This window comes from Rhinolophus sinicus, chromosome 16 (genome assembly GCF_057876585.1).
Source record: "Rhinolophus sinicus isolate RSI-liver-muscle chromosome 16, RSI-T2T, whole genome shotgun sequence".
Lineage (NCBI taxonomy): Eukaryota > Metazoa > Chordata > Mammalia > Chiroptera > Rhinolophidae > Rhinolophus > Rhinolophus sinicus.
Genome location: NC_142516.1, coordinates 87,387,900 through 87,676,257, shown reverse-complemented (window position 1 = coordinate 87,676,257; position 288,358 = coordinate 87,387,900). Strand labels below are relative to the sequence as shown.

Below are 288,358 nucleotides of genomic sequence, written 5' to 3'. Positions count from 1 at the left end.
GCCGCTCCTGTGAGTCTGGAAGTCACCACCATGTGTCCTGGTCATTTGAATACACATCTTTTCTGTCCACCAGGCCCAGGTGCTTAGGGAGCCAGGGCCTGCCCCATGGTCTCTGCACCCTCCCTGCCCAGTTCTTCGCTGGGCTCTGAGCTGAGGTGCCTTGAAATAACCGCTGACTGAATGGCTGATTGAACTTGCACTGTTGATGTGCTGGCAGGAAGAAAATTCACAGAGGTGATCTGATGAGACTTGCCAATGGCTCCCACATTCTGAGCCCTCACTGCCTACAGACCATACGACCACCTTGGGCATTAGAATAGCATTTTAGAGCAGGCAGGAACAGTAAGGATCCTCTGACTCTACGAGAAGTTTCCTAAAATTAGAAGACCCCGGATGAGTCCTCAATGAGCTTTCCATCCACTGGGAAAAAACTGTGTCTAGATGTGGATTTCCCCTGATGCTAATGAAAAGAAACTAGTGAAACTTGCGGTTAGGTCCCTCAGTTGCCCAGGTCCCTTCTAAGCCCCGGTACTTAATTTTGGGTTCAGGAGAGCTCATAAAAATGTGGACCGTTTGGCCCACACAAATGGGATCTGCTTCCAGACTATGGCGTCTCTTGGACCTGCCCCTGGAGAGGCACAGTTCACAGCATCGCTCTCCAGAGCTGCAGGGAAGGGCTGGACCGCACAGGCTGAGTCATTTGGAGTCTTCCTGAGGACTGGCACTGTGGTGACAGGGCCAGGAGTGCAGTTTCCAGGCTCTCGGCCTCACGTGGAAAGGTGCTGGCTCGGGTAGTAAATGGTCATCAACTGTGATTGGATGGCCATCAGCTGTGGCTAGTTGGCCGTCAGCTGTAACCAGTGAGCCATTGGCCACTAATATAACTGCTGTGGCTACGCTAGCAGCAAATGGGGGGCTAGCAAGAAGATGGTGGCTGGCGAGTGTGGAGTGTGGTGGAGTGTGGATTGTGGATTCTGTGGCTCCTGCTTTTGTGTCTCCAACCCAGCTACCAGCAAGACTATAGCGGTATGACTCCCCTACCTATGGCTCCGTGGGTGTTCCTTTTTGGCCTCACCATGTCCTGTGTTCTTATGTGGGGAGCGGGACCAGAGACCCCACTTGACACCCACATGAGTCCCTGCATGACAGGCACCTTCCTCAGTGCATAACATAGTTGGTCCTTCTGGTCCCTTAGCTCCTCTCTCACAGCTAAACCAAGGGGTTACTTTAGGAGGAAACCAAGGGGTTGTTTTAGGTCAGCACTCAACCTCTATGACATCTGCCTCAAAAAGGTAGGAAGGCACCCGGAGGCTGCCTCTAGTTGCAGAGCCACACACAACTGGTTTTTATTGTGTTGTGTACTTTTCAGAGTTCGTTTTTGTTCTCTGTGCCATCTGGTCCTTCCACACGTCCTCAGAGGTAGAGGTGGGGAGTCACACATATGGGCGGGTGAGATCCCAGGACAGCCAGTGTCAGAGCAGAGGCAGGACCTGCGTCTCCTAATTAGCCTACACTTTGTCTCCTTCATGGGTGTCAGAAAGGAAAAGCGTCTTAAACCGTGTGTGGAGAAGAGGGACTTATTTTTCCCAGAAAGTGTTCCATCATAGTCAGCATGGGAGCTGGTCTTCCAGGGTTGGAGCTGTGACAAGATAGGAGGAGGTCAAAACAGGAAACAATGTGTGCTGTGTGCATGTGTGTGTATGGTGTGTGTGGTATAGTTTCTGTGTGTGTGAGCATGTGATGGTGTGTATGTTTGTGTGGTATGTATGGTGTGGTATGTATGTATGTGTATCTCGGTGTGTGTGGTGTGTGTATGTCTGGTATGTATGTGTGTGTGGTGTGTATGTCTGTGTGTTTGTGTGGTGTGTATGGTGTAGTATGTGTATGTTTGGTGTGGCATGTATATGTGTGTGTGTCTGTGTGTGTGTGTATAGTATGGTATGGTGTGTGTGTGGGGCGGTTTGGTGTGTTTGTGTGTAGGTGTTGGTAGTATGTGTGCCCTAGGAAGATGCGTGGAGGTGGAAAGCTTAGAGACCAGCTCACATGCATCCACAGATGAAAACCAGTGCAGGGAAAGCACAGGCCTTAGGGGTGACCTTACCGGTGACGGTGACTTGACTTATGGACACATTTGGTGGATTATCCTGAATTTGGGATTGAAGAGGCAGCTGGAGCTTGGCAGTTTCAGTACTTAACACCGTTGTAAGACTTTGCTTCCTTACTTAGTATAACTTCTCCAAAGAACTGAAAACACTTGCCCAGGACACACCTAATTTTCCATTTGCATGAGAAACAGAGGAGCAGGAAGTGTCCTTCCAGGGCCTCGGCCTCAGGCATTAGACGTTCCCTGTATTTTTGTAGTGAATTCGAAACCCTTTGGAAATATTTTCTGGTGAATCTTCACAGTCTGTCTGTGAAACACGTAGCGTCTGTGAGAGTTCACACGGGGCCAGTGAAAGCAACACTGGTGACCGGGAGGCGTGAGCGGGGACCAGGGCTCATAGGTCTTGGCAACTTCCTTCCCGTGGTCAATTTACCATTTGGCTGTCATTCCACAGTCACCTGTAGCACCTATTTCTTCAACTTGCTTCTAGTTAATCAACTGGTGTTTACAAGATAGGGAAATCCCGAAAGATCTGTTGTGAATCAATCATGTCAGTGCTTTTGATGTGAGCGAGACTCAGAGTCCCAGGTGAGTTTTCTGACGACAGTGTCTCGTGTGCAGCCATCAGCTTGACCCATTCTTTAACTGCAGTTGTCTGCTTTAACACGTTTTCATAAATATACACTCAGCTCTGAATCCCAACTCGACAATGCTCGGCATTAGGAGCTGGGGCTCAGCCCAGCCAGTGTCTCGCATTTGAGATGTAGGGGGCAAGGGGACACTGTGGTCCCAGGAAGGTGGCTTGAGGCCATTTTTCGGCCCAAGTGAAGCTGGGGGTGGGACTGAAAGCCTGGAGCCACAGAAGGTGAGCATGGAGACAGCGGTTGAATCCTGTGGATTAGTGAGATGAAAGGGGAGAAAGATGAGAGGTAGGGGATTAGCAGAAAAGAAGCGTCAGCTCCATAAGAGAAGCCTGGCTTTTGTGGAATGTGCTCCATGTAAAAAATAACTGCATTTTGATGTCTCTTCCAGGCTTTTCATGGTGAGACAGCTGCAGAGGGAGAGAAAAATGCAGGGCCCACAACAGGATCAGCGGGAGAGCCTGGGGTGAGCTGTGCCCTGTCTTTTGCATCCTTTGCATTGATCGGCAACATGAATGCCTGGCCTGTCACCAACTGGGTCCTACCTTCTTGTTGCCCGTTGTGGGAAGTATTACTGTTTATGGAGGAATTGTGACACACATACTTAAACAAACAAACAAACAAATAAACTTAGGTTGGAAGATCTTGCTTCATTTTTAAACATGTAATTAGTCTGTGTAGTTGTGCCTCTTCATATTCAAATAGGCTGAGTGAACAGGCATATGCATGCACACACAAGCACACATACTCACACACGTGTGCACATGTGCACACACATACACATGCACACACACACGTACACACATGTGCACACACACACATTCCACAGATGATTTAGAAAACATGGACTTCAGCCTTGGCCCTGGTGCTGGCAAAGTACTTAATATGAGGTAATGCAGGTTTACAAACAAAAGGGCTATCACTTAGAGGCCTGCACACTTATTGTCCACCAAGTAGCTCATCCTAGGAGCTTCTGCTCATGTTTATGTGATTTCTACTTTGTAGAGACTTGCTTTTGCTATTGGGACAGGTGAAAGCACCAACTACACAATTCTGTTAAAATAGTAACTTTGTGTGAGGAGAGAAGCACTTTAATATGTATCAGTTACTCCTAATGCCTATTTTGATGGCTTTTTATTTATGGAATATTAGCGTATTTTTATCTGTAAGTCCTCTCAGTTGTTTTTGGTCAGAAACTTAGAAAAAAAATGAATGACAGGCACAGTCATGGACAGCCAAGTCTAAATTAAATACTCTCTGCTTGATTTTGCCATCTTATTTTTTAAAAAGTGAAATTAACATTTAATATCTTGCAAGGTCTGAGCCAGAAATAATTCTATAATCCTGAAGGATCACTCCTATTTAAGCCTTCAAACGGCTCTTTAAATACATGTGCCTTTGTCTAGCCTTCTGCTTTCTTTCATGTTTCCCTACGCATTTGACTTGGAGTCTATTTCATGTACATCCCTTTCCTTCCAAATTCTCCTTAAGGCTAATCTTTTTTGGGAAGTCATTTTAGGGCTGATGGTCAAACAATAGTCATATTTTTATCCTGGGCACTCAGGCTCTGTCTTTCTCCTTTTACTCTGAACAAGGGGCACTGCATGAAAGTGGGTGTGCCTTTTACCCAAAATGTAAGCTACAGTTTTTCAAAACACCATAGGAAAACCATCCACACAATGTGGACAGGAGAGCTATGGACGAGAAGAAACCGTTTGCATGCTTCTCTCATTGGTATGATAGCTGTCAGTAGAAGTAGCTGCTGGGTCCGCCCCCTTCCATTGATGTCCAGCAGGGAGATTGGAGTTTCAATGCACATTATATAATGAGACCCTCTTAAGGTGCTCTGAGCTTAAATCTCATGGAAACCGTTTCTCTGCGATCCCTTCTCTAGTTCTTGTTTCTAAGGGGTTAATTAGATTCATTTATGACTTTGCATGCTGTTACAGCTCTGGTCATGGTTACATCGAGGGTTGAGCTCCAGTTGGAACTGTAGTACAACTGTCCCAGGTGCCCAGAGCCCACTTGGACTTACCTGGGCCCCACTACAGGGTCCACTGGGCTGGGCATTGTCCAGTCTGCTTTTCCCCATGGCTCCCACCCCCTTCTTGTCCCTGAGTGGAGTTTGTGTGTGTTCATTTAACAAATCTACTACCTGGAACACAGAAGATAACAGGTCCTGGTCTCAGGGCTTTTATAGTCGGTGAGTAAGTCAGTCACAGAGGGAGGCCATTGATCACAAGCAGCAGGGCGGGAAGTGATCTGAGGAGAGTGAGGACTCGGGGTGAAGGAGAGGGCTGATCCCTGGGAGGAAGTCCCCAGGGGACAAGGAGCCCCTGTGGCCTGAGCAGACAAGGATGGCAGGCGGGTAAGAGGCCCTGGTTCTCATAGCTCTAGAAGATGTCTTACAAGTTGTACTTGACTAGTGTTGATTTGTCTTTAGGGCACTATTTTAAGAACTATGTAATATTGTAAACATTTAAGTGTTTATGATTTTTTTTGCCAATTTTTTCAAACAGTACATCAACTTTGGCTTGTTATTTCTAATACCTGGTAGCCGAATTCATTTTATGATGTGGTTTTTTTTTTGTCTCTCTCTAGGTCATTTTTTACATTTCTCATTTTTACCTGTCAGTAGGTTGGTCATTACAGTGAGTTAGTCTGTTCCTAAACTTCCTTTCATTATGTTTTTATTCTAAATTGTTTAATTACACTTAGTTCTTTTTTTATTAAAGTTTATGGGGGTGATAATTATTAGTAAATTACATAGATTTCAGGTGTACGATTCTGTATTACATCATCTATACAACACATTGTGTGTTCACCACCCAGAGTCAGTTCTCCTTCCATCACCATATATTTGATCTCCTTTACCCTCATCTACCAAACCCCTCCTCCCTTACCCTCTGGTAACCACTAAACTACTGTCTGTGTCTATGAGTTTTTGTTTCTCATTGGTTTGTCTTGTTCTTTTGTTGTTTTCAGTTTTCTATACCACATATCTGAAATTACACGGTTCTCGACTTTTTCTGTCTGACATATTTTGCTTAGCATAATTATCTCAAGATTCATCCATGTCATCGCAAATGGTACTGTATCATCTTTTCTTATGGCAGAATAGTATTCCATTGTGTATATATACCACAACTTTTTTATCCATGCACCTATCAAAGGACACTTTGGTTGTTTCCATGTTTTGGCCACCGTAAATAAAGCTGCAATGTACATTGGAGCACATATATCTTTATGTATATATGTTTTCAGATTTTTTGGGTAGATACCCAGGAGGATTGCTGGGTCATATGGTAATTCTATTCGTAATTTTTTGAGGAAGCTCCACACTGCCTTCCATAGCGACTGCACCAATCTGCATTCCCACCAACAGTGTCTGAGGGTTCCTTTTTCTCCACAGCCTCTCCAACACTTGTTACTTATTGGTCTTGTTGATGACAGCCATTCTCACTGGGGTGAGGTGATATCTCATTGTGGTTTTTATTTGCATTTCTCTGATGATTAGTGATGTTGAGCATTTTTTTTTTAATGTCTATTGGCCATTTGTATGTCCTCTTTGGAGAAATGTCTCTTCAGGTCGTCTGCCCATTTTTCAACTGTGTTGTTTGTTTTTTGTTGTTGAGTTGTATGAGTTCCTTATATATTTTGCATATTAGCCTCTTATCGGAGGAATTGTTTGCAAAAATCTTCTCCCATTCAATTGGTTGCCTCTTTATTTTGTCAATGGTTTCTTTTGCTGTGCAGAAGCTTTTTAGTTTGATATAGTCCCATTCATGTATTTTAACTTTTACTTCCCTTGCCTTTGGAGTCAAATTCATAAAATGCTCTTTGAACACAAGGTCCGTAAGTCTGGTACCTGTGTTTTCTTCTATGCAGTTTATTGCTTCAGGTCTTATGTTTAGGTCTCTGATCCATTTTGAGTTAATTTGGTACATGGCCACAGATAGTAGTCTAGTTTCTTTCTTTTGCACATGGCTATCCAGTTCTCCCAGCACCGTTTATTGAAGAGGCTGTCTTTTCTCCATTGTACGTTTTTTGCTTCTTTGTCAAAGATTACCTGTCCATATTTATGTGAGTTTATTTCTGAGTTCTCAAATGTTGAGGTGTGATACCTCCAGCATTGTTCTTTTTTCTCAGGATTGCTTTGGCTTTTCAGGGTCTTTTGTGGTTCCATACAAATCTGATGATTTTTTGTACTATTTCTTTAAAAAATGCCATTGGGATTTTGATGAGGATTGCATTACATCTGTATGTTGCTTTGGGTAATATGGGCATCTTAACTATGTTGATTTTTCCAATCCATGAGCATGGAATGTCTTGCTACTTCTTTGTGTCTTCTTCAATTTCTTTTAAAAATGTCTTGTAGTTTTCAGTATATAGATCTTTCACATCCTTGGTTAAGTTTATTCCTAGGTATTTTATTCTTTTTGTTGCAATTGCAAAAGAAATTGATTTTTCTTTATTTCTTTTTCTGAGAATTTATTGTTAGTATATAGGAATGCAATGGACTTTTGTACGTTGATTTTGTAGCCGGCAACTTTACCATATTCGTTGATTGTTTCTAATAGCTTTTTGGTGGAGTCTTTAGGGATTTCTATATATAGCATCACGCCATCTACAAAAAGTGACAATTTAACATCTTCATTCCTAATTTGGATGCCTTTTCTTTCTTTCTCTTGCCTGATTGCTCTGGTTAGGACCTCCAATACTGTGTTGAACAGCAGAGGTGACAGGCGACAGCCCTGTCGTGTTCCTGAACATAGAGCAAAGGGCTTCAATTTTTCACTGTTAATTATGATATTAGCTGAGGGTTTGTCATATATAGCCTTTATTATGTTAAGGTATTTTCTTTCTCTTCCTATTTTATTAAGTGTTTTAACCATAACTGGATGTTATATCTTGTCAAATGCTTTTTCTGCATCAATTGCTATAGTCATATGATTTCTATACTTTATTTTGTTTATGTGATGTATCACATTGATGGATTTGCATATGTTGAACCATCCTTTTGCCCCTGGGATGAACACCACTTGGTCGTGATGAATAATCTTTTTAATGCATTGTTGTATTCAATTTGCTAGAATTTTGTTTAGGATTTTTGCATCTGTATTCATCAGAGATTTTGGTCTGTAGTTTTCTTTTTTTGTGTTATCCTTACCAGGTTTTGGTATCAGGGTAATGTTGGCCTCATAAAATGAGTCAAGGAGTATTGCCTCTTTCTCAGTTTTTTGGAAGAGTTTGAGTAGTACAGGTATTCGGTCCTCTTTGAAGGTTTGGTAGAATTCACTAGTGAAGCCATCTGGTCCCAGACTTTTACTTTTGGGAAGGTTTTGGATGACTGATTCAATTTCGTTACTGGTGATCGGTCTGTTTAGATTTTCCAGTTCTTTGTGATTCAGCCTAGGAAGGCTATATGTTTCTAAGAACCTGTCCATTTCTTCTAGGTTATTGAATTTGGTGGCATATAGTCCCTCATAGTATTCTTGGATGATCCTTTGTATTTCTGTGGTGTCCGTGATAACTTCCCCTCTTTCATTTCTGATTTTATTTATTAGTGTCTTCTCTCTTTTTATCTTAGTGAGTCTAGCCAAGACTTTGTCCATTTTATTAATTTTTTCAAAGAACCAGCTCTTTGTCACATTAATTTTTTCTATTGTCTTTTAGTTCTCTATTTAATTTAGTTCTGCTCTGATATTTATTATTTCTTTTCTTCTGCTGACTTTGGGTTTATTTGTTCTTCTTATTCTAGTTCTTTAATGTGTAATGTGAAGTTATTTATCTGGGATTTTTTTGTTTCTTGTGATAGGCCTGTAATGATATAAATTTCCCTCTTATAACTGCTTTCACTGCATCCCAAAAATTTTGGTAGGATGTATTTTCATTCTCATTTGTTTCTATGTATCTTTTGATCACTACTCTTATTTCTTCTTTGACCCAGTTGTTCTTCAAAAGTATGTTGTTTAATCTCCACTTATTTGTGGTTTTTCCTGCTTTCTTTTTGTAATTGAAACCCAATTTCAAAGCCTTATGATCAGAGAATATGCCTGGATGATTTCTATGTTCTTAAATTTGCTGAGGCTGATTTTATGTCCCAATATATGGTCTATCCTTGAGAATGTTCCCTGTACACTAGAAAAAAATGTATAATCTGATGTTCTAGGATGAAGTGCTCTATAAATGTCAGTTATATCCATTTCATCTAATGTATCATTAAGGGCTGCTATTTATTTATTTTCTCTTTGGATGATCTATCCATAGCTCTCAATGATGTATTTAGGTCCCTTAGTATAATTGTGTTTTGGTCAATTTCTCCCTTTAGTTCTGTTAGTAGTTGCTTGGTATATTTCGGTGCTCCCTTAATGGGGGCATAGCTATTGATGACGGTTATGTCTTCTTGTTGTGTAGTCCCCTTTACCATTATGAAATGTCCATCTTTGTCTCTTCTTACCTTTTTCATCCTGAAGTCTGTTTCATCTGATATCAGTATGGCTACACCTGATTTTCTCTGGATACCACTTGCTTGGAGTGCCAATTTCTACCCTTTCACTTTGAGTCTATGTTTGTCCTTGTAGCTGAGATGTGTCTCTTGGAGGCAGCATATGGTTGGGTTTAGTTTTTTTTTATCCAATCTCCTACACTCTGCCTTTTTATTGATGAGTTCAGTCCTTTAAATTTAGGGTGCTTATTGATTTGTGAGGATTTCTTATCATCCTATCTTTGGTTTTCTGGTAAGACCTGTGTCTCCATTGTTTCTTTGCCTTTTTGTTGTTGTCTATTATTTCTGTGTCATGGTATTCTATGATTTTTCCCTCTGTTTCTTCTTTTATTATGTTATATATTTCAGTTCTGGATTTTTTTTTGAGCGGTTACCCTTAAGTTTATGTAAAAGAAAATTTGATATTTAGAGTATTCCATTCTCTTCAGCATGCTTACTTTCTCCATTCCTTTATGCCAGTTCAGACCTTTACTCTCCCCCCTTTTATGTTTTTGTTGTCTCAAATTATCCCTATTGATGCTGGTCGAATAGCCTCCTTCGATATTTCTTGTAGTGCAGGTCATGTGTTAGAACATTCCCTCAGCTTCTGTATGTCTGGAAAGGTCTTTATTCCTCCTTCATGTCTAAAGGATATCTTTGCTGGATATATTATCCTTGGCTCATAATTTCTCTCTTTCACAAATTTGAATATTTGATTCTTCTCCCTCCTGGCTTGTAGAATTTCTGGTGAATAATCTGTTGATAATCTAATGGGCTTTCCTTTGTAGGTCATCATCTTCTTTTCCCTGGCTGCCTTGAGGATTCTTTCTTTGTCGTTATTTTTTGACAGCTTCAATACAATGTGCCTTGGAGAAGGCTGGCTGGCGTTGAGGTAATTAGGTGTTCTATTTGCTTCTTGGATTTGAGGAATCAGTTCTTTCCACAAGTTTGGGAAGTTCTTGTCAACTATTTGTTTGAATATACTATCTGTTCCCTTCTCCCTTTTTTCTCCTTCTTATATGCCCATTATTCTTATATTGCTCTTTCTGATGGAGTCAGAAAATTGTTGTAGAGTTCTGTCATTTCTTTTCACTCTCAAGTCTCTCTCTTCTTCCATCTGTATCTTTTCCAGATTTCTATTTGAAGTCACTGATTCTTTCCTCCATCTGGTCAACTTCATTAAGCTGGCTATTTCATTCTTCATTTCTTTTATTGAGTTCTTAATCTCCAGAAATTCTATTTCCCCCCCCCCCCCAAATTCTGTCTCTTAGGTAAAATGTTCATTTCGTTCTTTGATTGTGTTTCTGAGTTCATTAAACGGCCTGTCTGTGTTTTCTTGCATCTCATTGAGTTTTTTCAGATCTACAATCTTGAATTTTCTGTCATTTTAATCACATATTTCCATGTTTCACGTTCATTTTCTGGAGACTTTTCATTTTCTTTCTGAGCTGCCTTGTTACCTTGGTTATTCATTGCAATTAGTTATTTATTATTTCTCTTCCTAAGCATCTACAGGAGCAGGTTCTACAACAGGTTGGTTGGAAGAGGTCTTTCCTTAGCTTTCCAGTAGGTGTTGGTAGAATGCTTTATTTTCCTTCCAACTACAGTCTTTAATTCTCTCTCATGCTGTCGTGTTATATTTTCTCTGCACTGTTCTGACTTCTCACATAATGGGAGCATTCTCTGGAAGGTGGGCTTCTCCTCTGTGAGCAGGTCGCCTGGGTCTCAGGGCACCACCTCCTTTGGGGGATGTGGAAAGCTCTGAAGTTGCGAAGCTCTTTCTGAACCAGATTCAGGGCCTGTGTGTTTCAATGGCTCTGTTTACTCCTGCAGGGATCTGCCCAGGTAGGTGGGGACAGAGGTAGGGTGGATTGTTAGAGGTGGCTCTGAGCAATGGCGGCGACCACCAGCACAGCATCCCAGGGCTCCCTCCTCTCCACTGGAAGTAGTCAGGCTGTGAGTCCGTGGCTGCTGGCTGCAGTTCTCAGAACTGCAACTATTCTGTTCTTTTGATCTGACCCTGCTACCGTTCTGCTTCTAGCACTGGCAGTTGGGGGCAGGGCAAGCTCTGAGAGGGTGGGAAGGGGTCGCTAGGCTCCGAGCCTAAGCCTTCTGTCTTCTGCTTGGCAGCGAGGGCTTAAACCACCATTTTCAGCCTTCTTCCCTGAGTCTTTGCTCCAAGGTCTCTGTGCTGAACATTGGGTTCAGCCGTGTTATATGCTGATCCCTCAGTCGGGACTGTTGGCCATAAGTGGGTGTTAGTCCGAATTCTTTCCTCTCCCACAGCTGCAGTAGCTCCGGAATGCAGGGAGCTCGGAGCTCTGAGCTAGGTCTGTTTCCTGTGACCACGCGGCCACCGTCTCCACACTTCCTGCTTCCCTCCTTCCCTGCTCGCCCAATTGGCCCATGTTCAGATGATTTCACTTGCTGGTCACTTAGTCTTGCTTATCTGCTGTGCAGGGAGTCCTTTGTGGAATGATAGTTCAGTATGTTGTAAATTCCCGGGGAGATTTCAAGAGGCTCACCTCATGCCGCCATTTCTATGATGTCCTTAATTACACTTAATTCTTGAGAAACTTCCATTGTATTATATAGTTTGAATGAATATAAATTCCAAATAAATATACACTTGAAGCTTGAACAACATGGGGCTTAGAGGTATCACTTTGAATCCCCCAAACACTTGGGTCGTCCCTTGATTTCCACAGGGGATTGGTTCCAGGAACCCCACTCCAGGATACTCAAAAGTCCTCAGACACTCAAGTCCCCACCTAGCGCAGCATGAATCTGTCCGTATGGCCAGCCCTTCGGGTCCATGGATTCCCAGCCCCGTTGGTTGAATGACTGGGTGTGACATCTAGGAACGTGCAGGACCAACTATATATTTATTGAAAAAACCCGCTTGTAAACGGAGTCATGTTGTTTGAGGGTAGACTGTGTTCACATCTCCTTCTGCCCTCATTGACCTCATGGTCTTTTCCTTGTCAAATGTGACTCAGGCCTAGTCTGTATTTGGGAATACACAAATTCAATAAAATATTTGTCCTATAAATATAGAGACCCTAAATAATTGAACTTTGTAGTCTCTTGTTTCTTTTTTACTTTGATAAATTTAGTCTATTACACTATTTCTCTAATACTCTGGTGTGGGGAGGTGACACTAACTTTGTATTCAAAGACACATAGGCTTCCTCATGGCTTTGGCGTAAACTTCTGTTTCTACTGACTGACTTTTAAGGCTGATAATGACAGCCCTCAACTTTTTTGTATATCTGATTTTCGAAAACTCCAAAGTTACCTTCTTAAAGTTTACTAGCTTATTCCCTATGTCTTGATCTTTCTTTGTTTCTCTGTCTCTTCCCCATCTACCCCTGCCCCCCATTAGCTCTAAGATGTTTTCCATCTCTTGAACTATTTAGGTCAAGTGGCTTCTAAATGAGACCCACTCAGGTTCTTTGATAGCTGTGTAAGATAATATTGTGTAAGTGATGGCTGTGTAAGTATTGTTAAGTATTGTTATTTACGGGGCGGGGGTGGCTATACTGTATAGCAACCCCTGCCCTGTAAATAACAATACTCAATAAAGCCAGCTTTATTGTTCTCGCCTGGTAAGCACTTCCAAGATGATTCCCAGAACTTCAGTGTGTAGTGAATCATGGTGTGGTAGCTGGAAAACTGCCGATATGAACAGACCCATGCAGTGTTCCTGGACACGAGCCCCATGTGCACACCTGATCTATGGAGCAGCCAACGAAATGTTACAGAAAAGAGTTGTTTTTTATTGCTCACACGGCTGCTGAAGGGCTAGAGACCAGCTCTAGGACAAAAGGCTGGAATAAAAATATTATTATAGCTCAGCTGAGTTAGGGAGTGTGAGGGCCAGGTCTTGAAGGAACTTCACCAGGAGAAGGCTCAATCTAGGCAGAGGGATCAAGATGGGCCTTGTTGATTCAAAAGGCTGAACACATCGTACAATTTTTTTCTTGTTGCTTTAGCACTGCATAGAAACTGGAGGAAATTTATTATTCCCCACAACAATTTTGGGGTGTAATTTTGTAAAAAAGACCTCATGCTTTGGTTTCTAATGAGACCCGTGGCCTTAAGAAACTGAAGAGATTTTGCGGTTTGGTTTTATTTTCATAGAAAGACCAAAAAAACCACTGGAACACAAATTGATTCTGTGTTTTAACTTTGCTGTAGAGCTTCTGGCAACCACAAAACTCTCAAGCTTTCAAACTTGCATTCACTGAAACGTGCGAGGGTTTCTACAAATTCAGTGGAGTCCCCGCTTGTGCTCGACCTTCAGATGGTGTCCCGTTTGCCGACTCTGGGCCACATGCCTGTTCAGTCATGAGACTTGCAAGTATTAAGACTCGCTTATAATTCTGTTTCTTGAAAGTTTTCCAGAGACATCATCTTTAAGTATCTCCTCTTTAATTTTGCATCATACTTTTATTGAGTTTATATTTTGGGCTAGGCATCCCTTGTAAATGGATTAGCCAACTGGAATGGATTCTTCACCCAAAACGACTTTACCGTCTGATGAAATCGGTATTTTCTTGGGAAACAAACAGATGTTTTTCTTGTTACCTCCTCCAGCTTTATTTCTGCAGTTTCAACCAACATTCGGACATGAGATTTTCTGAGGGTTTTTAACAGGCTTTAGTTACCATTTGCCCGCAAGGCTTCTTGTTCCCCCATATAATTATCCTACTTGTTGGAACCAGGATGTTCTGAAACATTACAGGGGATGTTTCTCCAACAGGCCAAGTGGAAGTGGGATAGAACAGTGACCTAAAATAAAATGGGCGGGTTAAATTCTAAGCCTAGAATTTATGGATTTGGGAATTGGGAAGTGGTATTGTAAGGGATATCTAAGGAGTGGTTTGGCAGTCTGGACCTTTCCTCCCCAGGCATGTTTAGAACTTGGCGTCTGTTGATTCTCCAAGGATTTGAAGCTGCCTTTTGCTCCCATTTCACCATGGGTGGTGCACTTAGCCTTTCGTGCTCCGACTCCTAAAAGTGGGGGTAATATTAGCAGCTAGCTCACACACAGGGTGAATATGAGAATTACAGGAAATTAAATTGCACTCACAGATCTTCTCAGGACTTGTCACAGTACCTGCAAGTGAGTGTGCTGAATTAATGTTGCTGTTAGAATTAATGCTGGTAATGACTTTCCATGCAGCCTGGGCTGATGTACACTGCAGAGTCTTTATTTGCCACATTTCAGTAACTGTTGAGCAGCTTGGTGAACCTCAGTTATTGCTTGCTCAGTGCAGCTAGTCACAGGTCCAGGAATGTGCTGTTTCTAACAAGTGCGGCTGGTGGCCTTGGGCAGGTTTATCTGTAAAGGGTAGAGACAAAGTCAGAGAAGGTGGTTGTGATACCATGCTGAGCTACAGTGTTATGTGAGATGCATTGTTGAAACAGACTTATGAAAGAGACCTCGGGTGTCCTGGGAACTGTGGAAGAGGCTGGTGATTTCACCAGGTGATCAGATATGGAGGGGCCTATTTAATAAAAAACAATCTTTAAAGTATAAGTAGTAATACCTTGAAGTAAGTGACTGATTCCTTTTCAGTTGGTTTCTTCCAAGGACACAGCACCCAGATTTATTTTCAGCCAACAGTTGTGTTTTCCTGGGGTTCTGGCTCTGGTACTTTCCAATTGTCTGAGCTGAGATGGGTTACTTGCCCTCTCTGAGCTGTTTGTGCAGAGTGCACTCCCGGAAATGCAAAGATACTGCATGTAAAGAATTTTGTTCACTGTGACACGCATGGATGAAGACATGATATCATCATCGTCTTTCCTGAAGCTCAAGTTTGAGACCTGTTTCTTGGGCTACTGGGGGCTGTTTGCACAGTGGTGGGCTCTATTATTTTCATATCTGAGTCTGGCAGCGCCTGGTGCTTCTGGTACCGGGTCTTCTGTCTGTGTGGGAAGCTCACGGCAGCTGACCCCATAGCTGCCATACTAGACCTCACCCTCTACCAATTGCTTTGAAAATGTGGAGCACAAGTGGTGACAAGTTGTGGCCAGGTCAGCACAAAACCACCAGGGCTCCTGGAGACATAGCCTGTGGGGTCCACCCTGGACAGTGAAGGACCCGCTTCATCTTAGCAGCTGAGAGTGGACCCAGTACAGGTGGGTCGCCCCTGCGTGTCCTGGGGGCGAATGGGCCTCTACCTGCACTTGTAGTGTGGCGTTAACCCACCTCACTGGGTCATAGCATTGGAGTAGAACTTGTCCTACTAGGTCACAACCTCTGCTGGAACTGGCTGCCATTCCTTGCTTGTCACTATGTGGAAAATTCCAAAATGGTCTTTGAGGATTATGGCTGGTCACTCAGGCATCTGCTCAGGGTTGGAATGACCTCGGAGAGGGGTTGTTCTGACCGCACACCACTAGGACACATATGTCCGTCAAGGGCTGCACAGTATGTGTGGGCTCACCCAGTAGCCCCAGGTTAGAATTGTCACAGGGATTTTCTGAGTGCTGCAGAGATGGCAATGGGGGACGTCCCCTTCCATCTCTGTACTTACTGATGTAGGACTTATAGGCGCACTGAGTTTTTTATATATTTACTCATTTCTGGCTAAGTTCTAGCCAAGCACAGGAGGCAGAGAGCACTGTCCCTGATTAACTGCGGCTGGTCCGGTGGCTCTAGCGTGGGGCCCCCTCCTGTGTACTGAGTATATTTAAGCTCCTCTGATGACTCTGGGCAGCTGGGTTTGGAACGTTCTGACCTACAGGACTTTATATTGGAGCCTCCCAGGTGAACTCTGCATTCCTGAGTCCCCAGACTGTGCGAGCCATGACCAGGGCCTTCAGAGGACCCACAGGCCTGCAGCATCTTCCAGCAGCATTCTCCAGGAGTCTGCCCAGCATGAAGCAAACACTGAGCTTCAGGACGTTTTCATGTTTCACAAATACCATTTCGTGGGTGTTGACAGGAGAAAACCATCCTGGCTGCCTGTACCTGATTCCTGCACCCCTTCTGCCCCAACGCCCTGCCTGTTGGTCCTAACAGTAAATCGCCCTAACGGTACTGGTGGGTGCTGGGTGGGGATCGCCTCCCAGAGCTCCCCAGCCGATGGAAGACAGCGGGAGGGAAGACTTCAGTGCACTGTTGTTTCCTTCTTTAAAGTTCACTCTGCATCTTAAATGACCTAAGCACACAGTGGACACCTGTGTAAGAGCAGGCACTAAAGAACATGCCAACCCTGCCTAACCCATCCCATGGAGACCAGAGAAAATGGGTGGAGGCCAAGGGCCACCCACTGGCTAGACCCTGCACCCTCCCCTTGCTGGTGAGCACACGGTCGACGGTGACTTCTATCACAAGGACAGTGACTACTAACCTGACAATAAAAGACTCAGCCGAGCAAAATGATGCTACTGAGCAAAGAGGAATCCTGACCCTGCTGAACTGGTGTGCACCCCTCTGCTGCGTGACACTTCTGACAGGACGGCAGCTGTGTGGGCTGCAGGCAGTGGGCATCATGGGCATTCCTCTCACTCAGAGAAACAGGATCACATGAGAGCTATGGAGTCGGAGATGGAGGGCAGGCCTGGCCTTCAGGGGACAGGGGAGTCAGCGGATGGAGGGCAGGCCCGGCCTTCAGGGGACAGGGGAGTCAGCGGATGGAGGGCAGGCCTGGCCTTCAGGTGACAGGGGAGTCAGCGGATGGAGGGCAGGCCCGGCTTTCGGGGCACAGGGGAGTCAGCGGATGGAGGGCAGGCCCAGCCTTCAGGGCACAGGGGAGTCAGCAGATGGAGGGCAGGCCCGGCCTTCGGGGGACAGGGGAGTCAGCGGATGGAGGGCAGGCCCGGCCTTCGGGGGACAGGGGAGTCAGCGGATGGAGGGCAGGCCCGGCCTTCAGGGCACAGGGGAGTCAGCGGGTAGAGGGCAGGCCCGGCTTTTGGGGGACAGGGGAGTCAGCGGATGGAGGGCAGGCCCGGTCTTCAGGGGACAGGGGAGTCAGCGGATGGAGGGCAGGCCTGGCCTTCAGGTGACAGGGGAGTCAGCGGATGGAGGGCAGGCCCAGCCTTCAGGGGACAGGGGAGTCAGCGGATGGAGGGCAGGCCTGGCCTTCAGGTGACAGGGGAGTCAGCAGATGGAGGGCAGGCCCGGCCTGTGGAGGACAGGTGATGAATGGAATTGGCTGAAAAGGCAAGCCCTTTGAAATGATGTATTATTAGAAAACCACATCTCCCTGACCACATGGTATGCTTTCTTAGGAAGACTAGAAGTTTTTAGTTTGTTTTGTTTCAACAGATTTTTTAAAAAGTACGTTAAGTTAAAAAGGTCAACTCCAGGCAGAAATAGTAACTTTTAATTCCTCTAATTTATTCAGCTAATGGATGACTGTGAAAATAACGTCCCTCTTCCAAAATGGATGTTGGAAACACGCAGTTGTTTCATGAATGTCTCTTCGTAGTGCCTTCGCTGTTTTCTGATGTCCTGCTGTCTTCCCGGGAAGCCCATGTCCCCCTGCAGCCCAGATTGCTGGCTTCAAACTGTGACTTTCTCCACGTGACTGTGTCCAGTGTGTCCTTCAGGGACACTTTCTCCTGGTCCCTCCAGACAGAATTGGCTTCTCGAGTATCAGTTGCAACCTCGGCACACTTTCTAAACCTCTGTCATAAGAGAATGCACGTGGCTGGTGATTCACTCTGTGAAGGGTTCCCTGCTTGCCTGTGGGGCAATGGGGGAGTAGGTGCTGCCTGTGTGTCTGCCTCGTGGGCCCAGTGAGATCCCAGGCATAGGGACGCCTACTGATAGAGGATGCACGAACCATGTGGGACAGCAGCACCTTGCTTGTTATCCACGTGGACACAGGCATGTTGGGGGTTCTGAATTGTAAAAGGAAGGGGACAACTGGAAGGTGTTCCTGAAACGACTGCCGCCTTAAGGGGACATGGCATTTACAGTCACAGGGCACCAAATGGATAGCACGTGCCCACAAACGTTCATCGGACACCAAACTTAAGGTTGTGTTGTAGGCATGAGTGACTATTTGTGGATGGGAAGACCAAGACCCAAAGGCAGACATGACTTACCAGGTGCCGCCGCAGCCCTGGGACATTGGTAGCCGGGACCTCCGTCCCCATGCCCATAGTGGGGTTTCTGTGACAGCGCACAGACCTCAAAGGCCAGAGTGCCCTTGGGACACAGCCTGGACTTCTCTATTTCTGGGTTAACGTCTTAAAGACAGTCATGCTCGGGACGTGCCTGCGAATGAGCCAGGCTGTGGCGGTCCTGTGGGTGGAGCGCGTGGTGCCAGAAGGCCTGGCCATGTCCTCTCCCACCTCACCCATGTGCCGAGCGGAAGGAGAGGCTCCCGAGGCTCTTGGCGCCAGCAAAGCAAAGAGGGCGTCTGTGAAGAGCCTCCATCCGTCACTGTCAACTGCAGAATTCACATTGATTTTGCCATTTCTAACATAAACTATGACTATTGCTGTGGTCTGAGGGTTTGCAACAAGCAATAAAGCACACGTAGATGCTCCATTTACTTACAGCTTATGCATGTCAGCACCTAACAATAAAAAGGAGGAGGAAAATAAACTGATGATGATTAATATCAATAATGATTGGCTTTGCTTATTTTCTAAAGTAGTAACTTGATCCTCTCTGTTTAAAACAGGCAGAGAAATGATACAAAGAAGCAGGTAGGCAGCTCAGCTTCTGTTCTTACTCATTCCTTCTCCATTATTGGGGACAATTCGACTTTCTGTGCAGTTAAACGTGCAAACATTAATTTTCATTCAGCAATAAAAATGTAATTTTTTGGATGTGCTGGTAAAGATAAACGTGTCTAATTTAAGGATGATTGTTCATATAAACTGCCACACTGTCATGCAGTGGCTGGCACAGTGCCCTTTGCCCAGCGCCTAGAGGCACACACTGGAAAGCCAGCTCTTTCTCGGATATAAGAAAGCATGGCTAAAGTCACCAATTTTGCTTTTCTGTTGAGCAAATCAAGAACGGTGACACATGGAGCCTGGCAGGAACTGTGGGCTTTGGTAGGGACAAGGAGACCTTGCTGTCAGTTGGCATGCTGAGAGGACCGGCGTCAGCAACTGTCCTCCCAGAGACCTCGGCACAGTGTACCCTCTGCCCACACTGCTGGCAGGGAACCATGTCCCAGGTCCCCTACACTGGAATGCCTTGGGCTGCTGAGCTGCACTTTGCAATTTGTCCCAGAGCCTGCCTATAAAAGCAGGTCCTGATATGGTCAGTGATGTCATGTCACAGTGTCCAAATGCAGCCTTGAACTGCAAGTTTGGGTGGTGACAGAGTCAGCAGTCAAGGGACAAAAAAGTACAGGAGTGTTTCAAGATGGCATTTGCTCAGGAGGGATGTCACCGCATGGCTTAGGACAGGGCTTGATGTCTGAGCCTTTGTGTGACAGTGAACTCTCCTTCCAGCGGGCAGCTTGCTCATGTAAGAGTGCCTGGGCATGTCCTGTTGTTGTGAGGGGTGGTGGACGGTGAATTGTGTGATGGATGCTTGAACTGTGAGCTGGTGACAATGGTGACAATGAAAACCAAGCTATCTGGACACACAGGACTGGGTCCTTAGCAGTCTGCTCTACCAGGCCGGGAGTGCTTCCTCCACTCTTCTTTCTTATTAGTGGCTCGTTAAGACTGCTAAATAAAAACAGACTACTGAAAAATCACGTGTTCATTTAAAGATGCCAGTTGTGCTGTAAAACAGATGCTGGGACTGCCACCTGGTTATGCAAATACGTTGTGTTAGGACACAGCCATGCTTACCTGTGTACCATGCTTACCTGTGAACCTGCAGAGATGCTTTGGCTCGCGAAGCCTAAACTGTTTACTACCTAGCTCTGTTCTAGAAAAGCTTGTATCCTCTGCTCTAGGCTAGCCCTGTCCTATAGGAATGTAACGTGAGCCACATCTGCAATCTCAAATTGCCACATTACAAAAGTAAATATAAATCTATTTTATTCAATATAACACATCCAAATACTGTCATTTCAATAACTAATCAATATATAATTAATGAGATGCCTGCACTCTTTCTTACTTGGACACTTGGAAGCCCAGGTCTCATTGCTCTTGCAGCTTGTCCCCATCTGCATGAGCCATGTGCCAAGGGCTTGGTGCCCACTGGCTGGGCAGCACGGATCTAGAGCATGGTACCAGCACCTTCTCTTTCTCTTACTCCCTAGAGGAAGATTTGGTTGTTTGATGCCTTACCGGCTTCGTTACCCTTCTTAATTCTGGGAAGAAAGGACCTCTTTGGAGTGAACTAGACAATTCGAGTTTTTTCAGCTCCGAATGGGGAAATAAAGGGGTCCCAAGGGCAGAGTGACTGAAGGGCCTTCCTGTTCTTGACACTGTGAGATTTTCAGGGAAGGCCCTGGGACTAGCAAAGGTAGTGCCCTTTACTGGATCTTCTGACTAAAAGGCCAGCTCACTTCTTTCTGATTAGTCCCTATTATCAGGTTCTAGAAGGTCTGCTTTTTTTTTCTGTGGTAGCACAGGTGCTGTGGGCAAGAGCTCAGCTGAAGCTTCAACATTCATTGAGAACCCCAGCTGAGTCTTCCACCTCTGCTGGAGTTTTTGATGTTCCCTCAATGGACAACTGCGTTTGGTCAGACCCATAGCTCCTCTTTCTGAGTTTGCACCTATTTCACTATCATTGCACTCTGGAGAGTTCGCTAGGTGCGGTGATGAAATGGGCTAAAGTGGGTTCAGGGGACTCTGGAGGTGGAGTGGGTGAGGAGAGGGGATAAAGCAGGAGAACACATGCACAGCTCTGAGCCGTGGCCACTGGGAGACCTTAGCTGATCTTTTCGGTGGGGCAGGTGGATGAGACATCTCACTGAATTAGAGCAGAGAACCCGGGCTCAACACGTGGTGATGTGTTCATTAATTTCTGAGTCTTAGTTCCTTCAGATGTAAAATTGGAATACGTGTGTATTTTCTACTTACCTTACAAGATTGTTATGAAAACCCACAAAAGGAACATGATGACACAATGTAAGCTAGAAGCCTCATGAAATAGGCATCATTGCAACTTTCAAAAATGAATATGCACCCAGTGACTGGAAGGTTGATGGGCTTTTGTTTTCTGTGCACATTTGGGTCCATAAAATGTATCCCCGAAAGGTGACCCAAGTGTCATGACAGTGGGTAACTTTCCCAGTACGTCATGATCTATACAGAGAAAAAGGTGTAAGAGGAAATAATGAATTTTATTAAAGAAAGGTCAAGGAGGCATAACTTAACAAAATGACTTTATTTTTAATTTCTTTAACTCCAAGCCACTTGGTCTGTTTCAGGAAAACAGGCTTCAGCATTTCAAAATGAAGGGTTCATAGAAAGTGCATGATGCTGCTGGTCCTGGATCACTGCTGCCTGGGCTCGTGTGAAAAATCTGCGTGTTTTGTCACAAAGACTGCAGATTTTCTATAACCCTTAGCTTTGGAAGGCTCAGGTAGTCTATTCAGTGTGAAGTCTGATTAACTACTGAACAAAGAAGAAAAGAAAATTTGGAAGTGAATGCTTTGGAAAGCATAGAAAAATACCTATTTTCTTGCCAGAGTTTTATCTGAAGTGGAAAAACACAGAGTTTAGAATGTCTATTTGTGAAGCAGGAAGATTTTAGCTCTGGCATCTTCTATTTAACAGGAGTTTCTGATTTTTAAATGTTTGTTCTGTTGGGTCTTAGAGGTCTCCTGGTGCTGGAAGGATCTTAACAATAAAAATATTGTAATGGGTCCTGTTATTTAGTTGTGAAATAGCAGAGGTTGTCCATAGCATTCATCTAGAAATATTTGTTTAAATAGATCATAGGGAGATGACTTGATGATTCATTTTAAGCCTGGAAGTTGTGAACACAGACAACTGCTTCCCTGAGGAAGGTTGGGGGAACGGCCACCGGGGAGGCCTGAGACAGCTGTGTTCTGGGTGGGAGGGAATGTGGGGACGGGTTTGCATGGAGGAGGGCTGTGAACTGGACGGTGCTCTACAACGCAGACGAAAGTGTCAATTCCATGTATGGGTGCGGCTTTTCTCCTTTACTTCCTTTTTGTCCTTCTCTCCACTCTTCCTCTCCCTCCTGTCTTCAGGCTGTTTCAGATGTACCGACCCAGATCCCTCAGAATATTCTCCTTGTGAGGGTCCATTTTTATCCACTAAGAGTGACTCTTGGAGTTGGAGGCATAATTCATCCTCAGAGACAGTTTGATTTTTTACTCTTTGCAAGTCACTTCCCTGAATACTCACCTTTTAGTGCCTATTTCCCTAGTCCCAGTTCTCACGCACACTTAAACTTTATAATATTTAAGTTTTCAGGACCAGTTTCCTTTGTGCTTTGGAGATGCTCGTACTTTCCTATCTTTTATTTTCACGGCAGAAGGTAGGTTGCATGATAGAAAGAACATAGAAATTCTATGTTAATTATTAGCTATGCAATTTTGAAAATTTTACCTACCTCAATCTTGTTCTGAGATAGAATTGACATATAAGATTGTATTAGTTTAAGGTGTGCAGCATAATGATTTGATATATGTACATACTGTGAAATGATCACCACAATTGGTCTACTTAACAGCCATCACCTCACCGAGGTGATTTTGTTTTTTCTTGTGATAGGTGAACTTCAGTTTCACCATTTGCAAAATGTGAAGAATCACATTCACTGCATGGGGATTTGAGAAACAAAGTGATTGAAAGGTAGTTGGATACCTTTAAAAGTGATGCGTAGCTGACTTGTGAGCATTTGACACATTTATTTAAACAATGGGTTGGATTGCCAGGTCACACTTTGTTGTCCTTAGATCAGGTCTTTTCTGCTTAAGGAAGGCCACTTTGTGGTGTTTAATGAACAGGGAACCAAGCTCTCTGTTAACCCTGCTTTGTTTTTCTCTCTATTCTTGTGTTACCATCATGTGGGTAAGTGGGTAGATGGTTCTTTCAGCCTTAGTCTTTTTCTGGAACAAGACAAATAAATCATCAATTATTTTAAATATAAGTCCTGACTCTCCAACACAAAATGCTAAGAAGTGGCAGACAGTACCATCCTGGCTTTAACAAACTATAAAAATAGATGAAATCTCTAAGAAAAGGGACCCTCTCGCTGACTGTCCATCCTAGTTTCTGAATGGCCTGTTCGCGAGCAGTGTGCATGGTGTTAGGTGACACACCGTATCTCGTGAGCTTTCCAGCTGGAATAAGTGCAGACTGCCATTGCAATTATCATCCTCACCAACTGATCTGAGGCACGTGGCTGAGGGACTAGTTTTTGTGCTCGTCTGTGTTGACGGGTTGTGGCAGGGAGGGACTTGATGTGGAGGGTCAGGGATAAAAAATTCTCTGGTTTAGCTTTTAATAGAACTGAAATTGCTTACTTAATTATCTTATTTGCTGATGTAAGAATGACCACAGAGGCAAAAGGATGCAACCCCAAAATGCTCACTTGGAAAATATCCTTGGAGACCACCTTTAGCCCCATGCAACCTCCACTGAGCATCTTAGACTTTGGGGTAGAAAGGAAATCCATACATTTAAGTATATGTGGGAAGCAATCTGACCATTAAAGTAATCAGAAAATAAGTAGTGGAGAAAGCCTTTGTGAATTTTACAAACATTTGTTCAAACTCCTGTCATGTGGAAAGCACTGTGCTAAGTGCTAAAGATAAAGAGAGAAACAGGCAGGAAAGCTGTGCAGACACGTGGGGACACACACAGTTACACTAATGTGACAAAGAATCCAAGAGAGAAAAACTGCAGGTGTCATAGAGATACAAAGGAGAGACTGTGCAGGGAGGGTTGAAGCTGGGCCTGTTCCCCTGTTAGTCACCCTTGGAGACTGAGGCTGTGGCCCTCGTGAGATGATGCACATGGCGGTCTTCGACAGTAATCCCTTGTTTCACATCGGAGCTTGTACAGTGGAAAGATGCACCTGAGAAAGGTGTGCGTGGGGCCTCATGCTGCTGCACACCTGGTTGGACACAGCAGGGTGGGAATAACATGTGTGGGGCATGCAAGGCCCATTGTCCAAACATCTGTGTCTAGTTACAAAACAGTTAGTGAGTTTGTCTGTCTACCAGCATGGGTCTCAGACTCAGGATACAGGCATGAGCAAGACAATGCCCCTGCCCTTAAGATAACCTTCACTTTCTACGGGGAGGGGTCGCGCAATGCACCCCCACACAAGTTAATCATGCAGGCTGCTTTTAAGAGCTAAGAACTGTGGACCACACAGGAGAGGGCCATGAGCGAGAGAGTAGCTCAGCAGGAGGGGCCGGCGGTTGCTCCCGTCAGAGTCAAAGAAGGCTCATGAGGAAGAACTAAAAGATGAGCACAAAGCAGCATGTGCAAAGGCCCTGAGACGGGAGGGGCCTAAAGGCCCTGAATAACAGAAAGGACACAGTGTTTGCTGGAGCTGAGGGATCCAGGTGGGGGACCGGGAGCAGTGGGGCCCCTGTTGGAGGTGGCGGCCAGGGGAGAGGTGGGGACCAGTAACCAATACACACAGCAATTACAGAGAAATTCCCAGTGGAAGCATGTCTCATACCAAGTAACACGATAATCATCATTACAAAGACAAAAAACTCTCCTCACAGAAGGTGGGAAAGCATCAGACATAACTTCTGAGTTTGGTAACCATCAGAGAGCCTTTCTAAATGGGTGGCTTGGATGGCCGTCCCCGACTGTCCTCCTCTACATCAGAAGATGCCATTAGAGGGGAACCCCGTGACAGCAGTAAACACGGACAGCCTTCAGGTCTAGTGTCAGCACCTCCCAGTCCTCAGGACTCAGCACAGGACCATAACCCTGGGACTGTAACAAGTGTGCGGCCAGATGTTTAAAGCTGAATTCTGTGGTTTTAGCACAGTCGTAAGTGGTACTTTATAGATTCCTTTTATAGTTACCATTTAAAAGAGGAGAAAACAGAGTCCTCCAGAGGTGAAAAGGGCATCGGGCAGATGAGCAGATGTCCCACGAATCTTTCTGGAATGTCCTTGCTGGACAGCATTTTCTAAGACAGCAAGACTCTGAAAGATGAGATAGTTATTGGTGCACTGAACTGGGCCCATAAGAAGTGGTCCACTGACATTCACTTGTCTGTTTGTCCATACCCTAAGTCCCTCCCCACTACACCAAACACCAGCACACAGTGTGTCCTCTGCACAGGGGCCTCCACCATTGCAGCGTCTGCATTGCTTGCTATTCCTGGAAACGCTCGCCCAGAGAAATAACCTTACTGTTCATTACAGTGACTTCCAGAAAGATACATCACCTCTTCAATAGAGCATCGACTGACAGTTTAACCCAAATGCAAACCTTTGTCTTGCTGCTTCCATCAGTCTTAAACCTGCATCATGAGGCTTATCCACTCGTATTCAAGCCACTGTATTGAAAGAGCCACCTTAAACCAGACTCCCAAATGCCAAATCCCCCCTTGTTCTTCTTCTGAGATGCCACCAAAGCCCTCGTGGGGTGTCCTCCCCAAGAATGGGGAGTGACAGACGAGGCTTTCTCCTGCCAATAGGTTGTGTTGGTGGTATTTGGAGATGGACAAACTTTGAGAAAGAAGGGATTTACCAAGACAAATGAGATTAAGCCTAGGAACTTCCATCCTCATGCTTGAGACAGAATAAAATATAACAAAATTAAGAGAATTAAAAGACAAGCCACAGACTGGGAGAAAATATTTACAACCTTCATATCTGCTAAAGGAGAGGTATCCAAAATATGCAAAGAATTCTTCAAACTCAACAATAAGAAAACAAACAACCCAATTAACAGAAAGCGAAATAGATCTGAACAGACACCTCACCAAATAAGATACACAAATAACAAGTGAGTATATTAAAAGATGCTCCACATCCTGTCACTGGGGAAATGCAAATTAAAACAACAATAAGATACCACTACACCCCTATTAGAACAGCCCAAATCCTAAATACTGACAACATGAAATGCTGAGGAGAACAAGGAGCAACGGGAACTCTCACTCACTGCTGGTGGGAACACAGATGATGCTCACTTAGGAAGACAGTTTGCAGTTTCTTACAAAACTAAACGTACTCTTAACATACAATCCAGTATTCATGTTCCTTGGTATTTACCCAATGGAGTTGAAAACTTATGTCCTCACAAAAAAACCTAAACAATGTTTATAACAGTTTTCTTCCTAATTGCCCAAAATTGGAAGCTACCAAGATGTCGTTCAGTAGTTAAGTGAATAAACAAACTGGTACATGCAGATAACAGAATATTATTCAGTGATAACATGAGCTGAACAAGGAAACTTAAATGCAAGATATTAATAATAGGGCAACATGGTGGGGCAGGGAGGGGTGATGAGGTACATGAGGACTTTTGTGCTTTCTGGTCAATTTTTCTGTAAAACTGAAACTGCTTGAAAAGGTAAACTTTATCAATTAAAAATAACGAAACAAAATTCTAGACAATTATTATGAGATATGTCATTGGGTAGAGGTAGGCACAAGGTACAACAAATAACATCGAAACAACCTCCTCACCGAGACCTGGATGAGTGGAGGAGAGAGACAAGGGCAGGAAAGTCCCTACAACTGGATTTTAAACATCCTCTCCCCTGATCTACTTCGCTTTCTCCACTACATTAAGAATCACAGGAACATCTTTTCTCAACACTATATGGGAATGCATGAGCTGATAATTATATAAAATATTTGACATTTTGGGTTGCCTCCAAAAATCTGTGGTCTGTTTGAAAGAATCAAAGGGATAAACATTTCTCTTTCTTTCACAAATGCGGATATTTCAGTCTGAGCTCTTGCAGAAAAAGTAGAAAGAGTTCAAAAAGAGAACAACAAAGGTCTAGAATACGTTTCATTTATATGGTGAAGAGATTCTGAGCTAAATAACAGCATGGCTTTCCAAAATGCATGAAGACCCTTTTTATTAGTGTAGCATGTTAGAGTATTTTGGAAGCAGAATTTTCTATGAATAGGTAAAAGACACATAGAAAGAGTGCTCTGAGACTCGCTTGCTGACAGCATAATAATAGCTGTGCCTCTGGCATCATGGATCAGCTGGCCTGCAGCACAAGTTACTTCAAAGTTGCTTTGTATTCAGAGAAATTTACTGTAATTCCTCACAGAAAAGGGACCTTTGAAAATTACATTGAACATATTGTATCCCTATAATCCTTCATGTTTTTTGCCTTTCTATAATTTGTGCTGAAGTCATTATCCAGTAAAAGCAAATTTTAAAATAGAAGATCAACGTTTATTCGAGCTATGAAAAAGACAGTTTAGATCAGCCCCCACTTTGGCTCGAGGCAGTCTCTCTCTCTCTCTCTCTCTCTCTCTCCCTCCCTCCCTCCCTCCCTCCCTCCCTCCCTCCCTCCCTCCCTCCCTCCCTCTCTCCATCTGTCTCGCTGTCTCTTTTCCTGTGTATGTGTGTGCCTTCTTTCTACCACCTCCTTTCCCTCTCTCCCACTTTTACTCATCATTTGCTTCTTCCCCGCAGGACCCCTCCTTCTTCAGATTACTTTAACTCACGGGAACAATGTCATTATTGTCTTCAGTTCTAGTGTCAGTGCAGGGCTTTGCATTTGCACAATGAAAGGTGGCTCGTGGTTGTCAAACCTTGTGAGGTGGAGCCCCGGAGACCTCACAGGTACCCACAGCCTGGGGCTCCCCAAGGGGAACAGGGTCTGGGCCTCCCCTGAGCCCAGGGCAGCTCTAGCTGGATGTCTCTGCAGCTGGGGCTTCTCTGATTTGATTTGGAGATAGGGCTCCTGAATCAAAGAAAACAAATCAGAGGGCGAAACCATGATCTTGGTTGAACTGACAGACAGATGTCAGGTCATGGATAGATATATCCTTTGCTACTCTCTTCCTCCCCAACTGCTGTTGTCCTCAGAGGCCAGATAGATTTGGGTGCCATTTGGATAAATTTCCTGCTCCCCCAAACACTCACTGTGTGCATAGGAACTCTGGAGCCAAACACCTCCGATAGCACCAATCTCTCGCTGTGCAAGACCAGGAACTGAACAGATAGATATTTGTTAATATACCAAGCAATACTCCTTGTTGTCTGCAGTCACTTACCCTTAGACAGCCATGCACACTCTTGTGTGACGATGACAACTTCTTGTTGTCACAGTGATCTGAACTGAGAAAAGGTGTGGAACAAAACGGACTTTCTGTTCTTCCTCATGTGTCATAATTATTTTACGGCCCTGGAGCAAGCATGCGTGTGTGTGTCCTTAGATTCCAATTTAAAGCATTGGAAGAGAAATATTACGCAAATTTAAAGGTCTAGAACAGGGGTGTCCAAACTGCTGCCCGCGGGCCAACTGTGGCCCGCAATCCATTTTTAATTGGCCCGCAGCAAATTCCAAAAATATATTTAGTTTACTTAAATAAACCAGGTGAGGCAATAAGTACTTCACCTCGAGTGAGTGGCCGGCTGTTTGTGTATTTTACCGCACATGGCCCTTGGTAAAAAACGTTGAAAAAAGATTGGACACCCCCGGTCTAGAATGTATTGTGTCTGTATATTTCAGATTTGGCAGATAAGAAGGCTGATCAGTTTCCCATAGAAATTCCCTCAAATTTAAGTTGTTTTGAAAGGTCAGCATGAAGTTGAGTGGATGTAGAGAGATATAGGATGTGGTGCTTGACTATGGGAGAGTTAAGTCAGAATTCTGACCCCTTCTGGGCAGTGACCTGTAGGGAAGTGTCAGTCTCTCTACACCTCAGTTTCCTTCTCTATAAAATGGGGGTAAAACAGCCTGACCCTTTGGGATGCTGTGAGGAGAAGTGAGATAGTGAGCGTGGAAATGATTGTCTAAGTGCTCTATGGAGGGAACCACTGTCATCACTATATATTCCGTGGTGTCTAGTGTAGTAACAAGGACCTGGGAAGTGCTCAAAATGTTTGTTGAATAAATAGTTGTTTTTCTTGTTTTTTTGTTTGTTTGTTGTTTTGCATGTAACAGGAACAAAAATAGCAACAAAAGCATGTGATGAGATTCCCTTGAATCCTCATTCTGTGCCCCAGGGTGTCCGTGGTGGGGGCGCAGGTGTCTCAGGGCTCCTCCCGACTGTTGCCCCGCAGTGGGACAGGGCAGGAGCACTGTGCACTGGGGCCTGTTTGATGAGCCTACACTTCAGGTCTACTCTTTAACAAAAGGAACTAAGAGAGGCAGCACGACAATTCTTGTTTAGTGCTGCCACATGTTTACAAAGTAAGCCGTTTGGCTCGAGGGGTAAATAGAACCACAGAGTGTGTCCTCTTGAAGTTTATCATTGGACAGTCACCCCTGGGCAAAGGCGAGCATGTGGCCTGATGACCTGTGTACAGAGCACCCTGCACTTGCAGGAAGGAGCCTCAGCTTTGGGCTTCTGACCTTGTGACATCAGGTTAAGTGCCCAAAATATCAAAGGCTGAGTCTTCATTCTGAATCCTGCTGGAATCCTTCTTTTCTGGTCTTTACTGACTCTGGCGGCTTCTCCAGTGGCTGTGGGAGGTTTCCTGGTTCAAACAAAGTGAAGTGAGGTCACCAGAAGGACTGATGTTCTCAACCAGCTGGCACTTTCCCGGGCAAATAATCAGAAGGGCCTGGAGAATACAGGGTAATGAGCCCCATGGAGGGCCTGCCATTTTGGAAAAGCGAGCCTCAGAAGTTTTACAGAAAAGCTTGACCATACTTTCATTCACAGGAGACTTCTTCAAATATTGGCAAGGATGTCAGAATGAACTGACTTGTAAAGATAATTTTCTGTCATTGTGGGCTTCACAGCTGAACTGCATTGCTATCAGAGCCTCAGCAAAGGAACACGTGAAAATCGGCTCCACACAGGGGCCTCCAGAGGAAGCACGGACTTCAGCCTCACTCGTCATCTTTTTGATGTGTCTTTGTTAGACTCCGTGTAGTCTTGAATTGGATGCCAGTGAAGTCAAGATGATCATTTACAAAAGAACCCTCTAAACCTTGCTTGCTGGTGAAAGTACTTTAGAAGATTAACAATTTTCTTCAGTTTTTCTTCCCGATGTAAAATAAGCCCCCTAATTTTCCTCCTGTGACCCATTTTCCATAGCCTGTGTCTGAGGGGAATGAAGAAATAAAAGGACCCAGCTTTTCCTCTGCCCTCCCGGGCTCCGCCCACCCCATTCCCTCTCAAAACATTTCAATAGAGGGAAGGACCTGTTACTTATGGGCATCTGAGAATATTGTAGAAAACTCCGGTCCCACAGGACACTTAGAGAGAAGTTGTAGAACTAGGACATCAGGATTTTAAGTCTGATCTGCCATTAAGTAGCTATGCAACTTTTGGTTGAAAACAGAAAAGGAACTTGACTGTATTGACAAATGACTTTGTGTCAGGCACTTTCCCTGTATTTTCTTATTTAACCCTCCTAAGATACTCATGAAGAGCATAGTTTCATACTAGTTTTGCAGATCAAGAAGCTATTCAGATTGAGTACTATGTGAGTTATTCAAAGGTAACAAGAGGAGTATATAAAGAAAAAGAAAACTAGGAAATTCATTTAGATTTCAAGATGAAAATGGTAGCCATCTTACTTTAGGAAACTCCTTCTCTCACCCCTCAGGTAGGGTCAGGGGCCACTTCCCTCCAGGGGGCGCTGTGGTGTCACAGGAAATCTAGGTTCCCATCTGGAAAAATGGCTTGGGATCTGGACACCACAGGAACTTTCTTGCCTAATTGTGTCCCCAGGGGACACTGGACAGTGTCTAGTGTTAAAAAAACAAAAAACAAAAGACAACAGGCCTAAACAGAATCACTTATGCCAGGCCCACATAACCAAATCAGGACTTAATTTACAGTGTCAGCTCTCCCAGAAATGAAATCTTAAACCTGTCAATCAGATCAGCACTTGTTAGGTCATCTACCAGGGGAACCCCTGAAGAAAAGTGAACTAGCTGAACCAATCCACTTTTTGCAACTCTAACTTCCTTCTTTCTGCTCCCTTCTGCCTATAAATGTCTTTCCTCGTACTCAGCTCCTTGGAGCTCCTTTCTCTCAGCAAGATTGGGTGCTGCCCGATTCATGAGTCATTGGATAAAGCTAAGAAGGTCTTTAAAATTTATTCAGTTGAATTTGTTTTGTAACAATGTAGACATTCTTGGCTGTCACAAGTTGGGTGACTTCAATGTCATTTGGGGGGTAGAGACCAGGCATGCTGGTAAACATATTACAATGCACAGGCCAGTGGTCTAAAGTGACCATGGTGCCAAGGCTGAGAAACCCTGTTTAGTTAACTGGGCTTAATTTATGGAATTCAGTTGGTGGAAGATTCAAGGAATCTGAAGAAGTGAGGCTTTTCCTGGTTGTTTGGGTCTTTTCCACACTGTGAAGAGATGCTCTTCACCTGCCTTCTTCTCAATGCTTCTCACGGGACTGTGTATAGCAGGATGTGGGCTGGGCTGGATGGAGAGCTTGGAGGCCAGCTGGCTTTGGTGCAGGAAACTACTTAGTCAGTGCAAGGCCGCTGACATGAAAGCCTGGGAAGAATGGTGAGACGATGGGTTTGGAACATCAGATTCCAGTGGGCCACCCACCATTTTGGAAGACCCAGCCCCGAGGTCTTGGGGTCAGAAGCTACATTCATTCAATTTCTTGTTTTCCTTGTATGCAGAACCACCCACCAGCTCAAGGAATGTTTCCACAGAATGAATGAGCTCGTCACCACCTAAGGTTTTAGCATTTTCTGTTCATTGTACCTGGGACATTTTTTTCCCCAAGAGTTCACATTATTTATTTCCTTCACAACATACTCGTTTCTGCTTAACAGTTAAGAAAACCTGGCTGATCTTAAAATAGTCTTTACCCCTTCACACTTTTTATTCCTTCAAGTTGCATTATTTATATATTCACAGCTCTCTCTGAGACTTGAAATTGTTATTTACTGTTTTATGTGTCTGACTCTCTCATTAGCATTTAAATTTCATGAGAACAAAGATGTTGCTTGTCTTGGTCACTGCTTGATTCTGTACTACAGAACCTTTATCAGTGTTCCATCTTTTTTTTCCAATGAAAGGATGAAAGTGTGTGTGTGTGTGTGTGTGTGTGTGTGTGTGTGTGTGTCTGAGCACATGCCTGTGAGACCCCTGAGTTGAACAATTCAAGGGCACAGATCTCGATATGGTGAGCAAAATCTTAGAAGTTCATTTGTCACCTGGATTCATGAACTTGTAGGGTTTACCCATAGAAGGATCACAGGTTCTCAATGACAGTTCCTCTCAGGGTTGAGCATGATGGCGAAGTCAGGAAGGCGACACAGAGCAAGGCCCCTCGGAGCCTCGACCGGGCCGTCCTTGCTTGATCAGCTGCGAGCAGTGCACTAGGCAGCATCATTTATTTGGAGTTTAACAAAAAATCTACTCAAACCATCTGTTTCAGGAACAATAAACAGAAAATATAAATTTAAAAATAAGTAGGAAAGACATAGTGATAGCTATGTTATGCTCAAAGTATCTCAGTTATTCCTAATTGATCAAAATACCCGATGTTTACAGCAAACCAGAGAGTGACTCAGAATGAAATAAAATCAGTGAAATGCCAGAAGTTTTTACATCCAAAACAGAGACATGGCCCATATGTTCAGAAATACTTTTGTCCTTAGTAAATGTTTATGAAAAAAAAAAAAAAAAAAAAAAAAGGATAGGCAGTTCCTCAAAAATAATCTGATTTGATTCAGATAACAGAAGCATTTCTCCATTAAGATCACTTTCCCTTTTATTTGCTAATTGCTCTGCCATTTTGTTTGAGAAACCACTTAGATACCAGAGGCAAATAGTTGCATTCATGGCATATTTACTTTAATGCAAAATTTAAAAAAGTTGAAAGATTTTTGGAAAGTTTTCCATTGTATTATCTGTATGTCATTTGGTAAATAAATATGGTAAATGTTAAGTAATGCCATTGTCTCATGAACATATGTTCAAACAGGCCGCAATGAAGAGCGCACACAGTCACTGACACTTGGCCTCAGAGTGGAGAGGTGGCAAGGGCGGTGAGGAGACAAACTATGGAGCGCAAACCCATTCAAAGAAAGCGCCTTGGGCCAAATCTCCACAGACACTTATTGCCCACACAGTGTTGGCTAGTGCAGTGGTTCGAATGTGAAAATATGTCAACATTTGGACCTTGGGAAGTGTCACAAGACAACCTGAAATTCCAGCTTCTCATGAAAGATGGGAGGGAGGCTTTGGGGGCTACCCAGCATTTCTGTGTGGCTGGAATAATGAATCAGGAAGAAAAGAACATATTCTACTTCTCTGTCTCTCCCTGTCCTTTTTTCCTTTTCCCTTCCTTCCTTCTATCCCTACTCCCGACACTGTGAAACTATTGCATTGGTGTTTTTATTTAACCCCAATAGATGCTCTTCAGAGGGCTTGGGACAGACACATCAGGGTTCCATTATGAGTGGCCAGCTTCTCACCGTGTGGGAAGATGGAAATTTAATTTATTTTATATGCTCCGTGCCTGATGTGTCTAAGGCCTGATGTGTCTAAGGCGTACGGGGTTCCCCGGGGCCTTAAGGTGAATGCATGAAATGACAACAATTAAATGAGATCCAACTGAAAAAGTAGAAACTGAAAGAATACAAACCAGTGCTTGGGGAGGAGCCCACCCTCGCTTGCCCTTGGGACTAATGGCTGGGACCCAGGTGCCAGCGTCACCGCCCAGAGAGAGAGGCTGCTGGGGTACAGGTGTCACCCAGGCGAGTTGCCTCACAGGCTTTATGCCAACTCTGACCCTATGTAGGTGAAGGCATAGTGTTAAGGTCACGGTGTGGCAGACTGGACCTAGAACTCAGACTCCTCAGTTGTGAGCACTGTGGATGCCAGCGGTTAAGGTTCAGACCCTGCGTGGCCAGCAACTGACATGACTCTGGGCACGGCTGGAACATCGCCAAGCTTCCGCCCCCACCGTGGTGAAGATGGGGATGGTGGTCCTTGCTCCATAGGCTGGTTATCAGAGTGGATTCTTAGCCTGAGGATGTGCCCAGGGGGTTAGCTCTTTTAACACCTCTGACATCAAGTTGGCAGGAAGGACATGAGGTGGTGATCACAACATCTGAAGGACACAGCCCATCCTTCCTAGGTGCCTGTCCCTAGCTCACATGTGTGTGTGTGTGTGTGTGTGGGGGGGGGGGTTCTCCTTAACAGGCCACGTACAGGGCCTTGTACCTTTGGGTCCTCAGCCTCCTGCAAAGTTCTCAGGACTATGTGACTTGATTTCAGATGAATCTTGACTGTTCAGCACTGTGGGGGCATCTGCAGGAGACCAGCAGGTCACTGTGATATGTGAACAGTTGGTAAAAAGGCAGATGAGACCTGTGTCTGCAGCATGACAGCCTGTTCTCGCTCAGGCTCAGCTGAGTGCTCATCCCACATCAGTGCACTGCCATTTCAGCCCTTGTTCAAAGGGCCACAGAAGACTGCAGTGGCTGGCATGCTTTTTGAGGGCCATCACACCTTTGTGGTGCTCCATGACTGCTGCTAACTGGCTAAGGGGACTTGGACAATCATTTCACAGTGTAAGCCTCACTTGCGTCTTCAGCAAATTTGGGGAAATTAGGACAGGATGCATGTGACATCCAGCCTGCAGAGCACAGCACCAACAGCTCTACAAAGCTTTGGGCCACTCTGTGTTGCTCTTAACTCATGAGGGTGGGCCAGAGGAGGGCGGGTGAAGGATCAGGAAAGTCTTTCCTGTCGTCAGTCCATGGGAAGATAGGAGCCTACTCCCAGGGTCTGAGCCGGGTCTGTGTGACAAAGCTGGTTGACCCTGCGACAACCCCTGCCCCAACCCCATCCCCAGTTCTGTCCCTGACTCTGGTTTTCTCAGCGTGACCTAATGATTTTGTGTGTCAAGGACTGAGGATTATCAGCAACTTTTTGGTTTCCTTTTGATCACATTCTGCATAGGCGGCGGGTGGTGGCACTGGGAGCAGATGGGGAGAGACAGGGAGATAGTGGCCTGCATGCGGTCATTGGTGTGACCCTCTGTGCCTGACACGCAGTGGTCACTGGATGACTGTGAACATGGGTGACTGCCCTGATTTTAGCAGAACTGATATGGAGCCTGCTGGGAAACCTGGGTATGTTAGTGACAAGATACCTACTAAGGTTTTAGGTGACTTGCCCCAATGTCCAGTCCAGGGCCGACTGCAGCCCTGTGTGGGCCCTTTCCAGCTTCTCTGAGGCTGCTCCCTACACAGGCAGGCAAAATTGGCCACATAGCTTCACCTGCACCCCATGGGCATTTACCTCCCAACACTCTCCCGAAGGTGGTTTGTTACTCCTTTACGCCTCATTGCTGGAAGGTACTGGAGTGCTGTTTACCCACACCCTGGCCGGTCACACACAGGCTCCTGAGGCCACACACTGCCCCACAGCAGGCCCACCATAGGCCAGCACCACTGTTAGAACACAAGGAATCACTGAATAAGTGAATATTCTCTTACTACCCATGCCCTGGCCTTTTGCTTCTGTACCACCCACTCAACATTTCATTGAATTGTCTGTATTTTACTAAAATAGCGCCTTCTGTTTCGGCTGTGTCATCCCATTCATTATAAGCGGGTTTCACGGTTGGTACTCTGTTTTACTGGTCAACATTTGATTTACTACTTCCTATCTGTGTCTGTAGTGGTAATAACTGGCATTTGTTGATAGAAGCCTCTTCCAGGCACAGGCTTGCATGTGAGCCTCACGCTGTGCTTGAGGCAGGCAGGATAAGCATTTGAGGTATTTTACACATGTGAAAACTGAGGCTCACAGAAGTTAAGAGAGGATTTGAATTCAAGCCTGTGTTTGTTTGGGTGGAAAAAAAATAGAATTGTTCTAAGACAGTTTTTGGAATTGTATCCAGTGCTTATTCAGAAGGTTCTGGCTGGCTGGAACGGGTACCCCACTGAGTGGCTTGGTGGGGTAGTTATTAGGTTGGTGCAAAAGTAATCGCGGTTTTTGCAATTATTTTTAAGCTTATAAACCATAATTTTGCATCAACTTAATATAACACATTCAGTCCAGGGAACTGGGCTAGGAGTTTCCATCCCACAGACCCCCTGGGGCCATCACATTCTCCTGGTGGGTAATTTGTTAGAACTGTTGTTAACCCTTTAATAGACAGAGTTTCTGTCTCCAATGTCCAGGCCTCCTTTCATCTCCCCTTACCTTCCTCATCTATTACAAATGTCTCCAGAAGAGCTTATGGTGGATGGCAGCAGTGATTTTAATGGCTAATTGAAAAATCACGGGCTTTTAAAGCTCAGAAAGGCTTTCAGAAAGATTGATGATGGCCCATGGGCCCGGAGCTTGCCTGCCTTCTGCAGCTCTCCCCTCCTCCCCCGACCCCACCCCATGTCCTTGCCTGTGGGTTCAGTAATTGTCCCTTCTTTCCAGTTGTAAACTTTGGAGATAATAAAGCCTGGAATATTTTGAGCTTGCTTTTTTTTTCAAGGTGGAACTGTGACTGTAATTTATTCCACATCATGCATGGGAAATATACCTTCTTTCCCTAAGGGGTAAAGAGAGCCCTTTAAACAATGAAGTGTCATGGTGTGTACATGATGGTGATGTCATCAACACCCGATAAATACAATAAGATTTTACATTTGATGCAGTGCTTCTGCTCCCCCAAATCATTGAGCCATAGCACAAGTTGGTGCTTCTGAAATAAAGCCAATTTGAATGTGGCTGAAAATCAATTAAGGAGTGGGAAAGTGGAGCTTCCTTCCTAATTGTCACACTGTTATGGAGAGCACCCCAGGGTGTCCTCAATTTCCATAGTGTCCTGGGAAGTAGTTCTGAGACTTGGAATTCCAACCAGCAGTAAAATTCCCCCAATCATCAGAATACCCGACATGTTTATCAATTTCTAATTTTGCTAAAGAAAAAGAACATTAGAAATATAATAAACAAGCCCAAACCAAAATCAGACCAACAAAATCCTACCTATAATCACTGCATCTTTCATAAAAGCAATAAAATTTCAACATCAAATATTTTAAAAGATTAGGGCCTTAATCTGTTAATAAACGAGTCTTTCAAATGGATTGCATTTGCATTATGAAAAACTCACCCAATTTTTCTTATGTTATCATACAAAACTTATTTTTCAAACTACTGACAAAGGAGGGACCAAAATATTTCATAGATTAAATATGTCTAGGTAAATGTAGGAAAAAAATGTCTACCAAAATTATAATATTGCTCTGTCTGGCAAGTGGAGCCAAAGGGATGATTTTTAATTTTTCTGCTTATGTGTGTATTCTAAAAGTTGTAAAAGGTATTTAATATTATTAATAGTAACAGAGTAACTTGCACTATATTAGGTCTTCAACCCAGAGGGGCGGCTATAATGGGATATTATTGCAAATGTCAGACTCACACCTCTAGTGTTTCATCCCTTAGTGGTAGGCAAGGTGGGTGGTCCCCTGCCATGTGGTCACTCCAGTGTCACATCTTTGTTTCTGTTTGTGCCTCTCCTGCTGCCACCACCACTGCTGCAGCCCCACTCTGTCCCTGGCTTCTGCTTCCTGAGGATTTCTTCTTGGCCTCTCAAGGTCCTGCTGCCTCACACTTTTGTCCATGAGGCTTTGCAACCTCCGCATCCTCTGCTGGGAGGCATGCCTCCTTCCATTCCAGCTCTAGTTTAACTTCCTGGAAAAGGAACGTTGGCTGGGCCTGCTGTGTATCGTGCCCATGTGTATATAGAGTTCGTTCAGGACCCCATGGAGACTGATTCCAGCCTGTTCATTGGCTGCTGTTGGGACTGATGCCTGGCTGTGGGCCAGCTAGCCATGTCTTGGGGCATGTGTCCTGTAGCAGGCACCTCACATGATTATGGACTTTATTGCTCTTAGATACCTGTAGTAAGTAACAATGTTGAACTTACCTGAGCCCTGTGCCCTGGGGAATACAGCCCTGGTTATGAAATCCCCTACCCTTTGGTGTTCCCGACAATGACTACCTACGAAAGACAACCCTGCTATCTCATAGTCTCAGATAGGACCCAGCTCCACCCTTCCTCTGTGAGTCCCATAACACTCGCCACGACTCTCTGATTTAGTCGCCTTCATAAGCCCCCTAAGTTTCTCATTAATGGATGTCCTTCCTACTACCATAGCCTGGATAAAATCACCACTTAATTCTTTGGTGCATCTCGTCTTTCACATAAGAATAATTTTTTCCATTTCTATTCCTGAGTAAACTAAAACTTGCTCCAAACCACAAGACAAAAATGGCTGGTGTTTGGTTCCAGGAGTAGCTGTGGAACCAAAAGCCGTGTCCACTTACTCGAGACCCTTGTCATTATGTCTGCCCTGGCAGGATGACTGAAGGCTTTTCCAAGGAATGGCTGTGAGGAGAGCAGTCCACATGTCCCAGCGATAGGGGTCCTCATGCTTCATAAACTCCAGAGGACCTTCTTTCCTCCATGTCTCTGAGTCTCCAGATTTTCAGAGAAAGCACTTGGGGATTGCCCAAAAGCATTGGGGTCATACACCATTCCTAGAATGAGTTCTGGAGTCCTGGCAAGAAGCTGGAAGTATTCGGATATGAAATGGGGAGCAGGCTTATTGTGAAAGTTACCAGTGATGGGTTGTGTGTCTGACACCATCTACGGAACTTGCCACAGTGATGCCTGAATGTGCTGGTCCCCATGACTGGGACCCAATGGAAGAAGCATTTGCATTTTTTGCTGGCTCCTTATGCTGGCTCTGGATTTTATGTACAGGCTACTAGTCTAGGAGACAATGTCCTGGAACTTGTGTGCACTGGATAGAAGAGATAGTGCAGCCCACCTCCACATGTGTCCCTGACAGGCGGTGCAGGCTCCGGCTGCTCTGTGAGCTCATGGGCTGGGACAACAGTGAATGCTCTGGCCTTTCTCCGCTTCAGCTGCCAAGTCAGAGGAGGTGCCTCTATATGGCACAAAGTCTTGCCCCCCAAATGTATTTTGTGATTCCTGAGTAGAATTTATTATATACATACAGTGTATATGATAAAAGTCTCCAAATTTGTTTCCTTTAATGACTTTTCCCTTTATTTTCAATATCAAAGTACCCCAGTGTCTATAAAGAACCAATAAGGAACTTTATGAATTAAGTTTTGCTGATGTCAACTTCCTTCCTGGAGGACGACTAGCCATTACTTCAGGAGAAGGTGGGGTGAATACCCATGCTGCCCCTGGCATCTTTGGCAGCTTCAGCCTGTCCAGCTTTTGTCACAGGGGACAGATGACACAGAGTGAGGGCAAGGAGCTGGCTCTGCATCACAGAACCCAGGTGTCAGACTGCACTTTATTCCTGTTTTTTTTTTTTTTTTTACTACATACACACACCTCAGAATAGATAATTCTAGAACGTACTAATTTTCTGTTTTTGAAGTGTTTGAAGTTATTTCCATTTTATGGCCAGCAATCTTCTTGTTTTTATAACATGACACTGTGGTTTAATGTGAAAGTATAATGCATTATTTGTCTTGTTCTTTTGTTGTTTTTGGTTTATATTAGATGATGTAATACAGAATTGTACACCTGAAATCTATGTAATTTTACTAACAATTGTCACCCCAATAAATTTAATAAAATAAAATTAAAAAAAAAAAAGAAAGTATAATGCATTATTTCAAGTCCACTTGAACCATACACACAAGCAGAGCATCAATGTTCCCAGAGTGCAAAATTAACAAGATTAATGCCTGCTGTTGCTTTTCCAAGGCTGCAGTCAGAATCTTAAGCGCTAGCTCCATTTATAATCTGCATTTAGAAGAAATAAAAATAATAAGCCACATCCTTTATTTCAAACATCCTGAGACTTTTTAAAAAAATGTAGTTACCCCAACAAATTCCTATTAAATAAGAAAATGGTGAGCGATGGAGTTTAAATTGTTAAATGATATGGTGGCAAAGAAAGCCAAATAGACACCTGCCAACCCTGCTGTTCTTTTCTTATAAAATCAGGGCCTCTGGAACTTCACTGCCTGGCACCCAATCCCTGTCCTGACACTTGTAAAATGTATGATTATGTTAGGTTATCTGTCTTAGTGTGTTTGGGCTCCTGTAACAGGATACCATAGACTGGGTAACTTATAAACAAAAGACATTCATTTCTCACAGGTCTGGAGGCTAGACATCTAAGATCAAGGTGCCAACAGATCCTGGATCTGGTGAGACCTCTTCCTGGTTCATAGACTGCCATCTTTTATGTCCTCGCATGGCAGAAGGGCAGAGGAGGGCTCTCCCGGTCTATGTCATAAGGCCACTACTCCCAGCAGAATGGCTCCACCCTCATGACCTTTTCACGTCCATAAAACCCTGCCTCCTAATAAATACATTACGTTGGGGGTTAGGTTACAGTATATGAAGTTTAGGGGGACATTCAGTGTATAGCACTAAGCAACCTGAATTCTGAGTTCCTTTGCTTTGAAATGGGGATGCCTACCATATAGACTTCTTGGGGGCGTGGGGTGGAGGGAGCGAGATTCTTTTTTTTTTGGGGGGGGAGCGAGATTCTAATGAGAAAATGTAGTGCCCTTGTCTAGAACAGCTTTGAACTTACTAAGGTTTGTGGTTCATGTTGTACCAATCAGTGTTTCTGCTCTTCCTGACCACAGGTACACTCAGGGTTTCCGCCTTGTTTTCCTGTGGTGAGCGCAGAGGACCCAGGCTTTCCACACTGGCCATTCTGCCCCGTCGCCTCCCCGCACTGTCCAGAACGTGGACCACGAGCACGGTTGCCCTCCCTGCACTCACCTGGCCGGCTGCATCGTACCCGCAGCATGTCCTGGCCTGCATTTATTTCTGAGTTTGGTGCTGGACGACCAGGGCCCTGTGGTGAGTGTATGAGGAAGCATTCTCTCTCAGTGGTGGCATCACTTTACTACGTAGGAAAACGCTGGACGATTTAAAGCAAAATTCGACTTGCTGGTGGCATCATCGTTCGTGTCCTGATTTCCGGAGTTGTGGGGAGGTCCTTCAGGCCCTAGTTGGCATCCCTGGGCGGGCTGAGGGCAGCAAGGCTTCACAGAACACTCCACAAATAAGTGCAGGGAGACGAACGCTGCCGTGTTCTGGAGTCAGCGAGCCAACATCTGGGCCAGCGTGGAAACAGCCAAGTGTGAAGGCAGTGAGCTGTTCTCTGAGAGGGTCAACAAGAGACTCAAATTAATCCCAAAGTCAGAACGCTGCTTCCGGTCGGGGAGGACACCCAGGAAGCCATGAGCGGCTGAGAGCAGACGCAATAGAGCACCAGGGAGAGGTGCATGTGCACCTGGATCAGAGCCTCGTGCATCGCCTCTGCGGTTTAACCCTGTGCTGCCTGGACTCAGAGGGATGCTGTGGCTCTATTTCTGAGGCACTTCCGGAGACCTTGTTATGGACAGGACATGAGCCTTGCTCCGCAGAAGAGGCCAAGTGGGACATTCTGTGCACAACCTGAGCTCCTCCTGGTGTGTGGGCCACCTCCTAGAGCCTGGGCTGCTTCCGTATCTGATTCAGCTGGGAAACTCACAGGCCGCAGATAGACCTTCGTCATTTGGTGGGGGTACCTAAGGGCTCTAAGCCCACCTACGTATTAGTTTACATTCCATATTTTCACACAGGAGTTGCACTTTGTTACTTTTTTCAATTAAACATGAAATGCACAGTGTGAAAAGCTCATCACAATGACCCGTAAGTTGAACCTTCGTATAGCTGGCAGAGCCACCTTTCTGCAGGTAAGTAAGATCCCTGCATTTTACATTGGGGATCTGTAGAGCCAGAGAGATCAAATGACTTCAGTTCCAAGCAACACCTTCCACGGTTACGAGAAGCTTGACCTCAAGCCATTTGCCTTTGAAGTAATGGGATATGCTTACTCATCCATATGCATGACATCAGTCTATCAGAGTGGACATAAAAATGTGGATTCTGTTTCATCCTGCACATGCACGCGCACGCACACACACACACACACACACACACACACACAAAGAGCTGCTGTATGAGTTTTCATGTTCTATGAAGTAGCTACCTCTGTGTTACTTTACCCCTCTGGAGGGTCAAGGTGGCTTTGTCACCACCATAAACTTGGTGCTAGTAGTTGGGCATACATGAAACAGTTTCCAGAACTAATTTGTGGTATTTGAAGTATTGCTGGAGTGCTTGTTCTTTGGACATTAATTCTGGCGATTCTGCTGCTGTCCTGTGACCAAGGTGTCTCTGAACAAGGACATGTTCTAGCTTTAAAAATCTCAAAATCTCATCTGTTGACCTCTCTTGATAGATGTCCTATCAGGATGTGTGTGGTCACTGTGAAATTTTATCTGATTGTCAGGCACACTAAAGATTTCCTTTTATATATATATTTTTTTCTTTTTTTTAATCAAGGTGTTTGCAGTCAAGCCAGATCTTCCAGAATGGCCTTGAAATTCAGGGTATCTCTGTCATGCACTTGACAATTGATGTGAGCCATCTTGACATTTTTGAGCTTGAAAATTTCCCAGAAGGAGAGCAAAAGAGAAAGTTTTATAGCTACAGCGACCTTGAAGTAAAAAAAGTCACTTCACTCTCCTGCTCTAGATCTTACCATGTGCCGGTTTGAAACTCAAGAAAGAAAAGGCAGTGAAGCTGTGAAACTTGAATCCATCCTTGCCAGTCTCACCGGGCAGCTGTCACTTAGCAATGAGATGTGTTCTGTGCCTGTGGTAATTCACTAGACAACTGGGTGAGTGGTTAGCAAGGGTCTCAGGGGTTATAATATTTTCTTTTTAATTTTAAAAAAGTTTTTTGGTGGACTTTAAGCATAAACATGAGCCCAGAGCAACGTGTCATAAGATGTAAGCATAAGGGAAGAAAACATGCCTGGGGACCTCAGGCTGCCAAGTGAGGCACCAAGGGGGATGGAGAAGGTGGGAGGTTTAGGAAAATGTGGAACAGCTTGGAGCTGAGGTAGACAGTGTTTGTATGGGGCTTTAGGGGAACAAAAACATGAAAAAAAAGGGCTACATGAGACAGACAATATAATTATAGTATGAGTGGCCCAAGCAGCCTCTCACTTATCCACCAAATCAGCACATCGCACCAGGGTCCACACCTAGCATGTGTGTCCTCCCTGATTCTTCTCTGTTTCAGGCTGTTTCCTCATTTTCAGGCAGTTCTCCAGCCCCCAGACATCGGTGTGTACGGTGAAGGGGGAGCTGGCATGCTGAATCTGAGGAATCCAAGTAAAAATGAAAAACTTCCAAGAAGGAAGTGGTAACCTGACATGGTTTGAAAAACAGAGAAAATACCAATGGATAAAATACTTAAAAAAAAAATAAAAACAAAACAAAAACCCTTTCATTTATTTATTCAGTAAATACGTAATGACCACCTGGTCATCTCAGGGAAGGTGTTGGTGCTGAGGGTGCAGTCAGGAATAAAACGGGCACTGTGCCCTTTCAGACTCGTGCCTCAGCGGGAAGACAGAGAGATGAAATAGCCCCAAACATGCAACTGTGACGCATGGTTAAGAATTAGCTTTCTGTTCTTAGATTTCACAGTGAAAAGTGTTTCAACGTACAAGCACAAGTTTGTCATTTGCCTCTTTTTGATTAATTTATTCACTAATAAATATTGCGGGCTGCCATGTGCGGCACCATTCTGAGCTCCTGGCTGCTGCGGAGGAAAAGCCACGTTCCTGATCTCATCACTTAAAAACTAATTTGGAGATACAGATAATGACACTGGCAAGTACTTTAATACGTTCTTCTCAGTACCTCCAGTAATTAGGTAGGTGTCATGGTCCCTGTTTAGTGGATGTTCAAGCCGAGGTCAGGAAGCATAATGTGCCCAAGATCACAGTGTTACAAAATGAAAAGTCAGACTTTGAATCCAGCATGGTTCCAAAGATGGTTCTTTCCACAACACTGTGACCGATGAAGCAATCTAATGTGTAAGAATACACAATTTAATAAAAAGTAACCATTGGGCAGCTTTCATAGTGCTTCTGTCTTGAGAATGGGGTCTGGTTTGATGCTCCTGCTGAAGAGGGAGGGACCTCCTCACAGAGCCATACAAGACCGTCCTGGTGTCCCCTTGGCTCTCTGACTGACAGTCTTTCTTTGCGCTTAATACGATGGCTTGCCTTTTGTTCAGAATGTGGACAGCCCTGATAGTCCCTCCAGGCAGCAAGTCCTATCCTAGAAGCGTATTGTTTATGCTTATTGGCAGAATTAATATCGAGGAATGCAGTTTTCTTTCAGCCTTCTAAATTAACGCAGTAGTGATTCAGGTAAGAGGTGGGCTCAGGGGTGGACATGGACCCGGCAGAAGCTAGATCAGCTGGACACATAAACAGCCCAGGCAGAGATGGGGACAGGGTCGGGAACACAGAAAGCCACCACCTTGACATGATAATGCTGTGTGCCTTAAGCTTTTAAAATAGCTTTTACAGATAATATGTACTTTTGTCATCTCTGCAGTAATACTCTGAAGCACGTGAGGATAATCGCTATTCTCATTTTAAGTAGGAAGAAACTAGAACAGAAGACTAGGAACAGAGAGGATGGGTGACTTTCACAAGAATTACAGATCAGGTGCTTGTCAGAGCCCAAGGTTGTCATCACTGCTATTGTCTTTAATTTTACTTTTTGAAAGGAATTTCCCCCCTCAATATAACAGCAATATATACTCATGGCTGACAATTTTGAAAATGCCCAAAGCATCAAGAAATAAAATCAACATGTAATTCCATTACTCGGAAGTAGATAACATTTTGGTATAAATTCTTCCAGCCTTTTTTCCTGTATGTACACACATTCATTTTCCAAATTAGGACTCAATTTAATAAGCTAAATTTTTCATTTAAACTGTGAATTTCTTACAGGTTCAAATGTTTTTTGTAATATCATTTGTAATATCTATGTATTATTGTTGATGGAGGTCAAACTTGATGTAAATAATCCCTTATGTTGGCAGTTCAGTTGTTTTCATGAGCATAGTTTATACATGTGTATTTTCATCAGAAGTTGACTTGGGAGAAAAGAGAACTGTTATCTTTCTAAAAATACTAAATTCTCCTTCCAAAAGTATCAGACATAGTTTTAATGAATTCTTTGATTGGGGCATAATTTATGTATTGTGACATGCACATGTTGTAAGTGTGCAGTTTGATGTTTGACAAATGCATTTATCCCCAACAAGTCACAGATGACTCTCACTGTCACAGAAGGTTGTCACAGGCCTTTTCTGAGTCCATCCTCAATTTCTCCAGCTGAAGCTGCTGACCTGGCCTCTGTGAACATAGATCAGTATTGCCTATTCTAGAGTTTCTTATAAATTGAACTATGCACTTTTGGCATCTCGTTTTTTTCGTTTGTTTGTTTGTTTGTTTTTCTCTAAACATCATGTTTTTGATTCATCCTGTGGTTGGAGGTACCAGTTGATTCTTCTTTTATTGCTGAGTGGGAATCTTTTATATGTACATACCATGATTTGTTTGTCCATTCTCCTGTTGATGGACATTTCAGTTAGTTGTTTCCAACTTTGGGTCATAATAAATTAAGATTTTATAAACATCCTTATACAGGGATTTTGTTTGTTTGCTTGTGTATGCTTCGCTTTATTTTTTTTTTTAACATGTGTTTTAATGGGTAAATACCTAGCAGTAGAGAAGTTGGGTCCTAACATAGCTGCGTGTTTAACTTTATAGGAAACTCCCAGTTTTCCAATTATTGTACCAACAATGTGTGAAAATCCTAAGGTCCAATTCATGAAAACATTGGTTGTCAGTTTTTATAACTTTAGCCATTCGAAGGGATCTGTATGGGCATTTCTGTATGTCCTTTTTAGAACAATGTCTCTTCATGTCCTCTGCCCATTTTTTAGTTGGGTTGTTTGTTTCTTTGGAGTTGAGTTGAGTGAGTTTTTTTATAAATTCATGATATTAACCCCTTATCAGATATATCATTGGCAAATATCTTTTCCCATTCAGTAGGATCCCTTTTTGTTTTATTGATGGTTTCCTTTGCTGTGAAAAAACTTTTTAGTTTGATGTAATACCACATGTTTATTTTTTTCTCTTACTTCCCTTGTGCGAGGGGATATATCAGTAAAAATCTTACTCCAGGTAATGTCTGTGAAGTTTCTTCCTATATTTTCTAATAGGAATTTTATGGTTTCAGATCATACATTTAAGTCTTTAAGCCATTATTAATTTATTTTTGTATATGGTATAAGGAGGTGGTCCAGTTTCATTTTTTTGCATGTGTCTGTCCAGGTTTCCCAGCACCATTTATTGAATAGACTGTCTTTACCCCACTGTACATTCTTGCTTCCATTGTCATAGATTAAATGGCCATATAGGCATGGATTTATTTCTGGACTCTCTATTCTGTTCCATTGATCTATGTGTCTGTTTTTATGCCAGTACCATGCTGTTTTGATTACTGTAGCCTTGTAATATAATTTGATGTCAGGTATTGTTATACCTCCCACTTTGTTCTTATTTCTCAAGATTGCTGCGGCTATCCGGGGTCTTTTATGGTCCCATATAAATTTTAGGATTATATGTTCTATTTCTGTGAGAAACGTCATTGGTAGTTTGATAGGAATTGCGTTGAATATATATATATATATATATTGCCTTAGGCAGTATGGACATTTTAACTATATTAATTCTTCCTATCCATGAATATGGTATGTGTTTCCATCTATTTGTATCTTCTTTCATTTCTTTCTTCAGTGTCTTATAATTTTCTGAGTACAGATATTTTACTTCTTTGGTTAAATTTATTCTCAGGTATTTTATAGTCTTGAAGCAATTGTAAATGGGATTGTTTTTTAATTTCTCCTTCTAATGTTTTATTATTGGTATATACAAATGCAACTGATTTCTGAATATTAATTTTGCATCCTGCTACTTTACTAAATTCAACTATCAGCTGTAATAGTTTCTTGGTGGAGTCTTTAGGGTTCTCTATATATAGTATCATGTCATCTGCATATAATGACAATTTTACTTCCTCCTACCGATTTGGATGCCTTTTATTTCTTTTTCATGTTTGATTGCTGTGGCTAGAACTTCCAGCACTATGTTGAACAGAAGTGGAGTAAGTGGGCAACCTTGCCTTGTTCCTGATCTTAAGGGGAATGTTTTAGCTTTTCCCCATTGAGTATGATGTTAGCTGTGGGTTTATCATATATGGCCTTTATTATGTTGAGATATGATCCCTCTAATCCCACTTTCTTAAGGGTTTTTATCATAAATGGATGCTGGATTTTGTCAAATGCTTTTTCTGCCTCTATTGATATGATCCTGTGATTTTTATTTTTCATTTTGTTAATGTGGTGTATCACATTATTGATTTGCAGATGTTGAACCACCCTTGCATACCAGGGATGAATTCCACTTGATCATGGTGTATGATCTTTTTGATGTATTGCTGAATTCTGTTCGCTAATATTTTGTTGAGGATTTTTGCATCTATGTTCATTAGAGATATTGGCCTGCAGTTTTCTTTTTTTGTGGTGTCTTTGTCTGATTTTGGGATCAGGGTGATAGTGGCTTCGTTAAAAGTGTTTGGGAGCTTTACCTCCTTCTGGATTTTTTGGAAGAGCTTGAGGAGAATAGGTGATAATTCTTTTTTGAACGTTTTGTAAAATTCACCTATAAAGCCATCTGGTCCAGGGCTTTTGTTTGTTGGGAGATTGTTGATTACTGATTCAATTTCCCTGGTGGTAATCAGTCTATTCAGGTTTTCTGTTTCTTCTTGAGTTAGCCTTGGAAAGTTGTATGCCTCTAGAATATTGTCCATTTCTTTCATATTGTCAAATTCGTTGGCATATAGTTGCTCATAGTAATTTCTTAAAATTTTTTGTATTTCTGCGGCGTCTGTTGTCACTTCTCCTCTTTCATTTCTGATTTTTTTAGTTTGGGTCCTCTCTCTCTCTCTCTTTTTTTTTTTTAATTTTATTTTATTAAATTTATTGGGGTGACAATTGTTAGTAAAATTACACAGATTTCAGGTGTACAATTCTGTATTACATCATCTATAAATCCCATTGTGTGTTCATCACCCAGAGTCAGTTCTCCTTCCATCACCATATATTCGATCCCCCTTACCCTCATCTCCCACCCCCCACCCCCTTACCCTCTGGCAACCACCAAACCATTGTCTGTGTCTATGAGTCTGGCTAAAGGTTTGTCGATTTTGTTTATCTTCTCTAAGAACCAACTCTTGGATTCATTGATCTTTTGTATTGTTTTTCTGGTTTCTATTTCATTTATTTCTGCTCTGATCTTTATTATCTCCTTCCTTGTACTCCCTTTGGGCTTATTTTGCTGTTCTTTTCCCAGATCCCTTAAGTGTGAAGATAAACTGTTGATTAGTGAATTTTCTTGTTTCTTTAGGTAGGCCTGCAATGCTATGAATTTCCCTCTTAGGACTGCTTTCGCGGCGTCCCATAGATTTTGGGTCATCGTGTTTTCATTTTCGTTTGTCTCAAGATATCTTTTGATTTCTTTCTTGATCTCCTGTTTGACCCATTCATTATTTAGTAACATGTTATTCAGCCTCCATGAATTGGTGTGTCTTCCAGTATTTTTCCTGTAGTTGATTTCTAATTTCATAGCACTGTGGTCAGAGAAGACAATTGGTATGATTTCAATTTTCTTAAATTTATCAAGACTTGTTTTGTGGCTTAACATATGGTCTATCTTGGAAAATGTTCCATGTGCGCTTGAGAAGAATGTGTATTCTGCAGCTTTGGGGTGAAGTGCTCTGAAAATATCGATTAAATCCAAGTGGTCCAATGTGTCATTTAAAGCTGTTGTTTCCATATTGATTTTCTGTCTGGAAGACCTGTCCCTTGTTGTCAGAGGTGTGTTGAAGTCCCCTACTATGATAGTGTTACTGTTGATCTCTGTCTTTATGTCAGTCAATATCTGTTGTATATATTTAGGTGCTCCTATGTTGGGTGCATAGATGTTACTAAGGTTATGTCCTCTTGTTGGATCGATCCCTTTATTATTATATAGTGCCCATCTTTGTCTTTTAATATGTTCTTCATTTTAAAGTCTATTTTGTCAGATATAAGTATTGCAACTCCAGCTTTTTTCTCATTTTCATTTGCATGTAATATCTTACTCCTACCCTTCACTTTCAGCCCATGTGTGTCTTTTGATCTGAGTTGAGTCTCTTGTATGCAGCATATACAAGGGTCTTGCTTTCTTATCCACTCAGCCTCCCTATGTCTTTTGATTGGAGCATTTAATCCATTTACATTTAAAGTGATTATTGATAGGTACATAGTTATTGCCATATTTAAAATTGTAGTTAGACTGTTTTCATCTTTCTTCTATTTACAGAAGTCCTTTAGTATTTCTTGCAATGCTGGCTTGGTGGTAATCACTTCCTTTAGCTTATTCTTTTCTGGGAAGCTCTTTATCTCTCCATCAACTTTAAATGATAGCCTTGCTGGATAAAGCAATCTAGGTTGCAGGCCTTTGTTTTCCATCACTTTGAGTATCTCCTGCCACTCCCTTCTGGCCTTCAATGTTTCTGCAGAAAAGTCATATGATAGTCTTATGGGAGTTCTCTTGTATGTAACCCTCTGTCTTTCTCTTGCTGCTTTTAGGATTCTCTCTTTGTCTTTAACCTTTGCCATTTTAACTATGATGTGTCTTAGTGTGGACCTGTTTGGGTTTATCCTGGTTGGAACTCTCTGCACTTCCGGGACTTGTATGTTGGTTTCCTTCATCAGGTTAGGGAAGTTTTCGGACATTATTACTTCAAATATGTTCTCAATCCCTTGCTCCCTCTCTTCACCTTCTGGTATTCCTATGATGCGCATGTTGTTGTGCTTGATGTTATCCCATAGGTCTCTTAAACCATCTTCATTGTTTTTTATTCTTTTTTCTTTCTGTTGTTCTGTTTGGGTGATCTCTGCTAACTTGTCTTCTAAGTCGCTGATTCGATCCTCTGCTTCATGTAACCTGCTGTTAATTCCTTCAAGTGAGTTCTTTATTTCAGTAATTATGTTCTTTATTTCTAACTGGTTGTTCATTATGATTTCTCTATCCTTCTTTATGTCGTCTCTAAGCTCCTTAAACATTCTTATCATCAGTGTTCTGAACTCTGTCTCTGATAGGTTGGTTACCTCTGTTTCATTTGGTTCCATTTCTGGAGGTTTCTCCTGTTCTTTTATTTGGGACATGTTTCTTTGTTTCCCCATTCTGGCTGACTCTCTGTGTTTGCTTCGATGGTTTAGCTAGATCCCCTAGAGTTCTTAGTTCTTGCAGGGTTATCATATGTAGTATGTGTCCTTTATATTTGACTTGCACTACTTCGTTCTTCTCCTCTGCGTGTGCTCCAAAGGTGATTCTTGTGTTGTGTATATTGTCCTGTTAAAGAAGATCTTTAATTGCTTTTGGCTTCTGAGTAGGTGGGGTTAACTCCTAGGCTGACTAGTTGTGAGACGTGGCTCTACCCACCGCAGGGTGTTCTGCTGCGTGAGGGTTGACGACTTAAATGTGGTTTGGCCTCTATGGGCTCTTGTGCCTGTAGAGAATTCCCTCTAGGTGTGTCACTTGTACGTCAATTCTGGTAGTACTCTTGGTTGGTCTGGATTTGGCCTCTGGGTATGTTGAATCTTGTGCCTCTTAAGCTGGGCCCTGGTAGGGCAATTTCAGAACAAAGCAAATCACCAAGCACAAAAACAACAATAACAACAACAAAGAAAAAAATCAAATACATTCACATGTAAAAACAACCGACAACCCACTCTCATCACAGGCAAAGATATCAAACATATAAAGACAAAACAAAACAAACAAACAAACAAAAGCAGCGCCAGTCTTGGCTTAAGCCCACCAAGTAATCTCCAGGTTGTCCTCTGCTGTACCAAACAGTCCTCTGTGTATTGTGCAGGCAGAGCCGGTGCCCAAAGTGACGTTGGGACTAAAGATTTAGATGAGTGGGGCTGAGGGGTCTGGATGGTAGTTTCTACTAAGTCAGTGCAGTTTCTGCCCTTGCCTGCACATATGCGCACTGAGAGTAGCACCACCAGCCCTGTGTCCAATTCTCCTGAGTCTTAGGGCACTTCTTCCGTGCGTGAGTGCGTGTGTGTGTGGGGGGGCAGGCGGGAGATTTCTGAGCTGCTGAACGCCCAGAGCTGTGTCTGCCGCCTACTGCTGATCCCTGGGAGTGTCTCCGCAGTTGTAATTGCCCTGCCCTAGGCAGGCCAGAAAGGGTGGAGGCTGGGGATGGAGGGGTCTTCTCTCTCCCAGCCCAGCCGTGTCACACTCTTCCCACAGGCCAGAAAAGGTGGTGGCTGGGGGTGGAGGAGTCTCTTCTCTCCTAGCCCAGCAAAAACCACACTCTTCCCAGCTTCTTCCCTGGGTCAGAGCTGCACGCCGGTCTTCCCAGAGCCTGAACACTAAGGCTCCTCTGTAATCTGACACTGCTCCTCAGTTCAGGGGCCAGTTTAAGTCTCTGGAAGGGCGGGGGTAGAATTGGAAGAGAAGGGGGGTGAGGGGCCCAGGTATGGAGTTTGTGTCCTTTGTCTGACCTAGGGCCCAGCTGGAGGTCTCAGCTGAGATTATTGCCTCAAATGCTGGATATGCTGCCCCCTCGGCAGGAGAGATCAGCTGTGAGATGCAGGGAAATATCCCATCTCCTGGCTTTTGTGTTCTCTGTTCCATCCTGGGATCCCCTGCATCTCTGCAGCTGCAGATGCTGGCGGCATTTCCACAGCCGCAGATGTGGGCCACGTCTCCACAGCCCAAGGTGCGGGCCGTGTCCCCACAGCCGCAGATGCGGGCTGCGTCTCTACTCCGCCTCCTTCCCTCTTTCCCTGCTTGCCCAATTTGCCCACCTTCAAGTAATCCTCATATGAGTCTCTTAGCTGTTCTGTGTGATGACCAGAGAGTCCTTTGATCTAGCCCATTTTTAATTGGGGGTATTTGTCTTTTAAATGAGTTGTCATAGTTCTTTTATGCATTTTAGATAAAAGTCCTTTGTTCTTTTTATTTGTTTTTTATTTATTTTTATCCCCCTATGCCTGTATCCTGCTTAGTTTTTTGCTTACTGATGTTTTTGAAGCAGATGAAGTCTGTTTTTGTCCTTAATGGTTAATGCTTTTTGTATTATAAGAGCGCATTGCCAACTAATAGTTGAAAATTCCTTTTTAAGAATATTTTTATTAATATATAATTGACATATATTAGTTTTAGGTGTACAACATCGTGATTCGATATTTGTATAGCGAAATGATCACAATAAATTTAACATTCATCACCACACATTGGAGGTGTGATAAAAAAGATGGTGCATTTTTAAATAAAAAAACATATTACGGTAAAAGATACATTGCTGTTCATCCCCCTCAAAATACTCCCCCTCGCTTTGAACACACTTATCCCATCATTCTTGCCACTTTCTGAAGCAGTTCTGGAAGTCCTCTTTCATGAGTGTCTTTAGTTGTGCTGTCATGGCTACCTCGATGGGTGTCCTGAATCGATTCAAAATGTTTAGCTTTCATGGTCATTTTGACTTAGGGAAAAGTAAGGAGTCACATGGTGCCAGATCTGGTGAATAGGGTAGATGAGGACACACTGTAATGTTTTTATTTGACAGAGATGCCGTACCTGAAGTGATGTGTGACATGGAGCGTTGTCATGATGGAGAATGACTTACCGCACACTTTAAAACATACCTCTCAACTGTAGCTCACACCCAATTGACTGCACTGAACAACTTGAAACTTGTCACAAACTATAACTAAGGTTCGACGTGCCACTTCCCGTATTGAAGATCCCTGCCTTTCCATTGGATGGCACTCGGCAGCAGCATTCACCATGTTTTGATCACAATGGAAAGTCTCCATGTCACACATCACTTCTGGTACAGCAATTTCTGACAATTAAAAACATTATGACGTGTCCTCAGTCACCTTAATCACCATGCAACTTCTGGCTCTTCCCCAAAGTCAAAATGACCATGAAAGATAAACGTTTTGAATCAATTCAGGACATCAAGGCAGCCATGAGAGCACAACTAAAGACACTCATGAAAGAGGATTTCCAGAACTGCTTCAGAAAGTGGCAAGAATGATGGGATAAGTGTGTTCAATGCGAGAGGGAGTATTTTGAGGGGTAATAATGGCAATGTGTCTTTTACTGTAATATATATATTTTTCTATTTAAACGTTCACCTTATTGTTTGATCAAAACTCATAATTACAATTTTCTTTCCTTGTGATGAGAACTTTGAAAAGCTACTCTCAGCAACTTTCAAATATGTGACACAGTATTATTAACTGTAGTCACCATGCTGTATATCACATACCCAAGACATACTTTATAACTGGAAGTTTGTGTCTTTTGATCCCCTTCATGCATTTTGTCCACTCCTACCCTTACCTCTGGCAACCACCAACCTGTTCTCTATATCTATGAGTTCAGTGAGATCATACAGTATATGTCTTTCTCTGTCTGACTTATTTCACTTAGCCTAATGCTCCCATGGTCCATCTGTGTTGTCACAAATGGTGAGATTTCACTCTTTTTATGGCTAAATTACATATATAAATTATATATATATAGATATGTCTATATATATCTCACATCTTCTTTATGTAGTCATTCATCGGTGGACACTTAGGTTGCTTCCATATCTAACTATTGCATATAATGCTGCAATGAACATGGGGTACATGTATTTTTTGAATTAGTGTTTTCATTTCCTTTGGATAAATACCCAGAAGTGGAATTACTGAGTCATATGGTAGTTCTATTTTTTAATTTTTGAGGAACAGCCATACTGTTTTTCATACTGGCTGCACCAATTCACAATAGCACCAAAAGTGCACGAGGGTTCCCTTTTCTCTGCACCCTCGCCAACACTTGTCATATCTTGTCTTTCCTTTTTTAATTGTTTGTACTTGGCTTCTCTTGTTTTATTTATTTATTTATTTATTTATTTATTTATTTATTTATTTATTTATTTGTTTTTATTTACTTACTTATTTATTTACTTATTTATTTAAAATTTATTGGGATGACAATGGTCAACAAAACTACATAGATTTCAAGTGTACAATTCTGTAATACATCATCTATATATTGCATTATGTGCTCACCATGCAGAGTCAGTTCTCCTTCCATCACCATATATTCGACTCTCTTTACCCTCATCCACCACCCCCTCTCCCCTTACCCTTGGGTAACCACTAAACTGTTGTCTGTGTCTATGAGTTTTTGTTTGTTTCTTTGTTTGTCTTGGTCCTTTGTTCCCTTCACTTTCATATCTCACATATGAGTGAAATCATATGGTTCTCAACTTCTTCTGTCTGACTTATTTTACTTAGCATAATAATCTCAAGATCCATCTATGTTGTCGCAAATGGCAGTATTTCATCTTTTCTTACGGAAGATTAGTATTCCATTCTGATTATATATATCACATCTTCTTGTCTTTTTGATGATGGCCTTTCTGACAGGTGTGAGGTGATATCTCATTGTGGTTTTAATTTGTGTTTCCCTGATGATTAGTGATGTTGAGCACCTTTTCATGTGCCTATTGGCCATGTGTACATCTTTGGAAAAATGTCTATTTAGTTCCATTACCCATTTTTCTAAATTAAAGTTTATTGGGTGACAATTATTAGTAAAGTTACATAGATTTCAGGTGTACAACTCTGTATTACATCATCTATAAATCCAATTGTGTGTTCACCACCCAGAATCAGTTCTCCTGCCATCACCATATATTTGATCCCCCTTACCCTCATCTCCCACCACCCCGTCTTACTCTCTGGTAACCACTCAACTATTGTCTGTGTCTATGAGTTTTTGTTTCTCATTTGTTTGTCTTGTTCTTTTGTTGTTTTTGGTTTATATACCACACATCAGTGAAATTATATGGTTCTCTGCTTTTTCTGTCTGACTTATTTCGCTTAGCATTATATTCTCAAGATCCATCCATGTTGTCACAAATGGTCCTATTTCATCTTTTCTTACCGCCGAATAGTATTCCATTGTGTATATATACCACAACTTCTTTATCCATTCATCTATCGAAGGACATTTTGGTTGTTTCCATGTCTTGGCCACCATAAATAAAACTGCAATGAACATTGGAGCACACGTGTCTTTATGGATAAATGTTTTCAGATTTTTTGGGTAGATACCCAGGAGAGGGATTGCTGAGTCAAATGGTAATTCTATTTTTAATTTTTTGAGGAACCTCCACACTGCCTTCCATAGCACCATTGCCCATTTTTTTAATCAATTTTTTGTTGTTGTTGTTTTTTGCTGTTGAGTCATATGAGGTCTGGCAATTAAGTTCGCAAACTCATCCTAGAAAAGGTGCTACATAGCTCATTGCCGAATATCACTCTGGTCACCTTCGAAGGACTCCCCTTGGGAAGCTATGCACTGATGCCAGTGCCTAGTCCACCCTTCAAAGCAATTTTGGAACTCTTTTTCTGGAATGGCCATCAGAGTTGTCATCATATTACCCTTGATATCCTGAGTGTCATCAAAATGCCTTCCTTTCAAGATTTCCTTTATCTTCAGTTAAAGAAAGAAGTCATTGGAGGCCAGATCAGGTGAGTAGGGAGGGTGTTCCAATGCAGTTATTTGTTTACTGGCTAAAAACTCCCTCACAGACAGTGCTGTGTGAGCTGGTGCATGGCTGTGATGCAAGAGCCATGAATTGTTGGCGAAAAGTTCAGGTCATCTAACTTTTACACACAGCCTCTTCAGCACTTCCAAATAGTAAACTTGGTTAACTCTTTGTCTAGTTGGTACAAATTCATAATGAATAATCCCTCTGATATCAAAAAAGGTTAGCAAAATTGGTGCAGCAAGTTTGCGAACTTAATTGTCAGACCTCATAAGGGTTCTTTGTATATTTTGGATATTAACCCCTTATCAGGTATATGATTTCCTAATATTTTCTCCCATTCAATAGATTGTCTTTTCATTTTGTTGATGGTTTCTTTTGCTGTGCAGGAGTTTTTTAGTTTGATGTAGTCCCACTTATTATTTTTGCTTTTGTTGTCTTTGCTTTTGGTGTGAAATCTAAAAATTTGTCACCAAGACTGATGTCAAGTTTACCTCTTATGTTTTCTTCTAGGTTTCAGGTCTTATGTTAAATATTGAATCCATTTTGAGTTAAGTTTTGTGGTTTCAGGTCTTATGTCAAGTATTGAATCCATTTTGAGTTAAATTTTAAGTGTGGTGTAAGAGACTGGTCCAAGTTTATGTTTTCTTCTATAAGTTTTGCAGCTGTAGCATCGACATTTAAGTACGTGGTCCATATTAACTTACTTCTTGTGTAAAATGTGAAGCATGGCCAGTGCTTCATCTTTTTCACATAGATACTCAGTTGTTCTAGCACCAATTGTTGGAATGACTTTTCTTTCTCCATCGAATTACTTCAGCATGTTTGTTGAAAATTAATTTACTGAGTGTGAGTCTATTTCAGGCCTCTCTGTCCTTTTCCAGAAATGTATTTGTTGATCCTTATCTCAATTCCGTATTGACTGGTTACTGTTGCTTTATAACAAGACTTGAAGTCAGAGAATGTATTTCTTTGAACTTGTGTTTTTTTTCCCCCAAATATGTTCTGGTTATTCTAATTTTCCTTTTTTTGGCATATCATATAAATTTTTACAAAGAACTTGTCAATTTCTGTAAAAGAGAAAGTAAAAGCTTGCTCGAATTTTGATGGAGAGTGTATCAAATCTGTAGGTGAATTTGAGAATTGTCATGTTAGCAATACTGAGAGGGTCTTCCAATTCCAAAACAGGTATAGCTCTCCATGTTTTTAAATCATTTGTTGCTAGCATGTAGAAATACCATTGATAGTTTTTGTATTTACCTTGTATGCTGCAACTTTATACTTACTCATTCTGGGAATACTTTTTTTTTTTTTTTTTTAAATAGACTTTTAAGGACTTTCTACATAGAGACTCACATTGCCTGTGAATAAAGACAGCTTTATTATTGTTATCCAGTCTTCATTTATTTTATTTCTTTTTTGCTTCATGCACTGAGATCTCCAGGACAATAATGAATAGAAGAGATGGGGCATTCTTGTCTCACTCCCAGCCCTACAGGAACAGAGTTCTGTGTTTTATTGTTAAGTATGATGTTAGTTGCTGTTTTACATAGATGCCCTTTTTGAGATTGAGGGAAATTCGTTCTATTCCTAGGTTACGGAAAGTTGTTATTAAGTCATGAATGGGTGTTGAATTTTGCCAAATGCTTTTTCTGCATGTATTTTGACAATTTTACAGCTTTTCTTTTATAGCCTGATATACCAATACTATCTTCTTAGCCTAAATTCACTTGATATATTGATATCATCATAATATACTATCATTTTAATATATTTCTTGGTTTAACTTAATTTGCTAATATTTTTGAGTCTATGTTCACTAAGTATAATGGTGTCTTTTGGGAGGAGAGGTAATCTTTTATTTGATTTTGGTATTAGAATAATGTCAGCTTCATAAGACAAGTCAAGAAGTGCTCCCTCCTTCCCAATTTTCTGAGTTTGTGCGACATTGGCTGATTTACTCTTTCACTGTTGGTGGATTTCATCAGTGAAGCTACTGGAGTCTTTATTTTGACTCTTTTTTGAAGAATGTTTTTGCTAAACATTTTTTGACCATTTTTTCTTTAATTGTTTTCCTATACCACCTCCCACTTCTCTTTTTCAGAGAACCCAATGGCACATGTGTTAATTAGGTCATTAGTGTCATTGTCCAGGACTGACGGAACAAAGAAGGGGGCTGTAGGTATCTGTCAGGGGCTCAGTGAGACTGTTCTGGGGATGGACAGAACACTGCAATCAACTTTTGCAGCTATTTCAAAGATGTGTTTCTGGGCCATCCAGACAAGGATCAAAGGATAAAAACGGGCACGTCCAAACGTGCTTCCCATGCTCTGCACCCGTGCTGTCCAGTCTCCCTGTAGGCCTCCCTTGGCAGAGCCTAGCTTGACGGAGCTGTAGTGGGCAAATAGGAAGCAGGCCTTGGAGAAGCTTAGCTCCGGCATCCAGACGGGCGTTTTGAGGCAGAGAGACAGCTGCTGAATAATGGGCATAATCGTCTTCCAATGCCGTCTCTATGGAGCAGCCATGGCAATCTTGGAAATCTATGATGTTTGCCATTGCACGTTGATAAAATGCAAGTCTTAGGTGGCCTGTTGGCACTCGAGGATCTGCCCCTGGTCACCTTCATAGTCTCACATCTGTTCCTTCTTTCCTTCCTTCATTGCATACCAGTGTTTTCTGCCCTGAAACCTGCACATGGGCTCTTCCGGGAGGTTCGGTTCTGTTCTTTACCTGCTAACTCATACTCAGCCTTCATTTTCTAATCAAATGAACTTCTTCACAGAGGTCTTTCTCATGCTCCTTGTGGACTGGGAGCCTGTCTTACAATCCACACAACTTGGCCTTCTGAGCACGTGACCAGGTGTAGTCTCACATTTCTGCACATTGTTCTCCATTTGGGTACCTTGCTGGACTTTCAGCCCATGCTGCTCTGTCCACCATTGGAAGCTGAGTGTCCAGCAGCGCTGACAGCAGTCGGTGTCAAATCATTGGTTCACGAGGGAGTTATTATCTTGGTTACTATTTATCCCCGTAAGATGTGCTTTAAAACATTCTAGTGTGAGTAGGAAGGATTAAACGAATGAGTGACTGGACAAGAGGCAGGAACAGCCCCTACATTTTGCTCAGGTCTGCCCTGCAGCTCCTTCCTTGCAAAAGTCCGCAGCCTCTCTGGTGACATCTGTGAAGCAAGCGTCTTCTAGTTTCTGGGAGAAACAGCTGCCACTTTGGTCGTTTGTTGGCATCTCCATCTGACCTGGTGACCCTCACAGCAGGTCATTTAGATGGATCAGCACACTGGCTTCTTTTCAGGAACCCACAGAAGACTTGGAATGGAGATAGTCCAGAAATGCACACTTGTCCACATTTCCCAGTCTCTGGAAATGTCTATTTTCAAGCAGCATCAGCTTGTTTTCACTCAGGAAAATTTCTACCTCGTTATTAGAGAGTTGGATGTATTCAGGTTCCCATCTCCTCACTGAGATGTCTTGAGGGAAAGGTACGGTTGTTTTCAATGTAGTACAAAATTTGAGACAGGAAATGTGCCTCTGATGTATAGACTCTGAACAAAATTTCCTTATCAGTTCGATTCAAATTTCACTTCTCAGAAAAAGGATTTTTAAGGATAGGTTAATGAAATTTGTCAGGCAAGTCCAAAGTAGACTTAATTTAAGCAAACACAAAGTGTTTCGTAACTGTTTTCTAAGCTTTATGATTAACTCCATGGTTCAGCAAAGTTGCTAACGGCTCCACTGCGAGCGACACATGTGCTGAGGCGGGGAGCCCCCGAGACCAGTGACACCAGTAAGCTGCTGTCGCCTCTGCAGAGAAAACATAGGTTCACACAGCTGAAGTCAGGGCTTCCATGGTGAGGGGACCCGGAAGAGGGGGTGCAGGCCTGGCTGTCATGAAGCCGAAGCTGGTGGTGACCGTCTGGTCTTTGCCCTCGGAGGGTCAGGGAGACTCTCCTTCGGGCAAACAGCAGGCCCGGTGCTGACCTGCTCCTTCTTTTTCTCTCCAATAGGAAAAGGAGAATGTTCAGTCGAAGGGCATGTGAGCTGTGTTGTCCAAGTGGCGTGACTGCCAGGGTGGTGGTGTTTCTCTCCCTTCCTCCCCAAACCCAGAGGTGAGGCCTGAATTTCCTTAATTTTCAGCTCTTTAGATGAAAGCTTGGCTCACTGTTTCCATGACAATACCCAGTTGGAGACTAAGTAGGTCAAATCTTACCTATCAGGCCCATTTCCTATGAACAGGTTTTTCCTGTCACTTCCTCGGAATAAAATTTGGATCCACAAAACAGGTGAGTTCTCTGGGACTCTGGTTTGTGGAGGGGTAGAGGTTGGGACAGGTGGGAGGGTGGGAGGTGGAGCAGGCCTTTGAGACGACTTGTGGTGGAGCTGAGTAAGAGGGCTGCATGAGTGGTGGGAGTGGAGTTTGGAAGCACAGAATACCTGCTCCTTAATTTTTCAGTGTGGTTCTGTTCACAGGATATTACATTATTATTCTTTTAATGGACGTTAACATTTCTTACATAACACTGTCCCCAACTGAAACCCATTCACTTAGTTCTATGAAGGACGTGTTAGTTTAGCTCAAGTTTCAAGATCCTGGAAGTAAATCCACCAGCCAGTGCTCATAGCCTTGTGGAGGGGGCTGTGTGGAGGCCGCCCTCTCTTGCTCCTTCTCCGACTGTCCACCACGTTTTCTGTATCGCGCATGTGCTGCTCCTGATATCACCTGAACAAACTTGACAGGACCTTCGCAGCACTTGTATTTTTCCAAAGGAAAACTGAAGATGGATTTACTGTGGTCAGTTTCCCAAGTGCCCTTGAACAGCACGTCCACAGTCCATTCACTCCCTCAACAGCTCTTCCCAGGCCTGAGCAGGGCTGCAGGAGACCTGGGGGAGTAAGAGGCTGAGCCTGCCACCCCCAACACACACTCAGACACACACACACACACACACACACTGACACAGACACACATGCTCCACAGACACACACAGTCACGCTCCACAGATACACATCCACACAGACACACACACACAAACACTCACAGACACACATAGACAAACACTCAGGACCAGCAGCAGGGCCCAGACAGCGCATCCTGCAGTGCTGCCACGGTGGATACTTGTGGAGCTGAGACTGGGTGGAAGGTCATGGAGCTCAGTGGAGGGAGGGTGGCAAGAGGGCTGTTGGGAGTGGCCTTCTGCCTCCCGTGCTGTCTTTGCACCATCTGTATCCTCCCTCTGGTGGATCCATCTTTCTCAGGAGCAGGCACTGTAGGTGTGTGTGGGTAGGTGGGGCGGGGCGCTTCCTTTGCTCCATGTTTCACAGTTGCCCTAGGACCCCCGCCGTCAGGCACTTTGACATGTTACTGAGGCACAAAGAGGAGAGTGGCTCCAGCAGTTCCCTGAGCCCCACTGCCTGGAGGCCCACGCCATTGGGGTGTTATGTTCTCTGCTTCCGGAGCTGAGTGCCCTGAGAGGGGAGCATGTGCAGAGAAAACACAGCTTTGGGCTGGAGTGCTTTCCTGTGTTACCCTCAGCATGCCCCACCCCCACCCTGGTGCTAGGCCAGGTCACCCAGTTCACAGAGGGGGTGCAGCACACAGTGTAGCAGTCATTGGACATCCCCTTTCCCCCAAGCAGCCCCTGTGCTGTCTGAGACCATGGCTGTCCTTGGTCCCCGTGCTTGGACCCTCCCTGGAGCGCGGGAGGCCTGTCTCAGCCTAGACACCATGACAGCATGAAGACCCTCACCGTTCAGGGGGCTCCTGCCGCTTGCTGCAGCCCGGATCACCACCTGCGCCCTCTGGCTCCTGCTGTGAGCAGGTCCGTGGGTCCCAAGGCCTGAGCGCTCGGCCGCACTGTGCCTTTCACAGTTATGCACTCATTGAATTGCTGTTTAAAATACACATGCATTTTCCTGTTGTTTCCAGTTTCAAAAAATGCTTTCTAATATGATCCAAGTGCCTGGGTGCTCCCACTGGGGCCGCAGGTGAGCAGCGGGGAGGCTGGGACAGCTCTCAGCCACTTCCCTGTGCTGCTGAACCTTCCTGTTGTCACTTCCACATCGAAGACTCACTGTGGGCTCAAGTCCACACTGGACAGGAACCTCCCCCAGTGATGTCTGCATTGGCTTCTCTCTGGAACCCCTGCTCCTGGGCAATACCCGGGACACGGCAGTGGTGGCGGTGATGGTGGCGTCCCATGGTATAAGGAGCAGGCAGGCGGAGCCGCGTCTCGAGGGCCATGTGTGCCTGCAGCTAAGGCTCACAGCAGCACTGTTGTTAGGTCTGCTCAGGATGCACCGCTCAGGCACAGTGCCAGCTGCCTGCTTTAGGGCGTACGCTGGTGGGTGGGGGCACATGAAGAGGAAGCACCGCGCTGGTGGTGCCCGAGCGGCCCTGGACACGAGAGCAGATGTTGGGGCTCAGATGCTGTTTCTTCTGCTTCACTGTGCAATGGAGGTCGCCACCATCATGGGGCTGTGTGTGCTTTTACATGCCTGGCGTCCCCTGCCCCTGGCCATCCTGGCTGTCGGTGTCCCCAAAGCCTGGGGCACTGAGCGCGACTCATCCGTGCAGCGCCTTGTCTCCTACCCTTTGTTCTGATGGGGCCTTCCAGCTGCTGTGAGTGACACCAGGAGCTAACAGAGTTGAAGCAAATAGCACAAACTCTGCCAGTGATCTAATTCTAGCCTCAACCACCAACAACTGTTTAGAGAAAAGACGGATGAGCTCAGAATGGTCCCGGTCACTGTCCGGCAGTGGGCGTCTGATGCAGCAGAGCCATCTCCCCAGGGCTCTCCTCTCTGTGAGGCTCTCACACTTCCCAGGCCTTTCCCACGTGACTGTGGGACATGCACCCACCTACCTGGGGGCATGGATACTGGGACCCACTGCAAACCATTCAATGACTGGTTTCCCCCAAGTGTTCAGACCTGCTGTCCTTCATCTCCTCTCCTGCTTTTTCTTTTGAATTCCCAGCTGTCACCCTTTCTGGGGGCTCTTGGTTCCACCCTCCCCATGCCTCTTCCCAGAGTTCCACTCTCTCAAGGGGCAACCCTGCCAACCCCTGACCCGCCAGCCCCTGCCATGCCATCCCCTCACCCACCTCTGCAGGGCAGTGTTAGGCAACCTGCTGGCCATACACTCGCTGCCGCAGGACGTGTAGGCGGCTAGTCCTGTCAATAGGACGGATTTCAGGTTTTGTGTTCAGATGATCCGTCTAAAGTAGACTGTAAGTATCTCACTTCTAGTCATCTTGCTTCCTTCTTGAAGCAGGAAATATAATATTGACTATTAGTGGGTGGCAGTTTCACTACGTCAATAAGGCATTACTTCAGTAGTTAAATGGTGACATAATGAGTTGCATCCAGCATGTGCCGGGCTATCATATTCCACTGTGTCATTTGAAAACAGCATTTCTCTACTGTAAAAATTACAAGACATTAGAAAGCAGCAGTAGTCCTTCAGGTATCACGGCTCTCTGTGCATCACATCAGTATGGGGTAAAGTGCTCTCATTTTGGTTAGGGTACCTTAGCTGTAATGAACCCACTGGGACTGTTAGGGTGTGCCTGGCCTCTTGCGTTTAACCTACAGAGATGACCTCTGGGGACACTTCACCCCGTTCACATTGCAAGCTGCCAGCCACAGTGGACTCAGTGCTGTGAGCAAGTTCAGAATCACCACTATCATGTCATCTTAGGCTTGGAAACGGACTGTGTGGCCAAGGCCTGCCCCTGGGCGAGCAGGGACATTGCTGTTGTAGGGCCCACAACGGAGCATCACCCAGCAAGGTGCTCGTGCCCCAGGAGGGGAGGTGTTGCCCACGGACCACATGTGGTTCTGAGCACAGAATGTGCTGGTCCAAGCCGAGATGTGGAGCAGCGTGTGAGATGCACACCACATTTCAAAGAGAAGGTGTGGATGGAAGAGTGCAATTCTTGACTCTCATCAAGAATGTTTAAAATTGCTTCCACCTTTGGCTATATTAGGTGACATAAAGTACATTGCTAGACTTACTATCATCCACTTCTTTGTACTTTTTAAATGTGGCTACCAGAAAATTTGAAATTACACATGTGGCTTGTGTTTGTGTCTCACATTAGATTTCTAAGGCACAGTCCTGACGTGGAATCTAAGTAGTGGCCCTGAGTTGCACCCAGAGGCTCATTTTGTGCGGGAGGCAGAGGCAACTGGGAGAGAACTGGGCTGGGAACCAGGGCATCTCCGTGGAACCGAGCCTTCCCTCTGCACAGCCTGTCAAACGAGAGACTTAGTCTAGCGCTGGTTTCTATGTGTTGTCCAGCCCTATAGGAGTAGTTGTGACATGGTGCCTTGGCTTATTCCCAAGCACCTCCACCTTGGGGACCAAACTCTGCACCAGGGAACGGAAGCCTTCATTCTGGTTCTTTAGGCAAATCAGGCAAGTCGCTGGGGCGCAGATGTGTGCACCTTGTTATTCTTGGAGGGTACAGGGACATGTGCTGTGAGGGCCACTGTGTGAATTGGGGATCAAAGGGGACATAGCTTTTATCAGAACATCATGAGCAGAGTCTGGCAAATAGTTCACCCGTTTGAGGGGAACTTGCAGTTTGAGTGGAAAAATCCAATGGGTGCATCTGCTGTGCAGAGCTAAGGGGAGTTCTGTGGGGTCTTCTAGAGTCAAAACACCTCTCCCAAGACGCCTCCCCATTCTACACTCAAGTCTTATGTCTGGTTTTTGTCTGGTTGAACAAAAGTGGGGCCCCATAACCGTGAGTAAGAGGTTGTAAATCCCGCGTGGGTAAGCTCTGTGCATCCCTTAGGAAGGGAGCAGTGATGGCGACATTGCTCAGCTAGGCTGCTAGCATGGGAATGAGAAAGACACTGTTACTTCCTAGGCAGTGACAGCCACCCTGTTTGACCTCCAACTGGGCCTGTTCTTAGTGGCACAGCCTGATAGGATGTTGGCCGTATAAGAAAAGTAGACTAGAAAAACAAAAAGGAGAAGAAGGCACCGGGAACTGACGGGAGACAAACTTTTTAAAATATGATCAGGGAGGAAATATCAAGCGAATGGTTGAGTCATTGACAATGGAATGCATGAGCTGCTAATTGAAAGCTGCGACAGAGGAACAGGCGATACCAATACGATTTACTTGACCAAATTACTGTTATTACTGAGGAACAACGACGAAGAGTTACCCAACGTGCACACATTTAATTTTGGTGATTATTATTTACGCATGATTTATTACCCTCAGTGCAAAGCACAGCTGGAGGGATCACAGGGATGAGTCATGATTTCCTGAGGCCAAATTTTTGTTTTGCCAAAATGATGGTTTTATCGAATCCCGGGATGACAGTCTGCTCCTGATATGTCGCTAGAGCCAAACGCATTGGAGGAAATGCAGGGGTACTGAATTATAACTTTGTTTCTAATGAGCGGTTCAACCTTCCCTTTGTTCTTAAACAAGAAACTCTAACCAGAGATCTTGAAAAGGATACAAGTCTAAGACTTTCTTTAAGACAGTGGTTATGGACTACAAAGAGGACACAGTAACTCCATGTTACATTCAAATCACTTGAAATGATATAATTATAGCATTTCTATCATCCCTAGGCAGGCTGCTTTTCTAGGCCCACGGAGAAATGCACATAGCACATTCTCAAGCCTGCACAAAAGAATTTGTGTAATTGTTATATTCAGGGGGCAGTGGAGCAGAGAGGGTCACATCCTTGTCCCTGTGTGTAATTCTGTAACAGGCAACCCCAGTCCCCTTGCGGGAGACTCCCCCTGCCTGTTTTGGGTGGAGCTGGGCAGCAGTAGGCGACATACATGGAAACATATGTATTTAAATAAAATCCTCTTTTATGCAAAACTTTCAAAAAGGGCAAGCCTAGCATATATCAGATAATAAGTCAAAGCACCAGTAATTAGCAATAAACATGGATGGTCTGGTTGACACAAATTAAAAGTAGTAACTAGCCTCCCAAAAGGTCATGATCTCCAATCTCCTAGATTTCCACGTGTGCTTTGGCACCCGGAAGGGACACCCAACACTGGCTGGAGACACCTTTGCACACCTGTCTGCTGGACAGTCCACTCCATCTGGCATTCGGATTTTTTTTAAAACTTTTATTTATTTTAAGTGTGTTTTTCCAGGACCCATCAGCTCCAAGCCAAGTAGTTGTTTCAATCTAGTTGTGGAGGGTGCAGCTTACAGTGGCCCATGTGGGGATGGAACTGGCAACCTTGTTGTTAAGAGCCCCGCGCTCTAATCAACTGAGCTAACCGGCCGTGCCCTGACATTTGGATTTTAAATAGAAAGCCCCAACTCACAAGCACAGGGGACCAGAGGAACATTTGTAGGCTGTTCTTTCGCTATGAATGAAATGAGAAGACATCCTAGATGTGACGCAGAGACAATTTACATTATGGTCTTGAAAGAATTTTGAGGTCTCAGGATGAGTGCAATTTAAAAATTTGCAGAAAACTCTTGTTACCCCCATTCTACTGACCCCAAATCTCCAGGAACCTGACCTTTTTTTGTTCCTTGCTAATATAATTGCTGTTTATAGTGATATCTTTGAAATGCTACAAGATTCCAAAATGCTTTCTGAATACCCAAAGATACATTCAGAATGCATTCAGGAAAGTTTTACTATTAAGTATTTAAAATTACATTCTAGGTATTTGGACAGGCAAGGGATGGCATTAACTCTGTCAGTCAAAATTCAATGACTACAAACATGGTGGGAGAGTTTGTTCTCTGTAACAAAGACCCCCCTCCCATGTGTACACACTGTTCCATAAAGACAAGCACAAACATCCAATAGAGCAATATGGCATAGGCCAGAACTCTGTGTTGCCCTTGCTTCCTTTCTCTCCATCCTGACCCTAACAGACCGATTTTCTCTGTTCATTTTGGGATGGATGTTATTCAACAAAATCTTATATGGACACAGAAGACCTAATTAACACAAATTGTGTGTGTGTGTGTGTGTGTGTATATATATATATATATATATATATGGCATATGCAATATATATAAAATTGTATGTCTTATAGTTTATATATATGATACGTAAAATGTGAGAAATGGCATTGTTATCATTAAAAAGTAGGAATTCCATGTCTTGACATTTTCAGCCCCAGCACCTCCAAAGGCTCTTGCTGAGCATGTGTGTAAGGGACATGAACTGTGTATTACAGCTTATGATTCTTGAATGGAGAATGGCTTTTAGCTTATGAGTTTCTTTCAAGTAAATATGATTTTTCTTTGCTAAGAAAATTAAGTCTCGAAAATAAAGGGCTCTAAAGTGTGTTATAATTTTTAGATCTAAACTTTGAGTCTAAATTTTAAAATTTTAAGTTTATGTTTGACAGAGTATAAACATATAGACAGAAAATGGAGGGAAAAGAGAGGGGATACTGGTAGGGGGGTACTGGTTCTGGTAAGGGGGGTACTGGTTCTGGGGACTCTACCTTCAATTAGCACAGAGCACTCGACAAATATTGTTAATGGTCATATCCCATGGCCTCCCCCCCCCCCCCCCCCCAGCACTTGATAGTTCAAAGGACTTCAGGACAATGTGGGAGGAAGAAGAGGCTGCGAGGAGATGCAGTGCAGGCTCCCAACATGTCCGGGAGTACATGTTACTTGTACATTGCCGATTCTGTGGCAATGTCTTCCTGTCACTCATGCTGTAGGACTGGGTAAAGTACCCGGTGTGGCTACCATGAGACACACTGACCAGAGACGTCCATGCGCCCTTCCTCTCTCTGATCCTCTGTGTCCCTGTTGTCTGTGTAGAACGCTTCAACAACAACCACGTGGCAGCTTTGAGAAGCCCACCCCTGCTCCACACAGAAACACCCGTTCGCATTCCAGGTGCTTTAGGAGACACTGACTAGTCCAAATTCAGCTCACACACAGTCCCGTGTTGTCACAGGTGGGGTCTTCCCAGCCCTCCCTCCGTCCTCACCCCAGTGTCCTCAGTTAGCTCATGACCTTGCATTTTTGTATGCATTCATGTGTCCTTCTCTGTTCAAGAGGCTTTTTTGATGCTGATGGTGTTTCTAACAAATTATTTTGGTCTTCACGTCAGTCATTACACTGAAGACAGCGATTTGCACACGGTCGGCACTTAGTAGTTTCACTGCTTTTAAGTAATTGGAAATATTTGTAAGCCTCATTGCCAAGTTGTTTTATGAATTCCAGAATGAGAATAATGATTCCTGATGCTTTTCTATATCTCAGATCGCTCCTTAAACATTGACAGTCCCCACTATCCCCACCTAGGGCTTGTTGTAGTCTCATTCCATCTGCTGCGGGGTGCGGATGTGTGCTTCCACTTTAGACCTCCATCTGTTTTCTAGTGAGCCCCTATTCTGAGCCTTTGGCATCCCCTGTGTCCAGCTCTCCACCAGGCACCTCCACATGCGTTCCCCAGAGGCCATGTGTCCTCCACGGCTTAGAGACACATCCCGAACCCCAGATCTTCCTAAAGATGTTACCAAATACCCAAATAACTGCAGTTATTTTTCATTCTTTCTCTGTTTCTCCATCCCAAGAATTGTGGCTGTTATCTCTTAAATACCTCTTGAATCTATCCTTTCTTCTCTAGTCTCTATTATTCTGAATGCAGAATGAGTTACCAGCTTTCCATGGAAGACTCCTTAAAGTGCTGAAGATGAAGTCCATATTTCTCAGGCAGACATCCAGGACCCTTCATCACCGGTTCCCATCACTGCACTTATACACGCCCTTGTGTTCGGCTACTTTCATTCTTCTCTCTTTGAGCACAGCTTGCTCTTTTGTCTTCCTGTCTCTCACCTTGTAGAACATCCTTTCCACTTAAGTCCAATTGGCACAACTCTGCTCATACAAGATCCAGCTCAAGTAGTTCTGGGTGTGCGTATGTGTGTGAGCATGTGCATGTACATGTATGCACACATGTATGCATGTGCATGCATGTGAGTGTGCACACACATGTGCATGTGAGTGTGCCTCTGCATGTATGTGCACTGTGTATACATGTGCATGCATGTGAGTATGAGTACATGTGTGTGTGTGCTTGAGTAGTGCAGGAGAAAGGCATGGAGGAAAGACATCCCCCTGTTCACCTGTCGCCTGTGGAGGATGTCCTTCTCTGCTCTGGGGGCAGTTGGCTCTCCCTGCCATGGGGAGAGTGCTTCATGTGGACGTGAATGCGCGGTGAGTACGCGCCCAGCCTTGGACATCACATGTCTGATGCATTTGGACCTGCCTGTTTCTGTAATGAAAAAAACATGTTTCTTCTCAGGGATAATAACTTTTGACTTCCTGGACAGCTCTTTTGTTTTGTTTACTTTATCCTAAAGTATTCCATCCTTTAAAAATATTTCTCTCTTTTTATCTGTTTTATGGTATTAAATATACATCAGTGTGTTTATATTTAAAGATGGGAAATGTCAAAAACATTTTTATAGGATCTCTCTTTTAATCTTTGTTTAAAGGGCCAGGGATGTGTGGAAGGGCTTCTAGATTATGTTTAATTTTGTCCCTTTCTGAATAGGTTGATGAAGGAGCCCAAGCCTCTTGTGTTGGACAGATGTTCGGCGATCTGGTCATACTGTTTTGTAGTAGATGTAAATACAGCATCAGAATTCCTGGGCGGAGTTTTGGGTTGACATTTAAATTTTTAAATAGCATTCAACTTGAATGCTATGAAAGTTGGATGATGCTGTGTTCTGACACACGTTTTGTCTTTTGGCTTTGGCTATTGGAATGCAAGTTGCAACACTGCATTGCCGGACCCAGAATAACCAAGACTGAGTCAGAGGCACGGAGGGTGCACCCCAGAGCTGCTGAAGGTGCTTGATGAGTTAAATCCCCCCTTCCTGTGCCAAGTGGTGAAAATACTTCTATGTGTCCTGCGATTTGGTGACATGGATGAGAAATGCTCTTTGCTGTTGGGAACTTCAGACTGCTGCTGACACAAGCAATGACCACATGAAAAGTTTTTCAGTTGTTGACAGTATAAACAGACAAATACGGGAGAAATAGAAATTTTACCCTTAAAAGAGTTGAGAGTATATATATTTTTTTCATTTGGAGGTAATGAATCAAGCATGTCAGGGGGTTCAGTTTGTACAGAACTTATACCTTATAGTTATTTGTGTGTGTGTGTGTCGGAGGGGGAAGCGTTTATGGCAATTATTCTATGTCTTCATTCTATAGTTTTACTCTCTCACAAAAGCTTATTTAAAAAGGTAAAACCCTGTGATACTATATATCCCATGAATGCCAAAGTGACTGAGATGAAGTGATAGGATTTGTGATGTGTTAGGTTGGTACATATTGAGAGTCATTTAATCAACTAGGATACACAGATATGCCTACTAGACAGTCAAGTTAATATCAGCAAAAAAGCTAATTATCTGCTGTTAAAGTTACCTCATGCCTGTTGTAGGTGATGGATTTGTATATTTCTAAAAGGCTGAAAAAAATAAAAATAAAAATCATCACAGGTTACTTGGCTGTCATGCTGTCTGTTCCCTGGAGGGTAGAGGACATTTCTTCTATAAATATATTTCTTTTTAATTTTTCAATTACAGTTGACATTAAATATTATTCTATATTAGTTTCAGCTGTACAGCATAGTGGTTAGGCATTTATATAATTTAAGAAGTGATCTCCCCCAATTAGTCTAGTACCCACCTGGCACCATACATAGTTATTACCATATTATTGACTATATTACCTATTGTGTACTTTACATCCCCATGACTATTTTGTGACTACCAATTTGTACTTACTAATCCCTTCAACTTTTTTACCCAACCCCCAACCTCCCTCCTATCTAGCAACCATCAGTTTGTTCTCTACATCTATGAATCTATTTCTGTTTTCTTTGTTCTATTTTTGTTTTATTCTGTTCTCTAAATTCCACATATAAGTGGATCACATGGTATATGTCTTTCTCTGTCTGACTTATTTCACTCAGCATAGTACCCTCTAGACCTACCCATGTTGTCACAAATGGTAAGAGCCGTTCTTTTTTATGGCTGAGTTGTATTCCATTTATACATGTACCACCTTTTCTTAATCCAATTGTCTATTAATGGGCTCTTAGGCTGCTTCCATGTCTTGGCCATTGTGAATAGCCCTGCAGTAAACTTAGGGGTACATATATCTTTTCAAGTTAGCGTTTTGGATTTCTTCGGATCAATACCCAGAAGTGGAATTGCTGGGTCATAGGTAGCTTTATTTTTAATTTCAAGTTTTCTTCTGTATTTCTGCCCAATTTCCTTGCACACTGTCAGAGCCATAATGCAGACAATAATGTTATTTGGATGGACACATTTGAATTCATTTTCTTAGTTGTATCATTTTCTCCTGTTCAGGTAAAATCCTCCAAGTGTTGTCATGATGCTCAAGGACAGCTGTCCAGCGTCATGTTCCCCCCTTCAAACCAATTTCTCTGTAATGCTTTCCAGTGAAGTTTCTCTTACCTGTGGTGTTTACTATGCTGAAGACAATGGAGAAAGGGCCCCTGTGACTACCATCCATGTATGCCTACTTTTGTATTTGTATTTCTCATCTCTAAATTTGGTTTGTCTTCAAAATTGAGATTGCAGTAGCTCTGACATGCTTGAACCAGAGCAAAGACATTGCTCATGCCTGGTAATTAATTAATTGTCCCCGAAGGCCAGTTGCACTTAATGGGCTATGCTGTCCTGTCCATCTCTGTAAACTAGTTCCAAAGCAAATTAGGAATCAGAGCTAAGGCCAGAAATAGATGGAATTACTCGCGCACTCATTATTTCAGCCCTGTACCCTCCTGCTCACCCTCAGCACCTTCTGTCCCTCTGCCATGATTGCTGCTGAGGCGCTGGGCAAGTGAGGAGGGAGGAGGCCATCTAGACCTCACTTCCTGTGTGTGCTCTTTGCAACGCCTATGGCTATGACATTGTGGGTATTACTGATGTGCTAAGTGAGACAGTGCCTGCTTCAATTCTTCCCTAACCCCAGGCAGGTCATACTGACTGGATGTTCCAAATCTCACCTACCTACACTCCAGTTGATTAGGATATTTTTTCAGCCTGCTGAATCCTACAAAAATTCACACTATTCGGTAAGATCACCCAATTCTTTTGAGTATGCACTAATTAGTAAACTGAAAAGAATATTCCTTAGGATTCAAAACAAATACCTTTATACCAGCCAGATATCTGAAATGACACATTCTCTTAAAATGTCAAAGATTGTGGGATGTTTTAAAACTAGTATAAAAAGGTCTACCTTTTAAGTCCATGGCTTGCAGTGTTGCGTAACCTCACAAATGTGAAAATGCACAACATTGGACCATCAAAGCCAGTGCCACCCATTTGTCCTGACAGAGTAGGCGGCCAGCACACAAGTCCACTTCTCTCTGATGCCTATATTGAGTGATGGATATCTCACTAGAACCATAGCAGAGTAGCCACCACTCAGCCAGAGGCAAGAGCTTAGTATATGAAGAATCAGATTGGGCAAACCCTAACTCCAAAACAGCCATTCAAATGCCAACAAATGCTGACAACTGAGACTCAGGCTTGTGAGGGAGAATTTAGCACCAAGGGACATAAGAGTCCTTTAATGCTGGAGGTGTATTTGCTGTTTATGATCCAGAGAACTCACTTGTTTCTTTACAAGGTGGTACTGCTCATCTGCATCAAAGGATGACTCGTTGAAAACAAAAACAAGACGGTTTGAATTGCAAGCGACCCTTCCTACCACATACTTTACTGAGGTATGTAGATTAATTTTGTTTGCTTTGACTAGGGACTGTCACACCCCTCTGTCTAATTCCTTTTTCATTCTTTCAACCTAGTATTCACATCTCTAGGACAATCTGAACATGATACAGATGACTTAACTCTTGGCATTGGGCTATAATTCTAATTACTATGCACACACACATGCCTACCTCTTTTTCTTTCTTACTCTATAATTCTCTCGCACACAAATCATGCATATGTCAAAAAGATTGGAAGGAAATTGGCCAAAATAATTAAGAATAGTATGTTGCATTATAGTAATTTTTATTTTTTGTGTTTTCCTTTTTTTTAAAAAAGAAAATCTGTAATAAACATATGAGCTGTGATCAAAAGAGACAGTGAATGTTTAAATTCACAAAAATTTACAAAAATTATTACAGTAAAAGACACATTGCCATTATCCCTCTCAAAGTACTCTCCCTCACTTCGAACACACTTATCCCATCGTTCTTGCCGCTTTCTGAAGCAGTTCTGGAAGTCCTCTTTCATGAGTGTCTTTACTTCATCCTCCATCATGATAGCACTCCATGTCACACATTGCTTTCTGTCAAATAAAAACATTACAGTGTGTCCTCATCTACCTTAGTCACCAGATCTGGCACTGTGCTACTTCCAGCTCTTCCCCCAAATCAAAATGACCATGAAAGATAAACATTTTTGAATTGATTCAGGACATCAAGGCAGCCACAATAGCACAACTAAAGATACTCCTGAAAGAGAACTTTCAGAACTGCTTCAGAAAGTGGCAAGAACGGTGGGATAAGTGTGTTCGAAGTGAAAGGGAGTATTTTGAGGGAGATTAATGGCAATGTGTCTTTTACTGTAATATTTTTTAATTTAAACATTCACCGTATTTTTTGATCATGCCTCATAAATCAATTTATTATCAGAAAGCATTTTTGAAATGGTTCTGGGGAAGCAGAAATCCATAAATTGTAAGACTATATATATAAAGTAAAAAAGGCAAGATTTAAAGAAATATTATGTAAAAAAGATATCTGAATGATCAATAAGCACACAATATTGTGCTCGGTATCACAACATCAGGAAAATGCAAATTAAATCACAATGAGATACCACTTCCCACACAAGAAGTGGTCAAAATGAAAAGATCGAAGTTGACAAAAATATGAATCAACCAGAACTTGACACATTGCTTGTGGGACTGTGAAATGGTACAAGCTGTTTGGAAAATATCTATCTATCTATCATCTATCCATCTATCTACCTATATATCATCTATTTACGTCTATCTATCTACTACCATCAATCTATATCTATCTATTATCTGTCTATCTATCTACACATATCGATCTATCTTATCTATCATCTCTCTAGCTAGCTAATCTGTCTACTTACCAATCTACTTATCATCACTCTACATCTATCTGTCTACCTAGGTATCTATTATTTATCTATCTACTTATCTATAATAATGTACTCTATTTATCTATATTTATGTATGTACACCAGTTCTGACAAATAAGAATTAATGAGCAAGCATGGACTTAGAGAGATTTTTCCTACTGCTGACCTGTACTGCATAATACCACATGGCAAGCGTTTGGTAGGAGGCAGACCTCAGTATAATCACGCTCTGGCTACTTATTAGCTGTTTCCCTCAGTAAGTTACATGAACTTGCTCAATCATGGTGTTCTCACTCGTAAGTGGTGGTGTTAGTGCTCCCCTGCCAGGGCTGTCATAAGGAAGCAAGAATGTGCATGTCGGAACAGTGCTGGCTGCCACTGAGGTGGGGAAGAGCCACACCATACTTGTACTTCCTCTGCCGGGATATTCTGATCCTCCCTCTTTCTTAATTTCCTAGTGATTTTTTACTCATTAAATTGTGACTCAAATGTCCTTCCTTCTACTCTGCCTTCTGCCTGTTCCCAGGTTGAGTCAAGCTCAGTTTTCTCTTGCACACAAGTCTTGCACACTTTTCAGAACACAGATCACACCGTGTCATGATTGTCTGTTTTACCCACATTCCCATCAGGTGTGAGCTTCTGCACTTCAAGGATTGTGACATCTCTGCCCCAGGGCCTTGCTCATTTTTGTAGAAGTGCAACCCATATTCGTAAAATTGAGTTAGATTCAGAGCTCTTACACGTGCTTCCTTGTATCAGCTGAGCCACTTGTGGCTCTCTGAGGTTGTCTTATGTTACCTAAGCTGTTTAATAGTCTAAGTTTTAGTCCTTCAGCAATTACAATCTATCCCACATATGGGAATAAGGGCCCTGATTAACAGATGCCATTGTCGCCTCCAAGCATTTCTGTTGTGATAAAATGTTATATGATAGTACATTAATCAATCATACTACAATTTTTTTCCTCAGTGAGAAATATACAAATTCATAATATATATTGTAAGAATTCAGGTAACTTCTGATACTTTCAATATTTATATTTGTAAAACTCTAAGTTATTATAAGAGGTAATATTTCCTTCAAGAGTTATTTTAAAAGGTGAGTTCAATATTGACAGCACTATACTCAATAGGGCAGAATCCCAAACCTGTGAGAGAAATTTTTCCACAGAGTTGAATCAGTTAGGGATTTTCGTTAGTTCTCAATTGGCTAGATAATTGTCATAAGCACACTACTGCTTCCTGATAATGGTGTTTGTCCTCTTGATTCTTTCTTATGGCCATGAAGTCTCAGAGAGTCCCTACAAAACCATTTCCTTGTGTTCCATTGTTTCCTATGCAGCACCTGGGTACTGCTGCCTGTGCTGAGCATGTGTCTCACAAGAGGGAGAAAAGCCCCTGCCTTTCATCAGAGGGTGCAGGTGGGGGTAGGTGGATGTCCCCGTGTGACATCCCGTTTCATTGTGTCATCGCCATGGTCCATCATGGGTGGATAGGAGGTTTACTGTGTCTTCCTTTAAGGAATTGAGAGTACAAGTTGTATACAACACTATGCTTTCTAATATTCTTCAAAAAAAGGGGAGAAAGACACTGGCTTACATATTGTGGATGAAGAAACTAAGACAGTGAAAGAAGGAACTAGTGGATACCAAATTCTGAGCATCATACAGAATTTGTGGAAAATGGGGCAATCCACCATATTGTCCAAAACACTGTGAAGTCGCATTAAAATTTTAGAAACCTATATTTTTAAGTAAACTTCATAAGCACCTTACTTGAAATGTTTATCATGAAAGTAAATATATGAATTTAAAAATGTCTATTACTAATCTGCATGGACAAGTCTATTGTATCTCTCTAGAGCCATACCCAGAGCAGACTGGGGATGATGTAACTGACACGAAACTCTTCACTAATGTGTTGGAAACCCCTAGGTCCCTCCATAGTTTAATCAAGACCTATTTCAAAGATGGCCTCATAGAATTCTGACCCTCAGCCTTTTCTTTGCTGAAGCAGAACTTCGCTCCCTCTGGGGATGGCATCAACGAAGTCATGTGGCGCCACCATCCCTGCACTGCTTTGGAAAGTCCTTACCCACGAGCATCAGATGATCAGCGTTTTCTTGTTTTATTGCTCACTGCTCAGACTGGGTTATGTGAAGACTGGCGTGTCAGGTCCCTGGGAAAGGGGAGCTGAGAGGCTTTGTAAACAGTGACTATGACGTTGTAATGTGAGAATTTAACAGAAGAGGATGAAAAGTTAGCTGTGACTTAGTAGACACAGTGGGCCCAGGAGATAGCCAGAGCTTGTGTCGGAGGTCCTGACATGAGGACGTCCTCTTTTCAGGTGCTTGCTCCAGGTCATCCCTTGGTTTCCAGAAGAGAAGAGATATTATCGCTCTGAACAGATGGAAAGCACACGACTACAATTAGAGAAGGGTGATTGCTTTTAATAAAAGGGTACATCAAGGTAATGTAGCTTTTAATATGAGGTTTACATTTCCTGATTCATTTCATTAGCCCCCCCACTGATTCAAACTTACCACAAAGGCACACTGTCCAAAGCAAGGAAGCCACTTCTCCACAGTAGGAGGCATGGTGTTCGCCATCCAGCCTGGGGATTATGTGTTATCTGCCTCAGTTACTGCCGCCATTCCAGCTAGAGGCCAAGAGGGTTTTTACTCTTCGTTTGGAATGGGGACAGGGCTTTGTCCCCCTGCTATGAGGCAGCTACCTTCCAGTTTAGGGCACCTACCCAGTGCGCTTTACCTTACACATAACAGCTGGTCTGAAGCACTCCCCCTTTGGTGGGCATCTTATGGTGTTGTGTAGTTCAGGATGCTGGAGGATGATTCAAGAGGTGGTGGCAACTCCCCTCCCCCTCAACAAGTCCTCATTAATCACTTCTAGAGTATTGGTAGGGCAGCCCCACAAGGCAGTTACACATCTGGACACTTGCGTTTTAGGGGACATTGTGCTCTTTTGTTTTCTCTGAGGGAACGAGGGAGGAGCAGTACTTGTGACAGTGAGGCTGGGCTGGTGGTGGCAGTGCCATGACCATAACATCAGGAATCTGCAGGCGGTGTGCAGCTACAGGGCCTCTGTGTGAAATGCTTTGCAAAGCACAGAAGTCTGCTCTGCTCATGTCACCTTCCCCTGTCCGTCACCTCATTTTCTGTCTCAGCAACATTCCTGTTAACCAAACAGCTACAGAAGACTCTAGAAGACTCCAGAAGATCTGGGAGAAGAGAAAACAAGAAGATTGAGTCTGACTTCTTTCCACGTTAACTAGTTGTCATGCTGAACACTTTGGAACAGCGTGAAAGGATGGGCTCTGGGACAGGCTGACTGCTCTGTGGGAGGAATGGCATGGACCCTGCTGTTCATAAGCCTGAGTGGCTGGGGAAGGAAGTTCAACACTGAAGGAACTCTGAGATGTCTGTTCCCCAAGGTGGAATAATCTCGAGTGCTCCAATCAGACAGGTTTTCTGGAAGAAAAGGGCTTCAGAGGGGGTGGCTTAACACTTGGAGGTTTGGGTCAGGCTTACGCCAAAGCTGAACCCAGGTGAACAGATCCCAAAAGTTCTGGCCAAATGGACATTTCCAGAACAGATGGATCAGTAAAGGGCAAATGAGTTGAATTTTCTGGAGGGAGCAGAGGACACAAAGACCAAGGCCCAGGACCCAAAAGGTGATGACAGTCCAGGTGCAGATCAATGGTGTAAGGGAAGCCAAATCTGACGTGCCGAGGCCGAGGGCTGTCAAATGACTGGAAGCCACTTGATTTGATAGTGGATTTGAAATGGTGCAGCTTTTAAATAAAAGAACACGTCATCCTCCAAAGTCACTTACTTTTCCTTTTGGGAGCACATTCAGAGTTTGATGAAACACTGTGGCAGCCGCTCTAGTGTTGGCCAAGGTGTGATTAAATGGCTTCTTCAGGTGGGTTTTGTCTCTATGAGCATCCAACTCATCTTAGCTGAGTTTCATGAATGCTCACTGTGCTGGGGTCTCCTCCTCTCACTCTCAGCAGAGCCCACTCTGCCTGTTCTGGTCACAGAGTGACTCCCATCCATCAGGGGACGGTGGCTGTCTGCTTTAAGGGACCCTGACAATAGAGTTTGGAACTAGAGCAGCTCAGCATTTGGTATCTGTGGTTCAGGGACTTTTTGGCAGATGTTTTGGGATCTTTCCACCTGGGTTCACACTCTAAAGCCTTTCCTTGAACACAGCTGTAAAATTCCACCTTCAGTTTTGCTGCCAGCTCAGAGACACTCAGCGTTTCCATTAGAAGTGGCCAGGTGAGTGCGTTTCAGCTACAAGCGCTCCATTTCCTCTGTCCTCAGCTCCTGCTGGAGTCAGAGTTCATGGAGTCTCACCTGTGGGCCACTGTGAGTTGCCATATCTGAGCAGGTGGGGTGGGTCTCTCTCAGAACTGGAGTGGCTTGATGCCCTATGGCTGAAACAATTCACATATAATAATTTAAAATTCCTGCTTGGTGTGAGGCCTCGTATAGAATGCAAAGACATTCAAACATGGCACTGCCCTACATTGCTGATGACCCTTGTGGAAGGCACTCCACTTACACTGAGAAAGATGACCATCTCGAGTGGTTATACTGAATGCCAAGTGAAGGGGAGCCACAGAAAGCTTCCTTGTTTTGTTGGAGGGGACGGTCGCGGTGGCTGGGATGTTTACAGAAAGAGGGAGGACGTGTAAAATGGGTAGCACAGTGATGTCTGAACAAATGGGGAGGGAGCGGAAGACAGTGCCCTCAGGGTCGGGCAGGAGCATTGTTGGAGATGGGGTCAGAAGCCCCTGTGGCTCAGTCTCTCCCCTAAGACATGAAGGCAAGTAGGAAGGGAGTGGCTCTCAGAGCCCTGGGACTCCACAGCACCTTCAGAATGGGGGGGGCGGGGGCTACACAGGGGCGCAGTCTCAGGTCCAGCATTGGTCCTTGGGGCCATTCAGCCGAGAGAGCCCCTGAAAGTCCTCCAGCAGGTGAGGGACTGGAACACAGTGTCACACAGGACAGCTTGGAGTCAGGATGCCAGGTGGGTTCTGCTCAGAGACCTATTAGAAGGCCCGGGGGCCATAACTCCAGTACCAGCCACAGGGTTACAGCCTGACTGGTCTCCACAGACCTGTTTCCTTCACCCCTCCTCACAGATATTTGGGATTTTTTTGTTTGCTTGTTTGTTTTTTGGTCTGGGCTGAGCCCCTTCCCCAGGGGCTGCCCAGCAGGACCCCCAGGAGCTAAATGTACTCTCTCCAGGACTGGCATCCAGGGGAAGCCAGCACACCCTGGAAGGTAGAGATTCTGGGGATTAAAAAACAATTTTCCTTTTGAATCCACTATAGATAAGAAAATAAAATGGGATTTTAAAAATTCTACGAAGGTGAATAATGTGATAGAAATTTGACTACTAGCTTTAATTATGAAATGAAAGTCAGGCTTACTAATTATAAACTAGTCCATCCTTCACTGAATGTGAAGCAGTTTATTTTCTTATATGTATTTTTTTGCAAATTGATCAGATTTATTGTCATGTGCACTCATTTTTTAATTTTCATTTTTAAATGAAACATTATTTAGCTTTGCTTGAATTGTATTTATTTTTATAATTACCCTCCATTTATGGGAGCTGATCCTGTTTTCCGTTTTTCATAATGGTAGGAAATTGCCTTTTGAAGTACATTGAATTACTCGTAAACTAAACATTAGTCGAGTTAGGGAAAATTATTGAATACTAGAGCCTGGCAAGTAGCATATGGGTGTGCCAAAATTGTGACATGCTTAAATGACTGGTTTATGAAATATTGCTCACGAAGAACTAGCAGATGCTCTTCTCACTGTCTGCTATGGAAGATGGTGAAACTGACTGGGTCCTGTCCTTCCACCAGTAAGACTAGGTACGTATACTGAAAACGCAAGAAACCAGTAGTAAGGATCTGCTGACTCTCCTTGCTTTTATGGGTCTCACCACTCGTACCTGCTGTAAGCAACAAGGGGAGAGGGATGACATCTCATTGACGTTGATGTCTGTGGTCTATAGCACAAAGCCTGCACATACTGAGCACTTAGTGTGCTTTTGCTAAATGAATGAACCAGCAGCTTTGCATTGCATTGAGAATATCTCTAGAAGGATTAAATTTTTGTTTGCTTATTCTAGATATATTGGGACATAATTACATAGATGTGGCCAAGGTATCTAACTCTTCAGATATTTCAAAAGACTGAGACAACCTCTGCGCATTCAGCAAGGGTGGGCTTTGAATTCCCAGCTTCTAACATGCTGGAGTGTGTGTGAGGAACTGTGAATAAGGGCAAATTGAGCTATTGGCCAGTTCTTACATATCTAACATTTTCTTTCTTCTTGCAGAAGAAAAAGATTCTTGGAAAAGAGACATAGCTGGTTCTTAGTTACTACTGGAAAAATATCACACCAAGCCCTGGCCGAGAGCCACTATTTCCAGTGGAAATACTGACTTGTAGCACCAAGGCCTATTGTAAAATCTAGTGAAATGTGCATGAAAACCTTGTATCTGGTTTGAGATTTATCTCTGGTACCAAGTCCGTCTGTCTGTGTGTTTTACTCTGGATGGCTGTTCATCCAGGGGTGAGGGGCTACCTTGAAGGGAAAAGGATTTATTGGAAGCAAAGTTACAGAATGAAATTTTCTTTTGTTATCGCAATGGCTTATTTAAAAATCTTGCCTGAGCAAAGGATAAGGTAAGTTTGAACTTTATTGTAATGACTTTCAGGCAGTCGCTTTTTGGACGACATTGCCTTGCCTTTCTCACAATGAGATTCATTAAATTAGGCTTTGGTATAATACAAGTGACATATGGAGGATGCTCTAAGAAGCAACTTTGCAGAACCTATGTATTTGCTATTGTGATACTGTTAAGGACATGGTTTACTATTTCTCTGTGTTGCTTTGTGAAGCCCACAGTTAAAGTGAATGCTGGGAGAAACTTTATTCTCTTTGAGGAATCGGTTTGGTTTTTCTCTCCTGAAAAATTGCTTGGCGATTATGTTCTCTGTGTTCACTCACAGCTCCACTGCTATCAATATAGGGGCTGAAGGCTGTGTCAGGCAGGAGATCCTGCTCGCTGTGCCATTTGTTGTGCGGAGAGCCCTGCGGGGTCTGGTCCCACTCCCCATACAAGAACGCAGGATATGGTGAGGCCAAAAAGGAACACCCACGGAGCCATAGGTAGGGGAGTCATACCACTACGGTCTCACTGGAGGCTGGGTTCACTGGACGTGTGACCTGCTGTCCGTTTTCTCTGCAACCGACCGACGACTCTCCTCCGCTCTCCTCAGCTCTCCTCAGCTCTCCTTCGTAGCCGCAGCAGTTATATTAGTGGCCAATGGCTCAATGGCCACAGCTGACGGCCAATCAGCCACAGCTGACGGCCATCTACTACCTGAGCCAGCACCCCTCCACGTGAGGCCGAGAGCCTGTAAACTACTTTCTGGGGCTCTGTCCCCACACTCCACCCCTTGCCAACCCAGCCGCCGTCTTCTTGCTAGCCCCCATTCTTCTCTCTCCTTCTGCTAGTGTAGCCACAGCAGTTATATTAGTGGCCAATGGCTCACTGGTTACAGCTGACCGCCAACTAACCACAGCTGATGGCCATCCCATCACAGTTGCATAGAAGCAATTTCCTTTTCCTCTGGTACTGACACTATCCTGAGTTCTCCTGGTCCTGATTTCTTATTTTAATTGCTAGTATTTCTAGTTAGCTGCTACATATCTTTTGTGGGATGAAGAGAGACATCTGCTGTGCTTGAGTGTGGCACTCAATTCAAGAACATTTTTTTATTCTGGTAATGAACGTTGGAATCAGTTATGAAATGGATGTATTTCCCTGATTTAAATAATGGCATAGTATGCGTATTAATGACTGACTTGGTTGTGAGGCTGATAAGAGTCTGGAATACCCAGTCTAAATGTCAAGAAAACTGCTGTGAAGTACCTACCTGCCTCATCTAGAAAGCAAGCTTGGTGTGGGAGATGGTTCTAGCATTGGGTGGAAAGGTAGAGTTAGGAAATACTTTGGGACTTAGCATGCAAGCAAACATTTCCAGTGTCTGGGCTGAACAGGCACTTCCGGCCCGTTGTTCACGAGCAGGCATTTCTGGCCCCTGGAGCTGAGCAGGCACTTCCGGTGGTCGGAATACTACCTGCAGGCTGGAGCAGCTTCCAGCAGGAAGGCCAGGTGTGTGTGGTGGCGCTGATGTTCCTGCTGCCTTTGTTGGAAGCCGAAAGGCTCCAGGCCTTGTGGCTGTGACTGCTCTGCGGTGATCCTGCAGGAAGGCCAAAGCCCAGTAGAGCTCCTACAGCCCTAGCGAGGTGGAGGGGATGTAACAATGGCGCCACTGGTCCCTCCGGCTGGAGAGTTCCCGAGCTCCCTGTCTTCCCAGTTTCTCTATTCAGTCTCTGTGAGGACAGAGCCCCAGAAAGCAGTTTCCAGGCTCTCGGCCTCACATAGAAAGGTGCTGGCTCAGGTAGTAAATGGCCATCAACTGTGATTGCATGGCCATCAGCTGTGGCTAGTTGGCCGTCAGCTGTAACCATTGGCCACTAATATAACTGCTGTGGCTATGCTAGCAGAAAAAAATGGGGGCTAGCAAGAAGATGGTGGCTGGGCTAGCAAGAGCGCATTGCAGAGAGGCAGATGCCGCCAGAGAGAATATAGTGATATGACTCCCCTACTTATGGCTCTGTGGGTGTTCCTTTTTGGCCTCACCATATCCTGCGTTCTTATGAGGAGAGCGGGAGCAGAGACCCCGCCAGACGCCCCGCACGACAAATGGCATAGTCGGCAGGATATGGTGCCGGCCAAGGCTCTCCGAAAGGCAGTAGAGCAGTTTGTGTGTATGAACACTCAGTCTCAGGAAGACCAGGAGGAGCAACTGCCGGAGAGCTGGACCCCCGTGGAGGGGTGGGAGGACATGGACGGTTCTCCCACCAGCACAGGAAAAGCCATGCAGCTGCTGGAGAAATGGAGCCCTGTGGAGAGGTGGAAAGATGTAGATGGTTCCCCAACCAGCATAGGCTGGAGAAAGCAAAGGTCGTTGTGGCCCTGTGGGCCGGGAAGTTCCTACTCAGGAAGCCCGGATGCGGGACTTGTCCCAGGAGGAAACACTTGCTGAGTCCTCCATGGGAGATGTGGGTGAGGTCAAAGTCATCCCTCACCCCCAGGACAGCCCTGGCGAATGACTATGGACTATGGGGAATTGCCTTCCATTCCTAATTTAATGGACAGCTTGACTGTTTGTTTGGGAACATACCACCATGTAGTGGAACTGGGGGATATTTGCTTTTGTGTCTTGACTGGCCGCCATTGAGAATATGTAAGCACCTTGACTGTGAGTCACTGTTGTTCCAGCAGGGTACCTTGAGAGGCCCAGAGAGAGTGGCGGTGCCCTGAGAGCCCTGGCTGAGTCCAGGAAGTCTGGCTGAGCCCTGAGATGCCCTGGTTGTGCCCAGGAAGTCGGGCTGTTCCCAGAGAGAGTGGCAGTGCCCTGAGAAACCCTGGCTGTGTCCGGGGAAACTAGTGGTACCCTAAGAGGTCCAGGAAGTCTGGCCGTGCCCAGAAGTACTGGTGGTGCCCTGAGAAACCCTGGCTGTGCCCAGAGAGCCTAGCTGTGTCCAGGATATTGCATTCACCTCCAGGCTCCTCACACATGGCCCCTCGTGGAAGACGCTTGTTGCGTAGATTGTGAGGTGAGAGCCTGTAGGGGTGGAGTGTGGGGACAGAGCCAGGAGTGCTGTTTCCAGGCTCTCAGCGTCACATAGACAGGTGCTGGCTCAGGTAGTAAATGGCCATCAACTGTGATTGTATGGCCGTCAGCTATGGCTAGTTGGCCATCAGCTGTAACCAGTGAGCCATTGGCCACTAATATAACTGCTGTGGCTACGCTGGCAGAAAATGGGGGCTAGCAAGAAGATGGTGGCTGAGCGAGCAGGAGCGGATTGCAGAGAGGCGGATGCTGCCAGAGAGAATATAGTGGTATGACTCCCCTACTTATGACTCCGTGGGTGTTCCTTTTTGGCCTCACCATGTCCTGCGTTCTTATGAGGAGAGCGGGAGCAGAGACCCCGCCAGACGCCCCGCACGACAGTCTTTCGTTTTTTGTTGTCAGAGCAGTTCATCCAGGGCTTGGTAGTCTCGGCAGGAGAACTCGCTACCCGCATACGTGTGTATTTGAGCTTGCTCGCCGGAGGGGACGAGGTCAGGGTTCTCCTATGCTGCCACCATCTTGACCTCCAATACCAAGTTATTCCATTTTTAATTATTTGAGGAACCTCCACACTGTTTTCCAGAGGGGCTGCACTATTTTAATTCCCACCAGCAGTGGACAAGGATTCAAAATTCTCTACATCCTTGCCAATACTTGTTATTTCCCAGTTTTTAAATAATAGCAATCTTAATGGATATGAAGTTGTATCCCATTGAAGTTTTGATTTGTCTTTTCTTAATGTCTAGTGATGCTGAGCATGTTTTCATTTGCTTTTGGCCATTTGTATATCTTTGGGGAAATGTCTACTCACATTCTTTATCCATTTTTGTATTGGTTTGTTTGGGTTTTTTGTTGCTGAGTTGTATGAGTTCTTCATATATTCTGGATATTAATCCCTTATCAGATATATGATTTGCAATTATCAATTATTTTCTCCCTTTCTTAGGTTGTCTTTTCATTTTTTTGAGAGTGTTTTTGGTGCATAAAAGTTTTTAGTTTTAATGAAATATAAATTATCTATTTTGTGCTTTGGTGTCATATTCAAGAAATCATTGAGAAATTCCATGTTATTAAACTTTTTTCCCCTATGTTTTATTCTGGGAGTTTTATAATTTTGGTTTTTACATTTAAGTCTTTGAGATTCATTTTGAGTGAATTTTTGTATATGGTATAAGGTAACAACTTAAAAAGATGTTCTCTGATATTTTGCCTCATGGAGAGCCACTCTGTGAGGTAGTGCTCAGTCCTTCTGGATATTTTTTACAGCTGAAAACAAGGGAGAACAGGAAGGTGAGTGGCTTGCCAAAATTTAAGCAAGAGTGGCTAGAGAAATTAGAATCCAGACCTTAGAATTCCATGTCACAATTTTCTCTTTTTGGGGTGTGGGCTAGTCTAGGGTTCCAAGATATAAGCATATTTTCAAGAATAGTAAATTGCTCTATGAATAACTGTGTCAGCACTTTGCATTAGGCATACTAAATAACTCTCTTCAGATTATGTTAGATCTGCTAATTCACATGCATTAGCTCAATTTTTCTATAATATTGTGCTTACTTCGCATGGTGATGTTCATGATGACTTTTATGCAAGTATCTTCCCCCTTCAACAAGTTGTTAAAAGCAGTTCACCAGAACAGACTTTCTATTCATCTTATAATTGAAAGCTGCTTAAATCTGTCTGCTTGATAGCTCAAGGATATTTCAAGGCACGTCAAACTCAGTGTTTCAAAATAAAACCCCAAGCTCATCTCCCAGGCTCAGTCCTCTCCCTTTAATAAATGGGAGCCCTCATGTGCAAGACACTGTCCTCTGGTCAATGAGGATATCACCTTCCACCCAGCCCCACAACTAGCATGCTGAGGGTCATCTCCAACACCTCCCTCTCCCTCATATCATCACCAATGCTCTTCATTTTTCTACTAAATATTTTTATATCTTCCCAGTTCTTTTCATTTCTACCCCTAACACAAAACCGCTCTGGTCTAAACTGCCATGGTCTCTCACCTGGACCAGGAAAATTGTCTCATAGCCTGCCAATAAAAAGTACTGATTGTATAGTGCAGTTAGATGAGTTTTGACAAATGTAACCACCCATGTAATCACCATGACAATGAAGGCATAGAACTTCTCCTTCATTCCGTACATCTTCCTAGTTCCCTTCTGCTGTTGTATCTCACAAAATTACTGACCTGCTTTATGTAACTGTACATTAGTTTGGCTTTTTAAGAATTCAATATAAATAAAATTATACAGACATACTTCCTGTTTCTGGCTTTTTGTGCTCAGCATCATGTTTTCTTGACATTCATCCATTTTGTGGTGTGTATCAGTAGTTCATTTCTTTATACTGCTGAGTAGTATTCCATTGCATGAATATAGTATAATTTGTAAAGCATATTCATTCACCTGTTTCAGATGTGTGGGTAGTTTCTAGTTGAGAGCTAGTGTGAATAAAGCTGCTAAGAACATTTGTGTAAAAGTCTTTGTGTGGGGAAATTATTTACTTTGCATGGGAAAATACTTAGGAGTTGGATTAATTGATTTTAAAAGAAATTGAAAAACTGTTTCCCAAAGTTGCTGTACCATTTACATTCCCACCAACAATGTACAGTATTTTGAGTCGATCTGTGTCCTCACCAATACTCAGTATTATTAATATTTATTTTTATTTTTTTATTTTTATTTTTATTTTTTTATTAAATTTATTGAGGTGACAATTGTTAGTAAAATTACATAGATTTCAGGTGTACAATTCTGTATTACATCATCTATAAATCCCATTGTGTGTTCATCACCCAGAGTCAGTTCTCCTTCCATCACCATATATTTGATCCCCCTTACCCTCATCTCCTGTGGTATATATACACAATGAAATACTATTCGGCGGTAAGAAAAGATGATATAGGAACATTTGTGACAACATGGATGGATCTTGAGAGTGTAATGCTGAGCGAAATAAGTCAGACAGAAAAAGCAGAGAACCATGTGATTTCACTGATATGTGGTATATAAACCAAAAGCAACAAAAGAACAAGACAAACAAATGAGTATTATTAATATTTTTAAAGTTTGGCTATTCTAGTGGATATATAGTGCTCTCTCATGGTTTAGTTTGCATATTCCTCACGATTAATGAAGTTGAACACTTTTTCATGAGCTTTTGGGCATTTGTACATTTATCATGAGTATCTTTTAGACTGCCCATTTTTAAAATTGGGTTATTTGTTTTCTTATTAAATTTTTCTGGAAATAAGTCCTTTGTCAGATACTTAAATTGCAAATATTCTCTCTGGCTTGTCTATTCATTTTCTTGATGGTGTCTTTTATAGAAAAAAATGTTTAATTTTGAACTTTGATGAATTTTTCTTATATAGTCAACTGCTTCTTTATCATATCAAACTAAACTTTGCCGATCCCAAGTTTGTAAAGATTTTTTTTTTTTGCTGTTTTTTTTCCTAAAGATTTTTAGCTTTTGGGTTTAGTTCTATGGTTTATTTTGAGGTGTGTGTGTGTGTGTGTGTGTGTGTGTGTGTGTGTGTGTGTAATATAACGTAAGAAATTAGGTGCTTTTTTCTTTCTTTCTTTTCTTTTTTTTTTTTTGTTGCCATACAACTATCTATTTGTTCCAGCATCATTTGTGGAAAAGATTATTAGTTGTTCATTGAATTTCATTGACATCTTTATCAAAAATCAAATGTCCATATATATGTGTGGGTATTTTCTTGACTCTCTATCATGCTCATTGATGAATGTGTCTGTCCTTACCAGTGTCACTCTGTTTTGGTTATTATTGGTTATTATTGCTTTGTTATAAATCCTTATGTACGTATATAATTCCTCCAAATTTGTTTTCTTTTACACAGTTTTTTTTTTTTTTTTTTTTTTGGTTCTTTTTGGTTGTTTGCATTTTGAAGATCCTGCTAGGATCCTGTTTGGGATGACATTGATTATCTGGATCAATTGGGGTGAATGGACATCTCGACAATACTGACTTCTAAACCTTGAGCATAGTATATCTCTCCATTTATTTAGGTCTTTAATCTCTCTCAGAATTTTTGTTGCTGTTTTCAGTGTCTTTTTTATATTTACTAAGTATATCTTAAATACATAATGGTTTTGAACATTATTTTGTTGCTAGGATGTAGAAATATAATGGACTTCAAAATATTGACTTTAATCTTGCATCCTTGCTAAATGTACTTATTTCAAATAATTTTTAGTAGTCTCCTTAGGATTTTTCTCCATCTCTAACCATGTCATCTGCAAATAACAAAGGCTTTACTTCTTCCTTTGAGATCTGAATTCCTTTTATTTCTCTTTCCTGTCCTGCTGGCTAGAACCTCCAGTACGAGAGTAGAGGTGTTGAGAGTGGAAATTCTTGTGTGTTCCTGATCTTAGGAGGAAGGTATTCAATCTTTCATCGCAAAGTATGATGCGAGCTATAGCTTTCTCATAGATGCCATTTTTGAGTTGAGGAAGTTTTTGCCGTTTTTACTTTTCTGAGAGGTTTTTTTTTTTAAAAAATCATAAATGGGGTTAGATTTTGTTAAATGCCTTTTCTGCTCCAATTGTGATGCTAATACGGTTTTTCTTTGAATATGATGAGGTAAGTTGATGAACTTTGTAGATAATTTCTTTGAACATAGGATTCTGAGGAAAATAGCTTGACTACAGTTGTTCTAAATGAAAAATAATTTCTCCAACTTAAGCTTTATAAAAAAATTATTAGTATGTTGTCATTTCAGTGTTCCAGAGCCTTGAAACTGGCTAGGTGTGCATGCCAGCTCTAGCAGGTACTAGCTATATGACCATGAGCAAATCATTTAATTATTCTGAGCCTCTATTACATATGTATCTCGTATGATTTTTGTGAGACTTAAATGGGATAGTGCTTGTAACATGGGAACATTTACTGAGCGCTGACTGTGTTCTAGACACTGCTTTAAGCATTGCTTATAGATTATTTTTTCAATATGTACTGACCTGCAATAGTATAGGTGCTATTTGCATTTTCACCGATGAGGAACAAAGGCACATACATTCTGTAACTTGCCGAGTGTCCACAGCTGGCGAGGGATAGAAGAGGGAATGTACCCCACAAACTGGCTCCAGTGTCCGTTGTCATACCAAATACGATGGTTTCTCTGGGCCACACTACATACTACGTATTGCATTGTCTGCTACTTGTAAGTAATGTTAGCTATGGCTGCTGCTTTGCTGTCATCCACAAAGTAGATAATTTGATATTTTATACCACTTCATTATGGCATAATGAGCCTGGAGTATGGGGAAATATTTTTGCCAAAATTTTGCGTCAGGTTCTGAAAAGACCAGAACAATATTCTTTAAAATATCTTTTTTTTTAATTGAAGTTTATTGGGGTGACAATTGTTAGTAAAGTTACGTAGATTTCAGGTGTACAATTCTGTATTACATCATCTATAAATCCCATTGTGTGTTCACCACCCAGAGTCAGTTCTCCTTCCATCACCATATATTTGATCCCCTTTACCCTCACCTACCACCCCCCAGCCCCTTTACCCTCTGGTAACCACTAAACTATTGTCTTTGGAGAGAGCTAGGCTACAAAAACAGGTACATAATTAGTCCTATTTGTGAAGCTTGATTAAGTTAGGAATTTGTGAGGTAGTTTTGAAATAACTACATTCATTCAGTTGTCTACAAAGTCTGCAGACTTCCTCTGTGCTCACAAATTTCTGTGTTTAAAATATATTTTTGATTTTTGTAATAATCTACTTAAAATATATATTCATACTTAGAGAACTAATGATCGTTTTTAATTATTAGCATTAAGAGAGATGGTCTCTGAAGCGAGTTTTAAGGATGTTTCATTGCTTAATCAAAGAAACATCCAACTAACCCGAAACCGTTTTCACTACTTATTTCATATTACGTGATGTAATGTTGCATACTCTGACTTCTTCCTGACAGTCACAGGTCTTCCCAACTGTGCATGCAAAAGATGAAGTGTTCCTAGATATTTGAACTGTTAAGCCCTCTTGGGAAATAATTTTAAACCAATTTCTCATTTTATCAGAGTTTTACAGTCAGCAGAGCACACAGGCACAATGTTCTTTTGTGGACAATTCTATATTTCCATCTGTCTTTGTGTTTCTTTCAACTTCTGTTCATTTTCTACCTTTCTTCGAAAGTTATTATTAAAGTGTGTGTGCGCGGGCAATGGACAAATGCTACTTTGTTTCAAAGTTTTTCTGCTGCTAAATTTTTGCTATTTCATCATCCAGTTGATCTGAATTATCTACTGCTAAATTAAGTTTCTCTCAAGGGACTTATCTTTAAGATAGTATTTCTTTCAACTAATCTTTGTATCTCTTTTAGGTTCCTTTTTTTAAAGGAAACTGTTTTCCAGGCCAAAGGGTTTGGTATAGAGTGATTTTAATTTTTCTCTAATATAAGGATCATTTTGGCACAGATAAACAAAGATGAAAAAGAACCAGCTAATGGAATTCCAGCCATTAATTAATTCACATTTGAAAACCAAGTTTTCAGAATTCCTTCTTCTGTGTTAAATGACAACAGACCCACCTGTACCTTTACAGAAAGGCGAGGGTAAAGCCTGGCGGTGTAAAATGAGCCCTGTGTTGAGTCCATTCTCACTCCCCTCTGTCACCAACTAGTTGCGGAACGTGTTCAAAGCTCTGAACCTTTCCGAGCCTCAGTTTCTTAGTCTATTAATATATGATGTTTGACCACAATGTCCTGTAGATGTCTTGGAGACAGTGAATGCTAGCTCACCAGAATATTAAATCTAGGTCGCTGAAAAGACACTAGGTTTATTGTTTAGAAAAATGTTTGCTCTGATATGCCGAAACAGTGTGAGTGAATAAGGGCATGGTTTCAACCTCTAATAATGATTTTTATTGTTATAGGATATTTAAGTTGAACATTAATTTAATAGAGTATTTAACAGTATGCAGTGTTTTTAAAAAATCTCTAGGCTTTTTCTTTTAAATTTTATTTTATTAAATTTATTGGGGTGACAATTGTTAGTAAAATTACATAGATGGATCTTGAGAGAGTAATGCTGAGCGAAACAACTCTAGGCTTTTTCTAAAGCAATTTCAAACTTTTGTTTTTCCATCTCCTTTTTTTTTTCCATTTCAGGTGTACAAAGGAACCTAATAGTTAGACATTTACACCTCTTCACAAAGTGATAACCTCCTCCCCCACGCTACTACCCCTCTGCCATCTTTTATAACTTACAATACCATTGACTATCCTCCTTATGCTATACTTTACTTCCCGTGACTCTCTCTCTCTCTCTCTCTCTCTCTCTCTCTCTCTCTCTCTCTATATATATATATATATATATATATATATATATATATATATATATATATATATGTATGTATGTTTAATCATAGTTGACATACAATATTATTCTACTTTAGCTTCAGGTGTACAGCGCAGTGGTCAGGCATCTACAGTCTATGAAGTGATCCCCCTGATAAGTCCAGTGCCCATCTGGCACCTTACATGATCTTTACAACATTGTTGATTATATTCCTCATACTGTATTTCACATCCCCATGACTGTATTGTATCTACTAATTTGCTCTTTCTAATCCCTTTACTTTCTCCCCATCCCCTCCCCCTTACCATCTAGCAAACAACACGTTTTTTTTTTCTATATCTCTGAGTCTATTTCTGTTTTGTTTGCTCATTTATTATGTTCTCTAGATTCTACATATAAGTGAGATCATACAGTATTAGTCTTTCTCAGTCTGACTTATTTCACTTAGCATAATATTCTCAAGGTCCACCCATGTTGTTGCAAATGGTAAGATTTCATTCTTTTTATAGCTGAGTAATACTCCATTGTATAAATGTCAAACTCTTTTTTTTTTTTTAGTAATTAAGAATGTCCAGTAGAAATAGAAATTTATGGGTAATATTTATGTGAGGAGAGTAGATTAGAAACCTACTCAATTTTCTTATTAAAATATATTTTAAATACACACGTTTATTGAGCAGGAAAAGACAAAATTCAGTGGTATGTGTTGTTGATCTTTCATTGTTATATGAATTAGGAGTGCCGTTATAGTGGATAGACGCTAGAAAAATGATGACTGGGTGAATATATATATATATATATATATATATATATATATATATATATATATATATATAGTCCTGTGAAGGTTATGTGGTTGTGTTAAAGAAGTTTTCCTAATTCATAACACTTTTGTAATTTGAGTAATGACAACTCATAGGGCACACCTTGTATTGGACAGGTAAGGAAAAGTCAATAGACCTAAAAACACCAGTGCCCATCTTCCTTGGGGATTTCAAGGAGGAAGAGAAAATGGACAACTGCTGAGATGACAATTACAGCAGAAGTGGGAGAGCCAGCTGAGCCTAATGTGACCTGGATGAGGGTCGCAGCCAGCTGGTGGCTGTTGTGTGCCTTCAGGGCACGTAGAGGACTTGAAATTGAAGCTGAGGTGCTTGGATAGTCGTCAGCCTTAGGAAAAGAAAATGACAGGAAGACATGGTTGCTTTATGAAACCAACATTTAAAATTTCATAGTAATGATGTGAGGTCATCAGTAGTTATCAAAACGATGATCTACAGATGTATTTCCTAATTGCCCATATATTTAGAGTGTAGAATATTGTTGGGTGTTTAAATGACTCGAACCTCTGACTTAGCTCTGCCATGGAATGACGCTGGGTTTGAACCCTCATGTAGCTGGTGCACATAGGTACACCAGCAAGCTAGGCATCCTCACATGGGGGTGTTGATGGGATCCCTGCTGAGATTGCAGCTGGGGTACACAGCAGCTGGTGCCCAAAATCCCCTTCAGATGTGACCGGACTGGAGGCAAGTCATTCGGCAGAAATGTGACCATTTTTGATGAGCTAAGATGCTAAGCCTGTACTTGAGGAGAACTGTTTTATAATTTATGAGTAGTGTTCCTACTTCTGCAATGCTTCTCCCCTCGCCCCATTTTTTTGATTCATTTACAATTTAGGTCTCTGTCCACAACACAAGGTCATATTCCTGATGATTTCTCTCGTCCTGTCTCTTATCTGCTCATGTCACTTTATCTGCTGTGTTTCCAAATCAGAAAATGACCACGATCCCTAGTCTTGCTTGGCAGTCTTCACATTTAGATTTACCAGTGCTGGTGGAGGTGTTTATGATACCTCAGTGTCTGGAACAATCGAACTTCAGTTTGTATTTGCCTTGTCTGACTTCCTTCGCACCCCGTAGTTTTCATTCATTCTTTAGTGATTTATTCAGCACTCATCCTGGCAGCTATTTCCATGTTTTTGTAGTGCCTGTGCTTACCTCTTTTACTGCATCTGTCATACTATATGTTTCCCATACATATATGGGAAGGCAAAATAGTGCTGGGGTCCCACTATACCTGGTCTCTTACAGCTTCATGGAACATACTAGGTACTCCATAAAACCTTTCTTCCCCTAAATTCACTAATAATGGTAAATCTGTTTTAAACTTAAGTTCTCGTGATATTATTTAATTTTTTTTAGTATAAAAATGTTAAATCACAGAGAAAAGTGTAGTAAATAAAACTATACTTCAGTAAATAGCGCTAAATAGTAATCAAACATAGGGTCTCTTCCACCAAGCTTTGTTAAGTCTAGTGTTTTACTACCTTCCTTATAGATTTTTTACTATATCTTATAATTCCTGCAATTTTATTTAAAGGAAACATTATAGGTGTAGTTGAAGGCCCTGTATTCTCCTTCCCAATCCTATTTCTCTTCCTTGCTCCCCAAAGCATCTGAGTACATTTAGTATTCACATGTAGGTTTTTAGGGTTTTATTCTCTGTGAGTATATTTTTAAACAATACCCACTATTGTTTTGCATATTTGTAGATGTATAAAAATGGCGTGATATTCTCTGTATACTTTTGCAACTTTTGTATACTTTTGATTTCCTCAATCTATAGTATGATTTTGAAATAGTCCATGTTGATGGATTCATTTTAATTGCAGAATAACATTTCATTGAGTGAACAAATCCACAATGGATTAATCAATGCCTGTGGTGATGGGCATTTAGATAGGCTTCAATATGTTTGCTGTTGCAAACAGTGTGGCAATTAACATTCTCGTGCATGCCCCCATTTCATGTATGTCAGTGCAATTGCACGTGCACCTTCAATCCTGTTATTGCAAAAGTACTGTTCGAAAAAATCAAATCTGACACTTTTTGTCTTTTAAATGTCAAGTGAAGTCCATTTTTATTTACTGTAATTCCTCATATCTCGGGGGTGCCAAAAAATGTATACAAGTGGACACTTTGGTCAATATTGCTCAAGTAGTAGTTCGCTGTAATCAGAAGTGTCTGGATGCTGATGGTATCCACCTCTTATAATTGCAGAACTCAAACGTGATGTGTATTCATCTTTTGTTATTGGTATATATTGCGTATCACAATTTTAATACAGTTTTCCTTTCTTAAAATGTGTTTGCATTTTTCTGGCACCGTCTGTATATGGTTTCATCTCTGCTATCTAATCCTGGTTTTTTTCTATGCTTCCCCTCCACTCTTTTCCTGCTTGTGGCATTTTATCATTACCCTTACCTTCTCTCTATTAGTTGGAAGTTTTATATACATTATATTTCTATTCTTAAAATGTTAACATCTGTGCTTGAAATTCATCTAAAGTTAGTCAATCGCTGTATCATTTTAGGAAGACACTAAACAATCAAGGATCCTATAACACAAAAACTCTGGTGAGCCATATCTATCTTTCAGATTTTTTCCCCCTAGTATTTTAGTTCTCACTTAAAAAAAATCTATACCAAATAATGATAAATGAGATTCAACCATAAACTTGGTAAACTCATCATTTCTTTTTGTATATCAGTCTTTTTTTTTTTTTTGGTTTTTGTATATTCTTAAGTAGGTCTGTTAGTAGTGAAATGGTTTGGGTTTTGTTTATCTAAAATTGTCTTAGTCCTTATTCTCAAATAATTGCTTAGCTGGAAACAGAATCCTAGGTTATAGTTATTTCTCTCAGCACTTAAAAGACATCTTTCTGTCTTTTACTTCTGCTGTTGTAATGTTGGCTGTCAGCAAAATTGCCATTTCTTTGTAGATAGTCTGTTTTCTCTTTGATTACTTTTACAATGGTTTACATGTGCATTATAATGTGTCTAGTGTGAATTTATTTATCATGCTTTGATTCTTTCATGATTCCTTAAACTGAGAATTTATGATATTCTTTAGTTCTGGAAACATTTATCCATGTTCTCTTGGAATATTTTTTCTTTGCAATTCTCTTTTTCATCTCTACTTTGAGATATCTTCTGAGAAAACTGGACTTTGTAGACTCAGACTCACTTTATGTTTCTCTCATGTTGTTTTTAGTAAATATTAACATGCAAAATATAAAATATTTTTATATGAAGAATAGATGCAATACACATCCATGTACCTGCCACCTAGCTTAAGATATAAAGATGACTATTGTCTTTGAAAGTCCTCTTGAGCCTCTTATTAATCCTTCACCAAGCCAGGTAACTATTATCCTACAAAGTGTATATAGCATCCTCATACTTTTCTTGATAGTATTACCACAAATATTAATATCTTTAAACAAAGTATTACTTAATTTTTCTAGCTTTTGAACTTTATATACGTGGAATCATACCCTAGATATTCGGTGACTTGATTTTTATGCTCAACGTTAAGTGTAATCCATAATTTTAATTATGTAGCTGTAAGTTCTTTTGTGTTTTCTATTTCTGGCACTGTATTCTGTTCACTGATATACTTGTCTATTCTTTCATCAATATCACACTGTCTTTATTACTGTTGCTTTATAGTTAGTCTTGAAGTTGTATAGAGTCAGTCCTCCAACTTTGTTGTTCTTCAATAATGTGTTAGCTGTTCTGGGTCTTTTGCCTCCATATGAACTTTAGAATCAGTTTGTCAATATCCACAAAATAACTCACTGGGATTTTGATTGAGATTGCATTAAATCTATAGATCAAATTGGGAAGAACTGACATCTTGACAATATTGTCTTATTTATGAGCATGGAATATCTAGCACTCCTTTTATTTAGTTCCTTATTTTCAAAATTTCATTCATCAGAGTTTTATAGTTTTCCTCATTTAGATCTTGTACATATTTTGTTAGATATACCTGAGTATTTCATTTTTGGGGTGCTAATGTAACTGGTATTGTGTTTTTAATTTCAAATTCCACTTGTTCATTGCTGACATATGGAAAGTGATAGACTTTTGTATATGAACATTGTATCCTGTAACCTTGCTATAATTGCTATTAGTTCCAGGAGATTTTTTTTTTTCTTTTTTTTCTTCTTATTATTTTCTTGATTCTCTCAGGTATTCTACATAGATGATTACGTCATCTGAAAACAAAGACAGTTTTATTTTTTCCTTCCAATCTGTATAGCATTTATTCCCTTTTTGTTGTCTTATTGCATTAGTTAGAACTTCTGATAAGAAGTGGTGAGAGGGGCCATCCTTGCCTTGTATCTGATCTTGTGAGGTTAGCTGTGGGGTTTTTGTAGATAATCTTTACCACACTGTGGAAGTTAACCCCTGTTTCTAGTTTTGTAAGAGTTTTTCTCATGAGTGGGTATTGGATTTTGTCAAATGCTCTGTCTTGCATCTATTGATATGATCATGTGATTTTCCTTTTTTTAGCCTGTGGCTATGATGGATTATATTAATTGATTTTCAAATGTTGAACCAGCCTTGCTACCTGGGACAAATCCCACGTAGTCATAGTACATACTTCTTTTTATACATTGTTGGATTCAACTTGCTAATATTTTTGTTGAGGATTTTCACGTCTTTGTTCATGAGATATATTGGTTTGTAGTTTACTCTTCTTGTAATACCTTTGTCTGATTTTGATATTAGGATAATGCTGGCTTCATAGAATGATTTAGGAAGTATTCCTTCTGCTTATAGTCTTTGAAAGCTAGTGTAGAGAATTGGTATAATTTCTTCCTTAACTGTTGGAGAGAATTCACTAATGAGCCCATCCTTCCTGTTTTAGAAGGTTATTAATTACTGATTCAATTTCTTTAGTAGATACAAGCTTATTCAGCTTATATACTTCTTCCTGCGTGAGTTTTTTCAAATTGTGACTTTCAAGGAATTGGTCTATTTCATCTGCGTTATCAAATTTGTGGGCATAGAGTTGTTCATGATATTTCTGTATTATGCTTTTAATGTCCATAGGCTCTGTAGTGATGTCTTCTCTTTGATTTCTGACATTAGTAGTTTGTATCTACTCTCTTTTTTTTCTTGTTTGCTTGGGTAGAGTCTTGTTGATTTTTTTGTTGTTTTCTTCAAAGAACAGCTTTTGGTTTCATCGACTTTTTTCTATTGGTTTCCTTTTGTGTTTTCTGAATGGTAATCTTTTGTAGACAAATTTTAGTCTGCCTTTCTATTGCTATAGAGCATAAAGAAATGGAGCTTGAGAGTTTGCCAGCAGACAATTTAGCTTTTAAATAGAAGCTGAGGCCCTGAGAGTGCTGTGGCCCATGAGTCTGCTCATAGTGTGGAGAAGGGAAGCTCTATGCTGTTTCCATATGGACAATATGAAAACAAGTTATGTGGCATAATCAACTGCCCAACAGGGGTAGGCAACAAACAACGTACCTTATGGGTTAAAGTAGCAAACATTTATGACTCGCGTTTGGGTCACTTAGACTTGGGGGCCTAGGTTGCACCCCAGACTCTACCTGTCAGTTCAGAATAGCTCTGCCTATGTCTCACCTGAGCACCCAGGCTGTGGAGCTCCTCCTGATGGATCTCAGGCATACAGTGAGGGGTAACAGCAAGAGATGTATTCTGAAGGCTTTGGCTTGGAGCTCACACATGACTATTCCATTCCATTTCTACTGTCCAAAGAAGGCCACATTGCCATGCTCGTAGTGGGATGGGGGTACGAGAAAATAGTACAGTCTGCCACATATTGCTCTCGGAAGTGAACATTAACTCATTAACTATTCAGTGTTTGACTAGATTGTGGGTGTCTTGAAGGAAAGAGTCACAGTGTTACTCTGCACGTGATGGGCATGCAATGGATCTAGGGCATTTCATGTGATCTCCTCAGTTGAAATCAGAATCACAGCTAACTTGTCAGCCATGGCAAAATGCCTAGCAGGTCACTTGGTCTGCCTGCAGATGGGATAAGATGTTGAAGAGACAGTCCCTGGCCCCAAGGTGCTTGCTCATGCTCTGGTGAGGGAGAAAAATGCTAAGGGCGGTAATTAGGTCAGGACCGAGGTCTCTACCCCTCACTGCTTGATGTTTTGGAAATAGACTGTTACCAATAGTGGCTCTAAAGGCCTGTGGTAAGATGAGCAACCATAGGCACATTGTAATTGCTAAAGGCCAATGTGCTCACTGTGGGTGTCTTTATGATATGACTCCTAAGAGAGCTTAGGGGACACCTGCATTGTCGAAAACAGAGATTCTTCCTGGAGCTTCTTTCAGCACTCTGGTTTCTGGGGAACATTCTCCTTATACACGTACCTCTGAAATGAGAGGTGCTAGGAATTCACATCCTGGTCTTCCAGTTCATGAGTAGATGACAGCTCCACAGGCAACAGACAATGGAATCCAGAAGACCTGAACTTGAGCTATGTTCAGGAGAATTGTCCCTATGGCCTTGCCTCCAATCCGGGGACAGGGAGGACGGGCTGCTTTAGGGGTGGGGGGTGCTGTGAAGTGTATAAATATATTGACTAGTGTTGACTATTTGCCAAACACTCTGTCAGTGCCTCTGCATTTTCATAGTGTTGTACAAACATCAAATTCTTTACCCCTACAAATGACCCATAGGATACGTATTACTCTTCCCTTGTGAGAGATTTAGAGAGGATAAATGTCTTAGAAAGTTTGCCTCTGGAGGTTGGGCTCCTAACCATCACTTTTTCGTCCTTTTATTTAGTGTTTCTTAATTTTGGAGTGGTCCTAGACCTGTTTGAGAATCTGACATAAGCTTAAGACTCCCTCTTCTGAATAATGTGCAAACACAGATGCACAATTTGCAGAAAATGTCAAGGCATTCACTGATCTTCTAAAAACCATCCATTCATGGAAGATATGTTAGAGATCCCTGGTAAAAATCACACAGGCTGACCTAGATAGAGAAAAACTGTGTTCTGAGTAAGAGCTGAAGGATGGAATTTACTTAAAAACCAACCATAGCTTTATGGAAGAAAAGGTGAGGTCCCATGAGAGCAAGGTGGCCTCATTCTTTATAACCAAATGTATTAACAATGTAAATCACATCACTCACTCATGTACACATGTGCATGCATACATACATGCTTGCATTGCGTACGCTCCTGAGCCCACATTTTATGGACTGGCTGATTTTTAGAGTGAGTTTAGAGAGGGTTCTCACTCACCTTTGGATATAGAGACACTCAGGCACAAATGATCTCATTTTATTGGCGATGACAGACCACATGGCAAGGGTGGTAGACATAGGAGGAGGATATCCTGCTTGAGAAGATGGCAGGTCTTCCCCAATTGAAGCTGAGTGAGATCCATTCAGAAAATCTCCTCACAAGGCATATTGGCCAAATTTAAATTGGTCAGAGTCCCAGAAAGATTAATTAACCACAGGAACTGTGTCTTGGTTGAGGGAAGCAGAGCCCTTATTAATCTACTAATGGGGCATTTTCCTCAGTGAACAATGGGAGCTTGGACAGGCTCAGGGAAAAACAAAAGGACATTTTTCATTAAAATGTCATATGATCTTCTTTCCTAATATCTGTAATACTCCAGAAATTGTACCATCATCTTGAAGAGAACCAGCTTCAAGCTTTATGTGTCATTTATGAACAATGAATATTGTTTGACTTCAGTCTTGACAAGCTCGCTATGCAAAATCCATCTTGTTTTCTCTCTTTGGGTCATGTTTCATGTGGTTACCTGTCATAATTTGTATGGCAGTGACCACATTACTCTGATAGTGATGGACCACACTCCCACCAGGTAAAAGTTCAGTAGATGAGTGAGACAAATCAGCATTTTTGGGGGACTCCCCAGGTATTCTGGAAACAGACTTTTGATATTTGTGTCTTTAGTTGTCTGTGTCAAAGAAGGGGACTAAGCACTGTGACAGAGGTGAGCCAGGAGAAAGGGCAGTGCTATCCCATCGCACTCAGGCATGAGGTGGAGGAAGCAGTCAGTGGGTGGCTCATTTGTTCAGCCAGCTTGTACTCACAGTCCCCCTGTTACATGTCAGCCACCGTGCTGGGTCCCAGGGACAAAGCACTGAGATAAGACAGGGAGCTCTCTATCCTTCCTGGACTCACATTAAACACACCAAGGTGCTTTACCTAGGTGGGCTGGTGGGAACAAAAGGGTGGAAAGTTAAGGAATTAATTATGTCACAGTGAGGGGAGAATTTTAATTCTGCATTTGTGACTGAAAAATTATTTGTGCAGTGGCTTCATTTCTGAGTTCTCTGCTGGGTGAGGGCATTTATTTTTCTGGGCCCCATGTCTCTCTGTGCCTGTGAATGAATCAATGTTGCTGCTCACAAATTGCGAGTGGACTTCCTGGCGCTCCCACCCCACGTCTTCCTTGCCCCGAGTGTGGCTGACCCAGGAAGTTCTCTGCCTGCTGCTTCCCCTGAAGACCCAAGGCCAGAACCAGTGGAAACAGCAGAAAGAAGCCACGTGACGTGTGACACAGCCAAACTTCCCCAAAGCCTCTTTAGCCTCTTCTGTCCCTTGGGCAGCTGCCTCTGGCTCCTGAACCTTCCTCGTTTCTGCCACAGGGTCTGCCTTCTGCTCCTCACTCCTCAGCCCTGCTCTGCTCTCACTACCTTTGCTTCCTGGCTGTCCACCCCATACACGGGCAGACCACAAGGTTCCCCAAAGCCTGGAACTGTCTCAAGGGCAGGGTGCACGATGGGCCTTCGGCCGAGATGCTTTCTCTGGTGCAGACACTATTTCCTGGGAGGCACTGGGAAATGTGGCGCCATTTTACACAAACTCCCTTCCAGCCTGCTGCTCCACCACCCCAGGTATTTACAAGGTTCCAAGGTGAAGTCGGGAGCTGAGGTACTCACCTGCCAGGCTTGGTCCCTTCCAGAGGCAGCCACACTGGTTTCCAGAGCATCTATTTTAGTGTGGGGTAGTGCTCTTCTCTAACTCTGACTTGTTTGTAAAATATGCCTCACATATTTTTCAAGGTCCCACACATACGCCCACTCAGCTACCCACCCACCCACAGGGGCTTGCCTTACACACACACACACACACACACACACACACACACCCCGCATACAAACCCGACTGCCCTGCCAGGAACCCAAGGAAGCAGTTCTTTGCACCCATCTGGGCCTAACCTGCCTACACTGTTTGCCTAAAATACTTGTGAGTATATATACAGCATGATGCAAAACTAAGTTTTGAAGCAAGTGTGGGGGCTCCAGGGCACTTCGCCATTTCCTCTTGTCCCTAAAGCTGTTAAACCAAATTAAAGGGCTGGAAGAACAAGAGGCCAGCTGTGCTTCAGCTGCAGCCTTACTTGTGACAAAGTGAAACGTGGGCACCAATAGATGGCTTGCTGTGTAGTCAAAAATAGGCTGATGATTGGTTGGCGTGCTCCAGGGGGAGGAGAGGGCAGGCCCTCTTATGCTGACCCCGCCCAGGTGGACCGGTGTGTCTGTCAGAGCAGATTCCAGGGGCCGGGTCCTTGCATTCTATTACATTGGGACAAGCTTGAATTCTTCTAAGTCTTTCTTAAAATTGTCAGGCTTTTTTGTCTCTGTTTTGGTTTGTTTTTAAAATTTCCCCACAGTTTCCTGTTGTGCTGTCTCGTTGGCTGAGTTCAACTTTTCTGTTGGCTGTAATTACTGTGAGGCTTTTGACAAAAGTTGAAATACCTAAGTTGACATTAAAGGTGCATTACACTTGAATAAACCAGGAGACAGAATATCGCGCACTGTTTCGGAGTTGCCCCTGTGTTTTGTCTAGATTAACAAATTTAGACGGCTTTTGGTTTTTGCAGCATTAATAATGGCCAGGGCAATCTCTGGAACTTGTAAACACTGCTCGTGTATATTTGCTAAAGTGTGAGGTTGAATAAACATTACCTGATGGTTTGTGAAGCATTGGCCAGCAGGGAACCAAACTGTGCTTTGAAATGCGACTTTTCTCACTTGGAAGTTGGGGAGAGAGAGCAGGGGCAGGAGACTAAGAAGTGGCTACTTTAATCCTTGACTCTTTGGCAATCCACAGGTGACCATACACAGTTAACACAACCTCATGGTGCCTCAGTTTCTCTAAAACTACCACAGTCAGGTAGACCATTGACATTTCACACTCACTTATCCAGTTTGGAAGATGGTTGGAAGAAGGGCCAACCATGTGTTTCTCTCTGTAGCCAAGTGACATGAATGTCGGAGTTTTGACCTAGAAGGATCCACAGGCACCTAGTTCAGCATCATTTCCCAAATGGGGCATCTTGGGCCCAGAGAGCTGTGTGTGGTTGGGTAGGTTCTCTGCAGGACACGGGCAGAGGTGTGCTTTCTCAAGGCCTCTGCCACCTGTGCCTGTTGACTTTACTATCACGACCCTCTTTTGCCTGTTGGAAGCATGGACCATTTTCTTGGCAGGTAAAGACTGGCCTGGACATGGCACAGGGTCAGTGAAATGTTTGCCCATGAAGATACACGAAAATTTCAAGTCTAGATGGTGACTTAAAATTTAAACTTACGTAGAAACAAATGTTTAAATCATACAACTTAGTTTTTTTCTTAGAATCTTCTTCTTTCCACACGCCCTACAGTGTTGTTAATGCTTTATTCAGCAGACCGAGAGGCTGTCCCACTGCTGAGGTGGGAGATCACAACTGCAGTGGCAGTACCTGCTCGCCACGTGGCAGGATTTCACGGGACATGGTTTACTGTATGTGTCTCATTTAGTCCTCATGGCTCTTCTGTGAGGTAAGTATTATTATTGCTACTGTCTCACATGTAAGGAAACTAAGTTTTGAAGGGGTCACATAACTAGTGGTGTAACCAGAATTTTAACTTTGACCTGGAGATTCTGACAGCCCACGTCACTTGCCCTTGTCTCAGATTCAGTCACTAGATGCCATCATGCAAGTGTTCAGATCACCCAATACTAAAGGTGTTCTGTTCTGAAATAGGTGATTAACTGAAATTGTCCTCTTACTTCTTCTCTGCTGTGTGAGATCCATGCAGGGAGGACTACGGGAGGCTTCTGGGGGACTCTGCTTCCTAACGTGGTGCTCCGTGTCACTCAGCCAATGGACGGGCACAGAGATGGGTGCTTGGCCTGAATGGAATGCTGCTGCAGAAGTGGCCTGGTCTGTTCCAGTTGCAACTCCTGGGCTAAAACAAAAGTTGTGATGAAATGGTTCACTGGTCATATGATCATTTAAGTAATGACCAATATCCAGGCTTGTTTCTTAGCATAATTCTAACTTTCAGTTCTCTAAGTATGGACAGGTTTTTCATGACACAACTCAGATGTCCCTTCTCCCAAGAAGCTTAGCCCGTTCTCTCTCGGTGGGAAATTATGCCTGTGCGGCCCTGCACGGCGGCCTCGGGCTGTGACCCTCATAGCCCTTGCTGTGTCTTGCTTGCATCATAGCCGCTGCCTGGTGATGACTTGATCAAAAGGAACGCAGATTTCACAGCCAGGCCATCTGGCCTCGAGGGGTTAACCTACCACATGGAACCACCTTCCTGTATTACTTCCTTTCCACAGATAAGGGAAGTAAAACATTCCTCTGAGAGTTGGTCTGAAGAGTAGGTGTAAAGTTGTTAGGTAGCAGTGTGACATGTGACAGAGGAGACATTCCAGTCATTGCTGGGTGTACTGAAACATATTCAGTAAATAGATCACAGGCGTGTGCTTCCTCAGAACAGAGGCCATTTATCTCACACTGTGTGACCCTCACACACGTTTTAGACACTTGACAACTGTTCCTAAAATGAAAAATACTAACATACATATATGTGTGTATAAATTTATGTTACTATATTAATAATATACTAGCACTGGAACCAAAGACATATATGTGTGTATATGTTAGACACATTGCTCTGTGGGATTCAGATTTCACCTGCTCTTTCTACCGTCCTCTAATCCCTGACCAGTTAATTATTTGAGGACTAATATTACCATGGTTTCATGATTTTGTTGATGGCAAGGTGGGGTAAAATCTTTACGTAAACTAAGAGCAAGAGCCAGGGCCCCTAATTTGGGGTCCAGCTCATCCCCGTGGCCCCTGGCGCTGCAGGTTGAATGCAAGCGTGTCACTAGTCACAGCAATGCCCCTCGACACAGCTTATTATTACTTACCCTCCAGCTCCTTATTTGTTCCTGTGTCACAGAGTCTGCCTGTCAAAGAAGGCTCAGAACCTGATCTCCCTGGCTGGCTGCGAGCACAAGGAACAATCCTCATTTGTTCACTGAGAAACAAGGCAGGTGACTGACCCGACTGGGGTCCCTGGGGAGTATAAACGCTGTGAGCGGTGGGGTGTTGGGGGCCAAAGGCCCCAACCAGGAAATGTCTCACACCTTCCCACTTCAGAGCACTTTGGCAGGCACCTAATTTTTCTGTCGTGCCTTTTGTTCTGGTGAGGTTTTATTTGTAGGGAAGATTATATGGACAGCACGAGCACCAAGCGTTTATTTAGAGGGCAATAACACCAGCTGCCATTTCTGTGTCAGCAAGATTGGCTCTCTAGGCCCTTCCCCTTCCGAATCTGACAAGGCAGAAGAAGATAACAGCCTACCGGGACTCCATGCACTGTTGAGGCGTCACTCCTAAATCTCAGGAATGTGGCCCAGCTCCTGTCTCTGCTGCTTGCCTTTGTTTTCTCATGGGCAGGATCCTGGGGCGGGGGGATGGGCGGGTGGGGGTAAGGATCTCACTGGGGGATCTCTTAGCATCCCTCCCTTCCGCCCTCAGAGCCCTGCTGTTTTAATTCTCATGCTGGTGCCCAGCACTTAAAGCACATGGAAAGTAAAGCTTTTAGACTGAAGTTGAAAGAAAACACCAGAAATGGCATTTGGAAGCAATGAAATACCGCTCTTGACAGATAAGAAGGGCAGCGCAGTGGTGTTGGCCGTAGATTTCACAAGCACAGTTCAGGGTTGCATGGGCCATTAGAAGCAAAACAGAAACCATAATTGCCTTTAATCTCTGTTCATCCTGCAAATCTGATTCAAAGGGAGATCTTGAGAGGGACGATCAAGGGAAAAATAGGCACGCATCTTTGGACAGTGCCAGATTTGACCTTCCATCTTTGAAGACTTGTTAAGAATAGAGATGGACCGGGGTGTGAGCTCTCCTTGGAGTGCCAGTGCTGGGTGACAGGGCTGCACAAGGCTTCACATCATTGCATGTGGTCAGTCACACCTGCGTCCACAGTTCCCTTCTGTGTGAAATCCTTCTGCTGGGTTTCTGGCTCAGACGCTGAGCAGGATGGTCATGACTACATGTGTGCTTTCACTTAACTTCATAAAAACCAGCCAGCTCTGCTTCAATTTCAGAGAAATGACTTGTATGCCTAAGGAGTTACAGGCTGGGAGTGGGAGCCCAGTTTAATCTGGTTGTAGTTGGCCCCAGGCAAAGTACCCCCGTAATTGATGGTTCTCTTCCTCAGTTTCCCCAGGAAGAAAGATGTTACCAATTTTCAGTTGCCTTACTCACATTAATCATATTTTTAAAATGTGACACAACTTTATGCAATGGGCCAGATTTTTAATGAAACAGATTTATTATTTTTTAGATAATAAAAAGCAATAGTTAGCAATTGACACTAGTCTGCATAGACTGGGATGTAAAGTATTCATACTGTGACCTACCCAGATTTCATGATCCCATGTAAGAATATTGTGGAACATGTACGACAACTGGGCTTTCCTTTAATATAACATATGCCTTGCACTGGGTCTGATATATTGTAATCTGCACTGGTGCCATATTAGGTAAACATTTTGCAATAGACTGACCATAATGCATCCAAGCCTATTTCTCTCCACGTGAACAGAAAGTTAGATTGAGATTATTGTAGGGCTGGGGTGAGCAAGACACTCCAGGAACTCGCCCCCTGGGCATATCCCCCTCCTCTGCCTCCTCTGCCCTACATTCTTTTCTAGATGAAGCTTTTCTTCTCCTGGTGACATTTCTTTTAAGCACAGCCCCACTTTTAAGCTGTTGATTCCTTCTGGTCATTACAACCAGATTCCTTTTCTCCCAGTAGGTTTAAATTAAGTGATGGGTTTTTTCCCCCCCAATTAAAAAAAACAACAAAACAGATTGGGGTTGAATGTTGGTTTCAAAGGAAGTGAGAAGTTCTAATGAAAGGGGTTTCGCGGAGTCTTTCTGTCCTGGAAATCAGACGTCGTGAACAGAGAGGAGGAATGCTGTTCTCTAACTGTTTCTGATCCACTTGGTGTCAGAGGGAAAATCGTTTTCTGATCCTTTGTCTTGAGATTCGTTGGGCACGGGCACTCACATTCAGTTTGAGGCTTTGGTTACTGTCCTTCCCATTCTGGTGGAGGAGCACTGGGCAGTGTCACTCTCCAATGCCTCGCTGACCTGCAGCCCTGAAACCTTTGCATCTCAACCTCTGTAATGGGTAGGACATTACTCCACTTTGATCAGTTAAACTTTAAAGGGTGGTTTCTTCAGAAGATGTTGAAAGCTGCTTTGAGTTGAGTGATCTCATAACAAATACTAAGCTTCTATTTCTCATCAAATTTCCTCTTTGAGAAGCAAATGTAGGTGTTCATAATGTTCTTTTATTCAGATTGTCACACCAAACCAGAAAATCACCCCATTAGAAAAACAGAGCCCATCGGAATTACCATTCTCTTTATAAAGTTAAAAACTGTGCTCAGACTGTTGCTCCATGAGAAACTACGATTCTTTTTGTGATAGACTGAGACCTAAACTGTCACACTATTTCTTTAGGAACACAGGGCAGAAAGGGACTGGAAACTCCGTAAGACTCATTGAGAGTAGCTGGATGCTGTCATGGGATTTCTCAGATGGGGAAGGACCTAGTTTTTACTTGGTTAGTTTCAGAAAAATAATGAAAATATTTTCAAAATATGCTGTGATGAAGAACAAAAGCTTAGCTTTGTTATAATACAAATAATTATTTAACTTAAATAAATATGAGTTTAGAGAGAGCTGATGTAAGATAAAATAAACAATAAGAAAACACAGGCAAACACTTATCTGATCTCTATGGGAAAAGACTTTCTAAAATAGTAAGAAATAGAGGAATCATAAAAGATTAGAGTTGCTTGCACAAGACTTTAAAAGTCTTTATACATCTTTAAAATATCTATTAGATTTTTAAAAAATAATTAAAATATCTATTGATATGGGGCGGCCGGTTAGCTCAGTTGGTTAGAGCACTGTGCTCTTAACAACAAGGTTGCCGGTTGGATCCCCACATGGGCCACTGTGAGCTGCGCCCTCCACAACTAGATTGAAACAACTATTTGACTTGGAGCTGATGGGTCCTGGGAAAACACACATAAGATAAATAAAAGTTTAAAAAAGTAAAATAAAATATCTATTGGTAAAATTTAAAAAAATAGAAAAAGGAAAAGTACTTGCAATAACCCTAATGAAGAATGATTACTCTTCTTAATATATAAAGAACTCATGCAAAACAATAATTGGAGTGTATAGTCGGTAAGATTATACAAATAAAAAAAGGAAATGAAAATGTCAGATAAACAATAAATAGCATCCAACCACGTTAGTGATCAAAAAAGCAAAAATTTACAAAGCAATTCCCCTGATTAGTCTAGTACCCACGTGGCACTATGCTGTACACCTGAAATTAGTATGAAATATTATTGACTGTCAACTCTAATTGAAAAAATAATGAAGTAAAAAAATAAAAGGGGGATAATAAGAGTACCTATCCCCCAGGGTGGCTGTGAGGGTTAAAACAAAAAGCGCAAACATTTTAAAAGGAATTTCTGTATAGCTCTGATAGAATTGTAAACTGATGGTCTGTTGGAAAGACAGTTTAGCACTATGCAGTAGAAACTTTACAAGCAGTTTTATTTTATTCCATTGTGATGCTTTCATGCTAGCAGTAAATTAGAGAAAAATCATCATGTAAATTATTGTGGGTTTTAAGATATATAACTATATACTCATAAAATAATATTCATTGACACTTTAAAGAATAAAGAAAAATGCTTACGTTAATTATAAAAAGGAAGAATACACAATTATACATTCAGTGTGCTCAAATTATAAAATTCTGTTCACATTAAAAATGCATAAAAGTACACCAAAATATAAAGGGAATTATTTCTGGGTTTTATGCTTTATACTTTTCTATATTTCCACTATTGTAAAGTATTTTAAATACTGTTTCTAGGAGCCAATCAATGACCCTAAGCTACTTTTACATGTACGTGCAAACTTTTATAGCTGAGTCTCAATTGTCCTATTTTCACCATGAAGATTATTAGTGTGTATGTGTATAAAATCACTCTATGTGTTATTAGTATTTATAGTCTGTATAGTATGTAATGATATGTATACTATAACATATAAACTTGTTAATATAGTAATATATTTATATATTAATACTCATTAATTTGCATATTGTATTAATAATATATTAATATGCGGATTTTATGTTATATATCAGATATAACATAAACATATCTAGCTATGTATACATTTTAGCTTATGTAAAATAACTGACTTCTGCCTTGCAAGATGGACCAATTACAGTTGAACTTAGAATTCTGAGTTATCTGAATGCATTCCACACTCTCTGCCCTTTACAGTAACAGGCACAAGTAGTTTTCTTAAACTAAGGTCAAGTTCAAGGGTTTCTGAAGTCTCTGAGGGCTCTTGTATGTAAGGCAGCACGACCACAGCAAATCTCCAGTGCAGTAGGTCCTTTGGACAGTGCCTTGGCATCCTTCCTAATAGAGTGTGACTTTTACAAGGTGTTAGAGTTACCGTGTAAATGAACATTGTCACTCATAACTTCAGTGTTCAGATTAACTAAATATGTTGCCTTAAAAAAAAAAAAAAAAGATTTCAGTTGATCTCTAAGAAAGGACAAACACATAGGAGAATCAAAGGGCTCTTTAAGATTTGTAAACCTAATATCAAAGAATTTAGAATTCTATCCCAGCCTTACAGGTGTCCCTTGCTTTGATCATTAATTAAAATGTGACTTCTATTCTCAGTGTCACTGTTGGAGGACTTGACAAAACAAAGTACGTCAGGTACCTGACAATTTCTTATAATGCCCTGAAAGACAGGTGTTCATTCCTGCAAAACCTTTGAAGCTAAAAATAAAATAAAACAAAATTTAAATTAAAGGATATTCCCAAGCACGTAGTAATCATCTTAAGACATGCTCTTCAGGGTCTTTTTCCTCCAAGATGATGGTGGTGCTGATCGGGGGATGGTTGGTGGTAAAGGCGGGTGAAGCCCGGCTGGAAAGGAATGCAGAAAATGGGTAAAGTAAACCCTTGGAAGTCATTTGAGATCAGTCGTCAGAGAATGTGTCTCAACGGTGTCATTATCAGATTAATATTTGAGTTCCAATCTAAGCTGGAATTATTTGAATAACAAAAATCAAAAGAAAAGTTTTCACAAACAGTTTTGCCTTGGAGCAAAAGAGACGTATTAGGGATAGGATTTTTGTGATTCTTTACCACACCTCTCAAATTCCTGTGAGTTTGGGTGCTCCATAAAGAATCACGGGCATCCTTACCTCCACGGCCCTGGTTTCTTTTATCCTGAGTCAAAACTGGAGAAAAACAAAATTCTTCTAATTTCATATGAGTTTCAGGTGAACTGCAAACTTCCTGGCAAAATAACCTGCAGAGTATTTCTAATCATTGTAAAGACATGATTTATTTGGTAGGTCTCTCTAAATTGAAAATGGGAAGAGATGCCTCCTCGGGCATAAAAGCCAACTTTTGTTTAACTGATTGCTTCTTTTTATCTCCTCATCAGCTTCTACTGGAGCCAGGGTGCTTGACTGTGCATTGGTTAATAAAATGGTTCTGAACTTCTGAGTCGCTTCCAAAGGAGAACCGTTAGCATCAGTCAGCAGGTGAACGCTTCCAGGGAAATGCAGACTGGACAGCTGTACACTGAGGGTGGGAAGAGAAGGTGGACTGTGGGATTCACTATGCTACGAAATGCTGAGCAGAACATAGTGGTGCCAGTGCTGGGGGAGGGGGAGGAGTTAAGAGAATTTCCAAAGAGGGGGTTTCCAGGATCCTTGAAGAAGGAAGGTGTCGTGCGGGACGGCCTGCGGGGTCTCTGCTCCCGCTCCCCACATAACGCAGGATATGGTGAGGCCAAAAAGGAACACCCACGGAGCCATAGGTAGGGGAGTCATACCACTTTATTCTCTCTGGCGGCACTATACTCTCACTGGAGGCTGGATACACACTGTCCGCAAACCGCCATCCACACTTGCCAGCCCAGCCGCCATCTTCTTGCTAGCCCCATCCTTCTTCTCTCCTTCTCTCCTCCTCGTAGCCACAGCAGTTATATTGTGGCCAATGGCTCACTGGTTACAGCTGACGGCCAACTAGCCACAGCTGATGGCCATGCAATCACAGTTGGCCATTTACTACCTGAGCCAACACCTTTCTATGTGAGGCCGAGAGCCTGGAAACTGCTTTTTGGGACTCTGCCCCCACACTCCACCCCTACAGGCTCTCGCCTCACAATCTACGCGACAAGCGTCTTCCGTGAGGGGACCTGTGCGAGGAGCCTGGGGGTGAATGCAATATCCTGGACACAGCCAGGCTCTCTGGGCACAGCCAGGGTTTCTCAGGGCACCACCAGTGCTTCTGGGCACGGCCAGACTTCCTGGACTTCTTAGGGTACCACCTGTCTTCCCGGACACAGCCAGGGTTTCTCAGGGCACCACCAGTACTCCTGGGCACTGCCAGACTTCCTGGACTTCTTAGGGTACCACCTGTCTTCCCGGACACAGCCAGGGTTTCTCAGGGCACCACCAGTACTCCTGGGCACAGCCAGACTTCCTGGACTTCTTAGGGTACCACCTGTCTTCCCGGACACAGCCAGGGTTTCTCAGGGCACCACCAGTACTCCTGGGCACAGCCAGACTTCCTGGACTTCTTAGGGTACCACCTGTCTTCCCGGACACAGCCAGGGTTTCTCAGGGCACCACCAGTACTCCTGGGCACAGCCAGACTTCCTGGACTTCTTAGGGTACCACCTGTCTTCCCGGACACAGCCAGGGTTTCTCAGGGCACCACCAGTACTCCTGGGCACAGCCAGACTTCCTGGACTTCTTAGGGTACCACTAGTTTCCCCGGGCACAGCTAGGATTTCTCAGGGCACTCCACTTTCTCTGGGAACAGCCCGACTTCCTGGGCACAGCCAGGGTACCTTCAGGGCTCAGCCAGACTTCCTGGACTCAGCCAGGGCTCTCAGGGCACTGCCACTCTCTCTGGGAACAGCCCGACTTCCTGGGCACAGCCAGGGTACCTTCAGGGCTCAGCCAAACTTCCTGGACTCAGCCAGGGCTCTACTCTCTCTGGGAACAGCCCGACCTCCTGGGCACAGCCAGGGTATCTTCAGGGCTCAGCCAGACTTCCTGGACTCAGCCAGGGCTCTCAGGGCACTGCCACTCTCTCTGTGCCTCTCAGGGTACCCTGCTGGAACAACAGCGACTCACAATCAAGGTGCTTACATATTCTCAATGGCGGCCAGTCAAGAGACAAAAGCAAATATCCCCCAGTTCCACTAACAACAGTTCCCAAACAAACAGTCAAGCGGTCCATTAAATTAGGGATGGAAGGCAATTCCCCATAGTCCATAGTCATTCACCAGGGCTGTCCTGGGAGTGAGGGACGACCGTGACCTCACCCTCATCTCCCGTGGAGGACTCAGCAAGCGTTACCTCCTGGGACTATAAGTCTTGCATCCGGGCTGCCTGAGCAGGAACTTCCCCGGCCCACAGGGCTGCAACGACCTTCGCTTTCTCCGGCCTGTGCTGGTTGGGGAACCGTCCACATCTTTCCACCTCTCCACGGGGCTCCATCTCTGCAGCAGCTGCATGGCTTTTCCTGTGCTGGTGGGAGAACCGTCCACGTCCTCCCACCCCTCCACGGGGGTCCAGCTCTCCAGCAGCTGCTCCTCCTGGTCTTCCTCAGACTGAGTGTTCATACACACAAACTGCTCCACCGTCCTTTGGAGAGCTTTGGCCGGCACCATACCCTGCTCGCTGCGCCATTTGTCGTGCGGGACGGCCTGCGGGGTCTCTGCTCCCGCTCCCCACATAACGCAGGATATGGTGAGGCCAAAAAGGAACACCCACGGAGCCATAGGTAGGGGAGTCATACCACTTTATTCTCTCTGGCGGCACTATACTCTCACTGGAGGCTGGATACACACTGTCCGCAAACCGCCATCCACACTTGCCAGCCCAGCCGCCATCTTCTTGCTAGCCCCCATTTCTTTCTCTCTCCTCCTCTCTGCTAGCACAGCCACAGCAGTTATATTAGTGGCCAATGGCTCACTGGTTACAGCTGACGGCCAACTAGCCACAGCTGATGGCCATGCAATCACAGTTGGCCATTTACTACCTGAGCCAACACCTTTCTATGTGAGGCCGAGAGCCTGGAAACTGCTTTTTGGGGCTCTGCCCCCACAGAAGGGTTCACTGGAGGGGAGGCTGGGAACATTGTAGGTCCAGGAGGCTGTCTGGGGTGAGGGGTGCTATTACCAAAGGAAACAATGAGGACCAGCTGTGTGGCAAAGAAGCGTGTAGTGTCCCCAGGGGCCTGGAGACAGCTGGAAGACTGAGGCAGAGAGGAACGGGCTTAACTGAGGGGAGCTAGCGTGGTATTAATATGGTCGGTAGTTGTGGTGAGAAAAATATTTTGGTCACAGCATAGGTCACGCAGTGACAGAACTGTGAAAAGCAGGATGGCAGAGACAGGACACGGGGTTTGTTCGGACCTCAGCTCGGCCACTAAAATCACATTGTAATGAATATAGACAGGGGGAGTTGTTCCCTGTAGGTGTATGAAATATTCTCATTTCATGAAAAAAATTACAGGTAACCCCGTATAACACGGTTGTTAGGTTCCTAAAAAATTATGTGTTATGCGAATCCGTGTTATACGAAACAAGGCACTAGTACAAAAAGGGGGTTAGCTTCCAAAAATTAAAATAAATACTATTACATTTTTATAATTAAAAGAAATATCTTTATTAAAGCAATTTTCACCAGAAGTATAACATATTAATATGTATTAATTAATGTTTTCTTCGTTATCACTACTAAGCACTATTAACTGAGGGCATTTTCTTTTTGACAAGATATCTTCATCCTTTGAACTTAATACTCCCGATGAAATGGATTTCAAATTCTAATAAATTTTAAAATTTTGCAGTCAAATCTGATACGACATCCATGCTCAAATGAAAAATTTCAAATGAGATGTCTTTTGCTCTTAAAAGCTCTTATTACCCTCCATGTTGTTCGGGGATTTCTCTAATTCTTACCCCGTGTTAGAGTGAAACTGTGTTATTGAAGTGCCGTGTTACACGAGGGGTTCCTATGATGTGTTTGTAAAGAAAAGAGACACTGTCAGGGAAAGAGTGCTGACAAGGAACTTCACAATATGCAGACAGGATTTTCCCATTTTAATTTTTTAAAAAAACCTGCCTCAGAGAAGAAGATAATAACCAGGCCAAGCAAGGGGTGCAGCCCAGTGCCCATGGGCACTTTGCTTTCTGAGCATTGAATTTCTGTCACCAGCTCTTGCCTTACTTTGGTTTACAGAATTGACTCTTTCGAATCAGTTATTTTACAGTTAAAGTGATTAAATTTATGTGGAGATCTTTCTAGAAGTTTTATCTCCCCAACTCTCTCCTCCCACTGTTTCCTTCAGTGCCTTGGCTGCATTTGAGGAACTGGGTTTGAGAGAAGCTCTGGGACACACATGATGCATCTCAGGTCCCCGGACCCTCTCACCCATCCGTGCTGCCACCTTGCCACCTTTGTGACCTCCAGAACCCACAGTCTTAGACCCATGGAGCTTCAGATGGAATGTTTCCGTCTGGCAGCCATTGGTCTCATCTGCATTATCCTATCTAATGTCCAGGTGTGTGGCCAAGACATTCTGGGGCTGGGGGCTGGAGAGGAAAGGTGTGCAGGTGCTCACCTAACCCGCTTGCGCAGGTTTCCAGTGAGTTTTCCCATCTTCCTGTTTTCTGGAAGATACCGAGTACGCTTGATCAGGAAGCCAGCACTGACTTGTTCACAGGAACACAGATGCCTCAGTGAGCTTTGGTTGGCAATCAGGCTTTGGCCTTGCCCACGGTCACAGCTCCGTCCTTTGTCAGAGATCAAGTACCATTCACTGTGCGCGCCTGTTTTTCTTTTGTAAGAGAAGCAGCCAACTGAATAACAATATTGATTATGTGGTGATAATAATATTTCATGATATTATTTACTGAGTGTTCTCTATGTATTAGGCACTATTCTGTAAATTGTGTATTATTTGCCTCACTTAAGTCTCCTAGCAATCCTATGAAATAGGTATATTATGCTCATTGATTACTAAGAGAATTAAGCTTCAAAATTTGCTTAAGTCCACACAACTAGAATGTGACAGGCATGAGATCACATTTCTTTGTCTTCAACCCAGTTTATGGTGAGGGGCGCACAATTTATGAAACATATTGCCTTGCTGTTTCAATATTGTTTTTTGCCCTCACCCCCACACCCTCCCAGCCCCCACTTTTTTTATTTTTTAAGCCATTGTTTCTCAGTATAGTTGTAGGCCGCAGCTCCCTGGCCCATGCTGATTTTATGAGCCTTGTGCTCCCCTCAGCTGAGGCAGTCGGTCACCAGTTGTTGGTCAGCCGCTCACAGCAGCTCACAGCAGCTCTCGTCGGCTGTTGGCTGCTCACGATGGTTGCCGGCCACTCACACCGGCTGCCTATCAGCGTGGCCACTGCCCGCTCATGGTAGCACACATCAGCACACAGCAGCCCATGGCAGCATACAGCAGTTCACACCGACCTCTGGCTGCTCACGGCAGCCCAGCTCCAGGGAGAGCCATTGTTCACAGTCTTAGCTGTAGAGGGCGCACCTCATGTGGGAATCGAGCTTAGGAGCCCAGTGTTCCAACCACCTGAGCCACCGGGCCACCCCTCTTTCAATATTTTTAAGAGGCACAAGCTATTGAAGCATATTAAACCTTCAGTAGTATTTTTTTGAGTGAATAAATGAAGTTTCAGTGCCATAATTTTAGACCAAAGACTGGCCTTGGCCATACTATCTTGGGCTGGGAAGTTCTTTAGAATTGTGTGTGAAACTCTCCACCTGGGGATGAGATCCATGGAAATGAAGCAGCGAGGATGTGTGAGCCATTCACTTTCTTTCTTCAGCATATTTTGACTTTTTATGCTAACTATTGAGTTGATTTTACTAAGCAGATGCCATTTTGAGCACCAGTGTCCTGGGGTGACAAAGATGTTACTGTTGAGACTGGATAGCTGGTCAGACTGCCAAGAAGAAATTTTTTGGATTCACTTGCTCTCATTCCCATCCCTGCTATACTTCAAATGTGATCACCAAAACTCTACCAAAGGGAAGTTCAGTGTGGCCCATGAAGTAATGTTGGAAAGTGGTTGGAAAATGATCACTGACAAAACATGGGATCTGAGTCCACTTATGGGTCCAATTAAAATCTAAGGGCATGGCTTAGGATTCTAGCTTCTGGCAACAAAGCTGTGTCTCCGGAGGAATTTAGAACTACGGTGTCCTGGTGGAGGGTCGTGACCTGTGAGCTCTGACTGCACAAGGTCAGCCTTCCTGTTGTGCAAGTGAGGAAGCAGGTCCTACGGAGGTGCTGGACCCCGTTCCTGTGGTGGCCAGGGCACTTCCAGTGCACTGGTATTTTCTCTTTTTTCCTCTTCCCTTTTCTCTACTTTCTTGTTTTGTTTGTTTCAGAAAAGGCAAGTTAGCCTGCTGGGGAGCTTTCTCCCAGCTGACTTTCCTCCCGGGTGACCCCAAGCAGCCCAAGACCCCCAGAATCAGGATGCATTGCTGCTCTCAGAACACAGAATTTGGTGTTTTTATGGGCTAGAGAGGTGGCAGTGATAGCACATAATGAATTTTCAGATGTCTGAATGGGCTTTTTGCTCCCCATTGGCAAGACCTAGCCCGGCAGTAGTGAAGGTACACAGAGGGTTTCCCATTATGGCTGCCAGAGCTTCCAGTGCATACAGGAAAGTACTAGAGCTTGCAGTTTTGTCACTGTTTTCTCCAGGTAGTAGAACATTTCTACATGTAGCACAAACTGCCGGACTGCTTGGCTTCCCTGTGGAGGTGCCACAATATGCATTTAGTAAGTCGAGACTGGGTGGGGTTTCTGAGGAGGGAAAGCATGCACACTATCCGGGCTGAACTCAGGTTGCCCTTAATTTGCTGATTTACAGGGTGATTAAATGCAACAAAAAGGGTGGATAGAAAACATTGCAACTAGCTAGGGAAAATGGTCTTCATTCGTTCCAGAATATTTCTGATTTTTATTGTCATTAACATCTAAACATTTCCATATAGATCATATGTTTTAACAAACAGCTTAAATACATTTTTTAAAAACTCTCACTTGTAAGTATTGACTAAGTAAATTTTACTCATTGTGGTAATGGTGAGAGAGCAACCTGGTTATGATCAAGTTGTCAGCATTTCATTCAAAAACACAAGTGGAGTGGAGTGGAGCCTTTCCCTTCCTTGCTCAGTCTCTCTCCTGATTGGCTTGTTCTTGCTCTAGAGGAAGAAATCTAAGACATATGGCTGCTTTCAGATTTTGAAAGGCCATATTCTGCATAGATTATTTTTCATCTTTACATCCAGAATTTTTTAATAGTTTGTATTAGTTGGAATGCCTGTGTAGTGATCATCAGATCACAGTCCTCAAATCTATTTCAGTCTAGGAATAAAAACGTCCAATAATACACTTAGTTTTTGAAGGCCTCCTAAAATAAAATTATGTGTTTTTAAAAAGTTTGGATTTGGTTTAAAAAAACACACACCAAGCAGCTCTCAAGTGTGATCATCAGAAATGTACCACCCCCAAACCACTGTCTGGTAGAGCCCTCTGGAGTCATGGTTGACTTGTTTTGGAGAGGTGGTCTTAAAGAAAAGAAGAATGTAGGGATACAGTGAGTTTGGTCTTTGAGTAATCTATTTTTTTTTTAATTGTAGGAATTTTGTTTAAAAATAAAAGAATTTTTTTAAAGGACATGACATAGCTCCTTCCTTGATCATCTGTCTCCATGTCATGTTATAAACATGTGCCATCACTCACTCATGTATTCAGTAAACAGTGGTGAGATGCTACATGGATCGGCCGCGGTGCTCTGCTTGAGGAGGGAGACATGGCAGGACGTGTTCCCGCTCGGAGTGAAAGCCAGAGAGGGAAGTGGGCTCTGTTCCTCGGTCAGCCCCTGAGCACAGTCAAGCCAGGAGGCTCAGCAGGGAGGCCATCCTTACACCAGGTGCAGGTGTGCCAGGCGGCAGGCGGGGTGGGGATGTGGCCCTACAGGATGCTTGTAGGGAACCTGCCCTTCTGTGGAGTCAGAGGACAGTTTGCTAAGGAGAGTCATCACAGCTGGTTTCTGAAGTGAGGTAAGGCAGGGGAGAGGGTGTCCGGGGCAGAGGGAGCACTATGACAACACCGTTAGGCCAGGTGACTGGGGTTAAGCCAGGACACAGGAGAAGCCCCATGTGCCCGGTGAGGCAAGAGGCCCAGAGGAACTTGTGATACTGGGCCCATGGACAGGCCTCCAGAGGCACTGAGGGCATGTAGTCTGCAAGTCTGCTTCAGCATCAGCTGTGACAGCAGCCGTGTCACCTCAGCAAGCAGACCAGGGCTCACGTCTCCATCTACACACAATACCTCCTGGGACTTGGCACCTTGTTCAAAGCTTTTTCTGAGCTTCACAACCATGCGCCCAGATCAGGTCGGCACTGAAGAAACACCAGCCTCCAACTGCTGGCGTGGAGTCCCCATGCTGTCACACTTTTCCAGCTGGTATGAATTTCAGTCATATTTTGGCCCATCTATGGTTCTTTTAGCAAACCAGGAGTTTGAAGATTGCTGAAGCTTTTATAGACAGGGTTGGAGAGAGTCCAGAAAAGATGCACATCTCATTTCAGGAGGTGGAAAGGCGGTAAACAAAAGTGGACATAAGTGTGGAAGTGTGAGTTTGTGAGAAACTGAAAGCTGCGAGAAGGGGGGTCGTTTCGGAAGTCTTTCCCGCAGTTGAGCAACAGCTCACATCAGAGCTGAGTTTAGTAATTATTTACATTGGACCAGTTGTTTGAAATGAAGGCTTCGGTTCATTTATGGAGGAGATAACAATTTTGGGAAGAATTGGAGTTAAGGCGTTAAATTTGAGTTTGTGAGTTAAGGCATTTCAGATGAAAACAGCACACCCAGATCTCAACATCATCTGCAGATAGTGTCTTATTTTACTCCCCTACCATCCCCACAGAGGAAATAAATAGAGCACGTTCTCTGGATCTTGGGGTTACATGCTAGGCATAATTAATATGTCTGCTGGATTTCCTGTGTGGGTGGCACTGTATAACAGTCCAGGAAAAATGTTTCTTTCAACACTGAGCATCATCAGTCATTCAGTTCAACTCCTTTGCACGTCATCAGCCTTTGGTTCACAGGCTTGTTTTTTTCAGTTTTAGTAGAACTGTTTTAGCATATTTGGGATGACATCATCCACAGGTGTCTTTATTAATTTTTCTAATCTGCAGTTACTAGTGAGACTTGCAATGTATAAATGTTTGTGACATGTAATGCTCTGTCCTCCACTAGGAGTCTACGAAGTAGATACTGATGCTCACTTTCACCTGTAAAGTTTGTGCTTTCATTTGAGTTTTCTTTGATTCAAACCAGAGTACCCTTACACCTCAGTTGGGATTTGATGGTATTTTCATTTTATTTACCTTTCTTTCTTTTATTTGGCTGACTAGAAGTCATTGATTCTCTGAATGTCTGGGCTATGGTGTAATATGCTTGTCACGAACTGCTAAAAGTGTGATGACGAACCTTGAAATAGGGCAAAGATGCTGTTTACCTGGACAGCTGAAATAAGTGACCTGGAAATAAGTAGAAAGAGTGTGCACTTAGGACAAGACCTACTTGACTGCAAATCCTGACCGTACCATTTATTGTCTGTTTGTCCTTAAGTGAGTCCTTAAACTGTTCTAAGTCTCAGTTTATTCAATGATAAGATGGATGTAATACCTGCCGTAAAGGTTGCTGTGAGGACTGGTGTAATATATATAATGGCTTCCCTGATCAGTGGTGTTACTGTTCCCTAATAGTAATGGCAAACTACACCAGGCATGCCCACATCACAGCTTCATCATCAGAGCTGTCACCTTCAGAAGAGGGTTAATATAATAAGCATGGTGGTAGAGTATTGCCGTGAATCCCAGAGACTGAACTTCAAGTTAAACAAAATCTGGAGTTGGAGAGCTACTGAAATAAATGCAAGATCTGGGATCAAAAGATGAAACTTTTGGGAGGATACATTTCAGCTGGATTCATGGAGAGTTCTTCTAATGAATAGATACCTTCTAGAATGAACTGAGCTGCCTCCTGAGGTACTCTGCTCCTGGTCTGAATGTGTCCAAGAAGAAGGCAGATGGGCATTGTTCAGTGCTGATGCCAAGGAGTTTTCCTTTGGGTGGGAATAGGACAGATATTCTTAAAATGGTTTATCTGACTCTAGATCCTATGCTTCTGTGGAGGGGATTGACATGTGGTGGTGTGGCATGGGAGGGTGGGAAGAACTTTGAGTCCAATGTCAGAAAGACTTTCTCATAAGGACATTTTTTCTCTTCCCAAACACTCAGTTCTGGTGAATACAGAAGAAAGAGTGTAGTAGCTGAGGTTTACTTAATTACTTTGCCATTTAGATTCACACATTCTGTAGAAATTATAAGGTCCAAAAAAGTTACCAAATCCAGCCTTTCATCCAATTCTAGAACTCCTAAAACCATTGTTAAAGGTGGTCACTGAGGTCATTTGATCCCTTCCAGGGGCAGGAAACTCACCTGTTACTTAACAAGCCTAGCCATAACGTCAGTATATAATTCTTAACTTTTTGCAAATTCAGTATATTTGGTGAAAATACATGAACTGTCTTATTCCTGAGGGATAAATCAGGTTCTGGACCTAGGATCCATATGGGACTTTGACAAACTCACCAACTTCGTGACCTCTTGGGAGACAGTTGGCTGGTCGTCCCCGAGGGAGACTCAGCAACAGGCCATGTCCCCACATTCATGACTTTTAGGTATCCATGCCATATTGTTATCTCCTTTTGAGTATTTTGTAAAGTACAGTTTGTACAGTGGTATTCTACACAAGAACTCCTTTTGTACACAGAGGGCTTTTTTTCCCAACATATATGAAGAATTTTAAGTGTAACTGCGCTAAATGTAATCTTGTTTGTTTTGGATCCATTATACTATTTATTTGAGCTCTGATTCTGTTACCTAGCCCAGAGTTTGATAAACTACAACCTGTGGACTAAACCTTAGCAGCTGCCTCTTTTCGTAAATGATTTTTTTTTTTTGGAACAGAGCCACACACACTCTGATGGCTGCTTTTGCTCCATAATGGCAGAATTGAGTGCTCAGGACAGAGACTGTGGGCTGAAAATCCTAAAATGTTTACTGTGTGGTTTCTTACAGAACAAGTTTGCTAGTTACTGACTTAGCTTATTAGCTCTTTTTCCCAGCTGTGTATGATCTCAAAATCAGAAGAGTACTTCTAGGCTTCTGACTACGTTGTTTATAAAAATATTGAGTGTAACAGAGCCAGGCAGTACCAACATAAGATTTCTTAATCAAAGCATTATAGATGTAACCATCACTGTGCTTTCATTGTGGCAGAGACTGCAAGCACTACTCACTTTTATTCATGTTATCCATGCTTTCCTTGACTTCTTCTGCCTCCTGGCAGGCCTCATTTCCCAGCCTCCTTTTCAGCTAGATGTAGCCCTGAGACCAGGTTCTGGCCCAGGGAATGAGAATGGCAGTGATGGGGCCACTTCCAGGCATGATGCACAAACTCCCTTATGTTCAACCCTCTCTACCTCTTCTCATCCACTGACTTTGTGGAGAAGACTCTGGAGACCTCGTGGAAGCACAGCTGCATAGTGGGTGGAGCCTTGAGCATTGATCCCTCCTGTGAGGGAGAACTAGACCTGCACTCTATCTAGCCACTGAAAGTTGAAGGCTGTTTGCTTGAGGACGTAGATTCCTCTGACTAATGTCATAATCAACCCAGTTTTTATTGCTCTTGTGTACAGAATATGATACGAAACTTGCCAGATGTCTTTTTCAAAGTTAGATGAGTATGTTCACAATATTCCCTTAATCTAAGTTGAACATTCACAAATGTAAATACCATTTATAATAACTTTCCCTTAGTCAACTATTATAGCCTCCTAGTTAACCATTGTTTTTCTAACTTTTCACCAGTTAAATGTTAACTCCTCTATTCCTTAACTTTTTTCAATAATCAAGAGGATTGATAACATACTTATCATTCCCTTATTTTAAAATTTGAACATCTATGAGTTTTCTGAAATCTTTCTGCTGTCCATTTGTGATTGTCATCTGCCTCTTATTTCAATTATGTCTCTTGAATCTTTTGGGAAATGTCTGGAGAGTTGACTAAACCTGTTAAGTGGCCCCTTACTCTGCACATGTTCTTAACCTCTGTCTCTCGTCATGGTTTTAAATCCAGCAGACCTAGTTTAACCCATGAACACCAATAATCTCATGTAACCCAAAGCATGTATTATTCATCTTGGGCCTTCTTATATTTCTGTTTATGACTTCAGTAGAGAGAAATGGAAATTTCTCTATCCCTTCCTGTCTGTCTTCCTTCTGACTTTCAATAATTTTTATTATATGAAATCACAAAATTCTGATTGGTGAACGAACAGATAAACATTATTTTGTTAATGATTTTTACCATTTTTTTTTTACCATTCCAGGGAAGTTATAGAAAAAAAAAAAAAAGAAGAAGAAAAGAAAAGAAAAACAAGCCTCTATAAACATATAAAATTACTTTGGGATTATTTCTCAAAAGTTGTTGAAAGCTTTCCTATAGTTGGATTTACTAAGCAACAGGGTATGAATTCAAACATAGGCAGGAACAATACTTCCCTGATTAAACACAAATGCTTTGAGATGTTACATGGTCCTCACCAGCACTTCCGCAAAGGTTGGCCGAGGAGCCTGCTGAGATGCAGCAGCTTTAGTCCACTCTGTGACTGAACATTGTCATGAGGAGGCTCCTGTGTGCCAGAACACTCTGTTCAAAGGGAAGACCTTGAAATTTCTCCCGTTGGCTGCAGGCACGTAAAAGACTGGGTGAGATGCCAGCTTTGATCTTCCAAAGTGTGGAGCTCATGGAAAAATTACCTTACGTTGAGTTCACATGTTTTACCAGATTGAAGTATCTGACACACAGCATGCTGAGGGAAGTGCGGATGGCAGGGTGTGGGGTACAACATGAATTCTCAATCACTTCACTTCTGATTAATTATGACTTGGTGGCAAATGAGTGACTGAACATTCACGAGAGGCAGCCTGATGTAGGGGGAGGAACGTGGGACACACACTCCAGCTGAGCTGCACCACCTGGCTGGTGCCTGTCTCCTAGTCTGTCTGGTGCGACTCAGAATCCAGTCTTGCCTTTGGGGATGTTATGAGGGTCCAGTGAGATAATGACTACTGAATCACTTTGAGGTCTTTGAATTTTAAATAGGTGAAATCACTTTTTCCTTTCTTTTAGGAAGAGAATTAAAAAAATAAATGACAAGTTTTTGTTTTCGTAGAAATGTTCAAAATATGGGGTTGAGATTCCACCTCCTTCTTCTACCAGATCTCACACTTCATTGATCTATTACATTGTTGTCCCAGTTGGTCATGCCAATCAATCCTATGCCTAGACTCCTGTCAGTCAAACCCTATAATCTAAATTCCTAATAACTTTCAAAGGATCAATTTTATGAATTTCCTAATGTTCAAAATGTTCAAAGTGGCTAAGTTGTCGGAAATCAATTTGGCAAGTTGTATTCTCCTCTTTCCTTCCAAACACTCAGATCACCTTTTATCTGCTGATACATCCTGCCATCACTTGACACTTTGAGGGTGCTTACGATTCCGGCAGACGCCTCAATGAGATCAAGATCAGAGGTTCAGTTTTCACACGTGATGGTTGATTTTCCCTACCTGAAACCCCCAACAGGCAGCTGTCTAGTTTGGAGGTGAATGCCTCTGCCAAGACCCCCTCAGGGGAAGAGGAGTGTGGGTGGAGTCGTGCCATCAGCTGGTGCACACTGAGCACTGTGAGGTCCCTTCCATCCTTTGACTTAGAGACTAGAGGTAGAGACAGGCATTCCTGAAGTATACTAGTGTGCTGAGTGTTGGAAAAGGAAAATAACCTATCCCAGGTTATATCCATCAATTATTTGAAAAATAGGTCATTGATATCTATATCATTTTCATATGGAAAAACCCACATACTATTATTATATTTACTATTCATAAAACATGGCTTCGTTTGTCTTCTCACAGCACTAAGAGTATTAATGTAAAGAGCAGGAATTTTGTGCTGTTCAGGGAAAGAGAGTAATCAGATACCAGTTAGCTCATTGTAACTGCTGCTCATCGTTCCTCTTCTTAAACGAAAAAGGACATCTGCCATAGCTGCTATTTTATTTTAGTCATCTTCAGCCATGGATGGTTGTGTTGAGACAATGCCAGACTGAACATCAATACCAGGTACCTGTCCTAGCAGAATCCAATGTCACACCTACAGCTAGAGTGTAACCTTACATCCTGGGTCATCCCAAGCACCACAAATAACTCTACACTTCATCTGAAGTAACATTATAATTTACACTGGGAGATTTCAGGCTCTGTAGCCTTGGCTAAATGAAAATTTTTGCAGCCAAACACATCAAACTCAACATATTTTACTGCTCCAATGGGATTGTTTTTTTTGAGAAAGCTGAACGTAATTAAATCTATTGATGGCATTTCGAATAAAATAAAAAAGTACCTGGAAAGGTAAGCTTATGAACATTTGGCTGTCAATCACGAAGATGCCAGTTTTGTGCTGAAAATGAAAGAAAAAAAATGAAAGGACTCCAGTGTGCTATGTGAATTAAACAAGAGGTCACAGAGGAAAGAGGGAACAATGAGGTCTTTTCTTTTAGAAAGTCACATTTATAAAGATATAAATTTAAAGTTGGAGAATTACTTCTGGCAAAAAATGAAAACCATCACAATTCAGATGTTTCCAGCTCTAGGATATAATCTACAGTCATGTCCTCTGAACTTTTGGAAATGTAGTGTGGCTATTTCAACTCCGACTTACCCCATGTGCTCTTATTGTCACCTGTGCTGTGGTGCCTGCTGGCTGCTCTTGGAAAGCAGTCATCACCTGCTCACACTTTGTTTGATCCACTGGTTGAAAAGGCAGTTGTCCTGTGTTCAGACAACCATTGCAAATGTTTATGTGAATACAGGAAGGGAAGGCTGTCTTCATCCCCCAGTTCTTCAAAGGACTGGAGGAGCTTTCCACCTGGCTATTGGGTTTCTCTGACTTTTGTTTCATGCTTTGGTTCTCTTATTTTCTGTGGAATTGCCCCAGTATTTTGAGTCTTTCAGACAGGCTTATTTGATGTTTAAGACCAGTCACCAATCACTTCTGTGGTCTGGAGTGACGGTAGGGGTACCAGAGAGACCTTTACCACCCTCCAAATAACTCCCTACTAAGTCTGCCTTAATTTTCTAGGAGGCCCATGGTTCTTTAAGGAGCCTCCTGGAGCCTGATGTTTCCTGTGTCACATGAGTCCTAAGGACGGAAGACAAAGAAAGTGAGGGTGTTATTTGGAGTCTGTGAAGTTTGGTAATGAGGCTTCCAGGACAATTGACACATCCTGGATTCTTGGGAGGAGATTGTACTAGAAGGAGGTTTGAAAACAACTACAGGACTTCCGGAAAAATGGCGGAGTGAGGTGAGCCTCTGTAAAGCTCCCCTGGAATTTACAAAGAATCGAACAACAAAAACTCCACAAAGGACTCCCTGCACAGCAGACAAGCAACACGAAGAGGCCCACTACCGACTGAAATCACCTACAGGTGGGAGATTCGCGCGAGTGGAGGGAGGAGGAAAGGGAGAAGCGCGCGGAGACGGAGACGCGCGGGTGCAGGACTCAGACCCAGCTCAGTGCGCCGAGCTCGCTGCTTCCCGGAACTACCGCAGCTGCGGGAGATCGGACTGCTAGGGCTCCGCCAGGGCTCCACAGGGCTGAGGGGACAGCATATAACACGGCTGAACCCAACGCTCACGGCAGAGACCTCGGAGAAAAGACTGAGGGAAAAAGGCTGAAAACGGTGGTTTAAGCCCGCACTGCCGAGCAGAGAACGGAGCCTTAGGCACTGAGACTAGCCGCCCGCTCCCTCCCCTCCCAGAGCTCGCCCCGCCCCCACCTGCCGGTGCTAGAAGCGAAACAATAGCAGTGTCAGATCAAAACAACAGAAAATTTGCTGTTTTGAGATCTGTGGACCACAAACACAAATTCACAGCCCAACTAGTTCCAGCAAAGGGGAGAGAGCAGTGGAAGCAGGACCGGCTGTGGTGGTGGTCGCCGCCATTGCTCTGGGCCACCACTCACAACTCACCCCGCCCCTGACCCCACCTATCTGGGTGGATCCCTGCAGGAGTAAACAGAACTGCTGAAATATACGGGCTCTGAATCAGCAGCTGGAAGAGCTTTCGAACATCAAAAGCTCTCCGCATACCCACCGGGACACTGCGCCCTGTGACCTAGACGAACTATTAACAGAGGAGAAGCCTGTCTACCAGGGAATCCCCACATTGCGTGAGAAGTTGGAATAGTGCAGAGAAAACATAGCACTACTGTGTGGGAGAAGAAAAATAAGTTGCAGTTGGAGAAATAATAAAACATTCTACCAACAAGTACTGGCAAACAAAAGTAAGACCGCTTTCTATCAACCTGTTGCAGAAGTCACTCCTGTAGATGTCTAGGAAGAGAAATAGTAAACCAGTAATCGCCATGAATAACCAAGGCAACAAGATAGCTCAGGAAGAAAGTGAAAAATCTCCAGAGAAGGCACTTAAAGATACAGAAATATGTGACTTAAATGACAGAGAATTCAAGATTGCAGTTCTGAAAAAACTCAACGAGATACAAGAAAACACAGATACGCAGTTAAAGGAACTCAGAAACTCAATCAAAGAACAGCATGAACATTTTACGAAAGAGATTGAAATCTTAAAAAAGAACCAAATAGAATTTCTGGAAATTAAGAACTCAATAGAAGAAATTAAGAATGAAATAACCAGCTTAGGTAGTAGAGTTGACCAGATGGAGCAAAGAATTAGTGACATCGAAGATAGAAACCTGGAAATGACACAAATTGAAGAAGAAAGAGACTTGAGACTTAAAAGAAATGAAAGAACTCTACAAGAACTTTCTGACTCCATCAGAAAGAGCAATATAAGAATAATGGGCATACCAGCAGGAGAAGAAAGAGAGAAGGGAACAGAGAATATATTCAAACAAATTGTCGATGAGAACTTCCCAAATTTGTGGACAGAACTGGACCCTCGAATCCAAGAAGCAAATAGAACACCTAGTTACCTCAATCCCAACAGACCTTCTCCAAGGCACATTGTATTGAAGCTGTCTAAAATCAACGACAAAGAAAGAATCCTCAAAGCAGCCAGGGAAAAGAAGACGGTAACTTACAAAGGAAAGCCCATTAGATTATCATCAGATTTTTCAGCAGAAACTCTACAAGCCAGGAGGGAGTGGAACCAAATATTCAAACTATTGAAAGAGAGAAACCATGAGCCAAGAATAATATATCCAGCAAAGATATCCTTTAGATATGAAGGAGGAATAAATACCTTTCCAGACATACAGAAGCTGAGGGAATTTTCTAATACACGACCTGCACTACAAGAAATACTAAAGGAGGCCATTCGACCACCATCAACAGGGACAATTTGTGGGCAACAAAACTCAAAAAGGGGGAGAGTAAAGGCCTGAACCGGAATATGGGAATGGAGAAAGTAAGCATGCTGAAGAAAATGGAATACTCTAAATATCAAACTTTCTTTTACATAAACTTAAGAGTAACCACTCAAAATAAATCCAGAATTGAAATACATACTGAAATAAAAAAAGAAACAGAGGGAAACATCATAGAATACCACCACACAGAAATAATAGACAACAACAAAAAGGCAAAGAAACAATGGAGACACAACCTTACCAGAAAACTAAGGATAGAATGACAGGAAATCCTCACATATCAATAATTACTCTAAATGTAAATGGACTGAACTCACCAATAAAAAGGCACAGAGTAGCAGATTGGATCAAAAAACTAAAGCCAACCATATGCTGTCTCCAAGAGACACATCTCAGCTACAAGGACAAGCATAGACTCAAAGTGAAAGGGTGGAAATTGACACTCCAAGCAAATGGTACCCAGAGAAAATCAGGTGTAGCCATAATGATATCAGATGAAACAGACTTCAAGGTGAAAAAGATAACAAGAGACAAATATGGACATTTCATAATGGTGAAGGGGACTGTACAACAAGAAGACATAACAGTCATCAATATTTATGCCCCCAATCAGGGAGCACCGAAATACACCAAGCAACTACTAACAGAACTAAAGGGAGAAATTGACCAAAACACAATTATACTAGGGGACTTAAATACATCATTGACAGCTATGGATAGATCATCCAAACAGAAAATAAATAACGAAATAGTAGCCCTAAATGACACATTAGATGAAATGGACATAATTGACATTTATAGAGCACTTCATCCTAAAACATCAGACTATACATTCTTTTCTAGTGTACATGGAACATTCTCAAGGATAGACCATATATTGGGACATAAAATCAGTCTCAACAAATTTAAGAAGATTGAAATCATACCATGCATATTCTCTGATCACAAGGCTTTGAAATTGGATATCAACTGTAAAAAGAAAGCGGGAAAAAACACAAATACATGGAGACTAAACAACATACTTTTAAAGAAGGACTGGGTCAAAGAAGAAATTAGAGGAGAGATCAAAAGATATATTGAAACAAATGACAATGAAAATACATCCTACCAAAATTTTTGGGATGCAGCGAAAGCAGTTTTAAGAGGGAAATTTATCTCATTACAGGCCTATCTCAAGAAACAAGAAAACTCCCAAATAAATAACCTCATGTTACACCTTAAAGAACTAGAAAAAGAAGAACAAGTAAAACCCAAGGTCAGCAGAAGAAAGGAAATAATAAAAATTAGAGCAGAACTAAATGAAATAGAGAACAAAAAGACAATAGAAAAAATTAATATGACAAAGAGCTGGTTCTTTGAAAAGATTAACAAAATTGACAAACCCTTGGCTAGACTTACTAAGATAAAAAGAGAGAAGACACTGATTAACAAAATCAGAAACATAAAAGGGGAAGTTATCACGGACACCACAGAAATACAAAGGATCATCCAAGAATACTATGAAGGACTATATGCCACCAAATTCAACAACCTAGAAGAAATGGACAAGTTCTTAGAAACATATAGCCTTCCAAGGCTGAACCATGAAGAACTGGAAAATCTAAACAGACCGATCACCAGTAACGAAATTGAATCAGTCATCCAAAACCTTCCCAAAAGCAAAAGTCCGGGACCAGATGGCTTCACTAGTGAATTCTACCAAACCTTCAAAGAGGATCTAATACCAATTCTGCACAAACTCTTCCAAAAAATTGAAGAAGAGACAGTACTCCCTAACTCATTTTATGAGGCCAACATTACCCTGATACCAAAACCTGGTAAGGACAGCACAAAAAAAGAAAACTACAGACCAATATCTCTAATGAATACCGATGCAAAAATCCTAAATAAAATTCTAGCAAATCGAATACAACAATGCATTAAAAAGATTATTCATCACGACCAAGTGGGGTTCATCCCCGGGGCACAAGGATGGTTCAACATACGAAAATCCATCAATGTGATACATCACATAAACAAAATAAAGGACAAAAATCATATGATTATATCAATTGATGCAGAAAAAGCATTTGACAAGATACAACATCCATTTATGATTAAAACACTTAATAAAATGGGTATAGAAGGAAAATACCTTAACATAATAAAGGCCATATATGACAAGCCCTCTGCTAATCTCATAATTAATGGAGAAAAACTGAAGCCCTTTGCTCTACGTTCAGGAACACGACAGGGATGTCCCCTATCACCTCTGCTTTTCAACATAGTGTTGGAAGTCCTTGCCAGAGCAATCAGGGAAGAGAAAGAAATAAAAGGCATCCAAATTGGGAATGAAGAAGTTAAATTATCACTCTTTGCAGATGACATGCTGCTATATATAGAAAACCCTAAAGACTCCACCAAAAAGCTATTAGAAACAATCAACGAATACAGTAAAGTTGCCGGCTACAAAATCAACGCACAAAAGTCCATTGCCTTCCTATATACTAACAATGAAATCTCAGAAAAAGAAATACAAAAAACAATTCCTTTTGCAATTGCAGCAAAAAGAATAAAATACCTAGGAATAAACTTAACCAAGGATGTGAAAGACCTATATGCTGAAAACTATAAGACTTTTTTGAAAGAAATTGAAGAAGACACAAAGAAATGGAAAGACATTCCGTGCTCATGGATTGGAAGAATCAACATAGTTAAAATGGCCATATTACCCAAAGCAATATACAGATTCAATGCAATCCCCATCAAAATCCCAATGGCATATTTTAAAGAAATAGAACAAAAAATCATCAGATTTGTTTGGAACCACAAAAGACCCCGAATAGCCAAAGCAATCTTAAGGAAAAAGAACAATAATGGAGGTATTACACTTCCTCACTTTGGCTTGTACTACAGGGCTACAATAATCAAAACAGCATGGTATTGGCAGAAAAACAGACACATAGACCAATGGAATAGAATTGAGAACCCAGAAATAAAACCACATAAATATGGACAGATAATTTTTGACAAAGAAGCTAAAAACATACAATGGAGCAAAGACAGCCTCTTCAATAAATGGTGCTGGGAGAATTGGATAGCCACGTGCAAAAGAATGAAACTGGACTGCTATTTGTCACCATGTACCAAAGTTAATTCAAAATGGATCAAAGACTTAAGCATAAGACCTGACACAATAAACTGCATAGAAGAAAACATAGGCACTAAACTTATGGACCTTGGGTTCAAAGAGCATTTTATGAACTTGACTCCAAAGGCAATGGAAGTAAAAGCTAAAATAAACAAATGGGACTATATGAAACTTAAAAGCTTCTGCACAGCAAAAGAAACCATTAACAAAATAAAGAGGCAACCAACTGAATGGGAGAAGATTTTTGCAAACAGTGCCTCCGATAAGGGGCTAGTATCCAGAATATACAAGGAACTCATGCAACTCAACAACAAAAAAACAAACAACCCAATTGAAAAATGGGCAGAGGACTTGAAGAGACATTTCTCCAAAGAGGACATACAAATGGCAAATAAACATATGAAAAAATGCTCAACATCACTAATCATCAGAGAAATGCAAATCAAAACCACAATGAGATATCACCTCACCCCAGTCAGAATGGCTATCATCAACAAGACAAATAGTAACAAATGTTGGAGAGGCTGTGGAGAAAAAGGAACCCTCATACACTGTTGGTGGGAATGCAGACTGGTGCAGCCGTTATGGAAGGCAGTGTGGAGGTTCCTCAAAGAATTACGAATAGAATTGCCGTATGACCCAGCAATCCCTCTCCTGGGTATCTACCCAAAAAATCTGAAAACATTTAGAGATAAAGACACGTGTGCGCCAATGTTCATTGCAGCTTTGTTTCTGTTATTGTTTATACATTGAAATATATGTCACTATAGCCTATTTAGAAAAATGTATATTTAACTGTACAGATTTTAACAGTATAAATAACTTGAATCCTAATTTTAGTATTAATGGAATATGAAGTGAGTTGTACAAAATTTAAACAAATAATTGCTGAATGGATGTTTAATGCCTATGTATGTATTTAATTCCCTGGGAGTCATACTAGTTTCCAACATTTTCACCAGTAAAATCTGCTTTCATTAGTTTTTTCCTATTGATTCCAGATTCTAAAGATTTTTGCCTCCTGAATGGAGTATATTAAGTAATAATTTACCTCAGTAGTTTTCTGTTTTATCACAGACACATATAGTCAGTAATCATAGTTCTTGATCATCTTGAGCTCATTATTAGACTATAATCTGTTTGAGGGCAGGGACGATGTCTTTTCTTCTTTCTATTCTCAGGACTGAGCATCAGGGCTGACACATCAGAAATGCTTTCAGAAAGTTATGTGAGGAAGGGAGGGACCACATCTATGGTATCTCCATGCCCTCCTCCCTCAGCATCAGTCCCCCACCTTGGCTCAAGCCTTTGTCACCTCTCAGTGGACAACTGCAATGGCTGCAAGAGCCTCCACACCCGTCTCCTCACCATGGTGTCCCCACGATGCCAGCAACTTCACATGGTCACTGTCGTGATCCCCTTGAGATGTGCTGGGCTTCGCTGGTGCCCACAGCACTCTCCTTCACAGACTTACCTCTACCTCGGTCGCACTGAATGTCACTGCTCCCCCTGCGACCCTCCTGCCCTTTCATCCCTCAGTAGGAAACTGATCTCCGTCTCCTCTTTGTGGAGACGTCTCTTACCCACCATCATCTCACCCCAGGGCAGTCATTTCCGCCACTGTATTGTCACATTGTTTTGTTCACGTTGGGGTTTTCACTCTGACTGCCCTCTTCCCATGACTGTTCCTTTCACTAAAGCAAACACCTCAAGGGGAGGGAACAAATACTTTTCATCCATTTAGTTCCAGGCCTGATGTCTTGTACATAGTTTTTTTTGTTTTGTTTTTTTCCTGAAAAACATAAATGTTGGAGAGTAAACGTCCTTAGTTGATCAAGGGACGTACATGTGGAGAAGAAATCACTGATTTAGGTGGTCCACTAGGCTTGTCCTTAACTCACTAAGAGCTCAGCCCTTGTGTACTGGACACCCCTCTCTGCTGCTCCCAAGTGGGTCACAGAGGTTCTTTGGAGGAGAATGGAGGCTATTTTACTCATCAGCTTTGGTGAGGTGGTGTGACGAAAATAACTTCACACCAACATCTCACCTCCTCTCTGACTATAGTATTAGAAGTTTTAGCTGGACATCTGGCTACCCAGCTAAAACAACATTTTCTCATCTCTCTTACATCGCAGTTTGGCCACCGGCTCCAGGTTCTCACTGACAGGATGCGAACAGAAGCAATGTGGGCAGATTCCAAACCAGAAGGGCACATCTTCTCATCCTTATTTGTCTCTCCCTAGGCTGGGATGTTGCGAGGCAGAGCCACTGTCTGACCAAGATACAGGAGTCTCATGCACTGAGGACATTCAGAATAACAAAATAGAAATAGTCTGGGTCTCCTGCAATAATTCCGTGAAGAGGTGGCAGATGAACATTTGAACTAAAGCAGGGGTGATGACGCTCAGCACCCGGATGCTGTCTGTCTTTTCACTGTCGTTCTTGGACAGCTGACTGTGGGCTCCACCGTCTTGTTGAAGCCATTCTGTTTTGGGTCTTTGTTACAGCAGCCTAACATGTACCTACCTGATACCAGTGGGCTCATATGTTATTAAGTTTAATCACTAGGCAGTTTCAACAAATATATGTTGCTATGTGAAAAACTTCCAGCTTACTTCAGTGGTATAAAGAAAAAGTTTAAAAATTGTAATTTTAACCTTTTCCTTCATTTCCTATGATGCAACTCAGACCAGGTCGTAACATTTGACAAGGTTTTGCTAAATTTCCAGGATAACAGAAAGAGTAATTTATACAATGACTGCTATACAACTTGCTACTAGACGTGGTTCTTCTCAGCACAACTCGTGTCATGGTGGAGCTCAGCCTGCTTCCTGTGGCAGAGGCCAGCTCACTCCCCGCCCTTCACTCAGGGTGCTCAGAACATCTCCAGACTGGGGGCCCGAGAGAGAGTTTAAAACCGTCTTCCAGGCTAGAAGGGCCCTTGATGATTCTAATTCTCATCTCAGCATCATCTCTTTCCAGGGTGATGGGCACTGAGGTGACAGACACTGCCTCTAATGGAGCAGTGACTCCATATTCCTGGCCCAGATGACAGCCACACCAGGGGGCAGTAGTAAGAGCAGAGTCCTCTCCTCATTGCAACTGGATTTGATTTTTCCAATTTCACATGAATAAATGAGGATCAGAGGGTTTTAACAATTGTCTCCTGAATCACATGGCTTTTTAGCTCCAAAAGCAGGGTTTGAACCCAGTGTTTCCATTAGGCATTTCCAAAAGCCAGCCCAATCACTGGTCTGTGCCAGGCCGGTTGTCCAGAAGCTTTAGGGAGCTTGTTAAAATAGAGAGAAGCTTCCGATCCCGTTTGAAATGGGAGGTATCTTTTAAGTAGTTTTGGGGTGAGTCTTAAGGCTTTAAATTTTATTTTTAATAAACTCACCAGGTGATTCCAACATACAGCAATATTTGATGCCACTGTTTTGTGCCATACGGGGCATATTGTTCTCAGACTTTTTCACTTTGCCCTTTGCTCTCCCCCTCACCCCGCCAAAATGAACGATTCAAAATAAGAACAATCAGACTCAAAATAAAATGAAACTCAATACTTGTCTAGGCAATGCTTTGGAAATTAGCTATATGAACATATCACCACTTTAGCTCCAATCTCCACCAAAGTTTGAAGCGTGTCTTCCATCAGTGCTTCCATTACCGCTTACTGAGTGACACTTTGTGACCAGGTCTTCCGGGAACATCATACAAGAATAATCGTACCCTCAGATCGCCTGAGGTACGTACCCTCAGATCTGTGAGGGAGACCAGGTTACATGTGTGGAAAAATTCAAGAGTAATATTGAAAAAGTGAGTGTATAATAAATCCTGAGTTATTAGCAGCAGATACTTGGTGAGATAGAAACAGTGGGCAGTGAAAAATTACAGGAAAGGCAGAGGTTTCATAGAGCAGATAATGCCTGGATTAAGTCTGGAAGAACAAATTAAGTTTGGAAGTCAGAGGGAGGATGGAAAATCCATGTGGTGGGAATAGGAAAGGCAAAGGCACCTACTGTCATAAGCACCTGACAGGTCAAAGACTCTGTCATGTGTAACTGTCACTGCTCACCTGAGCCACTGAAATGTCAACTGGAATATAAGCAGGAACTCCAAGACTATCACCTGCAGATCAAAGTGTGTGTGAGGGGCTCCAGGGAGGTGGTGGGAGGCATTGTTGACGGATGACCTGGAGGGCTGAATCACCCTGAGACCTGAGGAAGGTGGTGCCAGCTACTGGGGTCCCTGCTGGGAGACGGCTGAGTGGGTAGGTGGAGGCAAGATCTCAGTGAGTGCTCCATGGCTGCGCTGGGACATGGTCCGGTCCTGGAGGGCTGCTGTGGTGACCCGAGGAGCAGCTCTGATGATTTTCCTAAACTTTGGGCTCAGTGACATGCTCCACCCTGCCCTCGGGTCAGGTTGGTTTTGGAACTGAAAATTTTATTTTATTCTTCTTTGAAAATAAACTTTACATCATTGATCCACCTCTCAAAAATGTTTGTGCTAAATTCCTGCTTCGAAGCCAGTGCCTGTGACTCAGATGGTGTGCATTTCAAAATTCTCCCAACATAATTTCACATAAAAAAGAAACATTTCACATTGGGCCAGCTCTCTTAAAACCAACTGCCTTGTATCCCTAGCATGTAGCTGGACTAATTCATGGTGTATATCTTCAAAGACTTGGATAATCATCTTTGTTTGCAAATTCCTTATTAACATAGAGATAAATGTTATCATAAATCGAACTTTTATATTATGAGCTAAATTTTTGGTCTTTAAAATTCATTTCTAGAATATTTGATAGCAGGACTGTAAAGGCTGCATGGCACTTTCCCAGTTGGACACAGTTCGAGATTTTTTTTTTTTGTCTCCCTTTTCTTTAAGCGAGATGATAAACACTTAATAAGAAGATGGAACTGATGGAAAGTAGCCAGAAGAGAATAGCAGTTTACCAATGGAATTCGACTTCAGATGCTGGGCTGGAAAGAAACCCTCATCTCCCACTCCTTTCTGCCTTTTGATGATGGTTTTAAAAACTGTGAAAACAGAGAAAGCCAAGTGTGTGGTCTTTGGAAATTTCGTAATAGTCTGTACAGGAGACAGAGGGGGCGGTTTGCTGGAAAAAATGATTAGCTTTTTCTTTACGATGACAGAAAATAGTTGCAATTCAAAAAGCCAAAGGTTCTGCAGCCCTCCTTTTTGGCAAATTGTTAGGTAATCACGTCTTCCACGTGGTGCTTTGAGTAAAGACCTTGGGAAGCCACACCCGGAGAGATGTCCGGGGGCAGAGCCCTTGTCACTGGGAAATGCATAGAATTAATAAGAGCAAGAGTAGAGGAAAAAACTGGTTTTTCTTTAGGCGAATCTGCTCGATTGCCCAGTGTGTTAACAAGCCGCTGCCTCTGTGTAATGAGCATCTGGGCTAAGCTTCATGCTCTGTAATAATAACTGTTGTTTATCAGGCCCACTGTAACTGAGATATCTCTCTATACACAACCTAGTATAAAAGTAGTTCTAATTAGCTAATTACCTTGTTTATACCAAGCAAGTGCTTTGACTTTTTAAAAAAGTTTTCCCAAGGAGGGTTTTCACCATGCTGTTTTGAGAGCTATGTGAGTGGTCTGGCCTGGAACTGGAGGTTTGAATGAGCTGTGCCACCAGGGACGTGCGTGGTCTCGGGCTCTTCCTGTGCCTCAGTGTCCCCACAGCCTGGAGTGTGGGGATGTGTGTGGAATGTGTGGGACTAATGCAGTCTTGCTGGGAAAGCTGTATCTTTGGGTCAGTTCAGAGTTCCTTTTGGAGCACAGTGCTAGCAAGGCCTGGGCTTGCGAAGCTGTGACCCACGTTCTTGACAACTCACAGTCGGGTGAAGGGCAGATGTTGGAATACTGTGTCACTCTGTGATGGCACACATTAAGCTAGAGTTCTGCAAATGGTGCCCTAGACAGTTGTGGTGTAGTCAGCTGACATGTGTTGACCCCTGCTTGTGTGCATAGCCTTGCAGGAGCTTAATGAATGAGGCCGATGGGGTCTTCCTGGTGATTGTCCCCGTTTCCTCAGGTCACGTGCACCCAGCTCAGTCTGCTCAGCCTCATCACAGAAAATGCTTCTTCTGTTGCAGAATCCCAACTGTTTATTCTTTTCATTCCCTGAACGTGGAAGACTTCCAAATTCAATCCCAACCCTTCTAAGACTCTGTAGGCTTGAACAAGGTCCTGAAAGTTAATTTTGCTGAAGTGTTGATGTTTACATGCATGTTATATGAATTGCTTACTCTCTGTAACCTCAGGACTCTGGTCTGATAATTTAGGCAAATTCCTCAGCAGCCCTAGAAATTGCAGGAAGTGAAATCACTTGTTCCTTAACCTCTCTAGGACCTAGCCATCTTCACACGTCGAGATGTTGGCTTGTCTTGCTATGATGGACAAGGAGAGGCATGCTGGTCAGGGTCAGAGGAGGAAGCCATCCTTACACCAACGTGCAGAGAGGGAGAGCGCTGTAACACAGGCCTGTCCTCACAAGCCAGTCCTCAGGCTCTGTCACCAAAATCCGTGTCCCTGCGCCCTCTTCAAAAGGGCAAAACAGAAAATGCCAGGTTTTGGAGTGAAAAGGGTTTACTGACCTGGGCACTCAAGTCCATCTTGCTTGCTGGGCCAGGCCAATGGTTTTTAAGGGCTTGTGGAAGCAGGTGTGTGGACGTACTAGCAGGTGAGTTTTAATTGTAGGAGCTGGGAGCTTGGCCATTTATGTAACAGGATGTCAGCACTGGCTCTTCCCAGACAGCGGGATCCCTCTGCTTCTGAGAGGTTCCTGTGTTCAAGTTTTGGTTTCGTGCGCGCGCATGCGCGCGCTTGAGTGTTGGGGTGGGGGACTTTAGTTGCAGGTGCAGCTGGAGGTCGCAGTTTTCTCCTGTGTGCATTCTTGGGCTGCATGACCTGCAAGGTTGGTCTGGTGTCTCTGAAAAACAACTCAGCACCTCATTAAACAGGGTGGATCACTTGGAGCCAGCTCTGCGGTCACAGAACTTTGTGTCTGAGTACATGCGAGGTCCTAGGTTATGGCCATAGTTCTGAAGAAATCATTGTGCCGCCGTATTAACCTGACACGTAGGCTGTGAAAAATATAGTACATTTGTTACTTGCCCCTCTCCCTTGGAAGGGCGAGTGAGGGAATGAGATGTGACCATCAGGTGACGGTTGTGGGCAGGGGTGCTGTGGCCACATTGGCCTGCATGGGGGTGGGAAGGTGCCTGGAGGAAAGGTGCACTGTCTTGGGAAGGACCCTTTTCCCCAACCACGTAGTCTGCTCTTAGCCAGCCTGCGTGTGGACCTCTTCCTCAGCAGAGCACACCTTTCTTCCCTGCAACTGCGTGACGTGTTTGGGCCTTTGAATTTTTCTTGCTGAACCTACCTTACTCTAGCTGGTGTTACAGTGACAGACTCTTGAAGCCATGGCCTCCACTTGCAGGTGGGCATAGTGTCAGTACCGTCCTCTTTGGCCCCTGCCGTTCCTCAGTGCAGTGCTTCTAAGAAGTCACCCAAAAATGTGCACTGAGTCAAGCCCTTGCCTGTGCCTGGTCATTCAGGAGCCAGGCAACACAGCAGAATTGACGGATTGGGACAAATCATGTCACCTCTCTCTTCCACAGTATTTTCATCAAATAAAAATGCATTGAAAATGAACATCAAAGGCGACTTCACAAGTGAAAAGTAACAACAAAAGGCTAACAGGTGCCCTAAAGTGCATGTTTGGAATAAAAGGGGGGCATCGTTCCGGTCCTGTGAGGGTACTGGTTTATGGGTCACTGTTAACACGCAGCACATCACCACACCCTTTCTCTAATCAGCTGTTCTTCATACCCCTCCGAACCATTTCACCCTCTTAACATCACTGTACCTCTGCCAGCACCACAGGGCTCTGGAGACCATGCATGTGATGCCACAGAGGCACACACATAACAGGGGCAGGGGACACAGCTGATGAGCAGACCTGGTGAGAGCACGGGGCCAGTGACAGTTGCCAGCACAGAGCCCACAGCCTGCAGCTCCACGTGTTCGCTGGACATGTAGTGTTCGCAGTGTGGACAAGCGCTTCACCAGAGGCAGGGCTCCCCAGCAGTCTGTCTGAGATTGGGTCACACTTATGCAGAACCCTGCAGCACGGACCCCTGCTTTTCTCTATGGTGAATCAGGCTCACCATCGGGAAGGACCCAATGCAGACATGTGTGTCCGTCTGCCTCATTGGTGTCTGCTCTCACACCAGTCGCAGTCTTCTAGTTTTGAAATTATAGGTTGCTCAAACTCTTTGCTTAAAAACAGTAAAAACATTCAGTTAATAGAAAAAAAGTCTGAAGCTGACTTGGCCATCACATCACGCTGGATGGCACAGGTGACTTGAAACTGAGTAGAGGTGGATAAGACATATTTCTGGCCCTAGCAACTGGTTTCCTGAAGTCCACTGAACAGTTTACTCTTCACTTTGCATCTGAGTACGTGCAAACCTACCTGTTCTCTCAGGTGATATGGCTTTTTCATGAGCAAAGCTCTAGTGCAGTTCGGGGATGGAAGGACGCTGCCGACACACTCCTGACGCAAGATGCAGGATTTGGGTGCAGTACACTGGGTTTGCGCAGCCTCACATTCCACATCCTCTGTCTTTGGAGCCACGTACCAATGTACTGCTCGTGGTTAAAGGTTTTATTCTTTTGGTCATTTTTAGCAGCACTCACCCTAGTCAAGATGGACAATTTCATGTGAAAGCATTTTTTATTTTATAAAATAGTTCTACAAAGCAGTTCTTTATACATTATTGTGCCCAGCGCCTTCTTTTTTGTTTTCTGAGGCTGAAATTGTTGACTCTTTTAGATTTGATGTTGAATTTTACTCTGTTCTCATGTTTTAATGGGGAGTAAACCAATGGTTAATTTTAATGACCTGCATTATATAAACCTAACTTTCAGTGAAAACAATTTTAAATGGACGCAAATTGCAGATGTGGTTTCTCCTCTCCCGGCCCCAGGAGGCACCATGGGCCTCTGGCTTGGTTTTCAGACACTGCCCGTTTGTGTTTGCTGTCAGCTTCCCTGAGTTGTGTGTGGTGATCCATCTCACACACCGATGGAAGGTGTTAGAAGTGGAAACACACTTACTCTGAGTTCCTGCCCTAAGCTCAGGTCCATGGACCCATTTTCTCTGTGGGAGAGTTGAACACTTTCCCCCCCCCAGGGTGTCTTTAATTGTAGGGGAATAGAAACTCCAGGCATTCACAAATAGCTCCATACATCATATCCTTGGTTTTGGATTCTCGAGGCTTCTTCCCACATCAGAGGACTGGCCACAGACCCAGAGCACTTGGACCTCACTGGGACTTTGGGAAGAGTGTTCAAAGGAGCACGATGCTGGGGGACAGGGTTGATGACAGACCAGGGAAGCAGCCGCATCAGCTTCCTCCTTACATTTTGTCAGCTCCTGTGCCTCCTTCTCCCCTTCCCCATCGTGGTACCTCCCTGAGTACCAGGTCCCAGCTGATCTCAGTTGTTGCCTCTTGATGCGGTCTTCCCCATGGCCCTTTATGCTAGAAATTAATGTTATCTGCTGCTCAGGGTACAAGTAGCATAGAAATGACTTCCAGGAACTAGGAAGAGACCAACTTGAATTTAGCTATGGGGTGCATTTGGGATACATTTGCAAATTATATGCAAGAAATAATTACATTTTTCCAATTTACTTAAAAATTTAGCCAAAATATGCTTTTGGATTATGCATTTAAAACACTTCTATTCTATTCTATTCTATTCTATTCTATTCTATTCTATTCTATTCTATTCTATTCTATTCTATTCTATTCTATTATTGTATTCTAATGCATTGAGAAAATGTTGTCTGTGGGGCACTAACTTGATTTCACAGCTCACCAATAGGCCACAGTACATAATTTGTACCCTGTAGAAGCTGTTCTTTCTCTGACTGTTTACTGCTAATTGACAGTTGAGGTTGAAACTCTTGATTGAACGAATTAGCTCTACAGATTATGGGGACACGACTGGTCACCTGTACTCCCAGCTCTCCTCTACCAGGAGGAGCAGTGAGAGCGCCACTAATGTGGGGAAGTTGTACAGTTAATATACATTTGTCCCATAATTTCTGCCAAGCACATAAGTGTAAGCAATCAGTAACGCTGTGGTAGGTTTATCTGAAGATTTCTGTAAGAGCTGTTTTCTAGCTCCACTGGAAAAGAGTTTTAGCAACCAAGGATGTTTTTGTGTATTCCTAATGAAGCATGAGGTGTCTGATAGCTGTCGGCAAAGTCCAAGTAGCACATTTTTTCTCTGGGGCCATTTTTTGATTGCTGTGTACAGTTGTACACAATATGTATAGCTTTGATGATACTTAAGCGGTAATGGAATAATAAAGGGGAAAATGTTGGATTAACTTTTACACTCCATTGGAACAAAGACCATCATCATCATCACTGTCATCATCATCTTCAGTCACTTACATTGGTCATCTCTTTATTATAGAAATTTGGCCCAATCTAAGATGACGTAAATGATTTTGAATGCCTCTAATTGTTGCCGTGAAGTTTATTCATAACTATAACTCACAAGCTTACGTTGATTTATTCCAAGTTTTTAAGCCACCCAGTGTATTACCAGTTAATTTTTTAAATGAATGCTGAAATCCAAGAAGAATTGTTTTTGTTACTTGTTTGATTTTTAATACTTTACTTGTCAGTTTTATGGCAAGCTGTGCATTTTCTTCCCTGATGTGCGCTTCTTGGCACACTAGGAGCCTTTTACATTCGATGGTGCCCGGAAACTCTGCTTCTTTAGGCTTATGCTCCCTTTGACAGCTTTCTTTTCTGGAAAACTTTACCCTGACACCACCTTTGCCCAGTGGTGCAGCTGCTGCCAGTCCCTGCAGATGCAGAGTCATGTGAATGCGAGGGCAATAACTCGGGGCTAGCCCAGGGGTAAAGACAGAATATTTGTCAGTTCCTATGGCACCAATCTCCAACCATTTGGTAGAGATGCAGGTCAATATACCGGGCAAGTCTCTGGGGGCCCCTGCTGGACACTTGGATTCCCCCGAGGAGGGGCTCTGTGGCGTGGGTGACCAGGAACATTCTGTGGTCTGGGGTCAGTGACTACTTACTAAGCAGCATGAAAATATTTCAGTATTTTAACACTCTGGTAGAACTATCCTAGTGTCTACTGGCTGCACGGACAGGCCTGGGTCAAGTCCATTGCAGTCACTGCTTCATTTCTGGAATCAATACAGGCAAGGACACCATTTGTGTCTACGTTTGCTAAATGCTAAACACTGCTGGGAAGTCTGTTAAGCCAACTCTGATCCTGGGATTAGTTTTTAGGTCTCCTCCCAAATGACATGGACTAATACGGCGATATGGCTGTTATTTTTCTGAGCTATATCCACGCTTAAGTAGAAAGAATGGACAAGCAAAGAAAACGTTAAAGTCTTTGACTTTCCACCTGACACTTGTTTCACTGATATGTTGATTCTGGGTGATGATAAGTCCAACTTCCTTCTACTTCTTTCAGTCTCGGTTATCTCAATATTGAAATGTAGTCATGGTGAACTCCATTGACAAGAGTATTTCTGCTGAACTGCAAACTTATTTTACCCAAATGGCTAGTTCATGTTGACATGGAGGCCATGCTTCTGACAGGATCATGGTCCTGTGTGTGAATCTGTATGTAGACCGGGTGCCTATAGGGAGGTGCCTGCTCATAGGATCAGGCAACCTTCCCAGAGATGATCGCAGAGTGCAGCCCCAGTGGGCAGTGAGCACAGCCCGCTGCCTCTGCTAACTTTCTCCTGTCAGCCTTGTTGCAGATGCGAGGCCAGCAGGGCTCTCCCTCAGCAGTGGCTGAGTCCTGGCTGCTTGGCCTGGAGAGCCGCCATTGCCGACATCCTCATTTGCCTACAACGTGCACTACCGGCTTGTGTGGCATCACCTCTGGAGGACATTGCCATGCAAAGCCAGACTGGGCACCCATCGCTGGCACCCAAATCAGACTTGGACAGTAGGATGAGAAGTGTGAGTCTAATGTGGGACATGTTTACAGAATAGCTACGCCTTTTGTTTTCTCACACAAATATTTATTATTGTTGTCTCTTAATATTGTTTTAAATGTTACATTATGGAGAATTTTCATCACAAAACTAGAGAGAAAAGATTAATGAACCCGGTATACCCATCCCCTCACCTTTTTTGTCAATAATGCACGAGTGGCCAACCTTGGTTTAGACCAGGGGTATCCAAACTGCAGCCCGCGGGCCAACTGCAGCCTGCAATCCATTTTTAATTGGCCCGCAGCAAATTCCAAAAATATATTTAGTTTACTTAAATAAACCAGGTGAGGCAATACGTACTTCACCTCGAGTGAGTGGCCCGGCTGTTTGTGTATTTTACCGCATATGGCCCTTGGTAAAAAACGTTGAAAAAAGTTTGGGCACCCCTGGTTTAGGCACTCCCCACCCACACAAACACATCTGACACTGATGTTTTCAAAAGAGCTGATTCTCTTTGGCACTGATGTGATACAGTGAGTCCATCACAGCGACAATCAGTGGAGGTGTTTCTGCCCCAAGCGGGGTTGTCACACAAGGGAGGCAGAGAAGGTGTGTCTCAGAGGGACAAAGAAAGAATGAATCATGAGTAAATCAAGATCATTCAAATCTTGCGTTGTAACAAGAACTTTCAAGTAGTGTTAACTGGGTTGAGTGAGAATTTGAGGGAAAAAGAGGATGGAGGAGTACAGTTGACTCTGGAAAAATAAAACGTTACCTGAAAAAGAAAAGAGAAAATGTATGGGATAGTACAAACTAAAAGAGGCAAGATGCTGGTGGAGGCAAAGAGGCTTAGAAGCCTGTGTCATCTGACGGGATGGTAGAGAGGGATGGTAGAGACAGCCAAAGGGTCAGGTAGCTGAAGGACGAGGCAGTGAGGGACCAGCTGTGCCTTCTCGATGGCGTTGATACTCAGAGGGGGGAGTGGTCCACCTGGCTGCAGTCAGCATGGTCAGGGCATGGAAGGTCTGTGAGAGGCCATGACAGCATGGCCTGTATTTGGAGGACCACTCCTGAATCCCAGTTCCAGTTCTGTCACTCATTGATCATGTAAATCTTGGGCATATGAACTTCTCTTAGCTTTAGTTTCCTCATCCAGTGTGCTCACAGTTGCACCTGCCTCCTGGGTTGTGAGCTAAAGCACGATGAGGTCTAAGTCACTGGTTGCCAATGTCATTACAGTCGTCCCCCCTTATCTGTGGTTTTGCTTTCCATGGTTTCAGTTACCCGTGGTCAACCTCAGTCCAAAAATATTAAATGGAAAATCCCCGATATAAACAATTCATGAGTGTTTTTTTATTTATTTATTTTTTATTAGTTTCAGGTGCACAAGACAAAGCAAAACTTAGACGTTTATCATTTATATCCCTCACACTGTGTGAACCCCCCTCCCCCATGCACTATCCCTCTGACATCACACAGAGCCATTACATTTCCTAATGCTGTACTCCGCTTCCTGTAACAATATACATACAAATATATAAATATACATACATATATATATGTAAAATTATAGTTGGCAATCATTATTGTTCAGCTTCAGGTGTACAGTGCAGTGATCAGGCATCTACATCATCCCTGAGGTGGTCTCCCAAATGGGACACATGTCCATCGGATACCCTACAAAATCTTTACAACATTGTTGATTACATCCCCAAATTAATTTTCAAAACCCCGTGGCCATCTTGTGGTTACTGACTGTTTTCTAATCCCCTCACCTTCCCCTTATCCCCACCCCCCCACCCCCATCTAGCAACCCTCAGTTTTTCCTCCATGTTTCCAAAACTGTTTCTGACTAGTTCATTCATTCATTCTTTTCTTTAGATTCAGCATGTAAGTGAGATCATATGGTATTTGTCTTTCTCTATCTGACTTATTTCACTTAGCATAAAATTCATGAGTTTTAAATTGTGCTTTGTTCTGAGAAGCATGATGGACTCTCTTCACCATCTGCTCTGTCCCACTGGGGACGTGAATCACCCTTTGTCCAGGGTCTCCATACTGTCTGTAGACACTACCCATCCGTTAGTCACTTAGTAGCCATCTAGGTTATCAGAGCTACTGTTGGTTGAGGTATCGAGTGATTGTGTTCAAGTCACCCTTACTTTACTTCGTAATAGCCCCAAAGCATGAGAGTCATGGATGCTGGTGATTTGGACATGCAAGAGAGAAGCTATAAAGTGCTTCTTATAAGTGAAAGTTGAGTGCGGTTCAGTTAAGGTATTTTGAGAGAAACAGAGAGAGATGACATTCATATAACTTTTATAACAATACAGTTGACCCTTTGAATGACACGGTTTGAACTGTGCATGTCCCTTATACGTGAATTTTTTGCAATAAATACAGTAAATGTATTTCCTTAATGATTTTCTTAATGCTATTTCCTTTTCTCTAGCTTACTTTATTCTAAGAATACAGTATGTAATACGTATAACATACAATATATGTGTTAATCGATTATTTACATTATCAGTAAGGCTTCTGGTCAACTGTAGGCTGTTAGTTACTTTTGGGGGAGTCAAAAGTTATATGTAGATTTTCAACTGACGGGGGTGGGGAGTGTCAGTGTCCCTAACCCCTACCTTGTTCAAGGGACAACTGTATGTCACTATAATCATTCTATTTTATTATTAGTTATTGTTGCTAATCTCTTACTGTGCCTAATCTATCAATTAACCTTTATCACAGGTATGTATAGGAAAAAACATAGCATATATAGGGTACAGTAGTATCTGTGGATTCAGATACCCACTGGTGGTCTTAGAGAATATCCACCCTAGATAAGGGGGGGCTGACTGTACTGTGTTTGGCACAGTGGGATCTGTCACCTTGCCAGCCAGGAGGGGGACTGGGGACCAGTGGGAGCAGACCTCCTTTACAGCAGAGGCCGGGGCCTGGAATGCAGAATGCAGGGCGCCAGGATTCATAGGGATGATGGCTGAGCCACGTGCTAAAGAGAGTGTGGGAACCCAGTGCAGGGAGAGAAGACATGGGCTTTAATGGTACGAACTGAGGAACAGTTGGTTCACTGAGTGGAGCACATGGTCTGGGGGCACAGGCAGGAGGCAGCACTGATCTGAAGGGACCTGCCTGTCTGTCTCAGGGAAGAAGAAGCCATGGCTTCTGCACTGTGCTCTGACTCTCAGACCTTGTGAGTGCCCTGCTCTTCCTCCTGCAGACAGAAAAGATGGGAGAAGTGAAGGGCACCGTACACGGGTCACACAGCTGATGAAGTGAGGGGCCACATGGCAGCCTGGTTTCCACAGTCTAAGTCCTACTGTGTCCCTGGCCACAGTGCCTGCTTTGCTTAGGGACAAAGCAGTACGATCTGAGCAACCACTGCTGCAAGGCAGCGGGCTGCTCACTTTGGGACAGAGAGGGTAAGAGTCCAGGCCTTGGGTCAGCTGCAGCGTTGTCCTTGTGTAAGGTGACTGAGCTTGTTACCCTGTCATCAACCTTGGAAGGTCAGGGAGTGACAGCACAGCATCCACCCTGTAGGGTCTGCTAAGCAAATGCCAAGCTTGTCTGTGGCACGAACACATTTTTAGTCAGAGAGCCCTCACGTCTGAGTTCTGGGAGCTGGGGCTGGCAGTAGGAGACATGCAGGTATGACAAGAGGGGCGTCAGACGTACGCAGAACTAACCACCTTTAATTGCCCTGAGCTCTGATATGTCTGGTGATGCCTCTCATTGCGTTTGTAAGGGGCTGGGACCTGAAGCCTCAATAACGTGGCCATCTTTAGAAATAGGTGTCCATCTTGGTTCCAGGACTTCACCAGTGCGCTTCCTAACTTTACTAAAGGCAGACTTTGGACATTTGTGCTTTGAAGAAAATGACTGAAGATCACAGAATTTATGCAAATCAGGTCAAGACCAATTGGGAGGCTGACTGACTTACTTTGACCTGGAAGAAAGGTCTCCTTTTGTGATGTTGTTTTCTATTATTTCTAGGTTATAACTGGAGTTGCATCTTCTCAAAGGCTTAACTTGCCTATTTTTGTTTTGTTAGTTTATAGCCTTTTTTAATTGTTCTTTTTTACTTCACAACAGAATCTTGAATTAGTCTAAACCTGAGAATTTATTTAAAATGAAGCTGGGGAGAAATGTCGCCTGGAGGTGAAAGGGGACAGTGGACAAAAAGTGAGCAGAAATGGCTTCTTTTGTCAGGTTTGCCGTGACTCAGACGAGATCCTGAGTGAATTACTTAACTTCTCTTTGCTTTAGCTGTCCCATTTGTAAAGCAGTTTTAATAATACTCGAACTGCTGCCTGTGGAACAATTTTTTCTCCTCAGAAGAAATGAAAGTAGGGTACATGATAAGGTAAAACTTTTGATTTGTACTAATGAGCCAAGGTCAGCCATGTATTTTCTTGGGCCAGCTTTCTGAATGAAATAGTTTGGTTTTCACAATCCCTTGGACTTACTAGCTGTGATGACCATGATAACTACGTGCCTCAGCAAAGCACTCATTTTCTCTGGTTTGCTGCCTCCCACTCCACTAAGCAACTAAACACGCACATGCTCATGCAGCGCCACACTTTTTTTTTTTTTTTTTTTTTTTGGGTCTTGTCACATCAGATACACATTTCAAGAAATTACCTGAAGATTTGTTTCACCATTAATGTGACATTCTCAGCTGCACTCCAATAAAGGGGATACAAGCGGGGGACCCATCACAAGTCCTTTTCAAAGTCCTTTCAAAGTCCATGTATGTGGGTGTGAGCCCTCAGACCTGTCTGACGACTGTTAGAGTTAGTAACGATGTATTAACATGCTTTTGGTGCCAGCGTGTTCGGGAACACTCTGCAACTGCACATACAAACAGGAATGAGTTCACCTGCCACTGAAATGTGCCATTTTTGGACAAGACATGACAGCTGTTAACAACATATAGCAACACTCCTGAACAGCCAGGTCTGGATGACAGGGGCAAGCTTCATCCCCTGAGACCCTATAGGTGGCTTCTAGCTGAGTTGTGCTGAGTTGTGCTGAGCTGGGAAGAGGCTGGGACATTCGCTTCATGTTTCCCTAGGAGAGCCAGCCCCATTCTATTCAGGACTGGCTCATGGTCACCCGGACTGCACACTGATGGACGTGCCTCTGAAACATGGCTGATGGAGGAGATGGGCAACATGAAAGGGTGGCCTTGGATGAGAATCATGGTGACCTGACCTTGTAGCTGTCACTGGAACTGGAAACGGCCCCGAGTGATAGAACAGAAGATTGTCCAGTTCTTTACGGTTGCTGTCATCTGTGTTCTCTGACTTTAGAGATGCCGCAGTTCATCTCCTCAGAGTCTATGCTGAGCTTCATCTACTTACAGGTATCGCAGTACCTCAAATGAGACCTAGAAAAGGGTCTCTGTTGTGGACCACAGCTTCATGAGCAAGTCAGCTTCTCCTTTCGGCAGAAGGGGAACTCAGCTTACAGTGGATTCACCTTTCTTGGGTAGGCTGTAGTTTAGGGAAAAGCAACACTCACAACCATGTGTGACCCTAACCCTTCGGGTCTCCCAGTGCCGTGGGGTTATGGTCATGGTTCAAAGAGCAGAGTCAACACAACATACGAGACCCAGAGGATGCAGTGAGAGCAGCGCGCATAGGAGCCTAGAGCTGTGAACAAACACGTTAAAAATAAAGTCCTCAAATTAAAACCTAGCCGTACACCCTAAGGAACTAGGGAAAAAGAGCAGGTTAAACCTGAAGCCAGTAGAAGGAAGAAAATAAAGATCAGAGCGGAAATAAGTAAAATAGAGCCTAGACTCACAGAAGAGAAAAATCAGTGGAAGCAAAGCTATCCTTTGGGAAGAGAACAAAGTTATAGACCTTAGCTAGATGGACTAAAAAGAGGGCTCAGTGGCAGCAGGGACCTGTTCTTCACTGTAGGGGCTCGGTGGTGCCAGGCATTGTCTTCACTCACCAGGAACTGTCTAGACCAGGAACAGATCAAGGCCATTCCTGGGAGGCTGAGTGGACAGACCAAACATCCCAGGCAGTCTTACAGTGGACAAGAGCAAGCTGACTGGGCTGCATGGGGTTAAGTTGGTGTTCAGTACAGTCAGGCAGCACTGTTGGTACTGGGGTGATATCTGGAAGGACTGTGTGACCAGCGTCTTAGAGCACAGCATTTGTCGGTGGATTGTTACCTTTCCCTCCGGAATCAGTCCCCAAGCTCAACAGTTCTGTCTTCTCCAAATGCAGGATTCAGGTTGTTGTTCTAAGTCACCATGTCCTGGGGATAGCTCTCATTCTCCATGGAAAATTCCAAATTAAATGTCGGTGTTACTGATTTTAAATAATTTTGCCCATGGACAAATGTGCTTTTGTGCAGACGTTTTTAAGAGCTTTCTGAGCAATCACTAAGGTGCAACTTGTCCCTGCAGGGCTTCATGGCCATGAGCAGCTTTCCTCAGAGGGACCAAGGCCCCAGAAACAGCATCCCTGAGCCGACACTAGGGAGGTGCTGGCCTCTGTGGGTGCATCCAGTCGCGGGTGCTTTGCTGGAATTATCCTCGCTCATTCTCTCACCCTCACCACCTAGTTGTGAGTCCCAGCGCATTGTCTTCCATCTGCCCAGACATCCCTAGAGACCGGTGTCCCCATCTGACCCACGCCTATCCAGTTTCCCACAGGGCCAGCACCTGACCTGTCCACCACTGCACGGCGCTGCCTCTGCCAGAAGGTCCGTGCTGCCCACATGGTGGACACAGAGAAGCTGTAATCCAGGAAGGCCATCCTCTCTAGACCCATGTCCTATGTCCCAACCCATCCCCAACGCCAATAACTCAAGACACCAGGACTCCTGGTTTCCTGAACTGGCAGTCTTTGCCTGCCATACCCCCAGCCTCTGTCTGACCGCAGCCTCACTGCAGCTTCATGAGGGTCCTTGAGCCAGGACCAGCCAGCCAAGCTACTCCCGATTCCTACCCCATGGGCTGTGACCAATGCACATTGGCTGTTTTACGTGCACCATTTGGGGGAGGCATGTCACCGAATGTTGGGCTCCCCTCCTGCCTGGTGTGGGAAGCCAGGAGGGCTTACGCACTGTCAGTGGCCAGAACTGCGAGCACGGCCCCACTGGCACTGTTCCAACTCGTGTGCCAAACAGCCAATGGAGTCTCCTGGTGAAGGTATTCTGTCACCAAGGCCAGGCGTGGGCACGTGAGGGGCAGACACTGCACCGGCAGCCCCAGAACACGGGCAGAGGAGGCAGAAGGGGAGTGCTGGCGGGGTGCACTGCAGGGTGCTGCTGGCCTGTCCCTTCTCTCTGTCAGGAAGGGACAGCAGGGCAGAGAGGACAGTGAGTGTGCTCATGGCTACGTGGTCACAGGGGACCAAGCGGTCTACTCGCTCCACATCAGTGCAGCTGTCTGTGATGTCACCTCTGGAAGGGATACGGGAGGGACATAGCACAGTCTGATGGCAGCCTTCTGTCTGTGCCTGTCAGACCCACAGCCTGGTGCTACCATGTGGCCCGAGGTGAAGTGTCCTCGTTCCCTGGTCCCTTTTTCTGCTACAATGACCCCAAGTTAGTTCACTCAGAGGCTCAGCAGGTACCTGCTCAGTGTGGTGTTGGCATCTGCGCCTCTCCTTTGCTATGAAGACTTCTGTGCAGAGGGACATTTCACATGCCCTCCCTGACACCTTATGTGATGTGCTATCCCACATGAGACGTTATTATTGTGAGGCTGTCCCTAACTAGAAGGATGAGAGTCTGTACACTCATCCTGGAGATAAGGCCAGGGCCTCTGCAGATGGCACATGGGGACATTGAGAGAGTGAGGCAGGAAGTTGGGGTCCATCCAAGACTGTGATGAGGAAGCGAGAGATGTTGGGGTCTGACCTAAAGCTGTGGTGGGAAGAAACGGTATCTGCCAGCCACTGAGTCCCCTCCCAATACGCCTGAAGGAGACACCATGCAAAGCTCCTTGTCACTGACTCAGTGACCGTGTGTGGCATGTGTGGCTCGGTGTGCTGCTCTTCTTGGCGTCAGCAGGTGGGTCAGTGGGAGCTCCTGGCAGAGTGAGGTTACCTGCATAGTGATGACATGTCATGCATGCTTAGTAAGATAACAGACACCTGAGGTAAAAGGAGGGTAAGTACTTAAAACTGAGGCAACACACTTTCTTATGTCCTGTAGGTATTAACATTTAGTGGCCCAGACAAGCATCTTTAAAACCTTCTGTATTTGAGTCATTTATTACTAAACTTGTCTAGGCGGAAAAGAGTCACAACATCCCGCCTTCTGTTCAACCAAACCCACCTTAATGATCTCTCCTGGAAGTTATTTTCACACTCAATGTAGGAACAGTAGCAGGTATTTACTGTTTTCATCTTCAGAACACTTTATACTTACTCATTAGTAAAAGCACGCCTGCCACTTCCTTCCCAGCCTCACGGGGCTTGTTCCCTGTTGTCTTCCCCTTTTGGAACCATTCTGCCACCTCAAAGGCGGTGATGACCATCAGTGTTTAGCAAGGACTCTGCCGTGGTGACTGCCTGGTGACATTCGCTGTCATTCAGCCTCACAGAGACCCTCGGCAGTGAGATGGTTCAATTGGCAGGAGTCACACAGAATAATGAGCCATTCAAGTAAAAAGATACTCTATTTCTCTTTACTCAGTCATTTTTGTGGTTCCAAATTAGTCATGTCTAGAGACTACTTGCAAAACTGAAGCTATCCATTAGGTAGATGGACTGTATTTTGTGAAGTCCTTTGCTTTTTCTTTTTTTTTTTTTTTTTTAATTAAATTTATTGGGGTGACAATTGTTAGTAAAATTACATAGATTTCAGGTGAACAATTCTGTATTACATCATCTATAAATCCCATTGTGTGTTCACCACCCAGAGTCAGTTCTCCTTCCATCACCATATATTCGATCCCCCTTACCCTCATCTCCCACCCCCCACCCCCTGCCCCCGTTACCCTCTGGCAACCACTAAACTATTGTCCGTGTCTATGAGTTTCTGTTTCTCATTTGTTTGTCTTGTTCTTTTGTTGTTTTTGGTTTATATACCACATATCAGTGAAATCACATGGTTCTCTGCTTTTTCTGTCTGACTTGTTTCGCTCAGCATTACTCTCTCAAGATCCATCCATGTTGTCACAAATGTTCCTATATCATCTTTTCTTACTGCCGAATAGTATTCCATTGTGTATATATACCACAACTTCTTTATCCATTCATCTATCGAAGGACATTTTGGTTGTTTCCATGTCTTGGCCACCGTAAACAAAGCTGCAATGAACATTGGAGCACACGTGTCTTTATCTCTAAATGTTTTCAGATTTTTTGGGTAGATACCCAGAAGAGGAATTGCTGGGTCATATGGCAATTCTATTCGTAATTCTTTGAGAAACCTCCACACTGCCTTCCATAATGGCTGTACCAGTTTGCATTCCCACCAACAGTGTATGAGGGTTCCTTTTTCTCCACAGCCTCTCCAACATTTGTTATTATTTGTCTTGTTGATGATAGCCATTCTGACTGGGGTGAGGTGATATCTCATTGTGGTCTTGATTTGCATTTCTCTGATGATTAGTGATGTTGAGCATTTTTTCATATGTCTATTTGCCATTTGTATGTCCTCTTTGGAGAAATGTCTCTTCAAGTCCTCTGCCCATTTTTCAATTGGGTTGTTTGTTTTTTTGTTGTTGAGTTGCATGAGTTCCTTGTATATTCTGGATACTAGCCCCTTATCGGAGGCACTGTTTGCAAAAATCTTCTCCCATTCAGTTGGTGACCTCTTTATTTTGTCAATGGTTTCTTTTGCTGTGCAGAAGCTTTTAAGTTTCATATAGTCCCATTCATTTATATTAGCTTTTACTTCCATTGCCTTTGGAGTCAAGTTCATAAAATGCTCTTTGAACCCAAGGTCCATAAGTTTAGTGCCTATGTTTTCTTCTATGCAGTTTATTGTGTCAGGTCTTATGCTTAAGTCTTTGATCCATTTTGAATTAACTTTGGTACATGGTGACAAATAGCAGTCCAGTTTCATTCTTTTGCACGTCGTTATCCAATTCTCCCAGCACCATTTATTGAAGAGGCTGTCTTTGCTCCATTGTATGTTTTTAGCTTCTTTGTCAAAAATTATCTGTCCATATTTATGTGGTTTTATTTCTGGGTTCTCAATTCTATTCCATTGGTCTATGTGTCTGTTTTTCTGCCAATACCATGCTGTTTTGATTATTGTAGCCCTGTAGTACAAGCCAAAGTGAGGAAGTGTAATACCTCCATTATTGTTCTTTTTCCTTAAGATTGCTTTGGCTATTCGGGGTCTTTTGTGGTTCCAAACAAATCTGATGATTTTTTGTTCTATTTCTTTAAAATATGCCATTGGGATTTTGATGGGGATTGCATTGAATCTGTATATTGCTTTGGGTAATATGGCCATTTTAACTATGTTGATTCTTCCAATCCATGAGCACGGAATGTCTTTCCATTTCTTTGTGTCTTCTTCAATTTCTTTCAAAAATGTCTTATAGTTTTCAGCATATAGGTCTTTCACATCCTTGGTTAAGTTTATTCCTAGGTATTTTATTCTTTTTGCTGCAATTGCAAAAGGAATTGTTTTTTGTATTTCTTTTTCTGAGATTTCATTGTTAGTATATAGGAAGGCAATGGACTTTTGTGCGTTGATTTTGTAGCCGGCAACTTTACTGTATTCGTTGATTGTTTCTAATAGCTTTTTGGTGGCGTCTTTCGGGTTTTCTATATATAGCATCATGTCATCTGCAAAGAGTGATAATTTAACTTCTTCATTCCCAATTTGGATGCCTTTTATTTCTTTCTCTTGCCTGATTGCTCTGGCAAGGACTTCCAACACTATATTGAAAAGCAGAGGTGATAGGGGACATCCCTGTCGTGTTCCTGAACGTAGAGCAAAGGGCTTCAGTTTTTCTCCATTAATTATGAGATTAGCAGAGGGCTTGTCATATATGGCCTTTATTATGTTAAGGTATTTTCCTTCTATACCCATTTTATTAAGTGTTTTAATCATAAATGGATGTTGTATCTTGTCAAATGCTTTTTCTGCATCAATTGATATAATCATATGATTTTTGTCCTTTATTTTGTTTATGTGATGTATCACATTGATGGATTTTCGTATGTTGAACCATCCTTGTGCCCCGGGGATGAACCCCACTTGGTCGTGATGAATAATCTTTTTAATGCATTGTTGTATTCGATTTGCTAGAATTTTATTTAGGATTTTTGCATCGGTATTCATTAGAGATATTGGTCTGTAGTTTTCTATTTTTGTGCTGTCCTTACCAGGTTTTGGTATCAGGGTAATGTTGGCCTCGTAAAATGAGTTAGGGAGTACTGTCTCTTCTTCAATTTTTTGGAAGAGTTTGTGCAGAATTGGTATTAGATCCTCTTTGAAGGTTTGGTAGAATTCACTAGTGAAGCCATCTGGTCCCGGACTTTTGCTTTTGGGAAGGTTTTGGATGACTGATTCAATTTCGTTACTGGTGATCGGTCTGTTTAGATTTTCCAGTTCTTCATGGTTCAGCCTTGGAAGGCTATATGTTTGTAAGAACTTGTCCATTTCTTCTAGGTTGTTGAATTTGGTGGCATATAGTCCTTCATAGTATTCTTGGATGATCCTTTGTATTTCTGTGGTGTCCGTGATAACTTCCCCTTTTACGTTTCTGATTTTGTTAATCAGTGTCTTCTCTCTTTTTATCTTAGTAAGTCTAGCCAAGGGTTTGTCAATTTTGTTAATCTTTTCAAAGAACCAGCTCTTTGTCATATTAATTTTTTCTATTGTCTTTTTGTTTTCTATTTCATTTAGTTCTGCTCTAATTTTTGTTATTTCCTTTCTTCTGCTGACCTTGGGTTTTACTTGTTCTTCTTTTTCTAGTTCTTTAAGGCGTAACATGAGGTTATTTATTTGGGAGTTTTCTTGTGTCTTGAGATAGGCCTGTAATGAGATAAATTTCCCTCTTAAAACTGCTTTCGCTGCATCCCAAAAATTTTGGTAGGATGTATTTTCATTGTCATTTGTTTCTATGTACCTTTTGATCTCTCCTCTAATTTCTTCTTTGACCCAGTCCTTCTTTAAAAGTATGTTGTTTAGTCTCCATGTATTTGTGTTTTTTCCCGCTTTCTTTTTACAGTTGATATCCAATTTCAAAGCCTTGTGATCAGAGAATATGCATGGTATGATTTCAATCTTCTTAAATTTGTTGAGACTGATTTTATGTCCCAATATATGGTCTATCCTTGAGAATGTTCCATGTACACTAGAAAATAATGTATAGTCTGATGTTTTAGGATGAAGTGCTCTATAAATGTCAATTATGTCCATTTCATCTAATGTGTCATTTAGGGCTACTATTTCGTTATTTATTTTCTGTTTGGATGATCTATCCATAGCTGTCAATGATGTATTTAAGTCCCCTAGTATAATTGTGTTTTGGTCAATTTCTCCCTTTAGTTCTGTTAGTAGTTGCTTGGTGTATTTCGGTGCTCCCTGATTGGGGGCATAAATATTGATGACTGTTATGTCTTCTTGTTGTACAGTCCCCTTCACCATTATGAAATGTCCATCTTTGTCTCTTGTTATCTTTTTCACCTTGAAGTCTATTTCATCTGATATCATTATGGCTACACCTGATTTTCTCTGGGTACCATTTGCTTGGAGTGTCAATTTCCACCCTTTCACTTTGAGTCTATGCTTGTCCTTGTAGCTGAGATGTGTCTCTTGGAGACAGCATATGGTTGGCTTTAGTTTTTTGATCCAATCTGCTACTCTGTGCCTTTTTATTGGTGAGTTCAGTCCATTTACATTTAGGGTGATTATTGATATGTAAGGATTTCCTGTCATTCTATCTTTAGTTTTCTGGTAAGGCTGTGTCTCCATTGTTTCTTTTCCTTTTTGTTGTTGTCTATTATTTCTGTGTGGTGGTATTCTATGATGTTTCCCTCTGTTTCTTCTTTTATTTCAGTATATATTTCAATTCTGGATTTATTTTGAGTGGTTACCCTTAAGTTTATGTAAAAGAAAGTTTGATATTTAGAGTATTCCATTTTCTTCAGCACATTTACTTTCTCCATTCCCATATTCCGGTTCAGGCCTTTACTCTCCCCCTTTTTGAGTTGTGGTTGCCACAAATTGTCCCTGTTGATGGTGGTCGAATAGCCTCCTTTAGTATTTCTTGTAGTGCAGGTCGTGTATTAGAAAATTCCCTCAGCTTCTGTATGTCTGGAAAGGTCTTTATTCCTCCTTCATATCTAAAGGATATCTTTGCTGGATATATTATTCTTGGCTCATGGTTTCTCTCTTTCAATAGTTTGAATATTTGGTTCCACTCCCTCCTGGCTTGTAGAGTTTCTGCTGAAAAATCTGATGATAATCTAATGGGCTTTCCTTTGTAAGTTACCGTCTTCTTTTCCCTGGCTGCCTTGAGGATTCTTTCTTTGTTGTTGATTTTAGACAGCTTCAATACAATGTGCCTTGGAGAAGGTCTGTTGGGATTGAGGTAACTAGGTGTTCTATTTGCTTCTTGGATTCGAGGGTCCAGTTCTGTCCACAAATTTGGGAAGTTCTCATCGACAATTTGTTTGAATATATTCTCTGTTCCCTTCTCTCTTTCTTCTCCTTCTGGTATGCCCATTATTCTTATATTGCTCTTTCTAATGGAGTCAGAAAGTTCTTGTAGATTTCTTTCATTTCTTTTAAGTCTCAAGTCTCTTTCTTCTTCAATTTGTGTCATTTCCAGGTTTCTATCTTCGATGTCACTAATTCTTTGCTCCATCTGGTCAACTCTACTACCTAAGCTGGTTATTTCATTCTTAATTTCTTCTATTGAGTTCTTAATCTCCAGAAATTCTATTTGGTTCTTTTTTAAGATTTCAATCTCTTTCGTAAAATGTTCATGCTGTTCTTTGATTGAGTTTCTGAGTTCCTTTAACTGCCTATCTGTGTTTTCTTGTATTTCGTTGAGTTTTTTCAGAACTGCAATCTTGAATTCTCTGTCATTTAAGTCACATATTTCTGTATCTTTAAGTGCCTTCTCTGGAGATTTTTCACTTTCTTTCTGAGCTATGTTGTTGCCTTGGTTATTCATGGCGATTACTGGTTTACTATTTCTCTTCCTAGACATCTACAGGAGTGACTTCTGCAACAGGTTGATAGGAAGCGGTCTTTCTTTTGTTTGCCAGTATTTGTTGGTAAAATGTTTTATTATTTCTCCAACTGCAACTTATTTTTCTTCTCCCACACAGTACTGCTATGTTTTCTCTGCACTATTCCAACTTCTCACGCAATGGGGGAATTCCCTGGGAGACGGGCTTCTCCTCTGTTAATAGTTCGTCTAGGTCACAGGGCGCAGTGTCCCGGTGGGTATGCGGAGAGCTTTTGATGTTCCAAAGCTCTTCCAGCTGCTGATTCAGAGCCCGTATATTTCAGCAGTTCTGTTTACTCCTGCAGGGATCCGCCCAGATAGGTGGGGTCAGGGGCGGGGTGAGTTGTGAGTGGTGGCCCAGAGCAATGGCGGCGACCACCACCACAGCCGGTCCTGCTTCCACTGCTCTCTCCCCTTTGCTGGAACTAGTTGGGCTGTGAATTTGTGTTTGCGGTCCACAGATCTCAAAACAGCAAATTTTCTGTTGTTTTGATCTGACACTGCTATTGTTTCGCTTCTAGCACCGGCAGGTGGGGGCGGGGCGAGCTCTGGGAGGGGAGGGAGGGGGCGGCTAGTCTCAGTGCCTAAGGCTCCGTTCTCTGCTCGGCAGTGCGGGCTTAAACCACCGTTTTCAGCCTTTTTCCCTCAGTCTTTTCTCCGAGGTCTCTGCCGTGAGCGTTGGGTTCAGCCGTGTTATATGCTGTCCCCTCAGCCCTGTGGTGCCCTGGCGGAGCCCTAGCAGTCCGGGTTCTTCCCTCTCCCGCAGCTGCGGTAGTTCCGGGAAGCAGCGAGCTCGGCGCACTGAGCTAGGTCTGCGTCCTGTGCCCGCGCGTCTCTGTCTCCGCGCGCTTCTCCCTTTCCTCCTCCCCTGCTCGCGCGAATCTCCCACCTGTAGGTGATTTCAGTCGGTAGTGGGCCTCTTCGTCTTGCCTGTCTGCTGTGCAGGGAGTCCGTTGTGGAGTTTTTGTTGTTCGATTCTTTGTAAATTCCAGGGGAGCTTTACAGAGGCTCACCTCACTCCGCCATTTTTTCTCATGTCCGCTTTTTCTTTTTTTAAAAGTACTTTTTACTTCTTGAAATTTTCTGGGCAGTGGAAATGTTCTCCTCCTGTGCATTTATGTTGTGACTTGCTGGTCCCCTCACTTAAGGTCCCGTGACTCCATCAGGTTCCAATGATGACGCCGCCTGCCACAGGACTGCCATCCAAATGTGGTCCTTACAGCTCTGTCTCTGGAGCTGAACCCTACAGATCTCAAATGAAAGAAAGCATGATTCAAACATTCTCTCTCAGTGTGTTTCCATAGATTCAGACCCCTTACATGAATTCTGAGTTATTTTGATGAGTGATTATAAATATTTTTACCCTTCAGGACACGGGCCTGAATGTAAGCACTTCTGTTACTTTTCTTCGCATTGTGGGCAGGGGGCATTTGGAGGTAAGAGAGGCACTGACTCCAGGGCAGCAGCTGCAGGTCATGACACGTTTTCTTAAGCTTGAGAAAGGATGAGTGAACAGGTTGAACAAAGCCAGATTTGTTCTACCAAGAAGCCCCCGCAAAAGTCTTTAGAACATGGCAGAGAAACCAAGAGACAAGATCTAGAAAAGTTAGGGAAGATGCCCCTGGTATGAATCTCTCTTTTTTCCTTTTTCTTGGTAAAGTGAAGGGAGGAAATGTGAAGACCAGAGTGATTTGCTTCCTTTAGAAACACTGCTCAGAGGCCTGACTTCCTGGGACAAAATCTCCCCAGCTGTTTTCTTGGTGGTAATTCAACCCTGAATGTGAGAACTGAAACCCTTTTCCACTTTCTGAAGTTATCAAGAACTATTGTGCAAATCCCTGGGTCCCTGGCCATTTTTGAGTCATTATTTGCCTTTGTAACAACTGCCTCATAAATCAGAGCACTGGGTGTCCTCAGGCACTGGCACTGCGTGTGAGTGTCCCCATCTTGGAATCACTCAGAACCACCTAGGAGGGTCAGATGGCAAGGTGGTGAAATCAGCCAGAAGTGGCGTGAGTGGAAAGTCTGAGCCTGGCCCATGGGGTCACCTAGGCCCCAGTTCCCCCCTGAGGCCCCTCCTTTGTTTTCACTTCTGTTGTTCCAATAAGTCATGGTTCTTGGCCTGTGAGTGCTGACCTCTCCCATTTCGTCATCCAAACCACCACATCAAAGCCCAGGGAGGAAGCTCAACCTTGCTTGAGTGCGGCTTTGCCTCTCTTGGTTTTTTTAGGTAAGGAATCACCTGAGTTTTGCAAGGTGGTGACACAGTGAAAGTACAAGTGAAAGATTCACTTCAACAACCAGGGCTGTATTTTCTTGTAGGTAGGAGAGAGTATTTTTAAAATGTTTGAAAGTGCTTTCTTTTCCTCAAGTAAATGAGTTGATATTTTTGGCTAATTCTTTTGGGGTTATGGAGATAACCTAAAACTGAACCTCCTTTATCTGAGTATAGTTACTGGTGGTTGTCCATATGTAAGATGAGTTATCATCACCAACTATATAAAGAAAAATGTCTACTGTCACTTATATCCGTTATTTGCGATGTTTCTTCCTTAGTTCATGAAACTGACCTGTCAGTGGAAACTATGCTTCGTCTGAGGAATGTATGAGTGAGTGTTGTCACAATGAGCGTCGTCCTGCTTTTGGTCCATGTGGTGGAGATGTTGGCATTTGAGTCCATATGAAACATTTTCCCTGAGGTTCTCTCCTCAGGCATTTACTCGTCTGGAAAATGTTAGTGGGAAAACGTGAGCAGAACTTTGGAACCAGGCCTCTCTCCTTGGTGTTGACCAGGCAGGTTGCAGCTTTGCTGATCCTGCCTTCAGCCACAAAATGGGAAGAACACGTCCACTGTGCAGGACGGTGACGGTCTGAAAGATAGCATGTGCAGAGCCATGGAGCATTGATGTGGGACTCGCAGTGGGTCACCACAGCAGTGAGGTTGCCGCTGGCACGAATGCCTTTACCTTGTCCTCCACCATAACTCACTGCACTGCTCTTCTCCAGGACCAGAAGGAGCCCCTGAGCTCCTCCTGATCTGCAGCGTGGGCTGAGTCCTGTGACTTTAACATAGTCAAGGGGCCTTATAGATGGAATACTGAAAATAACGATTCCTTATGACTTGGGTCATGGAGATTTGGTGATCTGGTGTTGACTTGAAGACAGTGTGCTGTAATGTCATTGTTCAAATGGATTTGAAAGTCATTCCCTCTTCCAGAGGTGATTCATTTGCAACTGTAATTGGTAGTGTTGCCAGAGGAATTCCTGCATGGCTCCTGCAGACAACAGGCTGCATTTCTGTGTGTTGGGAAACAGTGAAGGTCAGCAGAGAATGTTAACAATGATAACCTTTCAGCATCCTCATCATTTTCACATCTGACATTTTCTTGGTGGTGGCTTCACTGGCAGTCTTCGTATCAGTTGACATTTACCTTCTGTGCTTTGTGGAGTAAGCTCTCCCTGCCAGGTCCTAACATCAAGCCCAGTACAAATTGATCACATCAAAAAATCAGAAAATCAATTCCCTTGTTCTCATTTCGATGAGGTAACAGTAAACATGGCTTAAAGCAATTAAATCACGGTGCTTGGGGACTGGGTCTTCTCAGATGGCGCATTTGTTTCAAGTGGGAGACACTTGGTCTTTATCTAATTCTGGGAAATTGACGAGGACTTGAGTAGGATGTGGCCTCATGGGGAGCAAAAGCATATGCCCGCCAGGTGTGGAGGCTCCAGGACACTGGGGTAAGGTGGGGGGGACAGGACTGCAGATGAACCAGCTCTGAAAAGGGACAGATGGCTCCAGAAAGACTCCAAAGTGCAACAGAAAGAATCATAAACTGGCTGGGAGGCGTACATTGATTTTAGACACTGAGAACTGGGCTCTGCGGTGACAGAGAAGGGCTACTGGTGGGGACACGGTGGGGGCACAGAGATTAGCCCTCTCCCTCACCGTCTCCCATGTGGCTCCCGGTGACTGAGATGAGGTGATTGCAGAGCAGACATTAGCAGTGGCAATGACTCAAGCAGAAGCATACCAGAAGGGCTCCAAGACCCCCCTTACAAAGAATGCAGCATTAAAGGCCTCGATAAGAAGTTCTTTCTAAATCCTTTGCAATGTAATTTCCAGGACTTCCAAGTTTCTAGAGTTAATATATTAAGAATCTATTTTCTGGTTTCTATAAATTGTTTATATTGTCAGAGGTTTAATAAATCTACCTATATTTTAAAGAGATTGGAGGACTGATGGATCTTGTACTCCCCACAGCATTGCTGTGGCCCTAATCTGTGCAGGAGCTGCACAGCAGCATCCAGAGGCCATTTAGAGTGGACAGAGCTGCAGGAAGTTTTGGATTTAAAAACAGACACTCCAACAGGCTGGCTCTTCTCTCACCAGCTTCTCAAGGGTGCACGTTCTGTAGCCCCAGAGTTGTTGGGGATCAAAGCTTTGGGTGCCACCCTGAAAGTCCCATTCCTGCTGGACTGGGGGACCTCAATGTCAGCTCAGGTAGCATCTCTGGCAGAGTTGAAATGTGTTTGAGGACACAGTAGGTGTGTCACTGAGTTGAGACAGATGACCATCTCACCAAAATTGTCCCTGTTTTGGAAGTAATTGCTAGCCTGACTCCATCCTAATTGACAGCATGAAAACCAAGGCCATGTGCATATGATGATTGAGTTGACTGTCCCTACCCCCACCTTCTAGAGGGTTCATGCAGCTTAGCGTGACTTGAGTGCATTAACTGAAGAGAGGGCATAGGAGACCCTCGTGTGCCTGATATATCATGAACAGATGCTCTCTGATATGTCACTGGAACCTTCTTAAAGGATTCATTTTCCCTGTAAAGGAACAAGAAAATTTTAATTATCTGATCGCTACCCCCCAATATCAGGTTAGTGAGTGGGAAAGCGCCATGTCCTTGTGGTCAGAGTGGGCCTGAGCCTTGACTTTATTTTTGTGAGGCACTTGGAGAAGTCTGTCTGGGACCCACAGCACATTACTTAGTACCACCGGCCCCACCATGGCCCCTGGTGCCCTGCCAGCTCTTTCCAGGCATTATCCTATTTAGTGCCTTTCTTTGCATAAATTAGACAGATGGAGATGGACCAGGCTAAGATATGAAACAAAGATTGATATAATAAATCAAATTTAAAAATAAAATACAGATTTTTTTTATTAAAGTTTATTGGGGTGACAATTGTTAGTAAAGTTACCAGGTTTCAGGTATACATATGCTTAGATGTTCTTTTTTGAGTACTCTCTATATGTCAGGCACTTGCCATGTGTGATATGTTAGTCATGTCACGACTGTCATCCCATTTAATGCTCACAGCAGCTCCATGAGGCATGTACTGACTGTGGCTGATAGTCGTCTGGTCACTGGTGGGCCTGGGACTGTCGTGGAGGTGGTGGTGGTAGGAGTCTAAGTAGAAGTCTGACTCTACATGCTGCTATCTTTTAGCAGATCTGTATTTCAGCTTCCTAGAGCTATGCTGAAGGACATCTTGTTCCTGGAGTAGCGAGGTAATAGGTGGCGAGTAATGAGGGCATTCACACTAATCATTCTGCAAGTTCAATACTGTCACAAAGACGTCAAGATTCCACCTTTCTGTGCACCGCAAGGCCTACCTTACACTCTCAGCTGTTGTTCTGGGGAGGGCATGCGCTCATTGCCATCAGAAGGTCACACCTGCTTCTTCGCAGCCTCCCTTGTCCACTTCCAACCCTGTTCCACTACGTCCTGGAATCACTGAAGACAGGCTCGGAATTTGAATTTTCTCTTTACTTTATCCCTACTGGCAATGAGGCCGACCAAAACTCCAGAATCCCACACATGGTGCTGAGTGCTCTGCCTTCCTAAGTGAGGGGTTCTGAATGGCGGAAAAACCGTGTTCATGCAGCTGCATACCTGTCTAATTTCTGCTGTGGTTTTCTTGCTGCTGTTGTTGCTGCTGCTGTTATTTTCCCTCCAAATACCGAAGCTAAGAGAGGTAAACCTTCAAGAGTGTGTCTCACTAAAGTGTTTGAGCTGCTCAGGCAGAAAAGAACCGACAAGTCCAAAAATGAACATGGGCAGTTTGAAACAGTGCATGCCTTCACCAAGATCTCATCTGCTCCCTTTTCCACAGAAACAACACGTCTCCAGAGTGTATACTATTGGAAAAGGGAAAACAAGACATTGACATGGCTGAAGCTTTAGGCCAATGATAATGTAGGAGAAAATTATCTTTTTAAGTAAGTGACTAGAGCTAAATAAAGTGATGCACTTTAGGTTCTTAGTTATAAAAATTGGCTTTTCTTTTGTTATCCTGACTGCTGAAGTAGTTTCCTAAGCTCCAAATCCTGTTGTGACCTGAGAAGGAATTATCTAAATGTTTGTCTCCCTCCTCTAGCATCCCATGGGCGAGTTTGGACACTTGCTCTCAGAGAACTCTTCCCCGTAAAGAGAAAGTGTCCCTGGTACCTTGGTACCATCGTACAGAAGGTACGATGAGAGAGGACAGGCGAGAGCATACAACTCATGGGCTTAAAAGGGAGGTGACTTGGACCAGCTCTCGGTCCCACTGAGGTGAGGTCAGACTCTCCAGGACTGAGGGCTGAAGGAGGCCAGTTATCAAATAGAACAGGGGCCCAGCTCCCATGAGTAGGACTGGATCCCAAAACTGATCCCAAGTTCACCAGAGATAAAGGGTCCAGCTGGGTCAAGGGACAGTACCTTGAAGATGAGTGATGTCACCAGCACACTGCTGGAGACCAACATGAGGTCAGAGGGAACCCTGCCTCCCAACATGAAGATATGCCAGACAGACTGATGCTCACACCTGTGTTCCATCTTAGGGATGAGCAGGAGGGAGTGTTGATAGATGGGCCATTGTAATTGAAGAGAGGCTAGGTATTGCTTAACAGGAATGTTTCAGGAGTCTGCTTCCAAGGCCAGGCATTGCCATGCATCACATCTTCCTGGGTTTCAATGCACAGTGGGTGAAATGTTGCACCTTCATCGTACCTGTTGACCCAATAGTGAGTCTCCAGCTGGCATAACAGCAGAGACTGAGTCCCCTTCTGGTCTGTCCACACTGTACGTGAGGGCCATCTTCTTTGTTCGCTGTACCTAAGTGGCTCATGACACTGTGGTCTGTTTACAGCTCCCATTGACATTAAAACGCAGTATGATGAATGAATCATCACCTCAAACAAATGTTGGGTAAACCAGAGTTCTAATTCAGAGAGCTTTCTGAGTAGTCGGGAAGCCCCTTTTGGTACTAATGGTTTTCTGCAGACCTCTGGTCCTTAATGACGGCCGTACTTAGTTCCTTCCTTTGTTTCGCTGACACTTGGTCCCCAGCACAATCATCTCAGACTTTACATGGAACATCCCTGCTTTTCTAGTGAGAAGAATGACTCACTGACATGAGGACTCACAAACACTGGTGTCACGACGTCCAGCCACCCTCCAATGAGCACTTGGTTCCATGGCTTTGCAGGGCTTGACCACCCTCCACCCTCCCATGGAGCTCAGCTCCTCTGAGCTGCAGTCAGGCTGAACTGGACAACTGAAAGCACAGGGGAGTTCGTCTCGCTTTCACTCAGCCCACGTCAGGGTGAGAGCTACAGCTTTGGGCTCCACATTAGAAATGATCTGAGCTGATCGGCTGGGAAGAAAGGCCTGGGGTACGGCCTCTGACTCCATTCTGTTACCGATAGTCCCTGAGGTCAACGTGCAGACAAGCAGTCAACTGTCACCATGCACAGGGTAGTCTCTTAACAGATATTCTGGAAAATATCGTTCAAGAAACACTGCTGTACAATGGAATTAATTTACATGGGTAACTTGTAGGACCCACATTTTTATTACTTTTTTCATGTCATAAAATTTCCATGACTTCAGCATCTGGGAAAGCCATCGAGGCGGACTGGGCATCCCATTAGACAGGCCTAAGGGGGGCAGATGGAAAGTCTGGACATGCAGTCAGACAGATGGGCTGTGCAGGTGGAACGTGAACTCGAGTGTTTCAAAGTTCATGACGCAGAACACAAAACCCTACAAAGCACGTTCCAATAAAGAGTTACACTGACAAACTGCATGGTGCCCTCTGCCTTACGAGGTTCCTGGCACTCGGCTGCCAGTCAGGACAGCACTCCCGCCTGATCGTCTGCACATGGCAGAGTTTTTCAGCTGTGCTTTCCCTTACCTGGGGCTGTTGGAGGTGGTCAGGCTATGAACACACAGACAGAAGGTCTGGCCTCCTTCTCTTTCTTTTTTAGCCAGTTGCTTGCCTCTTCTTGCCACTGTAATTTCCCCTTCTCCATTTAGACAGCAGTGCACTCACGGAAGGCCTTGCTGACCAGGCCAGCTGACCTGTACACTGGCCAGTCAGAAGCCTTCTGGTGTTTTCAAAAGGTGTCACTACATCCCACACATGTTGCCTTCTGTGAAAGAGGCCAAGCTGTCTGCCACTGTTATGGTTGGTGCAAGATGGGGCTAGAATTTGTGCCTGTCAACTGGTGCTGGGTGAGAGACCCCATCACTTGCTGGCTCTCAGGTGGTACAGAAGTCCACATGTTGTAGGAGAGAACCAACTTCTAAGTTACCCCAGTCGGTGGTGGTGGCCCCAGCAGCCATGGGGCAGGTCTTCCTTGTGGGGGAGGCAGCTCTGCACCTTATGACTTTTGATGTCAGACTGAAAAGGGAGAAGGTGGGGAGCTGTGATCGTGGCATCTAGTAGGCGAGGCTGTGTTGTGTGGTCCCTTCTGCTCCTCGTCCCAAACTAGCTGTGTGGGACCCAACATCAAACGTCCCACCAGGGCAGAGAGGACACACTGATGTCACACTTTGTCTCTAGCTGACCTCCAGAGTGGCTAAGGGTGAAATGGCTATGGGTGTGGGGTTTATTTGTTCATTGGTCAGGACTGGGAGGTCAGGGGAGGGTTCTCCCTCTTAACTTCCCAGGAGTCCACATTATGCTTCTCAGAACAGAAGCACTCAGCTGTGAGAGTGTTTGCTGGTTCCCTGGGGCTGGCGTGCAGGGCCTCCAAAACAGCCAGGTGTAAAGTACAATTCATGCAGTTGCCCGAGGTTTTAAATGTGTGGGTGTCACACGTACAGAATCTTCCAAAGGGTGATGTGAAACATACTGAACAGTCTAGGACAGAATTTGGTTCCATGAAAAATGGTGCTGGCTTTGCACCGCTAGGACTGCTGACACTGGTGACACCAGTGGACATCAGCCTTGCTTCCAAACGTGCACTGAAAGCTACTGCTACCCAAGTGATGGATTACAGCTCAGTTTCCAAATCATACCTTTAGAGCCAAAATCTATCAGCAAGCACTAACAGTGAAAGAGGGATAAAACATTTGCCTTACAAGTTTATTGTGAAAATAGTGCCCAACACCAAGTACCTGATAAACAGCAGCTGCTGCGACTATTACTCAGATTCTCCAGACTGGAACACAGTACCTCAGTTTTTCATTTCTCAGTTAGGTTTTATGTTTCTGTGTTGACAAGTATTTGCGATGTACCCAGCTTGTTTTGAACATTGAATGCATAAGAAACAATTTTAAGTTTCAGGTTGAGGACTGACAGATAAAACACAGAATACCCAGTTAAATTTGATTTCTGGATACACAACAGAAAATTGTCTGGTATAAGTAGGCTCAAAAGATTGCATGAGATGTACTTACACTAAAAGAGTAGTTGTTGTTTATCACCTGGAATCCACATCCCACTAGATTTCTATCTGCTGGATACGGCATCTCCAGCCGTGGTGCGTTCTGGCATGATTGACGTGTCCTTGGAAGGCATGCCGGTCAGCGTGAGGGCAGTGTCTGCTGTGAACTGGGCTGTGCTGCTTCATATTCACTAAGCCTCGGGGATTCTGCGCTGACTTTCTGTAAGTCATTCCACCTTACCCATGGCTAAGCACTCCAGAACCATGGCGAAGTTGTGGGGCCACGAGTGACTAGCTTCCATGAAGTCTGAACAAAAGAGCCAAACCTCACAGAGCTTGTTGATGAAAGTAGGTCAAGTGGCAGAGCTGGGGTTAACATTCAGGCTATTTTGAGTCCAAAATCTCTGTTCTGTATAGCCAGAGACAGATGTTTCAGAAATCTGAGATTAAGTGACCACGTGAGACAGAGAAAATGAGCTTATGTGATGTTCTTTGAAAAATGGAAGACTTGCAAGCAGTGATGGGTCTGATTATGCAGCTGTGTGATTATTGGTGACTTTTTACATCTTTTGAAAATAATTCTAGGTAACACTAGGATTATGTTAATTCTATTCTTAAGTTGGTGGCTAATATAAAAAAGCATTCCGGGCCACTCACACACACCCACACTTGCTCACTGGGGCAGTGTAGACAGGTCATTTACATCACGGACACATCTGTGGGTGTGGGAGGACACTAGAGGCTCCCGAGAAAACCCACACAGACATGGGGAGAACGTGCCGACTCCATAAACAGAGGCCCGGAACTGATTTTATTTCTTCTCATCAGCGTTATAACTAAATGTCGTCCTTCGAGGACCTGCTGTACAATTTGGATACGTGATGAGGCTGAGAGGTCACATAAATGAAAACTTGGTTTCCCGTAGCTAACTGCTTTTGCACTTAGATAATTGACAGTGGTGGAGGGTGCATGGCTGACATCTCACAGTTTTCACCTTCAGTGCACCTTCAGCATCCTGGTGAGGTATGTGATGCTGTCTTTCTAGAAGGAGAGGAGGGACTTTAAGTCCCAAACCTTCTAAGCTGACATCACCTCTGTGGTCCCTTCTTCATCCCTCCCTCCATCTCTAACTCTGGTGAGCACTCCTCCACCTTCATTACCTTGTTCCTCTGGAGAATTGTTCCATATTTGGAATAATCACAGCTGTTCCAAGTCTGGAACCCTAAAATTTTAGAAAACAAAGTCTCCTCAATTGCTGAGAAACCTTGTGTCTTCCCAGATGAAAGAAATGAGAAACCTTCATTTTCATGTCAATAAGTCCTTAGCTGGGTCTCAGGAAAGGATGGTGTATTTCTTTCTAAACTCTGGAAAGCCCCTGAGGCACCTTCTGAAAAGTGGATTGTTCAGAAGAGCACTGCGTGAGAGCAGTGGTTTCCACAGTGCAGGAAGTCACTTAAAACGTCCTTCTTCCTCTGTAGGCAAAAGCACAGGCTGTTTCCCACTTCTTGGGTTCTTGTCACCTCCTGTCATTAGAAAAAGTCTGTGTTTTCTTTGAATTCTGGTGATCACTCACATACCTAAACAGTTTCCAGCTGCTGCTGCCTGTGCAAGCCAAGAAAACTGAAACCTTACAGCACCAAACATGCACATGCACACACATGCACACACACTGACCACTTTAGCACATGTGCATGCACACACACGTGTGCACATGCACACATATTTGTCTGACATATGGAAACCCCAAGTTTTTCTCAGGCAAGGGGAGATCTCAGGTTATGGGCTTAGTTTAAAACATGAACAACTACTATTTGTTGTGTATTGTACAAAAGTTTTGAACAAAAGTTTTTATTGAACAAAAGTTTTTTTATTTTTAAATCATAAACTATCTTTCTTCCAACAGACTCCAGTGCTTTCATGTTTTCTCACATCACTGTCAGGCCAGCAGAGCAAACATTACCACTTTTACTTCATGGCGCGGATCTGGTGGCCCCTTGTCCCACAGCTGTGTCAGGCCAGGGGTTCCTTCGCCTTCCTTGAGAGACACGTTATGCCTTATCTGGGGAGATACCCAGAATCCCCTGTCCCCCCCACCTCACCCCCACTGTGATTGCAGAAATATAGGTCATTTATTGTCTGGAAAAGTTATAAAATGACAATCACCTATCAAATTCCAAGCTTCCTGCTTTTGATTCTGTCACAAAACCTAGCTATTTCAAAGTCGGAGCGTATTCAGTTTAAGGTTTCAGATACTGGAGTATTTCAGTCATCATGGAGATCTTCCGAAATTATGATGGGAACTATTTGAAAGGGGAAGGGCATGGAGGAGACGCCGTAGGCTCTGCATCGGCCCGCAGTTGACCCCACGGTACCGCTGCATTGAGCTCTGAACAGCTCACTTCTCTTTCCCCCTTGGAATTAGAGATTCATGATTGTGCTGACACACACAAACCATTTGACTGAATTCACTAAAAATAAAGGGGAAAAAACCCCCACAAAGAACAAACAGGACAGCTGAAATCTACTTAGCACTTGGATCACAGATAGCTAGTTTGGTGTGTTTTCCTGTTTCAGATACTCATTTCAATATTGTGAAGACCAATGACTTCAGTATAAAGTGATCCTGTGTCCCCATCTTCTTTCTCCACAAAATGCTTGTCATGAAAGGGAATTTAATTTTTAGCATGATTTAATCACGAAACCCTTGTATTATACCATTTTATGAGGGCTTATCGCCTACAAAAACCATTTCTGTTTCTTTAACACTGGAATGGGTGTTTTATTAAGTATCCTAAACAGTTTACAATTTGAAAAGAAAAACTTGTCCCTGATGCATCTCTGGGAGGGTTTTGCAGCTGTGGCTTGGTGTTGGCTATGGGCGGCTATGGCCAGAAGTCGCCAATATTGCAGATGCTGAGGGTGAACAACTGGGCTCTGCTTCCTTGTTTGTGGATGAGATGACGGAATATGGGAGGAAGGGGTAGATGGTGACAAGACTTCTCTCTTTTTCTTCCATTTTACCAAAGCCTTTCGGAGCATGCATTCCAATTTTTAGGGCAAGGATGGTGTCTGCTCACGGGGCACATGAGGAAGGCAGATGTGGTGTGACAAGAACTGGGAGGATGTTTGAAGAGCATGCATGCATGGAGCATCTGGAAGTTAGGGACGGGTAAGAAGCCTGTTCCACTTAGTACATCTGTATGAAGAAATATCCCAAACTAAGTGGCTTAAAAATAGTAGCAACAGCTCATGTTTGTGTCACTTGGCAATTGGTCACGTGCTTTGAAGGCTGGGGCTGAAATCAGCTGACACCTCGGTCACCACTGTTCCTGACGGTGACGTTGGCCGCCTGCTGGGCCTGAGCTGGGCGCTGGCCAGGACCCTCATGCAGGACTCGTGGCAGAGTGTGTACCTATGCACAGCATGGTGGCTGGTGCTCCTGGCAAGAATCCTGAGCCAGGAGGCTGGGTGGAAGCACGGCCACTTTTAATCCAGCCTGGAAGCCCCCTGCTACCCCCTCAGGTTCTGCTCTGAGTAGGCCGCAAAGTTCTGTGTGGTTCAAAGAGAACAGCTTGATCCTACCTCTTGATGGAAGTGAAAGTTCCTGGAGGAGCAAATGGCATCAGACGGGACCATGGTCACTGGAAAAACGCAGTTCTTTGGAAGGCCCATGAGAAGGAGCATCGAGGGGTTGCAGGGAGGATGGGCACACAGGCCGTTTCTATTGCCTGCTCCCTGAGGGGCCCTGAGACCATGATGTCACTTCTGTGGCGTCAAATGAAAATACAGTTCAGAATGCCTTAGTCCTATTGGACTTTTTTTGGGGGGCTGGGGGAAGGGGAACAGGACTTTATTGGGGAACAGTGTGTACTTCCAGGACTTTTTTTTTTTTTCCAAGTCAAGTTGTTGTACTTTCAATCTTAGCTGTGGAGGGTGCCATTCAGCTTCAAGTTGTTGTCCTTTCAGTCTTAGTTGTGGAGGGGAGGGTGCAGCTTAGCTCCAAGTCCAGTTGCCGTTGCTAGTTGCAGGGGGCACAGCCCACCATCCCTTGGCAGGAGTCGAACCAGCAACCTCGTGGGTGAGAGGATGCGCTCCAACCAACTGAGCCATCTGGGAGCTCAGCAGCAGCTCAGCTCAAGGTGCCGTGTTCAATCTTAGTTGCAGGGGGCGGAGCCCACCATCCCTGCGGGAGTCGAGGAATTGAACTGGCAACCTTGTGGTTGAGAGCCCACTGGCCCATGTGGGAATCGAACCGACAGCCTTTAGAGTTAGGCGCATGGATCTCTAACCGCCAGAGCCACCAGGCCGGCCGCCTACTGGACATTTGATAACAAACTTTTTTAGGCATTATCTAATCTAAGTGCCCAGATGACTGTCTTGCGAAGTGGGAAAAACAGGGCTTAGACCCTCCCGTTGAAGTTAAAGGACTCTTCCAATCGCTCGGTGTCGGCAAATTTCAAAGCTGAAGCTCAAACTGACATCTTCAGAATTTACATCCATGTTCCTCATAGAACGGGTGGGAAAAACAAAAGCAAGTGAAAATTCAAAGGGGTGTGTCTGAGACTGACACGAGAAGGACGAAGGAGGGGGTGCACCGATCAGGTCAACAGTATTCAGAGTTAATTCGTTTTTGCTACTTAAAGTGTTTCGTGCTGAATGGTGATGTGTTTACAAACCCAGTGCTCATTTATTTAAAAGAGCTTCTCCAGGAGCCTACTATGCACCCAGGGCTAGGTACGTATTAGTATCAAGTGCATGATGGTTGCTTCCTAGACTTCATTAAACTCATTGAGAGAAAGAGACACATATAAAATCATGGGTTATGTAGTTTTTAATGCTACTGACAAAATGCTAGGTATTATATTAAGTTCCTTTTCCATAGCAAAACTTCATGAATGCTAGAAATGTGTTTGAAAATGATACCATTAGAGTGCTGCTTAATAGGTGTCATAAGTAATCTAGAAACTCTGAAGGATTTCAGAAAGACAGTAGATGGAAATGAATAGAGAGAAAAAATTAAAATAGATAAGATAGAAGCAACCTGCTTTATGGGTAAGATCCGTTCTAGAGGTAAATTTAAGGGCAGAGGAGTTTTATGAGATGATTGTCAGGGCAGTGGTTGATTTCAGCGTTTATCAGACATGGCAGCTGAGCTTGCCCTGCTTCCATTCCTGTGCTGAGTGTCTGGCAGAAGCAGCATCTTCTCTCACAATGAAGCCTGAAAATTAAATACCCTGGAGAATGGAGGAGAGGAGAACCAGGCTGCAGGACTTTGGGTCTCTCTGATGTCCACCTGAGAGAAATAAGGTGAAAGAAGAGAGAAGGAAATGTAAGAACTGACTCCAGCATTTGCCCAGAGCCATAATGGATGTGCTCTCCAAAAGGGGAATCCCCTCAGTGTCAGCCTGGTCCAGAGCAGCAAAGAAGGCATTAGAGGAACACCCCATCGCCAGGCTTCTCTAACTAAGTGAGCAGAGATTCTCATCGGGGCTGCAGTCGGAAGAAGCCTCAGCCACAAATATAAACAGACACCAAAATCACCAGTATTTGATTGTTTAAAAAAAGTTAGAACAGCATACAACACACACTCATGTGTGTGCACACACACATGCACACAAACGAAAGGGAATCCCCACGAAAACATAGTTGGTAAAGCCAACAGAAGAAAACGTGAACTATAACCGCAGAGAGTTTCATGGAGTCATCACATTCATTAAACTAACATGCTATATGAAAAATAGTGCCTTAGAAATTCAAAATATGGCCGTTTTAACCCCCCACCCCCATCCAACTCATTAGATATATTGAATGCAGAATAACAACTGAAGATCAGATTATCAAACTGGGCAGTTAAGGCTACAGATTATGCAGTACAAAAAGCTAGAGAGTTGCCATGTATGAGGAGGAACAAAGGTCAAAGATATGGAAGGTAATCTCAAAATTAAACACCCAGCTATGGGTTTCAGAAGAAGAGAAAAAATGGAGAATGAAGAGTAGAAAATTTCCTCAAACTGAGGAAGATGATGACTCTTGAGACTGAAAGGACCCCGGACAAATGAGATGAGCAAAATAAGACACACCTGGACGTAACCTAGGGAAATTACAAACACCGCACAAAAAATAACTTAAAATTATTCCACCAAGAAAAGTCTTTTAACTCAAAACTAAAGAGAATCTGACGAACATTAGACTTCTCAGAGTGTTACTGGAAAACAATGACTTATTAACTACGTGGTTAATTTTCATTCAAAGTTAAAGCTAAATAAAAATATTACTAACTAAGAAAAGTCTAATAAACCTTACTGACTGCAGAATTTTATAGCATAATTACTCAAGGAGATATGCGAATGTGATTTTTAAAAATTTAAGGAAAAGGGTGATATGAGCTATAGGAAAAGGCATGTAAAGAGGGATAAAAATGATAAATCTCTAATCATTACATTGTTTTGTGCACCTGAAACTAATAAAATAAATAAATAAATAAATAAATAAATAAATAAATAAATAAATAAATAAATGGTATATAATGTGAAAAACAAGGTTAAAGAGGGCAGAGAAAATATTTGAGAAAGTCTTGCAACATGAAAGAGAAAATGAGAATAAATAAAATGAAAATAATCACAGATTTATTAGAGAAAAAAAAGAAATCAGTGTGACTTGTAGCTGAGTTAAAATAACTGTTGAGGAACGAACAGAAAGAAAGGAAGCCCCTCCTTCAGCAAAAGTTCAGCAATTAAACCCTATGGCATTTCAACATGGGAAATGGTGGGAAACGGGGAGAGGAAGTGTGGGAAACTGCCCAAGTTCGTATCCTGTTTGGGGTATCTTATACACAGTAATTGTAGGAATTGACAGGGAAATCTGTCTTTTTGCAACAACTATTCAAAAATATAAATAAAATGCATATTCTAAAATACTAGGACAATTTTTTTGGGGAAAATCAGTCAATTAAATGAGAACCAAAAAGACAAAGAAAAAACTAATAAGAAAATGTGGTACATATAAAACAAGTGTCCACGTCCCTCACCCCCCATAAGTGTGGCAGGAAAATGCTCGCATGTGCGTAATCCCCTAAAAGTGAGCAGGTTTGTTAGAATAAGGTATCCTGTGCCAACGTCCTTTATTACTGTTGTATTTATTTGATACTATGTTTTTGGCTTATATCTTTGTTGATTGATAAAAGCAAAACTTAGGTTACCAATATTAATTGCTGTAAGGAATTCATTGTGTGAGTAAATCACATTTTATCCATTCATTATTTTAAAATGTTTTCACTCTTACAAACAAGAATTCAACAAACATGTTTTGTATTTTTGTGTGATGGGAATTATTCTGGGTGAATATAGGCAGTGGAATTACAGGGTCTGTGAAGATGAGCATCTCCAGTTTTATGAAGCATGGCCTAGCTGCTCTCCAGAATGGTAATCACTTGTTTAATTGATTGATATGTGAATTATAATTATAGAGGCATCAACGGGATGATACACATGCACTTCAGAACATGAGTCTAGGAGGGAGGAGGGAAGGAAAAGGTGGGGTCACTTTGGGCTGGATCTATGACATTTTGTTTTTAAAGGGATGTAAAGTTAAGTGATAAATTGTGACTTGTTAAATCTGGAAAGAGATACAGAGTGTGTTATGCTGTTTTCTCATCTTTGTTTATTTGAAACAGTTGATGATGACATACTTTAGAAATGAAAATTCCCTGTGCATTGGCTGGAGTAAGGGGGAGTCTAATGAGAAAAGTATCAAATTGAACTGACCATTGGAGGATGTGTGGTGAAAGCTTTACTGGGCGGTATGGGGAGAGGGGGCTTCTGGGTGGTCGAGGGCCCATGTGAGCAAATGGAGAGAGGCCCTGGTGCCCAACTGGTTGGCATTCAGATGGAAGGACCAGTTTGGGTAGGAGTGCTAGAAGTGTCCTGAAGTCTGCACTGAGCAGCCCTCTCCCCTGGGCTTTATCATGTGGGCAGTGGGCTTATGGGAGGTTTGGGGTGTTGAAAGAACAGAAGAAGCCACCTAAAGGATGAATTGAGGTGGAAAAGTGTCCTCAGCGGGCAGGCACTGCAGAGCATGCGATAACCCCAGCTATGCAGGGTGAGTCAGCAAGTATTCTGGGGACAGAAGCGCTTTGGTGAAAGAGAATGCACTGGATCTGGGACCTTCAGCATGTGAAAAGCATCTGTGCTTGGGCGACGCCAGTGAGAAGTGGGGAAGACTGCTGATGACTGGCACTGAGGACACAGGCTTGCATGCGTGCATTACTTGGCCTCACAACAGCTCATGTCAAACATGTGCAGCTGCGCTCAGGTTTAGTAACATGTGTTTCTGGGCTCAAAACCAGTTCTGTGTCACTTCACAGGGAAGGGAACCTCCTGAGTGCCTGCCAGGGTGTGGCCGATGGGAAGCATAACCTGTCCAGTTAACTCGCTGGTGGCATAGAGTCTATTGCCATCCCCATTTACAGATGAAAAACATATGGCTTTAGAGATATTTTGTAACTGGTGGTCACTCAGTGTGCCTGAAGATGGGTTCCTGGTTAGGGTCCTGGCTCAGAAGTCCCCCTTTCTGGCTCAGCTCAGAGTGCTTGGTGACTGGTCGTCTCACCATCCTCGGCCTCAATTGATCACTGTCCCTGTGGTGTTGCTGTCCCAAGTGATGATGGGCTAACGGGCATGGCGCCTAGCTCAGGGAGCCATGTGAATGACTGAGTATGGCCACACAGCAATACAACCATGGTGGCAAGCCCCTCGGTGCATGGGGCCAGCCAGCAGTGCCCACACTGACACCCAGGTCCCGGGCCCCCAGCTCTGTGGCTTCCTCCTGTCACCTGCCCCTGGTTGCTATTCACACTCACGTCCCTGTCTGGTGTTTGAAAACCCTGCTGCTTCTCTCACCCTCCGAGGGTCCCTGTGCCCTGTGAGGGGACAGCGCTCTCTCGGCCCTGAACTGTGAGTGTCGGCTTTGTGCTCAGTCCAGAGGCAGCAACACAGTTTCGAGTTACTGTCACGTACTTTCCTCTTCAGAGGAATCCCCACTGCCTAATGGGACCACTGCAGAGAGACCTTAGTATTCTCTTCCGCCCCGTGTCCCCAGGTCAAGGCTTGTATCTTGTGAAGACGTTCTCAGGTGACATTCCTCGTCCCTGGGCTGAATGTTGAAGAAATTACTTACTGAGTTCTTATACAAATATGACTGTCTTAAGAATGTTCTCAAGCTGTTTTTAAAATTTGGCTTCATAATTATATAAAGAGGGACAATTCAGAGAGCATACTATGTCTGTGATGATACACCCCCAAAACTGGTTTTAAGGACTAGATACTTAAGTTTGCTGCTTTTCTGAACCCTGATGTGACCTGATGTCAGTTCTGAGTGTCTGTGTGTCCTGTGTGTGGGGAACCTGAATGAATGCAGTAAGTCTGTTGGTTTTGACAAATTCACACAGTTGTGTCAAGATACAGAACAATGCCCTTACCACCAAATGGCCTTGCCACCTCTTAGAAAGCCACTTCCCCCATCCCACTCCCTGGCATCACCAATCAAGTCTTCATGCCCATAATTTTATGTTTTCCACAATGTCATGTAATGGGGTCACATAGGACCTGGTCTTCGAGTCCACTATTTCACCCATATAGGAGGCATCTGAGACTCATTGTGCTGTGTGCACTCATGCATCCCTAGTCCTTTCTAATGGCCAGAGTCGCATGTCCTCAGTCCCAACTCATGGAATAATGCATCCTCAGTGCCGTCTCATGGCTGGGGTAGTGCATCCCCAGTGTCTTCTCATGTCCAGGGTAATGCGTCCTCAATCACTGCTCATGGATGGGGTCATATGTCCCCTGTCTCTTCTCAAGGCCAGGGTAATAGATCCTCAGTCCCTTCTCATGGCTGGGGTAATGTGTCTTCAAACCATTCTCATTCCTGGGATCACATGTCCTCACTCCCTTGTCGTGGCCAGCGTCAAGTGTCCTCTATCCCTTCTCATGGCTGTGGAACGCGTTCTTAGTCCCTAGTCATGGCCAGGGTAATACGTCTTCAGACCCTTCTCATGGCCAGGTCGTGCGTCCTCAGTCCCTTCTCATGTCTGGGGTTATACGCTCAGTTCCTTCTCATGGCCAGGGTCATACGTCACCAGTTCCTTATAATAGCTGGGGTAATGCATCCTCAGTCCCTTCTCATGACTGGGGTCGCATGTCCTCAGTCCCTTCTTATGCTGGGGTCGCATGACCTCAGCTTTTTCTCAGGGCTCGCATAACGCCTCTTCAGTTCCTTCTCATGGCAAGGGCTGCGCATCCTCAGTCCCTTGGCACTGCCTGGGTAATGCATCCTCAGTCCCTTTTAATGGCCGGGGTCACGTCTTTTCAGTCCCTTCTCCTGGCCAGGTTAATGAGTCCTCAGTCCCTTATCATGGCTGGGGTAAGGCATTTGAAGTTTCTTCTTAAGGCCCAGGTCACGTGTCCTCAATACTTCATCATGGCCAGGGTCGTGAGTCCTAGTTACTTCCAGTGGGTGGCCTTGCGCCTCCCAGTCCCTTTTCGTGGCCAAGGTCATGCATCCTTAGTCCCTTATAATGGCTGGGATCATGATCCTCCTCCCTTCTAATGGCCAGGGTCATCTGTCTTTAGTCCCATGTCATGGCCGGGGTCACACACCTCTGTCTCTTCTCATGGCTTGGGTCTCACGTCAAGCGTCGCTTCTCATGACAGGGGTAATGCATCCTCAATTCCTTCTCATGGCTGGGCTCATAAGACATCAGTCTATTCTCAGCATGGGTCACGTGTCCTCAGTGCCTTCTCATGGCTGGGTTATGCGACCTCAGAACTTCTCATGGCCGATGTTGCCCATCCTCAGTCCATTTTCATGGCAGGGGTCACATGTCCTCAGTCCTTTTGCATGGCCGGGATAATGCGTCCTGAATCCCTTCTCATGGCCAGGGTAAGAGTGCTCAGTCTTGAATGCATCCTGAATCCCTTCTCATGGCTGAGGTTACATGTCTCCAGTCCCTTCTATTAACCAGGGAATGAGTCCTCAGTCCCTTCACACGGCCAGGGTCGTGCAGTCTCAGTCCCTTCTCAGCAGAGTTGCATGTCCTTCATCCCTTCTCATGGCCAGTGTGGTGCGTCCTCAATCCCTTCTCATGGCCGGCATCACGTGTCCCCAGTCCCTCTCATCGCCAGGTAATGAGCCTCAATCCCTTCTCATGGCCGGGGTCATGTGTCGCCACTCCTTTCTCATGGCCGGGTAATGAGCCTCAGTCCCTTCTCATGGCCAGAGTGGTGCGTCTTCAGTCCTTTCTCATGGACCATGTAATGCGTCCTCAGTCCCTTCTCATGTTCAGGGATGCCTGTCCCCAGTCCCTTCCATGGCAGGCGTCATGCATCCCAAGGCCCATCTCATGGTTGGGTAATGTGCCCTCACTGGCTACTCATAGCCCAGGTTGCACGTCCTCAGTGCCTTCTCATGGCCAGTGTCAAGTATCCTTAGTCCCTTTTCAGCAGGGGTCACGTGACCCCAGTTTCTTCTCAGCAGGGTTTGCACGTCCTTTGTCTCTTCTCATGGCAGGGGTTGTGCATCCTCAATCACTTCTCGTGACTGGGGTAAAGAATCCTCAGTTCCTTCTCATGACTGCAGTAGCGTGTCCTCAGTCTCGTCTCATGGCCAGTGTAATGTGTCCTTATTTCCTTATCATGGAAAGGGTAGCGTGTCCGCAGTTTCTTATGGCCAGGGATGTCTGTCTTTAGTCCCTTCTATGGTCAGGGTAGTGGGAGCCCTGTCCTTCTCATGGCCAGGGTAAGGCATCCTCACTCCCTTCTCATGGCTGGTGTCACATGTCCTCTGTCCCTTCTCTTGGACAGGATGGTGCTTTCTAAGTCCCTTCTCAGGGCAGGGTAATGCATCCTTAGTTTCTTATCAAGGTCGGGGTCGCGCATCTTCAGTCCCTTCTCATGGCTGTGTAATGCATTCTCAGTCCCTTATCATGGCTTGGGTCGCGCATCCTCAGTCCCTTTTAATGGCCAGGATAATGTATCCTCAGTCCCTTTTCATGGCTGGGGTTGTGTGTCCCCAGTCCCTTCTCTTAACCAGGGTAATGAGTCCTCAATCCCTTCTCATGGCTGGACAACATGTCCTCACTCCCTTCTCATGGCCAGGATCATGATCCTCAGTCCCTTCTAATGGCCAGGGTCATGTGTCCTCAGTCCCATATCATGGCTGGGGTCACGCACCTCTGTCTCTTCTCATGGCTTGGTTCTCATGTCAAGAGTCCCTTCTCATGGCAGGGGTAATACATTCTCAGTCCCTTCTCATGACCGGGGTCACAGGACCTCAGTCTATTCTCAGCAGGGGTCACACGTCCTCAGTGCCTTCTCATGGCCTAGTAACACATCCTCAGTGCCTTCTCATGGCCAGGGTCACGTGTCCCAGTCCCTTCTCATGGCGGGGTATGCAACCTATCTTCTCATGACTGAGGTCGCATGTCCTCAGTCCATTTGCATGGCAGGGGTCGCGAGTCCTCAGACTCTTTTCATGGCCAGGGTAATTCGTGTCCCCAGTCCCTTCTCTTAACCAGGGTAATGCATCCTCAGTCTCTTCTCATGGCAAGGGATGCCTGTTCCCAGTCCCTTTTCATGGCCAGGGTCACACATCCTCAGTCTCTTCTCATGGCAGCGGTCATGTATCCTCAGTCCCTTCTCAAGCAAGGGTAAGTAGTCCTCAGTCCCTTCTCATGGCCGGGGTCGTGGGACCCCAGTCCCTTCTCATGGCTGGGGTAGCACATTCTCAGTCTTTTCTCATGGCCGGGGTAACACATTCTAAGTTTGATCTCAATACCCGTGTCATGTGTCCGCAGTACCTCCTCATGGCCTGGATCTGGTGTTCCCAGTTTTTTCTCATGGCAGATGTTGCGCATCTGCAGTCCTTTCTCACATAAGCATAATGCGTTCTCAGTCCCATTTCATGGCCAGGTAACGCATACTCAGTCCCTTATCATGGCAGGGGTCATGTGTCCTCAGTCCCTCCTCTGGCTGGGGTTGTGGGCCCTCAGTCCCTTCTCATGGCCATAGTAAAGTGTCCTAAGTTCCTTTTCATGGTGGGTGTAACGTCTTCTCAGTCACTTCTCATGGCCGGGGTCATGCTTCCTCAGTCATTTCTCATGGCTCAATTAATGCATTTTCAATTCCTTCTCATGACAAGGATCACGCGTCTAGACTCCGTTCTCATGGCAGGGGTAATGCATCCTCAGTCCCTTCTCATGGCCAGGGTTATGCGTGCTTAGTCACTTCTTATGGCCGGGTAACACGTCATCAGTGCCTTCTTATCTTTAGGGTCACATGTCCTTTGTCCCTTTTCAGCAGGGTTCGCATGTCCTCAGTCGTTTCTCATGGCCCGGGTGTGCATCCTCAGTCCCTTCTCATTGCCGGTGTCACATTTCCCCAGTCCCTACCCATGGCTGGGGCGTGTGTCCTCAGTCCCTCCTCATGGCCGTGGTTGCGAGTCTTTATTCCCTTCTCATGGCCGGGGTAAAGCATCTTAAGTTCCTTCTCATGGCTGGGGGCGCACATCTTTAGTCCCTAGTCATGGCTGGGTAACGTGTTCTCAGTCTCTTCTCATGGCTGGAAATGCATTCTCAGTCACTTATCATGGCATGAGTAGCGGGTCTTCATTCCTTTCTCATGGCCAAGGTACGCATTCTAAGTTTCATCTGAATGCCCGGGTTGCATGTCCTCAGTACTTCCTCATGGCCAGGATCTGGTATTTCTAGTTCCTTCTCATGGCAGAGGTTGCATGTTTCAGTCCTTTCTCCTAGCAGGCGTTGCTTGTCATCAGTCCCTTCTCATGTCCAAGGTAATGCATCCTCAGTCCTTTTGCATGGCTGGGGTAAAGTGTCCTAAGTTCCTGCTCATGGCAGGCATGGTGGATCCTTAGTCCCATCTCATGGTCAGGGTCGTTCATCATAAGTCCCTTCTCAGGGTAGGTAATGCATCCTTAGTTTCTTATCATGGCCAGTGTCATATCTTCAGTCCCTTCTCATGGCCATGTAACGTGTTTCCAGTCCCTTTTCATGACTGAAAACATTTTCTCAGTTCCTTATCATGGCAGAGCCTATGGGACTTCAGTCCCTTATCATGGCTGGAGTAAAGCATCCTAAGTCTCTTCTCATGGCCAGCGTCACGCGTCCTCAGTCCCTTCTCATGGCAGGGTTGTGTGTCCTAAGTCTGTTCTTAAGCCGATGGTCGCGGGACTTGAGTACATTCACATGGCCAGCGTAATGCATCCTCAGTGTCTTCTCATGGGTAGGGCCACGTGTCCTCAGTCCTTTTTCATGCCCCAGAATGCCTGTCCCCATCCCGTCCATGGCTGGGGTAGTGTCCCAAGTCCCTTGTCCTGGCCGGGTAACGTGTCCTCATTCCCTTCTAATGGCCGGGTCATGCACCTCAGCCCCTTCTCATGGCCCCGGGTCGCTCATCCTAAGTCCCTTCTCAGGGCTGGCTGATGCTTCCTTAGTTTCTTATCATGGCCGGAGTCGCATGTCCCCAGTCCTTTCTATTCACCAGGGTAATTAGTCCTCAGTCCCTTCTCATGGCTGGGTTTGCATGTCCTCAGTCCCTTTTATTGGTTACGGTCACGCGTGCTCAGTCTCTTCTCCTGGCTGGGGCTGCGTGTCTTCAGTCCCTTCTCAACTCTGTGGTGGTGTCCTCAGTCCCTTCTCATGGCCTGGGTCATGTTTCCCAGTCCCATCTCATGGCCAGGGTTTCACGTCCCCAGTTCATTCTCATTGTTAGAGCCCCATGTCCTCAGTCCCTTCTCACGGCTGGGGTAATACGTTCCAAGTTCCTTTTCATGGCTGGGGTTCATGTCGTCAGTCCCTTTTCATATTCGGGGTAATGTGTCCTCAATCCCTTTTCATGGCCATGGTCGCATGTCCCAAGTCACATCTCATGGCTGGGGTCACATGTCCCAAGTTTCTTCTCATGGCCGGGGTCACGGGTCTTCAGTCCCTTCTCCTGGCTGGGGTAACTCGTCCTCAGTCCCTTCTCGTGGCTGGGGTAATGCGTTCCCAGTTCATTCTCATGGATGGGGTTGCTCATCCCCAATTTTTTCTTACGGCTGGGGTCGCGTTACTTCAGTGTCTTCTCATGGTTGGGGTAATGTGTCCTCAGTCCCTTGTCATTTCTGGGGTCACGCTTCCTCAGTCCCTTCTCATGGCCAGGGTTGTGTTTCCTCAGTCCCTCCTCAAGGTTGGGTCACATGTCCCCAGTCCTTCTCATGGCTGGAGTAATGTGTCCAAAGTCACTTCTCATCGCCGGAATCGCGTGTCCTCAGTCCCTCCTCCTCTCCATGGTAATGCATCCTCAGTCCCATCTCATGGCTGGGGTCTCACGTCCCCACTTCATTCTAATGGTCAGAGTCATGTGTCCTCTGTCCATCTCATGCCTGGGGTTGTGGGTCCTCAGTCCTTTCTCATGGTCTTGGTTGCATGTCCTCAATCCTCTCTCATCTTTAAGATAATGTGTCCTCAGTCTCTTCTCATGGCCTGGGCTGCACTTCCCAAGTCCCATTTCATGGCCAGAGTCTCACGTCCCCAGTCACTTCTCATGCAGGGTCATGCGTCCTTGGTCTCTTCTTATCCCTGCTGTCATGTGTCTTCAGTCTTTTCTCTTGGCCTTGGTCGTGTGTCCCTAGTCTTTTCTTTTGGCCAGTGTCGTGGGTCCTCAGTCTTTTCTCATGGCTAGGATTGCAAGTCCCCATTCTCTTTTGGTCGTTGCTTCCTGGCCATTCCTGGTTTCAGAATGTTTGCATCTGGCTGCAGCACACACTACATGCAGGTTTCTTTGTGAATTTGACTTTTACTAATGTCACAGGTTATCTGGGTGGCATCCCCACAGCCTTGTGCTCTGTTCATAACATTTTTCTAGCTTTCTTCCCTGTTTTGTTTCTCATAATCTATTTTCAAGTTCACTCATTTCTCATCATTTCCATTCTGCTATTGAACCCATCCAACGAGCTGTTAGTTTAGAATTTTTCAGTTTTCATAGTTTCTATTTCCCTGTTAACCATTTTTGGTTAACCAAAAAAAATGGTTAACCATTTTTTTCCCATTCATTTCAACGTTATTCACTTTTACCTCATAAAGATGATTATAATAGCTGCTTTAGCATCTTTGATAATTTCAAATCTGTGCATCTGTTGATTCTCTCGTCCCCTGGGAGCTTGTCAGATTTTCCTGGTTTTTGGGTGCTGAGTAATTTTGGGAGGGTTATTGGGCATTTGAATATTGCGTTGTAAAACTCAGGGTGCTTTAAAACCCTCTAGAGTTTGTTGACTTATCTGAACATTTTTTTGTGTGTAGAATTAAATGTAACCACATGTGAGCCAATAATAATACCAAAAGAAGCCTTTTGACTGAAGACAGCATCTCTTGACCAGGGCTGCCCAGTAGAACGTCTGTGAGGATGGGCTGTGCTTGGTCTGTGTCACCCAGCGCTGTAGCCACTAGTCACAGGTGGGGCACTTGAAATGTGGCTATTGTGACGGAAGAATTGAATTTTTAATTTCATTGACTTTTAAGTAATTAAAAATTTTTTCTTGACGTGCCATAATTTAAGGTGAAATGCTCTCTAACATCAGGTATTTTATTTACACTAAAATTATGAAGCTGTAAGAGAGGGACCGAAGTCTGCATGTATTTATTATGTGTATTCACAGTGCGTGAGAGGAGGTGCGTCTAGCTCCCAGCAATCATGTCCATTCTGTGGAATTTGGGAAAGCATAACCACAGGCACCTGTTCCACATACCAGGGAGAGCCCACCCTCTTCTTGTCTGTTTCCACAAACTGGCTTTAAACCTGAAAAATTCAGGCTTACCTGAGAATGTGGATAGTCACAGACTGACTGATAGTTGCTTTTATTTAGGAATGCTCTCATTTCGATATTTAATTCTCAATTTTTATTTTGCATTGTACTTGAATTTTTTGGAATTTCACACTTTAAAATTTTCTCCTTTGGTAGGATCTGTAGATTTAAAAATATTTTGATCTGTACGTGGTTTGCTTCTCCCTTTTTTTTTTTTTTTTTTGACTTTGTCTTTTGCATTAGTTTCAGGTGTATAATATAGTGATTTGACACTTATATGCCCTATGCAGTGATCCCCCCCATAAATCTAGTACCCACCTGGCACTATACATGTTTATTACCATATCATTGACTATATTCTCTATGCTGTACTTTACATCCTGTGACTTTCCTGTGACTACCAATTTGTACTTCTTAATGCCTTCACCTTTTTCACCCTGTCCCCCAACCCCTTCCCATCTGGCAACCATCAGTTTGTTCTCTGTATTTATGAGTCTGTTTCTGTTTTGTTTGTTTCTTTTGTTTTTTGAGATTCCACATATAACCAAAGTCATATCTTCTATACGGGGACAATGTGAAGGAAGAAAGTCTCCTAAGCTGAGAAAGTTCAGTTACAGAGGGAACAGATTCTTCAAACTTGGACATTTTTGAGAGCAGAAGTGGCCTTTTAGTCATTGTGTTGGAACAGCAAGAAAGCCGGGACACCTGGTCTCCCAGTCCAGAGAGGATGTGACAGGTCTGTAACAGCAGCAATGATAGAGAATGCCATTTCTTGAAATTCCCATGTACTAAGCACTATGATCAGTACACATGTCATTGCCGTTACACCTGAGCAGCCCTGTGACATGGGACAGTGAGGCTTTCTGAGGCGCCCATAGCTGTCAAAGGACCTGTGAGATTTAAATGCATTGAAATGCAAAGCCAGTGCTTCTTCCAGTGTGCCTTGTCATAATGACAACAGGCGAGTGTCCCAAGTCCCCCAGATCCAGGACAGGGGCCCTCTAGAAACATGGAAGGGGAAGTTGTTGGGCAGTTAGGGAAAATGACATTTTATAGAATGGCTAGTCAGCCTCCAAAAGGCACTGTGACGAGAAGTGACGTAAGATGAAAATGTGAACAAGACCAAGAAGAGCTGAACACCATAAAGATCTGGGTCAGTGACAAAGACTCAGAGGCCAGGGACGTTGGCTGAGACCAGACAAGCTTCGTGTGCCCATGTCATGAACAACAGCCATGATGTCTTCCCCAGTAGCTGGGCCATTGGCCATCAGTCCCCATGCGGATTTTTCATGTTTGTTTGCATTTGATAAGTAATGAAGTCCTAAACCATGTTGACAGACTCAGACTTGGAATCACTTCATTACACCAGTTTCCAAGTGTCCACCTGTCACCATCACATCATTCATTCAGGACACTCGCTGTGCTCTGTGAGCTTTTACAGGCTAGTGATGTAAAAAAAAAATTGAATTTTCAACACTAAGTATCTGCTAGGTAAGAGCAGCTGCATGGAGGGAGATCATCTCTGGGACCATCCTGTGGAACTCCATCCAAACTCACTTTATGTCTGACTAAGCAGGTTTGGTCTCAACGTTCAATGCATTTCTTTTGCTGCTGATTGTGTCTACGTGCATATGTGTGGATAAACATGAGAAGCTGGCAAGGGACTTGTGTGGCTAGGCTGCTTCTGTGAAGGTCAGTATTTACTCAGCCGTCTTGCCTCAGTCTGGATAGTGGGGACGCTACACGTGGAGACAATCCCTATCGCAAATTATAAACAGCATCTAACACTTACTGTAGTGTGACGGAGCTAATGGTACCTCAGTAAATGCTCCTGGGAGATGATTACCTGCCAATCTCTGTTCTGTGGCCATCGACACAGACTCAACTGGAGTGATTCACGACCTCTGTAATGCAGCACTCGGGAGAAGGAAGGGATGGGAATGTGTATTTTACGATACAATTTCATGTAGCCACATAGCTGTCAATTTTTCCCTTTTCTAAGAGTAATATGGCCCAAAGGAGTAATTTCACAGAGTCACAGAACTCTTCTTTATTTTTAAATAAAAATGTTTTCTTTTCCAATAGATAAGAAAACTCACTGGCTTCAGGTTATGTGAGGTGAGGAAATCAGAGAGGCCATTCTATTTAAAAGGATTAGAATGTGTGCAATGAAAATAGGTGGAGAGCCCAGGTTTCGTCGGCACTGCCATCCGGTGTATGATATCAGTAAGTGGGGGTGATTAAGATTGCTTTTTGGAGGACTGAAAAAATAACATTCTCATCATTGTCCTCAGACCATTGGATATTCTGCTTATTTTCTACCTCCTATTTCTAATTTCCAAAGACATTTTCTCCCTCAAATATAGTGGTCAGTGTGTAAAGGATTCCCTAAGTCTCACAAGTAAAACTGTTTTTCAGATTATCCTAATAATTGTTATTACCACTTTAAAGGTATTTCCACCTATATACTGTGACTTTACAACAGGGACCCTCAGAATTATTGAACTTGTGACTTTGAGTCTCTATCCCTAATGAAATATTAGGTCAGTTGACTCAGAGGAGGAGAATTCCAATTGGAACCTTCAGTAACTATAGGCAAGATAAAAACAGAAGTAAAAGGAAAAAAAACTCGGTAAACCTATAACCATAGAAAAAACTCCAAGTGTCTTGTGTTGGTATTTCAGTGTAGTAGAAAATATTGCTAAGTTGAGAAAGAAGACAAACATCAGTCAAAATAGACCTAAAAAGCAGAAAACTGTAAAATGTTTAGCAACATAAGGGATTAAATACAGGGGCTTCTCTGTTTAAGCAATAGTAACAACAGCATAACTTGGCACTAGATAAACATGTGCGTTATGTCGCAGACCAAAGCAGCAATGGTTGCTATGACTACATATGCTACTTATTTACTGAAATGAAACTTGATTTTTGAAGATACTGGTATGAAAAATAAGAATGACTTTGTGTAATTGGAAAATCGAATTTAGGAAAGAAGCTAAGGAGCCTTGATTCAATTCCTTTCTGTGATTTTACACGTCTTCTGTGTATGAGAGAGGTCTCACTTCCTTCTTTTGCACGTGGTCATTCAACTGTCCCAGCACCATTTGTTGGTGAGACTTTACCCATCGAATGTCCTTGGCACTATTATGGAAAATCAGTTGGCCATAGTGTTTGAGTTTATTTCTGAAACTCTTGGTTCTATTCATTCTTTGTATGTCTATGCTTATGCCAATACCATACTGTTCTGATTACTGTAGTTTATAATAAGTTTTGAAATTGGGAAGTATGAGTTCTCTTACTTTATTTTGCTTTTCCATATTGTTTTGACTATTTGGGGACTTCTGTGATTCTACATGAAATTGACAACCAGGTTTTCCTTTTTTGCAAAGAAGGCTGGCCGTTGGGATTTTGGTAAGGATATAGCATTGAATGTATACATTGTTTTGGGTGGTATCACCATTCTAACAATAACTATTGCCATATTAGCAATATTCAGTCTTCCACTCCATGAACATGGGAAGTCTCTCAATTTGTGTACGTCATCTTCAGTTTCTTTCAGCAATGTGTTGTAGTTTTTAGTGAACAAGTGTTTTTTATCTCCTTGGTTAAATTTATTCCTAGGTATTTTATTCTTTGGATGCTATTATAAATGGAATTGCTTTATTTATTTTCTTTTTGGATTATTTATTCCTGGTGTACAGGAAACTTGTTTTTTTGTGTGTGTTTATCTTGTACCCTGCAACTTTGCTAAATTCATTTATTTTCTTCAGTCATTTTTTTGTGTGTGGACTTTTGGAATTTTCTGTATACAGGGATGGTCATCTGTGAATAGAGTTAGCTTTACTTTATCCTTTCCAATTTGTGCATCTTCTATTTTTTTCTTGCCTAATTGCTCTGGCTAGGAGTTCCTGTGCAATTATGAATAGCCGTGGTGAAAGCAGGCATCCTTGTCTTGTTCTTGATTCAGGGAGGAAATTTTCAGTCTTTTGTCATTGAGTTTGATGGCAGCTGATGTTTTCTCCTAAATGTCCTTTATCATGTTGAGAAGTTTTTTTCTATTCCTGGTTTGCTGAGTGTTTTTGTCATAAAAGGTGTTGAATATTGTTAAATGCTTTTTCTATATCTGTTGAGATAATCATTCTATTAGTGTGTATTACATTGATTTTCTTATGTTGAATCACCCTGGCATTCCTGAGATAAATTTGGGAAGCTTCTATCAACTATTTTTTCCAATATTTCTTTGCCCCTTTCTGTCTCTCTTGTCTTTCTGGGACACCCATAATGTGTATGTTGGTATACTTAATAACATGCTGTAAGACCCTAAGGCTCTGTTCATTGTTTTTTAAATCCTTCTCCTCAGACTGGATAATTTAAATTAAACTATTTTTCAGTTCACTACTTCTTTCTTCTGCATATTTGAATCTGCTGTTGAATATCTCTAGTAAATTTTTTGTTTGAGCTGTTTTATTTTGGGCTCTAGAAATTTTATTTCATTCTCTTTTATAATTTATATAACTTATTATTGTTAGTACTGACTCATTCATGTGAGGTGTGATCAAAAAATATGGTGAACACATAATGTGATGTATAGATGATGTATTATAGAATTGTATAACTGAAATCTGTGTAACTTTACTAACAATTGTCACCCCAATAAACTTTAAATTAAAAAAAATATAATGAAAGTTTAAATAAAAAAAATATTACAGTAAAAGACACATTGTCATCAATCCCTCTCAAAATACACCCCCTCGCTTTGAACTCACTTATCCCATCATTTTTGCCACTTTCTGAAGCAGTTCTGGAAGTCCTATGTCATGTCTTTAGTTGTACGGTCATGGCTGCCTCAATGTCTTAAATCATTTTGACTTTGGGGAAGAGGCAAAAGTCACATGGTGCCAAATCCAGTGAATGAGGTGGATGAGGACACACTGTCATGTTTTTACTTGACAGAAATTGCCGTATACCAGAAGTGATGTGTGACATGGAGCATTGTCATGATGGAAAATGACTTACAGCACACTTTAAAACACACCTTCTCTCAACTGTAGCTCACACCCAACTGACTGCACCAAACAAGTTGAAACTTGTCACACACTGATACTAAGGTTTGACGTGCCACTTCCCGTATTGAAGATCCCTGCTTTTCTGTCGGATGACACTCAGCAGCAGCTTTCACCGTATTTTGTGATCATAATGGAAAGGCTCCATGTCACATATCGCTTCTGGTATGGCAATTTCTGTCAAATAAAAACATTATGGTGTGTCCTCATCCATCTTATTCACTGGATCTGGCACCATGCAACTTCTGGCTCTTCCCCAAAGTCAAAATGAGTCAGGACATTGAAGCAGCCACAACAGCACTCTTAAAGACTCTGACGCAAGAGGACTTCCAGAACTGCTTCAGAAAGTGGTAAGAACAATGGGATAAGTGTGTCCAAAGCCAGTGGGAGTATTTTGAGGGGGATTAATGACAATGTGTCTTTTACTGTAATAATTTTTTTTATTTGAACATCTACCATATGGTTTGATCACACTTCATACTTTGTTCTCCTGATATCCTTCAGTTCTTTCTTTGTAGTTTCTTTCAGTTCTTTGAGTATGTTTCATACAGTTCATTTAAAGTCTTTGTCTAGTATGTCTGATCTTTGGGATGGCTTTGTTCATTTCTCCTGTTTCTGTGAATGAGCTGTACTTTCTTGCTTTTTTATATGCTTTGTAATTTTTTTTGTTGAGAATCCAATGTTTTGAATATTGTAATGTGGAACTCTAGATCTCAGATTCTACTACCTCTCAGGGGTTGCTGTTGTTACTTGATGAATGCTGTAGCTGTCCCTTTGTTTAGTGACTTTTCCAAACTATTTTTTCAAAGACTACATTCCTTGTCATATGTGGTCCCTGGAGTGTCTATTGTGTTATCTCTGCAGTCAGCCAGTGACCTCACGAAGATTTTCTTAAATGCCTGGGTCCAATAAAAAAAAAAAAAAAGAACAATGAAAAAAATGTATGTGTCTCTCTAAATTTCCTCTGACCAATGTGGTCCTCAGTCAGTGGAGACTGATATAATGGCCAGCCTCTGTACTGGCCCCTCAGCTCTCAAAAGCAAAGATTAAAATAGACAATTCCTTAAGCTTTATGAGGTCCAGTTTCTTCATCTGTAAAATGGTATAATAATTGTACATATAACTCATGGAGTTGTTTGGAAGATTAAATGAGGTAATATATATAATATTTGTTTTTGCATAGTCACCACATAAGCACTCTCTAAATCATAGCTGTCAGGAAATGGTGGACTTAACACTTTTGTAAACACTTTGCATATTTGCTTTAGATCTTTTTTCTTTTGAGAAATTTGATGTTAGTAATACAACTAAAGCCCTCCTCCATCACAATTTTTCTCTCTCTTCCTTCCTCCTCCCTCTCCAAAAGTAATTAAAAGTTGGTGTATATCTTCCCTGTGCATGCTTCTATAAACATATATTTATCCATAAAGAATATATAGTATCACCTCTGTATTAAATGGCATCAACTTTTTTGAAAAAAAAAAAAATAGACAATTCCTGTTTTTGGAGGACAAAATCCCTCTTGCTTCAATTGGCACCAGCTAGCCACACCAGCATCGTGGGTGCTATTCCCATGGCTACCTGCCACAGGGCTTGGGGATAGGGATAAGGTTGGCAGTCACTAAGTGAAATACAAAATTTCAATAAATTTTTCTGCCTTTTTCATCAACCACTTCTCTGGATGTTACAAGTGTTCGTTTCATCTCTAGAATTCCACAGTAGTTGCTTTGGACACTTCTTGCCAACTTAGTAGTTTTTAGTGGAAAGATAAATTCCTGGAGCTTCCTTCTCAAGCAGCTTTTGTTATGTAACTCCTCTCTTACTTTCATGGGACTCTTGATGAAGAATAATCCAAAGCAATGCTTAGCAACTTAACCATAATCACTGTGCAAAGTCCTGGTGGAAATGGCACACCCAGTAATTTTCCCACTTAGTTGCTGTGAACCATAGAGGAACAAGTGGGAACCTGGAAGTTATATCAGGGTTTTAAAACAGCCCATGTGGATACACCACTTCTTTGTACTTTAGGACCTCCTGGGCCAGTAGAGAAATATGGTTTGAAGGCTATTGTGAAAATGTGGGTAGTGTGTTTTTTTTCCAGTTACATTAAATTTCCGAGGAAAACACCATTATTTAAGAACATTACATAGTGTGTGAAGAAAGGAAAAAAAAAAAAACTACTGGGGGAAACAATCTCCTATTCTTGGGTAATAGGTTTGGAGTAAATCTACAATATGAGAAACATGCCATAAGGGACATCACTTAGAACAGCCCAACCGAGGTGCCCTGGAAGCTCTGGAAAGTACACATGATGAAAGGTGTGAAGCTTTCCTATTCCAGAGGAGCACTATTCTCTCCTGGGGCACATGTCCTAGTCACAAGCTTCTAGTGAGGAGGACATACTATCACACAAATGAAATTACAATCATCTCAAGTAAAACATGCCCATTTCTGGGAACTTCTCTTTAAAATAACCTCAAAAATGGATTCATTTGTGATGTTCATCAAATTTTCTAAGTTTTTAGTAAAATAAATATTAAAATAATATATTTTTAGTACACAATACTTATGTCTATCCACAAAATAAACTGCTGTTTTTATTTTCTGGTTATTAACAGGGCTTAGAGAGGTCAATTCCTGATCTAGGTCTAATAGAAAATGAATTTAAAATCTTATTAAAATGGGGAAAATTAGAGTTAATTGAATTGAACACTCTCATTTTATATTGAGACATAAAAATGCTAATTGAATAAGAATCCAATTTCATGTTTTATTAAGTAAGAACAACTTACTTCTTCAGTCATTCTGGTTTCATTATGAAGTATATTGTACATTCTAATGTATTAAAATCTAAATGATTTGTATAAAATTCCTATAAGTTGGAAATCACTCCTAAATGTAGTTCTTTCTTCCCAATAAATGTGTGTATGTTTAGATCTTACAAACTCTTTGGCACAGTCACAGCATATGCAGTAGATTATAATTTCAAAGCAATAACAGTAATAAGCATAAGAGAAGGCAGGAGAATAATGGTAGATTTAGGTTTTGCTGGTACATGCAAGGTCATTTTTTGAGATATTTTAAATAACATAGAAGCTCACTGTGGAGAAACAAACCAATGATTTTGTTAAATTTTGTAACCTAGTCAGCACTTTAGAGGGAAGAAATTTTGATAAAAACCATGTTGTATAAAATTTGGCTCCTGTATTCATTAAATCTTTTGATAGCAAGTATTTCACTTAAGAAGGAATATTTCTGAGGCAGTTATACACCTCACATGTGTGTCTTGATTTATTTCATGGACTGAAACATTTTATGTAACTTGATAAAAATTACATTAACTACAGAGAATTAAAAATATTATAATACAAAAATGCATTTCAGGTATGTGTAAAGTTTATGACTCAGCCTGTGCCATTTGGAATGTTTACAAAATTTTATGAAGAGATAATTATATAGATCAATACAGATATGTAGAAATTTACATGCATATACATACACACACACATGCATGTTTTAAATTTTCTTTGCACAGAATGGGGGAAATGTGAAATGTTAACTTTACTTAAAGAAAATCATAATTATTCCGTGGCTCTTGACAGCTCTGTAAAGACCTTGTTGGGCAGGGGGGCTGAGGTTAAGCCATGATGCGATATGAGTACTTGCTTCATGCCCGGTGGCTCTCGTGGTGCTCGCGGGGCGGGAGATGGGGATTCTCAGCTTGGATACTGATTTTCTATATATTGCGGATGGATTTCGTTCTCACTTTAAACATGCTGGGCAGGACACAGACTTGGTGTTGACAGGTCCATGGAGCTCACTGCAGCTCATTCTCTGAGAGCTGCCCCTTTGCTTTTTCCTCTGAGAGGTCACTGATTCCTGGAGCTGCCCCAGGAGCTGTCAACTTTAGGTAGGCTGTGCACTTCTGAAGCCTTTCTCTCCCTTGGATTTGCAGTTTCTTAAAGAGTCTGTGAATTTTCCATTCTTTGCATCATGTTGGTGTCCGAGATGGCCCCCAGTCTGAGCACAGCAGCCTCGCGGGGACCTCTTCTCGGGGACAAGTGTGCCTGAGGGACCAGGTAGCCACATGGATAGGACTTCCTTGTTGATCACTTGTGTGATCCAATGAACACACAAAATATTCCAGTGCTTTCAGGAAAACTTATGGGGGGAGGCTGACCAATGAGACCAGATTGTCTAATCCAGTTAGAATCAGGGGAAGTTCCTTCCTCATTGTCATATGGTTTACTTCTAAACATACCATGGTGTGACTTTCCCTTGCTCTGATGTGGCTTAAGGACATATTTTCAATACATTCACTATGAGGTGCCAAAAGATCACTAAGGCAGTTTGTGGAATGTGTTTTCTTTAGAGCTTCCTGGGCTCAGTATGGAGCAATTTTGTGTGAGGTGACTTGGAGATCCTAAGTGAGCTCTTGAGGCCTTTTTCTAAGAACTTTTATAGAGTGATAAGTGGATTTCTTTTTTTTTTAATTAAATTTATTGGGGTGACAATTGTTAGTAAAATTACATAGATTTCAGGTGTACAATTCTGTATTACATCATCTATAAATCCCATTGTGTGTTCATCACCCAGAGTCAGTTCTCCTTCCATCACCATATATTCGATCCCCCTTACCCTCATCTCCCACCCCCCGCCCGCCTTACCCTCTGGCAACCACTAAACTATTGTCTGTGTCTATGAGTTTCTGTTTCTCATTTGTTTGTCTTGTTCTTTTGTTGTTTTTGTTTTATATACCACATATCAGTGAAATCACATGGTTCTCTGCTTTTTCTGTCTGACTTGTTTCGCTCAGCATTACTCTCTCAAGATCCATCCATGTTGTCACAAATGTTCCTATATCATCTTTTCTTACTGCCGAATAGTATTCCACTGTGTATATATACCACAACTTCTTTATCCATTCATCTATCGAAGGACATTTTGGTTGTTTCCATGTCTTGGCCACCGTAAACAAAGCTGCAATGAACATTGGAGCACACGTGTCTTTATCTCTAAATGTTTTCAGATTTTTTTGGTAGATACCCAGGAGAGGGATTGCTGATAAGTGGATTTCAGTAGAGAGTCAAACCACAAAGGGAGCTCAGGACAGGTTGTAGAGTAATGAGATGGAGTAAAAGCTGCCTGCTCTGCTGTTCCTCTCCCCCATGTTGTGGCTCTACCTTTTCTTGGTTTCATTCTCTGTTTTCTCTTTGCTCCTCTTTCTCCCTTTGGCTCCCTTTCTTCCTTTCACAAATTAGAGTGTAGCCTGTTTCTCCTGAGTCCTTTCCCGAAGCATTTGTGTTGCATTCAGGTATTTATTTCTTTTATAAATCAACAAAAAATTCTGATATAATTTGTTGAATGTAACTAAAAAAAACATGCAAAAATCATGCTTAAAAAAGAGCAGTACTTTCTACTTCATCAGAGAATCTAACAATTCATCCATCCATGGACACTTAGGTTGTTTGCATATTTTAGCTATTATGAATAGTGCTGTGGTGAACATGGGATGTAGATATCTTTTTGAATTAGTGTTTTCATATTCTTCAGGCAAATACTCAAAAGTGGGATTGCTGGGCCATAAGGTAGTTCTATTTTTAATTTTTTGAGGAACTTACAAGCCATTTTCTATAGTGGCTGCACCAATTTACAATCTCACCAAAAGAGCATGAGGGTTCCCTTTCCTCCACATCCTTGCCAACACTAGTTGTTTGTTGATTTATTGATAATTGCCATCTCACAGGTATGAGGTGATAGCTCACTGTGATTTTGATTTGCATTTCCTTGATGATTAGTGACATTGAGCATTTTTTTCATGTACCTGTTGGCCTTTTGTATGTCCTCTTTGGAGAAATGTCTATTTGGGTCCTCTACCCATTTTTAAATCAAGTTTGTTGTTGAGTTGTATGAGTTCTTTATGTGTTTTGGACATTAACCCCTTATTGGAAATGTCATTTACAAATATCTTCTTCCATCCAGTTGGTTGCCATCATACTCCCTTATTTCTCAGTATACTACAAAGCTATGGTAACCCAAACAGTGTGGTATTGGCAGGAAAACAGACACATAGACCAATGGAACAGAATTGAGAGCCCAGACATAAACCCACACATACATGGGCAGCTAGTTTATGACAAAGGAGCCAACAATATACAATGGAGAAAGGAATCTGTTCAATAAATGGTGTTGGGAAAACTGGACAGCCACATACAAAAGAATGAAACTAGACTGCTGTCTTACACCATGCACAAAATAACTCAAAGTGGTTTACAGACTTGAATGTAAGGCCTGAAACAATAAAATATGTAGAAGAAAACTTAGACACTAAGCTTCTGGGTTTTGGTCTTAGTGATGTTTTTGTAAATTTGACTCCAAAGGCAAGGGAACAAAAACAAAAATAAACAAATGGAATTACTCAAACTAAAAATCTTATGCACAGCGAAGAAAACCATCAACAGAACAAGAATCGGGTAATTTTTATGAACCATATAACAATAGTGTTTATGAAGTAGTTTCACAAAGGTAACTCAGCCAAAAGCCAGGATCTAGAGCTAAAGAAGAAGAGGTGTTTGGGGCGTTGGTCAGCCCCCATCTCCCTGCCCCAGAAGATGCTCACTGACTCAAAAGTCTAGCCGTGCTTCAGAAGACAGAAGTCAGAACCTGGGATGGGTGATACATTTTAAATTTCTTTTTCATTCAGGGGCTACGAGGTCATACAAGCTGGGTCCCTGCTTGGGACTAAGTAGCATTGATGACGTATGAGTTTTTGAATGATGCCCCAGTGAGATGAATCCTGAGGTAAGTCATCACGAGGAACTCATTAGTCTTGATAAATAAGCCATTTTACTGGTTCCTGTCTTATTTTCCCGAAGCAAATAGCTTAGTTATTTTTGCTCATTATCAGTGTTCATCGCAGGGACACGAACACATTTTTGATTCATTCTTCAGCCTGTGTCACCTTGTAATATGTGCATCTCATTACATGTGTCACAGTTATACACTTACATTATGTGTCTTTTTCATGCCATGAAAAATGAATGGTACGTTAATAAATATGTTGCCTGGTAGCAATTTTAAAGCAAATATTAATGTGAAATGGATACTATAATGACAAAATAAAAATCTCCAAAACCGGCATTGAAGCCCTGCGTCATGACCAGAAAACAGGGTACCTGGGAGATTCCTGGTGGTGGGGCTGTGGGGTGTAATAGTAGGAGCCAGTTTTGTGATGGAGGTGAATGCAGCATGCTGACCATTCCTGTAAGGATGCTATATGTGGTCTGAGGTGGCTGCTCCCCTCACCGCAGGCCAGTGTGGGACACCCAGTTGACTGCTGTAGGCCTCAGGGGTCAGCAGGTGCATTCACGCTCGTTTTCCTGAAATCCGTGTGTCATCGCCCAAAGGCTTTCAGGTTGTGTAAACTCTGCTGAACCATGTCGTGTTCTCAGGAGCAAACACAGAAAGACCATTCAGTTAGCTAATGACATTCATCAAATGCTTGTTTTGTAGGGCCCCATGCCAGGCCCTAAGAACTACCTACGACCACAGAGATATCCTGTGGTTCCTGAGAGCCAGGCTCCAGATTTAGTTCCACGGCAAAAACTATAGGAGGAAAATAGGCTAATAATGCAGTTTCTGTGCTTAGATTTATTTTCAGAATCAAATGTTATTTATTTTCTCTTGACAAATTGGGCCTGTCTCTTGCAGACTCCGGTCGGCAGGACAGTGATCAGGACTTGACTCCTGGAGAGTGAAGAGCAGCTGGGAGAACGAGCCTGGGGAAGAGAAGACATATGCAGTCAGTACAGGTGTCTTAGGCGTCTGAGAAGCTGTCGGACAGACAATGGTTTGGTGGTTGCCAGAGGGTAAGGGGGGTGGGGGGTGGGGGTTGGGAGATGAGGGTAAGGGGGATCGAATATATGGTGATGGAAGGAGAACTGACTCTGGGTGATGAACACACAATGGGATTTATAGATGATGTAATACAGAATTGTACACCTGAAATCTATGTAATTTTACTAATAATTGTCACCCCAATAAATTTAATAATAAAAAAAGAAGCTGTCGGGTGGGAAAGGATGAGACCGACTCTGGAAGCAGGCATGCGCATCGAGGATGTTTCCAGGAAGCAGCTCGGGTGGAAGGACATCCCTGAACATGTGAGTTGTGCATAAACCGGTGATGAGTTCTAAAACATCACAAGTGTATTCAGGAGGAATTTGTGCACCAGTTGACTCAGGGACATTTGGGTTGTATGATTCTTGGATATAAAAATTCCGCTTTACACAGAATCAGTTTTGTTTATCACAGTCAGTCACAATAGCAAAGCAGATATCCTGACATTCAAATGTAAGTGTGGCTCCCAGGACCCCTGGGACCGGGTCTCTGCTGATCTCCACACATGCCCAATATAATACTCCCTCTCTCTCCAGCAGTCTGCCTTCCTGCTGACAGCAGACTCCTGTTTTGGGCTCAGAGCTCTCACACATGCTGGTCCCTCTGCCCACACTCCCTTCCTTGCAACTGTCCTTGCGTTAACTGTACATCTCCATGTAAACGTCTCTCTTTCCTAAGAAAGCCATCCTTGACACAGAGGGTCCACTCCCCGGTCAGAGGTCTGCAGGGTACTGTGCACAGCTGACCTCGAACATGGGTTTGGACTTAGAAGGGCCATTTATTTGAAGATATTTTCTAATAAGTATGCACAGTACTGTAGATGTATTTTGTCTCCCTGTGATTTTCTTAATGACAACTTCTTTGCTGTAGCTTACTTTCTTGTAACAATATAGTTTACAATACATATAACATACAAAGTTGTGTTAATTGACTGTTTATGTTATCGGTAAGGCTACTAGTTATGTGTAAAACAGTTACACGTGGCTCTCTGACTGCATGGGGTAGGTGCTCCAGTCCCGCGTTGTTCACAGGTCACCTGTCCTTCCTTCTGTAAGAATCCTCACATGCTTGAGCAGGACTTGTTCACTGTCTGTCTTTCCTACAGAATTTGGATCTTTACAAGAGTGAAACGTCTCTGGTCCGTGGCCGTGTCATCACTTTCTTAGCACAGTCTGAACACAAGGTTTCTGATTAAACATATTTGCTGGATGAATGCCATCCAGGGTGTTTGAAAATGCTTGTGTATATTGACATGGGGTTTACTTTTAAATTTTCAAGAACTCCTGCATTTTGTGTGGTACCACAGTGTATCCAAGAGGGTAAGATAAGCTGTGAAAATTTAGGAATTGGAAAGCCTTCAAATATTTTGAGTTTTGTGTCTTGACAATGTTGCAAGGTTTCTTTCACATGGCGATGCCTTCAGGTCCATGAAAGAGCTGTCCCCACACTTTGCACAACTCTTCACCACATAGGAACGCCAATGTGGGTCAGAACTGCCAGGTTTGGGCAGAGCAAGCCTACGAGGAAAGGACGTGCTAATGGTGAGAAAATGTGGTAAAGAGAAAAGGCAAAAAATTGTTTTGCACACAATTTTACTTGGTTTACTTTTCCGATGAAGTGAGGATTTAGGGTTACTACCCCACCTGCCCTCGCTCCTCACCCCAAACTCTAGTGACCTGTTAACGCTGTCCCCGCCCCCACAGCCCCCATCTGGCTGTGCCGACTGTCCCCATGAAGGTGCAAGCCCGTGGTTGGTGGCTACACAGAGGAAGCACACAGCCCATTCTGTGTGTGATTTCAGGGTTACCACGCACAGAGGCCTTTAGGGGCCGCTTGTCCAGGGAAGAGCTGGCAATGCAGCTATGACCTCTCCTGTAGCAGCTGCCACTGTCCTGGGAACGTCAGACTCAACCAGTGGCTTTATTGGTGAAATGAGAAGAAGAAAGCACATGCACCACCACAGCACATCAGGGTCCCCACAGGACATGTGGGTCCATTTTCTGTGCGGACTGGGTTTGAGTTATTTTTTTCCAGGACTGAAGAAGTGTCTCTGATGAGCCCTCCCTACGTGCAGCTGGTCATGTTCAAGCCAGCGACATTCCCTGAGAACCGGGGATATGAGGATCTTGGGTTCAGAGGCACAGCCAGTCTGGGCCTCATTGCACTTTGGGGACACATGACCAAAGACTTGTGACCTCAGTTCCATGAGTGAGATCCTCGGGACAACAGAGCCAGCAGGTGTGTGTCTTTAAGTCACATAACAGAACAGTAAATCCTGTGGTTGCCTTTTATTTTAAAGCAGCTACTGGAACACTGGAGGGGCAGCTTCTGGGTGACATTGTGGTGGGAGGACAAGTGTGAGGAACGTGGGTGCTGCACAGCAGCCCCAATGACGATGGCCATGTAGGGACTTCCTTAAAAAAGCCTTTGGATCCTAGAATTTGAGGAGCATGTCCATAAAGTCAGATGAGGGGAATAAATGAAAATTGATCAGGCGGAGCTTGTTAAAATATTGTCCTTAACAGAATAGGACAGGACCTAGCTTCTGAAGGAGCAGTGGTTCCTTTGCTGGCACCCTTCCCGGGATGACCTCAGCTGGCTGGGCACAGGGTGTGGCTGCATTGTTCTCTAGGTGACCCTGGCTGTGTGCATGTGTGTGTACCCCTGAAGAAGCCCGTGGCCACTGGCCTGAGCCCTGCGGGAATACGGATCCTCGGCTGTGGGCTGTCAGGCCTAGATTTGAAAAGGAAAAAAGAGACAAAACACCCCGTCAAGCCAGGATTCAGCAGCCAGAGCTGAGGGAGCAAATTGGCCCCATGACTGGTTCTGTCTCTCAGTCTCTCAGCAAAAACAGCAAAAGTAACTAACCTCAAAGCTGGAAGGCAGCTGCGTCCAGCGCTGCGCCCGCCCTGTTGAGAGCCATGTGTCTGTGGTCCTGCCACATCACTTCGTCTGCAGGACGGGGAGGTAACCGAGGGTCCGCTGAAGCAGGAAGGGAAGGTCACACTCTGCGTCCCATGCTGGCCCTGCTGGATGCTGGGTGGGATCCGTGCCCTGGGCCTTATACAGTCTCAAGGACAGCTGATGGCGCTGGCAGAAAGCCATGTGCCACTGGAGAAGGACGTGCATCTCTTCATCATCTTTGCTAAATCTCATGCACGTTTTCAGTGTTGTAAAGGCTGGAAAGACCTGCGTGCCATTGACCTTCCATTGTGACTAGAAGAACAGTGAGTAAACCAGACAGTTGCTCTCCTCGTGGGCAAGCTGGACTTCCAGATCGTGTCAGATGGTCCCCTGGAGGGTGACTCACATCCCAGATTGTACCTCGGGCAGGGACTCTTGTATATCAGGGCGGGAACAACGAGAAGGGAGGCGAGAGCTTTCCCCGCAAATCCAGCTTTCTGCCAGAGAGCGCACATCAGGCCTGAACATCTGGGCAGAAACGACTCACATGCTTGGAAGAGCGAGAATGGGGAAGAGGAGACTACTGGGAGAAGGCTGAAGAAGGCAATGTTTTTCAGAATGTGGCACAAGTCCTCTGTGGTGATCTCACCTGAAGCAAGAAAACTAAAGCAGATCTTTATCATGTTAACACAAATTTGTGTGCCCTTCAGCAATCAAGAAAAAAGTTTTTAAAAATGTGGGCTGCAATCCTTATCTTTCATATGACCCCGAGTGTGTGACCTGAAACCTGCATATTTTATTTTCTCAGCGTTTAAATGTAAATTCCGTTATGAATCTGCTGTCTACCCCAATGGGCTCTGTGACGGTTAGGAAGGTCGGATCATAGCTCTGCCCTCTTTACCGCACGGGGTGAGTGTGGCCCCTCAGGATAGGGTTCTCCTTGGAGGAAGGCTGCTGGGCTGCTGCTGACTGAGGCCACCAGATTCAGTGACGTGACCTGGCCAGGCAGTCATGGGCCCAGGCGTGGTGAGAGGGAGCCTGTGGCTTCAGGTCCCTGTAGTCGTTCCACAAACTTGTAGGTAGAGACTTTGTAGGGCTGTGCGTTTGGAGTGTGCCATCCCCATAAATTGCCTCTATCAGGTCCCACTCCCACTGAATGCCCTGAGCACTGCCCTTCTGTGAGGTCACATCCATAGCTCTTGCTCCTCCATCGGTCCTGGGCTCAGTGGGGCCTGTCGCCTGCCGGGGCTTCATTCTCTGCCTTTAGCTCAGGTGTTCTGCTGCAGCCTCAGGGCCTCACTTATGTGTCAGCTGAGACCCAGGAGTTCCAACATCAGATACATTCATGAGTTGCTTGTCAGTGACCTGCACGTGCCAGGTCCTGTGCTGGAAGCAAAAGGCCAAGCCAAACGTTAACATACGCAGTGACACGGCAGCTTCAGCGTCGTTTCAGGGGCATGAGCTTTGGACAAGGAAAGGCCAAGTTTGGTCATTTTGAAGATGTCTGAACTTAGACAAGTTATGGAACTTCTCAAAACCTCAAGGTAGTCACCATGTAAAAGGGGATAATAACATTACAGTCCTAAAGGCATTGCAAGAATTAAATATAAGGTGTGAAAGGCACATAAACAATGCATGCACACAGCTGAGATCAGTAAATATTAGTGGTTAGGAAAAATGGGGAAAGGAAGCGTGTAGTGCTAAGGCTGCTCTGGGGGTTGCGGTGACTTCACAAGGTCAGAGGGGTGGAAATCTTTGCTCAGGGATGAGAAGCAGCTAGGCAGTGGGAGAGGAAGGGTGTCCCCTCTCATGGTGAGGGCATGGAGAAGAAGTGGCCCATGACAGTTGGTGAATTCTAAGCATGGCACTGAGCACAGAGTCTGTGGGTGGGTGAGGACAAGTGGAGGCAGAGTGGGTGTCACGTCACCAACCATGTCATGTGTTGGGGGAGTCTCCACTTTGTCCTGGAGCTGTGGGAACCCGGGGGAGGGTTTAGGCAGGACAGTGGCACGATCAGATCTGTACTGTAGACAGAGCACATTGGCGGCTGACTGACATACGCTGTGGTCGTCCAGGCTCCTGGCAGCGAGACTTCTCAGGGGCAGCTGCAGTAGTCTGGGCAGAGGTGACCAGGGTCCTGGGGATGGAGAGAAGGGCAGGGCTGTGAGTAGAGACAATGAGGTGGAATCTGCAGGATGCAGTAAGTCGATGTCAGCGAAACAAGAAGAGTCTGGGGTGCCTACCAGCTGTGCTGTGGGTGAGGGGACGGATGGGGGCGCCATCCAGTGAGATGCAGAAGATGAAACAGAAACACATTTTGATAACGGGACCAGTTTGGGACCTAATGAATTTTCTGTTAGATTAATTGTGGGACTGACATCAAATGGCAGCAGAGGCTTTTCTTCCAGAGGTAAGGAACCAAGTCCAGTAGATGACAAGTGGCCCAGTGGGTGAGAAGAGCCACAGGAAAACCTGGGAACAATGGACATTTAAGATGCAAATCATGATGTGTTCAAGTGGACAAGTCATGGTGTCCACAAGAGAATCAGGAAAGCTTGGTGTCACGGAAGGTGACCAGGGAAGAGATTCACACCATCACTCAGCCATGTCCAGTTAGAGAAGAGGCAGCTGACCCTGGGGCTGGACATGCAGGCTTGAAGCAGAGTTGAAAAGAGCCTGGGGCATGAGGCAGGGTGGGGCTCCATATTTCCCAGCCTTGAAAGGGAGGGGGAGAGAATGCAATTCAGAGGGATTTGAATGTGAAGAAAGTTTTTACTTCATTTTTAGAGCATGTGTGTGTGTTTGTGTGTATATATGTGTGCATGTGAGTGTGAGTGCGTGTGTATGTGTGTGTGTGCGCATGTGTGCGTGCGCATGTGTGTGTGTGTGTGTGTGTGTGTGTGTGTGTGTGTGTGTGTGTGTGGAGAAAGCCAGGAGAAGTCGGAAGATGGAAGATAAAGTGGGCATGAGTGATGGAGTCCTACGCTTAAGGAGGTGGGATGGACAGGATGGGTCTCAGAGCACAAGTGATGGAAGCATCCCTGGAAAGAAGGGTGACTTTTCCACTGAGTCAAAGAGGATGAGGAAAGACCGTACATAACTAAGTTCTAAGAATTCTTGCTGGATCCACGTATTTGCTGTAAATCTCTATGTAGAAGTCTTTGTGTGGATGTAGGCTGTCATTTCTCTTGGATAGTACTTAGTAGGAGTGGAATGGCTGCCATATATAGCACAGGTGTGCTTTGCTTATGAAGGAACTATCAAACTGACTTTCCGAGTCTGGTGGGTTGTGCTGTGTCACTTTGCACCTCTGTGTGTGAGAGTTCCGGTCACTCTGTGTCCTCACCAGCACTCAGTGTGGACAGTCTCTTTTATTTTATCAGGTCTAGTTGGTGCGTAATGACAACTGATGATTTAAATGAGCCTTTCCCTCATGACTGAGGATGCTGACCATCTTTTCATATGCTTCTTTGTATCCCTGTGTCTTTTTGGTGAGATGCCTAAATATTTTCCATTTTTTATTGTTTGTCTTCTTATTAAGTATGAGTTCTTTAAGCATTCTTACTGAAAGTCCTTTGTCAGATACATGTTTGCAAATACTTTCACCCAGTCGGTGGCTTGTTTCTTCGTATTCTTAACAGCGTCCTTGGAAGAATAAACATGTTTAACTTGGCAGAAGTTCTCTCCCAGCCATTCGTTTACTTAGTCGCTCAGTTGCAGTGTCGTCACTCATCATGGCTCACCCCGGCCCCATGGTGATGGCTGTGCCTGCTGGGGTGTAATGCTCAGGCCCGCGTCCTTGGTTTTTAGTCCTACACATACCATTTGTTTCCCCAGTTACTCAGATCAGCACTTTCCCCAAGGGGGTTTCATGTGTTTGTAATATAGTCACGTGCCCCTGTCAGGTTGCAGTCTTCCTGTGAGTCCCAACCTCCAAAATAATTTTTTTACAATCTGCCTGCTTTACAGTTCACTGTCTGTGCCGTAAAATGCTGTGGGTTTGAGTGAATGTGTAATGTCTTGTGTCTACCACACAGTATGGCTTCCCCACCCGACAAGCACCCTGTGCTTCACTGTCCCCCCCTCCTGCTCCCGACAGTCACTGGCCTCTTCACTCTTCCTACAGTCCTGTCTTTTCCAGAATGCTGTGTAGCTGGGATCGTATCATGTGCAGCCTTTGAAGACTAGCTTCTTTTACTTGCCAACATCCATGCCCTCTCCTGGCTGGAAGCTCATTTTGTTTTACCACTGAATCCCTTGCTTCCCGTTCTGTCAGTCATGAATCAAATTGTCTTATGTATTCATGTCAGGGCTTCCTTTTCTTTGTGGCAATAAGTTTGGGTAAATACCGACTCAGTTGGGTAAATACCCAGGTGTGTGATTGCTTCGTTGTGTGGTGAAAGTGTGTTGAGCTTCGTCAGAAACTGCAGACTGTCTGCCCAGCGGCTGCACCATGAGCAGTAGGGATATTCATAATGCCTTGTCAACACGTGCTGGTGTCAACTTTTTTTGCTTTTCAGTGATTCTAATAGGGGTGCAGTGGGATCTCAGTATAGTTTGGGTTTGCATTTCCCTGAGGACTGGTGACATTGAGCCTATGTTCATATGCTTATTGCATGTTTGTGTATCTTTTCTGATGAGGTGGCTGTTCAGAGCTTTAGCCTAGTCTTCAATTGAGTTGTTTGCTTTCCTAATGTCAAGTTCTAAGAGTTCACTATATGTTTTGGATACAAGTCTTTTATCAGATATGTGTTTTTAAGTGTGTACTCTGAGTCTGTGACTTGGGTTTTTATTCTCTTAAGTGTCCTTTGCAAAGGAATTTTTAACTTTAATAAAGTTCAACTTGTCTATTTTTTCCTGTCATAGTTTGTGCTTTTGTCATATCCAAAAACTCATTGCTACACCCGAGGTCACCTAGATTTTCTCCTTTGTGACCTCCTAGCAGTTTTGTAGTTTTGCATTTTATATTCAAATCTATGATCCATTTTCAGCTAATTTTTACTGAAGGTATAAGGTCTGTGCATAGATACAGATTTTTTGCATATGAACGTCTAATATTTACAGAACCGTTTCCATAAAGATAATCCTTTAGCCATTGAACTGCCTTTCCTCCTTTATAAACAGGTCTGTGTCTGTTCTGTTGTCAGTGCCACTCTGTCCTGTTTGTCACAGCCTGCTAGTCTGTCTTGATATAAGGCAGCACCAATCCTCAACTTTATCCCTCTTCAGTATGTTTGCTATTCTGGGTTTGTGCTTTGCCATAACAAATTTAGTCAATTTGTTGATTTCCACAAAATAGCTTGCTGGATTTGGTTGGAATTGCATTGAATTACAGCTCCAGGTGCAAAGGGCTGACACCTTGACAGTACTGAGTGTCCCTGTCCACATACGTGGAATGTTTCTCTGTTTACTTAGAAGTTCTTTGATTTCTTTCATCAGAATTTTTCTGTGTATAGACCCTGTGCATAGTTTGTTAGATTTATATCTAAGCATCTGTGGGTTTTTTGATGCTAATGTAAATTATATTGTGTTTTTAATTTCAAATTCCATTATTCCTTACTAGTATTGGGAAATCAATTTGCTTTTGTGTATTAACCTTGCATCCTATGACCTTGCTGTACTCTAGGAGGTTTTCTTTTTTTCAGATTTTTGGGATTTTCTACATAGACACTTATGTGCCCTATGAACAGAAAAAGATTTATTTCTTCCTTCCCAGTCTGTGTACTTTTTGTTTCTCTTGTCATCTTATTACATAGCTAGGGCTTCCAGGATGGCATGGAAAAAGAGTGGGGAGAGGGGACATCTTTTGCTCTGTTCCCCATCTTAAGAGCAAAGCATCTATTTATGATGATTAAGTGTGATGTTAACTGAGTCTTTTGTAGATTCTTTTTTTTTTTTTTTTTTTTTTTACCAAGTCAGGGACGCTCCCTCTATTCCTAGTTTGCAGAGAAGTTTTATCATGAACGGGTGCTGTGTTTTGTCAAATGCTTTTTCTGCGCCTATTGATAAGACCTTTCTTCTTTAGTCCATTGACATGATGGCTTACATGAAATGATTTTTGTAATGTTGAATCCACCTTCAATACCTGAAACAAATCTCACTTTGTCATGGTGTGTAATCCTTTTTCTGTACCTGAAAATGAGTCTTAGTTGCTTGCATGTCACTTCACTTCTATTTTAAAGTCACTTCTGGACCCCTCGGGAGTTAATTGCTTCCTACTTTGGGATTCACACACAATTTGGTTTCTACCTTCATTATAGTACTTGTGATATATTGTTTTGTGTGTGTCAGGCTCTTTAACCAACACTGTGAGCATCTGAGAACATAACTGTTTTTTTTAAAAATTCTTTCTCTTTGTACCTGTAGCCCCCAAAGTATTCCCATTTAACAATAGTTTTCCTCATTTTTCTTTTCTTTTTTTAAATTTATTTTTTTAAATTTATTGGGGTGACAATTGTTAGTAAAATTACATAGATTTCAGGTGTACAATTCTGTATTACATCATCTATAAATCCCATTGTGTGTTCACTACCCAGAGTCAGTTGACACATGTAAGTATTCATAAAACTGTTGGAAGCAAAAAAATCAAGTTCCAAACATGGAGCGTGTTCCCAAGTCAGTCAGTGAAACACCGAAATAGTTTGGTGATGTAAGCTGAGTGCTGATGGTAACATATAGAAAGGATCCCATTTATTTTTAATGACATTTTAAATTAATAAGCTGGTAGACGTTATCAGTAAGGCGGCTACAGATTGCTGACCTCTGGACCCCTCAGGGCTGGCAGCAGCAGAGAGGGTAGGACTGAGACTTTATCACTCGTCTGGGCCTCCAGAGATATGGGCCCGATGCGGCCGCCGCTCTGCAATCGTGCTGACACTGCACGAGGTGTCTGGTGGCTTCAAAGGCCCTGTCAGGGCTCTGATGGAGCCTCTCCGATCCTGCTTCCAGCCTGTCCTTCTATCTCAGTGGAGGGCAGTGACGGGTGAAGGCGTTTTGTGTAATTGCTATTGGGTTGGCGAAGCCTAGAATGAGCAGCAGCATCTCACGTCTGTGCACTGAAGCAGAGCAGGGATAACAAACAGAAGGAACCATCTTCCTTAAGTTCCTATGGAATCATAACAAGAAAGAAGGTCCAGTTTAGGCCTCTTTCATTCTCCTTTACTGCAAGTCACGAATTTGAGGCCTCTGAGCATTCCCACTCTCAAAGGAAGACGTCCTTTGTAAAGTGTTTATCCCAGCCAAGGACCATGGCCACATCTCCATGTTCCTTACTGTATGTGTGGCTGTCGAGATCTTGCTGTTCTCACTGGGGACACTTCACAGCAACCATGGGTGAGCCGTTGGTGCTCCAAAAGTGAGGCCGTCATGGTGGGCGTCAGTGTTCATCCGCTGACTGGTGGGAGCCTTCTCTAGTGTGCGTCGCTGCAGAGGACATCAGAACCAGCTGGGACTGCGGGGCTTTGCTGAGCAGTGCTCCCCTTGTCTTAAGGAAACACTGCCATTGCCTGGAGGCACCAGGTTGTTCCTTCCTGCAAAGTCAGCGTACTCTTGCCTGCCCCCTGAGTAAACTCATTTTCTAACCACATTACTGGTACTCTCCCTTCAAAACTTCAGACAAACGTAATTACTTTCAAAGATAACAAAATGGTGTAGAACACTTTTGCAAGCATTTCTGCTTATGATTATTTCAAGATTCTCATGAAGTGGAGATTCAGAAAATGAAGTACAACACTGTGATTTTCCGTCTCCATTAGGGGTAGAACCTCAGCTCCCTGTCTCACAACAGGGACAAGCCCCGCCGGGAACTGAGCACCCTGAGTGGCAGCCGCCGTGCTAAGACTTTGCAGGTGTTACCTCGCAGTGGTGAGGTATCTCCAGAGGTGCTTCCTACACGTCAGAGCGCCAAGGCCTAGAGATAGGGCAGAGCTCTGCCGGTGGTCCTGTAGCACACCATGCAGCTGCATCAAACCTAGCAACCGTCAATCAGACCTTGGACGATGTGACGACACCTCTGTCACTCAGCCAGGGCTGTTCTGTGAGCACGGTCACTGCATTCGGCTGCACAGTGGGTGTTGGGCTCAGCCATCGGCCTCCTGGCTGCACTCCTCAGGCTGCCGGCCACGGCACGACAAAGTGTCATCGGGGAGGACCATCCAGTGGGAACACTTTTTCCTTTGCGGTTTGTTCGAGGGGTGCCTTTTCTGCTGCGTGCAGAGATGGTGAGCCTGCAGGGTCCCTTATGTCCATGGCTACCTTGGGACACTTGCTCTGCTGTCTCAGCCAAGCCACCTGGACAGCGGGTCCAGCATGGCCAGGGCTTCGGACGGAGAACTTCCAAGTTAGTTTATCGCTTTGTCCATGGAGGAAAAGAGCCATTTTCACTGGAAATAGCGATCTCTTTACTCCAGCCAGATGGACCTTAGTATCTACCGTGTTTCCCCGAAAATAAGACCTAGCTGGACAATCAGCTGTAATACGTCTTTTGGAGCAAAAATTAATATGCGATCTGGTCTTATTTTATTATAAAACCCGGTCTTATATAAAATAAAACCGGGTCTTATATTAATTTTTGCTCCAAAAGACGCATTAGAGCTGATTGTCCAACTAGGTCTTATTTTTGGGGAAACAAGTAGGTGTGAGGGTGTGTGCTTTTATAAAGAAACTTCAGACCAACTTACTTCTGATAAAAAAACAAAAAACAAAAAACTGACATTTACTAAGCAGTGAAAGTATCAGGCTATAAGCTGAACTTTCCTAGAACCGATACTGGATGTTTCTGGTGAAGCTCAGTTCAGTGCCTGACAGATACCAAGAAAGTCCATAAAACTTCGAAGACCTATAAACAAGTCAAGTTAACTGCTGCAAACACCCTAATGTGCCCCTTGTGCTTCAGCTTTCCCATGTTTACTGAGAACTAAAACCCACCCTGCACACAGTTGAGCCACTTGGGTGTGAATGGGGAAATTCTGGGGTTCTAATGGGATGCAGAATTGCCATGGTCCTAGCTTGGCACGGGAGGTCCTTCTTTTTGGTCAAGGTGATAGAAACTGAGGACAGCCCTTGTCTGGAGGGTGACTTCAGTGTTCTCTAAAGAAAGAATGTCACGGTGGGTGACATCAAGGAAAGACCGGGAACTCTGGCCAGCTGCTACTCTGTGTGCTCGCTTTAGCCTCGTAAGCTTCTCATTTCTTACAGAAACGGAAAAATGTTACCCACACAGGAGTGATGTCTGTAGCGGAAAGCATAACTTTGGGTTTATTGACGTGGGTTGTTTAAGGCTTAGGTATTGTGTCAGCATACTCACTATAGGTGTTCAGAGTACAATTCATGTCTCGTTTTCAGAAGGAGACCAATTCAACTTTACACATTCTCCGCCCCCCCCCCCCCCCAAGTCTCTGGGGCTACAGAAAACTGTCAGAGACCTCAGCTCTGGTTCAATTGCTCCATTTTCATTGGCTTGACAGAAAATACATCAGTCCTGTGTCCAACTCACAAAATTTAGACCCAGAAGGAAAAATAAATTCCTTGTGAGGTCATCCCTCTAGTGTGAACACTATCTGGTAGACTCCTTGAGCCACTAAAATGGCAAAGACCTTGGATGTTGGCCCAGCTGTGGGAGAGAATGGGAGAGGCAGGAATGGGGGGGAATGTTGCAGAGGAGCCCTGGGCCCGAGCAGGAAGCAGAAGAGATGGCGGTGCTGCATACTGGTTACCACCACTTATGTGGGAGCCGAGAGAAGCCAATTGGCATGTGTGTCTGTGTTGGGGGAGGGGCAGCCAATAAAAATCTCAGAGAAAATAAAATGCTTACTCATTTCTTTACAAGTACTGAGTAAAAAAAGTGTCAGGAAGTCTGAGAATATAGCTATTTGCCTTTTGTTTCGAAAAGCAGGAGCAGAGCTGGTTGTTTGTCAGCTGTATTTGTAGAAGACCTGGGTGGGAGCGTGTATCTGCAAACTCAAGCTTGTTCCTCCTTCTTCGGTGCTCGGCACACCCTCTGTCGGCATTCCCAGTCAGCAGTCTGATCACTGACCTTTACGGCCATAGGGACATTTGAGCAGCTCAACGGTCAGCTACAGGATCAAAGGACACTTGCTGCAGTTCTTTCCTTTCAGAAAGATTCGTTAGCTATCTGAATGTGTGAAGAGGTCCAGCATCTCTTCAGTCCGGACCCTGTGAGCTTGAGATTCGTTTTCCAGTAGGTTCTTTTCAGGCGTTTGAGTATATTGAGAACATATCTCCATGTTTATTTTATTTTTTCATTTTCCTGAAAAAGCAACTTGATACCTTTGTATTTCTCTCTGGATAAAATCATGGGAAATGATTTTATGTTGCTTGACAGAGTGCATTGTTGACCTTCTTAGCACAGCGAGTGTGCCGAGGGACGCATTCCGGAGGGCTCACAGCTATCGGACACCCCGTGGTCTCTTAAAATATGGGTGAGGGCTGCTGTTAGCATCAAAACATCTCTGTTCTCCCCAGAGCAGTAGATATTGGGTTACTGCCTGTTAGTTTGATTGATATAGTTTAAACAGTTACTTTAAATAAAAATGCACATAAAACAGAGCCCACTTTGGATCACCTTTGATCTGGAAGTGGTGCCAAAAGGCATAGATTTTACTGGGAACTTACTTGTTCTCTATCAACTTGGTTGGCTATTCACATATTTTTTAAAAAGACAAATATTTTCTTCATCCCTTGAGATTAACAGAAAGTTCCATGGAGGTGTTTCAGTGTAAGTTTCTTTTTAAAGCCTCTTCTGTCTCGCCAGAATCTCCAACACCTGCACAACATCTCTGTCGCCTATTTCAGCTGAATCCCTAATCAAAGCCCAAGTCCACAAGAGATCACTAAATGAGCCCAGGCAGCCAGGTTCTGTGGGCATTGCCATCATCAGGGGAAAGTCTCGGTTGTTTTAAGTTAGGTCTGGTACGTTCCAGGAGTCCCAAATTGGAAGGGTTGGCTGGGTCTGTATTTCTAATTTTTCCTTGCTGAGAACTCCCATAAAAATTCATATCTTTGAAGATGGAAAAAAACAATAATTTTCAGGCCTGGATTATGTCCTGGATTTGTTCCTGAGAGTACAAGCATTTCTCTGCCCATACTTGGGAAAATTAGGCTGATAAGGGCGTATTCAAAAAATTCTATGCTGTATAGCTATTTAAAAATTGTATCAATCTAGAAGTTTTACGTATACAGAGCTAAGTTATATGTACAAGGCTAAAAGGATTTATCAACTCATGTTCACATATGCATGAGTCTGAAGAACTGGTCTTTTGTCCAGAAAAATACTTGACTGGTCATTCAGGGAGACCCATTGGGCTTTGGGACAGTCCACAGACAGACAGGACATGGACGGCATGTGTTCAAAGAACTGAACACATGTCGAGTAAGTCAGACTCATGTGTAAACACATGAGTAGTTTTTGCTACCCTGGCATGCAGATTTTTGTGTATTAAAGTCTTCGGTAACTTGGGCTTTTCACCTGGTGTAAATCAAGCAAACGGGGCTCAGTCCCATCTCATGGAGACTTCCCACTCAAGGTGCAGGGAGAAGACATTTCTTACCCAACCACAGGGTAAACATTGCCTTGTGGGCTGTGAGTCTGTCTGGTCACTTTAATGCACGCAGACAGGTTTCGACGAGCAGGCGAAAAAAGACTACTTTCCACGGAAATGAATTCTACTGTGAGAGTTCTTAAGTTCACGAACATGGTCACATTCACCTTTCTCTGGGATATTTACAATGTGGTTGTGCATCTGTGTTCAATTAGATTGGAAATTTTTTTTGCTACTATAACAGATTTCAAAATGCAGGGTGCTAGTCATTTTTATTTCAAACTGATTTTAGACATCAATTCAGTCTTTTATTACCAGGGTAGTTCACTCTATTGTTTTTTTTTTTTGCTCCCTTCTGTGTGGATAGATGTAATTATTTTCATTAAATATGATAGATATAATGTGTTAAATGGTTTTTATAAAGTTGGCATAAAATGGGTCCTTCTTTGGGGAAGAAAATATGTCATATACACACACACACAGAGAAAACATTTTGAACTTTCAACCCACACTGGGCCTATGAAGAATTCTGTGGAAATGTAATGGTGTAACATTTAGTTACAGCTCTTTAAGTAAATTATTCACTGATTTCTGCAGTGCAACAGGAAGCTGGCATTGTGGGATCAAATCATGGTTTAAATGGAAGGCTTCTGAATGAATTACATTCTAGATAAACACCAACCACATTGATGAACTTCCTCATGTGCTACTTGGTAAGGTTATAAAAAATAGTTCAAAGTCAACTGCATATATTGAACTATGGAACTGAATCGGTCACTTTGATGATTGCTCAAGTAAATCCCCAAAACAAAATACTTTAATTATTAAATAATTGAATTTTTTTATTTTTTTTTATTTTTATTAAATTTATTGAGGTGACAATTGTTAGTAAAATTACATAGATTTCAGGTGTACAATTCTGTATTACATCATCTATAAATTTTCAAAGGGGTCTTGGTGAATAATTCAGACATTTTCCTCAAATTTACAGTCATTTCTTGAGTGGCATCCAGGAGGCATTCAACCGTTCTGTTGACCTAATTGCCCATCTTTGACTGATTTCATGCCTTTGAGGTGGCTCTCCGTGTGGGAGAGCTCTCAGCCTGGAGAGTCTAACCTTGGAGGTCAGAGGTCGGAGGTAGGAGGTCAGAGACAGAGCTTGCTCTCTGTGCTTTCTTTAAAGCTCCCAGGAAACTTGAACACACAGCCATGGGTTGAGCCCCTATTGCACTGCATTTGTGGTTGTTCTAATCGGTGTCTCCAATCAGCTCTGTGATGATGAGGACACTGTCCAGGACCGCCCGTGCCCCTCGTCCGAGGCTGGTCGTCACTAGCAGTCTGTAAGAGTTGGATGGACGAGTTCCTGTGCTGAGTTTTCTAAGACAACTGCAATGAGTGTCAGAGCTACACGACTTGCAGGAAAATAGCTCAGAAATTAAGCAGGGCCACTGAAAAGTACAAACAGCCTGAACTCAACAAAACATGAAGGCAAATCTTGTGAAAGGTCCAACCCAAGTGGTCTCAGTAGGGAGTGCAGGGGGGCTCTAAGAGGTCCAGAAGCTGCTGGAAGGGCAATTACCATCCAAAGTCAGAGACCAGGGAGGATACAAGGACAATGGGACCACGTGTGCTGTGCAGCTCAGAGGAGGAGATGGTGGCCTGAGGGTCCATATCCAGGCTTAAAGGAACCAAGGTCCCAGATCTAACGAATGACCAAGAACAGCTCCGGCAAGAGGCCTGAAGATGCTTTCTCTCAGCTTCTAATCCAAACAACTTCAGGTGCCCTCCACACTGAACCAGGCAAGCCACAGTTTGTCTAGAATGACAAGCTTTGTGCTAGGCATGGTTTGTGTTCATTTGCTCTGCTTTTGTGGATTTGAGCTCCCCTGAGGCCTAGAGAGGTTACATTACTTACCTAAGCTGACATGGTTTGGATGTGGCCCAATGGCATTTGGAGGGTGGATGACGATGGAAACACAAAGACAACGCTGACGTTATGGGTCCATGTCACCTCCCATCACATGAGGAGACAGCAGAGACGCTCCCAGGGCTCCTCTCCCACCTGTCCAATCACAGACTCATATTTTCAGAAAGAATTCTCTGAAGCACAAAGCTGTGAGCACTCATTTATCAGCCTAGAAACCTGTTTCTTTTAACAACTGCATTAAAATAGTGGTTGAATTACGGTTCCCCCCACCTAAAGGGCATTTTCCACAAACGTCCTTATAATTAGCAGTAGGTTAGCCCTTATGTCGTGCGGGAGACCCTGCTCACTGCACCATTTTTCAGGCGGGGTGGCCTGCAGGGTCTCTGCTCCCGCTCCCCACACAAGAACGCAGGATATGGTGAGGCCAAAAAGGAACACCCACGGAGCCATAGGTAGGGGAGTCATAACACTATGGTCTCACTGGAGGCTGGGCCCACCGGACGCCGACCTGCTGTCCACTCCTCCGCCAACCGACCGACGACTCTCCTCCACTCTCCTCGACTCTGTTCCTCTACTCTCTTCCGCTCTCCTCGGCTCCTCGGCAATCCTCGGCTCTCCTCCGTAGCCGCAGCAGTTATACCAGCGGCCAATCGGCTAACCGGCCACAGCCGACGGCCAATCAGCCACAGCCGGCGGCCATCTACCACCCGAGCCAGCACCCCCCCTACGCGAGGCCGAGAGCCTGTAAACTACTCTCTGGGGCTCTGTCCCCACACCTTAGAAATCCTCGACTTTTAGCAAATGCTTTAGTGCCATGTAAGCAAAACATAAGGGGGAAGAGTAATTCCTTGTCAAAAAATTAAATTTGCTCTCTGGCTTTGTGCAGACTGAGCCTGAAATTACGGGATTCGTCCTGTGCCCTCTGGTATGTTTCACATTCTGGCACAGCTGGCATTCTCCTACTCCTCCTCCCAGTTATTCTCCCATTGCCCAATTGTCCCTCTCCTGTCCTGTGTGTTACATGTCTAGTTTTCCGACGGCCTTTGGGACAGCTGTAGGTTTTTATACAACTCACCTGAGTCTTTCCTACTTTTCGGCTTCGTTTTCTTTAAACCCACACTAGCCGCAGATTGAGTTTCCCGTCATAGATCAGTGTATAGGTGATGGTTCACCACCTGGTGCAGCCCCACCCTGCTCTTAGACTTCCAGTGAGAGGCTGTGCCTGCACTCGGTCCCACGTCTGCACTCTGCTTCTGGCACCAGAGTCGTTGCTCTGTTTCCATGTGCATGTCATCGTGGCCATGAAAACTCTTTCTGATTTACAGTTATATTTACTTTATGTGCTGTAGTTTTTAGTACATCTTCTGTTTTGGAATTAATTACTTGACAATTTAATGATCAGTTCTTAACAATATAGAAAGAAATCATCCTGAACTAGAATCTTACAAAGGTGAAATCCATGACGTAATATTTTAGTGACATTTGGCAAGAGAACCCAGAGATGCGGAACAGCCCCTCTCATCACATGCCCACCATCCAACCAGGTCCTTGTACAGAGAATAAGGCAAATAAATTTAGCTTCCCACATTAGCAATGACTTCTGCTGCAAACACTGCACATTGTAGTGGCCGAGAGAAGCTCCATGGGGAACTCTGCTGAATGGGCAGGAGCTGTGCACAGCGACAGCCTGGCCTCTAGCTTTTCAGTCCAGCATGTGGGAAGGCATGCACCTGCCTGTGGGAGAAGCGGGGCGGCCGTTGGCAAGACGCTTTGGCCCAGTGGGAACATGGGAGTGGCTGAGAAGACTCGTAGACTCTTCTCAGCTGAGGGGGATTTGGGAACCAGGGTATTGCTTCCCAGGCCTGTCCCATTTGGCCATGTTGGAGAAGACAACTTTGAAAAAGGAGAAAGACGCACCAGGCTCCTTGGAGGAATGAATCAAGTGCAAGACTGGAAATGAAGACCAGCTGGGTATCTTGCTTCCTTGTGGGAACAGCTCTGCCCAGACTTTGTACATGTTCATCGAAACACACGCACAGGCACAGAGAGAGAGGGGGGGAGAGAGACAGAGACAGAGAGGAAAAGGGAGAGGGAGAGGGAGGGAGAGGGAGAGAGAGAGAGAGAGGACAATAAAACGAGTTGGTCGGTCTTCTCCTAAGGGCAGTAGAACTGACCCCTCTGACACCTGGGAAAACCACCCACTGCTAGAGGCTTCATCTTGGGGTGGAATGGGGGCTTGTACTGAGAGGCATGCTGAGCAGGGCCCGAGAAAGGCCAGGAGGCTTCGCTGCCTCACCACAGACAGCACAAGTCACAGCCCCGCTCAGTGGAGAGCAGTGTGCAAGGCACGTAGCTGTGGACTTCCTCTGTCGCTGCACTCTCTGTGCCATGGACATATTTGCCAGTCCTGAGAGCCCGAGGTGCCTTCCACAGAGCTGTGCTTCTCAGGGCCTGGGACATGGCAGAGGGTTGCAAAGAAACAGTCTTCTACCCAGGGAGCCAGGTTGAGAATTGGTGTCAAACAGGGCTGTGCATAAATCAGGGTCCCTGCAGGAATTGGTGGCATACCCGAGACTGGGTAAACTTTGAGGATTATTTGACGAAATGTAGTCACAAAGTGCATGCAGGTGTAGGGAACCCATGTGGACTCAAATGGCAGAGAAAGAGCAGGGAAGGTGGACAGGGCTTGAGAGCAAACCTTGAGGAGGCCACTTAGGCTTGGGTGGCCCTGCGGTGACCCTCCTGGGAGGGAGCCGGGAACACAGGAACCTGCCTGTCCCTCCGCTCCCTGTCTGCACGCTGGGCTGACTTAAAAATGCAAACCAGTTTAGGCCTTAGCAGGAGCAAGTCTTAGCAGTCCTGCAGCCCCACCTGGACCTGTCCTGTGTCTTGTGTCCTGTTAACCTGGAGTGCCATCAACAGGTGACACATGCAGGTAGGTGAGTTACTATGCACAGGTGATAGTGGCAGGATGTTCGTTTACCACAGCTCAGCCATCATATTTATTGGCAAATGTTTAAAAATACTTTAAACCATATGTGGAATTAGAGTAATGGACCCCCCCGCCTTTTGCTAGAATAATTTTTCTTTTGTGATTGATTTAAAAAACAGCATGCACAAATCAATGTCTCAGGAAGTCTGGTTACTGGAAGGCCAGCTGGCAGGACGTCATGTGTGTGCTGATGGGAACCCCCTCCCGAGTTTCAGCTCCAGAAACAGTCAATTCACCAGATTCTTTGGGAGCAGTGATGTGGCCTTTGAAAATGTGGGTGGAGTGCATGGGAAGTATTTGAGAAGTCATTTGTCCTAATTGTTTGTATTGTTATTCTACAGATTGCACAAAACTATTTAACAGGGGGAAAGGACAGTATTATCTCCCCCTGAAGACACACTGAAAAGGGTGCCCAGTGTCAGGTGGCTTTCCTGTGACATCAGAGGGGGAAGAAGTTCTGCCCTGTGAGCTAGTGGTCCCGCAGGGTGGCCTGTGGCGGTCACCTCAGTTGGATGCTCTGGGGACTGGGCCAGCATCACTGGAAGGTGATTTGCTGCAGGTCACAGGAGTTCTGGGAACTCATCACTGGGTGTTCCCCTCCAGTTCCCACTGCTGGCTGGGTGTCTGTGTCCATACATCATCACTCTGCTTTAAGCTCACAAAGTTTTGCTTCCTTAGGAGCAAACTTAGTGCCTCCAGTGATATACTGAGCTTTTTTCCATAGCATTTTTTCTTTGTTTTATTTTGAAAGCACAAAGCAGTCTCCAAAACTGGTCCCCAACACCAAGGGTGGGACAGTGAGTCCCCTGTGACACTGACCTCCACAAACACCCAGGCAGTGCTGACTGGCTTGGATGCCCTGTGTTGTGCCTCATTGGCTGCAGAAGGCATTTGCAGGCGGGGTTGTTTGCAAAACATTTCATTTCCCCTTCTCTCTCTCTCTCTCTCTCTCTCTCTTTTGCTGTCTCTCACTCTCCTTCCTTCCCTTCCTCCTTTCCTTTCTTTCTTTTCTTTCCTTTTTCAGGCAGTGATTCTCGGCAGAAGAATTTTTTTTTTTTTTAATGAATCCTCAAAGGGCGGACAGAGATGAAACGGGAAGAACGGCTGAATATTTCTGCTGGTGTTTTGAGCAGAACAGCCCTGAAGTGCTCTGTTTATTAACATGGAGGAGAGTAGTCTGTGTGAGGCTCACATTGGAACCACTCCCCCGGTCACTCCTCAGAGGTCTGCATGGATTAGCCAGGCTGCCAGGGGCCCATCTGTTAGCAATACAGCTCTAGCCACAAGCTCAGCTGTCGTGACAGCCACACCGAGCCAGTCTTTCAGACACAACTTGTTAAAAGGCACTGCGCCCACCTCCCTCCCCCCCAGACCCCCTGGCGGTCACTGCATTATGTCGCCCTCTGACTGGCACGATTTTCTCAGCGTTCCACACTGAGCAGCTGGGTCATGTGGCCTTTGGGTGAGTGTTGACAGTCTCTCAAAGGCCAGGGTTGTTCAGGGCCACGTTTGGAGTAGTGTCCCACCTGACTGAACTCAGGCTGCACAGCCCACCTCAGGCACTCTGGTGTCCTCCAGGGCCCGGTCTTCACGTCTAGGATCAGCTGATTCCTTCTAGATGATGGCTGTCCACAACGACGCTCCTGGAGCAGGGTCCTCACCCGCAGGCCAGTGGCCTCCCACCCGGCTTTCCCATTCTGAGGAGCGTGGGCTGTAAAGGCAAGTGTGGGCTGATTTCAGCTCCTCTATGCAGTCGGACTTGAGAAGGGGAAGCAAAGCTTAGCTGATCCCATGGACACACTGGGTCCCCTGCCATGTGCATTTCCTTTTGGCATATATATTTGAAATCTTCAGAGGTCGAATGCACTGGTCAAATGACCCCTGAGGATGGCTCTGTTATCTAAAAGAAACTCCATATGCTCCGTGCTGGACACGTGACTTCAGTGTCAGCTGTAAAATGGGCCCAGGGAGGAAACATGAAGCGATGACGAAACGTGTGTGTTTCTGAACTGCCTGCCCTTTGGAAGGGAAGGGGAGGCATCCTTGCTGACTGTGGAGCCAGCGCCCGAGGCCGCACACCTGCATGGTGAGGGCTGCACCAGCATGTGTCCAAAGCACCGCGGCGCCTGATCCTCTGGGGCCTCGTGAGCAGCAGCCCGACTTCTGCACCAGCTGTGGTTCTGTAGAAACAGGTCCACACCCACCACTCCTCAGTAGCAGCCGGATGAGCCAGTGGGTAAATGAAGAGTCACTGTGACGACACTGCTCAAGGATAAACTTGGAAAGAGAATAATGAGACTGTGATCATGACCCTCACACGGGGTGAAACCGACACGCTGAAATGTGAGTGAACAGTTTAATTAATGGAAAAACAGTGAGATACTATTGCAACTGGTTCAAAAAAGAACTCAGAGAACCACCTTTGCAGCACATAAGAAATGAATTACAAATGGACATCTGTGTGCAGGGGCTGAAATGGAGGTCCGAGCAGCAAAGGCAAGGGGCAGCGCCCACACCGACCGCGTCTGCTTGACCTCAGAGCTGCCGCATGGCCGGAGACAGCAAAGCCGTGCCTTAGCGTGTGGGGGACCCATGTGCACAGTGGCTGGTGGCAGTGTTGGGCCCCGTACCATAGCCCGTCAGTGGTGACGCTGCTCACAGAGCACAAGCGGTGACCTGGCCAGGGGTTGTGACAGCACATGCAGTCCTTCAGCTACGTGGCGGTCCCTGCACTTTCTACTCAGGGTGGGGACATTCAGTACCTGGCTTCACCTAGGACTGTCTTGAGCCGTGGGTGATGAGGCCATAGGCTGAGCAGAGGAGGCAGTGACATGAAGCAGCTGTGACATTTGCTGTGCAGTGTAAGCATGGCTGTCTCCGAAGGTGTGATCGCTTGGTACCAGGACACAGGACACTGGCACGCCCATGTGACCTGTGGTTCCAGGCCCTGGGCACCTGCTCTGCCCTGTCAGATAGGAGGGGCCAGTCTCAGCCCTTGGAATGGAGAGTAAGACGCCCACGTAGCGAGGGAATGGGGTCACCCCATCTGCCTGCCCCCACCTGGTTCCCGCAGCTGCCAGGGCTTAAAGGCTGGCTGCTTGCCAGCCAGTCTCTCCTCACTTGCTCTGTCCTGTTCGGGCCCTTTACCTGCCTACTCGTTGAGACCAAATGCCAGCCTGGACATGGGAGGGGACACAATGGGGGGCCACATGATAGATAGGACAATGAGAGTCTGCCTGCCCCCATTCTGTATGAAAGAGAGAAAAGACTTGCATGTGACCCCTGTGAACAGAAATGCTGTGGGGGAACAGCCACGAGAAAGGCACCTACTCAAGGCACTGAGTGCATCTGAGCTAAAGTCGGGGCCAGAGGCAGTGGGTTCCCAGAACACTGCTGTCATGTGCTTCAAATAAAATCCAGGGAAGCTCCAAAGGAGACCGTCCACCTCTTTCCTGAGATTCAGAGCCCCTGTCAGAAAGGAGGCCAGCTGTTGTCTCGCAAAGGTGGTCCTTTTTAAGTTGGTCTTGCACGTCGCTGGCTCTGAGGCTGGTGTTGCAGCCTTTGTCCCATGCCGTCTGGCCCTGCCCTCTGAGGCCTGGTTCTCCCCACGGCCTGGGAGCTGACTATGGGCTTCTGCATTGCTGGGGAGGCTGCAGCCTGAGCTGTGACTCATGCCATTATTTTTGATGTCCATGAAGGTACAGCAAACGTGGCTGTTTTGTCCAAAAGCCAAAATCTAGGAAACATTTGCCACATAAGTATAAGGAAGTTAATGCTGCTACTACGTAAAAGAGCCCATAAAATCAATAAAATACAAACAGAGCTGAGAGTGGACTAAAGCTGTGTGTCTTGGGCCCAGACTGCCCAGAGCAGGGGGATGGGAGGGGTAGGTTGGGGCCTGTCTGTGTGGGGTCTTGGGGGCATGTTCAGGATTCCGACTTGACGGCACACTCAGTGCAGGGGCAAAGAGTGATGCGTCTGGAGGGGCCAAGGCAGTGGTTGCAGGACGTGGCATTTCCCAAGTCTCTTTCTGGCTGCAGAGCAGGTCGAAGAGGCTGGGCCCACCACCTGTGTTGGTGACATCAGCAGGGTCCAGGGCAAAGACAATGGTAGCTGCAGAAAGCCTGGAGGTTGTGATATTGAAAGGAAATCAACAGGATTCACTAATTTTCGGTGGAAAAACTGTTGGATGCTTGGTCCGGATGTGGGGATGAGAGTGCGGGAAGTTACAGGAGAGCTCCCATGGTGCAGCCAGTGGGACCACAAGCCACACTGGACCGGGAGCAGGGCTGGCACTGGGTGGCAGCAAGAGTCCTGAGCTCGGTGTGGTCTGTGTTGAACTAGATGTCACTGTGCAGTCAGCTGGTAAAGGACAGAGGACGGGGCTGAGCTTCAGGTCGGGCATGGTGGAGAAAGTGCACTGGGCCTGGCGCTTGATGTTCTAGAAGATAAACTTGTAAACAGCTCAGTGAAGGAGCCACCAGAGAGGGAGCAGCCAGAGTCAGCATGTCATAGAAAGTGGATGGGCACAGGGTGCTGTGAATTGCTAACCTGTGTTCTGGGCTCAGCCATACGGAGCTTGTTGTAACCTTTGTAACATCGCTCTGTTATGGCTACGAGGGCAGGGGCCAGACTGCTGGGAGGTAAAGATGACCAACACAGAGAGGCTCGCGGGACGAGGAGGGAGGCACAGAGGAGGGACCGCGAGGGCAGGCAAAGCCGTTGTCATGTGAAGGTCAGCGGAACATGTGGGCATAGGTGACTGACCCCGAGGGAGAGGAGACACGGCTTCTGAGTGACAGGAGGAAAAGAAGCCGCAGTGGGTGCAGTAGGAACAGAATCATCAGCTGCAGGCGGTGGGGGTTCCCACGCGATGTCTCGGTAGAGCAGGCGTCAGGTGACTGCTGCTGTAAGCATGGCCTCGGGGCCAGAGCCAGGGGTGGGCAGAGAGCCCCTTGTATGGAGTGGGCCATGGGCTGCAGACGAGACAGACATGAGTAGACAAGGGGCTCCAGGAGGCAAAATGTTGTAGTGTCTGCTCCAGAATCTCATCTGCATTGGTTCACAGGGGCCCTGGGCACCATGGCTGTGACATGGGACATCCCAGACCCTGTGTTCATTGGGCAGAGCGCCTGACACTAAGTAATACGGATGGGGCGGCTGACACAGGGGGGATGTTTGTCCGAGGCCCTCCTGTGGCAAGGATGGTTCCCCCAGGCCTCTGTCTGAGGCGCGAGGTGGCGTTTTCTCCCTGTGTTCCTGTGGGTACCCGTTCCTGGGGTCCTCTCCTCTCATCAGGGCACCTCATTCAACTTCAGTAGCTCTTTCAAGGCAGGAGCTCCAAATATATTCATGTTGGGGTCTGGGCTTCCACAGGAAGTTTGGGGACATAATTCAGCACTTAACATGTAGATGAAGAAAAATTTTTCCTTTTGAAAAGAGGCAATGCCTAACTTGCTAACTTTGAAATTTTCTTTAAAGGTTCAGGTGAGTCCTTGCTTTTTAAAACAATAAAATTGTTTTGTTACCGCCTTCACCCCTGCAGTCTGACGTGTACCTCACACCTTATGTACAGCTTTCTTTCTTTCTCACCTATTTTAGTACCAAACACTGCACGGACACTTTGCATGCTTTGCTTTCAGTCCAAAAAGCATTCTGTGTGAAGAGAAGGCAAGCAAAGTCCATCCAGTTTTTTCTCGAGTGGGCCCGGGGAGATGACAGTTTTTCCTGCTGCCCTGAGAATTTTCTTGAACAAGTTTGCTCTGTAAGGCTTTCAAAAGGAGCCGGAATAAAACTCTTGACAACAACCAGGCTTGCGGTAAACACAGGTTAAAAAAAAGAATATCAATATTTTTTACTGTAAGAGTGAGATAGTTCCACCATTGTTTTTCTGAGGAAATTTTCAAAATATTTACTTCATCGTAGAAGATGCTGACAACGTGAGTGGTGCAAATCTTTCTTCAAAGATTGGAGTGTGTCCTTCCCCCTTCCTCCGTCCGAAGCTCTCCAGATTACTCCAAGCTATGAGTACATGTCACTCATCACTCTTGCTGTTCAGAGGTAAACATCTGACGATGCCTCACATGAGGCTTGTCTGTGAGATACAAAGCCTTGAAAAACAGTAGGTAAAACGGAGTAGGAACGTTTCATTTCCTTGTGCAAATTGGCCCAGAGAATGGGAGTCCAAGCCTGGGAGGGGCCGTGACAGCCATGGGGAACTCATGTGTCTGCCTCATAAAAACATGCTTCTCAAAGGCTCAGATGGCTGCAAGCACCCCAGCCATTTCATCTGAATTCCAGTCAGAAGACTGAGTGAAGGAATGAGGAATGTCAGTTTGTCTCACTGAGGGGCCTAGAGCCTAGAGGTTCCGCCCACGCCCACTTATGCATCATTGGCAAGAATTTGCCACTCGGTCCCTGGGAGCCTGAAGAGTGTGACCCTTTTGTGGGATGTGGTGCTGTCTGGAGTACGTTCAGAGCTCTGTGTTGAGGAGGCGAGTGGGAGGTCAGTGCAGGGACGATCACCTCCAATTCCTGGCACAGCAGGCGCAGGCCATGGCTGCTCATCGGGCACAGAGCTGGTGGCTGTGCTGTGCAACCCCTGCTCTGGGCAGCCAGGCCTGTGCTGCACACAACAGTGACCAAGAGCAGCAAGTCCAGAACACTCATGCGTGTGTTGGGCAGGTTTGTAAAGCATTCTCATAGCCCTTATGTCACTTGGTTCTCATGATGATGTTCTGAGGTGACCCGGACAGTCCTAGCTATTGTGTGAATTGTCTAAAGTGATATAACCCATAAGAGGCGAGGCTCACATTCTAGGATCTGCCTGAAAACTCTGTGCCTGCTGCCTGGCATCCCTGACTATACCTGGCACTCGCACAGCTGTGTCACAGGGCCCCAGGGTCCTTGACCAGTCCCTTGGTGTCACCTTCCTGATTCCCCCCTCCACAATCCAGGACTGCCTTCCACCCCACCTGCGTGGCAGACTCAGGGCACTGGCTCTGTGCTGTCCTAAAGGTGTGTCCAAACAGTTGCTCTCCACTCCTGCTGCCTTCAGGGTCACGCCCACCTCTGTGCAAACCCGACACTTCACACCTGCACTCACAGGTCTCTAGCAGGTTTGAGTGCTGTCTGTCTACTTTGCTGTCCTTTTCATCTCTGCTCTTGGGTCTGCCCCTGCCCAACCCCGCTGACCCTTCAGAGCTCGGGCTGGCCCCTGCGCCCATGGTCTGGCCAGTGCCACAGTGTTCACAGCTCTGCACCACATTTTCTGCTTCTCGTCCAGGTCACCAGCTAAACAGCTGAACCCCGGGGCAATGTGTTTAGCGTGTCCTTTGATTCTGATGCTATGGCACCTGTGCCTTGGTGCCCGTGTGGGGCCTGTGCCCCTCTCCCCGGGTGAACCAGGTCCCAGGGATAGGCAGGACTAGCCTGTGAGCCTACCTTTCACAGCCCGCCCCGGCACCTCCTGCACTGGTGGCACACTCGGGCCACGGTCCCTGCCCTGACCACCCAGGGCCAGCTTATGCTACTCGGGGCCCCTGCAGTCACTCTCACTGGCCTGCTCACCAGCCTCAGGGGTCCTTCCCACAGAAACAGCAATAAAGGGACTGGACCTGTCGGCCCCACACCCTCTGCCCTGACCAACCCAATCCCTCTCCATGTGGCCCGCCGTGATATGGCCTGCTCTCTCCCCCTGGGGACCCTTTGGAACCACCATCTGTTCCATAGCCATCATCTCCTGATCAGTTGGTCTCACTGTGCTGGATAATAATAATAAAACCTACATTCTAAGCCAGAGCAGGACTGTGCCTCACTCATGGTGACCTTAAGCCCACATGTCACTGGACACGTAGTAGATGATTAGCATGTCTTGTTGGGGACCGAGGAAGGGTGACCTGCTCAGAGGGGGAGGACCCAGGAAGGGTTCCCAAGGGCATCACTTGAAAGGATGAATAGATTTCACCAGGTGCACGGGGAGGTGTCCCAGCAGGACCAAGACTTGTCCCCTCAGCCTGCTGGCTCAGCTGTCCCCACCTCCCCCAAGTGTCAGCACATCAGTGGTACCTTAGCTTCTAAGTCACCTTTCCAGGAAGTCCCACCCACTCGAACCATGGAAACGTGCCCAACTCTGGATTTTCACGACATTCCATACTTCCCTTAGTGCCAGGGACACTTCCTTATTTTGTATTATGGTGACTGTCTGTGTCCCCTCCCTGGACTGCTAGTTGTGTAGCAGGAAGGGTGCCGTCTCCCTTTGCTCACTGTGCCATCTCCATCCTCAGCAAAATGTTCCTTTTAGTGCAGGTTCCATTAACATCCATTGGGTAGAGGAGGGCAGGGATGAACTGCAGAAACACAGAGTACGTTGGAGTGGCTGAGCCGCTTGGCACCAGGTGGGACACGACAGCAGGTGCCCTGGGCCTGCTGGATGACTATGCTCCAGGTTCACAGTTCCGCAGCCATGGTGCAGGGGCAAAGATTTAGGTGAGAGGAGACAGGACGGTTGGTGAGCATGAGGAGAAGAGACAGGTAAGGGGTGGCGGCTGGGGAAGACGTCTGGATGTGAGTGGGCACCTCGGACCTCTGGGAGCACAGGTGGACCTGCTGCCACATCCCTCCTTTCCAGCCTCAGCTCTGTGGCCGTGCCAGGGTCAAAAACTGCACAGATTTCTTGGTCCTACGATGGGAGACCTAGTTTCAGGGTTCAGTCATCTCCGTTTTTGGTTCACAGCAATTTCTCATGACCTCTCCTTTTTTTTTTTTTTTTTAGCCAGAGAAGACGCATGGGAGAGAAATAGAGTACTTTCCAGGAAAGGTTAGCATGTTCAAGAAAAACACATAAGAGTAAAATGGAGATCTGTATTGTCACTGAGCTGCTGAACTGATGCTTGTTGTGAGGCTGTAGGAGACCCACCGTGTGCACACACATGGCTTTACAAAGCTCCTGTTAGGAGGCTGTAAGACAGGCAGTGTGAAAGGAGAAAACGCAGTCCTGATTCTTCCATCTGTGATTTAAAAATAACGACAAAGAAAACTTAAAGGGCAGAGTCTTGAATTCTTAAATGGCTCATTAAACACACACACATTCCAAGCCACTGCACTTTGCACGACGAAAGGTGGCGTGTCACAACTTCTCCTGCTAACAGTCCCGTGTTATCTCTTAACCGGGATGGATTTAATAACTGAGAGACTAAGAGTCATTGAGATGTGAGGACCCTTTGGCGCCCTCGAGTTATGGTACAAAACGTGAGGAAATACCTTTGAGGACCATGGCTTGGTGACTCCCATGAGTGACCCAACGTCAGAACCGGGATGTGCGGCCTCCTGCAATGACAGGCATTCTAGTTTCCTGGGGCCCATTTGAGGGGGCGGGAGGCTTTAATCAGTCGTCTCTATTATCACACTCACTTTAGAGGCCGAGTTGAAAGCAGGTGCCCGAGAAAGACCCCAATGTTTCCATGGGGACCGGTGGCTGGCTGTCCACAGCCAGGGCTTGGCCAATTCTCCCACTGGATTGCCTCCTCACCTTTGACTTTGTGTCACAACAGAGCTGTGGAGTCCAAGAATTCAGTGATGATCTTGGAACACATTTGTAGGCACCGTCCTTCTCAGGGAGCTCTCTGGAGGTTGGGGAAGTCCTGGGGGCCTTCCTGTAGGCTCAGGATGTGACCTTCTGTGTCCCTGTGATGGGCAGCCTTGAGGGGCAAGGGGCTGGGGGTGTGCCGCACTGCTCTGCCCAGGACCTGGGAGCAGCTGTCAGCAGAGTGGCCTTCCCATCATGATTATTAGAGGCTCTTCCTGACACACCGAGAAAAACACTTCAAAGCCCTGTCTGCCCTCGGCAGAGCTTGTCAAGTGGAGTGAACTTCCTGTGCCCTCTGTGAGGCTGCTCCAAGTTAATTTGCTTTTTCCTCCTGTTGGTAGAGACCCACCCTCCCGTACCCCAACAAACCTCACCAGCAGTCCCCTCAGTGGATTTTGGATTTATGGAAACAAGCTCTGCTGTCCGGCAGATGTCACCTATACATGCCGCACTGAGACTGGACAGTGTCACTGCCAGTTCCTCATGCCGCCCTTGTCCCCTCGGTCCCCAGCATGTCCTTTGACACTTTGAGGAAAAGAACACATTTCCACACATGCACATTAAAAAGGGAGCTTGTGACCCTCAGAAACTCCACCAGCAGAATGTGCGCAGAGTGAAAACCCCACTCAGGATCCCGCACTGCTAACTGCTCCACAGCTCTAGTGATTGTTCCCTTCTTCCTGCTTCTCTAATTTTCCTCTGAGGAAAGTGTATTTAGACCACTTGAAAAGAAGGCACCTGAAAATTCTCTGGCCCGTTGCAGCCTGGGGTCCTTTCTGCTGAGATAGGTCTGGTGACAGGGCCTTAGCTGAGGGTGAGATGTTGCTTCCAGCGTGTGTCCGCTGAGCCTGGCCGGAGTCCCCAGCTGCCTCACCAGGCCCCAGACGCCCTTGCTGGGCAGCGTTTGTTAGAAAGAAAGGGAATTCCCTGAGTGCAGGGGATGCACATGTGATAGAAACAGTGGTTCTCTCCATGTGGCTACCATACATGCAGCTTTTCAGCTTGAGATGGCATGAGCATTTTCTGCGGTTACGTGATGCTGCCCACTTAAATAATGTTTGCGACCATCTCAAACTCCTGCTGGAATATCTGAAACTCATCAGGTGAGGGGGTCAGGACTGGAAAATTCTTGCATGTGTCTGAGCTGGACATTCAGACGTGCAAGTGTGTCGCATAAAAGAAAGGCACCTCACAGGAGGCCTGGCTCCAGGGGGACCAGCGGCCAGAAGGGGCCCCCATCTGGAAGGCTGTGGTGTCAGGTGACCCTGCTCTGAGCAGACCCCCTCTGGGCCTGTGCACACTGGGGAAGGAAGGAGTTGTGTTAAACCAAGGGCTCCTGCAGTGGGACGTGCAAACACAGAAAACCTAGAAAGCCAGTGCTCAAGGGCAATGTGAGTCTGCCAGCCGGGCTGCCAGGGACCCTGCTGAAAACTGTGGTGGGGACAGTGCAGAAGCGGGGGCCCTGCAGCTGCCCAGAGGGCAGAGTGCACACGGAGAGGATTCTGGGGAAAGTAGCTGTCCCCAGGGTTCTACAGAAGTTTGTAGCTGTGACTGAATGGGGGCAGGGCCCAGGAGAGGTCTGTCAGTGGGTACAGGAGACCACCCTTGGTGGTGTCACTGTGTCTGGGGAACGAGGGTTTAAAATGAGCCGTGAGCCAGTGCTAAATCAAAGTGGCTTTTGTGATGCCAGGGACCCCTACCCTGATGTTGGAGCAGATGAGATGCACCTCTGAGCTCTGGGAAGATGCTGGAAGGGTGAGAGGGCCTCAGTGGGCAGAAGGCCACTGGGTATGTGGGTGTCACATTGGGTCACATTGGTGGTTTCCATGAGATAATTAGGGATGAGGGGCGTTGGAGTTTTCTCACACAGAAATGTTTTGAGCCGACCATTTAGACACTGGTTTTTAGAAGAGGATTTGTGGTGAGAAGTAAGAGTAAAATTTGAAGCTGTGGACTCCAGCTGGGAGCACCAGGACTGCAAGTGCCCTGGAAGAGAGAGTCTTCTGAAGACTTGGGGATTTGAACCGCTTGGTGTCTGGGTCGGACCACAGAGGGACAGTTCTATAAGAAAACATCAGCTTGGTTTTCCTTGACTTAACCTGAAGGATTTGGGAATCAGGCCATTTTTACAAGCTTAATTTTAGGCTCACTCATTTCTATTGAGAATATTTCTCCCTGCCAGGATTTCCAATTTCTAAGCTAGTGACGCACTCTTTTTCCTAATATGCCTCTTACTTTGTGCTCAACTTAGTACACACTTTGCCTATGTTATTTTCGTGTGTATTGGGTTGCAACTGTCTTAATGAGATTTAAATGGAAATCCTGCTACCCAGGGTAGGCGTCATATTGGACCCACATGGCTGAGGCAGGTATCCAACCAGTGGGCTCCGTGGCTGTCACAGCTGTAGTGGCCTCCTAATTGCTTGTGATGTGGGGCTGCCTTTTGATCTTGACCATGTTCTCCTAATTATTTAATCTTTGACAACATGAAAACATGTTTAACCACATACCACGAGTAGAAATCCTGCATGACTTTTCTCCCAAGGCCTAGTTCAGACTGCATACCCTGAATACTAACAGTGGCTGAGACAAAAAAAAAAAAAAAAAAGGTGTGTTTCCTACACTGCATTGAAGGGGAATTGAGGGATGAGGGTGGGCGGGAGGAAGACCCCACGGCCTCCCCCAGGGTCCACTTCTGCTCATGCGTTTCCTGTTAGTTCTGAATCGCTCCTGGCATCATGAGCTCTCCACCAGCGGCCCCAGTGTGACAATGGCTGGTGGGTCTCCCAGACTGGGGAAGGCAGGCAGAGAGCTCACAGAAAGACAGACCAAGACACAAGAAATCAGCCCTGCGGCTTTATACCTGTGATTGTCTTTCCCATTTGGGAATAGTTATATTTTATTTCATTTAGTTCACGTGTGAATTGAATGTCAATCGACTTCAAGCTGCTTGTTGGTAGGGTCCTTACTATTTCATCTATTTATCACCTGTGCTTAGTAAGTGTTTGCTTAGTGAATGAATGAATGAGCAACTTAACAATGAATGAATGAATATTAAATTACGTGTGTCTTTCAGGACTTAGGTAATGGCATGTGTGTAAATACGGAGGCCTCCCAGTGAGAAATTCAGAAGAAATTCTGCATCTTTTCTTAATTGTATCGAAAGCGTCTTCACATGAAGATCTCAATCCTGGGACTCGCCAAGGAGCATGGTGGCTGGATTGTGTGGTGAGAGTATGCTAGTGTTTCAGAAACTGCCAAACTGTCCTCCAGAGGGGCCTGCACCCCCATCAGCAGTGACTGAGAGTTCCTGTGGCTCCACGTCCTCGCCAGCGTTTGTTGCTGTTGGTGTTCGGATTTTGATGAGTCTAGTAGGAGTGTACTTATATCTCACTATTGATTGATCTGCATTTTCCTGATGATATATGGCAAGGAGCATCTTTTCATGTGCTTATTTGCATCTCTGTGTGTTCTTTGGTGAGGTGTCTGTAAAGGCCTTTGGCCCATTTTTTAATTGGTTGTTTCCTTATTGTTGAATTTTTAGAGTTCTTTGCATATTTTGGGTAATAGTCTTTTCTCAGAAATATCTTCTGTAAACATTTTCTCCCAGTCTGCAGCTTATCTCATTCTCTTGACATTATCTTTCACAGAGCAGAGTTTTTAATTTTTTTTTAAATTTTATTTTATTAAATTTATTGGGTGACAATTGTTAGTAAAATCACATAGATTTCAGGTGTACAATTCTGTATTACATCATCTATAAATCCCATTGTGTGTTCATTACCCAGAGTCAGTTCTCCTTCCATCACCATATATTCGATCCCCCTTACCCTCATCTCCCACCTCCCACCCCCCACCCCCCACCCCCCTTACCCTCTGGCAACCACTAAACTATTGTCTGTGTCTATGAGTTTCTGTTTCTCATTTGTTTGTCTTGTTCTTTTGTTGTTTTTGGTTTATATACCACATATCAGTGGAATCACATGGTTCTCTGCTTTTTCTGTCTGACTTGTTTCGCTCAGCATTACTCTCTCAAGATCCATCCATGTTGTCACAAATGTTCCTATATCATCTTTTCTTACCGCCGAATAGCATTCCATTGTGTATATATACCACAACTTCTTTATCCATTCATCTATCGAAGGACATTTTGGTTGTTTCCATGTCTTGGCCACCGTAAACAAAGCTGCAATGAACATTGGAGCACACGTGTCTTTATCTCTAAATGTTTTCAGATTTTTTGGGTAGATACCCAGGAGAGGGATTGCTGGGTCATATGGCAATTCTATTCGTAATTTTTTGAGGAACCTCCACACTGCCTTCCATAACGGCTGCACCAGTCTGCATTCCCACCAACAGTGTATGAGGGTTCCTTTTTCTCCACAGCCTCTCCAACATTTGTTACTATTTGTCTTGTTGATGATAGCCATTCTGACTGGGGTGAGGTGATATCTCATTGTGGTTTTGATTTGCATTTCTCTGATGATTAGTGATGTTGAGCATTTTTTCATATGTCTATTTGCCATTTGTATGTCCTCTTTGGAGAAATGTCTCTTCAAGTCCTCTGCCCATTTTTCAATTGGGTTGTTTGTTTTTTTGTTGTTGAGTTGCATGAGTTCCTTGTATATTCTGGATACTAGCCCCTTATCGGAGGCACTGTTTGCAAAAATCTTCTCCCATTCAGTTGGTTGCCTCTTTATTTTGTCAATGGTTTCTTTTGCTGTGCAGAAGCTTTTAAGTTTCATATAGTCCCATTCGTTTATTTTAGCTTTTACTTCCATTGCCTTTGGAGTCAAGTTCATAAAATGCTCTTTGAACCCAAGGTCCATAAGTTTAGTACCTATGTTTTCTTCTATGCAGTTTATTGTGTCAAGTCTTATGCTTAAGTCTTTGATCCATTTTGAATTAACTTTGGTACATGGTGACAAATAGCAGTCCAGTTTCATTCTTTTGCACGTGGCTATCCAATTCTCCCAGCACCATTTATTGAAGAGGCTGTCTTTGCTCCATTGTATGTTTTTAGCTTCTTTGTCAAAAATTATCTGTCCATATTTATGTGGTTTTATTTCTGGGTTCTCAATTCTATTCCAGTGGTCTATGTGTCTGTTTTTCTGCCAATACCATGCTGTTTTGATTATTGTAGCCCTGTAGTACAAGCCAAAGTCAGGAAGTGTGATAACTTCCATTATTGTTCTTTTTTCTTAAGATTGCTTTGGCTATTCGGGGTCTTTTGTGGTTCCAAACAAATCTGATGATTTTTTGTTCTATTTCTTTAAAATATGCCATTGGGATTTTGATGGGGATTGCATTGAATCTGTATGTTGCTTTGGGTAATATGGCCATTTTAACTATGTTGATTCTTCCAATCCATGAGCACGGAATGCCTTTCCATTTCTTTGTGTCTTCTTCAATTTCTTTCAAAAAAGTCTTATAGTTTTCAGCATATAGGTCTTTCACATCCTTGGTTAAGTTTATTCCTAGGTGTTTTATTCTTTTTGCTGCAATTGCAAAAGGAATTGCTTTTTGTATTTCTTTTTCTGAGATTTCATTGTTAGTATATAGGAAGGCAATGGACATTTGTGCGTTGTTTTTGTAGCCGGCAACTTTACTCTATTGGTTGATTGTTTCTAATAGCTTTTTGGTGGAGTCTTTAGGGTTTTCTATATATAGCATCATGTAATCTGCAAAGAGTGATAATTTAACTTCTTCATTCCCAATTTGGATGCCTTTTATTTCCTTCTCTTGCCTGATTGCTCCGGCAAGGTCTTCCAACACTATGTTGAAAAGAAGAGGTGATAGGGGACATCCCTGTCGTGTTCTTGAACGTAGACCAAAGGGCTTCAGTTTTTCTCCATTAATTATGAGATTATCAGAGGGCTTGTCATATATGGCCTTTATTATGTTAAGGTATTTTCCTTCTATACCCATTTTATTAAGTGTTTTAATCATAAATGGATGTTGTATCTTGTCAAATGCTTTTTCTGCATCTATTGATATAATCATATGATTTTTGTCCTTTATTTTGTTTATGTGATGTATCACATTGATGGATTTGCGTATGTTGAACCATCCTTCTGCCCCGGGGATGAACCCCACTTGGTCGTGATGAATAATCTTTTTAATGCATTGTTGTATTTGATTTGCTAGAATTTTATTTAGGATTTTTGCATTGGTATTCATCAGAGATATTGGTCTGTAGTTGTCTTTTTTTGTGCTGTCCTTACCAGGTTTTGGTATCAGGGTAATGTTGGCCTCATAAAACGAGTTAGGGAGTACTGTCTCTTCTTCAAATTTTTGGAAGAGTTTGTGCAGTATTGGTATTAGATCCTCTTTGAAGGTTTGGTAGAATTCACTAGTGAAGCCATCTGGTCCCGGACTTTTGCTTTTGGGAAGGTTTTGGATGACTGATTCAATTTCGTTACTGGTGATCGGTCTGTTTAGATTTTCCAGTTCTTCATGGTTCAGCCTTAGAAGGCTATATGTTTCTAAGAACTTGTCCATTTCTTCTAGGTTGTTGAATTTGGTGGCATATAGTCCTTCATAGTATTCTTGGATGATCCTTTGTATTTCTGTGGTGTCCGTGATAACTTCCCCTTTTACGTTTCTGATTTTGTTAATCAGTGTCTTCTCTCTTTTTATCTTAGTAAGTCTAGCCAAGGGTTTGTCAATTTTGTTAATCTTTTCAAAGAACCAGCTCTTTGTCACATTAATTTTTTCTATTGTCTTTTTGTTCTCTATTTCATTTAGTTCTGCTCTAATTTTTGTTATTTCCTTTCTTCTGCTGACCTTGGGTTTTACTTGTTCTTCTTTTTCTAGTTCTTTAAGGTGTAACATGAGGTTATTTATTTGGGAGTTTTCTTGTTTCTTGAGATAGGCCTGTAATGAGATAAATTTCCCTCTTAAAACTGCTTTCGCTGCATCCCAAAAATTTTGGTAGGATGTATTGTCATTGTCATTTGTTTCTATGTATCTTTTGATCTCTCCTCTAATTTCTTCTTTGACCCAGTCCTTCTTTAAAATTATGTTGTTTAGTCTCCATGTATTTGTGTTTTTTCCCGCTTTCTTTTTACAGTTGATATCCAATTTCAAAGCCTTGTGATCAGAGAATATGCATGGTATGATTTCAATCTTCTTAAATTTGTTGAGACTGATTTTATGTCCCAATATATGGTCTATCCTTGAGAATGTTCCATGTACACTAGAAAAGAATGTGTAGTCTGATGTTTTAGCATGAAGTGCTCTATAAATGTCAATTATGTCCATTTCATCTAATGTGTCATTTAGGGCTGCTATTTCGTTATTTATTTTCTGTTTGGATGATCTTTCCATAGCTGTCAATGATGTGTTTAAGTCCCCTAGTATAATTGTGTTTTGGTCAATTTCTCCCTTTAGTTCTGTTAGTAGTTGCTTGGTGTATTTCGGTGCTCCCTGATTGGGGGCATAAATATTGATGACTGTTATGTCTTCTTGTTGTACAGTCCCCTTCACCATTATGAAATGTCCATCTTTGTCTCTTGTTATCTTTTTCACCTTGAAGTCTGTTTCATCTGATATCATTATGGCTACACCTGATTTTCTCTGGGTACCATTTGCTTGGAGTGTCAATTTCCACCCTTTCACTTTGAGTCTATGCTTGTCCTTGTAGCTGAGATGTGTCTCTTGGAGACAGCATATGGTTGGGTTTAGTTTTTTGATCCAATCTGCTACTCTGTGCCTTTTTATTGGTGAGTTCAGTCCATTTACATTGAGGGTGATTATTGATATGTGAGGATTTCCTGTCATTCTATCTTTAGTTTTCTGGTAAGGCTGTGTCTCCATTGTTTCTTTTCCTTTTTGTTGTTGTCTATTATTTCTGTGTGGTGGTATTCTATGATGTTTCCCTCTGTTTCTTCTTTTATTTCAGTATATATTTCAATTCTGGATTTATTTTGAGTGGTTACCCTTAAGTTTATGTAAAAGAAAGTTTGATATTTAGAGTGTTCCATTTTCTTCAGCATGCTTACTTTCTCCATTCCCATATTCCGGTTCAGGCCTTTACTGTCCCCCTTTTTGAGTTTTGGTTGCCACAAATTGTCCCTGTTGATGGTGGTCGAATAGCCTCCTTTAGTATTTCTTGTAGTGCAGGTCGTGCATTAGAAAATTCCCTCAGCTTCTGTATGTCTGGAAAGGTCTTTATTCCTCCTTCATATCTAAAGGATATCTTTGCTGGATATATTATTCTTGGCTCATGATTTCTCTCTTTCAATAGTTTGAATATTTGGTTCCACTCCCTCCTGGCTTGTAGAGTTTCTGCTGAAAAATCTGGTGATAATCTAATGGGCTTTCCTTTGTAGGTTACCATCTTCTTTTCCCTGGCTTCCTTTAGGATTCTTTCTTTGTCGTTGATTTTAGAGAGCTTCAATACAATGTGCTTTGGAGAAGGCCTGATGGGATTGAGGTAATTAGGTGTTCTATTTGCTCTTGGATTAGAGGATACAGTTCTGTCCACAAGTTTGAGAAGTTCTCATCGACAATTTGTTTGAATATATTCTCTGTTCCCTTCTCTGTTTCTTCTCCTTCTGGTATGCCCATTATTCTTATATTGCTCTTTCTGATGGAGTCAGAAAGTTCTTGTAGAGTTCTTTCATTTCTTTTAAGTCTCAAGTCTCTTTCTTCTTCCATCTGTGTCATTTCCAGGTTTCTATCTTCGATGTCACTGATTCTTTCCTCCACCTGGTCAACTCTACTACCTAAGCTGGTTATTTCGTTCTTAATTTCTTCTATTGAGTTCTTAATCTCCAGAAATTCTATTTGGTTCTTTTTTAAAATTTCAATCTCTTTCGTAAAATGCTCATGCTGTTCTTTGATTGAGTTTCTGCGTTCCTTTAACTGCCTATCTGTGTTTTCTTGTATCTCGTTGAGTTTTTTCAGAACTGCAATCTTGAATTCTCTGTCAATTAAGTCACATATTTCTGTATCTTTAAGTGCCTTCTCTGGAGATTTTTCACTTTCTTTCTGAGCTATCTTGTTGCCTTGGTTATTCATGGCGATTACTGGTTTACTATTTCTCTTCCTAGACATCTACAGGAGTGACTTCTGCAACAGGTTGATAGGAAGAAGTCGTTCTTTTGTTTTCCAGTACTTGTTGGTAGAATGTTTTATTATTTCTCCAACTGCAATTTATTTTTCTTCTCCCACCCGGTAGTGCTATGTTTTCTCTGCACTATTCCTGCTTCTCACACAATTGGGGGATTCACTGGGAGACGGGCTTCTCCTCTGTTAATAGTTCGCATAGGTCAGAGGTCGCAGTGTCCCGGTGGGTATGCGGAGAGCTTCTGAAGTTCCAAAGCTCTTCAGGCACCAGATTCAGAGCCCGTGTGTTTCAGCAGTTCTGTTTACTGCTGTAGGTGATTTCAGTCGGTAGTGGGCCTCTTCGTCTTGCCTGTCTGCTGTGCAGGGAGTCCTTTGTGGAGTATTTGTTGTTCGATTCTTTGTAAATTCCAGGGGAGCTTTACAGAGGCTCACCTCATGCCGCCATTTTTCCAGAAATCTCCTCAGAAGTTTTTAATTTTAATGCAGTTCATCTTACTGATGCTTTCTTTCTTGGATCATGCCTTTTGTATTATACCTGAAAAGCCATTGCCAAACACTGGGACAGCCAGATTTTCTCCTGTGTCATCTTCTAGGAGTTCTGTAGTTTTGACTTAATTTCTATTAAGGTTGTGAGGTCTGTGTCTGCATCATTCTTTTGCAGGTGGATGTCCTGTTATTGTAGCTCCGTTTGTTGAAAAGACCGTCTTTGCTCCATTATGTGACCTTTGCTCCATTGTCAAAGGTCACTTGAATGTGTTTAAGGGGGTCTCTTTCTGGGCTCTCTCTGTTCCGTGGGTCTGTGAGTCCTTCCACCAGTGCCCCACTTTCTTGGTCACTGAAACTTTGTGGTAAGTTTTGAAATCAACAAGTGTGAGTCCTCTTACTTTGTTCTTCTCCTTCGATATTATGTCCCCTAGTTGTTTTTTTTAACCTTACCTTTGACATGAAACAGAGATATAGGGAAACATGCCTTTGAATCATCTGAGATCAAGTTCATTCCAGGACATTTTAATTTCAGGAGTATTTTTCTAGAAATAGACAAAGAAATGGAGTAAGGCTAAGGGAAGATTTATGTGCATTTTTTCCCTTTTTGTAAGTCCAGCTTCCATTTGTCACACAAGCCCAGATTACCTGAAAATCAGGTAATACTTGAAAATCAGGAATGATGCGTTCACATATAGATGGAAAGTTATTTTCTTAGAAATTCAAGGAGCAAAATCAGCTGTCAATGAGCTTTCAGTAGGAAAGTAAAAGATTGCTAAGAATGTGAGTGTGACAGAGTGTTTCTAATAATATTTGAACACTATTTGCAACACCTGTTCTAAACTAAGCAGAACATTACATGAAACATTTGGAGCAGTGTCATTCTGCCCTCATTGTCTGTGTTATCACAGAAGTACAGAACATATACATGTCCATATCAGTACGGATACATTGTCAGATTGATCACACTCCAAAGCTCTATGATCAAAAAGTTCTTAAGTAATTGCAGTCCCTGACATAATCCCCTTCTCAGTTTTAAGGCCCCCCCGACCACTGCACGAGCGCCTCCTGAAGCCAGCCCTCTGTGTGGACCGGGAACACTACCCAGCAGCCATGGCAGAAGGCTCTCATTTCAAAACAAAAGCAGTATTTGGGTTTGCTGCCTGCACAACTGTACTTTCACACAAGAGGCTTAGTTTCAGGCACATCATTCTTTTATTCAAAAGTTAAGAGTAGGGGCAAGGGTCTGTACTGATTTTATGGTTCAATTTTCAAAAAGTGTAAGCTGTGAGGAAGAGACTATTCTGACTCCTTTAAAGAGTTTCCACTCAGGGTTATGGATTCTCATCACTTTAGAAGGATGTACTTCACAGTAATGATTTGTTCTGGGTGGAATCACATAGGACCCAATACATGGGTCCCACCCACTCAATGCAAATACCCAAATCTAAATAAGACACCCAGAAGCACAGAGATCAACTTCATCAACTTGAAGTTGGGCCAGTGTGACCCACCCCTCTGTCGTGGAGCTCTGCCTGCCCTGTTCTAATGAACCCCTTCTTCACGTTTCTTCTTCTCAACAGAGAGTGTGTTGGAAATAAAGTCCAAGCCATACTTCAAAGAAGTGAGCTTTGATGGGAGTTACAAAGCCACTTTTGGACTGTCATCATGCGGCGGGAGGTGTAATCTTGCAAAGCCTGGAGGTCAGGCTGTGACGACATGGCCCACAGGAACACATGCTGAGGACAACGCCCCCCCCCCCCCCCCCCCCCCCCGTGCTCTCAGGATGTGGACAGGCAATCCGGTAGAAGTTGGGCATCCTGCAGCATTCCAGCACCACGCTTAGGTACCAAACAGTGACTGTGCCTCTGAACACTGTGTTTGCAGCCCAGGAGCCAAGAGCTTGTTAGCAGCAGGGCGTGTCCCAGCCAGGGGAAGCTGAGGTGCACAGACAGAATATTACAACTCCGGGCAGCAAATGAAGGACTGTAAATAGTGTTGAGTTCTGGAGTCACTGCAGAATCCTGGCAAAGGTGGCACACAATCGTAGTCAGAGGGTGGGACATCCTGCCAGCCAGGCAGAAGGGACAGGCAGCTCATATGCTGCAGGAAGGTGGGTGGTAACTGTCCCCTCAGTCATTCATTGCTTTGTTAGCGGTTGTCACTAACATGCTGCTTGCTTTTATTATTGATATTCCTGAAAATCAGGTGGCTGGCTTCCTTGGGATGTCAAAACAGTAAAAATGGCAAACATGGTCTTGGGGTTAGGATCTGCTCTTGATTATGCTGGGGTCACACTTTGCTTTCCCAAACTTTCAGGAAGAAATTCTTTTTCTTGCTGCACAGACCACATCTATGGGACCATGGGACCTTGGGACTGGCTTGATGCAGCTGCCTCAGAAGAGAGGAAAACCTGTTCTCTCTGATGAGAGGGCACGTGCGGTGAGGGTGTAGGTCCGGACCGCTGTCCAATGTCAGGTGGGGTGCGTGACTCCTGTACAGAAGGTAATGTCTCTGACGTGCTGGCACTGTGCGTCCTGAAGAGCAGGGAAGACGGGGGACGCACTTTTACATTTGAGACATAAAACCTTCTGTGCGGCCCTCTATGGTATCAAACCAAATCATGCTAAGCTTTTGGTAAACATTCACCAGGTGACAAATGGAGCAGTTTGATGGCAGTCAGGAAATGCAATGCAGAACCCAACCTTGGAGAACCACAGAGCCTCAGACAGAATGTCACTACTGGTTTGAGTACAGATGGTTTTCACGCTGCAGGGCCAGCAGGCTTGGGGCTGGTGTCTCTGAACTGCAGGCTCCTTCACCATCCTTTGTTTTGTCCTCCACTTGTTCCTAGGAGACCCAGGGGACAGGGCATAGAACCCCAGCAGCTGTTTGTTCCCACCCTGTTCTACTGATTTTTCTCAGCCCAGGTCTGGAGACCACCTTGAGGGGTGACAGGGTAATTCAATTCCTAACCCTGGCCACTCTTGGTTTCTCAGTAGAGACAGCCCACAGGCACCAATTAGGGGACACAAGAGGCCAGAGGAAATAGGAGTTTGCTACTGTGTTGCATGTGTGTGTGTTGACATTTAGTTTGAACTTCAACCTGGCCTGTGCTCCTCTGGGAGCTTTTAAAAAGAAATAAACTCCGTCTCATTACCATCAGATACAATGATGGGGAAATGGGCTGGAAAAATCCTGAATCTTTTCTGAGCCGTATTTTGCGCTTACAAAGAGAAGGGAAAATTCTTTACCGCTGTGCCATGTAGCTATTATGTTTAACAATCTAATTAGAAAGGACGGTAAGCCTGTCCCCATTGTAAAGGCTACGACAGTGCACAGAGCAAACCTAATTAGACAGCTGTCCTCTACAGATCTGAGCTGCCCTCCGGCCGGCTTCTAATAAACGGACCGCCAGCCCAGCCCCTCCCCACGGTCCCAGGAGGCGCGTTTTGTCCATAAACTGGGCCAGATGACAGTGGCAGTGCATGCGGGCCCCATCCTGCAGCAGCCAGCGGCTTACCTGCTTGCAGGACTCCTGGGCTCTGACATGTGCTGGTCCTCCGTTCCCACCCCACTGAGTGGTGATCTGGATGGTCAGGCTGACCTTTGGGCAGGTCGGACCTACGCTAATACTTGACAATAAATCAGGACCGTTGCTTTCACTTCTATGAATGTTACTTTCTGCACACCACGGACTTATTTAACCTGAAACAGACCCAAACCGCCATGGAGCTGCATGCTTGCCGTGCTTTTGTTCCTCTCTCGGATGCTTGAATTAAGGCGCCCTGTGTTGGGCGGACTGCGCACTGCATGTTAGTCATCTGTTTAGTGTTTGGCGTGTCCCACAAGCAGTTGTGATTATTCACACATCTATCAATTAAAAGGAGAATGAGTAAGGGAACTACTAAGTGGGCTGAGGGACCATGTGACCACTTGAGATAAGAAGATACAGGAATCAGGGTGCCAGGAGACCATCTCCCATCCCTTCTCCTGATGGGAGCTGAGCATATGAAAAAATGCTCTTGTCATCACTTGCATCCAAAAGCAGAAATTTGATGTGAAAGGTAGAGCAATGTTGTCTGAGTTGATAGGATTGAGACTGTGTCAAGGTTTCCATTTTTAAAGCTCTGTTTTCATCATGTAATGACTTGATGAAAAACATCCACCTTGTGTGGAAACTGGGTCTTATCAGATCAGAAAACCCAAAAGATTTTTTTTTAAATTAAATTTATTGAGGTGACAATTGTCAGCAAAATTACATAGATTTCAGGTGTACAATTCTGTATTACATCATCTATAAATCCCATTGTGTGTTCATCACCCAGAGTCAGTTCTCCCTCCATCACCATGTATTCAATCCCCCTTACCCTCATCTCCCACCCCCCACCCCCCAAAAGATCTTTAAATTCGGGAGAAGGAAAGGAATACATTCTGTCTATCAGCAAGGTAGATAACAGGAGAGGCTGCTGTTGTTTTCCTCAGTATTTCCAGGGCCCAAGTATTTCTCATGTCACCCTATTTATTCTCAAAACCATGTCACAAGAACCCTGAAACAAATTTATTTTATATGTGAGGAACTGAGTGCTTACATAGTCTTGCAAACTTACCCCAAATAGTTTTACCACCTGCAGTCATGGCAAAAGTGGAAATTATTGAATAATAGTCATTTGCTTGCTTATGAATTATCAATCTTCTGTAGCCTTTTAACTAGGGAGAGTTAAGGGTTGAAACTATCATGAAAGTCGGGTTATAAAATTTAGATTTATGTAACATTTTCAGAAAATAGAAGTTTGCTTTTGCAAAGGTGTCCACGTTGGACAGTTCCCCAAAGAGCCGGTAGACTGACAGCGCATGAGCTGATGTGCGTATGAGATGGAGATGCTGGCACATCGGACCCTGGTTAAATGGCGGGAACCAGGTACTCTTCTGTAGTTGGCAGGGTCGGTGTGTTCAGGGCCACATTCCCAACAGCATTCTTACAGAAAAACACGGGTGAGAGGGCAAACCATGGAGGAAACTGAGGGCTAGTGTCATCAGCAAATCGATGATACCGCTCTGGCAAAGCAGGTGGCAAAATGTCTACTTAGCCCAGTAAAAATTTTCTGAACATCTATTCTGTGGAACCAGAGAACGTGTACAAACTTATCTGTGGCTTCCAGGAATTTATAATGTAATTAGGGAGCTAGACACTGAAACATGAACATATAACAATTATTTAGAGCAGCCAGCTTTATGGGGTAGCAATACTTATATTAGACAAAATAGACTTTAAAACAAATGCTATAAAGAGAGACAAAGAAGGGCATTTCATAGTGATAAAGGGATCAATCCAACAAGAGGACATAACCCTAGTAAGCATCTATAACCAACATAGGAGCACCTAAATATGTAAAGGAAATATGGACCAATATAAGGGAGAGATTGACAGTAACACAATCACAGTAGGGGATCTTAACACCCCACTGACACCAATGGACAGATCTTCCAGGCCAAAAATCAATAAAGAAACAGCTGATTTAAATGACACACTAAGACAGATGGATTTAATGGATATTTTTAGAGCATTTCACCCCAAAGCAACAGAATATACATTCTTTTCCAGGATAAAACACGTTAGACCACAAAACAATTCTCAATAAATTGAAGAAGGTTGAAATCATATTGAGCATCTTCTCTGACCACAGTGCTATGAAACTAGAAATCAAATACAAGAAAAAAAACCCAAAAAAACAACAACTGAAAAACACACAAACACATGGAGGCTAAATAACATGCTACTAAATAATGAATGAATCAACAATGAGATCAAGGAAGAAATCAAAAGACACCTTGAGACAAATGAAAATGACAACGCTATGACTCAAAATCTATGGGATACTTAGAAAGCAGTCCTAAGAGGGAAATTCACAGCAATACAGACCTACCTGAAGAAAGAAGAAAAATCTCAAATAAACAATCTAAACTTGTACCTAAAGGAACTAGAAAGAGAATAACAAACAAAGCCCAAAATGAGTAGAAGGAAGGAAAAAATAAAGGTCAGCGTGAAAACAAATGAAATAGAGTACTAAAAAAACAAAACAAAACAAAAAAAACAAACAAAAAAAATCAATGAAACCAAGAGCTGGTTCTTTGAAAAGAGAAATGGAATAAATCTTTACTTAGACTCTTCAAGAAAGAAAAGACAGACCCAAATAAATAAAGTCAGAAATTAAAGATAAATGACAACCAATACCACAGAACTACAAAGGATTATAAGAAAATACTACAAACAATTATATGCCAAGAAATTGGACAACCTGGAAGAAATGGATAAATACCTACAATGTACAAGGCTGAATCAGGAAGAAACAGAAAATTGAACAGACTAAGAATTAGTAAAAAAAATATGAGGAAAAAACTACAACAACAACAACAACAAAAACAAAAAGTCCTGGACCAAATGGCTTCACAGATGAATTCTACCAAACATTCAAAACAAATTAAAGCCTAGCTTTCTCAAACTATTCCAAAAAATTTAAAAGAGGGAAAGCTCCCAAACTTATTTTATGGGCCAGCATTACCCTAATACCAAAACCGGACAAAGACACTCCAAAAACAGATAATTATAGGCCGATATCCCTGATGAACATAGATGCAAAAATCCTCAACATACAACCCAGCAATCCCACTTCTGGGTATTTATTTATAGGAAGGAAATCCAAAGCACTAATTTGAAAGGACATATACACCCCTATGTTCACTGCAACATTATTTACAATGGCGAAGACATGGAAGCAACCTACATGTCCTTTGTTGGATGAGTGGATAAAGAAGAGGTGGCACATATATACAATGGAATACTACTTAGCCATAAGAAAGAATGAAATTTTGCCATTCACCAACAACATGGATGGACCTGGAGGGTATTATGCTAAGTGAAATAAGTCAGACCCTGAAAGACAAATACCATATGATCTCACTTATATGTGGGATCTAAAGAACAAAATAAACAAAACCGAAACAAACTCATAGATACAGAGAACATTTTGGTGGTTGTCAGCTGGGAGTAGGGTTAGGGGGCAGGTGGAAAAGGTGAAGGGATTAAGAAGTACAAATTGGTAGTTACAAAATAGTTATGGGGATGTATAGTAAAGCATAGGAAATATAGCCAATAATATGGTAATAACTATGTATAATGCCAGGAGGGTACTGGACTTATCAGGGGGGATCATTTTTTAAATTATATAAATGTCTAACCACTATGCTGCACACCTGAAACTAATATAAACTAATATAAACTAATATTGAATGTCAACTGTAACTGAAAGATAGAAAATTAAAAAGACAATACTGTATAAAAAGTGGAATAGCCAGGTTTATCATAATTGGGAAAGTAGAGTATGCTGTATCCTGTTCAATATGGCAATAGGCAATATGTTTTACAAGATTTTACAATATTTTTTTTTTTACATAAATAAAGCTATGAGCAGTATCTTCATCAAACTGGCAGGCTGTTGAAGGCGTAGTCGTAACAGCATGAAGAACGACCTACGAGTAGGATGACATGCTGGAATGATGTCTGTGGCCGCGCAGAATGGGAACACAAGTGAAGCCAGAACCACAAGTCCCAGAGCACAGACGCTGGGCTGCGAAATGGAGACCCTCTCCTGGTGGACCTCCTGGGTAAGACTGTGGGGCAGGCACAGGAGGGCCCACTGCCAGGGGCAGCCGCTGTGTCCCAGGGATGCAGCTGTGCATGGAGCCCCTTGCGTCATGAGCCAGCACATTCATCTCCTGGCCAGTCCCCATGGCCCCCTTGTAGGGCGGATGCCACCGTTATTCTAAGACCAGATAACTGAGGCTACATGTCCCAGGGCCCGCAGGGGGCAGAAAAGACAGGAAGGGGACTGGCCACCACGTCTCTGCCGCTATTTACTTATTTTTACCTATGCTGGCTGCCTTTGCAGGGTGTGGTGTGACTTCCATGCCAGAATACGGGACATGCACTTGCGTCTGCTGGAGGAAGGCAGTCACAGGAGCACGTACACCATTGGTGGTGCCCGATGGCCTTGAACAAAGCACTGGCACACACTTCTTTGTGTCTCTGTTTCCCCATCTCTAAACGGAGGACATGTGCAGTACTGACCCCCCTCACAGAAAGCTTTCGGAACAGCACTGGCTCACTTTGGGGACTGCACTCACATTGCTGCTGCTGTGCTCACATCAGGTCTGTCCTGGAATCCTGGGCCCCAAGCTAGCAGATGATTTGTCCTACAGGAGCTGGCCAGAGAGCAGAGATAGAGCTGGAAACCACACACCTGCAGAAGGGCACTGAGTCTGTGCCACCAGTCATTTGATTTTGCTGTAAGTTTGTAGGACAAAAGGAAGTTTTCTTTGCTGGGTGACATCTCCGTGAATCAGGGCAGCAGACAACTCCAGGAGCCACGAGGGCTGCAGCCGCGGCCGGCGTTGGAGGATGTTCCAGGGCCTGTGCTTGCACAGCACGTGCATCCCTGTGGTCAGTGTTCTCCACACAAGCATGCAAAGCAGGGCTCTGACTGCTTATGAACTGAGGAGGCCTCCTCACAGGTTGAGTCTGGTGACTACCTCCAGGTCACAAGTGGTGAAGCGACTGGCCTGGCAGCATATTCATTTGTTCAAAAATAGATTCAGTGTCCACGGTGTTCTAAGCATTGTCCTGGACACTTGACGAAGGGACGCCCAGCTTGTCACCCTAATGGGGCTGGCATTCCAGCCACCAGATGGGACCTGGGCCCAGTCAACACTGTCCAAGCTTGAGACGTCACACCCGGGGAATGTGTGAGCTAAGTGAGAGCACAAGTGCAAAGGCTGGACCTTCCAAGTCCCCGACCTGTGTCCTGTGGTTAATACCTGCTAAACTGTGATACACTCAGCTAACTAGTCAGTCACCAATTACCTTTATGCACCATGTATCATTTAACTGAAGAGCAAAGCTTACAGGTGAGAACCAGTGTGCTTCTCACGTAAAGAAACAGGCTCAGAAATACTGGGTGACTAGAGCTATACCTGGGAGTTCAAGTTCAGCGCAGTGTGCGTTACAAAGGGACAGTACCCCAAAGAGAAATTGAGGGGAGGGCACATGTGACATTCTCTCTATTGCAATTTCCCTTTGATGACTAATCCGACTCCCTGACAGGTTGTTCAGGCTGAGCCTACCTTCCTGGACCACTGCCCTTTGGTACCTACACATTCAATAGTCTCAGAGGTCCCCAAGTCCCACTGCACGTGAGACTCACACCCTCTCTGCATGGAGCGGGGTGGGCACCGGTGTCAAAGCTCATAGTGTTGGGAACCACACTCATGCGGGACCTGCAGGGTCTAGGGGGTTATGGAGAGAATTCAGGTGAGGGTAACAGGGAGAGGTGTGGGGTGTATGACCTCTACAGCCACCCCAATCCTCACATACTATGTGGTGCTGCTGAGACCCCTCTTCTTGGTCATGATGGGAAGATGCTGTGCTAGTCCTTCTCTCTGGGCTCCTGCTTCTTTAGCAGCCCCAGGTGGGAGAAGCAAGAATTTAGGCCGAATAGGGTACCCTTGATGTCCAGACGCAAGGTGCTGGAGTTGAGGGACTGTCTTTCTATTCCAACAGATGGAATGAGGTGGGAATGGGGACCGTTCTTTCACGGGGCCTCCTCAGTGGGTGTGTACCCTGGGACAGTTGTCCAGTAGCCAGAGCTCACCCGATGGTGGGGATGCTTAGGCATAGACTCCTGCAGCTGTAGGGCTGTCCGGGCATTCGGGCCGTTTTGTGCTCACTACAGCTCGACACCCAGATCCTGCCCGGGATCCAGAAGCCTCACGCAAAATGGAAGGTGACATTCAGGCAGTGTGAGCCTGAGCTGAGACCGCCAGCTGGCGAGATGCATGGATGTAGGTTGTGGGTAGTCTCCTTCCCAGCTCTGAGCATGTCATGGTTCTGGGGAGACCTCTGAGAAACGTGCTTCAGGAGCTGAAATTCTGTCTTTGTTTTTAAAGCTTGACTGTCACTTCTGCTGCTGGGGCACAGGAAGCATCCCTCGGCAGCACTGCACCCCAGAGGCTGGTATGCAGATGGACAACAGCCACCCCTCTGGTCCACTCTTCAGTCTGTTTCCAAACCAATGCTTAGCCAAGTTAGACACATTTATTTTACTTTCTTAAATAGCTGATTCTTTTTCATTGATCTTGGGACTCAGCTCTGCTCTGACTGCTTTATGTTGATAATAATGTAGCATTTTAAAGCAGGCTCGTTTGCGCATGTGGACATAGCCATAAAACCCATGAGTTACAGTAAGGATATATATGCCTGTCCAATATAACTGTGGCACCGTCCAGAAAATGCCACCCTCGTCTCCACTGTAACTGGTCCCCTCACATCACGGGATGACAGAGTGGAAACACCTTGAAGGCCCTGGTCACAGACCCTCACCACATGTCTGGGCCCATTGCACAGACAGTGTTTACATGTTAGCTTTTATCGTCAAAATTGTTTACATGAAAACGGTCACAAAAATCACCTCTATAGGAAATTTTTAAAAATCCCTTTAGTTTGGAAGGTCTTCATAGAATAAAAATGAATTATTAGTTCTCGAAGTCCAGATGAGAGCTTTTTGTTTCACATGTTCCTACAGGGCTCATTCCAGGATATGCAAGTGGGTGTCATCTGCAACCCAAACACGGGTTACCTGGTTGCTATACAATTTCCTCAGTGTCATTCGAAAAAGAATTGCAAATATATGACTAATAGAACTGGGGAAAATCCCACTGTGAAGACTGTCTTGGTCAGTGTGGACCTGGGAAATGTGCAGAGAGGCCACGTGGTCTCAGAGGCCACCTCCGTCCCTGTCACTGTGGGCATGCAGACTCCTGCCCCATGGGACCTTGAATGTCTCTCTCCCTAGCACCGCGTTGTCTGGAGAACCACTCTAGTTAACATGAAATGTAATTACGTTGAAATACTGAGGGGAGAAGAGCATCTAAAATAATGTGCAAGTATAGAGGCTGGGAAGGCTGTCCTCCTCTCAGGATGCACACGCCATCTCCGCGGCTGGCAGCAGGGCACTGGGCCTGGCATGAAGGATGAAACGGATTCATTCATGCAGTGAGGGTGAGTGCTAGGGAGTGTCCTCACCTCGTGAAAGAAGTTGTCTCGCAGACTTCAGAAATAATGAGCAGGAGAGGAGCTGGCAGGCTGACTGGGGTCTCGCAGAGCACACAGGCGACGGCTGCAGAAACGGGGCCTGTCACGGAGGACGAGCACTGACGGAGGAGCAGGTGGCTTATAATTGATGCTTAGGTGTGCCGAACCCCTTTTGACAGGGTCCCTCCAAGAATCCTAACTTATGTCTCAGTGGACACTTTGGTGTGCTTGACTCAACTGTCCCCCATTCTTCCTGTTTTCTTAAACTTTTTACCTGTGGGTAGGGATTGTAGGAGATACTGGGAAGAGATGCGCCTTATTTCTTGGCCTTTGCAAACCTTAGGTGAGCCACGTCTCTCATCGTTCTCTACTGCAGCTCCGGTCACAAAATCCCAGAACAAAATGTTCTGGAACCCCAGGGGAGCATTTGTGCTGTGAAAGCTGGGAGGAGCCCAGAGGGAGGTGCTGTGAACGAAATGTTCTAACCCCCAGTGTGATGAATTTGAAGAGGGCTCTGGGAGATATCTAGGGTCATATTTGGTCATGAGAATATGGAATTAATACCTTATAAGAAGAGGAGGACACAGAGCTTGCTGTCTCTGCCATATGAGGGCACAGAAGAAGGTGACCATCTGCAGTCCGGGAAAGGGGCCCTTAACATACCCCAACTCGCCTGTGTTTTGACGTCAGACTTCCAGCATTAAGAACTGAGAGAAGTAAGTGTCTGCTGTTTAAGCTGCTCAGTCCATGGTGTTCGGTCATAGCCACCTGAACGGACTCAGACAGGAGGTGAGTGGGTGGAGAGGATGCTGAGCCCTCCTGTGATTCCCAGGTGGTGCAGGCTCCAGGGTGAACCAGGTGGCTCCCCAACTCTGAGCCATCCTCTCTACTGTAGAGCAGCGTGTCCCTGATTGTAATGTGCGCATGTCACCTGAGGGTCTTCTAATATGCAGATTCTGTTCCTGTAGGTCCAAGGTGAAGACCTGGTTCTGTGTTTTTAACACTCTCCCAGGTAATAGTGGTGCCACAGGACCTTGGACCTCTCTGGAACTGGAGCCAGTGGAAGTGAATGGAGACGTCAGCTCTGGTTTAGTTCTGATGTCAGATCATCGCCCCGTCCCACTGCAAAGATTCATGCAGCATCTTGCTTGTGCAAGCCAATGGCTTCGGTGCTAACACTTGTAACTATCTGGAGTAGGGTGCTGGCTTCTCAGTGAGACTTACAGATGATGAGATGACATACTTTCTAACTGTGTCCTGGACTCACCATTACATTGTCTCACACACACACCCTCCAGGGCAACTGTCAGGAGGCTGCGTGATGTGGACTGAGCTTAGTGATTACGTCCACAGTGTATACCTGTGCAGGTGGGACCTACAGTCACAGGGCCAGCCTGGAGTGCTGAAGACCAGTGTCTACTCTACTAGAACCTAGTAACTTTCAAAGCTGTTAATCACTTGACTACATAACACATGCATAGCCAGTTTATTTTTAAAAATGCATGTGGTATCCTTAATTAAATGTTGGATTGATTATATTATTGTGGTTATATTATTCCTGACAGGGGCCTTTGATGAAAAAAAAACCAAACAAACAAGCAAATAAACAATGAAAGAGACAGAAATACAAGGGATCCCATGGGGCCTGCTCTTCTCTCATGTCGCATGAATGAGGACAGCACTAGTGCTAATGAGCCCAGGAAAGAATTCTAGACACAAGTGCCCTGCGGATACAGCCTGGGGCTGCTTGGCTGGTACCCCCTCAGGACTGGGCTGTCAGTGTGGCTTGCTTTCCAGGTCCGGGTGCCTACTGGCCCCTCTGACCCTGCCCAGCATTGAAGTCCCTTCAGCAATGTCCTGAAGGGATTTTGAGACCACGCCCAAGCTCTCAGGTACACAGAAGTCAGTAAGTAACATACCCTGAGCACTTGCCACTAGCTGGCACACCTTGTCTGATGGTTATGGAGCAAAATGTAGTGCCATTGGGCAGAGACAGAGGGTCCCGTGACACATGGATGTGTCAGCTTCAGAACCACCAGCCACCTGGAGGTAAGCAGGAGCACTCATTCAAACCTGCAATGCTGCCTTTCCCGATCTGGCACACACAGACCTACTTCTGTTTAAAATGTCATTACAATGAACCAGCACTTGAAAAATCTCCACAACTTTGACAAAATTAGAACAAGTGATATAAAAATAAAAGGTCAGAAGAACCCCGTATGACAGAGCTCAGCTGGCCTGGTATGGATTTCTCCAAAGGCCTCCTTTGGTCACCACCAAAGCCAAGTCCATATGTCAAAGCTGTTTAAGATACGGATCAGTTTTAATGAATGCGACCTCAGCTTTCCAAGGTGTTTAGATCTGGGAGCACTTAGAGTACATCTGTTATTATTTTGGTTTGCTGAATTTCTTATATGGTTTCATTTCAAGGGGGGACTGTTTTAGGGAATACAAAGGTAAACGCTCATCACCATGTTGTAGTTGAATTTTTTAGGATTAGTTATTTCTCTAGTTCTCACCATCTGATTGTTAACTTGCCTTCTAGTAGTAATTTTACATTGAAATTTTTCTTCAGAATTCAGACCTGAGCTCTCTGTGATAAAAATCTAGTGCCAAATTGTCTCTCAGTGGCTTAATTAGTATTGGGTTTATCATCCTATCAAGCCCCACATTTAAAAAAGTAATCTATTATCTACATGTGTACTAGTTACTCTTTGAGAGACTTCACAGTGACCTGGCCCTACCACTTGGGAGCATATACTTTGAAAGTCATAGGAAGGAAACAGAATCAGGCTACCATTAAACATGTGGATGGGCTAAATAAAAAATGGAGAATACAATAAAAGAGGGAGTAAACCAAGGCTTGAAGTGAAGGCAGAAGTGGTACTCATCTCCCCTGTTTTCTCTCATCTATTTCTACCACTTAACTATCTGCCCTTCTCTCTCTCTCCTCATCAGCCCATCCATCCATTCATTCATCCTTCATGTATCCATTTATCATCCATCCACCCAATATCCCTCCATCATCCATCCATCCATCCATCCATCCATCCATCCATCCTTCCATCATCCATCTGTCCATCATCCATCCATCCATCATCCATCCATCCATTATCCATCCATCCATGTGTACAAAAATGTCCAAAGAATAGAAAACAGTTGGTTGGGTTTTGTAATATTTAATAAGCTTTATAGCCTCAGGTGTTGTTGTTATGTCTCTGCCAGATTTTGATTGACAGAGTCTAAGTATCTACCTATAGCAATATCTGATCTGGACAGGTTCTTTCACTAGGTACTGTATAACAAACCCAGAGTAGCTAACTGAAGAATTAGCCAAGGAAACAAATAGCATAACTTTCTGTTAACAGGGGTATAATTGGGGTGGGGGGTTACTAATATTGATCTGTTTAGCCTTACCAAACAAATTGTGAGAACCCTTACTCAGGTTTTGTTATGGAGTTAGTCTTTCTTCTAATTTGCTTCTTGGGTGATCTAATTTCTAGAACACTTCCATACTACTTTAAAATGTGAGCCCACTCTTACTTTTATTATTTGTTAAAGCATACAATTACATTCTTATCTGGATTGGACATCACCTGCATGCTAAATTTTGAAAGTAGCTGTCTTTTTTATCTAGGCTAATACTTCACTTAAAAACATATATTTGTCATTGTTTAAAAGTTAATTTAAATCATTTTATTTAGAACTAAATGGTCAATTATGACATGCTATCTAGTTTCTAAATTTTTCTCTTTATAAAGTTATTTGAGAAAGCATGACCATGTTCGGGTTCAAACATACAAAAACAGCAACCGTGAACAAACAAGCTGTCACTTCCCAACACACACTTCTGGTGCCTGCACAAAATTGGTATTTAAATATCAATATTGAAAATTTTAATATTTAAGATAACTGTAAGCCAACCCCCCACACACACAAAAATTGGGGGCCTGATAAAAGATTTCCCAATTCAAAAACTGTTTCTCTTCATTCCCAATGTAATTAGGCTTTACAAGTACAGCTTTTGATGGCACCACAATTCAAGTCATCTCTACAAACCCAAATTCCTTATAAACACAAAACTCTGGCCTTTATCTAATGCTCCCGGCTTGTAGTATCCTTCCACTGACCTTCACAACAGCCTTAAAAGGAAGCCACATTTGCCTTTATACCCACTTTACAACTGAGGCTACTGAGGTTTGTATAAAGTCACTCGAGGTCATACAGTGAGCGAGTGAGGACCAGAACCCCAACATCTGCCTTTGCTTCTGACATTCCTTTTATTATAGCCCAGAAGAGAAACAGCATATGGAATTTCTCTGCAGCCATTACCTAGAATTCCTCAGTTATTCTAAATTATACAGAGACCAGCCTATCACAGCTTAATCGTTTTAAGGTCTGTATCAAATTCTGGAATAACTCTGTCTGACTGCTAGAATCAAGGCTTCGTTTTGGCCACTCTTTATAGAAGCTTAAGACACTGAATTACGTATTTTAGTGTTACAGGAAAAGGTTTGTTCCGGAGGATCTGTTTCTTTTAACAACTAAGGATTAGAGTGTGGTAATTTATGCTTTGGTGCATAGAAAGTTTATTTTCTGTCCTAGTGCCCTGCCTTTCACAGCCAGCCACCTGAGTGTCTGGGGGAGCTGTGTGGGTGTTTTGAAGTTGTGGGTTGGCCCTCTGTACAGACACCGGCCTAACTGGAGCAAGCACGTATTTGTAGCAGATCTAATGCACTTATTTTCTCGTCATAAAAAGCTACAGGTTTTTGAATACTTGGTTCTTTTTATTACATAGTTTCAGAATCCTCACCAGGCATCACTGTGGTTCGTAGGACCACAGGTTTTTATTCATTTCTCATTTACACAAACTTTTGGGCAAAGCTATTAATAAGTATCCATGATTTCCATGAGGCCATTTTTAGGTCTTCAACTCTTATATTTCTCCATAGCCATATAACAGTTAGAAAGTTAGAAATAACTATTGCTTTTCTTTTCCGTGTGTCTGGTCCTTGTGGAGAGAGGATGTGCCGACACTAGGGTATAATTACCCCTCTCCCGGCTTGCCTACAGTGTGGTCAGCCTCTGTAGAGTTCCAGCAGGTCCCATAGGCTGTGGTATTTTATTTCTGAATGGACCAGCACTTGTTTTGTTGCATGATGTAATTCATTTTCATTACCATGCAAACGTGTTTCTTAGTTTTCAGTTTCTTGTCCTCATTCCCAACACGTTTTCTTGTTCTCCCTCCCGCGTTCTACCTCGGTGTTGATCTTCCTTGCCTCATTCGAGGCTTTCCATGCAAACTAGGTGGGTTTCCTGTGCAGACACCAGTGCACCCTCTCCTTCTAAGCCATTACTCAGAGCGGCCAACCTACTTACAGCCGAGGATTGCATAGAGTCAGCTTTGGGCTGGTGGTGTCAGGGGGGCCCTTCCCAAGCGCTGTTTCTCGTCAACTGGACCACCCTAAGCCATTAAGCCCCTGTAATAGTTTTGCTAATTTGATTTCCTGCACATAAACAACCTTGGCTGTGCTTTGAAGTTCTCAAGAAAGGTATGAGGAGTTTCAAATTGCAATAATTCAACTCCAAGCATAAGGCTAATTCATCTTTTTTTTTTTTTTTTAATAAATCAGTTAAACAGAAGTTAATTAAAGTGTAAACAATGGGCCACATTGTGGCTGTCTGGGCAGAGGAACCTCTGGAATGCTCTGTGTAATGGATATCACCTGACTGCATGCGGCAGGGTGGGCTGGGGCAGGATCACCTTACTGAACTCCTTCCCTTCTCCCCAGCACAGAAAACACAGACAACCAACCACACAAGGTTTAGAGCTGGGAGCTGGGCCATGGCTTTCTGAACCCAAACTTCCCAAGGAGGCTCTTTGGGGCGGCAGAAGGGGCAGATTCTACAGCCGCTCTGCAGAGGGTGTCCTGTGGGGAGAGACCGAAGGTTAGGGTCTGCAAAGGCCACAGCTGCTCTTGGCACCACTGCTAGGGGCACACAGGACTGAGCCAGCAACACGGAGAGGAATGGGCAACCCCTGGCTGAGAGCTACAGGGGAGGGGACATGTGACCCAGGTCGCCTCACCCCCCGCGTGGTTTTTGGGGCAGACCCTGTCATCTCTGGTCTTGGGAGAACACAAAGAGCAGCTATGATGGGAGGGGCTAAGGTCCCCACTGGGGGGCAGCTGGCCTCTGTCCGCAGTGCCTGGGCACTGGGCTCCAGTTTTCTGTTAGATCAGGTGGGGTGAGGAGATGAAGTCTTTTTCTTAAGAAAAGTCCAAAGAATAGTAAAGTGATGTGACGTATGGCCACCTGTCACATTTAATAAGCAAGTGCAGTGTCAGAGCTGCCCCCTGACCACCCTACAGCCCTGCTCCTGCATGTGTGTGCATGCGTGTACATGTAAGCACATGTGTATATCCGCAGGTGAGTGCATGTGTGTGGATCTGATGGTGGGAAGTGGAAGTGGGGAGAAAAGAGGACAGGGCGGTCCCAGAACCAACACAGAGCAACAGGAGGTCCCCGTGTGCAGTGAGCTAAGAGGTTCCAAGAAGTCTTCCTTGCAACACAATCCCCGGCAGATTGTCCAAAAAAATCTTAATTTCCCTTTTCACTGCCAGAATTTCTATCATTAATGATCCAAGTTTAGAGAAAACAAGATTCTCTTTTAACAGGCAGGTATTCCTTTTAAATGTCTACAAGCCATTGATATCTTAGAACCAATTAGTCTAAAGAAAAGCTTCTTTATTCCATCAGGCTAAAAATGTCAGCCTAATGGAGAAAATAAGGTTGCATAGTTTTTCAAGCGTAAACTCTGGACTCCTACATTCTTCAGGAGTAAGAATAGTTTTAAAGTACTTTTTATATTCCAAACTTATTTGCAGATCTAAAAGCGTATCCATAAAGCAAGTGTTTTTTGAAAGATTTATGCTTAGCTACAACATCTGCGGCTGGAAGAAGGTAGGACCACATTTTATTATGTCCTGTCATGTCCCAAGTATGTCACCAATAGTATATTACTTATTTACTCATCCCAGTAACTGCAGCAGGTCAATGGCATCAGTATCACTATACAGATGAAGGGGGTATGTTTTGAAGCTGGTGTGCGGACAGCCAGGACACCAGCTCATGATCCTGGCCCTGGCTGGGGCCCGGAACCCAGCTGAGACTCAGTGCACAGCTTGCTCAGTGGACACTTAAAAATCTAAATGTAGGCCATGCTTTAGAAGAGCACTGGTTCTTCTAGACAACACTTGTAAGATAAGGGAGTGCTTTCTTCTCACTTCCTTTTTCTCCATCTCCCAACTGCGAGCTAAGATTAATGTAGAACCATATGGAATTATGGAAAGATAACTGAGAAGTACGTCTCTGGCTGATTTCACCAATGGTTCACCTAACAGTTCAGGAACAGAAGCAAAACTTGCCACGTCTCCCTCACACCTTTCAGTTGCAAACTTCATCTATAGACTCCCTTGCCCCCTCAGGAGTTGTCACTTGAATGTATACCTGCAGGGGTCACAAGATATGGTTGTGAACAAGCCCAGTGTGGTTCCTGCCCACACAGAGCTGACACTGCAGGATAGGGCAATAAACAAATAAAAGAGAGCATCACAGGACAGCATGGTGCCAGGGAGCTAGTGTGCGGGGGCGGGGCCGTCAGCATGCAGGATGCAGGACAGTTCTGGGATAAGCCTGCCACCCACTTGCCTGCCACCCGCTCAGCTCTGCCACTGAGTTGCACTGTCATATTGGGCAAGTTCCTTAACGCATTTGTGCCTCAGTTTTCTCATCTGTAAGTCAGGGATGATGATACTCACGCACCCACAGATTTATTCTGAGTTCAGTGAGTCACTGTGTGAAGGTCACAGTGTGGTGCATGGCGTGATGGCTCCTGAGGGAAGGAGGCCTGCAGGTGACCTGCAGGTGACCTGCAGGGGTGCAGGCCAGGTGCAGGGAAGGGTGCTGGGGCAGCAGATTGCTCGGAGGCCGCGTCCCAGAGCAGTTTGAAGACGTGTTTTTACATAAGAGGACTTTAAAAAATTATATAAAGTTTACATATGTATGTATCAAAGTTTTATCATATTGAAAAGTAGTGAAAATTAAAAAAAAATGTCCAAATCAATGTCATATGGGTCGTTTAGGCTGTTTCTTAACCACTCATTATTAGTCACCTACTGCACCAGGATACCTGGCAGACTAGCAGGACCGCCCCAAAGCAAATGCCCAGACCGAGGATTTCTGAGCTACTAGTCTTCTTTTATCTTTTTCTCTCTGTCCATGGGCGTATTCTAAGCTGCCCCCTTGTTACATCCCTTATATGCCTAATTGAAGCAGTTTAGAGCCCCCCTGATATTCTGCTCTAATCTGCTAAGAGATGAGGAAGCATGTGACTCCATTCGTATTCTAATGTCAGAGCAAGTCTCTGAACTCCGGAGGGTTTGGGGACTGTACACGGGCTTCTCAGTTCTGCGGCATCTGCTTCTCTCACTCAGAAGCACTGTTTTCTTCCTTGAGGGCTCTCTTTTAGGTTCTGATGCCTCTAGAATAATGGCTTTCATGTAATTGAAATATTACTGTGCAGATTCCATGCTTTATGGCACTTAAAGGACCCTGGGGTGATTGGTTAACATCTCTAACGGAATAAGCAGAGTCTTGAATTAGAAAGTTGCATTTCCCTCTTGAGAATCATAGAATTTTAGAGCTGAATGTAAGTGGGAGTTATCAAGTTCCATTCCCTTCATCCCATCTGAAAAAGCCAATGTCAAAAAAGGGACAGGCAACTTATTTGAGGTCACACAGTATCAACGTGCTAACATGACCATGACCTTTAGTGTCAGGCTTTTCTGCCTCCCTGGAGTTGCTTGAGCAGCGGTTCCCACAGGCCAGGACCACAATGGTCCCTGGACTCCTGGGCTGCCTTCTCCATCCCACCTTCCCTGTCTCTGAAACAGAAGATAAAGCAAAAGAAGGAAAAATAGTCTGTGGGTTTGGAGTTTAAATAAACAGGGAGGCTAACCAAAAGGCTGGTTTCAATAGGTGGGAGGTAGAAGGGATTCCTACAGCTGGAAGCAATTACCTAGAACTAAAAAAGGGATCCCCGCACTCCAAGTCCCACACAACTTGCAGACACCAAAGGAGGCTTTTGTTGAAGTAGACAAACCCTCACACTGGCCCAGGACTAACAGGGACAGCCCCTGTCAGCACAACTTTTGGGATGAGAGCATGGCTTTTCTTTTCTTTTTTTTTTTTTCTTTTTTTCTTTTTTCTGGTTGCTACTGTAGTTACTGCAATTGTGACAGTTCCCAGAGGAGGTGTTAACTCTCCTCCTAAGGTCAGACGGTGCCGAGTCTCAGCAGCAGGGACTTGGAACGAGCATTCAGATCAGTGGGATGCTGGTCAACAACCAGCTCCAAAAAATGGAAAGAATCAGCAGCCCTAATAGTAGCATCTGCCAATTCGCATGGTCTGATTCTCCACCATGGCTGATTTTAAGCGACAGACATGAAATCACTTGTCCACTGATAGTGAAGTTGGGTAGAAGAACTAACAATCAGTCAGCCAGCTCAGGACTCTACTGTTGACCATGTGAGAATGACCGGAAATGCTCATGTGTCATGTGGACAAGGAGAAACTGGCCATGAACCTGTGTACACAGTAAACCTTTACTCTATCTCCTATCTATCTATCTATCTATCTATCTATCTATCTATCTATCTATCTATCTATCTATCTATCTATCTATCTATCTGTCATTTATCTACCTTCCTATCATCTCTCTGTCATTATCCATCCATCTGTCAATCTATCCATCCACACATCCACACATCCACACATCCATCCATCCATCCATCCATCCATCCATCCATCCATCCATCCATCCATCCATCCATCCACTCACCTATTTACCTACGTACCTACTTCAACCTCACTGTCCTTGGTTGTAAAATTAAGTGTAGGACTAGATAATCAGTAAGGCAAGTTTCAGTTCTAATTTTCTGTGATTGTATTCACAACATGTTATTTCATGGAAACACTTGATTCCTGGCTTAACCCAGGAAGTTTGCTGTATTTTTAATGGTGCCCATGCCTTCCTTTGTCTTCAGACCACTAATCACCTCTTAGAATAATAGCTCTTTGCTTGTAATTTGTGTCTTTTCCCCAGAAGCCGAGCTGCAGAGGGCAGGGCTTTGTTTTGGTCACTGCTGAACCCTGGCACCTACAACAGGGCCTGGCTCATGGTAGGTGCCTGGGACGTGTACTGAATGACATAATCCAGACACTTCCTGGTCACCTTACGGAAAGTGAGGCTGTAAGAATGGAGTGATTTTCCTGGCAGCACCTTTGTGGCAGAACAGAACGCAGCACCTAAATCTTGCAATTCAGGTTTCTCCCCTAAAACATGTGGCTCACCTCATAAAACCTGAAGCCTGAGAAGAGGCCCAAGTGTTTCTAGGTCGCAAACCACAACCTGCAGAGATCAGGGACCTGCTGGCCTTGCTTGGCCACTCACCTGGCAGCCTCCCCTTTCTACTCTGGTCTCCTCAGGGAAGGTGGGAACACAACCAGGTTACCCTGAGGTTCACATGTGTCTCCGTGGGGATGGAATTGTGTGTGTGGGGGGGTCTGTTGTTTCTACTGCAGGGACTCTTCTCCTGAGCTCCCACTATTAGCAGAAGACCTACTTTCAGTCCCCTGTTCACTTCAGCAAATACTGGTATCAGGTACTTCTTCAGGTGCTGGTGAGATAAAGGTGAACAGGTCCCTGACCTCAAGGAGCAGGCAGTCTTCTGGGGCCACTGACAAAGGAGAATGACAATAGTGCGGTGAGTGTGATGCAAAAGAACATTCCAAACCTGTGGGGTCCAGTGGAGGGACCTCACACAGACAGTGACAGAGGCTCTTTAAAAGAGGCCAATTGGGTAATCTCTCTGTTCCATGGTTTTCTCATGTCCAAAATGAGTAGTATTTGTGAGAATGGAGTTCTTTACCCATCTAAGGAAGGTTCTACAAAAGCCAAAGTTCCATATGAATGTTTCATCACCTTTCTTCTTCTTCTAGACACTGTAGTCAAATGCTATACCACATGGCCCTGAATATCAGATGCCACTTGGTGACTTGTAAGCACATCTGATGGCTGTGTCAACAGACAGTTGCCCTAAGTTAACTCAGCAGCAACTCCTTATTTGTGTCCTGAATGGAAAAATGGCAGGACTCATTAAAACATCTAAGCTTGATTAAAAAAAATTTCTAGATGGACACACAACTGACTGAATCAGCAAACTTTTCAGTCACCATTAAATCACTGTAAGCGTGGGGTACTATAAGAATTTACTGATTTTATAAATTACTGATGGCTCGCAGGTCCACAGCCTTACATAAATGACGTCTGGCTGCAGAGAAAACTCGCTGTGGGTCAGCATGGACTTTCATTAAACTGTAGCATTAGGCATCAAACACCCAGAGTTATGGTCACCAAGGAGCTGTGTCTCCCAATTGTTTTCAGCCCTTTGAACTACAATGCAAATCCACCAAAAAAAATCAGCGAAACTCACAGTGGTTTTGGGCTTCAGGAGTCCTAAGTCACCTCAGGTAATGGGTGGTAGAATGGGTTTTGTGTCAGCCCATGGATAATGGGTGGAAGTTACACCCCGAGTGATGGCTGCCCGTGTTTTACCTGTTGACAATTGAATGGGAAGGAACACAGCTACATTACTTATCTCACTTAATGAATGTTATCATGTGGAAAAGAGAAATCAGCAATGCCGAGATCAAACATACCAAGCTCCTTTTGAACACACAATGCCCCATTCATATAAATCTTAACCCTTGACGTCTCCCCCATTTGCACAGGCACAGCCAGCCTGGCGGACAGGCTTTCTTCTCAGGGTGCTGGTGTCACAATTTCAGAAGACCAGGAGCCTGAATTCCAGTGGTTTCCTAATTAAAGTGTTAATTGAGAACTAGAGCAGAAGTGGACTATTTGAAGTTTGAGTTCCCGCCTTCCCTTCCCAGCTCCCCAGCCTCCTTTGATGAGAGGTTAGAAGTGGCCCAGTGGTGACCCCAGGCCAGGAGGCCCAAAAAGGAACAGATTGCAATCTGCTTAATTAGGCTGCAGTGTCTTACTCTCACACCTTCAGTTGGAACTTTGTTTCTACCTGAGGCTGTTTCTGTGTGAAGTTGTCAACAGTTTTAAAGAGAGGGTTTTAAAGCTGCTAGAGGAATTTCCAGGTTTCAAATGGCTCCCAGGAGTCGGTCCCCCTGTTCTTGGTGTTCCTTGGTTTACATCTTCTGCTTTCTCTGCCTTGCTGGCCCTCCATCACAGAGAAGTGACTGCCTTCAGTGGAGACCAAGGGGCCCTGGGGAGGCCCAGCTGAGAGAAGCCACTCAGGTGAGGTCTGTGCCCTGTGGTTTTATTGATTTCCTCAGTGGCTCCTTGGTTATGTTCTGTTCCTCCCCCACCCCTAATCCTGCTGCCCCCCTCCCCCACACTCAGAATTGCCAAGCCTGGGAGTCTCATGCAGCTCCTCTTTGGTTAAGGTGGTCTGAGCAGCAGGTGGTTCCACCTTGTTTCTCCCTCTGAGGCCTTGAAAATATCTTTGGACACCTTCCTGCTTTGTCCTTACAGGCACATTAGAACTGCACCAGGAGTTGGCCTTAATGCAAGAGTGCAACAGCATTTGAATAAACCTTAAAAAAATCGGTTGTTGGCAAATTATTTAGCTTTAATTTCTCAAGGTTTTAACAAACACTGTGCTTGAATTGTGATAACCAAGGTAGGTAGAACTGCTTTCATCTCCAAATATGAGAAATTTGATACATGTCAGAAAGCCAAGCAGTGATTTAGGGGTTTTCTCTATTTCTGAGGCAATAGCTTGAGAAAAAGTGTGTGTGTGTGTGTGTGTGTGTGTGTGTGTGAGTGTGAGCACACTGGTGTTCTGATTTTATAGTTCTGTGGCCCTCACTGTCACTGCCCTTTGCGTGAGGGCTTTGAAATGCTGTAAACAAGACTCAGTGCCTAGGGCGGGAGGGGGTCTGAGAGGCCACCTGGGGGACCTTCCTGCTTTCACAATATCAAAGCCACAACTGAATTTTCCATTTGCTCCATTCCCAGGAGAGGACGGAGCACAGGATGGGGTCACCACAATGGCCCTGCTTTATCTCCATGCCTTCTCAAAGGACTTCAAGGTGGGAGGGCAGATTTACAGAGCTTGGTACCCCTGCATTAAAATGTGGACATTCCAAGTCAGTTGTGAGGAGTGAGGCCCTAGCATTCTTATAAACCAATTCACACTACATTGTGAAACTCAAATGGAAAATGGCTTCTCCTTACAGAAGTTTGGGCACACTGAAAACAAGAATTAATTTATGAGTTTTATTAGGCTATATTTAGAATTCTGCCATTTGAAAACCAGGCTCAGGGCACAGTGGATACACATATATAAAACATCCTACTTGAAAACAGTGCTGCTTCCCCTGCCTTCCTGTCTCCTCCTGCCACCCAGCAGTCCTGGGGTCTTGCCCTCTGCACAGTGACGGAACACAGGCAGAACACTGGCTCATGCTTTGCTGTCCCCCATCAGCTGTGTGGACCCTGAGAAGGAACCCAACTGTCAGAAAGGACTGCCAGTTGTCACAAGGGGCCTGCCTTGCTCTCTGGCTTCAGGGAAAAGCCACAGAGTAAGCAACCAACCAACCTCCTTCCTGACTGCAGTCCTGCCACCAACCTTTGTAAAGGAGCTCCTGGGATAGAAATCAACCAATGGCCTGAGACCTGCTCTGGCCAATCAGGGCTGTATAACTATATCATTATTTGCATCTTCACCAACCAATTAGAGTGGCTGCATTCTGACTAATCAGAACAATGCTATTTGGACCAAATTGTGCAAACTTGGAGTCCTTATTTGCTTAGAAACAGACCAATCAGGGACAGGGGCGGGCAGACTCACCTCTGTCTCAAGGAGGCCCACTTCCTGTTTCCATGAAGATGACCTTTCCCGGGTCTCACCTGGTCTCACCTGGATTTGTAGGAGCCGGAGCCCAAACTGCCTTGTCTGCACTTCCTTATGACCCAGGCGTTTTCACTGAATAAAGTCTTTTCCCTCACGGTACCCCAACCTGGGGACTCCTGTTGGCCTTAACTGCAGATGACGACCTTCTGTTGACAACTGTCAGTTCTCTGAGCACAGTGTCCATGAAGGTAGATCTCTGGCAGTTCTTAGTCCATTCCTCAATTCCTAGGATTCATAGAGGCATTTAATCGTCGTATGGGAGAAAGAAGCATGGTGACCCTGAGGGATGTGTGTGTGTGTGTGTGTGTGTGTGTGTGTGTGTGTGTGTGTATAAACCCCTCCACACACATATAGATGTAGTATTCATATAATAAATTCTTAAGGGGGCAGCTATTGCTATCTAGAATGCTCTCTGGTTCAGATCACCCCTGTTTGTATGGACCTACTGTATTGTAGATAAAATTCTACTTGGGGGATGTGTAGGTAAGAAGACCATCCTTACCCTCTATGAAGTTATGGTTTAGGGGGATAATCAGATCCTTGGTCAACTTTTCCTTGGCTTTCAAGGAAAGGAAAATAAATGAGGGATTTCAAACAGAATATTCCTGAAAATCACTTCTTAAAGAATGATAATCTTGTGGGATAGGCTATAGCAGGATTCTAGCTTCACTAGAATTTATAAATTTAAAGCCACAAGAATACTCTGTTACACTGCCTTCCAGGATTATCATAACGGAAAGGCAACCTGTCAATCTTCAAGAACACTTGTTTCTTCATAAAATTATGTGTGAGAATTATAAATTAGCAAATCTGTCTAGAGGATACATTCTACTTTTTTTTTTTGTACTTACAAGTGCTCGTGGTTTAGGCGATGAGTTAGCAAGGCTGCCATGTACAGCTGCACAGGTTTTGCACTGCACAAATCTCTGGACCACTGTTCATATCGGTGCTAATGGAAATAGTACCTTCTGGGCACATGCTGCACAGCCATCAGTGGTGGCATTGTTTTCATCACCTATCATTTATATGGGTAGTGTGGAGATAGAGCCAGGAGAGCAGTTACCAGGCTCTCTGCCTCACATGGAAAGGTGCTGGCTAAGGTAGTGGATGGCCGTAGGCTGTGATTGGTTGGCCATCGGCTGTAACTGGTTGGCCAATTGGCCACTGATATAACTGCTGTGACTGTGTTGGTTGGTGGATTGGTTGGCAGGCAGAAAAGTGGGCGGAAGATTGCGGATCGTGTAGATCCTACTTCGTGTGTCTCGCCCGTCCGCCAGAGAGAATATAGTGGTATGACTCCCTTATCTATGGCTCTGTGGGTGTTCCTTTTTGGCCTCACCATATCCTGTGTTCTTATGTGGGGAGCGGGAGCTGAGACCCCATGTGACACCTTCCATGACAGCAGAGACAGTAGGTTTTAGACTATCTCCTAACAAATGAACATGCCATTTGCCTGTGGCTAGCAGACCATGGCAACCCCACAGTTGGTTTTATCTTCCTGCCCTGAGTTAATGTCCGAGATTGGCCAATCAACCGGTTACTAAAGGCTGCTGTTATGAGCCTTACTTTGTGTGTCACCTGTGTCTTCGTCATTTTCCATGTGCTCCTTCAGACTTTTTCTCAGCCTGCCTTCATACCCAGGTGCCTAGACCCTCAGACTGTGTTGCCTGTGTTCTATTGTCCTCTGGCTGCTGGGTGGACTTGGTCAGAAATAGGAAAAATGTCTAAGAGATACACTGTGAGTAGTATGTTTATTTCCCATTGTGGGTATTACTGGGTTCAAGGAACCAATTTTCCCGATTTCCCTACCAACTTTTCTTGGGATTCAGGAATGGGAAAGAAAAACAATTTTCTGAGAATGGGTGGGAATTCCTGCCTAGACACCCTCGTCAGAAGGAAGCACTGGCAGGCAACTGTCGAGCAGGAGGAGTTGGGGCGAGTCATGACTACTGCTGTGTCCTGCCAGGCTGTGGTTTTGGCACAGGCGCCTTCTCAGGCTGTCACTACAGTTCCCATGGGGCAGCTGCTCCAGGGCTACTGCTCTTGTGAGAATCCAGCTACACTTCCTTCTCCCTCCTCCCTTACAGACCTGGGCGGCAGTGGTTTCCCATTGTCATTGTCCCTGTGTCCTTCACCAGCCTTTAATGTCTTCTGTGCAAATGCTTCTTGGTCACCCCTTAGAGTTGTGTATGTTCTGTCCCCAAATCGTGACTGATACAGTCCGCTCTTCCGTTTGCTTCCTCTTAACCATCTACATCCTTGATGTTGATGCCGCCCGGATCAAATCTCATGTCGTCACTTCCTCTTTGGCATTCTGGCTCTTGTTTCTTGACCTCAGAAATAGCTCTCTACCCTATTCACTCTCCTTATCCCACCATGGCTAGTTTCTAGGACCTCTCATCCCCACTGCTGAGCTGTCAGCATGCCTGATTACAAGGCCTGCTCAGCTCATCCATCAGTGTTTGGGTGCTTCACCTGAGCCTTTTACTACAGAGACAACCCCGAAAGGAGGGGTTGTGGAGACCCTCTGCGTCCCCCATGCACTTGGATGGACGCTTTGCATGTTACTGCTGCTCAGCGTGTTTCTGCTGCATTAAGTAGCACAGGGGCACACTGTACGCAAACCTGGAGCGCCTGAGGTGTAACTTTAAAAACTATTGGTTCAGGTGAGCATACCCGATTTAATTATCTGCACCTGCTTTCATTTAACAATATGTCTTTGAGAGCTGTCTGCATCAAGGGAATTTTCTGAAATATTTTATATATATTTTTGAAAATTTATCTTTAAAATAAAAACAATTAGCATACAGAAAATGCTGCGAAAAATATGAGACTGTTACCCAATTTTAAGTATAAACATTTTGCCATTGTTTTGCTCATATTTGTTTTTTGGTAATTAGGGGCAGGACAGGTGCAGTCCTCCTCTGCCCTTCCCCTGCCTTTCTTTCCTTCCTCCCTCTCCAGATATCATCATTATTCTGTAATCGGTGGTATCTTTCTCACCCGTGATTTTATACTAATATTACCTATGAATGTGCCCAGAAACAATATTATATGTTATTTTTGTGTTTAAAATCATTACAAACTCTGTTGTAAACTCCTAACATTTAAAAATTTTTTATTGGATAATAATTTAAAATTTTAAAGAAAAGGAGCACCCCTTGATGATTATTGATACCTCAGGCCCTTCTCTGCCCTCCTTCCTCCCTCCTCCATCTCATCCCTCTCTCTCTGCCATCTCTTTGGTCTTTATTTTCTCCTTTAATGCTCTCCATTGGTTTAACTGGATTTACACTATTCCTGTTGAATAAGACTTCCCCCGTCCTTTTAGTAGTCACCTTCAAAGCCTTAATATGCACACGGCTCAAAGTCTCAGCATCTTGATATTGTTGTCTAGTATTATTGTTCCTGCTGAAAATGCCTTTAATTTGGTCATTTGTAGGGTGAGGTGCAGGGTTTATGTTGCCGACTTTTTCTTTTACCGAAGGAACTACATTTGTCACTGCGGGCCGCTGTATGTCCCCTCCCCTTTGCGGTCCGCCTGTTGGGGAGGTAGCACCCACCTGGCTGGTGAGTTCCCAAGGGTACAGCTTCCCCTGCACCTTTTCCTGGTGGCCTGGCTGCCTGGCTGGGGTCTCTCTGGTCCTCTGCTCTGTCCACTGTACATGAGAAGCAGTGCCTATGTGAGTAGGATTCTGGGCTTCAGTCTGAGGGAGCCCATTGTTGACACCATCTTACTTTCTCAAATAACAGCTTTTTAGTAATGAAAGGAATATTTGACCTCCAACTGCCTGCTCTTTTGTGTTAACCATAACACAAAAAGTTATGGGGTGTGGATGTGCATGCGATTTTTGAGCTTCCTCAAACCCCACTTAATTATTTGTGTTATTATTATTGCTAATTAGAGTAACATTTTTCTATATGAACATGGTTGTTTTGTATTATTATTGTTGTTGTTATTGTTATTATGCTATTTTTGCTTCTTGACTCAATACTTTCTTCTATGATCAATTTTCTATCTTACTGAAATGTACCCTTGAATCTCTTAAATGTTCTTAATCTATATTCTCTTCTAAGATTACTTTATTATCTCGAGTTCCTACGATGTTAGTTCTTTTATTTGGTATTTTGTTCTTTAGTTTTGTATGTGTTTCATTTCTTTTTTTGATATGTAACTTTTTGTTGGGAGGTCATCCAAAGTGGGGATTGTTTTTCTAAAAGAGTTGCATGTGTATAATGCATGTTGAAGGAGTATATATGAAGCAGTTTTGCATTTATTTTTATCTTGGCCTAGAGGTTTCTTAACTTTTATGTTATTTTCTCATATTGTAGTTCTCGTTACATAGAGAGGAAACATACATGTTGTTGCCCCCAACACACTCAGCTCATGTCTGGGGTTTTATCCCTTTCTTCCAACTAATCTCCAGCCAGATGGGAAGTGCCCTATGATCTTCCCTGGTGAGTGCAGGGAACTGCTCACCAACCTTTTCATGGATCAGGGAGCCCTCCCAACATAGGCCCTCAAGCCCACAGCCTTGGCTTGTGCCACGGCTCCAGAGGTTTTGCTTGAAAGGTTTTGCCCCATTGATGCAAATGTCAACCCAGTGAGAAAGGCATCTAGTGCCCTAGTGTTATCGTAAAATGGTTTCGACCTTTTGGGCCCCATAGTAGGACCACATCTGAGAAACACTGGGCTGGCAGACTGGGGAAAGGCATCACAGGCAGAACTATAGCTGTGAAATGGCAAGGATGTGACAACTGGGCAGCTCTGTATGGCTGGGACATTGGCAGCGCAGGGAGGTGTGTTTATGCTGAGGACCAGGGGTGAGAAGAAGACAAACACGGAAAGCAGGCAGAGGTCAGGCTATACAGGATCTTACATGTTACATAAGGAAAAGGAAGAGGAACCTCTGGGATGTTTTAGGTAGAGGTGCTCTAATGGGGCTGCATTTTAGAACTCACTCACCAGAGGCTGTCATGATGGAGGAGGGCACAACATGTGAGAACCTCTGCTCCGCTGGGAATCTGTCATAACTGTCTAAAGCTGACATGACAGGATGGGAGTTAGGAAGAAAGAACAGGGCAGAGGTCTAAAGATTGAGGGAGTTTGCTGTGTGGTCAGTTCATAAGTAGCACCATGGGTCAGTAGGCTGACTAGAATTATGAAATCATTCGTGCACAACTAATTTTGTGACCTCATGTATATTGTTTTTGATTCATTAATAGCCTGAGTTGGAGCTGAACCTATTTGATTTTGTGGCTAGAATACATTGATTTCTGTCCACATAACTGTTTACATTATTTGGGTAATTTCCTGTGCCTTAGGGAGTATCAGTGAGGGGCACACTTTATTCTTTGTGGCTTATGTCACATGTGCAGAATTCTTGATCTCTGGCCCTGATCTTTATAACCCTCTCTAAGTGTATGCCAAGAAATGTAACCAAAGGCCTTTATGGTCTAGGAATTTCATTCCTTTCATTATGTCATACTAGAGCCCATAATCACAAAATATCTTTGAAATCACTAACTTGTGAATTAAGAATTTACTGTGAAGTTGAAATCTAAGTTCCTTCCACTCACATAAAGCAAACAGTATTATGAATGACACTGGGATTTTATTTCTTATGTTTGTTTCTGACCTTTGATTGTAGCTTTAGGCTTATTAAATAATATACATATATAAATGCATAATATAATTGAGGCTTCAGTTTCTTGAGAACACATAAAAATAAGGGCAGCTGTGAGACGGCTCCGTGGCTGTTCCAGTTGTCACTTTCAACCACGCAAGTTGCCCTTGGTATTTTTCCACCATATGCTGAGGTTAAGGGTTCAAGTCTTGAACTTCTCTGATCACAAAGTTGTGTAGCTGGTTTATTTCTGATCGCTTTCACGTAAACATGATTTGATACATTGGACGATGTCATAATCATTTTATCACTCTGCATATAGAAACAGCCGGGCATAGAGAGCACTTTCTTTCACTCTTTTTTTTTTAATCAAAACAACAAAATTTTATTGTCTCACATATCTGGAGGCCAGGAATCCAAAATCACATTGTTCGCTTGGCTTCACTCTTTCTAGAAGGTCTAGGGAAGAATCTGTTCCTTGCCTTGTTTTGGTGTCTCCAAGCATTCCTTGCTGTTTCTTGGCTTGTGACTGCATTGCTTCAACGTCTGCCTGTGTCTTCCTATCATTTCCTCCTCAACTGTGTCTTCTTTTCTGTGTGTCTCAACAATCCTGCTACAATTCTTTTCTTTTTTTTTAAATTAAAGTTTATTGCAGTAACAATTATTAGTAAAGTTACATAGATTTCAGATGTACAATTCTGTATTACATCAACTATCAATCCCATTGTGTGTTCACCACCCACAGTCAGTTCTCCTTCCATCACCATATATTTGATCCACTTTACCCTCATCTACCAGCCCCCAACCCCTTACCCTCTGGTAACCATTAAACTATTGTCTGTGTCTATGAGTTTTTGTTTCTCATTTGCTTGTCTTGTTCTTTTGTTGTTTTTGGTTTATATACCACATATCAGTGAAATCATATGGTTCTCTGCTTTTTCTGTCTGACTTATTTCGCTTAGCACCATACTCTCGAGATCCATCCATGTTGTCACAAATGTTCCTATATCATCTTTTCTTACCGCTGAATAGTATTCCATTGTGTATATATACCACAACTTCTTTATCCATTCATCTATCGAAGGACATTTTGGTTGTTTCCATGTCTTGGCCACAGTAAACAAAGCTGCAATGAACATTGGAGCACCTGTATCTTTATGTATAAATATTTTCAGATTTTTGGGGTAGATACCCAGGAGAGGGATTGCTGGGTCACATGGTAATTCTATTCGTAATTTTTTGAGGAACCTCCACACTGCCTTCCATAAGGGCTGCACCAGTCTGCATTCCCACCAACAGTGTATGAGGGTTCCTTTTTCTCCACAGCCTCTCCAACACTTGTTACTATTTGTCTTGTTGATGATAGCCATTCTCACTGGGGTGAGGTGATATCTCATTGTGGTTTTGATTTGCATTTCTCTGATGATTAGCGATGTTGAGCATTTTTTCATATGTTTATTTGCCATTTGTATGTCCTCTTTGTTGAAATGTCTCTTCAGGTCCTCTTTGGGTTGTTTGTTTTTTTGTTGTTGAGTTGCATGAGTTCCTTGTATATTTTGGATATTAGCCCCTTATCGGAGGCACTGTTTGCAAAAATCTTCTCCCATTCAGTTGGTTGCCTCTTTATTTTGTTGATGGTTTCTTTTGCTGTGCAGAAGCTTTTAAGTTTCATAAAGTCCCATTCATTTAATTTAGCTTTTACTTCCATTGCATTTGGAGTCAAATTCATAAAATGCTCTTTGAACCCAAGGTCCATAAGTTTAGTACCTATGTTTTCTTCTATACAGTTTATTGTGTCAGGTTTTATGCTTAAGTCTTCGATCCATTTTGAATTAATTTTGGTACATGGTGACAAATAGCAGTCCAGTTTCTTTCTTTTGCACGTGGCTATCCAATTCTCCCAGCACCATTTATTGAAGAGGCTGTCATTCCTCCATTGTATGTTTTTAGCTTCTTTGTCAAAAATTATCTGTCCATATTTATGTGGTTTTATTTCTGGGTTCTCAATTCTATTCCAGTGGTCTATGTGTCTGTTTTTCTGCCAATACCATGCTGTTTTGATTATTGTAGCCCTGTAGTACAAGCTAAAGTCAGGGAGTGTGATACTTCCCGTATTGTTCTTTTTTCTTAAGATTGCTTTGGCTATTCGGGTCTATTGTGGTTCCAAACAAATCTGATGATTTTTTGTTCTATTTCTTTAAAAAATGCCATTGGGATTTTGATGGGGATTGCGTTAAATCTGTATATTGCTTTGGGTAATATGGCCATTTTAACTATGTCGATTCTTCCAATCCATGTGCATGGAATGTCTTTCCATGTTTTTGTGTCTTGTTCAATTTCTTTCAAAACTATCTTATAATTTTCAGCATATAGGTCCTTCACATTCTTGGTTAAGTTTATTCCTAGGTATTTTATTCTTTTTGCTGCAATTGCAAAAGGAATTGTTTTTTGTATGTTTTTTTCTGAGATATCATTGTTAGTGTATAGGAATGCAATGGACTTTTGTACGTTGATTTTGTATCCAGCCACTTTACTGTATTCGTTGATTGTTTCTAATAGCTTTTCAGTGGAGTCTTTAGGGTTTTCTATATATAGCATCATGTCAACTGCAAAGAGTGACAATTTAACATCTTCATTCCCAATTTGGATGCTTTTTATTTCTTTCTCTTGCCTGATTGCTCCGGCAAGGACTTCCAACACTATGTTGAAAAGCAGAGGTGATGGGGACAGCCCCGTCATGTTCCTGAACATAGAGCCAAGGGCTTCAGTTTTTCACCATTAATTATGAGATTAGCAGAGGGCTTGTCATATATGGCCTTTATTATGTTAAGGTATTTTCCTTCTATACCTATTTTATTGTTTTAATCATAAATGGATGTTGTATCTTGTCAAATGCTTTGTCTGCATCAATTGATGTAATCATATGATTTTTGTCTTTTATTTTGTTTATATGCTGTATCACATTGATGGATTAGCGGATGTTGAACCATCCTTGTGCCCCGGGGATGAACCCCACTTGGTCATGATGAATAATCTTTTTAATGCATTGTTGTATTCGATTTGCTAGAATTTTATTTAGGATTTTTGCATCTGTATTCATCAGAGATATTGGTCTGTAGTTTTCTTTTTTGTGTGCTGTCCTTACCAGGTTTTGGTGTCAGGGTAATGTTGGCCTCATAAAATGAGTTAGGGAGTACTGTCTCTTCTTCAATTTTTGGAAGCATTTGAGCAGTATTGGTATTAGATCCTCTTTGAAGGTTTGGTAGAATTCATTAGTGAAGCCATCCGGTCCCGGACTTTTGCTTTTGGGAAGATGTTGGATGACTGATTCAATTTCGTTACTGGTGATCGGTCTGTTAGATTTTCCAGTTGTTCATGGTTCAGCCTAGGAAGGCTATATGTTTCTAAGAAGTTGTCCATTTCTTCTAGGTAATTGAATTTGGTGGTATATTGTCCTTCATAGTATTCTTGGATGATCCTTTGTATTTCTGTGGTGTCTGTGATAACTTCCCCTTTTTTGTTTCTGATTTTGTTAATTATTGTCTTCTCTCTTTTTATCTTAGTGAGTCTAGCCAAGGATTTGTCAATTTTGTTAATCTTTTCAAAGAACCAGCTCTTTGTCACATTAATTTTTTTCTATTGTCTTTTTGTTCTCTATTTCATTTAGTTCTGCTCTGATTTTTATTATTTCCTTTCTTCTGCTGACAATGGGTTTCACTTGTTCTTTTTCTAGTTCTTTAAGGTGTAACATGAGTTTATTTATTTGGGATTTTTCTTGTTTCTTGAGATAGGCCTGTAATGATATAAGTTTCCCTCTTAAAACTGCTTTTGCTGCATCCCAAAAATTTTGGTAGGATGTATTTTCATTGTCATTTTTTTCTATGTATCTTTTGATCTCTCCTCTAACTTCTTCTTTGACCCAGTCATTCTTTAAAAGTATGTTGTTTAATCTCCAAGTAGTTGGGGTTTTTACTGCTTTCTTTTTGAAGTTGATATCCAATTTCAAAGCCTTGTGTTCAGAGAACATGCTTGGTATGATTTAAGTCTTCTTAAATTTGCTGAGGTTAGTTTTACGTCCCAGTATATGTTCTATCCATGTATACTAGAAAAAAATATATAGTCTGATGTATAATGTTCCATGTATACTAGAAAATAATGTATAGTATGATGTTTTAGGATGAAGTGCTCTATAAATGTTAATGATGTCCCTTTCATCTAATGTGTCATTTAGGGCTGCTGTTTCATTATTTATTTTCTATTTGGATGATCTATCCATAGCTGTCAATGATGTATTTAGGTCCCCTAGTATAATTGTGTTTAGGTCAATTTCTCCCTTTAGTTCTATTAGTAGTTGCATGGTATATTTCGGTGCTCCTTGATTGGGGGCATAAATATTGACGACTATTATGTCTTCTTGTTGTATAGTCCCCTTTACCATTATGAAATGTCCATCTTTGTCTCTTGTTCCCTTTTTCACCCTGATTTCTGTTTCATCTGATATCATTATGGCTACACCTGATTTTCTCTGGGTAGCATTTGCTGGGAGTGTCAATTTCCACCCTTTCACTTTGAGTCTATGCTTGTCCTTGTAGTTGAGATGTGTCTCTTGGAGACAGCATATGTTTGGGTATAGTTTTTTGATCCAATCTGCTACTGTGTGCCTTTTTATTGGTGAGTTCAGTCCATTTACATTTAGGGTGATTATTGATATGTGAGGATTTCCTGTCATTCTATCTTTAGTTTTCTGGTAAGGCTGTGTCTCCATTGTTTCTTTGCCTTTTTGTTGTTGTCCATTATTTCTGTGTGGTGGTATTCTATGACGTTTCCCTCTGTTTCTCCTTTTATTACAGTATATATTTCAGTTCTGGATATTTTTGAGTGGTTTCCCTTAAGTTTATGTAAAAGAAAGTTTGATATTTAGAGTATTCCATTTTCTTCAGCATGCTTACTTTCTCCATTCCCATATACCGGTTCAGACCTTTACTCTCCCCCTTTTTATATTTTAGTTGCCAGAAATTGTTTCCATTGATGGTGGTCGAATAACCTCCTTTAATATTTCTTGTAGTGCATGTCATGTATTAGAAAATTCCCTCAGCTTCTGTATGTTTGAAAAGGTCTTTATTCCTCCTTCATATCCAAAGGATATCTTTGCTGGATATATTATTCTTGGCTCATAATTTCTCTCTTTCAATAGTTTGAATATTTGGTTCCACTCCTTCCTGGCTTGTAGACTTTCTGCTGAGAAATCTGATGATAATCTAATTGGCTTTCCTTTATAGGTTACCATCTTCTTTTCCCTGGCTGCCTTGAGGATTCTGTCTTTGTCATCGATTTTAGACAGCTTCAGTACAATATGCCTTGGAGAGACCCTGTTTTGGTGAGGTAATTAGGTATTCTATTTGCTTCTTGGATTCAAGGATCCAGTTCTTTCCACAAGTTTGGGAAGTTCTCACCGACTATTTGTTTGAATATACTCTCTATTCCCTTCTCTCTTTATTCTCCTTCTGATATCTCCATTATTCTTATGTTGCTCTTTCTGATGGAGTCAGAAAGTTCTTGTAGAGTTCTTTCATTTCTTTGAAGTCTCAAGTCTCTTTCTTCTTCTGTTCATGTCATTTCCATATTTCTCTCCTATATGTCACTGATTCTTTCCTCCATCTGGTCAACTCTACTACCTAAGCTGGCTATTTCATTCTTCATTTTTTCTATTGAGTTCTTAATCTCCAGAAATTCTATTTGGTTCTTTTTTAAAATTTCAATCTCTTTCGTAAAATGCTCATGTTGTTCTTTGATTGTGTTTCTGAGTTCATTAAACTGCCTTTCTGTGTTTTCTTGCATCTCGTTGAGTTTTTTCAGAACTGCAATCTTAAATTCTCTGTCATTTAAGTCAGATATTTCCATATCTTTAAATTCCTTTTTCTGGAGACTTTTCACTTTCTTTCTGAGCTATCTTGTTGCCTTGGTTATTCATGGCAATTACTGATTTATTATTTCTCTTCCTAGACATCTACAGGAGTGACTTCTGCAACAGGTTGATAGGAAGAGGTCTTTCTTTTGTTTTCCAGTACTTGTTGGTAGAATGTTTAATTTTCTCACCGACTGCAGCCTTTTTTTCTCTCTCACACGGTAGTGCTATGTTTTCTCTGCACTATTCCAGCTTCTCACACAATGGGGGGATTCCCTGGGAGACGGGCTTCTCCTCTGTTAACAGTTCGCCTGGTCATAGGGCACCATGTCCCTGTGGGGATGCAGAGGGCTTTTGAATTTCCAAAGCTCTTCCTGCACCAGATTTAGGGCCCATATGTTTCAGCAGTTCTGTTTACTCCTGCAGGGATCCGCCCATATAGGTGGGGCCAGGGGCGGAGTGGGTTGTGAGGGGTGGCCCAGAGCAATGGCGGCGACCACCACCACAGCCGGTCCTGCTTCCACAGCTCCCTCTCCTTTGCTGGAACTAGTTGGGCTGCAAATCTGTGTCTGCGGCCCACAGTTCTCAGAACAGCAAATATTCTCTTCTTTTGATCTGACACTGCTACTGTTCCGCTTCTAGCACTGGGCATGTGGGGCAGGGCGAGCTCTGGGAGGGGAGGGAGGGGGCGGCTAGTCTCAGTGCCTAAGGCTCCGTTCTCTGCTCGGCAGTGCGGGCTTAAACCACCGTTTTCAGCCTTCTTCCCTCAGTCTTTGCTCTGAGGTCTCTGCCATGAGTGTTGGTTTCAGCCGTGTTATATGGTGTCCCCTCAGCCCTGTGGGCCATAAGCGGAGCCCTAGCAGTCCGAGTTCTTCCCTGTCTCACAGCTACGGTAGTTCCGGGATGCAGCGAGCTTGGAGCACTGGGCTAGGTCTGCGTCCTGCACCGCTGAGGCCCCGTCTCCGCACTTCTCCTTTCCCTCCTCCCCTGCTCACGCAATTTCCCCACTTTTAAGTAAATTCAGTAGTGAGCCTCTTTGTCCTGCCTGTCTGCTGTGCAGGGAGTCTTTTGTGGAGTTATAGTTGTTCAATTTATTGTAAATTCCAGGGGAGATTTCCAGAGGTTCACCTCACGCAGCCATTTTGATGACACACTCTCTTCTTTCACTCTTAGTATCGCTGTTGACCCTTTATGCTGTTCCTAGGGTATGAGTAAATTGATAGAATCCTATGCCGAAAGCTGCATCCTTACCTTCAAATGTCCTTTAGAAAGAACCTGTCTTGACACTTAGAGAAAATCAAATTTCTTGATTTCCCCAAACACTAGTGTTTTTATTCAACTTTTTACTCCCTCAACATAGAAAAATGGTTTTTGTTAGAGAGGAAATGGTCATCTGTGCAGTCCCCACATATTCACTGTGTGTTAACTCTGGGCCGTGCTGTGCATACTTCCAGGAAACAAGCATGAATAAATTATGGCTCCTGCCTGTGGGAACTTAGTGTCTAATGGAGAGGGAGAGCTCTCTCTAATTAACTGTAGTGTGGCAAGGACTCCAGGGAGGTAGGAAAAAGGGGAGGTGAAAACAAAGGTGAGGACTAACAGTAAAATGATGACTACAAATGATATCAAGGTAGATTGTGAGTCACAGGTATGTCGTGAAATCTTAAATTATATTAGGTAAGGACTCCAGATACTGTTATCATTTGATAATAAATGGGGGTGTTGGCCTTGGTATATATGGTATAATGTTGATGTTAATAGTAATAAGGGTAAAACTAATAGTGGGAATATCCTATGTACCAAGTACTTGTAGGATGTTTTATGGATGTATCATGTTTGCTCCTAGAAATAAAACCATGTGTCAGGGAAACAGTAGAGACTGTGGAGCATAAGATTGATGTGGGACCAGACACCGTAGGCTCAGATCTGGCTCTGTCCCAATCACTATGTGACCATATGCAGGGTGCCTGACAGCTCCATGTCTCTGTTGTTTTCCATGGGGAGAACACTGATGATGTATTCAGAGGGTAGTTCTGAGGAAATTGAATTAATCTACATAGTGCAGTGTCTTAATGTTTTTTAACAGTGGGGAAAACCCTGGTTTTGATAGTTTGTATAACTGCACATACCACAGGCAAGTTTAGTGACAGAGCTGAGAGTCAGCCCAGATCTGTAGGCTGCAAAGCCTGAATTCTTTTTAGACTGTATTGGACATACTGTAACAATAGTCTTTAATACAGTGTGACTTGTAATACAGTCACACAGCCTGTAAATGTTAGAAACTTCCCATCTCAACTACCGTGATATCTAGATATCATTTTAGATTACAACTTTGCCAATCAGTTTAGCTTTAGTTAAAAGACATAATTGTATGTGGTATTAAAAGTTGGCATGTCTAAATCATCCCATTAGCTGATATCAGATTAGATTTAGAAAACTTTATGTTGCGATTGAGATGTGTAAACACAACCCACTCACACATACAGAGTTCTCTTTCCTTCCAGCTGCCTAAGTGATGCTCTCTTTAGTTTTATTAGTTTGGGAACAATTTGGCGAATGTGATATTACAACTGAATACTGGAACTAATATTTAAGTAATGCTGAAATAGCAAAACAAAACACAAGTCTCTGTGCTTTTCTCCTTGCTGTCATCATTAACTGGAGCATGTTAGTAAGAGAGCTTGGCAGCCAGGCTGGGATGGCCAGGACAGCAGCCATGGGGAGGTGCTTCCTGCGGCAAAACTTATGAAATCACATCCTGCCCTATACACCCCTTCCTCCAGGAATTCTGTTCTTTCCTTCTACTGTGCAACCTCAGCTTTGGGGAAAGGGTCAGCTTTCACTTCATCACATGCCACCACAACTGTCTGCCATGATGGATGGTGTACATTTATTCTCATTCTTTTTCTGTTTTCTTGTGCTAGCTCACTCCATGTATACTCTGACAGAGGGTGAGCATACCTCAGAGACCCATGAAAGGAAAGAATGGATGGAAGGCTGAATGAGTGAGTGAATGAAGAAAATCAACTCCATGTTACATTTTTCCTGTGGAACTGGACCTAAACTTCTCCGAAGTCCATGATGACTGAAGGGCTCTAGCTCACATAAAGGCCATATTAGAAATGCACACCCTGCCTCCTCTGCCTCTTCAGCATTGATGCTGCTGAAATGGAAGGGAGGGCATGACTGGATGGTGACAGTTGTGGTGACTGAATCCATGTCACCACTGGGAGCTAAGTGCCCTAACACTTCGTCTCTAACACTTCGTCTTGGTTGGTTTTCTGTTCTCAATTTCACTGATTTCTGCTCTCATCTTTATTATCTTCTCCCTTCTGCTATATTTGGGTTTATTTTGGGTGCCTTTTGCTAGGTTCTTGGTGGAGGTACCTGCAGCTTTTTCTCCTAACTAATCCATACATTTCACACTGTGAGGTTTTCTCCCTACACTGCTCTGCATCCCTAAATCTTATTTTCAAGCACTTCAGTGTATTTCTTAATTGCACTTAAGTGAGAACGGCCATCATCAGCAAGATAAATAATAACAAGTGTTGGAGAGGCTGTTTGTTTGTTTTTTATTGTAAATTTATTGAGGTTTGTTTAATAGCCCAGGAAATGGTCTGTCGTGGTGTCTGTTCTGTGAGTGCTTGTAAAGAAGGTGTCTGCATGGAGTCATAGAGTATCCAATAAATGTTGGTCATGTCCAAAAGGTTAATGTGTTGCTGAGTTTTCATAGATATTTGCTGATTTTCTCTCTAGTTGTTCTGTCAGTTGTTGAAGCTCCAACTTTAATCATGAGCTTGTCTATTTCTCCCTTCAGTTCTGTCAGTATTTTTTTTTTTTTTTACTTATTTTGCAGCTCTATTGTCTGGTGCATACAAATTTAGGATTCCTATGACTGATTATGTAATGTCCTTCTCTGTCTCTGGTAATTACTATTCCTGCTTCCATTACTATGAATGATTGTATGATATATTTTCCTCATCCTTTTACTTTCAGTCTAGCCATGTCGTTATATTTGAATTGGGTTTCTCATAGACAAAGTATAGTCATGTTTTCCAATTCACTCTGTCCATCTCTGTCATTGAATCACTGTATTTGAATCATTTATATTTAATGTAGTTACTGATATGATAAGGCTTAAGTCTGGCATTTGTTTTCTCTTTGTTCCCACTGTTTTTACCATCTGTTTTCTTTTGTATGTCTTCCTGTGGGCTACCTGAACATTTTTTAGAATTCCATTTTGATTTTTCTGTAGTGTTTTTGAGAATATCTCTTTATTTTATTTTATTTTATTTTTTTTATTAAATTTATTAGGGTGACATTTGTTAGTAAAATTACATAGATTTCAGGTGTACAATTCTGTATTACATCATCTATAAATCCCATTGTGTGTTCATCACCCAGAGTCAGTTCTCCTTCCATCACCATATATTCGATCACCCTTACCCTCATCTCCCACCCCCCAACCCCCACTTTGTATAGCTTTTTTGGTAGTTGCTGTAGTATTACATTATATGTATTTAACATATCACAGCCTATTGGTGTTGACATTTTATAATGGCAAGTGAACTGCAGAAACCTTTTTCTTTACTTTCCCTCATTTATATTTCAATTGCTTTACAGATATTTAAAACCACATCAGAAAGTGCTATAATTTTTTCTTTAACCCTCAAACATAATTTAGAAACTCAAGAGAAGAAATAAAATATATTTTCCCATATTTTTACTCTTGTTTTTTCTTTCTTCCCAATGTTTCAAGATTCCTTCTCTTACAACTTTTTTGTTTAGAGAACTTCCTTTAAGCATTTTAAAAAAGTAGATCTGTGAATGACAAACTTTATTAGTATATATATATATATGCATTATACTAATATATATATAAGTATATATATGTGCATATATATATATATTAGTATATATATATATATATATATATATATATATATATATGCAAATATAGAATTTGCAGTTGACAGTTCTCTTTTAGTCCTTGAAAAATGTTGTGTTGCATTATTTTGGCCTTCATGATTTCTGGCGGAAAAGTCCACTGTCATTCAAATTATATTTCCCTATAGGTAATGTATTATTTCTCTCTTGCTTTTTAAAAGATTTTTTATTTGTCTTTAGTTTTCAGAAATTTGACTATACTGTATTTTGGGTGGATTTCTTTGAGCTTATCCTGTTTATTATTCTCTTACATTCTTGAATCTGTAGGTTTAAAGTCTTTTGCCAAATTTGGGGAGCTGCAGCCATTGTTTTATTGAATACTATTTTTTTTTTTGAAATTTCCAAAAGACTTTATTTAAATAAAGAGCATGATACTCAAACTCATATCTGATGCTAGAAAATCCATGGCACACACCCAAGCATGAACAGTATTATATATAAAATATATAAGACATTTTTGGCATAGTTGCAAAGCTTCTTCAGCAGATTAGCCAGAAGACTCCATAGACATTTCATAATATTTGCGCTGACCACCAGAGAGCTACTGGGCTGAATACAGGGCATTTGCATGTTCCCTGGAGGAGAGCTGAAAAATGAATTAGGGAGAGAATGCAGATAGGAAGAGGTAAGACTCATAGCAAATGCTCCTATGAGAGTCTTGGGCTATTGGCTATGGTTCCCGACACACTTTGGAGGGAAAGATGGAATTGACGGGCATCCTGCAACAGGACACATTGTTACACTAGCCTATGGGGGGCACCATGTAAAAGGTGATACTCAAAAATGTCTTTCCCTTGCTTATATATTTTATCTTTATTGAATATATATTTTTTTTAATTAAATTTATTGGGGTGACAATTGTTAGTAAAATTACATAGATTTCAGGTGTACAATTCTGTATTACATCATCTATAAATCCCATTGTGTGTTCATCACCCAGAGTCATTTCTTCCATCACCATATATTCGATCCCCCTTACCCTCACCTCCCCCCCCACCCCCCTTACCCTCTGGCAACCACTAAACTATTGTCCGTGTCTATGAGTTTCTGTTTCTCATTTGTTTGTCTTGTTCTTTTGTTGTTTTTGGTTTATATACCACATATCAGTGAAATCACATGGTTCTCTGCTTTTTCTGTCTGACTTGTTTCGCTCAGCATTACTCTCTCAAGATCCATCCATGTTGTCACAAATGTTCCTATATCATCTTTTCTCACTGCCGAATAGTATTCCATTGTGTATATGTACCACAACTTCTTTATCCATTCATCTATCGAAGGACATTTTGGTTGTTTCCATGTCTTGGCCACCGTAAACAAAGCTGCAATGAACATTGGAGCACACGTGTCTTTATCTCTAAATGTTTTCAGATTTTTTGGGTAGATACCCAGAAGAGGGATTGCTGGGTCATACGGCAATTCTATTTGTAATTCTTTGAGAAACCTCCACACTGCCTTCCATAACGGCTGCACCAGTCTGCATTCCCACCAACAGTGTATGAGGGTTCCTTTTTCTCCACAGCCTCTCCAACATTTGTTATTGTTTGTCTTGTTGATGATAGCCATTCTGACTGGGGCGAGGTGATATCTCATTGTGGTTTTGATTTGCATTTCTCTGATGATTAGCGATGTTGAGCATTTTTTCATATGTTTATTTGCCATTTGTATGTCCTCTTTGGAGAAATGTCTCTTCAAGTCCTCTGCCCATTTTTCAATTGGGTTGTTTGTTTTTTTGTTGTTGAGTTGCATGAGTTCCTTGTATATTCTGGATACTAGCCCCTTATCGGAGGCACTGTTTGCAAAAATCTTCTCGCATTCAGTTGGTGGCCTCTTTATTTTGTCAATGGTTTCTTTTGCTGTGCAGAAGCTTTTAAGTTTCATATAGTCCCATTCGTTTATTTTAGCTTTTACTTCCATTGCCTTTGGAGTCAAGTTCATAAAATGCTCTTTGAACCCAAGGTCCATAAGTTTAGTACCTATGTTTTCTTCTATGCAGTTTATTGTGTCAGGTCTTATGCTTAAGTCTTTGATCCATTTTGAATTAACTTTGGTACATGGTGACAAATAGCAGTCCAGTTTCATTCTTTTGCACGTGACTATCCAATTCTCCCAGCACCATTTATTGAAGAGGCTGTCTTTGCTCCATTGTATGTTTTTAGCTTCTTTGTCAAAAATTATCTGTCCATATTTATGTGGTTTTATTTCTGGGTTCTCAATTCTATTCCATTGGTCTATGTGTCTGTTTTTCTGCCAATACCATGCTGTTTTGATTATTGTGGCCCTGTAGTACAGGCCAAAGTCAGGAAGTGTGATACCTCCATTATAGTTCTTTTTTCTTAAGATTGCTTTGGCTATTCGGGGTCTTTTGTGGTTCCAAAAATATCTGATGATTTTTTGTTCTATTTCTTTAAAATATGCCATTGGGATTTTGATGGGGATTGCATTGAATCTGTATGTTGCTTTGGGTAATATGGCCATTTTAACTATGTTGATTCTTCCAATCCATGAGCACGGAATGCCTTTCCATTTCTTTGTGTCTTCTTCAATTTCTTTCAAAAATGTCTTATAGTTTTCAGCATATAGGTCTTTCACATCCTTGGTTAAGTTTATTCCTAGGTATTTTATTCTTTTTGCTGCAATTGCAAAAGGAATTGTTTTTTGTATTTCTTTTTCTGAGATTTCATTGTTAGTATATAGGAAGGCAATGGACTTTTGTGCGTTCATTTTGTAGCCAGCAACTTTACTGTATTCGTTGATTGTTTCTAATAGCTTTTTGGTGGAGTCTTTAGGGTTTTCTATATATAGCATCATGTCATCTGCAAAGAGTGATAATTTAACTTCTTCATTCCCAATTTGGATGCCTTTTATTTCTTTCTCTTGCCTGATTGCTCTGGTAAGGACTTCCAACACTATGTTGAAAAGCAGAGGTGATAGGGGACATCCCTGTCGTGTTCCTGAACATAGAGCAAAGGGCTTCAGTTTTTCTCCATTAATTATGAGATTAGCAGAGGGCTTGTCATATATGGCCTTTATTATGTTAAGGTATTTTCCTTCTATACCCATTTTATTAAGTGTTTTAATCATAAATGGATGTTGTATCTTGTCAAATGCTTTTTCTGCATCAATTGATATAATCATATGATTTTTGTCCTTTATTTTGTTTATGTGATGTATCACATTGATGGATTTGCGGATGTTGAACCATCCTTGTGCCCCGGGGATGAACCCCACTTGGTCGTGATGAATAATCTTTTTAATGCATTGTTGTATTCGATTTGCTAGAATTTTATTTAGGATTTTTGCATCGGTATTCATTAGAGATATTGGTCTGTAGTTTTCTTTTTTTGTGCTGTCCTTACCAGGTTTTGGTATCAGGGTAATGTTGGCCTCATAAAATGAGTTAGGGAGTACTGTCTCTTCTTCAATTTTTTGGAAGAGTTTGTGCAGAATTGGTATTAGATCCTCTTTGAAGGTTTGGTAGAATTCACTAGTGAAGCCATCTGGTCCTGGACTTTTGCTTTTGGGAAGGTTTTGGATGACTGATTCAATTTCGTTACTGGTGATCGGTCTGTTTAGATTTTCCAGTTCTTCATGGTTCAGCCTTGGAAGGCTATATGTTTCTAAGAACTTGTCCATTTCTTCTAGGTTGTTGAATTTGGTGGCATATAGTCCTTCATAGTATTCTTGGATGATCCTTTGTATTTCTGTGGTGTCCGTGATAACTTCCCCTTTTACGTTTCTGATTTTGTTAATCAGTGTCTTCTCTCTTTTTATCTTAGTAGGTCTAGTCAAGGGTTTGTCAATTTTGTTAATCTTTTCAAAGAACCAGCTCTTTGTCACATTAATTTTTTCTATTGTCTTTTTGTTCTCTATTTCATTTAGTTCTGCTCTAATTTTTATTATTTCCTTTCTTCTGCTGACCTTGGGTTTTACTTGTTCTTCTTTTTCTAGTTCTTTAAGGTGTAACATGAGGTTATTTATTTGAGAGTTTTCTTGTTTCTTGAGATAGGCCTGTAATGAGATAAATTTCCCTCTTAAAACTGCTTTCGCTGCATCCCAAAAATTTTGGTAGGATGTATTGTCATTGTCATTTGTTTCTATGTATCTTTTGATCTCTTCTCTAATTTCTTCTTTGACCCAGTCCTTCTTTAAAAGTATGTTGTTTAATCTCCATGTATTTGTGTTTTTTCCCGCTTTCTTTTTACAGTTGATATCCAATTTCAAAGCCTTGTGATCAGAGAATATGCATGGTATGATTTCAATCTTCTTAAATTTGTTGAGACTGATTTTATGTCCCAATATATGGTCTATCCTTGAGAATGTTCCGTGTACACTAGAAAAGAATGTATAGTCTGATGTTTTAGGATGAAGTGCTCTATAAATGTCAATTATGTCCATTTCATCTAATGTGTTATTTAGGGCTACTATTTCGTTATTTATTTTCTGTTTGGATGATCTATCCATAGCTGTCAATGATGTATTTAAGTCCCCTAGTATAATTGTGTTTTGGTCAATTTCTCCCTTTAGTTCTGTTAGTAGTTGCTTGGTGTATTTCGGTGCTCCCTGATTGGGGGCATAAATATTGATGACTGTTATGTCTTCTTGTTGTACAGTCCCCTTCACCATTATGAAATGTCCATCTTTGTCTCTTGTTATCTTTTTCACCTTGAAGTCTGTTTCATCTGATATCATTATGGCTACACCTGATTTTCTCTGGGTACCATTTGCTTGGAGTGTCAATTTCCACCCTTTCACTTTGAGTCTATGCTTGTCCTTGTAGCTGAGATGTGTGTCTTGGACACAGCATATGGTTGGGTTTAGTTTTTTGATCCAATCTGCTACTCTGTGCCTTTTTATTGGTGAGTTCAGTCCATTTACATTTAGGGTGATTATTGATATGTGAGGATTTCCTGTCATTCTATCTTTAGTTTTCTGGTAAGGCTGTGTCTCCATTGTTTCTTTGCCTTTTTGTTGTTGTCTATTATTTCTGTGTGGTGGTATTCTATGATGTTTCCCTCTGTTTCTTCTTTTATATCAGTATATATTTCAATTCTGGATTTATTTTGAGTGGTTACCCTTAAGTTTATGTAAAAGAAAGTTTGATATTTAGAGTATTCCATTTTCTTCAGCACGCTTACTTTCTCCATTCCCATATTCCGGTTCAGGCCTTTACTCTCCCCCTTTTTGAGTTTTGGTTACCACAAATTGTCCCTGTTGATGGTGGTCGAATAGCCTCCTTTAGTATTTCTTGTAGTGCAGGTCGTGTATTAGAAAATTCCCTCAGCTTCTGTATGTCTGGAAAGGTCTTTATTCCTCCTTCATATCTAAAGGATATCTTTGCTGGATATATTATTCTTGGCTCATGATTTCTCTCTTTCAATAGTTTGAATATTTGGTTCCACTCCCTCCTGGCTTGTAGAGTTTCTGCTGAAAAATCTGATGATAATCTAATGGGCTTTCCTTTGTGTGTTACCGTCTTCTTTTCCCTGGCTGCTTTGAGGATTCTTTCTTTGTCGTGGATTTAGACAGCTTCAATACAATGTGCCTTGGAGAAGGCCTGTTGGGATTGAGGTAACTAGGTGTTCTATTTGCTTCTTGGATTCGAGGGTCCAGTTCTGTCCACAAATTTGGGAAGTTCTCATCGACAATTTGTTTGAATATATTCTCTGTTCCCTTCTCTGTTTCTTCTCCTTCTGGTATGCCCATTATTCTTATATTGCTCTTTCTGATGGAGTCAGAAAGTTCTTGTAGAGTTCTTTCATTTCTTTTAAGTCTCAAGTCTCTTTCTTCTTCTATCTGTGTCATTTCCAGGTTTCTATCTTCGATGTCACTGATTCTTTCCTCCATCTGGTCAACTCTACTACCTAAGCTGGTTATTTCATTCTTAATTTCTTCTATTGAGTTCTTAATCTCCAGAAATTCTATTTGGTTCTTTTTAAAGATTTCAATCTCTTTCGTAAAATGCTCATACTGTTCTTTGATTGAGTTTCTGAGTTCATTTAACTGCCTATCTGTGTTTTCTTGTATCTCGTTGAGTTTTTTCAGAACTGCAATCTTGAATTCTCTGTCATTTAAGTCACATATTTCTGTATCTTTAAGTCCCTTCTCTGGAGATTTTTCACTTTCTTTCTGAGCTATCTTGTTTCCTTGGTTATTCATGGCAATTAATGGTTTACTATTTCTCTTCCTAAACATCTACAGGAGTGACTTCTGCAACAGGTTGATAGAAAGCGGTCTTTCTTTTGTTTGCCAGTACTTGTTGGTAGAATGTTTTATTATTTCTCCAACTGCAACTTATTTTTCTTCTCCCACACGGTAGTGCTGTTTTCTCTGCACTATTCCAATTTCTCACACAATGGGGGGATTCCCTGGGAGACGGGCTTCTCCTCTATTTATAGTTCGTCTAGGTCACAGGGCGCAGTGTCCCGGGGGTTATGCGGAGAGCTTTTGATGTTCCAAAGCTCTTCCAGCTCCTGATTCAGAGCCCGTATGTTTCAGCAGTTCTGTTTACTCCTGCAGGGATCCGCCCAGATAGGTGGGGTCAGAGGCGGGGTGAGTTGTGAGAGGTGGCCCAGAGCAATGGCGGCGACCACCACCACAGCCGATCCTGCTTCCACAGCTCTCTCCCCTTTGCTGGAACTAGTTGGGCTGTGAATTTGTGTCTGCGGTACACAGTTCTCAAAACAGCAAATTTTCTGTTGTTTTGATCTGACACTGCTACTGTTTCGCTTCTAGCACCGGGCAGGTGGGGGCGGGGCGAGCTCTGGGAGGGGAGGGAGGGGGCGGCTAGTCTCAGTGCCTAAGGCTCCGTTCTCTGCTCGGCAGTGCGGCTTAAACTACCGTTTTCAGCCTTTTTCCCTCAGTCTTTTCTCCGAGGTCTCTGCGGTGAGCGTTGGGTTCAGCCGTGTTATATGCTGTCCCCTCAGCCCCGTGGGCCACAAGGGGAGCCCTAGCAGTCCGAGTTCTTCCCTCTCCCTCAGCTGCGGTAGTTCCGGGAAGCAGCGAGCTCGGCGCACTGAGCGAGGTCTGCGTCCTGCGCCCGCGCGGCTCTGTCTCCGCTCACTTCTCCCTTTCCTCCTCCCTCCACTCGCACGAATCTCCCACCTGTAGGTGATTTCAGTCGGTAGTGGGCCTCTTCGTCTTGCCTGTCTGCTGTGCAGGGAGTCCTTTGTGGAGTTTTTGTTGTTCGATTCTTTGTAAATTCCATGGGAGCTTTACAGAGGCTCTCCTCACTCCGCCATTTTTCCGGAAGTCCTATTGAATATTTTTAAACTTCACTCTTTTCCCCCTTTCCTTCCAAGATTTCAATGACAAGAATGTTAGATCTTTTACTATAATCTCATAGGTTCTTAATGCTCTGTTCATTTTTTTCAGTTTGTTTTCTCTATATCCTTAATATCAGATAATTTATGTTGTTCCATCTTCTAGCTCATTGATTTTTCTGTTTTTTCATTCTGCTACTGAGCTCACCCACTGGAGTTTTATTTCTGTTATTGTACTTTTCAGTTCTGCAAGTTCCATTTGGTTCTTCTTATATCTTTCTATTATTTGGTGAGAATTTTTTTTTCAGTTGTTTCCAGTGTGTTCATAATAGCTCATTGAAACATTTTTATGATGGCTCTTTAAAATCTTCATAGACTGTGTAGATGCCTGACCATTATGCTAGATACCTGAAGCTGAAGTAGAATAATACCGAATGTCATTGAATGTCAACTATTTATATACACACACGTGTGTGTGTGTGAGTGTGTGTGTGTGTATTGTCACAGGATGTAAAGTACAGCATAGGGAATATAGTCAGTGGTATTGTAATAACTATGTACAATGTCAGAGGGGTAGTAGATCAGAGGGTTATCACTTTGTGAGGGGTGTGAATGTCTGTTACACTGTCTTTGTACACCGGAAACTAATAAACAATTTTTTAAAATCTTCGTCAGATTTAAAAATCTTTGTCATCTTTGTGTTAACATTTATTGATTGCCTTTGATTGAAGCTGAGATTTTCCTTGTTCTTTGTCTGGTGTGTGATATTTAATTGAAACCAGGACACTTTAGGTATTATTTTATAAGACTGAGTACCTTATTTAAACCTGTTTTAGCTGGTTTTCTCTGACATCTTCTGGCAGGAAAATGGGGAGTAGGTTGCCTCAATACTGCCAGGTGGCAGCAGACACCCAGTCCCTTGGCCTCCATTGATACCCAAGGTGGTGAGGACTCCTTGTCCCTGCTAGGAAGTGCTGGGGGTCCTGGCTCCTCAGTAGATCTCTGGAAGAGGGGGACAGGAACACCTCATTTATGCTCCCACGTGACCTCCACTGACACCAGGGAAGTCGCCTCATGATCACTGAGTGATGGTGAAAGATCTGACTGTCCCCTAGGCTTCCTGTGACCTCACCACAGTGAGTGCCTCATCACTGCTGGGTCAGGGTGGAAGTCCAGGTTCCCCACTAACCTGCTGTGGGGCCTCATTACCACTTGGCAGGTAAGAAAGTCCCAGCCTCCTACTCTGCCTTCTCTGATGTCACCCCCGGGGGGGGGGGGGTTGGTGCTTCATTTTAGCCCAGAAGAAGTGGAAGGCTAGGTTTCTCATGTCGTCGTTTCTGGCATAGATAGTGGGAGGTGGTGGGGTGCTGGGGGGAAGCATGGGTTTTCCTTAGGATGGAGTAAAGCAGTTACTGTCTAAAAATGTCATGCCGTGATTAGCAGCTCCATTACTGGTTCATGGGAGAGAGAGAGCAGGCCATGGTGCCAATCCACTGGTGCTTCTGAATCTGAGAGCCTGGGGTCTCAGCCCACACCTGGATGACTGGACCTCAGCTCAGTTTCCTGCACAGGAAGACTAAGTTAAAAATTGAATCCACGCAGAAAAGAGTTCCTTCACTTTTGGAAGCATGAACTTCCTAATTCTTCCTGTGTGATGTTATTGGAAATTCTCCCCGATTGTAGCAGTTTAACATTTAACCTGTTGATCATTCCGAGCCCACAGCCACAGAGACTAAATTAATGAGTTGTTAATTTGTTATAATGCTATCTCCACCAGAGTACTCTGGAGAAAACGCTGGCTGATACAGGCTGGCAAGTGCTTTTAGGTCGTCAAAAAATAAAGGCAAATTGGAGAAATATGATGAAAATAAAAGACATTATGTTTGAGAGAAGTTCAGGAAGTGATAAAATAATGAGGTGAAATAAAAGTGGAACATACTCATTTGAAATTTATTACTTTATATGTAACAAAGGCATCTTTGCTTTTGATTTAAATTTGTATTTTCCTTCCCCAGACTGAACTTTCTAGATCTAAGATGATGGATTCCTCACCTGCAGGGAACAACCCTAACCAGGCTCAGCTATGTTCGTGTCCCCATACGTTAGATTTAATGTTAAATACCATACACAATGACAATAATAAGATACAACAACGTCGACATAGCCAGTCTCCAAACCATGATGCAAGGTTTATGTAAAACACTTAGCTGATAATTTCTGGAGAATGACTAGTAGCAGTAGCCTTGAAAGTGGTAGAGGGTTTATTGTATGAAAACGGCAAGTGGAAGAAACATGAACAGCAGAAATAATTTAATGACACCTGGAATAAGGTGTAGAAGTATTGGGGTATATTAGCAAATGAACAACAAATATTCTTCTCCCCATGTTGTGTCTTCCAGTAATAACACCAAAGGCACACATACACGCATACAGGTACACACATGTACATGTACGCACACATGCAACACATGTACACATGCACACACATACCCTCAGACACACACACATGCACTGAAAGGTTCAAAGAATAACTGGTTTCTAACAACTTAAACCCAAGCTGTGTGTCCTTCCAGCAGCTGAGACGAAGTGTGATGAAAACAGGCATGGGGGTGAGAGATTTTAAAGCTCCCTCAGTCTCTTTATCTGAGAGACCTTGGGTGTCCAGGCTGTTTCCGAGGCAGTGTGCTGGAGAAAGTGCCCAGTTACTATTTGGACCACACCAGGCCTTCCTTGTCAGTCTTTCTCCTGTCCTGGCCATCCCAGGATACACTTGCCAGTGCTGGGCTTTTGCTTTCTCATAGTTTGGTAAATATGCCTTTTAAATATCCTCTTTTCTTTAATTTTCTTTCATTTTTCCTCCAGTTTTTGTCTTTGTTTGTCTGATTTTCTGGGCAGCAGGCCCAGCCTGGCTTATATTTCTTTTTGTGTCTACAGTCTTTTCAAAATGACTCCTTCCTTTATAATTATTATTCTCATTCATTTGATTTTCTCTTCAGGGAGTAGAGTGATGTGTAAAAGGGGCTGCCCAGCTGACCCTTCAGGGTGAATGTCTCCTCTGTATCTTTGAAAATACCATTTATGACATTGGTAGTTGGGGTTCAGTGCCTGCCTCATGAGTTTTATGACCTTTGTTTGGGCCAGTGCTGACTCCATCACTGTGCTCAACTGGGTCAGTGTGGACTGTCCATGGGCCCTGCGTGTCTGCATGTGTGTGGTTGTGCCTCTGGGGCTGGGGACAGTGTGCAGTGCAGCGTGGACACGCAGGATGCTCCACTGCACTTGGCCGTGTTTGTTTTCAAATGTCATTTCCAATCAAATCTAACATTTATAACTGGATGCCCCTCACGGCTTTCTGGGCCACAGTTTAAGTGCCCAAGAATAAACATGTCAGCTCTAAATGGAAGATTATGGCAGCAACCGAGACAGATTGCCATCTCATCAGCTGCTTGAAAATTAAAATTTCCTTCTGTGGTTAGACTTACAGTTCTGTTCTGGGCTGTGAAGAAAGCAGGTTTTCATGGGTTGGATGGGATAGCAATTAAAAGATATTAAAAATACACAAGATACCTTGTCTGTCAGTACAAGATAGCCTCAAAGAGTACCAATTTGAGCCAAAATGCTTTTCAAGAAATTTCTCCCAAACCACCATAATCTAGTGATTCTAGAATCTAAGGAGATTAAGCTGAGGGTGGGACGTGTATTATCTAGATAAATGCATAAGGACATGCGTTTTAAAGATGTCCAGTTGCAAAGAGAAAATAAATTTCATTTTATATTTGAAAGCAGAGTATTTATCATAGATAACTACACCCTACCTACTGACATATGCTCTAAGTTTATGCAGTGAAGTAGCACAGTGTCAGGAGTAATTTACCAGTGTCTTTAGTAGGTATGAACTTAATACACATTTCATATGTAAGAAGCCAGCAGAAGCTGTCAACTTGCCAAATGAAGGCGTGTCCCACTGAGTCGGGTTAATATTGTCAAGTGAATACAATGAAATATTACTTCTCTGATGACGGCATACTGTGATTCCATCAGAGGCTTCCCTGTGAAACGTTACTCACCAGGGCGCTTTCCTTGATTATTATAAAATATATTGACTCCTGCCCTTTGCTCTAGCCAATTGAAAAAAGATGTTTTCACTCACATTCAATGGATTGTTTATCGTGGAACGCTAGCCTTAGTTCTCTCCTAAGTTTGGGCTTCGTCGGTGAAATTAAAGAATTTTCTGGATTCTCTCACAATTAATACAGTAGGTGTTTATTCCTTTAAAAATCAATCTGTGGCACTGGGGGTGGTGATGTTGACCAGAACTGTCATGAATGTTTCATCATGTCCTCATGCTTTAATCTGAGACCAGGAGACCACTAGCTGTTGACCTAGAAAGGCAGGTCAGTGGTCACGTCTGTAGCCTGTATGGGTTTCCCTATTTGGCAGTTGGGTCCTATTGGGTTTCAAACCCAGCTGCTTCTCACAGACAGAGTGCTCGGAGCCATGGCACGTGCAGGAGTTAAGTAGGTGTTGCCTCACTGTTTTCCTCATAAACAGGCCGCAGAGATGAAGATGCCTGGGTCAGACAAGGTAGAGAACAAAACCATGATGATTACACGAAGTCAATGACTTTCTTCAAGGAGCACTTAGCTTGTGAAATGGTTGTTTAAAAAGTGGTGCTTCCATATATTAAGTCTGAATTGTCCTTAGACGAGTAGCATGAAATTATGTCTATCTTTTCTTTAATGTAATGTCTATAGTCATCCAAACAAAATGAAGTAAAGCATTGAATTGTTATCTGTACAGTTCAAGTCACTAAAATATCTTTGTCATAATATTACAATAGACAAATTTGGGAGATTATCTTCAGAATGGGTCTACTTCTCATTTTGTTTTATTTTTGCATAATGCATAGGACATGATGTTTATAGCAAAATAAAAAAGACAGTATTATTTAACATAGATTATAAAATTGACAGTAAAAACTGCATCAAGATTGGTTGCAAGAAATATTGATAAGATTTAATAGTCCTCCATTGGTCACCAATTAAACATTGCTGGTGTTACTCTACCTAGAAAAATTTGGACTTTGATTTCTATAGTCTCTACAGATCTAAACTTTGAGTTTATTGCTCTGTT

The 288,358-nt window shown here is 43.5% G+C and overlaps 1 long non-coding RNA gene across 11 annotated transcripts; it reads left to right on the top strand.

The window, feature by feature from the left end:
- The first annotated feature begins 59,568 nt into the window (after nucleotides 1-59,568).
- On the top strand, nucleotides 59,569-195,767 carry LOC109438844 (uncharacterized). 11 transcript variants are annotated; one of them, XR_012495642.2, is made up of 6 exons: nucleotides 59,569-59,706; nucleotides 59,863-59,964; nucleotides 60,092-60,138; nucleotides 72,515-72,611; nucleotides 194,612-194,709; nucleotides 195,619-195,767. It is a non-coding gene; the product is annotated as an uncharacterized LOC109438844 (long non-coding RNA). The 11 variants fall into 11 exon arrangements; XR_016019196.1 differs by having other exon boundaries at nucleotides 60,073-60,138; XR_012495635.2 differs by having other exon boundaries at nucleotides 59,863-60,138.
- Nucleotides 195,768-288,358: the final 92,591 nt, after the last annotated feature.